This window comes from Panthera leo, chromosome A1 (genome assembly GCF_018350215.1).
Source record: "Panthera leo isolate Ple1 chromosome A1, P.leo_Ple1_pat1.1, whole genome shotgun sequence".
In the NCBI taxonomy this organism is placed as follows: Eukaryota; Metazoa; Chordata; class Mammalia; order Carnivora; family Felidae; genus Panthera; species Panthera leo.
Window position 1 is genome coordinate 213,601,594 of NC_056679.1, and position 219,504 is coordinate 213,821,097.

At 39.1% G+C, this 219,504-nt stretch overlaps 3 protein-coding genes, 1 long non-coding RNA gene and 1 pseudogene across 13 annotated transcripts; 2 read left to right on the forward strand and 3 right to left on the reverse strand.

The window, feature by feature from the left end:
- Positions 1–2,739, reverse strand: part of LOC122198537 — a 9,850-nt pseudogene extending 7,111 nt beyond the window's left edge.
- A 16,200-nt stretch (positions 2,740–18,939) lies between these two features.
- Positions 18,940–40,179, reverse strand: CA1H5orf22 (chromosome A1 C5orf22 homolog). 4 transcript variants are annotated; one of them, XM_042952667.1, is made up of 9 exons: positions 40,007–40,179; positions 38,379–38,524; positions 35,523–35,672; positions 32,701–33,130; positions 30,636–30,698; positions 30,279–30,400; positions 26,481–26,547; positions 24,546–24,685; positions 18,940–21,014 (listed from the first exon to the last, which is right to left on the reverse strand). In XM_042952667.1, exons 1-9 carry the CDS (start codon positions 40,088–40,090, stop codon positions 20,882–20,884), a joined length of 1,335 nt encoding a protein of 444 aa, XP_042808601.1. In that variant the 5' UTR covers positions 40,091–40,179; the 3' UTR covers positions 18,940–20,881. The 4 variants fall into 4 exon arrangements, with proteins under 4 accessions (XP_042808601.1, XP_042808608.1, XP_042808616.1 ...); XM_042952674.1 differs by lacking the exon at positions 40,007–40,179 and adding an exon at positions 38,902–39,119; XM_042952682.1 differs by lacking the exon at positions 40,007–40,179 and adding an exon at positions 36,085–36,147 and having other exon boundaries at positions 38,379–38,462.
- Positions 40,180–40,352: 173 nt separating this feature from the next.
- DROSHA (drosha ribonuclease III) lies at positions 40,353–165,544 on the forward strand. Of its 7 annotated transcripts, none has more exons than XM_042952722.1 (35): positions 40,353–40,484; positions 41,544–41,671; positions 42,565–42,630; positions 43,642–44,475; positions 48,915–49,007; positions 54,972–55,082; positions 55,316–55,547; positions 58,860–59,001; positions 61,079–61,233; positions 64,243–64,323; positions 70,407–70,493; positions 72,957–73,043; positions 80,084–80,155; positions 81,718–81,799; positions 82,956–83,030; positions 92,838–93,007; positions 99,926–100,026; positions 101,683–101,782; positions 103,217–103,324; positions 115,039–115,146; positions 115,657–115,795; positions 116,127–116,187; positions 127,695–127,754; positions 129,046–129,145; positions 132,760–132,862; positions 135,984–136,054; positions 142,504–142,548; positions 144,067–144,224; positions 145,246–145,351; positions 156,552–156,693; positions 158,161–158,243; positions 158,335–158,438; positions 160,453–160,545; positions 161,384–161,430; positions 165,125–165,544. In XM_042952722.1, the coding sequence occupies exons 3-35, from the start codon at positions 42,611–42,613 to the stop codon at positions 165,253–165,255; spliced, it is 4,101 nt and encodes a 1,366-aa protein (XP_042808656.1). In that variant the 5' UTR covers positions 40,353–40,484; positions 41,544–41,671; positions 42,565–42,610; the 3' UTR covers positions 165,256–165,544. The 7 variants fall into 7 exon arrangements, with proteins under 7 accessions (XP_042808656.1, XP_042808643.1, XP_042808635.1 ...); XM_042952709.1 differs by having other exon boundaries at positions 40,356–40,488; positions 99,926–100,050; XM_042952701.1 differs by having other exon boundaries at positions 40,356–40,484; positions 99,926–100,050.
- On the reverse strand, positions 138,270–154,061 carry LOC122227955. Its single transcript, XR_006206297.1, has 2 exons — positions 153,835–154,061; positions 138,270–138,628 (listed from the first exon to the last, which is right to left on the reverse strand). It is a non-coding gene; the product is annotated as an uncharacterized LOC122227955 (long non-coding RNA).
- A 7,690-nt stretch (positions 165,545–173,234) lies between the features above and the next one.
- Positions 173,235–180,035, forward strand: LOC122198547. The gene is made up of 4 exons (XM_042903218.1): positions 173,235–173,292; positions 174,286–174,364; positions 176,703–176,744; positions 179,600–180,035. The coding sequence occupies exons 1-4, from the start codon at positions 173,235–173,237 to the stop codon at positions 180,033–180,035; spliced, it is 615 nt and encodes a 204-aa protein (XP_042759152.1).
- The last annotated feature ends 39,469 nt before the right edge of the window (positions 180,036–219,504 follow it).

Genomic DNA, 219,504 nt, shown 5'->3' on the forward strand with positions numbered 1-219,504 from the left:
GAGCCTGGAGCCTGCTTTGGATTCTGTGTCTCCCTCTCTCTGCTCCTCCCCCACTTGTGCTCTGTCTCTCTCTCCTCTGTCTCTCAAAAATAAATAAACATAAAAAAAAAGCAAAAAATGTATATTTGAAATTATTCAATATCAAAAATAGGAAACTTCAAATTATAGTATCAATACTCAATTTAATATGCATAAAATTGTATTTAATCATATGAATTAATACCAAAAAGAAGATTTGATTTGGAAAAGCCATTTTGCACTTTATGATTTGCTTTGTAGAATTGGAGTTTTAAAATTGTGATAATTAATTCATGAAGGGTTGAGGATTTGATTCCTACTTTCTGAGGTTTATTAATATTTAAAAGTCTGTATTTGAAGCATAAAGAACTTTATCAAATTAAAGAGTGGTAAATCATTCCCCTTTGAAGAAAAACATTATAATTTGCATTCAAATTCCTTCCTTATTTTTTAAAAAGAGTAAAGACAGCACTGATTTTTAGGCCTCATGATATTTACTACCCCAGAAAGAGTTTGCAAATGGGAATTATACCCAAATCATGAATGTAATCCTGATTACTTTTTCTTCTGGATTAAACATATGTGTACACACCCATATTTAAACATTAAGAAATTGGGGCGCCTGGGTGGCTCAGTCGGTTGGGCGGCCGACTTCACCTCAGGTCATGATCTCACACTCCGTGAGTTCAAGCCCCGCGTCAGGCTCTGTGCTGACAGCTCAGAGCCTGGAGCCTGTTTCAGATTCTGTGTCTCCCTCTCTGACCCTCCCCCGTTCATGCTCTGTCTCTCTCTGTCTCAAAAATAAATAAATGTTAAAAAAAAAAATTAAAAAAAATTTTTTAAAAATAAACATTAAGAAATTGACAACAGTTATTTTACGCATCTGTAGTCTGAGCCCAATGATGGAACAGCCATTCTCCCTTCTACCCTCCCTCCCTCTTTCCCTCTTTTCCTTCTTTCCTCTTTCTAGAAGCATTTACTTTGTTCCCAGTACTAGCTGAGTGTTGAGAACACAAAAAAATAGTAAAATAAACTCCTTTCTACAGGGAAATTACAATCTGGTGCCACTTTACACAACTAGCCATAAAGCAAGGTGTAAGGGAAAGAACAAAGTATTATGAGAACAGAGAGGAATCAGAATTTGCAGGGTGTCTGGGGACAGAATGTAAAGGGAAAAACTCTCCAAAGAGGACACTTTCTTGCTTTGACTTGGAGAGTCAGACAAGCTAAGGGAGAGAGGTGATGCCCTCTGCAGAGGGCGCAGCAGGCATAAAGCATCCAAGGGCACAGAAGGAAACAGTGAAAGGTACAGAGTACCCAGTATCTCTGCCTCCCAAGGTGATTAACTTCTGGTCCATTTTTGCCCTGAACACTCATTCCCTCAAAGTCACCTGCATACACTGGGAAGAGAATAAGAAGCCCGAGGCTGTTGAGTTAGAACTGGACACGCCAGGGTGGAGGGCAGGGAGGGCTCTATAGAACTGGGAATGGCTGTTTCATTCCTGGCATGAAGGAGAATGCATTGTAAGCACATTTGAATAAAGGAGTGCTCTATGAATAGTACTAAATTTGAAATTCTTGAACAAAAGGATTTTCTTCAAGTTCCAGATTATTCAGGTTCAGGTGAGAAATGACTTGACAATTTATATTTGGAAATTGGACATGAGATGTTCTTTCATTTAACAATTATTTACTGGGTGCCTGCTGTGGCTGCTGTCAGTGTTCAAGACACTGGGAAAAAAAAAGGTCTTAACGTTTGTGACACATATTCAGGGGCTTCTTTATATTTATAGTTCATCTTTCTAGATTTAAAAAAAATAATTGCCAGAAATCAACTTAAAAGTTCATCAAGATTGGGGCGTCTGGGTGGCTCAGTTGGTTAAGCATCCAGCTCTCGATTTCATCTCAGGTCATGATATAATGGTTTGTGAGATCAAACCCCGCATGGGGCTCTGCATTGACAGTGCATGGCCAGCTTGGGATTCTCTCTCTCCCTCCTTTTGCCCTTCTCCGGCTCATGTGCATGCTCTCTCTCTCAAAATAAATAAGTAAACTTTAAAAAAAATTCATCAAGGCCAATTTAAGGGATTTACCACGAATATTGCAGATACTTAGATGCAAATGTGAGGAGGTGATTTTTAAAAAATTATTACAAGAGGGGTGCCTGGGTGGCTCAGTTGGTTAAGTGCCCAACTCTTGGTTTCAGAGCAGGTCATGATCTCACAGTTTGTGAGTTTGAGCCCCGAGTCAGGCTCTGTGCTGACAGTGCAAAGCCTGCTTGGGATTCTCTGCCTTCCTCCTCTCTCTGTCAAAGTAAATAAATAAACTTAAAAAAAATTTTAAATTTATTACAAGAAAATTTAGCATTGCCCCTAGTAATACAGAATTATGAAACTGAAAGCACTTATGTGGTGATCTAGTGCCACCGTGTGTCCCAATTACTCAATTACATGATTTAACAGTCAAGATTCTGTATTCTTTTCCTATTGCAGCTGTAACAAATCACCACACATTTGTGAAAAACAACAAATTACCACAAATTTGTCATAAATTTGTAATGTATCTCAGTGGGCTAAAACCAAGGTGTCAGCAGGGCTGTGTGCCTTCAAAGCCCTACAGAAGTCTCTGTTTTGTTACCTTTTCCACATTCTGGAGGCTGCCTGGATTCCCTCGCTGGTGGCTCCATTCCAGAACCAACAATGGCCAGTTGAGTCTTCTCATGGTAAATCTCTCTGACACTGCCTCTCCTCTTTCACTTTTAAGGACCCTTGTAATTACATAGGGCCCACCTGGATAATCCAGGATAATCTCACCATCTCAAAATCAGTTGATTAGGAAACTTCTATCTGCAATCTTACTTCTCCCTTGCCATGGAACATAACATATTCACAGGTTTTGGGGATTAGGATGAAAATATCTTTGGGGGGGGGCATTATTCTGTATACCACAGAATCTATTAGGTTTTATTTGGGGGGGGGGGATATGCTACTTTTTATGTTTCAAATGATAAAGACATTAAACTGTTTCTCTGTCCTTATTTGTAACTTGGAATTGATAAACAGGAAAAACATATCTTTTGCCAATGTCTGTAAAATTAGCCACTGTGAGAAGTGAAATGATTCATTTTCAGAAATACCAAATCAAAGCTGTGCTGTCTAGTTAACAATAGGTTTACAACCTATTGGGAATTTGTATGAGCCCCTCTTCCCCCGCACCCACCCCCCAAATGGATTCCCAAACCCTTAGACACTTCACTTCCTGGTTCTTCCCCTCTCCGTTTTTGGGCTTATTTTCACAGGTTTTGCAGTGAGCATGTGCCAAAGAACTGAAGTCTCTGTATCACCTCAAGGAATGTACATTTGTTCCAATCAGACTACTCCTTGCCTTGCATGGGCATAGGCAATGTCGGGTAAGGCTGTAACCTCTGTAGGGCTCAGCCAATGAGGAACCAGGGGAGGGACTTGCACGCTAGGAGATAAATTGCCTGCTGTAACTGCCCCAAGTGTGCCTGTCCACCAGACACCTGCTTTTGCAACACTGTTGATTAAAGCCTTGCTCTACTGTGGTCGGAGTCCCCACGTCCCTCCTTTGATTGGGGCAGTGGGCTTATTTCTCACAGCCATGCACTTAGAAATCCTTCCAGTGAATTTTTACTTATGCTTTACTAATCTTAGCTAGAAAAACCCAAACTAAACATTAAAATATTGTTAAATTCATCTTAAAATTATTTTGACTTGGGGAGCCTGGGTGGCTCAGTTGGTTGAGTGTCTGACTCTTGATTTCGGCTGAGGTCTTTTTTTTTTTTTTTTTTAATTTTTTTTTTAACGTTTATTTATTTTTGAGACAGAGAGAGACAGAGCATGAACAGGGGAGGGTCAGAGAGAGGGAGACACAGAATCCGAAACAGGCTCCAGGCTCTGAGCTGTCAGCACAGAGCCCGACGCGGGGCTTGAACTCACAGACCGTGAGATCATGACCTGAGCCAAAGTCAGCCGCTCAACCGACTGAGCCACCCAGGCGCCCCTCGGCTGAGGTCTTGATCTCAGGGTTTGTGGGTTCATGCCCTGCGTCAGGCTCTGTGCTGACAGTGCATGGAGCCTGCTTGGGATCCACTGTCTCCCTCTCTCACTGCCCCTCCCTCCCCTGTTCTCTTTCTCTCTCTCTCAAAATAAATAAACTTAAAAAAATAATAAAATTATTTTGACTTGGCAAAGGCAGGTGTAAGCCCAAATACTGCTTGATCATATACAAAGTATACAAGTAGAGGGTCTTTTTTGTTTGTTTACCGGGCAAATGGCTTTGTTCACAAACCAGTCAGAATCAAGTTCACAAAAACTCATAATTGGAAAATTTTGAAGGGATTAAAAGAGGAGAAGAAGGGAACCGGTGGATTTTGTTTCTTTACATGTATCTACCTCCATTACCGTAGCAGATGAGCACCCCACTTTTGTACTGGTCATTTTCCAGCCAGGGGAAGAGAGACTGTTCTGCACCCACCAGGATTTAATGGGCTGCTTTCAGAGTAGAGATGAGGTAAGGCAGGGTATGCTAATCAAGCCTCACTGGAAAATCAACAAGATAAAATACTTGTGATGTGGTTTGAAGTGTTGGGGTTTGGAGCTGACAGGTAAGAAAGAACTCTTGAGATGTCTTTGGTGCAAACAACGTGGTTTTATTAAAGCACAGGGACAGGGCAGGTGGGCAGAAAGAGCAGCACTAGGATTATGAGTGACTGATTACCCTGGAGCTGGGGGAAGTAGAGATAAGGGGAAGTTTCCAAAAGGACTTTCATATGCTAAAGAAGACTCAGAATCCTGAAGGCCTAGCTATTGTCAAGCTAAAGTTGTTTTTCCCTCTAGCAAAGCATTAACTTTAAGATAGTCAGGAGTTCCTGGAAGAATGCCATACTCTGCCTATCTCAAGTGTTTGTCAATGGGCTGCGGGTTATAAGGAAATTTAATTTTATCTACACTTCTTTCTGCCTTTGTTTCCCACATCACTTATGTTTTCTTTTTATTATTATTATTATTAGTTTTTATTTAAATTCCAGTTATTTAACAGTGTAATATTCGTTTTGGGTATACAAAATACTGATTCAACACTTCCATACGTCACACGATGCTCATCACAAATGCATTCCTTAATCCTCATCACCTTTTTAACCCATCCCTTCCCCCCCACCCCCACCTCGCCTCCGGTAACCATCAGTTCCTTCTCTATAGTTAAGAGTCTGTTTCTTGGTTTACCTCTCTTTCTGTCCCTTTCCTCACTTATTTTGTTTCTTAAATTCCACTTGTGAGTGAAATCATGGTATTTGTCTTTCTCTGACTGATTTATTTCACTTAGCATAATACTCTCTATCTCCATTCATGTCATTGTAGATGGCAAGATTTCATTCTTTTTTATGGCCACACCTTTGTCCATTCATCAGTCAATGGACACTTGGGCTGTTTCCATAATTTGTCTATTGTAGATAGTGGTGCTATAAGCATCAGGGTGCTTTGAATTAGTGTTTTGTATTCCTTGGGTAAATACATAGTAGTGCTGTGAGATGTAAGGGAGATGATTCATTTTCAGAAATACCAAATCAAAGCTGTGCTGTCTAGTTAACAATAGGTTTACAACCTATGGGAATATGTATGAGCACCCCCCCCCCCACCACAATGGAGTCTCAAACCCTTAGACACTTCACTTCCTGGTTCTTCCCCTCTCCGTTTTTGGGCTTATTTTCACAGGTTTTGCAGTGAGCATGTGCCAAAGAACTGAAGTCTCTGTATCACCTCAAGGAATGTACATTTGTTCCAATCAGACTACTCCTTGCCTTGCATGGGCATAGGCAATGTCGGGTAAGGCTGTAACCTCTGTAGTGCTCAGCCAATGAGGAACCAGGGGAGGGACTTGCACGCTAGGAGATAAATTGCCTGCTGTAACTGCCCCAAGTGTGCCTGTCCACCAGACACCTACTTTTGCAACACTGTTGATTAAAGCCTTGCTCTACTGTGGTCGGAGTCCCCACGTCCTTCCTTTGATTGGGGCATTGGGCTTATTTCTCACAGTGCAATTGCTGGATCCTAGGATGATTCTATTTTTAATTTTTTGAGGAATCTCTATACTGTTTTCCAGAGTGGCTGCACCAGTTTTCATTCCCACCAACAGTGCAGGAGGGTTGCCCTTTCTCTACATCCTTGCCAATATGTGTTGTTGCTTGTGTTGCTGATTTTTAAATGCTTGGGTTTTCAATAGTGCTTCCCCAGCCTTTTCTGGAATTTCACATATAGTGTACTATGGGAAGGGTACATCAATATTACGCAGGTAGGATGAGGAAGAATATAATAATTGCAGGCTTCTTTTTCTGTTGTAAAATTGTTACCAGCTATTAGCAGGACTGACCTGCACATCTCTCCAGGGCCCATCCATGTAAGGCTTCTGCCCAGCTTGAGGAAAGCTTCATGAAAACATTAAAGCATCTCCAACAGAATTTCCTTACAAAGCATTTCAGTAAATTAGCAGTCATTAAACTGCTGTGTAAGTCTCGGAGATAACCTGTTATAGTTTCCATTGTAGAGGTTTTACATATCTTTTGTTAAATTTCCTCTTAAGTATTTTGTGAAGTATAATGCTTCTTTAAAAATAGTAATGATTTAAAAAACATAATAATGGTTTTATTTCTTCCTTTGTGATATATACGACTTTTGTATCTTTTCCTTACCTTTTCACCGTAGGTGGGACTTCCAGGATAGTGTTGAATGGAAGTGGTCCAAATGAACATCTTGTCCTTATTCACTGTCTTGAGGGGAAAGTATTTAATATCTCATGGGCAGTATGGTATTAGCATCAGGTCCTTTCTAGATGCTTTTTTTTTAATGTTTATTTTATTTTATTTATTAGGTTGTTATTAATGTTTATTTATTTTGGGGGGGGGTGGGGAGGGAGAGAGGCAGACAGAGAGGAAGACCAAGGATCTGAAGCAGGCTCTGTGCTGACAGCAGAGAGCCCAATGTAGGGCTCAAACCCACAAACTGTGAGATCATGACCTGAAGTCAGACACTTAACTGACTGAGCCACCCAGGCTCCCCAGAGCTTTTTTTTTTTTAATCATTTTTATTTTCATTTTATTAAAAAAATTTTTTTTTAATGTTTACTTATTTTTGAGAGAGAGACAGACAGAGTGCGAGTAGGGGAGGGGCAGAGAGAGAGAGAGAGAGAGGGAGACAGAATCCGAAGCAGGCTCCAGGCTCTGAGCTGTCAGCACAGAGCCCAACGCGGGGCTCAGACTCACAAACCAGAGATCGTGACCTGAGCCAAAGTCAGATGCTCAACCACTGAGCCACCCGGGTGCCCCCAGAGCCTTTAGTTTTAAAATTATGATGGCTATTGGATTTTATCAGAGGCACTTTTTTCACATTTATTGGTATGGTCATATAGTTTTTCTCCTTTGTTCTGTTAATGTGACAAATAACCTCAATTTTCAAAGATTAAGGTGACCTTGTACTCCTGGAATAAACCCACTTAACCATGATGTAGTTAGTGTTGCTGCTTTCAAGTAGCTAATATTTTGTGAAAGATTGTTGTATCGTGAGAGATGTTGGTCACAAATTTTCATGTAGTCTCTTGTCAAGGTCTTGACAGGGTTATACTGGCTTCATAATATGAGTTGGAAATAGTTTCCGTTTTCTAAAAATGTGTAAGATTAGTATTATTTCTTTCTTAAATGTTTGATAGAATTCCCAAGAGAAACCATCTGGACTTGCAGTTTTCTTTATAGGAAGGCTTTTGATTAGCATTTCAACTTTAAAAATAGAGTTATTCAGATTTCGATTTCTTTTTGTATCATTTTGTAAGTTGTGTTTTTTTTAAGTTTATTTATTTTGAGAGAGCAAGAAAATGCAAGTGGGGGAAGGGCAGAGAAAGTGGGAAAGAGAATCCCAAGCAGCTTCACACTGTCAGTGTGGAGCCTGATGTGGAGTTTGAACTCATGAACCGTGAGATCATGACCTGAGCTGAAGTCAGATGCTTAACCTACTGAGCCACCCAGGTGCCCCTGGATTATTTTACTTAGCATAATATTTTCAAGGTTCATCCATGTTGTAGTATGTATCAAGGTCTCATTCTCTTTCATGATCAAATAATATTATATTATATGTATATACTACATTCTGTTTATCCATTCATCTGTTGATGGACATTTGGGTTGTTTCCATCTTTTGGCTGCTATAAATATGCTCCAATGAATATTGGTGTACAAGTATCTGAATCTCTGCTTTCAGTTCTTTTGGGTATATACATAGGAATGGAATTGCTGGACTATATAATTCCATGTTTAACTTTTTGAGGAACTGTCAAACTCTTTTCCATGGTGGTTGCACCAGTTTTACATCCCCACCAACAATATATGAAGGTTCCAATTTCTCCAAAGCCTTGCCAACACTTACTTTCCTTAAAAAAAACCCCAAAAAGTAGCCACCCGAAGGGGTATGAAGTGCTATCTCATTGTGGTTTTGATTGGCATTTCCCTAATGACTCATGATGTTGAGCATCTTTTCATGTGTTGGCTTCTTTTATTGACTAGTTGTATATCTTCTTTAAAGAATTCTTTATATATTCTAGATATTAATCCTTTATCAGATATATGATTCACAAATATTTTCTTGTATTCATTGGGAGATCTTTTTCACTCCCTTGATAATGTTCTTTGATGCAGTAGAGTTTTTAATTTTGATAAAGTACAATACAAAGTCTTTAGGGATAAATTTGAAGAGATTTGGCATCATATTGAGACCTCCTATCTATGAATAATAATATTCTCCATTTACTTAGGTTTTCTTCTATGGCCTATAATGTTTACCTTTTATCTTATAAAGATCTTTTATATTTACTATACAATGTTGAATGTATGTTTGAATGTTTATTCTCAGGTATTTTATACTTAGGTTTCTGTTGTGAATTTCTTTCTGTTGCATTTTCTAACTGTCTGCTGCTGGTGAACTGGAAAACTACCAATTTGTGAATGTCTAGTTGCTATCCAGTCCCTTTGTTGAACTCTGTTATTATTTGCCAGTTTTCATCATATTCGTTTTCACAGTCTATCATTTGGTAGACTAATACTACCCCAGAGCCTCAAATCCCTAGGAATGACAGAAAAGTCATATAAAGAATAAAATCCATAGCATGAAGAAATACCCACACTTTCTCTTTTTTCATGTGCACAATATGAGAGTATACTATATGCACTTGTTAGTCATTTTATATTTTCTGCTTCCTCCTACTAGTGTTCAATATCAGTACACAGAGAGGACCTCTTCCTATTTAAGGGTGATGGTATAAGGATGTACAATAACTTACTATGTCGTGCTGAGGAAACCTTCCCCAATCTTTTACTATTACAGTGAAAATCCTTGTATGAAAGTCTTTGCACAAATATCTGCAGGATCAAAAATTCCTAGAAGTGAAAATCCTAAAACCTGGATCAAAGAGTATATTCATCTTCAATACTGATAGCTACCATCAAACTGCCTTCATGAAAGCTGTACCAATACATATTCTCAACAACAGCATATCAGCATGCTGTTTTCTCACACCTTTAGCAACACAACATACGCTGTTTACAATTGTCTGAAAGAAATATAGAGAATTAGTATCTTTATTCTTTTTGTAGAAGATGCTGCTGACGTCCCACCAACTTTACCTGCAGCTGTAGAGGACAGTTCCTAAACATTCCAACAGCACCCAACTTGTGTCTGGATCTCTCTGCTTCTCTTCCTGAATCGCTTTTAGGTGCCATAGGAATTTGCTTAGTCCAAGCAAGGGCAGGCTTTCCAGGGTGGCTGGTAAGTAATAGCATATCAGGCTCTCAGAGGCAACCTTCAACATATGGGGAATGGAAACCAGTGGATAAATGTGCAAGCTTCCTCTTCCCTCAGCAGGCAATTCTAAGCCATGTTCTTACTGATTCCTGAGGGGAACTGAGCGCCTGTTGACTATGGCAGTAATCTCATTGATCTGTTGTTAACTTTTCCACCTTCCTACCTTACTTTCACTGCTTCTTCACATCCTGATTTCACCTCCAAGATAAACCACATGCACTCAAATCCCTTCAATACCTGCTCTGAGGAGGACTTAAACTAAAATAGATGACCAGGTTTGGTCCTAGAAAGTTGACCCTCAAGAATCGGACTACAGAATTTGTTCACTCCCTGGTCAGGGAGCAACGAGAATCTCATTGCCGGTTTAAGTGGGGGTTGTGGTAATCCATGGCATGCTGGGTTTACTAAGACTCTCATGTATGATTGTTTAGGATGAGGTGCAGGTAGAGGGTCTGGGCTAGGGAATAGTTACTGCTCTTGAAAGACATGGGGCAATGGTAATTATTAAGAACTGTGGAGGAGGCTGACTTTTCGTTAACTTTCCTGGAAGCCTCGGAGAATGGCACATTAGGTTGGCCAGCTGTCAACTCAGGGCGTGCTAGAAGGCTCTCATGGCCAACTTTAATTAATCTGACCCTCATCTCTTGCAGCAGGAGGGCAGATTGTGCTGAATATTAGCCTCAGAATACAATCATAAAAATGTCAGAGCTCTAATGGATATCTAATGCACAGCCAGAGCAGGTGTCCCATCTTAAATTCAGAGCCCTGGAAGGGAAGAAATAGGATTGTGAAATCTGGATGGTTTTATTTAGGTGAATGCACTACACAGTCCAAACCCAATATTTCTCTGAATCTTCCAGACAGGCATGCTTCTTGGTAAACAGGCCGCCTTTCTCTCCTGTGTTGTCTGATACTTTCCTTCCCTTGCTCCCTTCCTTCTTCTCAAACTTGATCCATTTGTAATCTATTTTGTTGTAAGGAGTGAATTGGGAATCCAACCTTTTCTTTTTGAACTAGCTATCCAGTTTTTTAGCACCATTTATTGAATATTTCATCTATCCCCACTGATATAAAATGCACCCTGACTGTCTAATACATTCCAGTATGTACTTGGGTCTTGTGGGAGAGAATGCTAAGTATTCACCAAACCTTTTCCCTCCTCTTTCTGGGGACACAACAGGGTGGTCTCTCAGCTTCCAGCGCAGTTCGGAAATGATGGGCCTGATACCCAGAAGCCTTCAGCATGTGACCTTCTAACCTCCTTGCCTTCTGGTAGATGGAATGGAGCTATCCTCCAGGAAAACTCAGGAAGCCACATGTTCACAATGGCAGAGTTACAGATACAAGGGGCAGGAGTCCCAGACGCCTCGTTTGCATGAGAGCCTGCAAAGCAGAAACACTGGTTTTGGACTTTATGAAAATGAGGAATAACTTTCATTTTTTATGAGCCATTTGCTTTTTCTTTTTCCCTTAAACTAGATATCCTTACTTTAACTAACATAGATCTATTTCTGGACTCTATTCTGTTCCGTTCCATTGTCTGACTACCCGTATGCTGGTATTACAGTTTTAATTAATATAATTTTATAATGTATTTTGGTACATAATAGGGCTAATCCCTTCATTAACTTTTATTTTACAGTTTTGGTTTCCCTTGCATGATCGTTTTTCCGTATGAACTTTAGAATTAGCCTCACTACTTAAAACAAGATCTCCTTCATATGCTTATTGAAACTGCATTATATGTAGCTTGATATATACATTGATAAAACATTGACATCTTTATAACATTGAATATTCCTCTACAAACACATATCTTTCCATAGATATTTACACCTTCATTTATATTCTTCCATAACTTCATAAAGCTTTTTTTTGTATAGGTGGTGATTTTTCATTTAGTTTATTCATAGGTTTTTTTTTTTTTTTTTTTGAGTGAAGTGATGCTATTGTAAGTAAGATCTTTTCTTCTGTTATATTTTATAATTGTTGTTGCTTATATAGGAAGCCTACTGGAGGCTGTGTTGCCCATCTTAGCGTGATGTCAAATAAAAATCAAACACCAGCCTGACAGCCAAGAAAAGCACTTAAAAGAAAAATAAATCTTAAAAATTTTTTGTAGATGTCTCTACTGCACAGCAGAAAAACAGACTGTATAAACAGAAGGTATGTGGTTGTGGGTTGATTCAGAATGGTCATAGAATGTCCTCCTTTTTGACTGAAGTTCCAAAGAGCTACTGCATTTATAAACTTTCCATACTCTTCAACAGACACGCATTGTCATGTTGCAGTTTGAGGAGGCCCAATAGACATAACTGTTCTCCAATAAGTTTCTAAACAACTTAGAAATATGCATAGGCATTCAGGCAGATGGAGACAAAAAGGTCATCATTACTAGTAAAACTGATATTAGAGAACACGGCTTAAGTCTGGGGCAACAACTGGATAGCACCTCAGATGAATTTTGCCGCCCACGGGCACCACTGCACAATGTAAGCTCTCTCTCCCAGGGCCTGTTCTTACAAACTATGGAATGAAGGACAAAGCAGAACATATACAGACTTCCAATAGAAGGCATTCGAGAATTCCCTTCTTTCACTCTTCCTTGCCTGGGGAGGAATGAGTAAAAGGGCACAGCAAGGTCAGGACTCTAATGGAAGGTGCCTCCTATAGAAGGAAAATCAGAAGTGAGGAAAAGTGTTTCTCCACCAACACTCAGCAAAGCTATAATCTTTTTAGGGACCCAAAGTTCATATCCACAGTTTTTGATGGTACTGTCCAATATAGGATTTTAATTTTAGGCCAAATTCAAACTATATGTATTAAAAAATTTTTTTTTAAATTTATTTTTGAGAAAGAGAGAGAGAGAGAGAGCACGCACGCGTGCTCTTGCACGTGAGCAGGGAGGGGCAGAGAGAGAATGGCAAAGAGGATCTGAAGCAGGCTCTGCGCTGACAGCAGAGAGCCTGATGCGGGGCTCAAACACACGAACCGTGAGATCATGACCTGAGCCAAAATCAAGAGTTGGACGCTTAACTCAAAGTATACTATAAACTCATAGACTCTCAGAAAAATACTCAAGGATGTGCAATAGTCAGTGGAAAAAGTGAATCAGCATAGAGGCATAGAGAAGGTGGAGAACATGATAGGTAGCAAATAGTTACGGTGATTTAAACCAAAAAAAAAAAAAAAAAGAAATAAGAACTTTTAAGACCCATAACAAAAGAGCCTGCCATACTTCTTCTTTTTTTAAATGTTTATTTATTTATTTTGAGAGAAAGAGAGAGTGTGTGCAGGGAGAGAGGCAGAGAGAAAAGGAAAGAATCCCAAGCAGGCTCTGGGCTGTCAATAGAGTCCCATGTGGGGCTCGATCCCGTGAACCACAAGATCATGGCCTGAGCTGAAATCAGGAGTCAGTCACTTAACCAAATGAGTCATCCAGGTGCCCCAAGGCTGCCATACTTCTAATTTAAGGAATATAATGAACCCATGAAATACTGTGCTGATTTAAAAACTATTTAGTTGAGAGTCAGCAGAACTGCAAGATTGTGGCCCACATTCTCTTGGCGAGCTGCTGATCTAATCTCAGACAACCTTGGACTCTACTAGGATAGTTAGTTCCTAGGGAATGAAACAAGTTTCCAAGCATGCCAAAATTTTGTATAGAAAATGTATCATTCTAGTTCTTAATCATGTTTTGAGATTTGTTTATTGGCATCTTACACTCTGAGTGATGCGTTCATTTTTCTATGAAAACCAAAGAACCTATAAATTTAAAATAAATTGTTTCTTTAGAAAAAAAATAAAGAGTTGGATGCTTAACAGACAGCCACCCCGGTGCCCCAAACTACATGTATTTTCACATTACATTAACATGAGCACTGTGGAACATGCTTCTAATCAGGTGTTTTGTTTTGTTTTTTAATTTTTTTTTAATGCTTACTTATTTTTGAGAGACAGAGCATGAGGAGGAGAGGGAGACACAGAAGCCGAAGCAGGCTCCAGGCTCCAAGCTGTCAGCACAGAGCCAGACATGGGGCTTGAACTCACAAATTGTGAGATGATGACCTGAGCCGAAGTCAGTCGCTTAACCGACTGAGCCAACCTGGCGCCCCTACTTCTAATCAGGTTTTATCTCTAAGAGAACAGAGTGCAGAAGAGCTGGAAAACTGACACGATTGCCTTTCTCTCATTTATAACACAGTTATTCTATGGATATGATCACTAGATTACAGGTATTATCTTTTAGTTCTTTTGGACTCATGTTTTTGACATACCTAATCCTTGGTAAATGTTCTTGTATTAGTAATGCCTGCATTTGTCCAATTTGCTGTCAAAAATAGCATGCTCAGAAGAGGATGTACAACATAGGGCACACAATGTTTATTACTGCCAGCCTTCCAATGACCACTGATATTTTCTGTACTCATTAATTCATTAGACATTAAAAAAATTTTCTTTTAATGTTTATTTATTATTTTGAGAGAGACTGAGCGCAAGTGGGGGAGAGACAGAGAGGAGACACAGAATCTGAAGCAGGCTCCAAGCTCTGAGCTGGCAGCAGAGCCTGATGGAAGGGGGGCAGACTCAAACCTATGAGCCCCTAGATCATGACCTGAGCTGAAGTGGGACACTTAACTGACTGAGCCATTCAGGCACCCCTAAAGTTTATTTATTTTGAGAGAGTAAGAGAATGAGCAGGGGAGGAGGGGCAGAGAGAGGGAGAGAATCCCAAGTAGGCTCTGCACAGCACAGAGCCCATCGTGGGGCTTGATCTCACGAACCTCGAGATCATGAGCCAAAATCAAGACTTAACCAACTAAGCCACCCAGCTGCCCCTCATTAAACATTTTTGAGGCCTTATGATGACCGAGACTATGGCAAGGCCTGGGACTACAAAGATGTACGATATGACCTCAAGGAGCTCACAGTACACTGGGGAGGGCAGATGTAAACAGCTAACTAATGTGCAATCCTGGAGTCCAGTACAGAGTCCCTTAGGAACACAGGGATTCATGACTAACACAAGATTAGATTGCCAAGCTCATATAACTAGTAGCAGGCAGAGGTAGTATTTGAACTTGGACTGATTTTAAAGCCACCAATACCTCAGGGTCACTTTGTGATGACGGTGCCATTCAGTGCCTGTGCTGCTCCAGATGTGGCAATGCTGCAGAAGGTGGATGGTGCTGCCACGCCATTCTCAGGGCAGTTTCTGTTGAAACAGCTGACTTTCCAGTCTAGCTCCAACTCTGCCTCAAGGGAGACAATGAGGTACGTCCCTCCTTGAGCCGTCAGGGTCACGTCTGATGGGCTGCTACATAACCTTATGAGGCCACGCGGACAGAGGCATTCCCTCTTCCTCTGAGGAGCCCACTTTCCTTAACACTCGCCAGGCAGAGGCAGCTCTGTGGTAAGGCTGAGACCCAGAGGAGGGACGTGTGTGAGGGGTCTGGAAATAATAGTGAATTGGTTGGAGGTACTCACTCCACCCCCACCTCCCTGTCATGCTCCAGTGGATACATGAGGGACTTTTTTTGGTACCAGGTCACCTATACATCAGCAACATCAAAAATGATGACAATTCTTGGGGCGGCTGGGTGGCTCAGTGGGTTAAGCGTCCGACTTCAGCTCAGGTCATGATCTCACGGTTCATGAGTTCGAGCTCTGCATCAGGCTCTGTGCTGACAGCTTGGAGCCTGGGGCCTGCTTCGGATTCTGCATCTCCCTCTCTCCCTGCCCCTCCCCTGCTCTCACTCTGTCTCTCTCTCTCTCTCTCTCTCAAAAATAAATAAAGATTAAAAAAAATGATGAAAATTCTAGATTCTATGAAGGTAATTTTAGATTCTATGAAGGTAATTTTAAATTGGGGGGCAGGTAGCAACTTCCAAACAATGTCTACATCAGGGGTTTAGCATCACAAATTCTAGCTTTATCTACAAGCAGGCAGGAGGGAGTGTGAAGAGGAGCAAAAGCTGGGGCAGGCTTTGACTTCTCTGACATGCATCGCCCCCACCCCTGCCCCCAATTGCATGAATACACATTTTACAATTACGAATAAATAGATGCTTGCACCAATTTCAAGACAACACTTTTACACTATGAGTAACTCTGCTTAAAGCTGTTACTTCTTGGGGTACCTGGGTGGCTCAGTCGGTTGAGTGTCTGACTCAGTTTCAGCTCAGGTTGTGATCCCAGGGTTGTGAGATCAAGCCCTGGGTCAGGCTCTGTGCTGAGAATGTGAGAATGGAGCCTGCTTGGGATTCTCTGTCTCCCTCTCCCTCTCTTGCATTCTCTCTCATTCAAAAATAAACACATAAATAAATAAATAAATAAATAAATAAATAAATAAATAAATAAATAAAAAGCTATTACTTCTTTTCTTATGGGCAAGGACCAGCTTTCTTTGACTAAAAAAATTTGAAAATCCATTATTCACAGAAATACAGTGGAAGCTAATGTAGGGTTTTAAAAAAATCAGTGTTTAGGAAAGGCATAAGAAGAGCAGTTGAGACTTGGAATAGCCATCACAGGAGACACTAAGTAGGGCTGAGTTTGGAAATAACAGTCAATGTTTACTGAATGGTTCTTGTGTTAAGGGTTTTGTGTGTGTTATTCCTCACAACATCCCAATGAGTTAAGTTCTCTTACTGTAAAAGGGAAGCTGAGACTTAGGTCACGCAGCAGGAACATGGAGAAGGGGACACTGGAGCCAGGCAGTAGCTCTTTGAAGCTCACAGTTTTACCACTATGCTCTACTATATTTCAGTCATAACACTTCTTTCTTGTCTCAGTCTTGGCATGATTCACATCAACTAGGGTGCGAAGGCTCCTAAACAGTGCTGGTGGCCCACGGACGGGCTTCAGTGATCTGTCTGCTGTTGATGAGCATTTTGACGTTACAGACGTGCTAGGGATGCTTGTAGCTGGAGGATGGCTATTCAACAAGGTCTTCAGAGAACGTAAAATTGTGCAGCCTCAGCCTTGCTTCAGCCTCTGCAATGAGCCCCTGCTTCTGAATCACAGGAACCAAACTCACAAGATACTAATGTATAGAATGTCAACTTACTAATTTGCGGTGGTGAGACATACGCTTCCAGTGATGAATATTTACTGTGCAGAGAACTCCCTCCTAAGAATCCAGGTTCACAGAAACCTTGTCGCCATAACTTCATTTGTTGAACTCAAATGAGAATAAAGGGACAGGATGGCACTGGTGTTTGGGATCCCAGAAGTGCAGCTAGAACTACAAAACCACAGAGGCAGTGCAGGACCAGTTAGTTTAGAAACAAGCACAAGAGAGCGCTGTGACTCAGAATAACCAAGTACAGCCTAATAATGAGTATTTACACAGCTGATCCTCATGTATCTCGGGCATTTCTAAAAGATGTCCAACAAAAACTCCTTTAGTTTCATGCAAGTACTTTCTCCTAAGCTGTCTGGTGAATGAGATAATCTTGTAGTAAGAAACACACCACTGACTGTAAACCATTAGCAGTATGATGCACCCATTGCCAACAATCCAGGGCCACTACTGCTGAAACAAAATAAAGATTTGGATAGAGTATCATATAAAGGTGAAGAACTTTGACTAAGAGCTCCTTGAGGACATAGAACAAAGATAGAGGCCTACAGAAAAAAAAAAAAAAAAGTATATATATATATATAAATTAAATATATAAATAAATATATATAAATATATATATAAATAAATAAATATATATAAAAATTATATATATAATATATTGTCATAATATATTATATGTCAATATATATGTCAATATATTATATATATATATATAATATATATATATATATAAATATATATTGAGGAGGGCACCTGTTGGGATGAGCACTGGGTGTTGTATGGAAACCAATTTATATATATATATATTTTATATATATATATATATAATATATATATTATATATATTATATATATATAGTGCTCATCCCAACAGGTGCCCTCCTCAATACCCATCACCCACCCTCCCCTCCCTCCCACCCCCCATTAGCCTTCAGTTTGTTCTCAGTTTTTAAGAGTCTCTTATGGTTTGGTTCTCTCCCTAACTTTTTTTTTTCCTCCTTCCCCTCCCCCATGGTCTTCTGTTAAGTTTCTCAGGATCCACATAAGAGTGAAAACATATGGTATCTGTCTTTCTCTGTATGACTTATTTCACTTAGCAGAACACTCTCTAGTTCCATCCATGTTGCTACAAAAGGCCATATTTCATTCTTTCTCATTACCAAATAGTATTCCATTGTGTATACAAACCACAATTTCTTTATCATCAGTTGATGGACATTTAGGCTCTTTCCATAGTTTGGCTGTTGTTGAAAGTGCTGCTATAAACATTGGGGTACAAGTGCCCTTATGCATCTCACTCCTGTATCCCTTGGGTAAATTCCTAGTAGTGCTATTTCTGGGTCATAGGGTAGATCTGTTTTTAATTTTTTGAGGAACCTCCATACTGTTTTCCAGAGTGGCTGCACCAGTTTGCATTCCCACCAACAGTGCAAGAGGGTTCCCGTTTCTCCACATCCTCGCCAGCACCTATAGTCTCCTGATTTGTTCATTTTAGCCACTCTGACTGGCATGAGGTGATTATCTCAGTGTGGTTTTGATTTGTATTTCCCTGATGAGGAGTGATGTTGAGCATCTTTTCATGTGCCTGTTGGCCATACAGAAAATATTTCTAAAGAAAAACTTTTCTTCCTCAATACTGAGAAATATATACTTGTTAATACCAAAGCTATAGTCAATGCTTACATTTAAGTCCATTTTCAAGAACTTGCCAAAATCTCATGTGTCAGTGATATGTGTATATAATCCAAAACCCTGTATTGTGGTATTCCTCATTGATATTTAGAACACAGATGAAGGATGTCTTTATAAACTGTTTTTTTTTAAATTTAAAAAAAATTTTTTTTTATTTTAGAGAGACAGAGAGACATGTCAGCAGGGGAGAGAGGCAGATAGACAGAATCTTAAATAGACTCCACACTCAGCACGGAGACTGACTTAGGGCTTGATCCCACGACCCTGGGATCATGATCTGAGCCAAAATCAAGAGACGCTCAAACGAGACACCGAGGTGCCCCTAAACTAAACACCTTATTTGAAATGCCGGTGATATAATTTACCAAATTGGTGGTAGTCAATAGACAGGGACTGAATTTCATTCAAACAGAATTACAGAGCATGAGAACTAAATGATCTGAATGTTCCTAAAATAGAAATTGGTGCCCTTTTATTCCACCTGAATTAAAACGATGCTTGAGTCACATCCTAGTTCATGGGAATTATAACAAATGACTACTGAAGCAGACTCATAAGATCAGTGCTATGAACACACTGAGATCATACACAATTAGTGCTACGGTTTGATTTTAAATCTTTATTTTTTTAATTTGTTTTTTGTTTTAAATCTTTAAAATCTCAAAACATACCTTTTTATTTATTTTAGCACACAAAATAATTTACTCATAAAAGTAACATCCGTTTATAGAATTCCAATAAAATTTTTTCAAAACTTAAAAATAAATAGCACTCTTTTGCAATTCTGATTTTACAGAGAAAACTTTTTGGCACATAATGTTCTATCAAAATAGAAAGCTGAATCACTTTGCTTTGCTTTTCACAACAGAAATAGGCATTCACGCTATCAGCCTTGGGAAATTGGTGACGAGAAAAATTCGCAGGAAAATAGCATCATTGGAAAAATGGGATCTGGTGCCATCTATTGAGTGGCAATGGTAATGTGATCTTGGGTATTAGCCATCAAATTAGGTAACATACAATTGCAGTTACATGCAGCTGCACATGTACACATGTGGTCAAGGCCTGACAGTAACATGCAAAATGAAAACAAATGCTATGTTAGGACTGAGGAATGGATGGATGTTTTTTTTCCCCCTTTAAATGCCATCCTACCTTTTAAAGAAGAAGAAATTAGGTAGTGAAAAATAATTGCTGAACATGGGGAATGCTGAAGACGGGAAGACTTTGGTAAATTAAGCAAATGGAAAGTTCTATGATTTAGAGGGACTCAGATAGGGTCTCTTCCTCACGGGGAGGCTGGTGGAAGGCAGTTATGTCTTTGGGTATTTACCGTAGGTCAGAATTAAGGATTTATCTTTTTTTCTACTATTTACATTAAAAGCTAGTTTATTTGAAGAAATTATCAACCCAGACTGCCAATAAAGTGGCACTTAGGAACTGTAATGATAATCGATGCCAATACTGATCATCTGGAGGCACCAAAAACCCTGAAGGCTTTTCTGATTAGCAAAGAAAATTTTTGTTTTGTTGACTGCTCAAATAGACCTTCTCCATACCAACAATAATGTGAGTTTGCCACAACAGCTGCACCACAACCCTGACAGTCTTGGAAAGGTAGGATTCCTGCAACATTTTCATGGACTAGCAAGTTTATTTATTTATTTTTTTGGTAGCTTTTGAGAATGTTACTTTCTTATTCTGCCAGGATGCCTTGAGTACTAAGAGGATGCCTAAGACATGTTTGTGGTTGCTCCTTCATAATACTTCTCGTAATCCATAATTTGTTTCTTAGCTATCCCCTAAGAGGGCAGGGGGCCTTGTCTATCCTGTTCATCACCATATACCCAGCACTTAATTATGTCTGGCACATGTAAATGCTCAATAAATGTCAGTTGGTTGAGTGAATAAATGAATGAATTTTGTACAGTCCAACTGACCTAGGGGGAAAAAACAACCCGCACAAAATGAGGAAGACTATGATGGAAAGGAAGAAAAATAAGCAACAATCAGTTGGAGGGGGGGAGGGTAGAACTGATGTAAAAAAAAAATTGTCATCATTCAACAACTGATAAGATCTGTTTGAGATTCAAACTATCTGAAAGATTTTAACAAAGTTAATATAAAAACAAAAGTCTTCTCTGGAAGACTCATTTATAATAAGTTAATGAAAACCCTGTTATTACATCAAGATGTTATAGGAACCTAGTGTTTTGTTGTTTCAAGATGGAGAACACTCTGCTAAATACACCAGGTGAATGTCTACAGCCCCATACAGGGAGCTCAGCACATTAAGGACTTTTTCTTGAATGGTGTCAACTTGCTCAGAAGGACAGTAATCGTCCAGACTTGACCTGGAACCGAGAAGGGAAAGAAAAAGAAAAATACACATAAATGTGATCATACTGTGCAGTGAGGAAAAGTCTGCATGTGTTGATTTCAATATAAAATAGAAACGAAGGTGTACTGAATTTTGGAATAATAACAGTTGGAAGCTACTAAATAGTTACTCTATGTCGGGTACATTACATTATATTCTTTAATCTTCTCAGCAACTCTATGAAATAGGTACTTTTACTATCCCTTTAAAAGAATCTAAACAGAAAGATTAACCTGCATAAGTCACATAGCTAGTAAGTGCTAGTGACGGGATTTAAAATGACACAGCATGCTTCAAAGCCTCAGTGCTTTATCATTAGACTGCTGTTTCCCTTAGAGGGAGATATGGGAAATACTGGGGGTTCTTAAGTGAGTGGACATCTTTCCTATCCTTTTATTATGGGTACACTAGGGCTAGAAATTACAAGGGTAGAGTCGAGTCTTCCCAACTGATAATAGGTTTCTACTTCTACAAACTTTGTTAACAAGCATACAGAATTATCCAGAATCAAATGTGGAGATGTGCTGGTATTAGGATTAGTTTCCTAGATGGTATTAAGGAGAAAAGAGCAAAGTAGGATAAGGCAGGAATCTGTATCTTGGTGACTCTTTGTAGAATCACCAGCTACAACTTTAGTTACCAACTAGTTACAATGTCACTGACAATTATAGCCAGATTAAGTTCTGAAATGACTTGATCAGCGTTTCCTGGTTCTGGACTCGGGTGAGGAAAGCCATTTGAGGAGGATGGATTGGAAAGAGTGGCATAGAAATCTTTATGGAAGGAAATGGAGGGGTGTCTGGACGGCTCAGTCAGTTAAGTGTCCAACTCTTGATTTCAGCTCAGGTCATGATCTCCCGGCTGTGGGATTGAGCTCTGAACTGGGCTCTGAGCTGACAGTGTGTAGCCTGCTTGAGATTCTCTCTTTCCCTCTCTCCCTCTCCCCCATCCCCGCCCACTCTCTCTCTTTCTCAAAATAAATAAAAATTAAAAACAACTTAAAAAGGGGTGACTGTGTGGCTCAATTGGTTAAATGTCCAACTTTGGGTCAGGTCATGATCTCACTGCTCGTGAGTTTGAGCTCCGCCTTTAGCTCTGTGCTGACAACTCAAAGCCTGGAGCCTGCTTGGGATCCTGTGTCTCCCTCTCTCTCTGCCCCTCCCCGCTCATGCTCTGTCTCTCTCAAAAATAAATAAAAAACATTTAAAAAAACACAAAAACTTAAAAAGAAAAGAAGGAAATGGAATTAGTTATCTAGTCCTTGTCACAAGTATTTTAGACCTAAATAATCTGTGAGACACAATCTGTGAGACTTCTGATAAACTCATTCTATTCTCTGGTGATCAGGTTATTTTTGAGACTAGATGTAAATATTTAACACACAATAAATAAGACAGAGCGATTAAAATTATTAAATACTACCTAATATATACATATGGATAAAGACCTACTTCAAGGAAGTATCATATATAAAAGTTTAATTTATAAGCCTCAATCAGTCAAAGCTTTCCGGCTTCTTTAAAACAGTTAGAGTAGTTCTTGATGGAAACTACCCCCAAGATGTAGTTTTGGAAATCTATTGGTGCATTTTTGATTGTCACAATGACAACCGAAGGGCCAAGGTGAGAGGACAGGGCTGCTAAAATGCTTGCAACATGCAGGACAGTCCTGCACTATGAATGTGAATATGAATACTTGTCCTGTGTCCTACATACTTTTTTCCAAAGTTCATGGAGCACTCACATAAGTGAAAACCATTTTTAATTTTTTGAGCCTAGAATTTAATACTCTTTTACATATGAACAAAGTATTTTTGAAAATAAATTAAATATAAACTAAATTTCCCAAGAATGCAACTACTCTGTATATTGAGGGAAGACTGGACTTTAAGTTTAGAACTTTACCAGGAAATTGTTATGACCAGAAAAAACATGTCACATGGGGCACCTGGGTGACTCTGTCAGTTAAGCATCTGACTCTTGATTTCAGCTCAGGTCATGATCTCACAGTTCGTGAGACTGAGTTCCACATCAGGCTCTGTGCTCACAGTGCAGAGACTGCTTGGGATTCTCTCTCCCTCTCTCAAAACAAATAAATAAACTTAAAAAAAAAACCAAACATGTCACTATGGCAGTGCTGTTAGGGTATTTGGCCAATACATCACGTGATTATCTGTCTGCATTTGTAACTGTTACATTTAGAGACTCCTTGTAAAGATGCTAGTCTTGTGTGGCATTTTAATACATACTATTTTATCAATTACTTTTATTTCTTTTATGTTAGGATTTTCTTGTGTGTACACACATATAAACATATGTTTAAATTATGTGTACAGGTATATTATTGCTATAGAATAAATGTTTGTGTCCCCCCCAAATTCGTATATTGAATCCAATCCTCAATGTCATCATATTTTGATTAGATAACAAGGGTGGACCCCTCATGAATGAGATTAGTGCTGTTATAAGAGACCCCAGAGACCTCCTTCATGAGGTTTACAGGGAGAAGACGGCTGTGAACCAGGAAGCAGGTCTTTACCACACTGAATCTGTTAGTAACTTTATCTTAGACCACCCAGCCTCCAGGACTGTGAGAAATGGATTTCTCTTGTTTATAAGCCACCTGGTCTATGGTATTTTTGTTAATGCAGCCTGAATGAACTATGTAGGTTAGATCACCTATGAATTTCATTTCAGGATGGTAAAAAGATGTTACAAAATATTTGTCATAAAATATATAAAGTACTAACCTCATAGTTCCATACAAAACCAGCCCAAAGATGAACACAGAAAAGTTTCATTAAATTGTTGTAACTATTCAGCAATTATGTTCAAATTTAAAAAATGGCAGCAGCTAAATATTCATTTGTAGGACAAAGAAATAGGAATTCCTGTGTTCATCTGAATAGTATCACCAACTTCAAAGACAAGATAATAAGAATTGTATGTTTTTTGCCAACCATCACTAAGAGGAAAGAGAAAATACAACATCTGAATTTTGAGCTGAGTAGGTAAAAAATTGGTTAGTAATAGTAATCATTAGATTAACCTGTGGAAACTGTATTAATTTCTTATGGCAGCTGTAACAAATTGCCACAAATTTAGCAGCTTAAAGCAACACAAAATTACTACCTTACAGTCTTGTTGGAGATGAGAAGTCCTAAAATAGAGGGGCTAGCAGGGCTGCATTCTTCTCTAGGTTCTAGGGGAGAATGTTTGTCTTTCCAGTTTCTGGAGGCTGTCTGCATTCCTTAGCCTGAGGCCCTATCCTCCATCTTCTAAGCCAGTAGCCTAGCATCTTCCAATTTCTCGAATTCTGACCCTCTTAAAAGGACCACTGTGATCACACTGGTCCACTGGATAATCCAAGGTATTCTCATTTCAAGATCTTTGAGTTAATTACAACTGCAAGGTCCCTTTTCCTATAGAAGGTTACATATCCGCAGGTTCTGGAGATTAGGATGTGAACATCTTTGGCATACCACTATTCAGGCTACCACACTTACCTTGCAATTGTCACGAGAGTAGGTTTTGGTAAATTTTTCAGTAAATAATATACAGACTGAATAAGATACTCAATTTCTTGTTCTGTGCTGATATGGTGAGGAAGTTCTGAATAATCACAGGTTAGACCAGCCTGGTGAACCTGAAAATAAGAAAATTAAGAATTACACTATAAGGCTTTATTGTTTTTAGAAAATTCTTTAACCATTAGAGGACTTGCTGATACATTTTTTAATAATATTGTGGACTGGGATTGTTTTTTCCTTAACAGCTTCTGTGTCACAGAAGTTACCTATTCTCTCAAGTTTTGAAAGAACTGGCCTGTACATTTGTTTGGGCCTGATGCCTTTTGTAGGAATAACTCCTTAACTATTTTTTTTATTTTATAATTATGGATTAATTCAGTTTCTGTCTTTACTTGAGTCTATTTTGACAATTCATATTATCTAGCAAATTATCTATTACACCTAGATTCTAAAAGCTGATATAAAATTGTACATAATATTCTGGTTTTACCTTTTCTTTCAACATATTATTTTATTTTTAAAATACATGCATGTAGTGCTATATTCAAAGTTTTAAGAGGATACAAGGGAGAGTTTTCCTCCTGTCACCAGTTCCTTATATACCCTTTATGTACAATCAAATAGTACTGACACCCATTTATGTGTCTTAAATGTAAATGACTGATGTTCCAGTCTCATAGCACTAAACTGTGCCTGAAAGCTAGAAGTGGCTCACAGGCTAAGATTTTATATCCTTTGCTTGAAGTTTTGAAAACTGGAACTCAAGTATGTCACTGTTTTGCCTACTGTATATAAGTGCAAAGCATGGAAAAAAAAACCATTAATCTGATATTTTATTGGAGGTTCTGAATACACATCAAAAATTTAACTAGGAACAATCCACGTAGTAAAATGATATGAATGTTCTTTTCTACTGAACTGATCAAAACACTTAGTGTTCTAACCCTGCAGCTATAGGCACATCATATTTGATTACATTATCTGCAACCAAGCCCATGCCATCCCTTCTGTCTTTCAACAAACAATGTACAAACCACTCCCAACCAGTGGAAAATCCAGATGTAATATAATGATTATAGCAGACCTGCATGAAGACACATTCAATAATGTCATGTGAACTCAAAACATTTTTAAATCCTAAGGATCTTCTAACTCTATCACTCTTAATAACTGCCATGAAAAAAGGGGTGGACTAAGGCGTTTGGACTAGCTCCAATTTAAGCAAAATATTCTTTTGCTAATATTTTTTATTCTTATAAAGTTGGCATTAAATCAATACATAAACTTCAGTTCAAGTAAGGTGGTTTAATTGTATTCCATAACTAAATAAAACACTAGAACAAAACAATTTATTGGAAGTAAAAGCAGCAGCAGGAGTAAAAGAAGAAGACTTAGAGGTCTTAGTTTTAGCACAAAATCTGAGAAAAGGCACTTGAACTTCAAATAGGAAATTTTATGCCTCAAATACTGAAAAATGATATAAAAATAAAAGAAATTATCATTAGAAGTATTCACTTTTGCCATAGCTTTCAGGTCACTGTTGGCAAACAAAGTCAGCAATACAGCTGATATGGCTGAGATGTACTTGTCAGAACACCTTCTTTTATCTTCCTGCTTGGTTTTTATAATCAGGAAAGTTTTTAGAGGGAGGAAAGAAAGAAGGAGGAAGGGAGTATAAAAATGAATCAATAAAGAAGGGACAACTTTAGAAAGCTTATTTTTTTGGAAAACTTTTCCAATGTTCTGACTTCTAAGAAGTGTGTATTTTTTCATTTCTTCTCATTTTTTAAAAAGAATTCATTTACACTTCCCTGGTACACAAATAAAAGCAAACCACTTAAATAAAAAGTACTTTTTCTACCCAGAAAAATGTCTTTCTAAAGGGTCAATTTTATACTGCAATATATTTACCATTTCATAGTCTGGTACTTCCATCCGTTTTTTCAAACTCTGTACAAGTGGAATTAGTGATTCCATTCTGGAAAAAAGCCACCCCTCAATTAAACATCACACCACCTCAACTAAAATTACAGAAGCAAATGATAGATACGTAACATTTAAAGTATATCTTTAACAATACATTTCACATAATTGAGAAATGAAAGATAAAGACATTCAAATATCATCTTAAAATATTAAGAAATAAATGTTGTTTTTTCTTACTTAAAAAAGTATACATTGTGTTAAACGTTGAAAATTAACACTCAAGAAACTGAGATTTTCCTTTTTTAAAAATAGAAGCTCTACTGTGATTTAAAATTATTTTGATCAATAAGAAAACTAAGTGCCTTGAGCACATGGTGTTGAAAAAGTTACCCAAAAGTTCAAAAAAAATTAAGAATATATTTATTGACATACACAATTACACCTGGGAAAGTTCTATACCATTTAGTATACTAACACTAGTGCCTTTAAGTCATTTAAATTTTATTTATTATTTATTTTTGATGCTTTTTATTTTTGAGAGAGTGCACGCAAGCAAGCGGGGGAGAGGCAGAGAGAAATGGAGATAGAATCTGAAGCAGGCTCCAGGCTCTGAGCTGTCGGCACAAAGCTTGACATGGGGCTTGAACTCGTGAACCACGAGATCATGACCTGAACAGAAGTCGGACTTTTAACCAACTGAGCCAACCAGGTGCCCATTATTAAATTTAAATAGAACTCTTTGGGAGTCCTGACTGATGTTTCTAGTATTTTGCCTTCCCCATCAATATCTATGCAACTGCTAGGAGGGAAAAAAGAAAGAAAGAGGGGGTCATGGAGACCTATCTATCCACTCATTCTGTTATTCTCTTTTTATGAAAAAACTTTCTGGTCTTCTAGACCCTAATCACCTACTTTATTTCTTTTTTTTTTTTTTTTTTTCTTTCTGAGGGTAGGAACCCCTGCCCATTTATTATTTTTTTAATATGAAATTTATTGTCAAATTGGTTTCCATCTACTTTATGTACTTCTTAAGGAACAGTGAAGACTCCTTCATGCTGAGGGTCTGGCTCTTCAGGGGCATGGTAAATTTGGGGAGATTCTTCTTGCTATCTCACCCACTTTTCCTTTGTGCTATTCTATTTTCCCTCCATTCCAATCATGGTCTGGACTCATTTCTGTTGTAGCCTCATTGTTTCTTCAACTCTGTGACAGAACTCTGCAGGTGCTGAAGAGTTAACTGGGCATGCTTACCAGGCACAGTGGGTTTCAGTGAAAGTGGCCCCATCTATAGGCTAGATCCAGGACTCCAAGGTTTTCATGCTATTTTAAGTTTTAAACTCAGCTTGAGACATCACAAATTCACAAAATAGTAGGTACTTTTCAATGTTTCTAGGAAGAATCATGTTCTGTGAGATATTTCTAGATCTCCCTCTTCCATCATAATTTCAAGAAGGAGGGAATCATTTTTTGAATGAGTTCCCTATACTGAAGAAGAAGAGCATTAACTGATGTTAAAGTGCCTGGTCAATATTTATTGATGTGATGAATACAATTATGGTTTTTATTCCATACTACTCTTTTTTTAGAGATAATAAAGTTTTAAAATGTTTATATTTCAGGGAGGTTTCTCAATATTTGAAACAAAAATTACACTGAATATTTTGAATAGGTAATACATACACATAGCAAAAGATGTTTCTCCCTCATAACTTCATCTATTAGCCATACAATTCCTCTCTCCAGAGGCAACCTCTATTCCAGTTTCCTATGTATTCTTCTAGAAATCTGATGAATTATTACCAATAACAATGACATAATAAACCTTAGTGGCCCAAAGAACTATGATTCTAACTTTCTAATTTATGTTGGTATCTTATGACTGATTTCTTACATTTACACTGTGGAGAATAATCTGTTTGTGAGAGATCAGTTTGAAAATAAGCTGGTTCTGGTCTTCCTATGCTCATGGGGACAAAAAAGTTGATGTCTGATGGTTCCATTTTAGTTTTCAGGCTTTTTGTTGAGTCTATATGATTTAAAGAATTATTTCAAAGACTCAACATCACTAATCATTAAGGAAATGCAAACCAACACCACAGTAAGAAATTACCTCACATAAGTCAGAATGGCTAGTATCAAAGAACAAGAAAAGAACAAGTGTCGGTGAGGATGTGGAGAAAAGGAAGCCTTTGTGCACTGTCTGTAAAAATGTAAACTGGTACAGCCACTATGGAAAATAGTATGGAGGTTCCTCAAAAAATTAAAAATAGAAATACCATATGATCCAGTAATTTGGTATTTATTCAAAGAAAACAGAAACACTAATTTGAAAAGATATATCCACTCCTATTGTTATTGCAGTATTATTTGTTATAGTCAAGATATGAAAGCAACCCAAGTGTCCATCGATAGACAAATGAATAAAGAAAATGTAAGACAGATATATGCACATACACATGTCTATGTATACAATGGAATATTACCCAGACATAAAAAAGAATGAAATCTTGACATGTATGACAACATGGATGAACCTAGAGTATCATGCTCAGTGAAGTAAGTTTGATAAGTACCACATGATTTCACTTGTGCAATCTAAAGCAGAACAAATGAACAAACAAAAACAGAAACAGACTCATAAATACAGAGAACCAGTGGCTGCCAGAGGGGGTGGGGAGACAGGTGAAACAGGTGAAGGGGATTAAGAGGTCCAAATTTCCAGTTATAAAAATAAGTCACAGGAATAAAAACTAAAACATAGGGAATACAGTCAATGGTATAATAATATTGTATAGTAACAGGTGGTAACCACATTTATTGTGGTGAGCACTATAGAATATATCGAATTGTCGATTCATTATGTTGTATACCTGAGACTAATATAATATTGTACGTCAACTACACTTCACTAGAAAAAAATAGAATTAGTTCCAAGAAAAGTAACTACACTATTTATGTCAACATTCTTTCAAACTTGCTTTTTAACACTAAAGGCACTCTTCACCCCACCCTATAAATCGACAAATGATCACACGAAAAGAACTTTCTCTTCATGTTTTCAAGGTAATGTTAATGCTGAGATTGGCCAAATGAAATTGGCCAAATAGATGACCTGATGAAGAATCCAGCTTTCAAATCGTGCTTCCTCATATGATGGGCAGTTTTGACCTTCTACTCATATTGGGTTATCCTTAAAAGGAAGCAAATTTTCACATTTTAATTTACCAATCTAGTAATTTACTTTTTTATTGATAGGTTAAATTTTTTTTTTCTTACTCTCCTTTGAATGGGGGCTGTCTTACAAATCATTAGTCTTCTGTAAGACCCAGCACCACATCTTATAGGGGCAGCTACTGCACAATGATTAAAAGCATACCCACTTACTATGGGACTCAGAGCAACTTAAACCTCTGTGTCTTAGCTTCCTCACCTATAAAATGAACACAAAGTCTTAAGATTATTAGAAGGAATAAATGAGATAAATGCAAGAAAAAAATCTTACAACTGGGCATATAGATAGCACCTAGTAAAGGCTAGCTATTGCTAGTAAATTTGTGTTGGCATTTTTTTTTTTAAGATACTATTTTTAAGTAAGCACTACACCCAATGTGGGGCTCCAACTCACAACCCTGAGATCAAGCATCACATGCTCTACAAACTGAGCCAGCCAGCATCCTTGTGTTGGCATTTAATACTAATTTTTAAAAAGTAATTTATCTAGCAAACTTAACAATATATCTAGGACTGAAATAAAGTTGGGGAAAAAATGTTTCAAGGTCTTACCCAGGGTTTGAAGCCCATTTCTGTACAGTTTCTTCATCATCACCATCACACAAATCAGCAAAAGCAGCTTCTAAATCTTCTAACTGATGAATTCGAGTATCAACACAATCTACCAAATCTTCCTTTAAGTACATTGAAAAGCCAAGATTATAATTTTTCTTTGAAAAAGCAAGTGAAATTCCATTACAATGAAAATATCAGTTCAATTACTTAAACCATGACTTGTAAGTACTAACCATGGGTTTACCCAATAAACACACAAAGATTCTGGTGAGATGTCCGAGAGCACTCTAACGGGCTATAAGATATTATTAGATATGTAACAGACAAAACGCAAAAGAAATAAATGAAGGATACCTCTGTCAGGTTGGCATCAGGCTTTTTAAATTGGTACAACTCTTGTAAGATTTTGTATTCTTCCTGGAAAACAAAACAAAAACCCATATAGTAGGGAAAAAAAACCTAATTTTTTTGATGATATTCTTTAAGTAAAAATGGCTGTGATATTAGGAAGATAGATAATTATTTAAAAATCAGTCTGTGAAAATCCAGCAAATGTATAGTTCAGATATCATTATAAACACTGTCATTTCTATACTGACAAGAATGTATGAAATAGCTATGGAAAAGACTTGATATGAAAGAAGATTTTTAATAATATTCTACTCTACAAATTGGTACATCCTAGGATCTGAACAGATTTTCGCTATTTACAGGAAATATACATGTCCTGAATAACAAAAGAACGCTCCAGGTTCAGTTTGCAGCCCTTTCCCTAGCTGCAAAAGAGAACCCTGAAATTTAAAGGTGATAGGGGAGGCAGTTACAATCGAAGAAGGATACTTTCTAAGCACTGACTTTGCAGGAGAGTGTCTCTCTTCATTCAGCACGCTAAATAGCCCCATAATACATGGGTATATCTGGCTCCAAAATCCCATTTAGGAGTATTGTTGAGAAGAAATTATATGCAAGAGCTGAAGTTCACAAAGCACAGTGTTGTGCCACTACCCTCACTGTAATAATCCTGTGACTTGGGTGTGATTATTTTGATTTTATACTTGAACTGTGGGTCAGAAAGGTTAAGTAACTTTCCCAAGAAGCGATAAGCAGAAGCAACAAACAGAACTTAACTCACTCTGGACTTCTGCACATGCTCTTTAAAAAAGGTAAACAAGTGACTTTAACTACATTAAAAAAAGTCTATTAAATTATAAAGTATACTACATGCTCTCTTCCAAAAGTTCCATAGTACCAAATGGTATAAAGGATACAAAAATCTCCACTACCCAGGTTTCCTGATAGTACTGGAAAAGGAATACCTGCCATTAAGTTCCTTATGTAACTTTTTAGAAATTTTCATTAAAAATATTTGATGAGTATATTTGTAAAATAAATTCCTAAAGTCAGTTTCTTCAGCTTTCAGACACGCCTATTCTTCAAGTTTTCTAAATAGCTCTAAGGTCATTTCATAATTCTAAGAACTTGTGGTTATAGTCACTGGCTCCAAATACAACAGCAGGAAGAAATAGAGAGCAATTTTTCTCCCTTATTTACAAGTTGGGAAAATACTCTAGGTCCCCCATTCTTGTTCCAGATTACACTAAATCCTCAAATCTTACCTATTTTTAATCATTACCTACTTAGAGGTCTTTAATAACTTAGATAAACCACCATGGCTTCTTATACGTACATATTATGATTGTAAGGTGCAACATCGTTGTTATAATCAAACACTGAATTTGGGTAGAAAAAACACAGTTGATCTGAATCACTGAAATAGGTCTGAATAACCTCCCAAATGTTGAAGAAAGCAGTTGTGCCCATAAAATGCACCTAGGAATGCTCATTTGGATCATGAATTTACCAGTTTCTTAAATGCCTAGTTCTATCTCAGATCTGTGCATACTAATATTGTCTGGTGATTTGCATTTAAGATCTGATGAGGTACCCTACAGATTAGAGGCCTGAATCATTAGCTGCAAATAGTACATGTGTGATCAGGCACCTGATTGTTCAGTGAAAAATCTGTCACACAGGGCTTTCTTTACATGTATAGAATATCTCTGGAAAGATACACCAAGAAACTGGTGATGTTTCTTTCTTAGTTTTTTCAACTACCCATGTACGTATTACCTCAATAAACACAAAATAAATACTATCTAGAGCAGGGATTTGCAACCCACAGCCCACAACCTGCTTTTGTCAAGTTAAGAAAGGTACATATAAACTTCAATTTAAAAAAAAGGTATGTATAATTTAAAAATGTTTAAATACAACAAGGAAGAATGTGTGATAGAGACCATATGGTACCCCTAGTAAAGTAATTAATATCTGGTTGCTTGCAGAAAATTTGCTGAGCCCTGATCTAGAGAAATGTCATATAATCCTCAAGATCTACATTTTAAAAATGCCACATGTTTACCTGAGTGAACATTTCTTTGAAGGGATTCTTGACTGAAAAAAAATCCAAGTCAATATCCAAAACAAATGCATCCCCTTTCCTCAAAATTTCTAGAATTTCCCCAGTGCTGACTGTTGTCTGGCATTCTTGGCTTTCAGAAAAGCATGGATGTGACTGCTCTAGGCAAGTTTGGCCCTTCTTCTGTGTCACTGTGTCCTTTTCCAGTCCTTCTGAATAAGAGTCACAGTTAGTAGAGGCAGTGTTTTCTGCATCTTCCAGTGCTAGCTTTGGCTTCTTAGCAGAAGACACCGCATCATTTTCTTCTTGATTGTTACAGAGTTTGTAAGGTTTCACCATAATCACATCCAATTGCAAAGGTTTTTGGTTCTCTAGCTGGTCTTCAGTTACATAAAGACCGTCACTTAGAAAGTAATGATCTGTACTTGTAACCCTGCATTAGAGGAAAAAACTATTTTAAAGACAAATGGACAAATTAGCTGACATTTCATATAGTATTTCCAAAGCACTCAGAAACATAACAAAGAACATATTTAACAAAAGCTAAGAGCTATCCCTACTTTTTGTAATTCCTGTTCTTCTGCAGAAATAGCATTCCCCAAATTTTTAGCTGGGCACACAACTGCCCAAAGACTGTTAAGTAAAGATTTCATAATCTACCTTGCAGCCAGGTGTGGCCATTTGACTAAGTTCTGGCCTAAGGCTGTGAATGGAAAAGAAGTGTATAAAACCTTGCTCTCCTTTCCTCACTGACTGGCATATGAACATGGAAGTGGCAAGCCCACCTTGGACTATGAGGACAAAGGCAATACTCTAGAGATGAAGCAAAAAGATAAAAGGAACTGGAGTTGCTGAACTGGTAAACTGCCACAAAGGCCCTGGGCTGCATGTGGTAAACTCTCATATGAGAAAGAAATAAATGATCTTCTTTAATTAACCTAGTGTGTGTGTGTTTTTTTAACTTAAAAAAATATTTATTTTTGAGAGAGAAGAGAGGGAGGAGACAGAGCGTGAGTGAGGAAGGGGCACAGAGAGAAAGAGACACAGAATCTGAAGCAGGCTTCAGGCTCGGAGCTGTCAGTAGAATCTGACGCAGGGCTTGAACTCATGAACTGTGAGATCATGACCTGAGCCGAAGTCGGATGCTTAACCAAATGAGCCACCAAGGGGCCCCTTTAAGCTAGTGTTTTGGAGCTCATATCAGCTGAAACTTTAACCAAATAATCACTTACGAGAAAAATTGTATCTGGAAATAATTTCTGTTAACAGAAACTCCCTCCGATGTGTTTCAAAGCTTTGTCAAATTTTATATGAATATATTTTAATATGAAAAGCAACTTAAAAATGTTATACATATGCAGAATGCATTTTACAAGTTACAGATTTCTACTCAGTAAGTTCTTAGCTTTTCACTATTTTATGCCTTAGTAAATACTTTGAAAAGCAAAACTAAGTGCTTCTTCCAGAGGCAGGCTCTATCCAACTAAAATAAAGGTCAATATTTATTTTCTACTCCCCCTCCTCCAGTTATACAGCCTTAAACTTAAAAAGGTATTAATTTTCCAAAATAAGATTAATGACGTAATAAAGCTAATATCCAGGCTTCTTACAAATTATGCCATCCTAAGAAAGACAAAGCCTGTATCCTCCAAACTAAATTTGCATTCTTCTTTTTTTTTTTAATTTTATTTTTAATGTGTATTTATTTTTGAGACAGAGAGAGACAGAGCATGAACAAGGGAGGGTCAGAGAGAGAGGGAGACACAGAATCAGAAGCAGGCTCCAGGCTCTGAGCCATCAGCCCAGAGCCCGACGCAGGGCTCGAACTCATGGACCGCGAGATCGTGACCTGGGCTGAAGTCGGACGTCTAACTGACTGAGCCACCCAGGCGCCCCTGCATTCTTCTTTAATAGAGGACCCTTCACATTCATCTCATCACAAGAGAATGTAGAAAGTCAAGAACATGTTGATATTTATAAAGATAATTACAGTATTGCAATATACATAAAACATTGATTAAACTGCTTATACAACAAAAATAGTTGCACATGTAACTCAAGTCAGAGAATGCTGTAATTTAATTTAGGTTAATTACCTAAAGTTAGTCATAGTACTAAAATGAAAACTCCAAATCTACTTTTTAGCTATTGGATTTACAAAAAACAAAACAAAACAAAAAAAAAAACCCAAAATGAGATAATTTTGCTTTTCCACTGCTAACTGTTAAATTCAGTGGACAGGGGAGCCTGGGTGGCTCAGTCGGTTGGGCGTCCGACTTCAGCTCAGGTCACGATCTCACGGTCCGTGAGTTCGAGCCCCGCGTCGGGCTCTGGGCTGATGGCTCAGAGCCTGGAGCCTGCTTCGGATTCTGTGTCTCCCTCTCTCTCTGCCCCTCCCCCGTTCATGCTGTGTCTCTCTCTGTCTCAAAAAAAAAAATAAATAAACATTAAAAAAAAAAAATTCAGTGGACAATAGTTATATTGTAAGGAAATAGCATTTCCTTAAATATATAAATCATTAAATATATATATGTATAAGGTATTTCACTGATTTAACGGAATTAGTCATCAATGGAGCCCGAATTCCAGAAGATGGAGACCATATTATTCAAAACCAACTTGACTAGCAACAAAATATAAATGACATGTGAAGAAGGTCCAGAGACATGAAAGCTTGGTTCCTGGTGTTTTGAGAACTATTTAAATAGTTGAGGCTTAATCTGACCCTATCTGTATGTAGAGAACTTACAAGTTATTATGGGGATTCAAAGTAAGATAAAAGAAGAATTCATTCCCTTTCACACTCACAAATATGATGAAATTACCTGATGGTTGTGGTAGAAGTGTCTCTGCCTACTAAAAAGTGATGTTTTCCCTCTCTGATTTGCTGAGCCCACATGGGATGAAGCCATAGAACATGAGAAAAATGGCCAGCATAAACTGCAGGCATAATCCAATTCTCAATACTTAATTCTCTGGAAAAGAAATAGAAAGCATGAAAGAAATAGAAATAGAAAGAATAGAAAGAAAGAATAGAAAGCATGAGTGGGCTTTCCAAATGTAATTTCACCCAGAACAAGATTTTAACAACTTTCGTAATGACATCAAGGGCTTATTTCCCTTTTTCATTGTACTGACATTTGCACTAACAGTGCAAAGCAATGGTGGGCTGATGTCCTGAGATTAATCAAGGCAACAGCATCAACTCTACTAGTAGTCACTGTATTCTTCACTACCAAACACCACTGACCCCTCCCAAAGCCAGTTTCATGTAAAAAAAAAAAAAAATCCAGTTTACTAGTTTACTAAACCTTGATCCTGAATATACATTTTAAATAGTCTGTGCAGTAAAATGAGAAATGCACAAAAAGTACTTCTGCTACATACTTTGAGGTACCATGGTTGTTTCAAGGAAAAGTACTTGTGACTGAATTGAAAACACCATTTTTCCTGAAAGAAAGATTGATCAACATACAATGGTTATTCAGACTTGAAATTGAATTGTTGGATTTCCACATTCGAACTGAGCTTTAAGAACCACTACTTGTCAAGTTTTGGTATGGTACTGAATATTCATAATTATCTGAAAAAGCTATGAAAATACTGTTCCTAAATTTTCTTCATATAGTTCCACCAAAACAACATATGGCAACAAATCGAATGCAGAAGGAGATAGAAATAGCTGTCTCTTATAAAGGCGAATATTAAAGAGATGGGAAAAAAACTTAAATATTGTTATTCTTCTCCCCAGATACTTTGCTTTAGAAAATACATTTTTCATAAAAATATCATATTTATGCTAACACATACAGGTTTATTAATTTGAATGAATTATTACTTTAAACATTTCTCAGTTTTAATTTCAAATATGGTAAATGTCAATAGATGTAACCTACACTTAGAAGAAAGCTCAGTAATTTTTAGGAATATACAGGAATCCTGAGACTAAAAAGTTTAAGAATTATTCTACAACTGTACAGTCTGCATACTTGTAACTTTTTTCAATTTCTAAAATATGAAATCTCTAAATTTATAAAAGAGACTAACAACAATGGTAGCCCTACCACATTTCTTTAGAAATTAGCGCTCTAGGGGCGCCTGGATGGCTCAGTCGGTTGAGCATCTGACTGGCTCAGGTCATGATCTCATGGTTTGTGGGTTCGAGCCCTGCGTAGGGGTCTGTGCTGACAGCTCTGAGCCTGCAGCCTGCTTTGGATTCTGTGTCTCCTTCTCCCTCTACCCCTCCCTCACTTGTACTCTGTCTCTCATAAATAAATAAATAAATAAAATAAATAGTGCTCTAAAATGGGGTTCTGGAAAAAGTTAACTAAAAGAAATGTAGTAGGCTAAAATTAATTCATGTAAACATCTATCTCTTAATTTTATATTATAAATAAAAGTTACTGCTATGTAACTTTTTACCTGATATGAGTAGACTACATTCTAACAAAATGCATACATAAACAGTGGCAGAATTTCAGAGAACTTTATTACTAAAGAAAGGCTTATAAGTTAATGTTTATAGATACATTAGGTATGATCCTTCCTGTGGATTGAGGTACAAATTGCGAGGTTGGAAGGACAATACTGGAAGAAAGGATATACAAATTAAAGATGTGTTGCCTATATAATTATTGAATAATGTGTTTAAGACACATTATCTTGTGCCTTAGTATTCAGACTTTTTTTTTAATTTTTTTTTTTTTCAACGTTTTTTATTTATTTTTGGGACAGAGAGAGACAGAGCATTGAACGGGGGAGGGGCAGAGAGAGAGGGAGACACAGAATCGGAAACAGGCTCCAGGCTCCGAGCCATCAACCCAGAGCCTGACGCGGGGCTCGAACTCACGGACCGCGAGATCGTGACCTGGCTGAAGTCGGACGCTTAACCGACTGCGCCACCCAGGCGCCCCTTAGTATTCAGACTTTTTAAGTGGAGGGGTAGGGAGAACTGGCTCAAGTAACATCTAAAGTCTCTTCTACTTCTTTCATTGGCTGGGCCACATTTTTTTTTTTTTAAATCAGATTTTATTTAATTAATTAATTAATTAATTTAATGTTTATTTGTTTTGAGAGAAAGAGAACATGAGTGGAGGAGAGACAGAGAGACACAGAACCCGAGGCAGGATCTAGGCTCTGAGCTATTAGTACAGACAGCAATGTGGGGCTTGAACCCACAAACCAGGAGATCATGACCTATGCTGAAAACTGGATGCTTAATGGGCTGAGCCACCCAGGTGCCCCAGGCTACCTGTTTTTGTAAATAAAGGTTTATTGGAACACAGCTACACTCACTTGTTACATAGTGTCCACCGTTGCTTTCATACTACAAGGGCAGAGATAAGTAGTTGCAACGCAGACTGTATGGCCAGCAAGCCTAAAATATTTAATATCTGGCTCTTTATGAAAAAGTCAACAATTGGTGTAATTAAAATAAAACAGGCAAAGAAAAGAAAAAGAAAACACACGAGCTCGGCAAAGTCTAGTTCCCTTAATAGTTCATCACATCTGCAAATTGTATTTCAAGCAAATAAAAGATCTTTAACAGGGGTGCCTGGCTGGCTGTTGGTGGAGCATGCAACTCTTGGTCTCAAGCTCTTGAGTTCGAGCCCCACACCAGGGGCAGAGTTCACTTAAAAACAAAACAAAACAAAATATCATTAACAAAAATCACGTATTACCCAAAAAGTGTTTCCTTGTCAAACACAGTGTCAGCTGGCATATTCACAGGAATAAGGAGGTCTGGATGTGAATCGAAATGCACAAAACTTATATTACTGGCAGGAAGATGCTTTGAGCCAATGGCCCGGTATATGTAAGGCAGGACCTGTAAAAACACACGCACACATTCAGAATTGGCACTGAAATCATGAGCATCCGCTCAGCTGCAGACTGAGAAACAATGCTAAACGTAGCCGCCCGGAGTTCGAAGCGCACCGAATCGTTAAACGGTAGGCAAATACGAAATCTGTTCGTCCTAGGTGGGTTTAGATAACGTTCTCCAGCTTTTTTCCCTCAGAAGTCCCAGGTTGCACCTCCAAAGGCCTTAATGGGCATCTCTTGCTGCCATCTTGCCCCCAACACAAACTCAGAAGATGAAGCGGGTAAACAGATGGGCTCTCAGGAAAAGACCGGGTAATGAAGACACATTCCGGCATTAAGGGTGTGTTCAAGCCACCCTGGGTCTCCTGGCCTTTTCCACACCTTAGGATGGTGCAGCCGGGCTAGGTAGTCTGTCAAGCTCTGTGGCTCTAGATTTAAACCGGAAATGGACAGCACCGCTTAACCCACGCTTGGCTTTTGCTCAGGTCCATGCACTCTATCTCTAGGTCCTGGGAAACCCAACTTCCCGCCTCTCCTCTTAACTTTCTCCATCCAAAAATCCGGAGCCCACTCCTTCCCTCTTTCATATCCGGACAATCCCCAAGGTCTACTAATTAAAAAAAAAAAAAAAAAAAAAGTCTTAGATGCATGATCCTCCCTCATAGGCTTCCAGAAGACCAGATAAAGGCACCATTTTAGCTACTCCAAAGTAGCCCTACCATAAAAAATAGAAAACACCTTCAGTGTTTACAAACGCAGGGGTCTGTGTTAGAAAGATTTATAAGGAAGCTTTTTAATGTTTATTTTTGACAGAGCGCGCGAGAGAGATTGAGCGAGAGACAGAACGCAAGCGGGGGAGGGCCAGAGAGGGAGCGAGACGCAGAATCCGCAGCAGGCTCCAGGCTCAGCGCTGCCCGCACAGAGCCCCAGGCGGGGTTGAACCCCCGAGACCGTGACCTGAGCCGAAGTCGGATGCTTAACCGACTGGGCCACCCGGGCCACCCCATATTGAAGGATTTATGTACACACCTAGCACACAATACTAGCAGCGGCCCTAAGGGTGCTAAGGTGATAGTCCCGTTTCGCAGATGACAGCCCACATTCTTTGCTAAAACCTTCCCATCTACACGGCAGGACTGTGTTGGAGACGCCAGGGAGAGCTGGAAGCCTCCGTTAAGAAGCAGGTAAAGGACACGGGACTCTGCAGTCAGAATGCGCAGGTTCGAAGCCCGACGCCACCAGTTGTTGGTTGTGGGATTTCTGGGCAAATCGCGAGGGTTAAATGAATTGCCCGACGCATACTCAGCGAACCATAAATGTCAGGGCCTGTTCCTCCCAGTTAGTCATTTTGGTGTTTTTTTCCCCACAGCAATGGAACTCGCGCGGGTAACAAATTCCGATTATCTCCGGCCTTCGATGCCGAGGCTCCGCCGCCTCCCGGGCCCTCACGCGATTCTGCCTCAGGACCCAGCAGTCGCCGGCTCACCTCCTGGTGATCCTCCACGACCCACACTGGGAGTTTGGAGTAGCGCCGGAGGCGAGCGCGCTCTCCCACAGAGTCTGCGCTCATGGTTTCCCTGTCAGCGTCCTTGCCAGCCGCAGTGCCGAGGCTAGGACTCCCGAAAGCGGGAGCTGCGGCCTCACAGACCCTCCCGGGTGGAAACGCGCGCTCACCCGGTTGTGGTTCCTTATTGGAAGATGTAGAGGACAGGGGGCGGGCGCCGAGGGGTTCTACAAAGACTATTGGCTTAATTATCCATCGCTCTAGTTGACGGACCAATCACTGCGCACAAGGCGCTGTGGCCAGCCCAGAAGCTTTCTCTGTAGAGGTCCAGCTTTCTCCGGTTTGCTTTTTAATTTCCTCGGTTTCCTGTTCCGGAGGCGCGGGAGGCGCTACAGTCCTGGCGGCTGTAGAATAATCCTAGCTTTGCTTTGACGGCAACCTCGCGGCGCGAGAGCCTTTTGTAGGTAAAAGGGGCAACTTGCGGGTGTTGGAAGAGGGAGCGTTTCCGAGTGTCCGGGTTTAAACGGGGCTAAGAGCCCGGGGCTGGGGCGAGAGGCGCCTTTGAGTTCTGGTCGTGCAGCCCCTCTTCAGTTCTGCAGCTAAGGGCAAAAAAGCGACCCTAGGCCCGAATCCCGCAAATAGAAATGAAAAATGAGACCTTTCATTCATTTGTGGAACGCAGGCGGTGGTCCGGGCCCGGGGCTGCCGGGGTCTCGGAGTGCCGCGAGACCCTGAGCCCAGCGCTTGCCTCGTGGGGCTCACAGTCTGGCGGGAGATGCAAACAGGGGAAACCGCAACTACAGATGAGCTCGACGAAGGTGACCGGCCTGCAGATGCAAGTGGGGGGAAAGGTGTTCTTAACGTAGTTGCGCACTTTGCAACTCTTTGAGCATAGGCTGATGTTCCTGGTCGTGTTAACTGTACAAAGCAGTTCCCTCAGTTTTCCTGCTTCCAGACAAGCAGACTAGGAGTAGACCTACGCCGCAAACAATTACTTTTCCAGTTGCAGTGAATTCCTTGACTTTTGAATTAAAATTTGCATCCATAAGATAGCCCGACTATGCCTTTAATATGTCAGTTTCATAATTAGTGTTTTCAGATATTCTCTCCATAGAAACATCCATGAGGATCTAATCCTGAAAGTATAACTATTACACACTGTCCAACAGTGTTAGTGTTCCTGTTTCGCACCTCTAGGTTCAGTACACTCCTTTGTATTCCTCTAGACGCTGTGTTGAAATCTTTTCTCTTGTTTATTGCTTTATTTAAGGAAAATGTATTTGTAAGTGGATTGAGAGCTTGAGTCTTGCAGGCTGTGTGTCTTACTCAACTTGGAGTCTGTGGGACCTGTGACATGTATAGGCTCGTTGAATATTGTATGAATCAGTGAAAAGGTCCACTCTTTGGTTTTGATAATGCAAATCTGTGCTGGATATATGTGAAAGGGAAATATACAGTAGCAAGTAGAAACATATGCCATTGGTGAGATAGTAAACATTTATTGACCACCTATGTGCAGGATGTTCTGCCAGCAGCTGTGAAGGATACAGAAATGACTTATGAATCAACCCATGTCCTCAAGGAGCTAATAACCTAGTGGAGAAGTTAGAAATGTACACACATGACTATAATATGAGGCAGTCTCTGGTAAGTGCTGTAAAAGAACTAAGTATGGACTAAGCAATGGTAGTCTAGGGGGAGTGGGGTTATTTTCTAAAGGGAACTAGGCAAGGCTTCCCGGAAGAGGTGGCATTTGTAGGTAGATGAAAATTCAGTGGGCAGATTAATATGAGTAGGGAATTTTAGAAGAGTGGGAGCAAAGAACAAGCTGGCTGATAGCACCTGGTAGGTTAGGCAACTGGGGAAATCTGGGATCATAGGCACTTCACAGGGAAGGTAATGGAGGATAAGCCTGCAAGAAGTTGGGTCCAGGTTGTGAAGGGCCTTAAATGCCAAACATGGAGTTTGAATTTGATTCCATTGGCCGTGAACCATAAGTAGCCTGTGGTGGCAAGATCAACTGGGTAGGTCCTGGGTTTATCATGAAGGTCTTAGCCTGAATAATAATCATAAGTCAGACCATATTTGGTGCCTACTAGTTATTAAGCACAGTGATTGGCACTGCTATATAATCTGAAATTATTTTCGTGAGCCTTTTGAAAATCTACCTTAAGCCTATTGGTAAAGCTTTTAGTTAGATAGACTTTAAGAGGATGCTTCTGCATTAAAGTTCTTTGCACTTAATATTTATTTATTTAGTTTTTAAAACCTTTTGCTGAAGCTTAAGTATTTGGAAAGCCGTTCATGTTCACAGAATTCTTCAGTGGAAAGAGTTGAGAATGAAATCAAGGATAACTGTTGTGTTTACAAAGTTATTTTGTTAGTATGCTAAGTGCATTAGAGAATGCAAAAATCAATGTTCAGATAATTGCGGACATTAGCAGTTTGGGAAACATTTTTATGTGTATTTTATTCTTTCTGTTCTCTCTGTTCTGTTTTATTCTTTCTGTTCTCCCTATTCTTTCTGTTCTGTTCTCTAGAGTTTATATTCTCTGTGGAAGATGTGACGTATCCAGACAGTACGTCATGATGCAAGGCAATACGTGGTGAGTAGTGTGACAGTCATGGCAGGGGTTTTGGAAGAACAGAGAGAAGAAGAGAAACACTGGCACTGGGCCCTGAGAGTGGGAAGGATTTATATATGTGGGGAGAGGAAGAAATGTGTTCATGAGGGCCATGTACATAGTTAGGAACCCAGACTGCCCTGATGGAACTTACAGTTCTGAGGTGCAGGCAAACATGAAAGGTGGAATTAATTGTGAATTGGAATTACTGTAGGAGCTGCCAAGAAGAAGCACAGAGTGTGAGAGCAGGGAGCCTGACAAAGGCCTGGTAGGTTGGTAATAGTGATTGTAGAAAGGCCAGCAGTGGCGTTATTATTGTAGCCAGGGGAGAAACAATGATGTGAAGTGGATGAACTCCAGAAGTATTTATGAAGTAGAAGTGATGGGAATTTAAAATAAATTTTTGGCTAAGGGGGATAAGGGAGGAGAAGTTGTCAGATGTATGTCAGATGTATCCCTGGTGTATGACTTGAGGAACAATACATGTTATTATCTATTGAGATAGGCAACACTGAAACGGGAGCCAGTGGTATTGTCTTGGCGGGGAAGGTCATTAATTCCTTTTGGGACATGTTATGTTGAATTTGCAGAGTCTCTGCTGAGTGTGGAGGAAGGTGAAGACAGGGAGATACTGGTGCAGGTGGAGAAAATGTGGGGTGTGTGGGTGGGATGACATGGCACAGTTCACACTTCTGGGGAGCCTGAGCGAGGACATAATAGCAAACGTTTAAACAATGGGATGTTGAGTTGGTCATTCTCGAGGAACAGCTTTAGGGAGTGACGGAGTCCAGGGACTGAGACAGGGGAAGAGGAGTTTATTGGCCTTGAGGAGTCTGAGGTGTTACAGAGAACTCAACGTTAGATGGGTGGAATATTCCTGTGGCTGAAGGGGTCTGTCAGTTGCTCTTGAAGATGATCAGGCATTGTGAAACCCAGCTTATGGTGAGTTTTTAGTTCTTTTTCCCTTTTCTCTTTTTCTTTCCTCCCACAAAGTCATAGAATGTCGTTCCACCCAGGACGAGGGTGTCCCCGAGGGCGAGGAGGACATGGAGCCAGACCCTCAGCCCCAGCCTTCAGGCCCCAAAATCTGAGACTACTTCACCCTCAGCAGCCTCCTGTGCAATATCAATACGAACCTCCAAGTGCCCCTTCCACCACATTCTCGAACTCTCCAGCTCCCAGTTTTCTCCCTCCACGACCAGACTTTGTACCCTTCCCTCCACCCATGCCTCCGTCAGCGCAAGGCCCTCTTCCCCCCTGCCCTATACGACCCCCCTTCCCCAACCACCAGATGAGGCCCCCCTTCCCAGTGCCTCCCTGTTTTCCTCCTATGCCGCCTCCGATGCCCTGTCCTAATAACCCCCCAGTCCCTGGAGCACCTCCAGGACAAGGCACTTTCCCCTTCATGATGCCCCCTCCTTCCATGCCCCATCCCCCACCACCTCCAGTCATGCCACAGCAGGTCAATTATCAGTACCCTCCAGGATACTCACACCATAATTTCCCACCTCCCAATTTTAACAGCTTCCAGAACAACCCCAGTTCTTTCCCACCCAGTGCTAATAACAGCAATAGTCCTCATTTTAGGCACCTCCCTCCATACCCACTCCCAAAGGCTCCCAGTGAGAGAAGGTCCCCAGAAAGGCTCAAGCACTACGAGGATCACAGGCACCGAGATCACAGTCATGGGCGAGGTGAGCGGCATCGGTCCCTGGATAGGCGGGAACGAGGCCGAAGTCCTGACAGGAGAAGACAAGATAGCCGCTACAGATCAGATTATGACCGAGGGAGGACGCCGTCGCGTCACCGGAGCTATGAGCGGAGCAGGTAAGGCACAAACACGTGTCTTTTTAATGAACTGCAGAGGTCCAGACACGGGCCATTTGGGTTTCTCTGCAAACCAGACCAAAAAAGTTCAGCAGTGCATTTTGATTTATAAAGGGAAGAATACATGTTCTGGGCTGTTTTAAATAGGGAGAGACAACTGACATGTCAGAAAAAGCCACTTTTGAAAAGCATTTCAAAATTAATGTAAGCTCATTTCAATGAGTGTAAGCTGATTACGCTGTATACAGCTGACATTTTACTGGTGATCTAATGAAAGTTCATTAGGTTTTTCGCATGTTTTTTGCATTATCGTATTTACTTTTGTTGTATGATCACCGTGTCAGCTTACAGCACCTGAGTTCTTTTGGAATTGATCTGTGTATGTTATCAATTAGGAATCAAAGTAGTGAAGCGGAACTTGCTTTCTGGTTTTTAGGATAAGTGGGAGTTTATTGTACGTAATTGCCTTCTTGTTTTGTTTCCTTGTAAAGTGCAATGACATTGGTTACACATCAAAGTTTTCAAAATAGCTTTTAACCTGTTTTGTTGCATTGAAGTGTATTCATACTGAAGAAAGTTATATTTTAAAAATACCGTTTTATTCCAGATTACATGTTTTTTTCCCCCAAAAGACCAAATATGTACATATATAAGGAAGTAAGGTTTCCAGCAGATACTTCTTTTTTTGTTTAAAAATTTTTTTTATATTTATTTTTGAGAGACAGAGACAGAGCATGAGCGGCAGAGGGGCAGAGAGAGAGAGGGAGACACATAACTCATAGTAGGCTCCAGGCTCTACGTTATCAGCACAGAGCCTGATGTGGGGCCTGAACCCATGAACTGTGAGACCATGACCTGATCCGAAGTTGGACGTTTAACCTCCTGAGCCACCCAGGTGCCCCTCCAGCAGGCATTTCTAAACTGAGATTCATAGATGGGTTTGTAGAAATGTTCTGAAATTAATATGCAGCATTTTATGTATATGCATGTTTTTCTGTAATTAAATTGGTAGCTTACAGCAGAATCTCGAGGTGGTGTGAATCTATTTCTTCAAAAGTCTAAGAACTATTGGTGTAGATGGAAAATACAAATCTACATATTTTTTTGTAGAGAACGATTGTACCAATTAATTTGTACCTTTGGCAAACTCTTTGTATCATTGAAGTTTTCCAGAGGTGGAGCTAGTAGTGGTGCTTCTCTTTCTGTCCCTTATGGTGTGTTTACCCTCATTGTCCTGTGGCACTTCTGTGCTAATAATAAAAATGTTCGAGCTCCCCAAACCAGGTCACTTCACTATGTGGGTCTAGAGAGCTGGTGTTGGCTCCTGTGGCATCACTTTGCTTCTTGGTTTCCATGTTTTTCTCGTGGCTGTTGGCTTGATTCTGACTGAACATTTTGCCAGTAAGTGGTGGTGGTCATTCTCAGTCTTGAAGGGAGTTACTAATGCTTGGAGGGTTGGAAAGAAAATGTGTTGTGTCCTCTCCCTGACGCCCAGTGGAAGATGGAAGGGAACTTGCTTCCTGCAGGGATGACTGATTTCTGGTGGGCCAGAGCTGACTGAAGTTGGTGGACTTTAAAAAATATTTTCAGCATGAGTTATGTCTCTGGTCAATTTTGTCCTTAATTATTCTGTGATGGGTTAATTAGCAGAGGCTGTGATAGTTTATTTTATAATTTTGTGGCAAAAATCTGATCTGAAAAGTGTTTGTTAATAGTTTTCTGTAAACCTTAAAGTGATGATAATCTTTTTTCTGGGGACACACTTTGTTGCAAACTTTAGCATTCTAGAAGGCACTTTTTTTCCTATTTGGGGTGCTGCACTTAGAGGAGTTTTTAGGGTTCTGCTGTAAAACATTCTGTAAAATTCTTCCATAAAAAAATTCTTGCATCAGGTTTTAATTTGGGGCTATGTATTTGTTTAAAGAAATTCATGTCCTGTCAACTGAGGATCTCTATCAGTAAGTGAAATTAAGTGCTGAGAATTACCACCAATCTTCGTTATCCTAAACCATAACTCCTTTACTGTGAAGGACCTGTTTAGGCAGTTAGTTCATCTTTCTAAATGGCCTTTATTTATGTTGGAGTTGTTTTGTAACATCCTTGGGGGTGTTTGTCCTGGAGCTGCCCCAGTGTCATGGCCACATTATAATCGGCTCCCTTTGAGGTCTTATGTAGAGTGCCAGTCACCTGTCTTATATGGAATGTTTTTGTGAAATAAAAATGGGGTGTGTGAAGTCCCAGTGTAACTGCTAGAAGTATATTGGAGAAAACCAAAACTTCACAAATTTGTGCATTAAATTGTGTTGAGTCTATTCAAATTCTATAGTCTGTCCTCTGGCTACTTGTCCCCTTATTCCTTAGGATAAGTCAGTCTATCCTTTTTCAGATTCCATCTTTCTTCTTTTTCTTCTCCTCCAAAATGTGCTTGAATAGTAATTACCAGATTGTTTTAGGACAAACTGTTTTTAGAAGAAGTTTGTGAAGAAGTGGATCTATGTATTTGTTATTATGAAAGATCAAAATTACTATGGGGAATGGGAAAAGAAACAGCCATAGATGCAGTGCACTGAGCACGCTGTTTTGCAGTGTGGTGGGACTGGTGCAATGGCTTCCTATAACTGAGTGGTGTCAGAGCACAACAATCCCCATAGCTGTCCTGTTGAGTACAGTGTGTAGCCATCAGGGAGCTAGTATTATATACCTTATATATCTCAGTGCCTGCAGCTAAGGAAGAGTCTTTGGAAGAGTAACCCAAACGTTGTTTTTCTTGCTCTAAATGTGTTCATTACATAGTGTTAACTAATGTGGTTTGTAACCAAATTGGCCTTTTCAGTTCATACCAACTCAGAGGTAGCAGTCATCATCAGAAGTGTCATTCTCAAATGCAAAATTCTATTGCCTAGATGTTAAAATACAAACAAAAATCAAGAGTGTCCTTTCAATAGAGTTTGATTCGGAAATTATTATTATTGGCAATTATTCTCCACTGCCATCAGTACACATATCTGTTGTGTGTTACTACTCACTAGTTGGGATTTTACTGCTTAAAAGTAAACTGTAATTTTTTAAATTTATTTTTTAAGTGACCTCTGCATGCACTGTGAGGCTTAAACTTACAACCCAGAGATCAAGAGTTGTATACTCTACGCACTGAGCCTGCCAGGCGCCCCAGTAAACTGTAATTTTAGAAGTGTATCAGATAAAGAATGTAGAATCCCAAGCTCTGGCCACTTTATTTTAGACAGCTGGTGTGTCCCTGAGGCTTATGTATATGGTAAAAGTGTCATTCAGTGGAATCTTTCTTGAGGAGGGAGTGACCTTTAAGTGAAAAAACATTTCCTGTTTTAATATCTAAACAGTTACATTTTTCTCTCAGTTTTGTAAGTTTTGATTTTCAGTGTATTTACATTTCTTCTATTTGGCTATAGGTTGGGGGATATTTTTGATTTCAGACATTTTTATAGTCTTCTTGCTGGACTCAGGCTAATACATTTTTTTTACATGCTGAAATGGGGTGGTTATTTCCCTTAGACTTAGTTGTGATTGACACACACTAGAATTCCAGTTTTGTTCAAGATCTTCATTGTACTTATTAAATAGACTCAGACATTATTATTGTTATTACTAAATTCCCGTTTTACATTGAAAGGTTTTAAAATCCCCTATTCTATTTTACATTGTGTAAACTCTGTCTCTATTTAGAGTTGTTTTCAGATTAAAACACTATTTAAAGGTAAAGTGACTTACAGTCTCATGGCAGTTAATGAATGATACCTAGAACTATAACTCAGGCCTTTTTTTTTTTTTTTATGTTTTTATTTATTTTTGAGAGAGAGAGATAACACGTGTGGGGGAGGGGCAGAGAGAGGAGGAGACAGAGGATCCAAAGTGGGATCTGTGCTGACAGCAGAGATCCCGATGTGGGGCTCCAACTCACAAACCGCAAGATCATGACCTGAGCCGAAGTCAGATGCTTAACCTACTGAGCCACTCGGGCGCCCCCAGAGTTTAGAACCTTAGCTTAATTTTTACTATAAAAGCTTTAATTTACATTTATTTGATGGATGAGATTTAGAGTTTTCTAGCAATCACTAGGTAGTAGAGTCCTTTAAAGTTTTCCCTATAGGTTAAATAAAAGAATTGGCTGCTTGGAAGGTCTGGAGAGAAGATTATGATAAATCCCCTTGTTGCTTAGCATCAAGTATGACTTCTTTCTTCAAAGAAAACAACAAAAAATGTCCAAGTTAGTTAACTTCTGTAAAGAAAAAAACCTCCGTTATCCTTTAATAAATGATGAATAAAAATGTCCCATTGAGAATAGTGCCAGAAAAATTCTTAGGTGAGGTCCATTTATTTAGAAGATGAATTTATTCAGTGAAAAGAGATGGTGTTTTTGAGTCTTTCTGTTGAAAACAGCTCTGTGTATTAATTCCTTTAAGAGAGCGGGAACGGGAGAGACACAGGCACCGGGACAGCCGAAGATCACCATCTCTGGAAAGGTCCTACAAAAAAGAGTATAAGAGATCTGGAAGGTAAGCAAGGAGTTGACACTGAAAGAAGTCATAGGATTATCTCCTTGAATTTAGGTTTTGTGCTTCTGCAAACATCACCAAGTCTTCAAAATAGCCTAAGAGTCTGTCCAAAATGCCCTATGAAAAGCTAAAACAGCCAGTAACTTAAAAACCTTTACTTTCAAGATGTATTGATGATGCACAAGGAAAATTTTGATAAATTTCCAAAAATTAGAAATTATACAAGCCACTTTTTCTGACCTCAGTTGCTATAAAACTGTATATGTTAATAATTCAAGGTTTTTAAAGTTGTTTTTTTTTTTTTTTTTTTTTTTTTTTTGAGAGAGAGAGGGAGAGCACGAGTTGGGGAGGGGCAGAGAGGGAGAGACAGAATCCCAAGCAGGCTCTGTGCTATCAGTGCAGAGCCTGACGCAGGGCTTGAACCCATGAACCCCCGTGAGATCATGACCTGAGCTGAAATCAAGAGTTGGATGCTCAGCCAGTTGAGCCACCCAGGCACTCCAGTAATTCAAGGCTTTAAAAAGAAACCTTGGAAATTCATAATTATGCTCTCAAATTTACTTGTTTCAGAAAAAAAAGAGTAAAACTGCAGCCATACTTTATTTAGAAGAACGACATTGACATTGTTGTAAACCGAAACTTACAGGGTGTAACCAGTTCTATACTGAGAGGTAAAATCATGGTCTTATGTAATGGTAATTAAAAACAGCACTCTGGAATCTGACAGATTTGGGGTCAGTTATTTTCCCAATTTGGATATTAGGCAGAGTTATCTAACCTTTTTAAGCCTCAATGTCTTTGTCTAAAATAAGAGCAGTTTTACTTGCCTTTTTGCATGGTAAGGAGACGTTGAGAGAATACATGTAAAAACACTTAGAACTGGGTCCAAAGTTAGTGCCAAATGAATGGTAACTATGTATGTGTGTATATATATATATGCGTGTGTGTGTGTGTGTGTGTGTGTGTGTGTGTATAGGTTAAAGTTATATTAATATGTATAAATATGCATATCTAATTACTGTCTGATCACTTGGCTCTACAAACTGGTAGAGTATAAGAAAAGCAGAAAAAAGGATTTAAAGATAAAAAGAAATTAATGAAATAGGAAAAAGAACTATAATACTGTAGCAATATTTGAAAATGAATGCAAGACTTCTTTGAAAGGTTATACAGTTCAAAAAGTGGCAAATCTGGAAAAGAAAAACATACATTCCATTAGGTATAAGAAAGAATGTATCATAAGAATGAAGGGGATTTAAAAAGTATAATATGTTGGTATAAGTACAGATACTATATTTACAAAATTTAAAAACTTGGATGTGATGGGTTGATTTCTATGAAAGCAAAAATTACAAACTTCACACAAGCAGAAAGTTTTAATAGGCCAATAACTGTGGAAAAAAATGGAAAAAGTTGGATTTTTACCACTTCCAAAAATGTATTAAACTGTTCTAGGACACTGATGAAGATGGAAGGGAAAACAGAGATGGCAAAACCTAACCCAATGTAGAAAACTATAAAACAATCTGTTATGAATATGTCTATGAAAATTTTCAGTAGTGCGTTAAAGTAACAGAGTTTATTCCAAGATTGCATGGATAAATAGGTTAGTATCAGGACATCTATAATTAATTTTTTGTGTCAAAATCTGTAGAGTTATCTCTGTACCTGTCTATTAGATATTTAAAATAGAACCAGCATCCTTTTATAAATAGAAACTTTGGTAAACTAGGCATAAAAGTAGACTTTTTTAACATGATAAAAGAATATAGAATATTCTTAGAATACTCATAGAATATTATCTTATGATGAATATGATTGATACCATTTCAGAAGAGTCATATTTAATGTTGAAACCTTTCAGGCCTTCCCATACAAGTTAGAAAAAGGATTGAGGCTCCATTGCCTATCACTGTCACCTAACATTGTATAACTGAATGTTATACAATTCAGTTCTTCTTGAAGTGAATGAAAAACAGTGCATTCTCGTGTGTGCCAGGTATTGTACTGGTGTGAGTGAAACATTCACAAGAGTCCCCACTTTACAGGCATGAGAAAGTTAAGTGCTATGAGGAGTACTTTTGATAGAACAATTACATGTTCTGGGAACACAGCAGCGAAAGCTCAGTCTTGGGTAGTCAGAGAAATTGGTAGAGAAATTGGTATATTACCTTTTTTATAATTGGTACTTGAAGTGTGTGTAGGAATGCATTAGAGAAGGGGATGGTGAAGGGAGAGAAAAGAGCACATGGGAAGGTTGCAGTATGGAGAAGTGGCTCTGAGAGGGTTAAGCCTGGAGCTTGGGAAATAAGTTTAGACAGCTTTTGTAGTGATCCGTACAAGAAGTGATTGTGCCTAGATCAGCTCAGTGACAGTGGTAACGGGGAACGGTAGAAGTAACTGAGAGGTGTTTGTGAGATCGAGTCAGTAGGATAACTGATGGTGAGGGAAGAGCAGTCAGCACCTGAGATCTGGTGGCCTCCATTGGGGGTGGGGAGCACTAAGAAAGATGCAAGGTGAGTACAGTTTGGGCATGTGGAATATAAGAATCTGCGAGACAACCAAGTGAAGTTGTGTGGCAGTTTATTGGTTACACAGGTGTAAAGCCCAGAAAAGAGATCCCAGCTGGAAATACTAAATGCCAAGGATAGATGAGATTAGCTAGAGTTTGTTCAGTGAGAAAGGGCCTGAGGAGGAGATAAGGGTAGGAAAAAAAGCCAGACACTGTGTTGGTAGATATTACTGAGGACCCATTTCAGGTTGGTGATTTTTAATGTAGAGTGCTGGAAACATCTTCAGTCTAGTGGTTTTCTTCTCCTGTGCCCAGTAGCTGTGGGGAAGGCAGAAACTTGGATTCTGTGAGTTCCAACTAATGCAGTGGATGAGAAAATTAAAATCATAGATGTACATGCTGCAAAGGAAGAAAAGTTATCATAGCCTGTACTATAGCTTATTGTTAAGAAACAATTTGTAGTTTGAATTTTGAAGTTTGGAGTGTCTGAGACACTTAGCTAAAAAAGATGTTTTGCCCCTGTTTTAAAATGACCCTCTCAAAATCTTAAAAAAAAAAGAAAAAGAAAAAGAACATTAATTGATATTCACAACAGACAACCCTGGCCATCCATCATTCAAGACACCTGCCTTAAGAGAAATGGAGTGAGGATATTTTTGCCCGTGTTTCTTGACAATAATAATAAACATTTCATGGGCTTTTAGTACAGGTCAAAATGTCTGTGTTAGACAACCATATTAGCATTTAACTACCACTTTAATAGCTTGGGAATATGGGTAAGTGATGCAGTTTCTAATTCTGTTTCCTCTGTAGGAGATGTTCATATCTGCCTCGTAGGATTCTTCTAAGGGTTAAATGTGAGTGTCAGTAAAGTGCTTAGCAGAGTGTCAGGCTTGCAGTAAGCACTAAAATAAACATACAAACCAAGCCATACCAGTGGGAGGTAAGAGTTGCCATTATTAGCTAATGGTATTAGCAGGAAAATTCAAGAGGATCAGCTAAGAAACAATGAGAATAATTCACTGAAGTTGACAGTTGTAAACAAACAAAAAAAAAATCAAAATTAATATCCTTCCTAAATACCAGAAACACCTAAGAAAATGTAATGAGGAAAAAATATACGTTCACTACAGAAATTTTAATTAAAATAAAATATCTTGATAAGCTTAAAAAATACAGATCAGTGTGAAGAAAACTATCCATGTAGCTGATGACAAGATGACATAAATGAATGGAGGGCATGCTGTATTCCCATAGTGGAAGTAGAAGACAGTGTTGTAAAAATACCAGTTTTCTTCAAAATAATGTACAGTATAATGTAACTTCAGTTGAACTGTGGGTTTTAAACTTTATAATGATTTAAAATAGAAGTGAGAATAATGAAAAATAATAATGCAGGGATATTTGAGCAAAATTAAAATGTTCTATACCCATAATTATTAAAACAATTTGATATGGGTATAAAATATTCCAAATATTGAGCAACATTCAAGTATATATAAAAAAATTTACCTCTGTCATAAAATTGTTTCAAATCGGAGGAGAAACTGATGTGGGGACAATTGACAAAACATATGGAGGAAGAAACTAAAGTTAGATTTATGCCTTATATCTTAGAGAGGTAGAATAAAAAAATTTAACGTTAAAAAGTAACTGAAGAAAATAGAAAATATTTATTTAATTTTGGGATGGGAAAGGATTCCAAACATACCACTAAGGCAGGCAGTATAAACAAGATCTCTAGGTTTGGCCATGTAAGTCATATGTAGCAATAGACAGAATTAAAAGGAAAAAGGTTACATTACATTTGACAGAAGGGCAGTTATCTTTTTATTATTTATTTTAATGTTCATTTATTTTTGAGAGAGAGAGACTGAGGATCTGAAGCAGGCTCTGTGCTGACAGCAGTGAGCCCGATGTGGGGCTTGAACTCCGAACTATGAGACCATGAGCTGAGTTGGATGCTCAACTGACTGAGCCACCCAGGAACCCCAGAAGGGCAGTTATCTTAATAAAAAAACTTTTTCAATAAATAAAAAAAACTGTACTCCTAGTTTTAACAATACTGGCATAGCATATGACTCAGATGTTCATAAATGAAGTGACCATGAAACGTTATTTCAATAGTGATAAAAAAAATTGCAAGTTAAATAAGACACTTCTTTCATTGGAATGGCAGAGATTAAAAACAGTCATGTTGACAGGATGTGTGGAAATGGGAACTCCCATATGGTTTTGATTTTAGTCTAGACTAGTACTACCTATCTATAGAGAAGCCTTAAAAAAAGTACACATTCTTTGTGTGAAATAATTCGACAGGTTGCAGAGAATGCAAGTGTGTTCACAGTGGCATTGTTTATGATGACAAAAAAAATAAATGGTAACCTTAATGACTATGATCAGATTTGTTAAATTATGGCATACATGTGTAAATGAATAATACGCACCTATTAAAAGTGGTTCAGGAATGGATGCTTATTGAAGGGTATTCCTGATTTTCTTTTGAGAAGGGCAGGCTATAGAGTTGTGTGTTTTGTTGTTGTTGTTGTTAAATGTGTGTATTTTTATGTATATATCGTCATATTTATAGGTTTTAACCCATTTGTTAAATATAGCAGTTATTTCTTAGTGGTTTTATGGATGACGAGTTTGTTTTATTTTTGTTAATGCTTTATTTTTCTACAGTGGGCGTATATATATTTTACTTTACAGTAAGTTTTCTGGTAACAAAATGTAATATTTAGAAGTTATGTCAATAAGTAATCAATATATAATCTAATTACCCACCGTTTCCCCCTCGATGTATACACACCTACATACTCACACTTTCCCTGTCATAAAGTTAGAAGTTAGTGGTAGAGTTGATGAGAATAGTTAATTTGTGACTTTGATCCAGATGTGAGCTTTCTTGGATAATAGTGACTTTGTTAGTGTTGCTGCAGAGGATGCTACCATAATACTAATACAACAGTTTCTCTCCTTGGCTAGATTCTCAGGGTGTGTATGGTTGCATTTAAATTTTTGGATGTCAAGTTAAAACCTGTCCTTTAGGTTTTTCTCTCTAAACACATCCATAGGATAGGCCTTTGCACATGTTAAGTCCTAGAAATTCAAGGAGATCAAGTTGTTTTTATCCTTTTTAAATGAATTAATATCAGTATTTGCAGGGATCAGAATTAGACAGAGTGGTGGTTCACTAAGTAGTAACCCAAGTCTGAGCTTCCAGAGAGATGGTTAGGGATGATATAACTGATTTTCTCTTAGATTATGGTCCTCATAATCTATGGTCCTCAGGCTAAATTTATGGCCAAGTTGAGACTGTGTTTTGTGAAGCCTTTTTTTTTCCCCCTTGTCAAAGCAAGCTGTGGAGGATTCAAAAGTAGTATTCTCATTGCTGAGATTGTCCATATGTGGAGATTTTCAAATATTTCCGAAATATCTTTCTCTTCTAGGAGTTATGGTTTTCCAGTTGTCCCTGAACCTGCTGGATGCACACCAGAATTACCTGGGGAGATAATTAAAAATACAGATTCTTGGGCCCCACCCCCGGAGACTGTGAATCAGTAAGTAGATCTGGGGTAGGGCCTGGGAATTTGTATTTTTAAACAACTAACTTCAGGTGATTCTGATGCCACCAGACTAGTGTTTGGGAATCACTGATTTAACAAAAGTAAATATGTTGATTTGGTATGGCATTTTTATTTTAGGTGAAAAAATGAACTAAACAGGTGAAATAGAATAATCTTACAACATAAGAACATGTTAAATAATTAGCCTCTTTTACCTCCTTTTAAAGTCGCTCCCCAAGTAGGGAGAAAAAGAGAGCTCGTTGGGAGGAAGAAAAAGACAGATGGAGTGACAGCCAGAGCTCTGGCAAAGAGAAGAATTATACCTCAATCAAGGAAAAAGAGCCAGAGGAGACACTGCCTGACAAAAATGAGGAGGAGGAAGAAGAACTTCTTAAGCCGGTGTGGATTCGATGCACCCACTCAGAAAACTACTACTCGAGTGACCCCATGGATCAGGTGGTAGGTCTGAGAAGCGATGACCAGGGTTTCTCAACTTTGGCACCTTCAGCATTGGGAGTTGGGTAATTCTTTGTGGTGGGTGCCATCCCGTACATTGTAAGGTGTTGAGCAGCCTCTCTGAGTTCTGTGCACAGGATACTCCCCAGTTGTGAACCCAAAGCTGTCTTCGGACATTGCCAAATGCCCTCCACCCCTCTCCCCAGTGGAGAATCACTGCTGTAGACCAAAGCTGTCTTCCACAACCAAAGGCAAGAGTGCGGTAGATTAAAGTATCTCTTCGTTCCGCATTTTTATAACACTGTTAGTCTTGATAATGGTGGTTTTCTAAGTTCTCACACATAACTGCTTTATGCAGTTTGTGGTTGTGTTTGTATGTACATTTCCCCCCCAAAATGGGAAATAAGGAAGACTTTGAGTTTGTCTCTTAGAAGTCTGACCTTGGCCAGAGATAACCACAGGAAGTTTCCCATGCATATTGGCTGGTTTTGTGGAATGGCAGGGGTTATCACCCTTCATGGGCTCTTGAGAGAGCCTGTGCACAGGCTGCTCAAGGGGAGGTTCCTGGGCTCCGCAGCCCATGTGGAGTCTTTGTTGTGTCAGACTCCATGACTTCCTCTTTCGTATGCTTGTTTCTTTTGCCTTTTTTATCTTTTATCTTCATTTTATTTTTGGTCACTCTCTGTTTAGTCTCTCTCTTTCTCCAGGTAGGTGTTAGGACTCCATCCCATTAATTTAGGCCTATTTGCCACAGGGTAGACACAGAGTGACGCTCATTGATTAGATGGGTGAGTGAAGGAATGATCGTCTATAAGTCTGAGATGTAAGTGGTTGGAGATGGTAGATTTTGTGTATGGGGTTAGATAAAAGAACGTTCTGTTTGGAATTTTGTGAAAATAGCTTCTGCTTGGCTTGGGCTCTTATCTGTAGAGAATGTAAAAGTAGACTCTCTTGTCTTTGGGAAAAAGAATTTGAGCAATCTCATGATGCTGTGATATTTTACTTGATAAATTAGAGCAGGGTTTTAAGTCATGGTTCATGTGATACAGGAAAGGGAAAGCTCATGCTGAGCATTTTATGGTGCAACTTTACTCGTGCTTCTCATATCTTACTTAATTCTGAAAACAGTCCTGGAAAGAAGGTATCTGTTGGTTAAGCATGTTTGTAAATTATAATACTTGACGAATTGTGACTTAAACTGTGAGCCAGGTTTGTTTTTCTCAACAAGTTGTCTGGAAGGAAGTGGTGGCTGGTGTACATTTATTGGCTCAGTGATGGCAGAGCTGGCTCTACTTTGCTATCTGCTGCTTTTGGAGCATCCACTGTGAGTTGCAGGGTGACTGCAGGTGTCATGTTCTTACACACGTCTGTCCAGACACAGGATGCAAGGGCAGTGCTGTGTAGGGCCAGCGTACCCATGGATCTTTCCTTCTATTCCTTCCCCAGAACTGTATCATATGTCTTTCCCAGGGCTTCATTTTCCATTGGTGCCGTAACAAATTTCCACAGACTTTATAGCTTACCACAGCACACATTTATTACCTCATAGCTCTGTAAGTCAGAAGTTAAACTTAGGTGTTGCTGGCTGAATCAAACAAGGCTGTGCTCCTTTCTGGAGAGAATCTGTTTTCTTGGCTCATTCAGGTTATAGGCAGAGTTCAGTTCCTTGTGGCTATAGGATGGTCCTTGCGTCCTTGTTGGCTGGCTGATGAAGGCTGTTTTCACCATCCTGAGGTCATGTGCATCCTTTGACTCATAGGTCCCTTCCTTCATCTTCAAAACCAGTAGTGCAGGTCGCATGTCCCTTGTGGTTTGAGGATCTCCAGCCTCTCCTTCCCTTGCACCTCTGATTCCATTGCGAAAGGTTCTCTGCTTTTAAGGGCTCATATTAGATTGGGCCCACCCAGATAATCCAGGATAATATCTTCTTCTCAAAGTCTGTAACCTTAATCACTATCTGCGATGTTTTTTCTGCCACATAAGGTAACATAGTTCCTGGGCGTTAAGGCAGGGACATCTTTGAGGGTCAGAGAGGGACTCTGAACCCACTTTTCCTAAGACCAGGAATTCTCTACCCCAAATCTGAAGGGAATCATGGTTCTTTTAGCAAAGAAGAAAAGGAGAATGGCTGCCATGGATATTATTCTTAAAACAAAATAAAATAGCAAAGGTTCAAAGAGTTTACACAGGCAGTTTTTTTTCTCTTATATATTTTATGGGTATATTAAAATTGGTGTAGAAGGAAGACTAATAAACTGTAAGCCCAACATTTGCCTTTGTGTTTTGTCATCTGGTGCAGAGAGGTGGCAAGAATGTCAGCTGTCCTCGCATTGCCAGTGTCAGTAATGAGCTGGGGCTTTGAAAAGCAATTACCCTCTTCTGGAATAACTGCAGATTTTATGATTTGCTTTAATTTGCCTTTTTCTGTCTGATAGGTCTGGTCTTTACATTTTGGAAATTACTAAGTTGAAGAATATGGACATTTAAAGTGATTTCATCCTGGGAAGAAAGAGTGGGGGAAAGTGGAGAGTTTCCTCTAGGAATGCATTGTAGAATCCTGTGTTTGTGGAGTGTGGGTGTGTTGGTGTATGGGTGTGCGCACGTGAGTGTGCATGTATGTGTGTGTGTGTGTGTGTGTGTGTGTGTCTGTGTTCCTGTGTTTTATAGGGTGTATTTGTGTGTGTGTGGGGGGGAATATATGCTGCTTCTTGAAAAAAATTTTTTATTTGAGTATAATTGACAATGTTACATTAGTTTCAGGTGTACTACATAGTGATTCAACATCTTTGTTATGCTGTGCTCACAAGTGTAGCTACCATCTGTCACCATGCAATGCCAATGTCACCATCGCAATGTCATTGACTGTATTCCCTATGCTGTGCCTTTTACTCCTGTGACTTCTTCATTCCATAAGGATATTTATGTTTGATCATTGGGTTGATGTGGAAGGTAGACTATCAGTGATTTTCAGTAGTGGGGAAATGTATGTTCCCTAGGAGAGTGTCAGATATAATGAATTCTTGGGTGGCGGGGGTCATGATTTATTTTTTCATATCAAAAGGCATAGGTGAACAGTTTTTATATTTCTTCTGAATGTTGGCAAGTACATTTTCCTGAGGATTGTGTTAGCCATAAATGTTGTGTGTGATTCAGAACACCCATGCCAGCATTGGCCATTTTGTTTTTAAATGTTTGTTAAATCGAAGGAAATGGCATCTTGCTATTACAAATCCTTCATTATTTGTGAGGTTGTATGTGTCTTTGGTATGGCTATTACTAATGTAGTTCCTAATATTGATTCTTTATTTTTCAAAGGGAGATTCTACTGTGGTTGGAACAAGTAGGCTCCGTGACTTATACGACAAATTTGAGGAAGAACTGGGGAGTAGGCAAGAAAAGGCCAAAGCTGCTAGACCTCCGTGGGAGCCTCCTAAGACGAAGCTAGATGAAGATTTGGGTGAGTTAGAAGTTACGAGACCAAGGCCCTGTGCTCCTGTTACTGCTTAAACCTCGGCTTTGGGGATATGTTCTTGAGAGTCGTATATTGAAATTTCCTCTTTTTGATTTATTTTCCTTAACTATAGTAGCAATATATATAAAAGTAGAACTTTCTCTGTTTTGATCTTATTTTTCCTTAGTTGCATTCAGCTGAATACATAAGCGATCTCATTTGTAAGGCATGCTAATAATTGTGTCCCTTGTAGAACTGTCCAGTCTTAGAATCAGCACCATAGTCCAGCCTCTCCACCAGAAGCAGGAGTCTATTCCCTGTCACCTGTGCCTCTAATGGGCGGGCATTCCCTTGTGGCTCTCTCCACTGCCAGGGAGCTCCTGCTTTGATGAGGAAATGCCAGCTGTAGGCCAGTTCTGATTGAAGGTTTCTCTCAACTCATATGGATAGTTTCCATAACTTTATCATGTGGTGATCTATTTTTTTTTCATGTGTATTGTGAGGTTCCAAGTAGATGCTGAGATCTTTGAGGATAGAAACTGCTTTTCACCACTTTGCAGCCTTAGCCCCTAACAGAAAGCCATTCATAGATCAGGCACTCCCTGTGCCTTTTCCCTGTTTTCTGGCTCTCATCTGCCACCTTCATTTTCCCAGCTGAGAGGCAGTGTCCATGGTGGGTAAAAGCACCGACTGAACCTCAGTTCAGACTCCTGCTCAGCCACTTGCTATATGACCTTGGGCAAGTGATTTCATTCTCTCCATGCCTTACTTTTCTCATCTATAAAAGAAGGATGAACAGCGTCTATCTCATGCAGTACTCAAGAATCCAACCATGTCGGGGTTGGGTTTTATAACTGTGATGTACTGTTAATCTCTTGTAGGAGTAATGTAAGTTCTGGGTCTGTTTTTTCATAAATATATATATTTTTAAGTTCATTTATTTATTTTGAGAGAGAGAGAACATGAGCAGGGGAGGCGCAGAGAGAGGAAGAGAGTGAGAATCCCAAGCAGGCTCCGCACTGTCAGCTCAGAGCCCAGTGCGGGGCTCAAACTCACAAACTATGAGATCATGACCTGAGCTGATATCAGAGTCACCGACTAAGCCACTCAGGCACCCCTAGGTCTGTTTTTTTAATTATGGTAAAATACACAGAACAGTAAATGTACCATTTAGCCATTTTGTAAGTATACAGTTCAGTAGTATTGAGAGACTATTTACATTGTGTGCTGTCTCCAGAACTCATTTTGCTCAGCTGAAACTCTGTATCCATTAACTCCCCAGTCCCTCCTTCCACCTAGCCTCTGGCAACTACCATGCTACTTTCTATTTCTATGAATATGACTACTCTAGGTACCTCATAGAAGTAGACTCACGTAGTATTTGTCTTTTTGTGACTGGCTTATATCGCTTATCATAATCCTTAGTCTGTTTTTATCCAGTCACTTTCAAGGACTAAAATCTTTTATTGCTACTATGGGGAGGAGAAAATAATTTAAAATCTTCAGTCTGGTACTCAGAACCTTCAGTCTGGCGTTTGTGACACTTAAACCCCTTACCTCCTGGTATTTTTCTGTGGGGCCTTTGTCCAGTGCTTGTGCTCCTCCCTCCATGCTTTTGCCTGAGTGCCCCCTTTGCATTCTTTTCCTCTTACCCGCTCATCAGCTGAACTCCACCCCATCCGTGTGCCTGGGTCGTGTACACCTCTTCCAGGAAATCTCAATGACCTGAGTCAGGGTAGACTCGCCCTTTTCTGAATTACTACACCTATTTATTTATTTATTTATTATTATTATTATTATTATTATTATTATTATTATTTTACTACTACACCTTTTTAAATGTGAGACTTCATACCGCTGCTGTGGTTTGCATTTTCCCTGGCATCGTTCATTAGGTCTTTCTCTAAAACTCTTGTTTTCATTGCTTCCTTAACTAGATTGTGACTTAGCAGTATGGGCTGCATTATTTTCCTGGTATTGCCTAGCAGAGTGCTTGGTGTGGAATAGGCTCCCAAATGTTTGCTGAAAGAAAAAACAATTGTAAATTTCTCCATCTTCTCTGTTTTCCCTTGCCTTCTATTAGAGAGTTCCAGTGAATCCGAATGTGAGTCTGATGAGGACAGCACCTGTTCTAGCAGCTCAGACTCTGAAGTTTTTGATGTCATTGCGGAGATCAAACGTAAAAAAGCCCACCCTGACCGACTTCACGATGAACTTTGGTACAATGACCCAGGCCAGGTGCGCATGTTTTTATGCCGTGTTCTTGCTACAAAGGTTGCAAACCCACACATCACATTTATGACTCCGGGCTCAGAAGATGCATGTTGGCTAGTATGAAAACTGAATTTTGCTCTCAGGGTTGTGTGTCATCCCTCAGAGCTTATTCCTCTTCAGCTTCAGAGTTCGGCACCAAAGCATAAGTACCAGAGCAACTGTCTCTTGAATCATGTTTGACGATGTTTGTAAATTCCATGTTAGGGAGCAGGATAATGGTGCTGCCTCATTAAAGTTGCAGTAAACGGAAAGAGACAAATGGTAGGCTGAGGGAGAGAGCACTTGTAGGTCTTTTTAAAAGCAATTCATCTGGAAGGTATCTTGCAGCAATATAGTAAACAATAAGTCCTGTAAGACTTCATATTTCTTAGCTGGTAATAGTCACAATTACTTATAAGTTCTTTTCCTATTAAGCATTTTTGAGCTAACAATGTCATGGCTGGACATAATCATTTTTATTTTTACTTACTGTTTTATTATGAAGTAATACTTAATACCAAATAGTATCTTTATAAAAGATTTATTTTACAAATATACAACACCTGCAAAAATAGTATCTTTAATGCACATGAAGTTATTAAGCTTAATAAAACATACACCCATAAAAAGATACTTTATATTAATTTGAATGCTTTTCTGGTTCTTATTAGATGACTGCTATCTAAGTGGTTTGTTGGTTTTTTTTTATACAATTAATATAGTTGGAGTACCTGAACAGAAATGTATTTTGTGGTGCTTTTTGCTCTCTTGGAATTGAGCAGAAATGTTTAAAAATTGCAAATGTGTTTTGAAACTTACTTTGATTTATTAACCATGTATATGATCTCTGTGAATAGCTTTACTGAGTTATAATTCACATACCATCCAGTTTACACACTTAAAGTATACAATTCATTTTTTGTGTTTCTGCTCACAAGATTTAACAGTCATCATCACAATTTAATTCTAGAACATTTTTGTTTCCCTGGAAAGAAATCCTGTGTCCATTAGTTGTCCCTCCCCTTTCCTCGTGTGTGGTCTTTTTAATGCACATAGTTCTATCAGGAAGCCTATCCCTCAGTTTATGTCCATTCTTATTTTTATTAGAGATTACAGAGGCTTCCAATATAGATAGTCTCACTCTTCTGTTTACTGTTTAGTTTTGTGTCCTCTGTACAGTCGAACCTTGTAAAGTGCTGATTTGCACTGGGGCCAAGACCCTGGTAAAAGGCAGGAATTAGGATGTCTGTCTACATCCTTGCAAATCAGTGAGGATGAAGTGATTTTTCTACTGACCAGCATTAGGAGTGTGTTGTGATTTTTGAGGGAATCCCATCACATCACTGTTTGCCAGCTGTTACTTTGAATAATACCTTTTTTTTTTTAAATGTTTATTTTTGAGAGAGAGAGAGCATGAGCTGGGGAAGGGCAGAGAGGGAGACACAGAATCTGAAGCAGCCTCCAGGCTCTGAGCTGTCAGCACAGAGCCCGACGTGGGCTCAAACCTACAGACCATGAGATCATGACCTGAGCCAAAGTTAGACGGTTAACTGAGCCACTGAGATGCCCCTAAATAATATCTTAATGTGATTTTTTTTTTTTTTTTTTTTACATAGCAGTGTTATTCCTCTGCTGTGCTACCTGAAGCTTTAGATTTCACAAAAGGATAAAGAAAGTTATAGTTTTTCATTTTAATACTTTTCAAAGTTTTATTGAGACATTTTCCTTGGATGTGAGTTATAAATCCCTAGAACTTTAAAGAAACGTGTGTTATGTGTGTGTTGTGTACATACATATGTATATATATACATATATATAACATATACGTATTAACACATACATATTTTATAATTAATACCGAGAAAGTGAGAGATGGATTCTCCCTTCTCCAAACTGATGCTCTCTGGTCTTTTGATTCACTGTTACCATCTGTATTGAATAAACTCACGAAACTGGCTTTTAAAGCCCTTGATGATTTTGACCTCAGTTCTGCTTCTGTAGTCTTCTTGCTGACGTAAATGATCTATTCTGTTTAGATGGGTCTCATGTCCCTGGAGCATAACATAGGATTTCTTCCTTCCCTTTTTTTCTCATGCTGGCGCCTTGTGTAGAATAGCCATCTTCTTCTCCTGTCCTGTTCTGCCTTTCACATTTTGTTTCTGAAGCCAGTGGTATCTCCACCTGGACTTTTTTCCTTTTTCTTTAAATTACTAAGTATATCATATGTATGTTATATGTATAGAATATACATATAACTCCTGTATAGAATAAATATATATATATGTATATATGTATATAAATAAATATACATATAACTCCTGTATAGAATAAATATTCCTTGAATACCTGAGTTATTTGTCACCCTCCTTCCCCCCACAATGCTTAGCAACCATCTTTCTGCCCAAGAGGCACTCAGGAATTATTCACTCATCTTATCATGTGGGTGCAGTTCATGGCAGTAAAACGAATTCAGGTGAAAAAACAGATGTTGACTCACCTGATTAGCACTGAGCTAATGCTACTCTGCTTCTAGTGGCATTTTTTCCCCCCTCTGCTTTAGATACGTTTAGGTTTCTCTTTTGGAAACATTAAATCTGGAGGTCACCTTCAAAGCATTCTGTGTGTTCCTTCGGGGTATAAAATATGCTTTTCTTTTGTGAAAGAGTCATTTTTCCTGAAATAAGAAATAGGAGAAACACACTGAAAAGTGGTAAGAGAAGATGGGGGCAAACAGTGCAGTGACATTGATATTTTCTGCTTGGTTGCACAAATAACTTGGGAATCCAGCGGTGTCATACAGTTTCCCTTTATCAGACAATATAGACAGTTTGCAGCTTTATTGGTTTTGGAACATCCGTTTAATCTTCTAACCGTGACAGCCTCTTCAGAGCTTCCGTACTCATGACATTAAAACCCACACAGTTTCTGAGGCATCATTGTGCATGGTGTGGATTTTCCCCCCAATAAAAAAGAATTACATTCTGTTTCTGACAGATGAATGATGGGCCACTCTGCAAATGCAGCGCCAAAGCGAGACGCACAGGAATTAGGCACAGCATTTATCCTGGAGAAGAGGTAACCGATTTGGGTTATTATATTTGTAAGTGCTGAGAAGCCAGAAGTAGACAGATGCTGTTGCTGTTCTTTTCCCATAAATGAAATAATACCATCAAAATAGTCTTTTTATCTTCCCCTAATAGTCTCTGTTACTGATAATTGGAGAAGAAAAGTACTTGGGTTTTGGGGTGGGAGTAGGGAATGTTATCAAGGAAACTTAACGTTTGGAAGTTTCATTATTTGAAATAGGCAGGGTGTATTTGAGGGGTTTTTGTTGTTATTCATATCTTAAAACTGTGCATACAGTGAAATTTTTCATGTTTTCTTATAAATGGTTATGAGTTACCTTGGAAAAATGATCTTACTAAGGCACGTGTTCTCTTACCTTTGGGGTATGTAAGGGTCTGCTGTTGTCTCCGTTAGTCTTTGTTAGTCTGTTGTCCTCACTGAGTGGTATGTGGACTGTTTTACCCTGTGCCCCATCCCCTGGTTCATCAAGGACACTCCAGATATGTCGAACCGAATGAGTTGAATACTTTATTTATATCATAGAGTTACATGTAGTTGCTCCCTTTCAATGATTTTCCATCATTTCCCCCCGCCATCTTTTATGTTACTCTTACTAATCCCAGATTGTCACTTAATGATTCAGCACATTATATTTAAAAATAGTATGTGTAAATCCTTAATTACTATTTAAAACTTGTTTGGGGCTATAATAATAATTAGAATCAAGACTATGAGACAATGATGGATATTTTTAACCACTTCCTTGTTTTTACCTCATTTGTCTTTGGGTACCAGCAAGTGTAGCTAGGAACTGAGGGACAGGATCTGCACCTTGTGAGTGTCCACACCTGTGCTTCAGACGCGGCTCTCTGAAAGCGGGTGCTGCAGTAGAGTTTGCGATGTGAGATGTTTCATGGGGTTTAGGCAAGAAGAGAGTGGAGGCAGGATTGAGCAAAGGGAGAAGTTCACCAGTGATGGACAGGTGTCTTAAAGCCAGAATTATTGGAATTGTCTTACATCAGGCTGGCATAGCCTTCACACCCCCACTGCCCTCTGTCTCTAAAGCAGGCTGCCCCAGGAAGGGCATGATCTTGGGGGAGGGGGCTCTGTAGCAGAGGCAGACCCTGAAAGAGCTGGTAGCTATAGGCCGTCTGCTGTCCTCACAGCTGGGCAGCAGGCCCTCCTTGAAGGAAGATCCAGGTGGCTGGCTGTGCTGACTGAAGACCTGTGGGAAGACAGGCCCATACTCAGTACATGTTTATTCCTGTGAGAGCAAACTCCTGGCCCTTTCAAGATAGATGGGGCCTATGTCGTCAAGTGCATACTAAGTGGCAGGTTGGTCTCCTCAAGGAATGGTGCCATTTGAGGGGCCCATCATTGGTCATTGTAGATGGCCTGTTGGATGTTGGGCGTTGGCAGTCAGCTTAGCCAGCTTAGCCTTGATAAGTCAGGTCCATGCTGTTGGGCTCATGTGCTACTGGGGCCACTTCATTCATGTGCCCATACTGTCAACTCTGGGTAGCTGACAACTGAGGCTGGCTGACTCCATCTGACCGAGTCATATGTCAGTCAGGTGGTTTAGTACCTCTTCTGTGGTGTGTGCTGTCTGATGTACACTTGGCATCACTCACTCCCACTTGTTCACTCAGAGGTCTACCCAAGACCTTTCTTTTTTTGATTAAAACAATTTTTTAAGTAATCTCTATACCCAGCGTGGGGCTCAACCTCAAAACCCCGAGATCAAGAGTCACATGCTGCACCGATTTAGCCAGCCAGGCACCTCTACCCCAAGACCTTCTTATCCCTCATCTTCCAATCTTTTTCCTTCTAGGCCTCTGACCAGCTGGCATGGCCACTTGCTTCTGCCATGAGTCCATCTATATTCTAACCTCAGGCTACTTTTCCCCCACAAAGTGGATGACCAGGTACATTGCCTGAAACTCTGCTCACTGGGAAGACTTCCCCTCATCGCTGTCTTTCATATTCCTCCCTGAACGATGCTGCGGCACAGTCCGTCTTTGGCTTGCTCCCCCATCCCTGACAGACTCATCTGCAAACCAAGCTTGGGCTTTTCCCTCTGCTTTCATCCTTCTGTCCTCAGCCATCGGCTGAGGGAGGGGCGCTCGTGCAGCAGTGGTGGGCCACCTGCTTGCGCAGCTTGTTTGTGCCTGCTGCTCCTGTGTGTGCCTGATTCTGGACGTACGGCCTCTGTCTTGGGATGGAATGTTGCTGGTCCCTTCCAAACTTCTGCCTGGGTGAGACTGACAGAACCCAGCTTCTGATGGGCACTTCAGCCACACGTCTGTTTCTGTCCCTTGGCCGTGCCTTCCATATCCACCAGGGCCCAGTAGCACACTGGGGGTTGTTTTTCAAAGGCATATAATTCTTTACTACAGATGGCATGGCTTTGCCCCAGAACACCACATACCAGCATTATGATTCTCCCAGTATGGCCGCAGACTCCCCTCAGCATCCTTTCCTGCCAACAATGTAGGATTTGCTGAGTATTGTGGCCCCTGCATCAGGGCTGCTCTCACTACAGCTTGGAACTGCCGAAGCCTTTGTCGCTGGAGCCACGCTCAAAGCTGGCTGCTTTTTGTGCCACTCTGGGAATGGGCTGGAGCAATATCCCTGGGTGGGGGTATACTGCCCCCAAGCCCAGAGAGGCCCGCCTGGTGTTGTGCTTTCTTCTTCATTGTAGGAGGTGGACGATGCAATCATTTGTCTTTTACTTTGGGCTGATATCTTGGTATTGAGATCATTGACTCTTAAAAATGGTGTGGCTGTGGTAGACCCTGGAGTCTTGGTGGGGTTTATCTCTCACCCTCCAGAGCATGCGTGCTTTGCCAGGGCTTTTAGATGATAAACATGATGTCATAGATGTAGTGGAACATTACAATGTTCTGCAGTATGTCCAGAAGGTCGAGAGTTCCTTGGACTGTTGTGACAGTGAGTGGGAGAGTTAATACAGCCTGGCAGCAAAACTGTAAATGTTGTCTTTTCTGTGTGAATGAACATAGAATGCGAACCATTTCTTATCTTCATTCCGATTGGGATGGAAAAGAATACATTCAGCAAATCAGTTCCTATACACTTTGTACCTGGGCTCATATTAATCAGCTCTACGCCATAGCACCTGGCGCAGCTGGTACAGTCCGAGGTACTACGTGGTTGAGCTTGTGGTGGTCTGTAGTCATCCTCCAGGATCCATTTGTTAAACAAAGCTATGATGAAGATCGTCACTCCTGAGTCTTTGGATCCTTTAGGATGGCACTAATCTACACCATCCCCCCAGAGCGATACTGTTTTTGATACCTGTGTTGGGAATGGCGGTAACTTCGGTGGCTCCTCCTTGACCTTTCCCATTATGATGGCTCTTACTCCTCTTCTAGAGCAGTGTGGAGTGGTGCCATCTGCCAGTTTTGTCAAAGACAATGAAACATTCGGGGACAAGGGGAAACACTCACTGGGCAGATCTGTGTAGTCAGTGGACCTACTGTAAGCCAGACCTTGACCAAGATTCCATTTGTTACCTTAGCTTTATATCACCCACTCTAATGTGTACTAGGGTGATCTATCTAGTCTCCTCCAAGTATCAGTGTTGATTCAGATGCTGTGTCCAACACTCCTTGACCACTCTGGATTCCCCTTTCCCCAACGTACAGTTATTTGGGTAAATGACTGTATACCCTTTGGTGGAAGGACAGGGTTGTCCTGTCCTGTCCAGGTCTAGTAGGGCCCCCTTCCTCCTGTAGGCCTGGAACTGGGTAAGGGATCATGACTTTCTGTTGGGGCAGCCTACCTTCAGCCTCTTGGTTATCCTTTCTAGATTCTTCTGGTGGTACAAACTAAGTATTATTTTTGCTAGCTACCCATTCATTTTACCTAAGGACACCATGTTCTGTTAACTACTTCCATGACTCTCTGTGAACCAGACCCCTTTGGTTGCTACTTTGATTTTGCTGGTTATAATGAGACCTGGTTTCTAACAATTAGTCCCATCATCTTGCCTCCCTTGTTTCAGAGTCTTGTCATCCACATTGCTATCAGCAAGCTCTGCTCTGTGACCACCTCTCTTACAGTCAGCCCTGGCCTGCAGAGAAGGCCACCACTGATCTTCCTAGTGAGGCTGGTGCCCCTTCACCAACACATTCCTTTTGGCCTTTGGCATGTGCTCTGGGCCTTCCCACGGAATATGAGAATCTGGTGTATTTTTCAGTCACAGATAATATATCTATTCCAATGTGCCCACTTCCTTGAGTCTTTGAACTACTTCCTTCTCTGTTACAGCAATTTTGGCATTTTAACTTCACTCATCGTGGGCCATTGGTTTTTCATGCTTTTAGGAGACATCCTAGTAGGCAGTTCCTGACATCTGGTGTCCTTGAATCCTGAATGTTCCCAAGTCAATTAACTCTTTCCTAACTACTGTTTTGTTCTGGCCCTGTTGGTCAACCACTCTCATCTGGTCCCGTGCAGACTCTTGCTGCTGGCACATGCTGACTAGTTCTTGCAGTTCCTTTGGGATATAACCTCTCCTCTCAGCACCTCCCCAGCTGGGTTATGCTGTGACCTAATTATAGGTCTGTTGGCCGGGAGGGGAGACTGATGGGTGCTGGGACAGAGGGAGGTAGTGTTGCCTTACAGGGACATTGCCTTCAGACACAGGTGAGTGCTTGCTCTTAGTAGACAAGGATGGGCCACTTCTGAAGAGGCAAAAGGTTTCAGGGAGTCTGAGGAGTTAAACCTGTATGTCCTCATCTCAGGTTTCCAGGTCTCTTCCCTTGGTCAATACCTTGGTTGGCCGTCAATTTTCTTTAGGGTCCATCCAATTCTGACCCTGCACTTGGTCCTGGTGCTCTTGGACTGATCCCTGCAGGTAACAAGAGCTTCTTTGTGTGCCTCCAACAGTCCGTCTGGCTTCCACTTGCCTTTCCTCCCCATCTCCTGTTACATTTCTGTGGACCACTGGTTCTCCAAACATCAGCTTTACCTGGGAACCTCTTAGAAATGCAGGTTTGTAGCCTTCTTCATCTGCTGAATCAGAAACCCTGGGGTAGGGAGCAAGCAATCTGAGGTTTAGCAAGCTGTCCAGGTGATCTCAAAGCACACTAAGGTTTGAGGGGCTTAGTGCAGCATCAGTGGTGCTTAGCAGTAGCTGTCTATCCCATTATACTTATAGCACGCATTTTCTCATAGTCTTAAGTACCTGGTACACTGCATCTGCTTCCGCTCGTATACCCTCCCAATTCACCATCTTTGAAAGTTTCAGTTGGCCTGCCATCTGGTGCCAGGGACTCCACCTACCACCTTGATGGGATCCTCATTGCCAGTGGGTGCTAAGTGATTCAGATCCAAAATCCCTTCTTGTCTCTGGTTTTCTTGGTTCATACCTGGAGCTACACACACTGGATTCTGCAGAAGCAGATGTTAAGATGAAGTTTGGGTGCCCAGTGTTTCTTAGGGATCTTTGCCTGGGAGGGGAAGAGTGTGTAAGCAAGACTGGACAGAGGGATTATTTGGACTATGAGTCAGTCCTAACAGCCCCTGTCAACCTCATGGTGATCCAAGGAAGGAGAGCAAAAAAAAGCATCAGTTTATGTTTTCCTTTTCCCATCTTGACCTCCATGCATACCCTATTCTGCCACCTCTCATGTGTTCTTCATTTCAGGAACCTTCTAATTTTACTCAGCGTATTTGATCCTTTTACTGTTTTTTTCCCCCTATCAAAACCTGCTATTACTTTCGAGATTATTTTTCCCCCTTTTTTTTTTTTTTTTTCCAGTATATTGGGAGTTTAGCCAAAGGTCAATTATTGTGTTATTTTACAAATAAGAGGAAGATAGAGAAATTTAGATCTAGAAAGTTCTTTATGTTGTCTGAACTCCTGTTATTGCACATGAGGAAATAGGTTAAATACTGGTAACCGGGCAGTCCTTTTTCATCTTGTTAATACTGTTCTTCCTACCAACCTGTGAAGGAACACATTTAAAACCTCTTTTGTCAGATGTAAATCTAGAAAATACAGTCTATTTTTGAATAAAAATAATTTGCTACTTTACTTTTAAACTCACTTTTGGTTCCCCCCTCAGGCCATCAAGCCCTGTCGCCCTATGACCAACAATGCTGGCAGGCTTTTCCACTATCGAATTACAGTCTCCCCTCCTACAAACTTTTTGGTAAGTTCCTAACAAAATCAGATTTCATTCATTTTATTTATTTAATTAATTAATTAATTTTTTTTTTACATTTTTTAACATTTATTTATTTTTGAGACAGAGAGAGACAGAGCATGAATGGGGGAGGGTCAGAGAGAGAGGGGGACACAGAATCCGAAACAGGCTCCAGGCTCTGAGCTGTCAGCACAGAGCCCGACGCGGGGCTCGAACCCACGGACCGTGAGATCATGACCTGAGCCGAAGTCGGACGCTCAACCTACTGAGCCACCCAGGCGCCCCGGATTTCATTCATTTTAAAATGTAAATAGGTTGTGTGCAAATAAGTTAAAATGTGAATAGATTCAGTACTGATTCATTTTTTAAATTTTCTTTAAAAAATATTTTATTTTTGATAAAATTGGCCTTTATCATAATGAGTTTTATTTTGCTTCCTCTCACTGTACTACCTTCTGTACCTTTTTTTCAGTTATGTCGTCAGTACCACATAGTAGCCACATACATAATAGCCATGACTTTTGGAGCTATTCATTGGAGCTATGGGAGTTGGAAGAATGCACAGAACACTTTTGCATCCGTGAATAGCTAATATAAGCTAGCAATCAAGAAGGTCTATTGTATTTATGACAATAGTAGTAATACCTAATATTTATCAACTGTGGTACCAGGAACCACTCTAAGTATTTGACATTTGTTAACCTTTTTCTCACAACAAACCAACGAAGTAGAATTATTATCCCCACTATACAGATGGAGCAGTAGTCCACGTTTTACTCTGAGGTTAAGTAACTTGCTCAAGATTATTCAGATAGTAAGGGTGGAGTGAGGATTTAAGACAGTTTGACTGCAGTGTGCATGACTGTTGGCTGTTGCCCTTTGCCGTGTTGTCTTTCACAGTGCATAATTTATTAATTCTGGTTACTTGTATCCAGAGATTTCAATTTCAAAATTAGATTGTTAGTGATTATATATTTTAACATTATCGAGAGATAATTCATATACCATAAATTCACCCATTTAAAGTGTATACTTCATGATGTAATTCTTTTCACAGAATTGTGAAACCATCACCAGAATCTAATTTCAGAACATTTTCATCATCCTGAAAAGAAACCCTGTACTTAATGTAGTCAGTTCTTTTGTATCCCTCAGCCTTCAACCACTATTAAGAGACTTTCTGCCTCTATCATTAGCCTGTTCTAGATATTTCATGTGAATGGGATCATAGAAAATGTGATTTAGCTTCTTTCACTCAGCATGTTTTTAAGATTCACCCATGTTGTAACATAAAACTCCATTCTTTTTTTTATGGCCAAATAATATTCCCTTATATGGATATACTACATTTACCTGTTTACCAGTTGACGAACATTTGGCTAGTCTCCACTTTGGGGCTCTTACGAATAATGCTTCTGTAAATTTGTAGACGTTTCTCTGTGGGTGTATGTTTTCTTTTCTCTTGGGTATAAACCTAGGACTAGAGTTGCTGGATCACGTTGTAAGTATGTTTAAGGAACTACCAAGCTGTTTTCCAAAGTGGCTATACCTTATTATCTTGTCAGAAGTTCTTTCTATTATATTTAATTTAGACCAGCTTTATTTAGAGATATCCGAATAGAAAGTTAACAGTAATATTATGTTACTAATGTACAAAACAACTAATGTACATGTGGATATTCTTTAGCGTGTTCTTTCCGTTCTTCACGTATATATAATGTTTAAAAGAATAATGTTCAATACCTGTGTTAAAAACTGTCTTTTAAGTTACCAGTCTTGATAATTAGTTCCATAGTTAGCATCTAGGATTAAAAATGGTGGGTTATAAGAATAGCATAAGGAAGAGAATCTCATACACTTAGATTAACAATTGTATGTTTTAATCACAGATTGAATTTTCAGATAATTAATGTTTTTGACATTATGTGGGAATTGATTTGTAACTGTGTGTGGTGGGTAGCTTCTCTTTGGAGGGCCTGGGAATGGCGCTGTGAGGGGTTGTGCCTGTGGCACCCTGACGTCTTTCGGAGACTTTCAGGTGGTTGCTAGTCTTGACTATAGTGATCCTGAGTTTTTTTTTCCAGTTTGAGCTTTGAGTTGACTGTGCTATTATCTTGTTCTTGTTAGGACTTTTGTTAGGTCAGAAATATAGTTCAGTAAGAGTAGATCTGGTAGTATTGTGGGACTAAATACAACAAGTTCCTAGAAAATGAAGCCATATAGCCTTTTTCTCCTTTATGATACCCATAATAAACATTTTGATAGTCTCAGTATGTAAATATTATTGAAGCTAAAGAATTCCACCAACCAAGAGAATTCCACCTAAAATTAAACTTTTGTATAAAGTTGTCCCTGGAGTTTAGAAAAATGTCAGTGGAGTCCATTGTTGATAGCTTTGTATTCTTATGGATTTCTGCACATGCAAATTATATTATTTAATTCATGTTTTGTGTTTCTGTTTGCTTTCAGACTGACAGACCAACTGTTATAGAATATGATGATCATGAGTATATCTTTGAAGGATTTTCTATGTTCGCACATGCCCCCCTGACCAATGTAAGTACGTGCTAATTGACTGGCTTTCTCCTTTCCTGTACCCTCTTCTTTCTTTTCATTCTTTCCCTCTAAAAGTCAAAATAAATTTTTTTCTTCTGGCTTCTAAGTAATATTTACTTTGTGTTCCTCTGCATGAGCTGCAGGAAGTCTGCAGCAGTTTGTGTCAGGTGGGGGTGTGACATCTGTGCTAATGAGTCACAGGTTTGGTCCACATTAAATGGTGTAAGTAAACATGTGTCAGAATAACATTTTGAGAGTGTGAAAGATTGGAAAAGAAGGATAAACTGTGGATTAATGTGTTGAAGCTATTTTGAGTTGGGTGTCCTTCAGAAGAAGGTTGGAAAGTTTTAAGGAGCGGCTATTTAGTCTTGGAGCTATAGAGAAAGAAATAGCGCTGTGTATAGGACATCTGGACCCTGAATTAATTTCATACAAGTTTCTGCTTTCAAATCCCAGGACTATGTCTTCTTTAAGAGATTTGGTCTGACATACAGATCTGTGATATTTTTATATAGGTATTAAAGCTGCTTTGTTGGTAATTGGTTCAAATGGGAAGTTCTGTATCTATGAGTCAAAATCTTTCTCATTCAAAGCTAACAGTCTTGGTAATTGTCTTCTTCCGTATTCTAGTTGGACATAGAGTACAATTTGCTGGCAGCTTGAAAAGGCAGTACAGCAGTATACTTTACCCAGTCTAGATGCTGTTGTAGAACTTACTAAATTATAGCCATGATGTGCCTACATTAAAATACAATGTTCTTTAAATCCTTTCTGAATTGGTTATAAGAAATTACATTTGCAGTTTAAAAAGTTGTTTAAGTGCTGTTTACTCAAAATGTGAAATTCTGTTCCACTGGAGAGTAAAGAATAAAATTTGCCTAACTTTGTTCCTTTCTGTCATTCTTTTTTCTTTATAAGTAGACATGATTCTATAATAGTGATACTAATTTATTTATTTAATGTTTGTTTATTTTTTGAGAGAGGGAGAGAGAGTGCGAGCATGAGTGGGGGAGGGGCAGAGAGAGACACGCACGCACGCACGCACGCACAGAATCTGAAGCAGGCTCCAGGCTTTGAGCTGTCAGCACAGGGCCTGACGCAGGGCTTGAGCACATGAACCGCGAGATCATGACCTGAGCCAAAGTCAGATGCTTAACTGAATGAGCCACCCAGGTACCCCAGTAGTGATACTAATTTAAAGCAGGTTTCTTTTCTTTTCTTTTTTCTTTTCTTTTCTTTTCTTTTCTTTTCTTTTCTTTTCTTTTCTTTTCTTTTCTTTTCTTTTTGATTTTTTTTAATATTTATTTATATTAGAGAGAGAGAGAGAGAGAGCAGGGGAGGGGCAGAGAGAGAGACGGAGACAGAATCTGAAGCAGGCTGCAGGCTCTCAACTGTTAGTACAGAGCCCGACAGCTTGTGAGCTGTGGGGCTGGAACTCCCAAGCTGTGACATCATGACCTGAGCCGAAGTCGGATGCTCAACTGACTGAGCTACCCAGGTGCCCCAAAGCAGATTGTTTTCTTAATGGAATTTTTCTTACTCTACTATATATTTTATCCTAGAGAATTTTCAAGCTCCAGGCTCTCAGCTGTCAGTACAGAGCCTGACAGTACGAGCCCATGGGGCTTGAACTCCCGAGCTATGAGATCATGACCGGAGCTGAAGTCGGACACTCAGCCGGCTGAGTCACCCAGGTGCCCCAAATCAGATTGTTTTTTTAATGGAATTTTTCTTCACCATATATTTTATCCTAGAGAATTTTCTTTAGAAGATAGTTACATTCTAAATATAAAAATAAAATCATTTGATAATATATATAACATCTACCTTCAGTGTGGACCATAATATAAAACGAATGTAATGTTGGACCATTCTTTTTCTGAGATATAATTGACATATACCATTATATTAATTCCAGGTGCATAGTGTAATGATTCAACATCTGTACATATTGTGAGATGATCACCACAGGAAGTTTAGTAACATCCATCACAACACAGTTACAAAATTTTACATTGAACCATTCTTTAATAGTCTTTATGAAAAGCCACTAAAAGGATTTTGAATTTTGATGGGTTCTTTACTTTTTTTTTTTTTTTAATGTCTCAGGCACTCCAACCTTTTGTTACACCAAACCTCATAGTCTCAGAGTAGGAAAGGCCATTGGAAGTCCTATAGCCCAGCTCCCCCAAAATAATACATTTCTTTTTTCCCCTCAGTGGGCTTGTAAATATAAATATTTTAGTTACTATGAAAATATTTAAAGTTATCTATCTTATCTCTTATTTCCTTAGAAGTAGTATAGATCTTGGGATCCCTGGGTGGCTCAGTCAGCTAAACATCCGACTCTTTATTTTGGCTCGGGTCATGATCCCAGGGTCATGGGGAACAAGCCCTGTGTCGGGCTCCACACTGAACATGGAGCCTGCTTAAGATTATTTCTCTCCGGGGTGCCTGGGTGGCTCATTCAGTTAAGCATCTGACTCTTGATTTCAGCTCAAGTCATGACCTCATGGTTTTGTGAGTTTGAGCCCGGCATAGGGCTCTGCACTGACCACTCGGAGCCTGCTTGGGATTCTCCCTCTCTGCCTCTCCCCCTTGTTTGCTCTCTCTCTCTGTCTCTCTTGAAATAAATAAACTTAAAAAAACAAGTAATCTCATCTTAACTTTCAGGCTCACCTTAATCAAAGGAGGAAAGCATTGTGGCTCCAGAGAAACCAGGGGTTTAAACATTAGTGAATTCCACTTACTAGCTGTATGGTTTGACATTTCAATCTTTATAATCCTTGATTTTCTTATCTGTAAGATAGAAGTATTAGTTGTAGCAATCTTACCAGCTTCTGGGAAAAATAAATGAGAGGACACATGAAAAGTGTTTGTCATGGTTTTTGGCACATAATACATGTTGGCATTTCTTATTTCGGGTAGTATGTCAGACCTTGGTTTGTGTCTTTCTTCTAATTCTTTCTTTTTTTTTTTTTTTTAAGCCAGTTCTTAATATTTATGTGACTTTGGATGAGTGATTCTTTGCACTTTTTAAAAAGCCTGTCAGCACAGGGTTTGGCACTGAGAGGCTGCTAATGCTTCATTAATTGCAGTTGTTACTGTTGTTATGCAATAAAAGATAGGTCTGAAAAAATTCCTGGCTTCAGCATATATTTTATATAAATACTCAAGTTCTCCAAATTTGAGAACTTAACTCTGTAACGAGAAGATAAGCCTCATCATTTATGTTAGAGATGTTGATAAAATAAATCGAGTTTTAAGCTGAATGTTGTACAGTTCATAGGGATTAGATCCATCAAAGGCCTCTTGAATTTGAAATAGCCTCCCAGAAAAAGAATTATTAAATCGCTTTACTGATCTGATTCATTTTCTTGCTAGAGAGAACATATCAGCAAGAAGGGCATGCAAATGATGGTAACATTAGAATCTCAGCAAATCTAGTTCTGACAAGTTTTCTTAAGATCTTCTTGAATTGAAGTGGATTGAAAGCCTTGTTGGCTAAGTATAGAGCATTTGGGAGAATTTTATCCTTTTATGTAGTACATTTTCTATTACTTGCAATACCTGATATTATTAAAGATTTTGACAACATAACTAAAGTTATAAAGATATATGTATTAGATACATCATGTCCTGTCCTCAAAAACACAAGAAAACCCCTGCTTTTAGTTGGCTTTCCATTTCTAGTAGTCTTACTGCCCTGGATTTAGCTGTCCAGCACCTGGAAGTAGTAGAGTTAGAATGTAGACATTTAGGGAGTGTTTTCTGTTTCTTTTTGGTAGTATGAAATAAGAGTTGGTGTCAGTCAGTATTCAAACATGTTTTAAGAAATGGTAGGCATTTATATTATTTGATTGGCCATTGGCTTTGAAATAAATTGAGCTTGCCATATGTAGAAAAATGACAAATTCTCTGAGTCTTAGAGAGAGATGAAGGTTTGAGTAGAAAAGGAGACTTTGCCTTTCCAGAGTTGTATATCTCACAAGAACTCTAGTGGTGTGGGTGAGAGCCCAAAAGAAAATAAAGTATAGGGACACCTGGGTGGCTCAGTTGATTAAGTGTTGTTTGACTTTTGATTTCGGCTCAGGTCATGATCTCCTGGTTCATGAGATTGAGTCCTGTGTCTGGCTCTGCTTTGAGCATGGAGCCTGTTTGGGATTCTCTCTCTCTGCTGCCACCAACCACCCCCCCCCCCCCCCCCCCCCCCCGCCTCCCCTGCCCTTTTCCCCAGCTCACACATTTGCTCTCACTCTCTCTCTCTCTCTGTCTCTCTCTCTTTCGAAAAAAAAAAAAAAAGAAAAGAAATGAAAGAAAGAAAATAAAGTATGTAGAAGAGAAGAGCTCAAAGAAGGAATCCCAGGAAGTGATTTTAGTTGAAATGATATGGGAAAGGACCAGTGGAGTTGCTTTTGCGCATGGTAGGAGGAATCAAGTTGACACTTTTGCTCTTTCTCTGACTGCCTCTTGGGCTATTCCCAAGGGCTCTGGTCCTTTTCTCTTCTGGATGCTCTCTCCTGAGTAATGTAGTCTCGCCCACGGTTTTTCCTCCCATGCATCTTCTGATCAAATTGATACTTTTGGCTTTGACGTGTGCTCCACACTCACATTTCAGATTGCCTTTTGGACATATCCACCTTGATATCCCCTCAAGTACCTCACCTTCAACCTATGCAAAACTGAACTTGTCCTCTTCCTCACATACTGAATTTGAGGTATTCAGAGGACACCCTAAGAATTTCTTTGTATTAATGCCATTGTGATTTATCTGTTCATTAGGCCAGAAATCTAGAGATTATTCGCTCTTTCCTTTTTCACTTCCACATCAGAACAGTCATTGTATATTTCACTAACATCTCCCTTGTTTAAAATTTGCTCTTTTATTTCCAGTCTTCTCTTCATTTGGCTCCTGGACTGTTTTTTTCATCAGACTCCAGTCTGGGCTTCCAGTGTCTGGCGTTGCTCTACTATAAACCATTGCCACACTGTTTACATAGCAGCCCATCCAAAATGTAAACTCTCTCACTTAAAGTACTTGGGTAACCTCTCGTTGCCATAAGGATAAGCCTTGAATCAGTAACATGGTTTATACAGTCTGTAGCACACAGTTTATACTTTTCCTGTCTAGAATCTCCTTGCTTCTCTCTCTCCATGTATTTCACGCCTGAACTGCTTAAAGACTTAGTCTTCCCCAGCTCCCTTTTCTCTTTCTTGCTAAAAACTAAACACCTGTTCTTTCCCAACTTAATTTTTCTGGATGACCTAGAAAATTTCTCCCCGTCTTTGCAGACTCAACTCAGATGTTACCTCCTCTTTGGTTCTTTTGTACTTTATACTTTTTTGTTTGCTTATTTGTTTTCAGGTGCACTTACACGTTACATTGTATACATTCTATTTGTACTTGTTTACATGCTTGTTTGCCTCTTTAGATTCTTGCCTTTTAAAAAAGGCTGTGGCTTATTTTAGAGTAACTCCGAACCTAGCATAGTTGTTAGCAAAGAATAGATATTTAAAAATATGAATAGGGGCACCTGGGTGGCTCATTTGGTTAAGCGTCTGACTTCGCTCCAGTCATGATCTCACAGTTCGTAAGTTTGAGCCCCGCGTTGAGCTCTGTGTTGACAGCTCAGAGCCTGGAGCCTGTTTCCGATCTGTGTCTCCCTATTTCTTCTGCCCCTTCTCCAACTCGCACTCGCGTTCTCTCTCTCTCTCTCTCTCTCTCTCTCTCTCTCTCTCTCTCTCTCAAAAATAAATAAATATTTAAAAAATATGAGTAATACACACATTTGTAACTCAAATATTTTTATATGCTATAGGAATAAAGAGCTTAAAAATAATAGTGGCCTTAGTATAAGTTGGATTTCTTATTAGAGTTAACTATAAATTTCACTCAAATTAGCCACTATCCTTAAAAAAAAATGAAAAAGCACCAAAGAACTAAACTTCTTTTCTGAGAAACACATTTCCAGCAGATGGCATTATAAGACTATTTTTGTTTTTCTTATCATTCTTTTTGGTGGTAGAATTAAAGTTTGTTTCTGGTTGCTATGGTTTCTAAAAAGATTGCATCTATATAAAATCATCTGTGGACAGATTGAATGGCCAGAAAAGCCTACTTAACACATCTCTAGGCTTCTGAGTCTATTATTTTCCCCAGCTAGTCAGCTAACACACTACAGTGACCTCACACTTTCCCTCTCATTCCTTCCTTCCTTGAAAAATATACTTATGGAAAACCTATTATATGTAGGCCCTTGGCTAGTGTCTGATGACCAAACAAAATAGATGTGGTTTTATTTCACCTGAGCCTTCCTTCATTTTCACACAGACCCTGAGTATTAGAACACCTAATGAAAGGTGTATTCTCTGGTGCCTTAGAGCTGTGGTCTAGAGCAAAATTTTCTTATTTACCAGCTCCCATTTGCCTTAGACAAGGTAGCTGATGACCCTGCCTTAGTTTCCTCCACTGTACAGTGGGGATAATAGCTGTGCCTATCTTATAGGTGTATGTGAAGTAGTACAACAGTGCCTGGCTCAATAACTGTTAGCTATTATTATTTTTATTACTGTGTATGCTTTTGCTCCAGAGCCACATGGGCAAAGTGAGTTATGTGCACTTTGGTGACAGGAATCTATAACCAGTGGGTTGTCATCTAGCTGTCCCTGATGTACCTGAAGAGCTAAAGCTTCTGAAGGATTTTAAAAACCTGAGTAAAAGAAATATTTAATTGTGGTTTTATTAATACTTTAGAGGCAATATATTTGGTTTAAATGGGTTCTTATCATATTTATGCTGCTGCTAATATAACATGATAGTTAATTAAGCACCAACATTCTGCAGGCTTCCTATAGAGGCCAGGCTATCTGGGTTCTTGCCATTAAAATCCAGCAGTTGTGGTCAAAGCTCTGTGTATGGTACTGTTAGCAGCTTAGGTTAAGGTGAAACTTTCTCATTTGGTTCATGGCCTTCTGGGTCAGATAGCAAGTGCATGTGTACTGTGAAGGAAGAACTGAACCTATCATTTTTCTTATTGCAGATTCCACTGTGTAAAGTAATTAGATTCAACATAGACTACACAATTCATTTCATTGAGGAGATGATGCCTGAGGTAAGAGAAAAGGTTATTTAATAGCTTCATATAGTTTGCTCTTTTGTTTATTTCACACTCATTTGTTTAAAGCATTGAACTTGGTCAGCTCTGGCTATTTGCCATAGGAATGCCCTTAAAGTGTGGTGTTCACTGTTGAAAGGGCAGTGAGATGTAGCTCTAGGAGCAAGGTTAAAATTTGGGTCCTTTTTCAACTTCTACTGACCTATTTTGGAACTTCTTTCTCCTCATGTTGCATTTACTGATGGTAACTTTACATCTGTTTCCAGTTTGTTTTGGAAAAGGGGACAGATTTTGGTTATTGGTCGTTATCAGAGAGGAAATTAGAACAGTGAAACTGAATCTGATAGCTGTTGGAATAATCTTATTCATTATCTCCAGTGACAAGATCAGTGCTTGATTCATTTTTCTTCCCATATATTTACATATTTTTCCTAATTGTTTTTCATTGCGGATGCTCAGCAGCTGATTTATCTAAATATATGCAAGAGGTTTAAAATTCCAAAGCAAGATTAATGCGAATCTCAGAATGATTCATTGCCTGATCTTGAATTTAGTGGTGTCAACAAATCACACTAAGAAATAGCAACTAGACAGCAAACAAGCTTGTGCACTTAACATTTGTTGAGTCGGGGTCGATTTCCTGAGCCCCCAGCTCTTCTTGCGAACCTTGTTTAACAGTGCGGCTTTGTCACGGGCAGTGGAGCACTGAGGGGGATTGACGAGCACGACACACATGCTTAGCTTGTACCTGCTTCATTCTGAGCGAGTCCTGGGAATTCTACCTGTCTTTCAAAAAAAGTAAAGAGAAGGGGCCACCCCTTCATTCTCCAGCTTAAAAGGGCGTTTTTGCTTCCTTTTGATTTTTAAGGTCATAAGCCTTCATTTGCTGTTGTAAAGGTTGATGACTTCTGGCGTGATCTCACACAGGGTGATTTGTGAACCCTGAGCAAGACAAGTGGGAAGAATTAGGAGACAAGTCTCACTTGTAAATATATCGTCTGTTAAGCTTGTTGATGGGAGAAATTTTGGTACTAGGTTTTGTAGTTTTTCTTAGCCCTTTATTTGCCTTCATTAAGAATTTGAACTTTTTTGGGCACAAAAGACCTCTTTTTATGGTAACTCTGTAATAGTGATTCTGGGTGTTTGAAGGGTAAGGGTGAGCAGGGGTAGGGTTGGGGGACAAACCTATTAGAGCCTGTCAGTATGTGTGTGTGTGTGTAGTTTGAATTAACAAAAAGTCCCTAGGAGATTCTAATTCTGAGATTTATAAGTGGATTAGGAAAATACAAGGTTTTAATTTTTAAATTTCACATCATTTTATTTGTATGTTTGGAAGGGCTGAGTTCATATTTTTGTAGGAATTCTAATGGCATTATTGCCTACTTTATATAGCCAGCCAATTAGCTCTTGTAGGACAGTGGCCATATTTTTTAGGAAATTACATGATTTTAGTATAGTTTTAATACACATTTTTTAAGACACTTGACTGGGACAAGTTGAATCTTTCGTTGATATATATTTGCTGTAGTATAGTAATTTGATTTTGGTTTATTTTTCAGAATTTTTGTGTGAAAGGACTTGAGCTCTTTTCGTTATTCCTGTTCAGAGATATTTTGGAATTGTATGACTGGAATCTTAAAGGTAAATAATAGGATATAAAGAAAAGCATAGTGCTTATAAAAGAATATTGTAATATGTGTAAAAACTTATGAAAGTGGGGAAACAGTTGAAATTTCCCTTATTTTTGAAATACCCAGGGAAAAGTATATTATTCATAAGAACAGTTGTTATCATTTGATGTGAATAAGTTCTTATTTTAATACAGTTTGACAATGTTCATTAGCTAAAATTACCATTATCCATTATCTGATGATACCTCAGAAGATGATACCAGTTACTATGAGTAACTACCTTGATTTATGTACACTAGGGAAAATCTCATTAGTTAATATTTTAAATTTATTGACCTTTACTGTAATAAACTTCTTCTAAGATGACAGTTTACTAAAACAGAATTTTGGTTAGCCTTCAAAACACACACATACACTTTGAGCTGTATCAGTTTAAAATTAGTAGTTTTTAAATTTTTTTTTTTTTAACATTTATTTTTGGGAGACAGAGTGTGAATGGGGGAGGGACAAAGAGAGGGGGAAACACAGAATCTGAAGCAGGCTCCAGGCTCTGAGCTGTCAGCACAGAGTTGGACGTGGGGCTCGAACTCATGAACTGTGAGCTCATGATTGCTTAACTGACTGAGCCACCCAGGCACCCCCAAAATTTAGTTCTTAGATAATTGTTCATTCCTTTGGAAGTATCTGTATTCCATCAGTCATTGACTTACCTAATTTTAAAACAGTGTATTGATGGATGGCTTTTCAAACCAAGTTTTTAATGGCATTTCTCTCTTTACCCCCCCAGTTGTATTGATTAAAGTAGAACAGAATTAAAATACAAGCATATTATATCATGCAGTAGTTCAGTTATAACAAGTCTTTATATTTTTGGATTTCTAAAAATAGCTTTCCTGTACATGTCATATACTAGGTATATCCTTGGGGCCTTTATTCTCCTCTGACTTTGGGGACTCCCCTAACTGCAGTCTTCATTGGGTGTTTGTGGCAGTTACCACATGATTGATTGAGCCGTTGGGGAGAAGAAGGGATCGTGTTTTTTATGTCCCTACTTCTCTGGTGGTGTTTTGTTGTGGTTGTCATAAATCTTAGGAATTAAGTCGCAGCGTTTGTTTTCTAAGGCTGTTTTATTTATTTTTTCTTTCCTTTTCACTTGTTTGCTTTAGGCCCTTTGTTTGAAGACAGTCCTCCCTGCTGCCCAAGATTTCATTTCATGCCACGGTTTGTGAGGTTTCTTCCAGGTAAATCTTTTGGCTTGTCAGTGACCCAGTGTGATAGTGCATCTGAAAATAAGCCTGCCGTTCTCCTTTCAATCTTTATGGACAACTTCCCATCTCAGATACTGTTAATTATCTACTTCTTAGGTCAGGAATGAAATGTAAAATTACACATTCTGATTTGTACCCCTGTATAATATATGATAACCCCAAATTAGATGAGCAGTGGACAAGCGATTTATAAATTTTGAAGATCTAGATAAAATATCATGCAAGTATTAAAATTAACATGGGAAAACTATGACTCTAAAAAATGCATATAGTTAGTTGGAAAACAATTGGTATAAAATTTTATATGCACTATGATTATAACTAAGGCAAAAATTACTGCAATAATAGGTATATTAATATACTGTATTGTAGGTGGTTTTTTTCCTATTTTTTTTGACACATGCTTTTATGCATTTTATAGTGAAAAAAAGTTATTTTCTCAGTAAGTGTATTACTTTTTAATTTTCATTTATTTATTTTTTTATTTTAGACAAAATACGAGTGGGGAGAGGGGCAGAGGAGGGGTGGCAGGGTGGGGGAGAGAATCCCAGGCAGGCTCCATGCCCAGTGTGGAGCCTGATGTGGGGCTTGATCCCAAGATCCAGGGATCATGACCTGAGCCAAGATCAAGAGTCAGACGCTCAACCAACAGAGCCACCCAGGAGACCCTTTAATTTTTTTAAAGCAGTATTTTAACTTTTACATTTTTTTTTCCAAGAGTCCAGCTATGCGATATGGTATTCTATTTAGCATTTTTAAAAATGGCAAGGTTTTCAATGAAATCTTTGGATGCGTTTTTGTTTGCAAAATCTTTACCTAAATGAATTCATCCCTAGAATCTCCTTGTGGTGTCACACTTTCTGGTGACATCTTTCTATTCCTCCAGCCTCTTATGCCCTAGTCTGTTTGCTTCTACCTGAATCTGTCTTCCCTTTTCTCCCTGTGTGGAGCCACCTTTCTTTGCCTTCTCTCTTCAGTCTTGTGCTCTGATGTCTATCTCTCAGCTCTACTGACCTCAGCCCCTTGTGCTAGCCACCAACCTCCATTGAAATGTCAGTTTGGCCATTTGCCTTTTCTTGTTCTGTATATGGGCCACTCAGTGATACTGGAGAAAAACAATTAGCTGCTGCAATAGATCTGTGGTCTACAGTTTCATCTGGGGAGCTTTTCAGAGTGTAAACTTTCTGCCCACATCTGCATATCAGCAATTTCAGGAGGTCAGCCCTGTGTTCATGCTCTCCTTCTCATGCCTCTTGTCCTCCTGGGTGCTGGAGACCTTGCCTCCCCATGCCTCAGAACCCTCGTATGAGCCTGTCAGACCTTGGTCCATTCACAGCCTGGCTTTGCGTGGGCGCCCTACCCCCTCTAACTCTGTCCCCACCCCCTTGCAGCTGCTGATGCCAAAGCTATCCTCCCAAAAACCACATCAGTTTCAGTCTCTTCCCTGATGTGGTACCTGGGCTCTTGACCCTCTCTTCTGTGTGCTGAGCTCTTTTCGCTTTCCTCCTAGCTCTCTGATTTGTCTTTTATGGCTTTTGTTTCTTGTCTACTCATTCTAGTTTAGATTTTCCTCAAGATTTTGTCCTTGATACCCTTCCCTTAGTTGAGACACTCAGTCACAATGGCTTATTTTTATTTTAGAGTAGCGTTACTTATATTTTTGGTATTATTGTTAATGCTTATTTTATTGGAAAGTTTCATTTGGAAAATGCATTCAAAAACTTTTCTCCTTTGTACAGCTGGTTTTATTTTATTGAGAAGTCCTTTTTTCTTTTCATGTGAATGTATCTCTGATTTTATAATGGAACTTTAGCAACGAACTTATTAGAAAATGGTGTTAGAGTGAGCTTGTTGAAAGCCTTTCCTTTCTCTATCTGTCTGCCTCTAGGCACTTTATAACCAAACAAATTCTAAGAGAAAGTGGACAGTTTTAAAATCATCTTAAAGAAAAATCTTATGTCAGATATTTACTTTGTGGGATTTGAACTCTTACAAAATGTTTCCTATAACTATGTAGGGATAACATTTAGTTTGTCATAAAGAAAAAGGTCTATTGATTTATTTTTAAGCAGGATTTACTTTTCCTTGGACTTCCTTTTGGAAATATATATATTAAAAAGCCCTGAAAGATACAGAAAAATATTTAACATATAAAATGCATTTTGGTATTGGGTGGCAAATTATGATTGATTTGTTTTCCATAATACGATTTCATTAAAATCTTTTAGAAAATGGTGAATAAAAAACATTTTAATATATATTTTTATTGTTGTTTGTGCAGAGGCTGTTTCTACATAGTTGTCATCATACTAATGTATGATTTGCATCCTAGTTTTTACTAATTCATTGAGTAGATGGATACTTTTAAAGAATGTGGTATATAGTACCAAATTTCTTCTCTAAAGAATGGCATCAGTTTATGCTGCCATGAAAAATGCATTATTAGTCATCTTCACATTTTGGACCCTCCCTCCTTTTTTCTTCACTTCTTCCTTCCTTCCTTCCTGTAACTTCATGGGGCTAAGGAGTAAGCAGTGTCTGTCTTGTATCAGTGCTAACATACTACTTGGCACATAGCAGGGACTCAATAAATATTTGTTTACTGACTTTAATTGATCACAGTAGTGCCTTAGTTAATTATTCCTGTATTTTGTTACTAATAAGAGTGAATGTACTTTCAAATGTTCTCTGGTATTGTCTCTCATTTTTAAAAATAAAATTTTTAATGTTTATTTTTGAGAGAGAGAGTGACAGAGTGTGAGCGGGGGAGGAGCAGAGGCCGGCGGGGGGGGGGGGGGGGGGAGGAGGGGGACACAGAATCTGAAGCAGGCTCCAGGCTTACAGGGCTCAAACCTATAAACTGTGAGATCATGACCTGAGCCAAAGTCGGATGCTTAACTGACTGAGCCACCCAGGTGCCCCTTGTATTGTCTCTCATTTTTAAAAAGTAAACCGTTGAAGTATAACACAAACACTGAAAAATGCCCATATCATAAATATAAGACTTCAGTGAATTTGCACAGTGAATATGACTGTGTACTCAGCACCCAGATCAAGGTTATCAGCATCCAAGATCCCCTTTGCAGTCACCTCCCTGCTCCTCAAGGGTAGCCTCTGTTCTGACTTAAAATCACCATGTTAGCTTTGCTTGTTTTTTAATGATAAAAGCTATAATTGTGTGTTCCTTTTTATTTTTGTCTTATTTTGCATTAAGAGTTTTTGAGACACCTGTTATACTTAACTGTAGTTGGTTCATTCTCATTACTGCATAGTATTATATGGTATGACTAAGATATATTCAACCTATCTGTGATTGATGGGCACTTGGGTTTTGTCAGTTTTTGGCTCTTTCAGATACCATACATATGTTCATCGTTATACTTGTACATGCCTTTTGGTGAGTGTGTATTTGTGCTTTCTCATTGTGGATATATACCTAAGAGTGGAATAGAAGTTTTGGTTGTGTTTATATTAAGCTTTGTAGATAATTTCTAACAGTTTCCCAAAATGGTTGTTTCATTTTCCATCCCCACCAGTAGTATTATATGACCTTTCAAGTTATTCTGCATTCTCACCAACACCTGGCATTTTTCTTTCTTTTTCAAGTTAGCCATTTTGTTGAGTGTTCAGAGGTATCACATTATTGTTTTAATTTTCATTTCCCTAATGACTTATGAAATGGAGCATCATTTCATATATTAACTATTTGGATATTGTCTTTTGAAGTGTCTGTTTAAGTCTTTAGCTTATTTTTCTATTCAGTGATGTCTGCCTTTTTCTCATTTATTTGTAGGTATATAGTATATGGATTATAGATGAGACTTTTGTGAGATGTATAGATTGCTAATACCTCCTCTGTTGATTGCTTTTTAATTATCTTAATGGTGATTTTTGATGAACATAAATTCTTAATTTTAACATAGTCTATACCCAATTTTCCTTTTATGCTTAGAGCTTTTTGTATCTTGTTTATGAAATCTTTGCCTATCTTAAGGTCATCAAGATACTCTCCTGTATTTTCTAGAAATTAGATCTTTAATATGTCTCAAAATTTGTTTCTCTAATTGGTATAAGAATCAAGATTCCTTTTTTTAAATATGGACATCCAGTTGACCCTGCACCATTTATTGGAAAGATCATTCTTTCTTCACAGAATTGAAGTGTTACCTTTACCTTTTATTGGCTCAACTGTGTGTGTGTGTGTGTGTGTGTGTGTGTGTGTGTGTGTGTATGTACACAAATAATACAAAAGTGTGTAAAGCAAAAAAGTAAACATCCCCTTCTAGAAGGGTGAAAATGAGTAGGTGCTATAAATGGTTTGGTTTGTATTCGTTTTAATCCATATAGGGAAAATTATGCTTTTCTTCTTCAAGTGGGATAACACTAAATATGTTATACAGCTTGCCTTTTTTTACTTGACTATTTCAGACATCCGCTATAAAAATACATTGCCTTATTCTTTAACACCTTCATAGCATTCTGTAGTATGAATGGACATTAATTTTTTGGACAGTTCCTCTAGTGACGAATATTTTAGAGATCTCTGTTCTTTTCTCCAGTACATATGAATACTTCAACAATAGTCTTGTACATCTTCTATGAGCTAGAGTTCTAGAAGTGAAATTATTTGTTAAGACAGTATGCACATTTTAAATCTAGAAAGATGTTGCCCACATGTTCTCTAGAAAGGACATAATAGGTAGTTCTAACCAACATTTTTAACAGTATCCTTTTTCTATGTATCTGTCCACATTGGATATTATGTCTTTTATAGTTTGTCTATCTGACAGGCAAAATGTAATCTCATGGTGATTGTCTGCATCTTACTTGAACTCTTATGAGAAAGAGCAGCTTTCATATATTTCAGGTATTTCATGATCCTCTCATTCTCATTTACTTTTCATTTATATCAATTTATTATATCTAATTGACAGTGTATCAGTCATCATAATTTTTCTTTAGTTCCCCAGTTTACACAGTTTTGAAGACAGCGGTTTCATTTGCTCCATACAGATTTATCCAAAATTAAGCTTATAGTTTAAACCAAGGATTATTTAATGCAGGCCAGTTTACCAGGAGTCAAATCACAGAGCAACTAGTTTATTGAGATTTTAAGGATTTTCTCAAGTTTTTGTTTCTTTCCAATCCCTACCTCTACCTTTGGTAGCCAGACTATTGATAAGAGCTCTTCTTGAATTAAAGGTTTTATTCTTGCTCTACCTGGGGCCAAGGCAGGGTATAATTCAAGACAGGAAGCTGTACTTCTGGGAAACCTGGTCATTGCTTACATCATCACTGTAGTAAACCCTCGGAATTCCTGAATCCGTTTTGCAAATCTGTTTATTACCTTGCAAATTGATTTCTGGAAATTGCCCCATTCTGGAGAAGCAGTTTTCAAGGCATGGCTGAGAGAGAGCCAGAGAGGGAGACTATCTCAAAATTCCCAGGGGGCCAAGTGTAGTGGGATAAAAACATCAATTGATATAGCATCTTAATATAACTTTCTATTTGGAGAGTGATTTTTTGAGGGGGGAGTTTAGAAAATACCTGTTAATACACATTTTCAAAAGTTGAGATTATGTGAAGACATGTTAGCAGGAATATACAGGAAACATAATAATGCAGTTATACAGTTATTCTCTATGTAGGAAAGAGGAAGGTATTTTTATAGTTCTTAAAATAACTATTACACCATTGAAAAATACTTGTTTAACCAGCCATATTCTTAACACAGATTCCCTAACAAATTGTCCCCCCCCCCCCATATAAATAATCAAGCAATATAAGCTGAGAGAATTGGGTCTCTGAGAAACAGTTTATAAAGTCTGTCAGTTCGTTAATGACTGTCCAGATTCATTCCCCGAAACACAAACTCCAGTTCTTCCCGAATAATGAGCCGTTGTCACAGCTCCAGTCCCAGTGCTGGCAGAATTCCTGCTAACCTTAGCTTACCCGCTCTCATTTCTCATTTATATCATGTCCTATTTATCTCAGCCAATGAGATAAAAATTACTTCCTAGCCCTCAGTGACATAGTTCCATAAATCCCCAACATAAACATGTAGCAAAACAGACAAACCAAAAGAGCCAATTCATTAACATTAGTAAATTCATGGCAGTCTGTGAGCAAGTGGCCATGTTATTTATCTGCTTCAGAAAATCATTCCACAAGTATTTATGGAGTGACTTTTTTACCGGGCTGGGTGTGAGGGATGCAGCCCTTGCCCCGCAGGCTCTGGCAGGACTCTGGTCTCATCTTCCTTTTCTTACATTCCACAAGGATTGCGCCCCAGTACTGGACCTGGAGTAGTGCCTTGATCCTCCCCTGGGTAAAACTTTCATCTCCGGTTATCTGTCCTGAGTTTCTGCTTTGTCACAGTGGTAAATACCTATCTTTTTAGGTGTTAGTTGCCATTTAAAATATTTAGCAGGTTTCAGCATGGATTTACAATTTCTCCTTCAGCATCACCGACTTTGCACCGATGTGTATGTTTTTACATGGCTCTAGTTTTGATGCTGCTATAAAGCTCTCTTTTCTCATTAGCAGCTTTGTATGTGAACTAGGTAAAAGCATTCTTAGGAGCATTTGGTGGCCTTTTTTCTTTATTTTGCTGGTATTCTTCTAAATTGGGCTTTGCCCTTGGTTTGTAGGCTCAGGTATTCCCCTCTTCCAAAACTTTTTGTTTTTTTAGACTTTTTGCTTTAAATTCATAGCACTTAGTCTATTTCATTGCTGTTTTGTTTTGTTTGTTTATTTATTTATTTTTAAATTTACATCCAAGTTAGCATATAGTGCAACAGTGATTTCAGGGGTAGATGCCTTGATGCCCCTTACCCATTTAGCCCATCCCCCCTCCCACAACCCCTCCAGTAACCCTCTGTTCTCCATATTTAAGAGTCTCTTATGTTTTGTCCCTTTCCCTGTTTTTGTATTATTTTTGCTTCTCTTCCCTTGTGTTATCTGTTCTGTGTCTTAAAGTCCTTATATGAGTGAAGTCATATGATATTTGTCTTTCTCTGACTGACTAATTTTGCTTAGGATAATACCCTCTAGTTCCATGCTCGTAGCTGCAAATTCTATTTCACTTCTCTTTGCGGGGCTAGGAAGTCAGCCCTCCGTAACTGCTAGTAGGGAGGTTCTAGTGCTCTTTTGTATACCTGGCGTTGCATGTATTTGCTCCTTCCACCGTACACCAGTCTCCCCAAATAAAATCTGAGTGTTTTTTTCTAATCCTTATAACAGAACAACACTCTCCACCTTCCTATGGCATCCTGGGCTTCTGTTGGATCCTTGTAGGCTCAGAGTTCTCTTTAGGGGTACTACCAAATGTAGAGATTATGAGCCAAATATTATTTTGTTCTTTTCTTGGTTCCTAGTGAATCTATCAGTGTGGTAGTTCTTCTCGGGGCTCTCTAGGGTTCCTTTCTCTCTGCTGTTCAGTATGTATACACATGTAGCATACATCAGCGTATTCTGGTTTTAAAGTTCTCTTGTCCATCTGTTTGCCTCAGACCCCCTGGAAGTAGAGACCACGGGGGGCTCAGACAGAGAGGCATTGTGGCTTTGCCGGGCTCCTTAGCAAAGAGGGGAACATCATGGATTGAGGAAGACATCTTATATGCAGGGAGATTGAAATGTTTTTGGGACAGACTCTGAGAAATATGCCCTTAACAGTGGAAGTTTGTTAATCAAAGGTGACTCTTGGATTTAAAGCAGATGTTTTGTCATGAGGCATAAAAAGATTTCGCTGCTGTGAGCAGTATTCTGAATCAGTAGGTGGAGCATGTCCTCATGTGGGTTGATTGTATTTTAGTCACTTCTTGGACTTTTTCTTTTTTCTTTCTTTTTTCTTTTTTGGAGACTCTATCTTTGATTAAGGGAACTCTGTTTTCAGAATGCTATCTATGAAGATTCCTCTAGGAACCATTGTGATTAATCATTATTAGCTTACATATATGTCTTGAGGACCTGGAGCTTGTGTTTTTGTTTGTTTTTTTCCATGGCTGTGACAGGGGACCACTCGTAGTGCCTGGCACATAATGGTAAAAACCCTGCTCCCTTGTGAGAATAGAATGCAGAGCTCTTAGTGTGCTCTGTAAAAGCTGTGCAAGATCTGACTTCCCTGCCACCTCTTCCGTACTCTGTTCCTTACTTCACTCCATCCACGGTGGCCTCTTTGCAGTTCCTAGAACACATCGGTCCCGCTTTCCATAGGACTTCTGCTGTTTTTTTCTGTCTGAGACACTCTTCTCCCAGATTGCTGCATGGTGGGTTCCTCTGCTTCTTTCTAGTCTTTGCTCACATGACACCTGTTTGAAGACTCGTTTCCTGACCACCATTTTAAATACAGCCGTAGTGCCTTGCCCATTTTGATTCTGCTTCACGGAAGAATGTTCATCTTGACCTGCTCTGTCATGTAGTTGTTTTTTATGGTCTCTTTCCCTTCTCTGGAATATAGGGGGTTTTAGCTGTTTAGGTCACCATTGTGTCTCCAGGGTCTAGAAGAGTGCCTGCTGCATAATAGGTGCTCAGTAAATACTTACTTCATATAAGCAAGTATTTAGTGAATGAATGCATGCCTACATATATAGTAGCTCTAGAGCAGCAATGCTGTCCAGTTCCATAACAGCATCTGAGATGTAAAAAAAAATACAGATCAAAAAGGAATTTTGATCTTTACTTTCTTCTTTCTCAGATGTGTAATCCTGTCCAGGCTCTTATCTCACAGCAACTTATATAAAGATCTTTTATCCTCTTTCTAGTAACCCAAATTCCTTGGGTACCACTAATCCCTCTAGCACAAATAGGACACTCTCATCTGTGCCCACCCATCCCCATCATCTTGGTCCCCTTGTTTCTCCATGAAGTGTTTGGCCCTATGTTGCAGTTCCTAGCATATCTCCTGACCTGGGGAGGGTGGTCATTGTTCCCCATACCTTCAGACCTCTTGTCCTTCCTTGGGTCGAGATTAGGCAAAGAAAAGGGGTACAAGGTGGTTGCATACATTGGTCAAGAAGTTAAGCCCAAAGAGACGGCAGAAGCATGTGAACACAAAATTAATGGCCACATTATATTAATGTCTTTGGTTCATCAAGTACCAGATTAATTGGCTCTTTCCAAGGTACTTTAATTATGTCCTTTGTTGTTTTTATGCTCTGTACTTGGTAATATATGCTTCTGTAAGCTTCAGAGTACTTGGTATTTTTTCCGTGTACTAACTCCATAATGATCTTCATGATATTAGTACAGGCTTTTTAGTGCTATTCATCACGGCAGGTGCAGCACATTAGCACCAAAAAATTAGACCATAATGCAACAATAGCTTATTGGAAACATCCATAAATACCTCATAAAAGCTTAGAATTTCCTTAAGACAGTAACATCACTTCTAAAGAGCTTTCATCTGTTACCTTAGAAGGAATGATAAAATATTTAAGACATAACATAGTTCTGTATATTATAAACTGTGGCTCTTTATGCTAGGTGGTTTTAAATTTATTTAGGTAGGCACTTTTTTTATATTCATGCCTCACAAATGGAGCCTTTTATCATTTATAATGTTGTTGTTGCCATTTTAGTAAATGAGATGGTTTATGAGCACTGTTCATCAGTGAAACAAATGGCTTTTGTATTATTTGGCACCTGGTTAAACAATGTAAATTCTAAATTTCTTTTTTATAAATGTCCTTTTTTCCCCTTATTGTTTTGTTTTTCCTTATTCGGCTGATGATTGGCTGTTAAGTAGCCTTATTTTTCCCTCTCTTTCCACTCCTACTCTAGATGGAGGAAAGGAAGTGCTGTCCATGCACCAGATTCTCCTTTACTTATTACGGTGTAGCAAAGCCCTGGTTCCCGAAGAGGAGATCGCCAATATGCTTCAGTGGGAAGAACTTGAATGGCAGAAATACGCAGAAGAATGCAAAGGCATGATCGTCACCAACCCTGGAACGGTATGTTCTGGTGCTTTCACGTTCTGAGACTGAATTACATGTTCTGAGACTCTTTCCAGGTTTGAATGTTGACAAAAACAGTAACAAAACATTTTAAAAGTTTTAAGTATTCATTCTTGTCCTTTGAATAATTTTCCCTTTTTTAAATTTCATTTTATTTTTTTAATGTTTATTTATTTATTTGGGGGGGCAGAGAGAAAGGGAAACAGAACCCTAATCAGGCTCCACACTGTCAGCACAGAGCCCATTGTGGGGCTTGATTCCACAAACCATGAGATCATGACCTGAGCTGAAATCGAGAGTCAGGTGCTTAATGACTGAGCCACCCAGGTGCCCCAAGTAATTTTTCCTTTTAAATATTTAGTAAATAAAAAAAATTGACAAGGTAGTCATATTGAGTAGTAAATTTCTCTGATTAGTAAATTTTGCCCGTTATGGAGAATTTAAAAGTTTTTAGATATGTTCATATCTGATTTTTTTCTGAGTATAAAAGTAACATACTTCACTATAGAAAATTAAGATAATAGAGAAAACATCCCAGAGAAGACAATAAAAGTTATCCATGGTTCCATTTTCCAGAGATATTACTATTTACTTTTCTAACCTCTTTAGAGACTTTCATATTGTTTTAAAACAAAATTGGCATCATACAATTAAATATTAATATTCAGATGTTTTTCTTTTCTTCCTCTTCCAGAAACAACCACAAAATTAATTTTTCATAGTCTTAATTTCTTTATGAGTATAATTTGAAAAGTCTCCTAAGTTATTTAATTTACCCCCTATTATTGGACACCTAGGTTGCTTCCAGAGTTTTGCTGTCACAAATAGTGCTGTAGTGAATTTGTATATGCATGTATAAACACATATATACATAAATATGTATGTATCATTGATTATGTGTCCGTTTAATATTTTAGGAAGAAGTCCCATAAATGATATTAGTAGGCTGAAGATATACACATTTTAAAAAGTTTTTATTTATTTATTTTGAGAGAGACAGAGAGTGTGAGCAGGGGAGGGGCAGAGAAAGGGAGAATCTCAAGCACACGCCACACTGTTAGTGCAGAGCCCGACAGGGGACTCAAACTCATGAAACTGTGAGATCATGGCCTGAGCTGAAACCAAGAGTTGGATGCTCAACTGACTGAGCTACCCAGGAGCCCCTGAAGATACGCACGTTTTTAAGACTTTTGATACATGTTGTAAATTGCCTTCTAGAAAGGTTCTAAAATTTGCACTTTGACCGGGAGTATATGAGCATGCCCATGTCTCCATATTGGTTATAGTGTACTAGTTTAACAAAAATACTATCAATTTACCCGGGGGAAAAATTATGTAGTTCAGTATGTATTTTGGTTCTAGCAAAAATTGGTATTTTAAATGTTTCTTGGCCTTTCATGTTTTCTTTTGATAATGACCTATTACTATCTCTTGTCTAATTTTCTTTTGTGATACTTGTCCTTTTTCATTGATCCTTTGCCATACTTATTACCAATATTTCCCATTTCTTTGTTTCTTATTTTTTTTTTCTAAAAATTAGCCTGTAATGTTAATTCTTGAAGTAAAAATGAAAATATTAAGAGCAGAAAGTCAAAAGTTAAATAGATTCTCTTATAAAGAAAATGCTCTTTTGTATATTTATATGAATTAAAAGTTTTTTCTCTAAAGTATGTTACTGTAATCATAAAATAATTATATATTGGCTTCTTATCAGGATAAAGTTTTCCAGAAATGGAGAATTAAAATATTTTTATGTAAAGAAACAGTAATCTATTTAAACAAAGCTGTTGTTTTTAAAAGGCTGCCAAATTGTTTAATAGCCTTGATTCATAAAAATAAAAACTCTGGATCAACTTTTTCTAGCATGACAGTAACATCTGTACAGACAAAATGTTACTATTTACAAATCAAACATTCCAGCTAATACTGATTGTTTCAAACAAATTTAGACAGTGAAAGTGCTTAATAAAAATATGTTTAAACATAAAACTTGTTTAAAACTTAATCATACAGTTTTTACAATTACATTGTTAGGCCACATAAATAATTGTTAAAGTAACTCTAAAATCTATAAGTCATAGCATTATGACAATATAACTGTGAATTTGGTTTTTCTTCTTAAATAGTTGCATTAATTTACATTTCTTCTGCCAGTTTTAAAGTGGGGTCAGAGGATGGGTGGGGGTGACGGTGGTGGGAGACACACCTTTTCATCTTGGTGGGTCTGCCTGAAGAGTCTCATGATCTGTAGTAGACACTTTGGGAACACTTTCACCCTGGGGCTTCCTTCCACAGAATGGTTAACATTTCCTAAAATCCTAGAATCAGTTGGAAAGCTTTTGAAAATGTAAGAATGCCCTGACTGTCCCCACCCATATATACTTCAAGTATGGGGCCCAAGGATCTCTAGTTTAAAAAAAAATCCCGCAGTGCTTTTCTGATTCATCCATTGCTTATTTTTGAGCCAAAGGCATTGAGGATATTTACTCCATTGCCATGATTATCATTTAGCTCCTTTGTTGAGGGACTACTGTTTGAGCTAGGTGTTAGTGAAGTACATAGATTATATATGTTGTTTGTCCGGGCACAAACTCGTGGCATAGCCATGTGAAAGTAGTCTGCGATGAATTGTTGAATCAGTGGACTAGTCAGTCGAAAAGCCAATCAAGAAGGCCTGTAGTTTCAGGCGGGATCCCTGGACCAGGCTGCCAGGGATACTTCATAAAGGCTACAGGGAGGTCTTTAAGGAATCGAGAAATTGTAGAATTTATTGGCATGAATAAATTCATATACTTGGAAGGATAAATGGCCAGTTTTGAAGATAATGAAACCAGATTAATCAGGATGAAAGGTTTATGTTGGGAAGTAATCAGAAATAAATTAAGAAAGATAAGTTTGGGTGCCAGACTTGGTGACATGTTAAAATTAATAAAAATATGTTTAAAGGAGGAAAATATTCTGAAATTCAGTATCATGGAAACATCATTTCATTATATCTTTTGCGAATAGAGCAGAGTAGATATGGCATCACATTTTATCCTCTGCAGTGCTTGCTTTGAAAGATTACCCAGTGGTAAGAATATTGGAGACTTTATTAAATTTTTCAAGCCATTATGGTCACATTAAGTACTTTATTGCTGCAGAACTTAAAAGAATTAATCTCCCTCCTGAGGCACTTTGCCTCTGCCAGGGAATACTTTGGTCATTAGCAAGAACTTTTTTTTATTCTTCCTCAAAGCTGGTATGATGGATATTGTAGGGTGTGGCCAAAGTCTAGAACTTATTTCATCTTGCCCCTCTGTAAATTTAGAGATGCTATAGATATTTTAAATCACAATTTCTTTGGTTGATGCCATAGCATGGTGTTTAAAATCATGAAAACATGAATAATTCACTGGCATTTTCAGTTGTGCGATTCCTCTTTTAAAACTGTATCCTGCTGCTTAGATATACAAAATCTTGGTAACATTTCTTAGACATAAATAACATGTTGCTACTGATGATGGGCGTTTAAATAATTTCATATTAGGTTACCTGTTTCTAGAAAATCTTCTCCAAGAAGTTTATTAATTTTGAGAGCAGAGTTCAACTTTTCCAAATACTAGTGAACTTTTGACTGTTAAGTGACATTTAAATATTCTTTTAAAACTTAAGTATACATTGTTTTCTAATGTGTATGAATTTACACAGATGTATTTATTTTGTCACTTACTTGGATTTGTCAGATGGCTGAGTGGGGCTACAATTATGGGTAGGGTAACCAGCTTGTTTCAGTTGCTGGGGGTTTTCTCAGTTTTACCATTGAAACCCCTCTGTCCTGGTTAAACCAGGCCACCAACCAGACTCTGACTGTGGGCATTGCTGTATGGCAGAATGAATCTTATTGGCCTCCACGTGGATCAACTCTGTGGCATTTGGCTCTAAAGCAGCTGAGTCAAAGAGTTTAGTTTCTAATTAGGGACTGCTGTGAGAGCTGGATTATAAGCAAGGAGGTTATATAATAGCTTTTACCATCTTTTCACAAACTTCACCTTTTAGGATGAAAGAAAGGTATTTCACAAACAGTATGTTGTTAACTGAAGAAGGAAGCACCTGTTCACTTCTTCCTGTATTAGAATAAAAAAAATGAGGCTTCTATTAAAATTAAAAAGTGTTCTCCATGGACATAATGAGAAGCTTAACCATTTGGTTTTTGTACCACCATACCTTCTATTTTAAAGGTGTAGAATTAAAGGAATACATAAGATCGGGAGTAAGACAAGGATGCTCACTTTTATTCAACATGTATTGGAAGTCCTACCAGAGCAGTTAGGCAGGAAAAAGAAATAAAAGGCATCCAAATTGTATGGAAGAAGTAAAACTGTCACTATTTGTGGATGATATGACTTTATATATAGAAAACCTCTAAAGGTTCCACCAAAAAACTGTTAGAACCAATAAGTGAATTCAGTGTAGTTGTAGGGTAAAAAAAAATCAACACATAAAAATTTGTTGGATTTTTATATATTAACAGCAAACTATCAGAAAGAGAAATTAAGAAAACAGTCCCATCTATAATTACATCAAAAGAATAAGACACCTAGGAGGAAATTGAAACTAGGAAGTGAAAGTCCTGTCCTCTGAAAACTGTAAGACGTTGATGAAAGAAATTGAAGACACAAATGAAAAGGTGTTCTGTGCTCATGGATTGGAATTAATATTATTAAAATGTCCATATTGCTCACAGAAATCTGTGGATTCAGTGCAACCCCTATCAAAATTCTAATGGCATTTTTCACAGAAATAGGATAAACAATCCTAAAATTTGTGTGGAACCACAAAAGATTTTGACTAGCCAAAACAGTCTTAAGAAAGAACAGAGCTGGAGGCATCATGTTCCCTGATTTCAAACTATACAACAGGGCTATAGTAATCAAACAGTATGGCATTAGCAAAAAGAAAAATAGACACAATGATCAGTGGAACAGAATAGAGAGCCTGGGAATAAACTCCTGCATATATGGTAAATTAATTTATGACAAAGGAGGCAAGAATATACAATGGGGAAAGGAAGTCTTTTCAATAAATGGTGTTGGGAAAACTGGACAGCCACATGTGAAAGAATGAAATTGGACCACTACCTATGCCATATGCAAAAATTAACTCAAAATGGACTGAAGACTTGAATGTAAGATCTGAAACCATGAAACTTACAGGGGAAAACATAGGTGGAATCTCTTTGGCATTGGTCTGGGCAATGATGTTTTCGTACCGGACTCCAAAAACGCAAAGGCAACAAAGGCAAAAGTAAACAAATGGAACTACATCAAACTGAAAAACTTGTGTTCAATGAAGGAGATCATCAACAAAATGAAAAGGCCACCTACTGAATGGGAGAAGATATTTGCAAATCAGATATCCAATAAAGGGTTAATATCCAAAATATATAAAGAACTCACACAGTTCAATAACCAAAAAACCCAAATAATTTGATTAAAAATGGACAGAAGATCTGAATAGACATTTTTCCAGAGAAGATACAAATGGCCAACAGGCATATGAAAAGATGCTCAACATCACTAATCATTAGGAAAATGCAAATCAAAATCATGAATTGTCACCTTGTACCTTTCAGAATGGCTGTTACCAAAATGACAAGAAATAACAAGTGTTGGTGAGGGTGTGGAGAAAAAGTAACCCTTGTATACTATTGGGAGTGTACATTGGTGCAGTCACTGTGGAGAACAGTATGGAGGTTCCTCAAAAAACTGAAAATATACCACATGACCCATGAGTTCCACTTCTGAGTATTTATTTGAAGGAAACAGAACCACGAATTCAAAAAGATATGAACGTTTATGTTCTAGCGGTATTATTTACAGTAGTCAAGATACGGAAAAAAATCGGTGTTCATCAGTAGATGAATACACACACACAATGGAATAGTGCTCAGCCATAAAAAAGAATAAAATCTTACCATTTACAACAACATGAATGGACCTTGATGGTATTACCCTAAGTGAAATAAGTCCCAGAAAAAGACAAACACTGTATGATTTCCCTTACATGTGAAATCAAAAAACAAAATGAATGGACAAAGCAAAGCCAAACTTAGATACAGAGAACAGATTGATGGTTGCCAGAGAGGAAGGGGAGTGGGCAAAATGAGTGAAGGGGATCAAGAGGTATACACTTTCAGTTATAAAATATATAAGTCATGGCGATGTAATGTAAAGCATAGTGAGTATAAGTCAGTAATACTGTGTTGCATATTTGGAAGTTGCCAAGAAAAGATCTTGAAGGTTCTTATCATAAGAAAAAATTTTGTAGCTTTGTATGGTGACAGTTGCTAACTAGACTGTGGTGATCATTTCATGGTGTATACAAATATTGAATTATTATGTCCTATACCTGAAACCAATATAATGATATATATGAATTCTACTGCAATTTAAACAAAAGAAAGGAAAAAACAAGGTACATAGAGAACTAATGGAAAAAAATATGGAGAGAGGCATCTGTGTACCCTGAGTAGAAGTAAGCCATTCATTTGATATGTGAAATGAAACAGAATAAGCCAGCACATTTCTTCCCTGTAATGTGGAATATTTCCCCTATGTCTTTAGAGAGGTTAAGGAAAAGTTATATCTGACTAGGTGTCCTTTTAAAAGTTTAATTTTTAAAGGTTTCTATGTGGACTACAAAAAAGGACAGACTCATTGTTCATTATGCCAAATGGCATAGACTCATTTACAGGGATGACATTATAGTTTTTATATAGAATAGCTGCTATGATTAAAGTATTTTAAATGACATTTTCCCTTGGGGGATGAGGCTTTCCCAGAAAAAAACCCGATTAATTTCTTCCTTACTTAGGTTAAAGTCAATATTGAAAGTCTTCTTATGGGAATAAACGGCTTTGATTTTTCTCTCTAGAAACCTAGCTCTGTCCGCATTGATCAACTGGATCGTGAACAGTTCAACCCTGATGTGATTACTTTTCCGATTATCGTCCATTTTGGGATACGCCCTGCACAGTTGAGTTATGCAGGAGATCCACAGTAAGATATTTCTCAGTGTTTGTCATAGCCAATTTCACCTTCTACTAACAGCTGAATTAGCAGAGGAATACCCTTTAGTGGATGCTTTCTTTGTAAAAAATTAAGACCTGAAATGAGCCATGTTTCCAAATTTAGGTTACCAAATGAAACACGTTTTGGTAGCTCCTGAAGAATTATTTTCTCTATTGATTTGACTGTAGGTAATTATTATTCAATAGGATTATCCTTGGCAGTTTTGGTCAACATGAGTCCTGTATGTTTTTAACCTTTAAGGAACTTTTCCTTTATTCATCATTATAATATTTATTGTTATTATTATTTACTTTTCCAGTGTACTCTAGAGGAAAGTAACACCATGTTGGTTCCTAGCACTGCCGGATTTATGCAGAGTTCTATTTTGGGAGGCATCTTAATAAGCTCAGGATCCTATGCAAAGTCAAAGGTTGTGTTCTAAGGAGAAGGCATGACTTCTGACTCTTAGAATTGATGTTACTTTCCACGTTTGAGTTTTTCCAACTCGCTTGTTAGTGTTTTTCTGGGAGAAGCTGAGGATGTGTGGGAATAGAAATAGTTCCATTATATTCTTCAGAAGTGTTTGGATTTCCTACCTCGTTAAACAAACGAAAAAATGGTTTCCTGACTTAATTTTTTTTTTTAAGGATTCATAATGGGAGAAAAGGGCATGGGAGATTTTCAATTCATAAATACAATTCTGGCTGATACATTAGAAGAGGCTAAAGGGTTTTGTTCTTTTTTTCCCCCCTTTGGATAAAAGTATGAAGCAGTGAACCAGGCACTGTGTAAGTACTTCTTTCTTTCCTCCATTCTCTAAAAAATTGTTACCAAAAAGGAGAGACCCAGCTAAGGCCAAGAAAGGAGCAGTTTGAATATGACAAAATTCTTTGAAAGTCCCTTCTTGTCAAAAATGTTAGTAGAATGTGATAGGCTGTCGTGGACTCTCCGATGGCAGGACTGTGTGCTGCTAAAGGACCGCATTTCTCTTCATTCCCAGGACGCTTTAACAGGATCCTTTACACTGAGCCAGCTTATCCCATATTTGGCTGCAACAAATAAGCTTATTTTTGTCATGGTAAATACAAATTGGTGCACACCATTCGTCTTTTTCCTTCTCCAGTGGAGAAATGGAGACATCTGTGTAGCTTGGGTATTGGCATGGATGGGGTTCTTTTTTCTAATATTCTCCAGCTTTTATTTTCAATGTAGGCAGTTCAGAGACCGACAGTATCCTTGTTAAGTAAGGGATCTTTCTTTCAACAACCTCGGAAAGTACATATTTAAATAAAATAGGTAATGATGAGAAATGATACATATTTCTATTGGTTTTTATGTTTCTTTGGAATTCTTTCCAGAGAGATTCAGGCATATAGTGACACCTCATTTTCAACACAGACTTATAATAATGAACTTAATTACTAGGTTCCAGATGACTCTTGGTCATCCTGCCCCACTGCCCCCAAATCATATCCTTCCTTAGAATGAAGGTTTGTTACCATTAAGGATCTCCAAAAGAATGTAATTTATGATTCAGCAGGCCTATTAAAACAACTGGTTTTATTGCACTTCAGATTCTCATACTCCTTGTCTGAGATGTCTGTCTGTCCTTTTCCTTAGGTACCAGAAACTGTGGAAGAGTTATGTGAAACTTCGCCACCTCCTAGCAAATAGTCCCAAAGTTAAACAAACTGACAAACAGAAGCTGGCACAAAGGGAGGTTGGTATCAAATCCTGTTCTGTGATAAATGATGATGTGCTTCAGATTTATTTCAAGATTATTGCATTACACCATTCTTCTAGAATAAGGTGGAAAAACACTTAAAAATATCATACTTTTTCCTCACATTGGTATATAGATTGATTTTCTTTTCCATCTTTCAGTATCTAAGCATTTTCCCCCTAAAAAGGCCAGTTTCTTCATGGATTCCTACGATTGGGAATAAATGTATCTTTTAGAAATTTTCCAAATTTTAAAACTTGCTAGGTCAGTTTTTTATCATTAATTAGACTGCATATAGTACAACGTGGGTCTTACTCAAGTTTCTTCATCTTAAGGTTGTAAAAGATTATCTTCCATGTGTCTGTTAGTTTAGTAGGGTGAACTTCTAAGGTTTTATATCCCAAATTCCATATTTTTTACTAATGGGTAGTATTATCCCTGTATTCCAGGATTATTTATGTTTTAATTCTTAATTCATAATTTTAAGAATAAGTGGATTCAATGTCAACATAGATTTTATCTCATTGAAGTTTTATTCTGCTTTGGTAGTATAAGAGAACCAGACTTTGAAGATGGGAAAAGCGTTTGAATTCTGGTCTTGTCCACTTCCTGTGATTTGAGCCAGACATCTTCATTAAAAAGGAGGGAAACAAGGCTAAGAGAGGCTGACTCAAATTTCTCTCTGTTGGTGGACCCAGGGAAATAGGTGCTTGTGTGGACTTCTGAAATACTCCATTGAACTTTCCCCCCAATGGTATTTGGTCTGTGGTAGGCACTTAATGGTGGGAGTGGTGCAGTAGTTGTTGTTGTGAGTTCCTGTGAGATGAGTTCCTGTGAGATTCTTATTGAGTAAGCATACAAATATAAAATTATTTTTTATAATTAGTTTTTTGAAGGGAGGTAAAAGGGAAGAGTCTTGCAAAGTCTTGATTATGTCTTGCAAAAGTTTTGAATCATTGTCTTTTTAAAATAAAATGTACCCCTGCAAGAGTTTTTGTAAGGGTTTTGCAAATTAGAAGCAACTTTTAGAATTAGGTGGGTTGCAGGTTAATTTACTGATTGTCTTTCTTAGATGTAAATGCTTAACATAAGGCTTGATATAAGTATAATTTTTACATGATGATTTTAAGTCCCAAACATCACATTTTGTTTATCAGTACAAGGTCATTTTTTACTTGAACTCACCAGAATAGTCGATTTGGTTTAGATTTTTTTTCTTATGTAGTTACCAGGAAAGACCGACTTACACCCAAGGCTTTGAGGATCCTGGCCTTCATTTCAAATAAAATATTGTAATTTGGCATAAAGAGGTTTGAATACCTGAATATAAGGGTGATATTCAGTGAATCCAGCTTATAGTCTAATGCTTGATGTTTGGCTTAATATTACCTTACAACTGTCAGGTTACTTACGTAATGAGTTCTTTTTTAGGAAGCGCTCCAAAAAATACGACAGAAGAATACAATGAGGCGAGAAGTAACTGTGGAGCTGAGTAGTCAAGGATTTTGGAAAACTGGCATCCGTTCTGATGTCTGTCAGGTGATGACGCCTCTGAGAACACAATTATACCTATATATCTCTTTTTTTTAAAAGACATCTGCCACTGAAGTTTACCTAATATCTATGAATTTCCGTAGAACATACTGTCTTATAGCTAAATGGAACACCAACCATAAATTGTTTTCTGTTGTTTGGGTTTTGTTTTTGTGTCCATTTTCATGTTGTCTTGTTCAGTTTTGTGTGTGTGTGTGCACGTGTATGTGTGTGCCACTGCGTGTGTACACGTGTGCATGTGCGCAGTGGTGGGCAGTTACTTAGTAGTACTAAATTCTGTCTCTGCATGTTGAGTGAAGGCAAGTCTGTTCTTGAAATGCCCCCGCCTGTTCGTAGCACCTGTGTGGGTGCTTCTGAAAAGAGCTCCAGCAGCTCTACAGGCAGACTCCTGAAGGTGGTGTGTACAAACTTTCCAGACGGATGACTCAAACTTATACTTTAGAGAATTGAAGGCATTAATGAACAGAACCAGTGTAAATTTCATATTTGAGCCAAATGATAATAGTTTTTGATGGGTGAACTAATAGAAGAACAATTCAGCTATATATGACTGTCTCACTAGTAACTATTTTTGTTTTCCCTATGAGTGGAATTTATACCAGATTAGAGATTCCTAAAACCGAGCATCTCCCTGGGCTCTTCACTTGATTCTTTTGTTATGATTGGTACTGGTTATGCTCCATGGGAATTACAGTAGCAGAAATGAGTACACAGGCAGGGATCAAGTAATGTAGTTCACTGTGTTCAGGCTTTTGGAAGAATACTTACAGGCTTCCACTTAATTCTGTTTTGATGGTAGTATATATTGTAGTCAGTTCAAGCAGTCTTAGGAATTTATTTCATCATAATGAGGTTTATTTTTTCCTTAAGTCGGTGTTGGCATTTAATTATTATATTGAACAGTGGGATTTAATCTTATCATTAAATGTATTGCTGTGTAATTCATTTATGTTGTGATGTCTGGAGCTACATATTTTTGTGTTAAGATTAATTGCTATTGATGCAGTGTTACTAAATAGTTTGAGAATAGTTACCAACAGTGGCAACCACCTATATCTACCAAGTCTTCAGTTACTTTGTTAACTGACCAATTTTTTTTTTTACCATAAGTACTTTCAGGAGTGAGTATCTCTGTTGATTCTTTCTTAAAGCCACTTGAAGCCATGATACCCAGGTTTTCAGTTTCTCCCAAACCAACATAATGTCATCCTAAGGTAGACGTTATAAGAACAATATGCGGAATGTTCAACAATCTGTTCAAAATCTGGTGCTTTCAGTGATAAGTCAGAATTGATAGAGACATCATAAAATTGTGGAACATTATAAACTGGAAGGAACCTTAGAGATCTTTCAGTTCAGTGGGTTTTAAACGTGTGTGTGTGTGTGTGTGTGTGGTTTTTTTTTTTTTTTTTTTTTTTTTTTTTTTGACAAAACCCTATAGAGCCCTAATTTGTAAAAAGATAGAAAATAACTAAGGGGTGGTGGGAGTGGATGGAGTATCCTGTTGTATTGATTTCCACCCTTGTAGCAGGCCCTAAGGCAGTTTTGTTCCACTGGACACAATTTTGTTTAAAGTATTGAGCCCTTGGGGCACCTGGGTGACTAAGTTAAGCATCCATTCTTGATCTGATCTTGATTGGCTTGGGTCATGATCTCACTTGTTGTGAGATTGAGCCCCACCTCTGCTCTGTGCTGGGCAGTTGGCTCCATGCTGGGCTTGGAGCCTGCTTAAGATTCTCTCCATCTCCTTCTGCCTCTCTCCCTATCCTCAAAATAAATAAATAAATAAATAAATAAATAAATGCATGCATGCATGCATGCATGCATGCATACATACATACATACATACAAAATAAAATTAAAATAAAACAAAGAGCCCTTTCCCCCCCCTTTCTTTCAGTGAAATGCGTGCATATGGGTGCTGAATAATCTTTTCCACTGCAGTTCTGTGTTCTTCAGCTGTGTCACAGATTTCTTATTCTGGCTTGTCAGCTAGATTAGAAGTAGCTGGAGGACTAGGTTATCATCTCTTTATGTATTATATTTAACCTTCTGTCTGGAGATTGGCAGGCAAAAGCACTCAGTTAATTCCTTTTACTAACTGGTCAGAGAAATTGGACCCTGATTAAAACTCCTGCCAAGGTGAGTACTCCTTGATCTAATAATAGTCCTTTGCTCTGAAGGACTCCCACTCTCCCAAAGACAACTGCCATCTGTTTAGAGCCATGCTTCCAGTCTCCAATCCTATTTTTTACAAGTAATGTTGGCTTTATTTAATTTCTTATCCTAGAATAAATGTTTCTTTTTGTGTGTGTTCCTGAAATCAGATGGCAGGTGGCATGTAATAATGCAGTTTAAAACATTCAAACTAAAGGCATTTAGTATGTTTGGTAATGAAGAATAAGAATCTGAGAAAGAGCAGTTAAATGAAATTATACACTGAATACTTTGAGTAATCCTGAAGCCTGTGAATAGGTAGACTCATACCTAATTTTTTTTTTAAGTTATTTATTTATTTTGAGACAGAGAGCACACAAGCAGAAGAGGGGCAGAGAGAGTGGGAGAGAAAGAGAATCCCCAGCAGGCCCCGCCCTGACAGTGCAGAGCCTGATGCAGGGCTTGGACCCACGAACCACGAGATCATGACCTGAGCCGAAACCCAAGTCAGATGCTTAACTGACTGAGCCAGCCAGGCGCCCCTCACACTTAATTTTAAGGGAAAAAAACGCACTTCTCTAAAATTCTCAGGGGTTGGGCAGGGGAAGGATTCTCTATTTGGTAACACATTGATGTAGAACCCACTGTTCATAAGTAATAATTGCTACTAGATTGCTGGCAAAAGCCTTTTGATGTTATCTTGCTGCCTCTGAGATGAAACTGTTGTCACACATCTGAGGAGGAGAAACTTAAGTACCAGCCCTTTATTCTAGATGTATAACCTCCCACCAGAGAAGTTACAGGGTTGTTAACGAGGTTAGAAAATTCTATCTGATGCTCCAACCAATGTGAGGAGGAATGGGAAGCTAGGTGTGGGCCTGTAACCTATAATTACATGTGAACTAAATGCAGACTTGAAACTGTGTTTAGAGACAAACTATTGAAAGATTTATTCTGTGTTGCTGTTTATTAGAGTGAATTCTAGGTAACATGGGAGGAAAAAAAGCAAGAATTAAAACCTGAAACCAAGGCTGAAAAATTCAACAGTAGGACTCAGAAAAGGAAGAAAGGCAGCATGTTGCTACAGGATCTGTATTTTAAGAGTGGGGTTCTGCCCACTGAGGTTGAATTGGTATCTTATAGAAGTAGGTGCCTGTACCCTCTGCTATGGTAAGGAGGTAGATGGTCCATGGGAATCAATAAACTGAACCATAAGAATGGAGAATGGATAAATGTGACAAACAGAGACATCAAAAAAGAAGCAAGGAATCTGCCACCATTATCGTTATATAGCCCATATAAGGCTTATCCCAAACTGGGGAGATGAACTCATTGAGAAAACTAAGGAGGCACAGGTGCATGGAGAATTGCTGTTGGTGCTAGGGAGACAAGCTGAGTTGTGGTGGTTGGTCTTTGTACTGGGTAGATCCAGGGCTATATTTGGATGCATTAATAGCTGTGCTGTCTTCCCATAGTAACTCTGGAATGGAATGGAGGGCTGCCTTGCTGGATCACAATAACTGATACTCTCGCTTCATGATTTATCAAGGGGACTGAACAGTGTAAAGAAATATCTCTAGGGATTAAGAGTTTTGGACAACACATTGAAGGAGTCATTTTCTAAGTTTGAACTTGGGAGAGAAAATGGAGATTTATACCTCTGAGAGACATATGGCTTCACAGTTACTGATAACAAATTTTTGGACAATGAGAGGTACTTGATTTTTTTATTTTATTTTTTTGAACTGGAGATGTCGTGCTTCTCGTAATGGAAGAAAAGGAGATTTTGCTTGATGGCTGACTGGCCTGATAGAGAACTGTTAAAATTACATTTTTATTATACAAATTTCAGACATATAAAAGGTCAGGGAGAAAAGTGTAATGAACTCTTTGTAGTCCTCACACGGCCTCAGTGGTTATCAGCAGCATTTCTGTAATATCAAATACCAGCCAGTGTTCATGTTTTCCTGTCTGTTAGATCTGTGTCAGTCTGCTTGAATTGGGATTCAAACAAGATTCATACATTGCGATGAGTTGATGTATTTTAAGTCTCTTTACCCTAAGTTCTCATTCCATTTTCCCTTTGTTTTCCTTGCAAATTTTTGTTGTTGAAGAAACTCAAATCTCGTGTTCAGTAATGGTAGTGTTCCTGCGGTCTGATCTGATCTGAATTTTGCTGATTGTAACTTTATGGTATCATTTAACATGTGCTTCTCCCTTGTATATCCTATACATTGTTATAAACTGCTGTCTAATACAATACTACTGGCTACACATGGGTTTATAAACTTAAATTAATTAGAATTAAATGAAATTAGGGGTGCCTGGATATCTGTTAAGGGTCTGACTTAGACTCAGGTCATGATCTCACGGTTTGTGAATTTGAGCCCCATGTTGGGCTCTGTGCTGACAGCTCAGAGCCAGGAGCCTGCTTTGGATTCTGTGTCTCCCTCTCTTTGTGTCCCTCCCCGACTTGTGCTCTGTCTCTCAAAAATAAATAAATATGAAAATATTTTTTTTAGAATTAAATGAAATTAAAAATTCAGTTCTTAGTTGTCCTAGCCACAGTTCAAGCCCTTATTAGACACATCTTGCTATTGCCTGTTATAACAGCAGAGATGCAGAATATTTTCATCATCATAGGACGTTCTGTTGAATGGCACTGATCACTTGTAAGTGTATTTTTTTGCGCAACCTACTCTTAAGTGGTAGTGTGGTGTCTCTCTCCCTGTCTCTTTTTATTGTAAGTGGATTATTTAAGGGTGCCTGGGTGGCTCAGTCAGTTAAGCATCCATCTGACTTCGACTCAGGTCATGATCTCATGGTTCTTGAGTTCGAGCCCTGTGTTGAGCTCTGTGCTGACCGCTGACACCTGGAGCCTGGCGCCTGCTCTGGATTCTGTGTCTCCCTCTCTCTCTGCCCCTCCCCCTCTCACACTCTGTCTCTTTCTCTCTCACAAATAAATAAACATTAAAAAAAAATTGTAAGTGGATTATCCAAACATTTAATAGTTCTTTTAGAGAGTAAATTCTGTTCATAGAAATCTGACTTAATCAGACCATTTTTCAATTGAAGAAATAAGTCTTTGAATTGGAATGTATTTCTCCCCAGTCGTATACCTTATTTTAAAAATTGAAGTATAGTTGACATAAAATTAAATTAGTTTCACGTATACAACATAGTGATTCAGCAACTGTATACATGATGAAATACCACAATAAGTGTATTACAGTATTATTGACAATATTCCCTATGGTATGCTTTTTACCTCTGTGACTTATTTATTTTATAACTGGAAGTTTGTAACTCTTAATCCCCTTTACCTATTTCGTCCATTTTCCCAATCCCCTCCTGTTGGCAATCTCCAGTTTGTTTTCTATATTTATGAGTCTTTCTCTCTTTTGTTATTGTTTGTTCATTTGTTTTGTTTTTTAGATTCTACATGTAAGTAAGTCATAAGGTTTTTTGCCTTTCTCTGTCTGGCTTATTTCACTTAACATAATACCTTCTGGGTCCATCCATGGTCTCTCTTTTGTGTGTAGCATTTTTAGTCACTAATGAATTATGACCTAGACCCAGTAATTCACTAAGAGCTTCCAAAGTGATATTTTAATTCTTTCTGCATTTATTAGTTAGAATACTTTAAAAAAGAATCTTTCCCTCATCAACTATTTGATATTCATACCAAAAAAAGTACTCATTTTTCTTTAATACACTAATAATAGTCCCAGGATAACAATATTAATGGCACCGATTATGGGAAGCAGTTGTTTGGGGGTATTCCTTTTTATCTGTGATTATCTACAGATATGACACAAGGCATGCACACACATTACTGTGGTTTGGTCACTTGTGCTTATATCACAAACTGGGTACACAGATTCATTTATTTCATTTGACTTTTGATTTAAAGTGTTTCTTTTAGAAAGTATTGTTTTGTAAATCTGTAAAATATTTTCCATGTTTCCAAACTCAGGTTTATAAAGCCAAGTCTGTTTTAAAAAAAATCTAACTTGTATCTCTTTCCTCTACTCCTTTCTTGCCCCTCTGCACCCCTAAGGGTAGCCATCTTTTAGAAATGGTTTAATTTTTTCCTTTAATATAAGAAAACACGGACACACGCGCGCGCACACGCATGCATACATTCTTTGTATGTTTGGCCTCCCCGCTGTCAAACTGTTTTTTGTTATGTGGTCCCTGTGAGCTCCATTTTCGTTGTTTGTTTGTTTTTTCTTTTTTTCTTTTTACATCTCTTTGTATTCAGGAAGGTTCATAATTCTGTATGAATGGTTATCTTTTTATTAACACCTTTGTAGTCTAATGAAACTTCTCCCTCCCCTCCTATGTGTGTCCCATTGCCCATTATTGAAAATAAATGATTATTATTTCTTGTGCTTCTCTCTCTCATCCAGCACCTAATTTGAAGTGATTATCCTTTTTTTAAAAATGTTTATTTATTTTTCAGAGAGAGAGAGAGAGTGAGCACGAGCAGGGGAGGGGCAGAGAGAGAGGGAGACAGAATCCAAAGCAGTCTCTAGGCTCTGAGCTGTCAGCCCAGAGCCCAACATGGGGCTTGAACTCACAAACTGAGAACATGACCTGAGCTGAAGTCGAATGCCCAATTGAGCCACTCTGGTGCCCCTCAAGTGATTATCCTTTTGCTGCAAGTTAGTATTTATGAGACACACAGCAGCCTCATCCCTACTCTTCATGGACTTCACGTTCTCCCCTCATTTTCTGATAGTTGTAGTAATCTGTTAGAGTATTAGGCATTTTCTATAATGTTGACTCACTTATTGATTATCTGTAGTTAAAAATATATTTGAAGGTAATTGCTAGTTTATATGGCAGTGTCTATCCCCCTTGTTTTGATTGTCTGAGCTCCTTTCTGGCAGATTCCTTAAGAAGGGCTTATTGAAACAATTATCCTTAAGGTCCTGCATGTTCCTAACCCTTTGTCTTTAAATATAAAGGCCACCTAAACTGGATTTAAAATTTGTGAGTTATGTTTTCTTTTTTTAACATCTTAAATATGTTCTCTTTGTTATCTGGCATAAAGCTCTGTTGTCAAAAGTGTGATAATATGAATTTTATAAGTGACTTGGCCCTTTTGTCTCAGTGCCTAAAGGATTTTTTTCCTTTAAAAACTAATAATAGCCATACTAGAATATGTCTCAGCTTTTTTGGTTAATTTTTTCAGATATGCCGTATACCCTTCAGTATATACTTTCAAGTTGTCTTTTATCTCAAATGTTTTCTTGAATTACACATTTCATTATTTTGTCCTGTTGTATTGATTTTCTTTAAGGATTCATGTTATATGCACTTTGTACCTTCTTTGTTTATCTTCTATATCTATCACTTTCTTTTGAATCCTTCATTTCTTTTTGATTTTTTTATTTCTCTAAAATTTTGCCTTTTTCCATCTTTTATTTCTCAAAGGCACTATCCATTGGTTAATTTGCTGTTCATTCTCTTTAGTCTGTATTCTTAAAATGATTTTTTCCTTTTGTGTCTTTTCTCTGAGGTTTGTCACTTTTTTTCAAATCTTCCTTTCCTCCAGTCATTTCATTTCTGAATTAATGTAAATGTAATACTTATTTGTAGGGGTTTTTTTTTTAATAGCTTCCTTTGTTTTCTTAATTTTGTTTATCTTATTTTGAAATGTTAGGTTACAGCTTTCATCTGTTTTGTTGGCATGTTTTTCTGGCTTTATTTTTTAATTATCTGAGGAATCTTATTCTATTCTTTCCATTTTCTGATAAAATCCTTGGATGGGGTATGATCATGATTTTGTATTGCTCTTCAAGTTAAATAATGTTAGATAAGTAAGTGAAATATTTTCTCGTACTTTTAGGAGGGAGGTAGAAGTCAGATTAACTTTTCACGGTTAAAGAGCCCCTCCTGCTGCTTTTGCAAAGTGATAAAAGACATGGCTTCATAATATCTGAGACCTGCCCTCTCTGCTTTCCTCCCCTACTTTTATCTGGACTTTCTCTTTCTTTTGCCCTTTATTCTTCCTCTCTTGCTTAAATGTGGCTTTTACTCTCCATACTTGCTTCACCATGGGACTTTATCCTCGAAGGGAACTTCAGTTTTTAATTTTGAGCATTTATAGGGCCTTAGCTTCTCTGGCAGCATTACACTGTCCTCTTGTACTCACCCGGTAGATTGGAATCTGCAGAGCCCTCTCCAGTTTTGGTCACAGTTTTATTTTTTTTATTTTTAAAAAATGTTTATTTTTGAGAGGGATGGAGACAGAGTGTAAGTAGGGGAGGAGCAGAGAGCGAGGAAGACACAGAATCCCAAGCAGGCTCTGGGCTGTGAGCTGTCAGCACAGAGCCTGATGTGGGGCTTGAACCCACAGACCATGAGATCATGACCTGAGCTGAAGTCATGAATGCTTAACCAACTGAGCCCCCCAGGTGCCCCACAAAGATTGATAATACAAAAAAGGGCACCTAGGTGGGTCAGTCGGTTGAATATCCAACTCTTGCTTTTGCCCTGGGTCATGATCCCAGGGTTGTGAGATTGAGCCCCACGTCAGGCTCTGTGCTGAGAGTGGAGCCTGCTTAAGATTCTTTCTCTTCCTCCCTCTGCCCCTTTCCCCTGCTCATGCTTGCTCACTCCGTCTAAAATAAATAAAATGAAAAAAAAAAAAAAACACAACTGAGCTAGAGATTTTAACAGTCTTATACATAATGTTGAGACTTTGTTGTCTAGGTTACAAGATGGACATGGGTCATATATACCTTTTAGTGATATTCACAAGAAGCACTCATATCTGTAAAGATAAACTAGTATTATTTGGAGCAAGTTTAGAGGAAGTAGTGAAAGGATTCAGAGCTGTTTGACATGAGTAAAGGTTAAAGGAAATAAGACTTAGGTTAATGAAGAAAAGATGTGGAGACATTACCATTAAATGTTTTTTTTGTTTTGTTTTGTTTTGTTTTTTTTGTCCCCAGGGGTATAACTAGGTTTCAAGGGATAAACCTCCAAGAGATAGATTTAGATTAAATGTTAATAATAACTTTCTAATCACCAGAGTACTCTAAAGAGGGTGTTCTTTCCTTTTTAAAGAATTTTTTATTAGAGTGCCTTGGTGGCTCAGTTGGTTGAGCGACTGACTCTTGATATTGGCTCTGGTCATGATCTCATGGTCGTGAGACCAAGCCCCGCTTTGGGCTCTGTGCCAACAGCTTGGAACCTGCTTCGGATTCTCTCCCTCTCTCTCTACCCCTCCCCTGCTCTTCCATTGCGCGCGCGCTCTCTCTCTCTCTCTCAAAATAAGTATTTAAAAAATTATTTTTTATTGTTTTTAATTTTTTTTAAGTTTGTTTATTTTGAGAGAGAGAGAGAGAGAGCACAAGCAGGGGAGGGGCATAGAGAAAGGGAGGGAGAGGGAGAGGGAGAGGGGGAGAGAGAGAGAGAGAGAGAGAGAGAGAGAGAGAGAGAGAGAGAGAGAAATCGATCCAAGCAGGCTCTGTGCCATCAGCACAGAGCCCAACGTGGGACTTGAACTCATGAACTGTGAGATCATGACCTGAGCCAAGGTGGAGAGTCGAATGCTCATCTGACTGAGCCACCCAAGTCCAGCCCGACCCAGCATTTTCTTTAGTAAGTATAGTTGACATACAGTGTTATGTTAGTTTTAGCTGCACAACATGGTGATTGAACAGTTCTATTTATTACATAGTGCTCACTGTGATAAGTGTAGTCATGATCTGTCATTATACGTTATTACAACATTATTGACTGTATTCCCAATACTGTACTTTTCATCTCTGTGACTTGTGTATTTATAACTGAAAGTTTATACCTTTTAATCTTTCACCCATCCTCCGCCCCCTTTCCCTCTGGCAACCACCAGGGTGTTCTCTGTACTAATTTCATTTGTTCGTTTTGGTTTTTTTTGTTTGTTTTGGTTTGGTTTTTTTAGATTCCATATAGAAGTGAGATCATATGGTATTTGTCTTTCTCTGAGTGATTTATTTCAGTTAGCATAATACCCTGAAGAGGGTGTCATTTTCTTGACAGGGGATGATCTCTTACTGGAGGTATTAAAAAAATAATTCATCAGTTTGAGTTCATACTTAAAGAAGATAGTTGCACTGTGTAGTCTTCATGACCCTTCTACCTTGAGTTTTTAGCATCAAGTCCCTTGAGCTTTCTGCAATTTAAATGCCTGGAAAGTGATACCAGACATTGGTCACAATTTTGTTTCCCTATTACAATGTTCTTTAATGCAGCACTTATCAGAACAACATGGAGGAAATGCCAATACTTCTGATCATAATGGCATATCTCTGGGAAGCCCTTGAGGGCAGAGAGTGTCTATCTTTTTTCTCTTCCACAACCCTAGTAAGCCTTGCACATGGAGGTGTTCAATATGTATTTATTGAATTGAAATGGAAAAAAGGACTTCCTGTTGATTGGAATTCCTAATTGGGAGCATTGATCTTTCCTTATAAGTTAATAATACAGGAAACTGATTTCTGCATTTTCAAGCAAATCCATTTTCATGTATTTTTAAACAATGCCATCTGAAAATACTTCAAAGAGTAAAATGATATAAAGCGTATGTCAGTCATTTTGTGGGCTGTGCCCATCCTCTAGGTTCTGATGAATAAGATGAATAAGAATGACTCCTTTCTCTCAAGTTCTAGGGAAATATTATTAAGAAAAAGAGAAGGCTATGCCTTTTATGAAATTATTTCCCAATAAGGCATCTTTAGCCAAATGAGAAGTGATTGAAACCAAAGTAAAGGTTCCATGTCCTCAGGTGACTTACCTGTATTGGTGGTTTTATAAAAGTCCTCAGATTATTAGATCATTAAGTATTAAACCTAGAATGGCCCTTTGAGATCATCTGGCTGAGAAGTTCTTACCTGGAGGATAGTGATAGGCTTTTAGGGGTCTGTGAACCCATTAAAATTGCATACCTTTTTTTTTTACGTGTTTATGCACATAGGCATTTTTCTGGGGAAACAGTCATTTCCTTAGATTCTCAAAAAAGTCTTGACCATGACAGAGTTTCAGAATTTGTAAGTCCTAATCCATTCTCTTGGAATTAAAGGCAGGAGGCCCAGAAATTCTGATGACTTGCTGAGATTACCCTGCTGTATCCTGTTGAAGCCGGGCTACTCCTACCTGAGTGAGGCTGAGAGGCCTTGTGCTGAGCATTTTTTTGTATTTGCTCATTTCATCCTTTTAACCACCCCCCCCCCCGCTCCCCCCCCCCCCCCCCAGCAAAAAAAAAAGTAGCTATACTGATTATTCCCATTCGGTAGGTGAGAAAACTGAGAGAGGGAGGTTAAATAACTCCCCTGTCAAGTCCCACAATTAATGAGTGACAGCAGGAATCAGACCGGGGCACTGTGGTTCCTGAGACTACACCCTTCGTAACTATAGTCCACCACCCCTCATATGGGATTCGCAAAGATGCAATCTGGGATGGAAAATGGTTCTTGTTTGTTGTAAGTTAGATGAAGCATTTTTATAAGTTTTTATAGAGTTAAACATATTGAAATTTTCTTTCCTAGCATGCAATGATGTTGCCTGTTTTGACCCATCATATACGCTACCACCAATGCCTAATGCATCTGGACAAATTAATAGGATATACTTTCCAAGATCGTTGTCTGTTACAGGTAAGAATTACTCTCCTGTACACTCATAATGACAAAATAGGGGTAATTCATCTTGCAGGTTACAAATGGAACATTGAGATTCTCCGTTCTGGGAGATAATGAGGACGTTTAGAAACATAGCTCTCCATTACTCTGGTCTCTGGTTGCCACTTTTAAACGCTTTTTCTCACCTTTTTTTTTTTTTTTTTTTGACACTGTCTTTAAAGAAACAGGCTAAAATTTGCCTGTCAACCTGAGTCCCTTCTTTCAGCCTTCCCTTCTCTATGGCTCTTCTTTTCAGGTGATGACTATCCTAGTTCTCCTTTGAAAGATGTGGATTTTTAGGTTTCTTTTCAGACGAGGACTTGTACTAGAGCTCTGGTACAAGCTCTGACACTGGAAGAGAGAAGATGGAAAGATGAGGGCTTAAAATTTGACTGGATACATAGATCTCTTTCCTGTTTCATTTGAAAACCATTTCAAATGATGGCACTTCTGAGTTAAACTAAATTTATTTCATTGAAATTTTAGCTGGCCATGACTCATCCAAGTCATCACTTAAATTTTGGAATGAATCCTGATCATGCCAGGAATTCTTTATCTAACTGTGGAATTCGGCAGCCCAAGTATGGAGATAGAAAAGTTCATCACATGCACATGCGGAAAAAAGGTATGTTTGGATTCTATCATTGATTTTGGCCTGTGTTCTCTATTGTAAGCTAAATTCTCATGATATGACTGTTTTATACTCTCATTCTTTACTGCTTTATGACCCATATATAACAGCATTCACTTTGAGCATTATTATAAGGATGGATAAAATTTTTAGAAAAATTTGTTGCTCCTTTTCAAGTGCTTTAAGTAACTTTAGTTGATCACACTTGTAGACATGCAGATATTAAACCTTTTGAAATCAAATTGGGGTAAAGTAGATAATTATCTATCTGTCATATCATGATCCTAGAATGCTTCTAACAGTATTTGTGTATTTTTTTTAATAGGAATTAACACCTTAATAAATATTATGTCACGTCTTGGACAAGATGATCCAACTCCCTCAAGGTAAAGTAACTTTTCTTAATAACAGCCTTATTGAGATATAATTCACATACCATATAATTCACCCATTTAAAGTATACAATTCAGTGGTTTTTAGAATGTTTACACAATGGTGCAACACTACTTAATTTTAGAATGTTTTCAGCACCCTGAAAAGAAACCCCATACTTCCTGTTTCCCCTCAGCCTGCCCATCCCCAGGCAACCATATTTTGCTTTCAGTCTGCTTTCAATCTCTATGGATTTGCCTATTCTGAACATTTCATGTAAATGGTATCATACAATGTGGTCCTTTGTGACTGGCCTCTTTTACTTAGCACAATGTTTTCAAGATTTATCCATGTTATAGTGTGTGTTAGCACTTTGTTTCATTTTATTGTCAAGTGATACTCCATGGTGTGGGTATGTCATGTTTTATTCATCGTTGATGGGTGTTTGGGTTGTTTCCACTTTTTGGCAATTATGAGTAATATTGCTGTGAATGTTTGTGTACAGGTTTTTGTGTGGATATATATTTTGATTTTCTTGGGTATATACCTAGGAGTGGAATTTCTGGGTCATATGGTAACTTTGTTTAACCTTTTAAGTAACTGCCAGACTGTTTTCCAAAGTGGCTGCATTATTTTATGTTCTCAGAAGCAGTATATAATAGGTTCTGATTTCTTCACATCTTTCCCAACATTTTTTATCATCTGTCTTTTGTGAATCTAGCCATCTTAGTAGGTAGGAAGTATTACCTCATTTGTGGTTTTGTTTGTATTTCCCTGATGGCTAATGATGTTGTGTATCTTTTTGTGTGCTTAATTGGCCATTTGTATATCTTACCTAAGAGAACTATCTGTTGGGAATCTTTTCCTGTGTTTAATTGGGTTATTTTAAGTTATCGATTTAGAATCATTTTTATATATCCCAGATATAAGTCTCATCAGATGCAAATTTGCAAAAATTTTTTCTCATTCTAAGGATTGTTTCTTCATTCTTTTGAAGATGTCCTTCAAAGAAAAGTTTTGATGAAGTCCAATTTTTCTGTTACTTCTTGTGTTGCTTATACTTTTGGTGTCATGTCTAAGAAGCGACTGCCTAATATGGAGTCACAGAGATTTACATCTTTTTTCTTTTAAGAGTTGTATAGTTTTTTTCTCTTACATTTAGATCTTTGGTCTATTTTAGAGTTAATTTTTGTGTGTGGCGTGGTGTAGGGGTCCAGCTGCAGTCTTTTGATGTGGATATCCAGTTGTGCCAGCATCATTTGTTGAAAATGCTAATCTTTCTCCACTAAATTGTCTTGACACCCTTGTTGATAATTAATTGATGGTATATGTGAGGATTCTTTTTGGACTCTCAGTTCTATTCTGTTGATCTTTATGTCTGTCCTTATGCTGGTACCACACTGTCTTGATAACTAACTTTATAGTAAGTTTTGAAAATAAGAAATGCAAGATCTCCAACTTTTTTTTCCTCTTCTTCTTCTTTCAAGTTTGTTTTGGCTATCCAAGAACCATTACATTTCCATATGAAATTTTGGATTAGCTTATCAATTTTTGCAAAGAAGCCAGCTAGGATTTTGGTAGTGATTATATTGAATCTGTAGATCAATTTGTGAATGATTACCATCTTAATATTAAGTTCTGATCCCTAAACATTATATATCTTTACATTTATTTAAATCATTTAAAAAAATTTTTTTATTTTGTAAAGGTTATTTATTTTGAGAGAGAGAGAGAGAGAGAGAGCGAGAGAATGAATGGAGGAGGGGCAGAGAAAGAGAATCCCGTGCAGTGCAGAGTCCGATGTGGGGATTGAACTCACCAACTGTGAGATCATGACCAGAGCCAAAATCAAGAGTTGAATGCTTAACTGATTGAGCCACCCAAGCACCCCAAGTCATGTTTTTTTTTAAAATACTAATATTATTGTGTTTTTATTTATTTATTTTTATAATATTTGTTTATTTATTTTGAGCGACACATTGAGCGGGGGGAGGGACAGAGAGAGAGGAGAGAGAATCCCAGACAGGCTCCATGCTATCAGCGAGCGTGGAGCCTGACAAGGGGCTTGATCTCAACGAACCATTAGAGTATGACCTGAACTGAGATCAAGAGTTGGACATTTAACCGACAAGCCACCCAGGTGCCCCTAATTAAGTCATCTTTAATTAATTTAATTTATATTATAGTTTTAAGAGTACATTTTGTCTTTTGCTAAATTTATTCCTAAGTATTTTATTCTTTTTGATGCTATTATATATGGAATTGTTTTCTTAATTTCATTTTTGGATTGTTCATTGCCATTGTAGACAAATAGAATCAGTTTTTGTATATTGATGTTGTATCTTGCAACCTTGATGAGCTCCTTTGTTAGCTATAATACTTTTTTAGTGGATTGTGTAGTATTTTTTTGTGTATATGATCATATCACCTACAAATAGAGGTGGTTTTAGTTTTTCCGTTCCACTTTGGATGCCTTTTATTTCATTCTTTAAACATAGTTGCCCTGGCTAGAGCTTCCAGTATAATGCTGAATAGAAGTGGTAAGAGTGGGTCCTTGTCTTCTTCCTAAAATCTTTAGGTGAAAGCATTTTTTTACTGTTGAGTCTGATGTTAGCTGTGGGTTTTTCGCAGATGTCTTTTTTTTTTTTTAAATGTCTATTTATTTTTGAGAGAGAGAGAGAGAGACAGAGCATGAGTGGGGGAGGGGCAGAGAGAGAGGGAGACACAGAATCGGAAGCAGGCTCCAGGCTCCAAGCTGTCAGCACAGAGCCTGACGCAGGGCTTGAACTCATGAGCTGTGAGATCATGACCTGAGCCAAAGTCGATGTTCAACTGACTGAGCCACCCAGGTGCCCCTGTAGATGTCTTTTAATCAGGCTGAGGAAATTTCTTTCTGTTCCTAGTTTGCTGAATGTTTTTATTACGAAAGTATGTAGAATTTTGTCAAATGTTCTTTTTGTTTTTTATTCATTTATTTTTTTGCTATTGAGATGATCTTTTTTTTTTTTTTTTTTTTTTCATTTATTCTATTCATGTGGTATATTGTGTTCATTGATGTTGAACCAACCTTGCTTTCCTGGGATATATCTCACTTGGTTATGATGTATAATCCTTTTTATATGCTACAAACCTTGCTTTCCTGGGATATATCTCACTTGGTTATGATGTATAATCCTTTTTATATGCTACAAATTTAATCTACTAGTATTGTTGGGGATTTTTATGTCTATAGTCATAAGAGTTATTGGTCTGTAGTTTTCCTTTTCTGTGATGTTTTGTTTGGTTTTATTATTAGGATAGTACTGGCCTTATATAATGGATTGGAAATTTTTATATGTTAATTCTCATTATTGTCTTTCTTGATTTTAAGGGATACTCTCATATATTAACATTCTTAATTTTGTGTGGCCTTAAGCCCCTGAAGAATCTGGAAAGGAAGTGGATTGGGTCTAAACTCATTAACACCCCTGGAAAACTAATGGAGGCAATTGCCTAATGGCTGTAGAGTCTCTGATGTTGCCCTCAGGAAGCTTATCTTTGTGTGTAAAACACAGTGGGTTATACTCTGAAAGCCAATAGAGATTGCTAGAGGGCAGATTTCTTTTTAAAATGGACAGTTGAGAAGTTAAATAGCCAGGCTTATCCCTCTTGGATCCAGACTTAAATGGATTAAAGGTGGGTAGAGCCGGGATAGAAGTGACAGGGTTGACCGTTGCTGCAGCTCATAACTGGCTTCCACAGCCAAGAGCATGGCCAGCCATAGCTAGCATAACTTCCTTTTCTACCTCTTTCTTCGTCTGTCACTTTTCTTTTTAAATTGGCTTGCCTTGAGTTGCTCTCTTTTGAAATTATCATAGACCATACTATCTTCCTCTTCAATCAAGAGGTGAAAAGAAAGGCAGGATGAAACTTTAAAATTTTCGTTTGAAGATGATCATACGCCTTACTATGGTATTCTGTGAGAGCCTAAGATCAGAAAAGAGCTGTCTAATTAAAAGAGCCCTTAATCACACCCTCAGGGACAGTGTGGCCATGGTTTCCTTTTACCCTGCTATATTGTAGAGTCTCCAGATGACCAGTTCTGTGTTTTGATAAGTGGAACCCTGAGTTCCCTGCGGCCCCTTTGAAAAAGGCAAGGCTACACATGCCCTACACGTGTACTTTACACTGATGAAAGCATGAGCTTAAGTTATCTTTGTCTCATCTACCCCAACCATAGTTGTTGGTACGTAAATTGTCTCTGATAGCGTTGTTCAGACCTCACGATTTGTTTTCTTTTTTTCCGTCACAAAGAACAGGGCTTTCTTTCCGTGGCAGAAGGAATGATATCTGAGAAACCGTGTTCATTTTGAACTCAACCATGTTGAAAATGATAGAGAATAAACAGATACCATGTGTCCTTTGCTGCTTGTGTCGAGAGCCTCCTGATTATTGCTTATTGCTGATGTGGGGTTGACCCCAGGTTTCTGTTCAGTGAGAGCCTCCTCGCTTCTTTGGTGGCAGCGTCTGCTACGGCTGGACTGTGGTTGTCCAGCGGTCTCCGCTGTGCATGGCTCTTCATACATGTTTAATCCAACAGACGTTTATCAAGTACCTTTTGAGTTTGAGGTAATTTGTAGGTATTTTGGAGGATTTAAAGGCAAGTGAGACAAAGCCCCCACTCACCAGAAGGTGTGACTACCTTAGGTGGGGTAAGAGTGCTATGAACATAAATAACTTAATGTAAAAGATACTCTGCTAAGTGCTTCACTCAAGGTCAAAACAAAATATACATAGTCTGCTGTGGGGCTGAGGATAGCTCTGGTGGTTGTTTAGGGATTATAGGTCAGTTTTATATTATGCACTTGAATAATTGAGTTCACTTGAAATGATTTGCCCTCTCCTTTATTTCTTAGTTTGCTATTTTAAAACGGGATGCAGTTGTCCCTGCTCCTTGGAAGTGTTTGTGTATCTTTAAAGTAAACCCTGTCGGGGCACCTGGGTGCTTCAGTCAGTTAAGTGTCTGACTCTTGGTTTCAGCTCAGGTCATGATCTCACAGTTTGTGGGTTCGAGCCCTGTGTTAGGCTGTCAGTGCAGAGCCTGCGTGGGATCTCTCTCCCTCTCTCTGCTCCTTCCCTACTCATTTTCTCTCTCTCTCTTTCAAAACAAATAAATTAATTAAAAAAAAACTATCAAATTGCAAGTGTCAGTGGTTGTATCTCCTCCCAAACAAGCTTGCTCAGAACCTCAAACTTGAGAAAGGAAAAAGAGAAAGGGTGAGGTACTAATGGAAATAGGAATGTGGAGGAGCAGGACAGGCAGAAGAGAAGGGTGAGAGGAGGGGCTCTTGATCGAATCCTTCTCCTGATCCTCCTGGAAACCACTCCTCCCACCCCTGTCTATCCTGCACTGCAGTTAGTGACCACATTCTGCCACTTCTGCCCTCATACTGCCTCTGCATTCAGTCGCCTGGCTATTTCTGGAGCCTTACTTCTAGTATTTTTTTATGTCTGTTTATTTATTCTGAGAGAAAGAGAGAGCGCGAGCATGCACACAAGCAGGGGCAGGGGCAGAGAGAGAAGGGGAAGGGGAGAGAGAGAGCATGCACACAAGCAGGGGCAGGGGCAGAGAGAGAAGGGGAAGGGGAGAGAGAGAGCATGCACACAAGCAGGGGCAGGGGCAGAGAGAGAAGGGGAAGGGGGGGGGGAGAGAGAGAGAGAGAGAGAGAGAGAGAGAGAGGGAGAGAATGAATGAATGAATGAATGAATATCCCAAGCAAGGCTCTGCACTGTCAGCACAGAGCCCGATGTGGGTCTTGATCTCATGAGTCATGAGATCATGACCTGAGCTGAAATCAAGAGGTGGACACTTAACTGACTGAGCCACACAGATGCCCGTCTCAATTCTAGTTTTTAGCTGTAACCTGCTTGAAAGCTTTTAATGAGATCTCATCACCTACTGGATAAGTCTGAACCTCCCCACCTGGCAATCCCAGCACCTGTGATCTGGCCCCAGGCCAGTGTTCCAGGTACACATTTCTTTTCCCTGTGGCTACCTACACACCAGTAAGACTGAGGTACTTTACTGTGCTATCTGGTGTACCCTTTCCCTTCCCCAAACGCCAGCAGTCATTATACAGCTCCCCCTGGAATGCCCTGGAACTCTGTGTGATGGGCTTATTTTCTTTAGTGTAAGCATTTTGAAGGTCTGTGGTCATGCCCTTTTTCTTTGTTTTGTTTTGTTTTGTTTTGTTTTGTTTTGTTTGCATCTAGTGCCTTGCATAGAGCAGAAGCTCAGTAAGTAAGTATTAAAGAAAGAATGCCATTCGTGATAATACTTTCCTCTCAGGTTATTTACTTGTTTACATTTCCCTAGAAATAGGGAAACTTGATGTTAAGGGTCATGGTCAGAGCCATCAGTAGAGGTTTAAATGGCAGTTTAGTATCTTATATAACCTGATTTGACACTGGCTAGGATTTACAAAAAGGCATGAAGACTTAAATAAAAATATGTCTGCCTATCAAAACTATAAAATAATTAACTCTTATGATGGCATCATCTCATGTGAATATGCCACCCTTAATTTTTGAAGTGTCACTGTTTAACCACATAAATCTCAGTTCTATAATTATATTTAACTTCTGTAGATTGCAATGAAATGTTACCACAGAAAGGGTCTCTGAAAGATTAAACTTTAGGTGGCATTCAAGTAATCCATATATTATCAGTAAGACCTTTAGGAAAGAGGGGCGAGAAGACTGTTAATAGAAAAATAAGCTGCCACGGGGCCCTGGGTGGCTAAGTTGGTTGAGTGTCTGACTGGCTCAGGTCATGATCTCACGGTTTGGTTTGTGAGCTCAACCCCCATGTTGGGCTCGCTGGTGTTCACGCAGAGCCCACTTCAGATCCTCTATCCCTGTCTCCCGCTCTGTTCCTCCCGCTGCTTACGTTCTCTCAAAAATAAAAATGAGCTGCCTTGTTTTATTTTGTTTTTGATTTGTAGAGACAGGTATGGACTATTTATTAATGTCTCTGTGTTTAAAGAAGTGGTGGTAGTTAAAAAGTTTCAATCAATTATACCTAAGTATCTCGCATTAAAGACAGTAAAACATGCTTGAGTATATGTGAATTCTACTGAGTAGATTTGCTGTCTTAAATAATTTCAAGTAAAATCCCAGAGATGCTTATCCTGGGATCCCTATGTCCAGTGAATCTCAGATCTAGTAGCTCTCTGACCTCCCTACTCCCTAAGTGTCCAGACAGTTGTAATGAATAGAATTCCTGAATTGGGTGGAAGGTTCAGCTGATCTCTAGCACCCCTTCTAGCTTCACTTTACCTGTCACTGGTTAAGGCCTGAAATGCAAAGGTGGGAAAATGTCCATGCTGTCACTGTAGTAGTCACCCTTGGACTTGGCCCATCCCAAGATGGTTTTCCATGAAGTAAATGACACCTTACAGGAATTACTGTTACAGGGAGACCGTTATGTTTTATAAAGTGCTTTGAATTCCTCAGGCCAAATGTGCTGTATAAATGATATACTTAGTCTAGATTTCATAATGCCTTTGCTGATTCAGTTCTCAAAAACAAATGGAGTGTTTATTGCTCAGTAAACATCTCCTCTTGGAACTAGTTAGCATTTATAAAGAGGGTGATTAAAGAGTGTAGAAACAATAGAAGAAGGAACAAAAGCTTGGCCTCTGCAGTCAAGTGACTAGCAGCTCGGTGTGTCCATTTTTTTCTAGATAAACCGTTGAATTAGGAATTGTCCGTTACAATAATGAACTGAAGTGGTATTTAATCTCCATTTTTGTTTGTGACTCACGGCCAGCATTTAGTCACAGTGTAGACACAGAAAAACATACGCTGGATATGAGCAAATTATTTAGTAGATGGCAGACTCACTATTGAATAAACCTGTTTGAAACTGTGACCTTGTATTTTTAACACATTAAATAATAATAGTCTAACTTTGTGGTTATTAAAATCCTAGACATAGTTCTTGTCCTGAAAGTTTATAAAACAAATTAAAGTAAAATTTATGCCAATATGACTTCATTCAAATAGTATATGACTCAAAGCAGCTATTATTCTTTGACCAGATGTCTTATTTTTTTCCTAGATGTCTCACAGTTTAATAAAGCATAAGACAATCCAAATATGGTTTGTCCGCACCCCAGGTGTGGTTTCTTACTTTCCATGTTAAGCAGATTTTCTGTACAGTGCTTTGAACTATTGGCAAAAAAAATAGTCTCCACCACAGAAAATGCTATTCTCATTTTACTGACTTTTGGAAGAGAATAGGGTAATACTAATTTCTTTCTTTATAAAAACATTTCTTTTTGCTGTTCCCATCATCTCTCAGGATAACAGTTTATTAGGTTTCATGAAATTAAGTTAGCAAGAGGTCTTAGGCCTAGTTACCATGTTAACCAGGGCCTCTACTCCTTGATGCGCTAAGAACGATGACAGACACTTTTGGAGTTTTGGTTTATTTGGAAAACAAAATCACAGTATCAAGTAGCTTCTAAAACATACTTTTAAAATATAATGTTTACTTATTCTTGGCTAATGGATTAGCAACAAAGTCTTCTAAAATCTAATACAAAGTAGGTAAGACTGAGGAAAATATGTTTGAGGGCTTTTTTCTTTTCCTTTTCTTTCTTTCTCTTTTTTCTCTTTCTGTAAGCTATTAGATTATGAATTCTTCATCATAGCTATAAATTGTTTACTTTTTTCCCCTGCATTTTCCATTATTGACTATTAACTGCTTTCCAGAATGCCTTTTTCACATAAATAAAGGACATATTGAAATGAAAGTTCAGAATCATATCTTTGTTGCTCATATCTTTCTAGTTTTCTCCTATTATTTTTATTTTTCCTTTAAAATTCTAAAATGTGGAGGAATGAAAAAAAATGTGGAGGCATGGTAGGGTGGAAGAATTAAATTATGAGATATGTGAGATAATATAAAATTGAACTCAAGTTACCAAGTAGATGATTTGGTAGCCAGGAGTCATTTAATTTATAAATAACTATCTTAAAAAATTTTCCACATGTATGGAAACTATAGGGTGATTTTAAATATGGGAACTAGGGGTGCCTGGGTGGCTCAGTCAGTTAAGTGTGTGACTCTTGATTTTGGTTCAGATCATGATCTCATAGTTGTGAGATCGAGCCCCGTGTTGGACTCCACACTGGACGTGGAGCCTGCTTAAGATCATTTCTCCCTCCTCCCTCCCTCCCTACCCCCCCCCCCCCCCCGCCCATTTTCTCTGCCCCTCTCCCCTGCTCATGCTCAGGTACTTGCACTCCCACTCTCAAAAAATAAATAAACAGGAAATAAGGAAACTAAACTGGCATACATGAGGCAGTGAACAATAAAAGATAGTATATAATTTTGTTATAAATTGAGTGATAAACGCTTAAGTCACGTGGGGCTAGGGGTGCTCCCGGGAGCTCCAGTGATTCAGGCAGGCCCCCAGCTGACATTAAGAACAAGCAGGATTTGGGAGAGGTAACATGGAAGGGAGAAGCAGTGGTGTGTCTGGTCAACTTAGAGTCGTGAATTGCTGTTGAAAGTAGATGAAACGGCTGGTTACTGTGGGACTAGATAAAGAATCGCCTTGAAAACCAGGCAGGTTTGGACTTGATAGTCAGCTATTGAATTTTTGAAGAAGATGAGGGTCAGTATCAGAAGATGAGGAGAACCCTGGAGTTAGGGAGGTGAGATCCTGCCCAGGCCCAGGTCTGTCCCCTTCATTGCTCAGGTCCCAGGGATTTGGTGTGCTCTCCTTTCCCTGTCACTGTTGTCACCATCCTTCCTGGCTTCCTTCTGTTATAATCCTCCAGACCCATAGTTTCTTTGTCTGCCGCTAGCCCTGAAACAGGAACCCGGGTTCTTCCCATAAGAGGCTTCAAACACACGTTAGTTTGCAGCCTACTCTAATCAGAATCGGGTTTGTCTTTTCTGTTTCACAGAGATGCTCCCCCCCGCCCCCCACTCCAGTGGCCTTAACAGTGTCCTCAGCATCACATCCATGCTCTCTTTGCATCTTACCTGGATCCGTTTCTTTCTTGACGCTTGTTCTTGTTTGCTGAGGGATAACACTGGCCTCCTTTTCCGCCCACCTCCCCAACCAGTCCCCTCTCCTTTGCTGGTTTTTCTTCTGCTTGACCTCAAGTGTGGCCCTCCCCTGGGCTCAGTCCTGAGATCCTTTTTTGCTAGCTTAATTCTCTATATAGGTAGTATCATCCAGTTCCATCGCCCAAAATCCTGTCTAAACATTGACCACTCCTAAAGATTTATTACCAGCTTTGTTCTTGCCCGTGAACAGTAGGATCATAGATACTGGATTTCCCCATTTGGATGTTTCATGGACATTTCAAAGTAAACATTCTTCAAATGCACCTCCTGCTTCTGCCCAAACCTGTTCCTTTTGGTCCTCCCCTCACAGTAAATGGCACCACCTTTCACCCAGCTATGGAAGCCAAAATCTAGGTATTGACCTTCATTGTTTTCTTTTCTCGCCTTCCCCACCATTTCCTCCCAGCTTGAGCCTCCGTCATGTCTCACCAGACAGCCACAGTACCCCTCTCAGTGCTTGTCACCCTGCACGCTTTCTTCGCACAGCAGCCAGGGTGGCCTTTTAAAAACCTGAACCAGATCATGTCACATCTCTGCTCAGCCAAAGGTAGCGATCTGCTTTAGCACTGAGGGAAGGTGGCTGTGCTGGACTTTCTGAGAGGCAGACAGAGGTTTCCTATGGACTACCTTCCCGGTCATTCAGCCTTACACTTGGATATGAGGAACTTAGCCTGGGAGATGTGCCTTCATCACACAATGAAGGTGTAAATAAAGTGTGATGTGCACTGAAGGGGGAGTATTGATTTAGATGAGAGCCCTCGGGCAAGCATTCACAGAGAAGCAGCATTTGGTAGGCCTTGAGGAATGAGTAGGCTCAGTGCACAGGAGCGATGGTGGAAAGCTTTAGGGCATATGCCCTTTTCAGAGAGTACCACACAGTTTGGGGGCAGGAGCCCAAAACATAGGTGGGAGAGGATACCAGTGGATACTGGGACTTGAAAAAATAGGTTAGGCCTCTTTTGAAGGACTTTAGATGCTAAGTTAAATTTAGAGTTTGGGCAATGGGAAGCTGTTCTTAGAACATTGTACCAAATCTTTTTCAGTGCTCAGTTCTAACTCATTAGAATGCATTCTCCTTTCTCTTACCCACCTTTTAGCAGTGTGGAAAGATTCACAGTTGTTAGGGTGATAACTCCTCACTTTAAATCTGATTCCCAGGGGAAGGAAGCCCTCAGGTAGGAAGGCCTTAAGTACAGAGTACGATAGAATGCCCCCTCCCTTACCCAGTAGGTGCGCCATACTTCGACTAAGATGGTGGTCAGTGCTTTTGATTATGAAGAATAAGGTAGAGTGTTTCAATTACAAAAGGAGCTCTCATGTGTCTTTTCTTTGAGAAGAGAGGGAGGGAATGTAGATGTTTGCTATTTTAAGTGATTTTTTAAAATTTTCCTACAGGATTAATCACAATGAAAGGTTGGAGTTCCTAGGTGACGCTGTTGTTGAATTTCTGACCAGGTAAGGAGGGTTTTCTGCTGTCCCCTAATAATTACATTTTATAGGTAACATACTTACTCTGTTACCCTCTTTGTAATTATCTAAATAAGGGATTGAAACACAATGTATTTTGTCTCTTCCGTACAGCTTGCAAGCTATCTGTCTGTGGCTCTTGCCCTGATAACTTGTACTCACTGACGCTGTAATGCACAAGATTATAAGATGAAAGGCTAGTGTCTTTGTCCTGTCAAGTTTATGTTCAAGTTGCTACAACCACAAGAGATCCAGCTTGTCTTGGTCTCGATGCTTCAGAGCTTATATTCAATTTGTAGAGAAGGGGATGATATTTTAAAATGTCATTTCATTTTCTAGGATTTGTCTTTAATCCATTTCTCACTCTTTCTGATCTCAAGGGAAGTAATTTTAACGACGAGATTTTGGTATGCATATGTGTGTACGTGCATGTGTGTATTTGTATGTATTTTCTCTCCAGAAGTGTGTTTGTGTCCTTAATTCAGGGGTAGGGGTAGGAAAGCCCACAGGGTCTCTCTTTTAAAGGGAGACAACATGTACCTCTCTGGGAACTATCTTGAGCTATTTGTATTCTTTCTGGGTCATTTCTTTTCCCAAAAAGGACATAATGAGACAGAGGGGGCTGTTCTCCAAGCCTGTTCTCACTGGACACAATAGGACTGAACAAGCTAGCTGCCCCAACCAACAGCAGATCCTAAAAACTGGGGTGAGATTTAGGAGCGGCAGTTGCTGTCATGGTGCAACTGTCCATGTGGCCTTCTTCCAAATCTCCATGCTTTCCATCAACCCCTTTGGCTTTCCTTGAGGCCAGTCTTGGTTCTGTTCCTGTCCCTGTTGTATTTGTAAAGGATATGCCACCACTGCTGCCTGCTCGGGGCTTCCAGGCTTGTCTTCAGAGGCTACTCATAACTCAGCCCCAGCAAAGGTATTTGTTTCCAGGCCTGGTATCTGAGTGTCACATAAATTTGCTCTTAGCAGTCCATGACCAACCGCTCAGGTCTTTGTTGTCATCAGATTTGTCAGAGAAGTCTTTTAACACAAGTAGATGTGAAAATAGGAGTGAATGGTGCTGTTTGGGTTTTAGTACATTCAGATATACTGTGCTTCCTATTTAACTTTCATAGACTTTTAATCAAACCCTTCAGTTTGGTTCAACACAGCTGATATCTGTTGTGCAGATATTGTTTGCCAGGCCTGTTTTGGTAACTTGGAGCTACAGACAGAAGGTTGTGATGCATATTTATTTATGTACCTTTTTTTTTTTTTTTTTTTTTTGCAGTGTCCATTTGTACTACTTGTTTCCTAGTCTGGAAGAAGGAGGATTAGCAACTTACCGGACCGCCATTGTTCAGAATCAGCACCTTGCCATGTTAGCAAAGGTATGTCAAACATCTGAAGCATTTGTGGTAAAGTCGGAAGTTTTCTTCTTCATTCCATGCATAATTTTGCATTTGAATAAGTAACTCTTTAGGGTATATTAAGAGTTTAATATTTTATAGACTGGGAAGGATTTTTTTTTGTTTGGGTTTTAAAGATTCAGTCTTATTAGTTCTGTTACCTTTGTGAGTTCACCAGCAACTAATGAACTCCATGGTGAAGTAACTTGATAACAGAAGAGGAAAAATTTGACAGATGTGCGTGAGTAGAGTTAAACATTTGGGGAAAAAGAACAAGAACAGAGCAAAGAAATGAAATATTTTGTATCTTCCCTTTGTGTAAAATTTCTGTATGGCATTTGTCTTTAATTTACGCTAATAAGCAGCATTATAGCTTTGAATGAAATATGCCTGCCCATTTATACCCACAAGGGATACTTTCTAGATGTTTGAGAATTCCCAGATATCACAAATCCCAGTAATTAAGATTTAGGGTTTAGGTTGTCCAGCCAGCCACATTGACTTCATTGTTTGACTCTTTTCAGTTTAGATTCATGGTGGACATTTTACTTATTTACATTATCTTATCTGATCTTCCTGTCTCTATATGGTGTCTTAGGACAGTAAATTAGAGCAAACCAATTCAGGCGCTGGAATTGGCCACCAGGATTCCAGTCCACGCCCCTCTTACAAACAGTGGGGTGAGGGGGACCTAGGCAGGTTGTTGTCTTTCCTCCAAGCCTCTGCTCTCTCATCTGTAAAGTGGAGATGGCATCAGTGCCTGCCACTCAGGGTGGTTGTAAGAAAGGAAATTATTGTTTGAGTGGTTTTGTTTTTTTAAGTTTCTTTAGTTATTCTGAGAGAGAGAGAGAGAGAGGGAGAGAGAGAGAGAATGCCAAACAGGCTCCACACCATTAGTTGAGAGCCCTATGCAGGGCTCGAACTCACACCATGAGATCGTGACCTGAGCTGAAGTCGAACACTTAACCAACTGAGCCACCCAGGTGCCCCAATATTATCGTTTGAGTTTGAAGAATTCACTTTGTAAAGTACTTGCCATAATCCTTGTTCGTAGTAATCACAGAAAGAGGTAAATAAATTAGTAGGAGTTTGTTGTTTTATTGTTGCTACCACTGTTTTCATTATAAATTATGACATTTTAAAGACCTGTGTGTTTATTCAGTAGTAAGGGAAACTGTGGCTTTTAAATCTCCAAACACCAATCATTGATTCACTGGAAAAACTTTTCTGAGTTTCCCTTGATTTTTGCTTTCTTTTTCTTTTTTTTTTTTTTCTTCGTTTTATAGAAAAGACTGGATTAAACCCATCCTGGTTCTTAATTTGATCTTGCTAAGGCATTTAATATATTCAAAATGGTTAATTTTAGCCTCTGGTTTTATGTTAGCAAGAGTGTATTATTTAATTTTATGTAATACCATCATCATAATGATGGCATTTGAGAATGCAAGTAATGACACATTAATGAAAAACTATAGGCGACATGTATGCCAACTTGGTTTTAGGAGCTTCACAATGAGTGAAATTCTACAACCCTACGTACAACTACTTCAATGTTTCGTTGCTTTAATTGTCAAAATGTTTCCTGACAGGGCACATAAATGTCCACTGGAAATAAATGTTAATAAGTAGTTATCAACCCCCTCCCAATTTTTTTTTCAGTTTAAGATATAATGGATTGTTTTTCAAACAGTTGTAGGCAGGATATTTACAAAGTTTGAAAAATTGCCATAGCAGGAAAACAGAAACTGTTATGTGACACCTGGGGTATGTACAAACCTGTGAGTTAATTTGCCCAGTTTCTCCCTTCACTTTTCTGTATGCTCTTCTTCCACCCCAAGTACTGACACTCCCATAGCATTCAACATTCATCTGCTCCAGCAGAAGGCAGTGGTGGCCTTGCCCTCTGTCTAGACCAGTGGTTTGAACCATTTGGGAGGGAAGTACTTAACAGGATTGCTGAGAATCTCTGAGAATCTAATGAAAGCTCAGGTCAGCTCTCCACAGACAGATGAACTTTTAAGACAAGCACCAGTTGAACACCACTCTCCTTTTTAAAAGTTCCACTAATGCCTACGGGAAAAAGTAAAGATGTAGAGCAGGGATTATGAAAAGTTGGAAAATTCATAGCATTCCAGACTTGTTTGTAATATAAAACATGACTTGCAGTCTATTCTCAAACAGGGCTCCAGAGATTAGCAGACAATTGGATTTTCCCAGTGAAGTTGTGCAACAGGTGAAATTTACATATTCTAGCATAAGCTCTTGCACTTAGGGATCAATTTTTTAAAAGATGTGTTTCCTGCTGTTGCATTTGTGGTAGTCGAAACTCATTTGAATATATTTTGTACTCATGAATTCGTAGCAGTACAGAATACTGATAGCACATATGTCTGATTTGTATTGTCTCTTTTTCCAGTGTAAATGGATATGGATATTAAAATACACTGAGACACACGAAATCTGAGTATCCTATTTGAGGACTGATAAGACTTATATTGTCCTAGTTGGTTCATTAACTTGTGACTTGTTCCATAGTACATAGCATGTTCCTGTTTAGTAAGAATTTATTGAACTGAATTATAGGGTAATGGAAACAGATTTATTGCATGCATATGCAATGTTTGTATTTTTCTCCTTTTATGGGAAGAATTGTGATTTCCATTTATTCAGTTTCAGGAGTTTTATTTTAAAAAATCATTCATACTGTGTCTAGTTCTAAAAGGACTTGATTTGTGTCTTATAATATAATAGGGTAAGAAATCAGTAGGACTTAACTCAAAGTAAAGAGAAAATATGCAGGAAAATAAATGAAGCCAGAAGTGAAGTTACTGTACACAGATATATTCATAAGTCCTACACAATTTCCACATCTTGGCCACAAATTTGGTTCTAAACTTTTCTGAGGCCAAATTAAAAAAAAAGAAGCATAATTCATTACAAACAATAGTCCAGGAGCCCTTAAGGTGAATCCAACCCTGTTGCTCAGATTTCACTGAGCCTTCTGAAAGATGAGTACAGAGACCTCACAGAGTGGACACAAGTACAGAGATAAAGGGCCACAGAAATCCTTAATCCAAACTACAAAAAAAAAAAAAAAAAAAAAAGATTTAGAGATACAAGGCATTTTGAAATCTTCCAAGGGTTCCCATTGGTTCTGCCACATACAAATTTGTTCTGTATAGTACAGACATCAATACCATATAAATTGGGAATCAAAGAGGTTGACTTTGGGTTAGATTTGTGTCTCTAGACATGTTGGGTGACCCCAAAGGCCCATGGTCTTATAGCATAGTCTTTTTCCAGCTTTGGCTAGTGCTTGGTCTGAACTTGGAATTAGACTCAGATCTGATCAGTTCTGAACCATCAGAGTTGAAACATCAGAGTTCATAGAAGCCTAGTTGGGGAAAGGTTGAGATTAGTCAGATCTGAACCATATGTAAGGACTCCTAATGAATGGCAAGCTAAACTCTCTTACTTTATTGACATAAGACCAATTAATTTGTATCCATAACCCCTTACCCCCAGGAGATGTTGAGTTGTTGCAGTTATGACTTCGTCAGATTCTTTCTTTCTTATTGTCATTTTGAATTTTGTAGAAACTTGAACTGGATCGTTTTATGCTTTATGCTCATGGACCTGACCTTTGTAGGGAATCAGACCTTCGACATGCAATGGCTAATTGTTTTGAAGCATTAATAGGTAATTTCTCTTTTTATAATCTAATTTCTTGTATGCTTAAAATGTTTGGAGACCATATAAAATTCAGTGTGGAAACTTGGGACAAAGTTAGTTGTTTCCGAAGCATGTGAGGTCCCTAGTAGAACACTAACTTCACGTATTGTGGTTATTGTAGCTCTTCCAGAGCAGCAGTCTTGCTTTCTTTTCTTGCATTCCCCATGCCTGAACTGGTGTCTGATGTCATGTACGTGCATGGTTAGTATATACTGAATTGAACTGAAGTAAGTTAATATGTAGATGGATTACTTTCCAGATTTGATTCAGGACCACATGCATAAATAAACAGTAAGTAGGTTGCTTCTGAGGCCCTAACACTGTTTTTAATCACATTTTAAACTATTTACAAGATTTTCTGACTTCAACATCTTGAAAACACTGCATTTTTTAAATCCCAGGGCTTGAGTCTATGTAACTATTACTTACTCACTTGAAGCAAGACTGATGCAGACACTTTACTTCCTCGGTTTCTTTTTTACTATAACCAGAATATAGTTAGCTATTGGCACAGGAAAGTTAGGAAGAGTTAATGAGCTCGTGATTGCAAGTATGCTTTACAGTGAAATATAACAGTAGATTGACAATTCCTTGATTTTTTTTTTTTTTTTTTTTTTTTTTTTTTTTTAGGTAAATGATTGAGTACATTTTCTGTTTCAAAGGCCTTTGTGCTTCCTGATCAATTTTTCCTTCTTCCTTTGAAAATGAGTATAAAAGCATCCCATTATAGTTTTGTACTGATGATGGTAACAAGAGAATGTTTAATAATTAGTATCCACAGTCTTTTCACAGCTATGTCTGTTTTGCACAAATATGTCTATTTTCAGAGAATGTGTCACATGGAATTACTGTGCTCTGTACACATAATAATTTTGACAGTGTTACAGTTGGCTCCCAAGCCAGGCAGACATGATTCAATTCCTTTTTGCTTTATTTATCAGCACTGTGTCTTCACCAAGTTACTGAGTCTCTTTGAGCCTCAGTTTCCCCATCTGTGACATGGAGATAGGATCACTTATCTCACAGAATTGTGAGAATCTTAATACGCAATCCTGGCAGCCACCCCTTCAGAGTTCCATTTCCTTAAACCTTCCCCAAATCACCTACTATAAGCCCAAGTCCTATAAATCTTTTGTAACACTCTTTACTGAGGTGTCCTATAAAGGTGAAGATAAGAATGCAAAAATGCTTTGCACTTTGCCTAGGGCCTGAGTAGTCCCCAAACCACTACTGTTACTTTTACTATCCTCCTCATTGTTATTATTTTACTATCCTCCTCATTATTATTATTATTACTATAACTATGGACAAATAATAAATGTATTTATTCATCAAAAGTCCTGGTGACTAAGTGTCTTAATGTTTTACTTAAAAAATGCCTTTCTGAAGACAGATATAAAAATATGATTTCAAAAATATAGGACTATCTTACTCCAGAGTTATTTGATACCCAATTAAAATGTTATTTGATTTGATACCCAGTTTAAATGTTAAATAGTTATTTCAAATTAAAGAAAAAGGTTGTCCTGATTTTTTAAAATTTATTTATTTTTTATGAGAGAGAGAGAGAGAGAGAGAGAGAATCCCAAGCAGGCTCTGCGCTGTCAGTGTAGATCCCGACCTGGGGCTCAGTCCCATGAACCGTGAGATCATGACCTGAGCTGGGGTTAAAAGTTGGAAGCTCATCACCAAACTCCACACCCAAAACCAAATAATCCAGTGAAGAAATGGGCAGAAAACATGAATAGACACTTCTGTAAAGAAGACATCCAGATGGCCAACAGGCACATGAAAAGAGGCTCAACATCGCTCCTCATCAGGGAAATACAAATCAAAACCACACTCAGATATCACCTCATGCCAGTCAGACTGGCCAAAATGAACAAATCAGGAGACTATAGATGCTGGAGAGGATATGGAGAAACAGGAACCCTCCTGCACTATTGGTGGGAATGCAAACTGGTGCAGCCACTCTGGAAAACAGTGTGGAGGTTCCTCAAAAAATTAAAAATAGACCTACCCTATGACCCAGCAATAGCACTGCTGGGAATTTACCCAAGGGATACAGGAGTGCTGATGCATAGGGGCACTTGTACCCCAGTGTTTATAGCAGCACTCTCAACAATAGCCAAATTATGGAAACAGCCTAAGTGTCCATCAACTGATGAATGGATAAAGAAATTGTGGTTTATATACACAATGGAATACTACATGGCAGTGAGAAAGAATGAAATATGGCCTTTTGTAGCAACGTGGATGGAACTGGAGAGTCTTATACTAAGTGAAATAAGTCATACAGAGAAAGACACATACCATATGTTTTCACTCTTATGTGGATCCTGAGAAGCTTAACAGAAACCCATGGGGGAGGGGAAGGAAAAAAAAAAAAAGAGATTAGAGTGGGAGAGAGCCAAAGCATAAGAGACCCTTAAAAACTGAGAACAAACTGAGGGTTGATGGGGGGTGGAAGGGAGGGGAGGGTAGGTGATGGGTATTGAAGAGGGCATCTTTTGGGATGAGAACTGGGTGTTGTATGGAAACCAATTTGACAATAAATTTCATATATTAAAAAATAAAAAGATAGAATTCCCCCCCCTCCCCCCCCAAAAAAGTTGGAAGCTCAGCCAACTGAGCCATCCAGGTGCCCTTGAGATTGTCCTGATTTTTATTTGCAGAAGCCTTCATTGATCTGAGCTCAAGTTTTATCAGGTCTTTTTATGGTCTAAAACATAAACTATAAATATAAAATAAAACCTAACATGCCCGTAAAGTCGGTATTTGTGCATAGTTCCCTTAGTAAGTTCATACCCATACCTCGCATGATAGTTCATAGTGGGCCTCTTTTTACTTAAAATATTGGATTTAGGTTTTAGTAACTTGAATTTCACATTTCAGTCTAATTTATAGTACAAATCCTGGCTAAGAGAGGGAAGATGCTACCTTTAAAATAGTTGCTCTGGTCTTGTCAGTTTTTTTTCTTTAATGTGAGTGAGTTTTGGCTTGCCTTTTTGCTTTATTTATAGAGACATATAATTTTCTTTGAATATTAATGCAGCCTTCCTTTTGGCATTCTCTTCCTTTTATCTAGGAGCTGTTTACTTGGAGGGAAGCCTGGAGGAAGCCAAACAGTTATTTGGACGCTTACTCTTTAATGATCCGGTATTTATCTTGAATCATTTGATTTTTCTCAAGTATCATTATAGAAGATTTTATATCAATTAGTGTTTGTGTTTAAAGAGAGTGTAGGAGAAACAAAGTTCCCGAATATGCCATGGATGGTAGGTTTCAATACAACAAAAATAACTTACTCAACCCTGTTGCAAATGGGAAAGTCCTGTGGGCGTTTGCACTAGGAATTTGCCTTCTACCTGAGACCCCATTTCTCCCATGGCCACTTAACAAATTCAGTAATAATACTTTGCTTTATTTTCAAGTATCTTGAAGTTGATTATGATTTTCTGTTTTATAATGGTTGGGTACCTGCACCATGCAAGCTTACTTGAAGCTATAGCCTTTTGGCTTTTCTGTTTAGGATTTATTTTTATATAAACTATGTAGACTAGATAAATGTATATTTATTTTAGAAAGTGAGTTCATAGGGAGTTTCTGACAGGGCTATGAATAAAGAGTATGAAGGTACTTTTTTTTTTCTTCCTTAAACAAGTTATAGTTTAAGAACAAATGATAGATTCTAAAATAGTCACTATTGTTACTAAAGTATTAAGCTATTAATATTGCTAGAGCCACTTTTTAAAATCCTGCATGTAATAGAGCATACTGGATGCTTTTTGTACCAAAACAAGTCAATTTAACATTTAAAGGGAGACGCAACTCTGTATTCCAAATTGAAATGTCATTATAATTGAGTGAAATAGCCCTCATGGAGCAATAAAGAACATAGGAAGCCAGTGTTTTAAGCCTTTGTGAAACCTTCAGCTTAAATGGCTGTCAGATGTTATTACTGAATTACTTAGGATATTTAAAAAAAAAAAGAATCAATAGTTTTGAAAAATGTGACCTCAATAATGTTCATATTTGAGGATTTGATTTTTTTATATTTGTTTTTATAGAGATTTGTGATGATTTTATGTTTGTGAATTTTCTCCTGATGGGGAAGTTATCTACAGATGTTCCATGTCCCCCATTTTGTCCTACACATACAAATGAGTGTGCATCTTGATTTATATCTGTAGCAGATGGCATGTATTTTAAGTCTTTTTCTCAAATCTTAAAATATCTTTGTTTTGGCCTTTATCTTTTGTTGGCAATTTCAGCAACTTCTTTGCTTTCTTCCTCCTTCCAGTCTTGCCTTACACTAGTCCCCTCACTCCCAGCTACTCCCTGCCCCCTTCTCCCATCGTACCTGCTTCCCCCCCCCCCCCCCCCCAAATCTATGCTGTGTTCCTGGTTTCCTGAATTATATGCAGGTTTACACCATGTGCTTTTCATTGCATCGGTTTTTGTTTAGATTCGTTTCTCTTTTTAAACTGCTTCTTTCTCCCACTTGTCTACTTAGCAAGCTTATCTTATATTTCCAGTACCGAGTGCAGTGCTGGCAAGCGCAGTATTTAATAAATATTTGTTAACAGAATAAAATGAATAAGTGATTCAATGAAAAAGCAGAGTCTGAACATGATCTTACAAATGGGAAGGCCGAGATTCAGAATTCATCTTAGTGTGTCTTTATGAAACTGAGCAGTGCTTAGTAATACATGGTCTTTCTGTTTCACCATTTTCAAGTGCACACACCAGGCCATTCTGACTCATTTGACATCTCCATATTGGTTCACATCTATTAGGTGTAATGTGTGAGAGACGGGGGTGAACCGTTGAATTTTTTCTTGAGTAATGATACTGTGAAAGTCTAATCAGCCACAGGCAGCCAGACACAAACCTGTAGGCCCACAAAACAGAGTTATTGAATCCATGTAGTGAGGGAGGCGGGAGGGCTGGTGCTGGCGGATTGTAAGGAGGAGCCAGGGAAGCAGGGATTAGTTCTTGGTTGGTAGTCTTTTCTGAAGCTGAGTTAGAAGAAGCCATGGGTTGGGGTGCCTGGGTGCCTCAGTTGATTGAAAGACCACCTCTTGGTTTTGGCTCAGGTCATGATCCCATGGTGGTGGGATTGAGCCCCTCGTCAGGTACTGCACTGAGTGTGGAGCCTGCTTGAGATTCATTCTCTCTCTTTCTCTCTCTCTCTCTCTCTCTCTCCCTCCCTCCCTCCCTCCCCCTCCCCCTCTCTCTCTCTCCCCCACCTCCCTCCCTCCCTCTCTCTCTCTCTCTCTCTCTCTCTCTTTCAAAAAAAAAAAAAAAAAAAAAAGGCAGCCACGGATTAATTTGGGATTGGGTGCTGTCAGGAGCTAAGGGCAAGTTAACATAGTGTCCCCAGTAATGTTTATTCAGAGGAGAAGACATAGCAAAGCAGGTCAGAGGGCAACATCGGCAGAAAAGCAGTGGTCCCTCAAAGAGGGTGTTTTTTCTGGCATTTTACAGCGGCTGTAAGACCTTGAGGGAAACATAGTTTCCTGCCATCTTTGCAGTAGGCTTGATGTCTGTCGTCCCCCCTAGCCCTGTTGACAGCGGGACTGTTTCTGCATTCTCAGCCTGGTCTGATGTTCATTCACTCTTTCATCCCAGACTGTTTTTCCTGGCTCCATGTTTTCATCTTTGTGTAGCCCTTCATGGTTTCCCAATACATTCAGATCCATTGTTGCAATCTGATCGTCCCAATGGCTTCTTGGAAAGATAGGGAGAGATTACTATGTAATCTTTCATATTCTCCTATTCCCTTCCCACCCCCTTTTTGTCTTTACGTGTCTGTCCCAATATCTCCTTCCCTGGCCTTTCTCTGGAGCCCCAGAGATTGGGATGTCTTTTCAAATTGCCCCTGGGCAACTTCATGTGGGTACATACCTCGTTTCAACATTTTTAGTGTTTGAACTCATCACCTTAATACTAAAACGTATTTCACCTCTTTTATTTTTATCATCTAAACCGAAAACCTTACGATCTTCTTCCGTCCTGAAGCTTTTTCCTTCCCATCTCTATGAGTTGCAGACTCTTCTATCAGTTCTGTCCCTAGTATGTTTTTTTTTTTTTAATGTTTATTTATTTTGAGAGAGAGAGTGTGTGCAAAGGCATGATTGGGGGTGGGACAAAGAGAGAGGGAGAGAAAGAATCCCAAGCTGGCCCCGCACTGTTAGCGTGCAGCCCTATGCGAGGCTCAATCTCATGAACCATGAGATCATGACCTGAACTGAAATCAAGAGTGGGATGCTTAACTGACTGAGCCACCCAGGCACCCCTGTGTCTAATATGGCTTGAATTGGTTCCTGTTTGGTTTAATGTTTGCCCTCCTCATTTCTCACATGAAGTATTTAACCATTCCAGTCTATCATTCACACTACATTTAGAGTTGTCTTCTTTTTAGTGTATGGATTTGACTATTTTCTTTCTTGCTTAAGATCTTTGATTTCTTTACTGTCTGCCAAGGCCTATATTATACAACAGAGCATTTAATAGTTTTCATAATCTAATTCCCATCTATTTTTTGTTTCTTTTCTTCTCCCCCTTTGTGCCATTCTAGGAATTCCCTTTTTTAATTAAAAATTTCTTTTAGACTTGATTTTTTAGAGCAGTTTTAGGCTCACAGACATATTGAGAGTAAAAATTTCCCATACTCCCCCTCCTCCGCCACACGTTCCTAGCCTCTCCCATTTTATCAACATCACCCATCAGAGTGGTACATTTATTACAGTTGATGAACCTACATTGATACATCATCATCTCTCAAGGTCCCGTAGTTTACCTTAGGGTTCACTCTTGGTGTTACATTCTGTGGGTTTGGACAAATGTGTAATGCCATGTATCCATTATAATACCATATAGAGTATTTTCACTGTCCTAAAATCCTATGTTCTACCTATTAGGAGTTACCTTTTTGTACCTGTTTTCTTTGAGACATATTATTTATGCATATACGGTGCCCTGCTTTTGATTGCCACTCTCTGCTGATTTGCCAAATTCCTCATGTCATTCAGGATACACCTGAAGAGTTAGCTCTTCTTTGAAGCTTTATCTGATACCCCCAAGCAGAATTTTCCTTGCATTGATTTATATCACTATTATAGAACTGATCTCAGTTCATTAAATTATACTTATTTACCTTCATTTTCCCCCACTAGGCTCCTTTGAGGACAGGAATAGTATCTCATTTGTTTTAGTAAGCTAATACATAATAGGTATTTGATAAAAATATGTTGCTAAACAACAAGCGTTGGTGAGGATGTGGAGAAAAATTCTCTTCTACTGTTGCTCAGAATGAAAACTGGTGCATCCATTCTGGAAAACAGTATGGAGGTTCCTCAGAAAATTAAAAATAGAATTACCCTACAGTCCACTAATTACACTACTGGGTGTTTACCCAAAAAATACAAAAACACTAATTGTAAAAGATACATGCACCCCTATCTTTTTTTTTAATGGGTAAGGACAGATTTTAATCAGTAATATACTATTGTGATAAGAAAGAAGGTCTAGTGTGAACTTCTCCAACTTTGATTTGGACAGAATGACTGGGCATTTTAAATAGAGTCAGGGAAGTGAAAATGACAAAGGAGGGATCAGTGTAAATCATGTACTTTTATGTTTATTGCATTATTTTATGTTTATTGCATTATTGCATATGTTATTGCATTATTTACAATAGCCAAACTATGGAAGCAGCCCAAGTGTCTATTGATAGATGAATGGATAAAGACACACACACACACACACACACACACACACACACACACACAAAGAGAAGAATATTACTCAGCCATAAAAAAGAATGAAATCTTTCCATTTGCAATGATGTGGATGGAGCTAAAGAGTATAATGCTAAGCAAAATAAGTCAGAGAAAGACATATACCATAAGATCTCACTTATATGTGGAATTTAAGAAACAAAACAAATGAGCAAAGGAAAAACAAAAAGATAAACTGAGAAACAGACTCTTAACTATAGAGAACAAACTGATGGTTACCAGAGGAGGTGAGTAAAGGGATGGGTCAAATAGGTGATGAAGATTAAAGAGTACACTTAGGACGATGAACAAAATAAAAAAAAATGTTGCATTAATAAATGTCTCAGCAGTCAGTGAGCATTTTCTGGAACACACTGAAGGAAGAGGTTTTTGCCTTGAATAGATGGTAGAGCTAGAATTCCAGTCTGGAGTTTTTATTTTACAGGCTATTTTCTCTCACACCAAGGGATGGCAGAACCTGATCTCTGAGTAGGGTAGATGAAAGGAAATGGAGGCAGTGGAAATAATTTAGGTGTGAGGTGTTAAGTGGTTATACATCTAAGACATCTCAGGAGAAATCACAGTGTCACTGAGTGAAAAACAGGAGAAAGGGGAAAGAGGAATTAGAATTAAGTTCCTGAGAATTTCGAATATTGGAGACGAGAGTCGGTTAGAAGAGCTAGCTGTTGATTATTACTGTTGATATGATCAACATTAGTAGTAGCATCTTCTGTGTGCCAGCACTGGGCCTGTTGCTTTGAGGAGGAAAAAAGCATGAGAGAACGTGAGAAAGTTGTAAGAAGGGAGTGACATTCTGCGTAATTCATGGTACAGAGAATTCAAGGGAAAGGTTATTGGTTAAGAGAAGCTCTCTAAAGTGCCTTAAAACAGTTTGATATTTAAGCTTTCTTTTTTTTTAAATATTGGCAACAAAACACAAACCCAAAACCTCTTAAGTGTATTTTACTGGGATGCAAGTTGCCCAAAAAAACACTGAATATTTTATTTCACATGGTCATCATGTGTGCCACAGTGATACTAAATTTTCCTATTCTTCTCTGCCCCCCCCCCCCCAGTTTTTAAAAAATATTTTCCCCTCTTTTTAAAAATCTTTTGTTACTTGTTTGAAAAACCTAACATCAAGGCCAGAAAGTAGATTCAGTCAGAGGCTCCCTAGAGTCTAAAACTGAAGGAAAAACGCTTTAATCCTGAGGAAGTTCTAATTATAACTGCCTCTAGATTTAGCTCAGTGGATAAAATAATGTACTGGGCTTCTCCGTAAAATCCACTCATTTCCATATTTCAAGAGAACATTTGTAGTGACCCACAGTAAAAGTGTGGTCTTATAGATCTGAGAGTTTAGGCACTAGATATGGATGTTTTCCACTCCATCTTAAAGCAGCTCAAATGATAATGAACGAGTGCCTAAAATAAAAGACATCTGAGATGAGTTTTAATTACAAAAGGCACAGCTGATGCACATTTCTAGGGAATGATAAACTAAAAAATATGATTAAAACAGCAGCTTAATCCCATGTATTAGGTTAAGCAAATGTGTAACTGACTTTTAAAAGGTATCTTTGACTTCTGGGGGTGGAGGTGGCTCTTTTCCTCCCCAGCTTAATAGGCTAATTAGAGTCACTACAGGCGGTTTGAGTGGTGAATACACTTTAAAAAAATTAGTTTGCTAGCACTATTGAATTTGCAATAAGTGGAGTCAGCATCTGAAATAGTTCACTATTTCAAATAATGGCATTTTATTTAGTACTCCAGAGTGTGTTAAATGGCTCCCTCGAGCATTAAAGGCATCACTCTGTTTTCCAGGACCTACGTGAAGTCTGGCTCAATTATCCTCTCCACCCACTCCAAGTAAGTGTGACCTTCCTGTCTGCAGTGAGCTTTAGAAATCTGGGGGTTCACGTTATTTTAGCTTGCCTGTTTCCCCTCCTGCTTTTATAAACCTTTGATTCCCTTCAGTGGCACTATGACTTTAGGCTGGGTGTTAGGCAGAATTGGAAAACTTTGGAACAATAGTAAAATGAACCCATTTGTGTTGCATTTGTGCTCTGGGATGGGGTGGGGAAAGCCCTGGGAGTCGTCTTCCTTCAAGTCAGGAGGATCTCCTTGTGTGGTTGTGGTTTGGTGCCCTCTCTCCCCCAAAAAAGTGATATTCAAAGCTTAATGTGTTGATTGCAGTATATCTTCCTGCATGCTATTGTAGAGAAAGTAATATGGAGTCAAGTCTGGGCTTAGTAAAAAGAACAAATACTAAATGAACCTTGCTAAATTGTAACCTACTTTGGATCTTGGAAATTGAAGGCTTTGACTCAAATTGCATAAAACATTGTAAATTAAAATTTTAGTACAATGTGATGACTTTTTGCTCAAGATTTTGGTATTTAAAAGATGTGTGTATGGTAACCCTCTTTTTCCCAGTTTAAAAATTCTTTGTATTTGCTTGTATTTCTATTTTACTTGGAGATATACAAATGTATGTATACATGTATATATATACCTACATACTTTTATATTTGCATGTGTGTATATGTACATTATACATATATAAGAATAATCACTAGTGGCTGAACTTTCATGAGAGGCTTTATGGTATGGTAATAAATGGCATTAATTCAAAGAACTTTAGAAACATTACTATGAAATTGTCCAAAGTTGTTGAAAATGTTCACTTTAATTATGCTTTTCGTGTTTGCTCTCTGCCAATTGTTAAAGGCTCATTGTTATGTGGAGCCACCTGCCTAGTGGTATGATAATCTCCAGTGTAAGCTGAATCTAGTTTTAGTGGTGTTCATTTACCAAAATAGGTGGTCCCTAGAAGACACACAGAGGTCATGTTCCTCTAATACAGTGGTTCTCAGAGGGCAGTTCCCAGACCAGCAGCAACTGTGTCTCTTTCTCCTGGGAACTTGCTTGACAGGCAGACTCTCAGTCCTTTCTCCAGATGTACTGAATCAGAAACTCGGGGGGTAGAGCTCAGCCATCTGGATGTAATAAGCCCTGCAAGAGCTCCGATGAACATGAGAGTTTGAGAAGCACTGTGTTACTAGATATACATATTCTCCACCAGCAGTCCTTCCTTTTGCCTCTTCCTTGGGGAGTTAGTATAATACTTGGGATTTTGAACTATCTGTGTACAGTACTTGGCCTTGAAATTTGATAGAAGATTGGAAAATATTTTTTGAGCCTTCTTTAAATATTAGGTTTGTTTGCCATTCTAAGGGTTGAGAAAGAAGCTTCCATGTTTTATTGGCATTTCAGAAATTTCTGCCCATAGGAGAAGGAATTTTATAAAACACTATCCTAGAATTGATAATTACTTTTGTAACCAAACACTGCACATAGTTTTTTATTTATTTTCTTCTCATGCAGCTACAAGAGCCAAATACTGATCGACAACTTATTGAGACTTCTCCAGTTCTACAGAAACTTACTGAGTTTGAAGAAGCAATTGGAGTAATTTTTACTCATGTTCGACTTCTGGCAAGAGCATTCACACTGAGAACTGTGGGATTTAACCATCTGACCCTGTAAGTTAGAATTGCTCGTGTAATCCCAGTGTGACCATTTAGACAGGAAGTCCCAAACCTTTGCTGCATGCCTTTCAAAGGAATTGGGATTTCAAACATATTTCCAGGAAGGTCACATCAGGAGATGGTGAGTAGCCAGACACTGGGATATGTTCCAATACAATATTTTTGGTTTCATTGTCGTGCATCTTATTTCTTCGTAGAGTAGAAGAGAAGCATGAAGGAAGTAAAAATTTTATCTGTAAAGGGATAGATATTAAGTATTTTAGGCTTTGCAGGCCATGTGGTCTCTGTTTCAGTGATTCAGCTCTGCTCTAGTAGCATAAAAGCAGCCATAGAGAAAATGTAAATGAATGAGCATGGCTGTGTCCCAATTAAATTTGCAAAAACAGACCAAGGGCTGAAATTGGCCCTCCACCCTAGCTCTAGATGAGTGATTTGGAGATAAGCTAATGTAATAATTAGGAAAATAACCAAAATGTTATTTTTTTGCATGTTGTTTTTCATTCTGTTTTTGGCTTCTCTCCCCCAAATCAAATATTCACAGCTATCTTTAAAGTGTAAAGATTTAAGATTCTTGTCATAGATATTTTTTTTAGTGTCCTTAAACTGGATTCCAGATAGAGTATATATTTCAATAAAGAAGTAAAGATTTAACAAAAATCTTTTCTGGACCTTTTTGCTTTATTTCATCTGAATGGGGGTTCTCTGTGCAGATAACAATCTGTACTATATTTTTCAGTTGATATTCCTTAACCTCTGACCAGACACCATTTACCAATCTTTATTTTAGCAGTTTTGTAATCCTAAGATGGTGCTCATTTTCTTCTTCAAGACCCAATCTATATTGACTCAGATCTCTCCTCAATTGAGAAGTCTTAGGGACTTGTATTTAATTTTGTGCTTTAAAGCAAGGTGAATACATTGCCTTTTACAATCATGTCTTTTTAAAAATTCTGTTTCTTTTTTTAATAATACAAATGCCTATTGATCTCTTCTGCATTGATGTTGTTTTTTCCAGAGGCCACAACCAGAGGATGGAATTCCTAGGTGATTCCATAATGCAACTGGTAGCCACTGAGTACTTGTTTATTCATTTCCCAGATCATCATGAAGGACACTTAACTGTGAGTTTGTGCTAAATCATTCCCTCCAGTAAGATTGCTATATAATAAAGTGAAGATTGGAAGAGCCAGATATATATTTCTGTAATTGATTACTTAATTCTTGGTGACGTTAGCATAGTATATGGCTTTGTTCATTTCGTTATGCAAACTGTATACAAAGCAGTTTACGAGAAGAACTCATTTTTTTTTTTATTTATTTTTTTTTTTTATTTTTTTTTTAAACGTTTTTATTTATTTTTGAGACAGAGAGAGACAGAGCATGAACGGGGGAGGGTCAGAGAGAGGGAGACACAGAATCTGAAACAGGCTCCAGGCTCTGAGCGGTCAGCACAGAGCCCGACGCGGGGCTCGAACTCACGGACCGTGAGATCATGACCTGAGCCGAAGTCGGCCGCTCAACCGACTGAGCCACCCAGGCGCCCCGAGAAGAACTCATTTTATACGTCTTCATTAATGGTTACCTACTCTGTGCAAGACATTGAGCTAGGCTTCATGGGAAGAGCAAATATTAGTTGACACCAATCTATCCATAAGGAGTTTAAAAACTGGTAGCAGCAATGAAAAATGTAAGGCAATAACTGCAAATTGTCTTTCTCTTTCTGTGTGTGTGTGTGTGTGTGTGTGTGTGTGTATGTGTGTATACGTGATGTATATGTGTGTTATATGTGTATGCATACCCATACATGTGCACTATGAAAAACAGAAGTAAGTAATTGTAACTAAATGCAGGAAAGAACCATATGAAATATTATGAAGAGCATAGGTAAACTGCTGCACTTGTGCTGTTTAGGAAAAGATAAGCTTCCTTGTATCTGTGATTTCTAAGAAGGCTTTGTGGATATGATGATCTTTGAGCCTTTAAATACGAATAGGATTGGGCCATTAGGAGTTAGTGGGAAGAAATTTCTGTGCAAAGACATGCCACAACATGGGTGTACTGAAATAAGGGCACAACCTGAAAAACCAGAAGATAGAGACACAGTAGGGAATGAGTTTGGCTGGATCCAGGGTGGAGTTGAAAGGGACATAGGCAAGGTTTGATTTAATGAACAAAGTGAAACAGCCCCCATTTCTCTCATTTTTATTTTATTTTATAAAATTGTATTGAGCTTTTTTATTTGTTGCGTACTGTTTTTACTCTGTGAAACTGATCAATAATATAGCTGGAATGGTGAACAAAGCATATCTGGAAGCCCCTCTAGAGTTGGGCATTGAGAAAACAAATACATTCCTGGGCCAAGAAAATCAGTAGTATGCTCTAAGATATTTTGTTAGTGTAGATTTTCTTCTTTATTATATTGAAGAAATAATAAGTCTTTCATAGTTTGCATCTCAACAATTTTATGCATGTTTTGCTTTGAATAGAATTGGATCTTATCTTTGCAACTGTGAACACTGGAAATAGTTTATGTGAGACACAAATATTGGAATTAGGGAGAATATGGTGATTTAACTGTGTTTAGATATAATTTCTCAGTGAAATTTCTAAGCCTAACAAAATGTGGTCTTTTATTCACTCACTCAGTGAGCATTGTGTTCTTACTATGCCCCATGTACTATTATATGGGAAATCAGCAATACACTTCTTTTAAATTTAACTTAAGGGGCTCCTGGGTTGCTTACTTGGTTAAGCATCTGACTCTTGGTTTTGGCTCAGGTCATCAGCTCACGGTTTGTGAGTTTGAGCCCTGCATCAGGCTCTCTGCTATCAATGCAGAGCCCACTTCTGAGCTTCTGTCTCCCTCTCTCTGCCCCTCCCCCACTCATGCTTACACGCTCACTCTCTCTCTCAAAATAAATATATAAACATATAAAAAAATAACAGTCTGATGACCATTTGAAGTTAACTACTTTTGGATGGACAAGGAAGTATTTTCCTCTTGAATTAATATTAAATTCTGAAGAACATAGGAGTATTTACCAGAAATAAACTAGTGTTTAGTGTCTTGTTCTACATTAGGGAGTCAATAACTGCTTGTTCAGTGTCTTCCATTAGGGAATAGACTTCATAGCTGTCAGAGTATCTGGTCGGTCTGAGAAATTACCAAACCAAGCCAAATGGCTTGAAGTAGTAATTCATTTTTTGGCCACATAGAGGCCAAAATGTAGAAAATGTATGACTTCAACACACGCATTTACCCTTGTATTCCTGCAGAATTAACTGTGAACTCTTGGGTTTTGTGGCAGTGGGATGCTATAGACCAGTTTACTGCTTCCTATCTTGGTCATTGCACACATGTACACATTGAACATATGATAAAATCAAAACTCAGAAAGGCACAAGTCCTGCCCAAGGTCTAGATGAAGGTAAAACCAGAACTAAAGACTCCAGTTTTATGTTCTTTCCCGAAGTGCTTCAGTGCCATAACTATAGTTTTATCCAAAGTGTGTTTATCAGCCTTGCTGTCTTAAAATTAGAGAATTTTTGAATAGCTTATTAGAAAGATGTTAAATGACAAAATTATGATATGACGGTTTTATTAACTATATTCACAGAAAGCTTTGGTAGAAATCGATAGGACTGACAGATCTGCTGGCAAAACAAAGATGATCTGTCATCAGTTGAGTACATATTTTAAAAGATATTAACTCTCATCGGTGCTGCTGCAGTTGCTCCCACCACCCCCGCTTGAAACACTGCCCTTTGCTGGCTTCTGTGACACTGCATTTCCTGGTTTTCCTCTCACCTCCTTAGCCATACTCTGTTAGCCCCCTGTGCAGCTGATGGATATTCCAGCATCTGAAAGGCTCCCTTCCAGGCCATGTCTCTTCTCATGAGAGCCTCTCCCAGACAGTCTTTTCTGTGTCCACACCATCAGGTCCCCTCTAGGGGCAGTGATGTCCACAGGGACCTCTTTGGTCCTATTTTTCTGGTTTTTTTTGTCTAAGCTGTTGTGGCTGCCCTCTCAGCGTCTCCACATGTCCAAGACAGAATGTATGGTCTTCTTGCACCTGGGTCCTCTTCTAGTATTTGCTGAGTAACCGAATGGCAGCATCAGCCAGCTGGTGTTGCAAGTCAGGAACCTAGGGATCATCTTTGATTCCTCCCTCCACCCATTTGCCTATATTGTAGACCAATCACAAGTCCTGATGTCGTTACTTCCTGAGTAGCCACCTCGTCTTCATCACTTAAATTCTCTCAACCAGCCTGTCACCTGGACCACTGTAGCAACTTCTGCATCACTAGCAAAATGGTACAGGAATATGCTTGACAAAGAAACCCCATTAGAAGAGGTGGCATTTATTAAATTGCAAAGGATACAATCTTTTTTTTTTTTTTTTTAACATTTATTCATTTTTGAGAGACAGAGCATGAGCGGGGGAGGAGCAGAAAGAGGGGGAGACAGAATCCAAAGCAGGCTCCGAGCTCCCAGCTGCCAGCACAGAGCCCAGTGTGGGGCTCCAACCCACGAACCGTGAGGTCATGACCTGAGCCGAAGTCAGACGCCTAACTGACTGAGCCACCCAGGTGCCCCACAAAGGATATGATCTTAAGGGTGTGTTTATACCAAGCACTAGGCAGTGCAGCATGTACAGATTTCCCCGAGATGTTCGCAGCTGTCTGCAGAACTGGCCTTTGCAGCTGTGTGCTCCCCCACGGTGCGTGTTGTCTCAGCGGAAATCCTTCAGTCAGCCCAGGTTTCAGGCCTGTTGACAGTGTCATAGCTTCCTTATCCTGTATCCTTCCTGTATCCACTCCTGCCCCCACTCAGTGATGCATTCTCATGCTGTAGCGGTGGCTGGCGTCTTTTCACAGCAGACCTCCTGTGACCGTGCTCGCTGTTCATCTTCAGTTCACTTTGGTCATTTCTGTTATCTCCCCAGCCTCTAAATGTTGGAGTGCCCCTGTTCTCAGACCTCCTCTCTTTTCTCTTGGTTTCTTTTCTGAGTAATCTCATAGCTTTGAATACTTCTGCCTGTACCTCTCCCCCTAACTCCACTCAGGTCTTTATATCTCCAAATACACCTGACTACCTAGATGTAAAGATATATTGGAATCCCTAGTTGGATTTCTCTTAGGCCATCTCCATGGCCAAAACAAAACTGATTTTTCACCCCAAAACCTGCTTTTCTCTAGCTGTGCTCCATATCAGTAAGGACTGTTTCATTCTGTATTTGCTCAGGGGGAAAAATCATCCATAACTGTCCTCTTTTCTTCATGCTATACCTATTAGCCACTAGCGTCCTGTTGATTTTACTTTAAAATTCTGTCCAGAACGTGACTACTTTTTACCAGCTCCGCTGTTAACTCCCTGGTCCAGGCTACTAATACCTTTTCCCTAAATTATAACCATAGCCTCCCAACTGGTCCATCCCCCCTCTCGCTACCCCCCCCCCCCCGCCCCCCAGCCCTCGGTCTGTGTTTAGCACATCATCTACAGGGACTGTTTTAAAAGGAAGTCAGATTACAACCTCCTTGTTACCTACAAGACCCTATGACCTGCCTCTCTGATGCTGTCTCTGTCTCTCCTAGAGTCTTCACATTGGCTTCTGTGCCATTCTACAGGACACTAAGCAAGCCTTTGCCTCAGGGTCTTTGCACATGCTGTGGCTAAATCCCCCATCTGCTTCAGGTCTTGGTTCAAATGCTATCTTACTAGTGATGCCTTTAACTTATAGTGACCTCTTCCCCTTGTCCCTAGTCCCTGTCTCCCAGCCTGAAACCTCATTTCCATTTTCTCCTTGGCATTTTCTATGTATTTTACTTGTTTACTGTCTTCTCTCATCAGAGTATAAACTCCTTGAGGGCAAGAGTTTTTGTCTGTTTTCTTCATTCCTGATTCCTTGGGTCCTTGGGAGTTGGTATATCATTGTTCTGCAAATATGCTCAATGAATGATTGTCATATCCCAGTCCAGCGGTTTTTGTTTATTCTTTGGATAGTAACTAAAGAGTAAGCAAGGCCCAGGGTGCCTGCCCAGCTGTCCACCTCATGTCACATGTTCTTCTTTTCATTGTGCACCTCTATGCTGGCCTGTTTTGTGTTCCTCCAAGCCGCCTCCTGCCATCAGGCTTTGCATGTACTGTTCTTGTTCTGGAGAATATTCTGCTTCCAGCCCTTATTCCCATCTGCGTGGTCTCTCCTACTCTTCCCTTAGATGTCAGTTCTGGCTTGACTTCTGGATGCAAGGAGAGCCTTCCTGGATGCCCTCCTGCCCACTCAGAATTCCACGTTCTTTTCTTTCCTGGCACTTTTTTTCAATTTGCCTGTCCCACTAGCCTGGAAGTTCTGGGAGATCATGTTTTTATTTATCACTGTGTGCCCAGGCCATATGGTAGGCTTTCCATACATATTTGATGAGTAAATAAAAGAGAGTTTTGTGGGCAGCTAAGTTGTACAGAGAGGGAAGTAGCAGTGGCACTGGAGGGAAAAGTGGCATGTTGTCTTATGTGTAAAGAAGGAGGCTGAAAACTTATTTATGAATGTCTAAAGATTAAAATTCATTTAAAATTTTGTTGGAGATTACTTGCTACAGTTGCATTTGTATGAGGGAAATAGCAAATTATTCATTATTGGATTAAAGAACATACAACTACATTAATTTACACTGGGAGGCATTCATTAGCTTTGAACCATTTCTTTGTACACTTGTTTTACAGAGAAGAAGGACAGCTGAGCAAATGAAATGGGAAGTTTTGGATGCTGATGGGGAAAAACATAGTGTTGTAGGAGTTGGATATTCAAAAAGTCCTGCGTGGGAAGGAATATCAGGCATATATAGTTGTACTAGGATGACTGAGGTTCATTTCATAGACTGAAGTATTTGTTTTTCAGGGTTGGGATTAGGTAAGTAGTGAGAGGGTAACAAAGAGCATTAACTCAGACCAGATGCCTGTCTTGTCACACTTGCAAGTTTCAAACCTGCATGTTGTTCTTCCCTCTAGATCATTCCTCCCTCTTAGCCTTTCCTCTGTGCTCCTGAGCTAAAAATAGTTGTTAACCCCATACCTACTATGTGCAAGGTACTATGCTCATTTGTGTGCGTCAGTGAGGTGAATGTGCAGAAAATTCTGTTTGCTTTTAGAAGAATGCTTTGCAATATGAGAAAGCAAGGATTATAAATAAAAAGTTTGAGAAACAGTGATCTAATCCCTCTCTGCTGCCTCCAGACAGCACTAAACATAAATCATTTGGACAAACACGGATCTTATGTACAAGATCTCTTTGAGAGGATAGATTCCACAGCCTCCTATTTGAGAATTTCTCTGTCACTAACATAATTTGCCTCTTTGTATCTGACCTGCATTTTGCCTGCTAGCATTTGTGTACCTTTTCTTTAGTTATCATAGGAAATGGAGACCATCTGGCTACCACTCTTGGTAAAATAGACCTGTGTGGCACATCACTGTCACTTTTAATAATATATTCTGCGTTCACCCCATGCTCTTATATTAAAGCCCGTAAAATAATAAATCACAGTCTACATATTTTACACTAGGTGGCCCTCTTTGGTTACTCATGTCCCACAGCTGTCGCTTCCTCTTTAGAATCGAGAGTGAATAGAGAAGTTGAAGGAAGAATGCCAATATGTTTCTTTGTTTGTTTTAAAGCAGTAAACCTTTTTCCTATTAAAAGTTAAGTTTAATTATGAAAGACTGCTGTGCTGAGATAATAAAAAACATCCTGGATTCTCAAAATCAGAATTCAAGGTGTGTGATATTTATACTGGGCCTGCCATTGCATCAGGAACTCAGCCATCTTCTCAGCTTCACAGAGAGTCCTAACTCCATCTTCATTTTTTCTCTTGATCTCAAGTATAATTTGTGGGGCACCTGGGTGGCTCAGTTGGTTGGTTAAGCATCTGACTCTTGATCCTGGCTCAGGTCATGATCTGTGGTTTGTGAGTTCGAGCCCCAAGTCAGGCTCTGTGATGACAGCGTGGAGCCTGCCTGGGATTCTCTCTCCCTCTGCCCCTCCCCTGCTGGCTTACAGGTGCACACACGCTCGTTCTCTCTCAAGATAAATAAACTTAAAAATTTTTTTCAAGTAAAATTTTGTCTTTTGTGGGTGGGGTTTAAAGAAATAGTTTTTAAGGGCAGCCTAGCACTTGCTAAAATGGAAAGCTTTGAAGACAATAAGTAGACAGGTATCTAGAACAACTGTGTTGAAGAAAAATCCAGAGGAATTTCTAGAACTTTATAGAACCCTTTTCTTGTAACCAAAGAGTGAGCTTATCTTTCCTAATAATGATGATGCTACTGTGGGTAACAATAGCGGCTAACACAAATTTCTTGTGTGTTTATTGCATGCCAGCCATTGCACTGTGATTCATTACAACCATGTGCAGTAGGTACTACTTGCTCCATTTAATTTTTTTTTTTTTAACGTTTATTCATTTTTGAGAGACAGAGCATGAGCAGGGAAGGGGCAGAGACAGGGAGACACAGAATCCGAAGCAGGCTCCAGGCTCCGAGCTGTCAGCACAGAGCCCGACGCAGGGCTCGAACTCACGAGCCGTGAGATCATGACCTGAGCTGAAGTCGGACGCCCAACCGACTGAGCCACCCAGGTGCCTGCTTGCTCCATTTTATAGATGAGGAAACAAACTCAGAGAGATGTGTAACTTACACAGGGTCACTGAGCCAGGAAGTGGTAGGGCCACAGTTGGAACCCAGGAAACTTGGTGCCAAATGTTTTGCTTTTCACTACCACATCTAATGCAAGGCATTGTTCACAAAACACTCTAATAACTGTCTCAAGCTTAATTGGGTATTTAATATAATTTTCTAGCATTCTACTAAAAAATAAAAAGCAGATATTTCCTCTTTGTAAAATAATGATCTATAGCATCGATGTCGGCAGGTTTTCCAACCTCGTATCTTGCCCCATTCAAATCTGTTCATCAGAACAGTCTTTCTAAAATCAAAAAATTACCTTGCCCCTGTTCCCATTTGACACTTTTTGGGATTCCTCCTCCCCTACAGGAAAGTACAGACTTCCTTATATGACCTGCAAGACTTCCCCAGAGACCAGCTGGCCTCACCTGCATCAGTGCTTCCCGACTCCGCTCTGGAAGCTCTGACCTCTCCTCCAGTCCTACCCAGTGATCACCTTGCTGTGTCATGGTGCCTTGTTTTGCCAAAGCTGTTCCCTCTTCCTGGAAAACCCTTTCCCAGCGTCTCAGTCTGTTCAGGCTGTTACAACAAAATACCACAGACTAGTGGTATTTTGAACCACTTATGAACAATAGAAATCTATTGCTCACGGTTCTGGAGACTGGAAGTCCAAGATCAGAGTGCCAGCATGGTGAAGTGAGGGCCCTCTTCTAGGTCACAGACTCCTCCTTGTGTTCTCACAGGGGAGAAGGGGCTACAGATCTCTCTGAGGCTTCTTTTATAAGCGCATTGATCCATCAGTGAGGGCTCCACCCTCATAACCTAATCACCTCACAGGCCCCACCTCCTAATGCCATCATCTTTAGGGGTTAGGATTTCAACATAGGAATTTTTAGGGGGCACGGACATTCAGACCGTAGCACCCACCCTCTGGCAGACCCTTTCCTTTGTTCAGTTCTGATTTTGTGTTTGTCAGAATCCACCTACGTGCACATGGCCAAGTTGTATCCCCAGAAATACTAATTCCTTGGTTCTTGGAAGGGGCCTGAGCACCAGTATCTCAGAAGCACCTTATGATTCTGATATAACAGCCAGGTCAGCGAGCCTCTGCAGTGTTTTTACTCAGGGGTCAGGTCCTCCAGGAGGCCTTTAGGCTGAGGTAGAAAGGAGTGCCTCCATGCACCGTGACCTCTGTGCTGTCACAGCAGCTACCACAGTGCATCACAATGGCCAGTTCGCGTGGCTTCCCTGGATAGTAGCAGCAATGGTGTGTCAATCATCTTGGGGTCTTTAGCTGTCAGCATAGTGCCTGGCACAGAATTGGGCTCCACAGCTATTAACACTGAACTGCCATAACTCCAGGTGGTTTTCTGCCTTGTGACCCCACCTTGGTTCCACTTGTTGGCAAACGGCATGATTCATTCTGAAGTAGGGTTCAGCAGAGGCCAAGGATACAAGCTATCATTTAAAGAACTGCCATTCAGACTTTGTGGTTTAGGTAAAGAGAAAGTCCTTCTCATCTTCTAAATTTAAATTGACTCTAAAAATATGGATGGTTTATAGCTTCCTTCTTCCACACTGAGTTCTGGTTTAGGCTCTTAGTTTTGGCAAGAACTTGAAGATCACTTTCTGCTGGCCACCCTACTGCTTCAAGACCTGTCAGGGCGTATCTTAGGTGAAACCAGAAGCACTTGTTAGCATCCTCACTGTTTTCCTCCTTATCCATCAGACAGCATTACTGTATAATAGTGAAGAATGAGCCCTGACTCTGGAAGGCAGCTTGTGTATGCTCATGTGTTCATTAGGCTTGTTGATTTTGAGGCCTGAAATCTCCGTATAGGCAACCTAAATTAGAGTTTTGTCTTCTCACCAAAGCATATACTGAGAGAGAACCCAACTTGCTCAGCACAACCGTATTCTCAAAATAGCCCTTCTATTCCCCCCTGTCCTCTACTTTGAGAACTGCCTCCCCTCCACCTCCCAACTGGGAATCCAAATGAAAAAAGATCTCTCTCTTCCAGTTCAGTTATTCTGGAATTACAAGATATTAGGCTAGTGGGCTCTTATTGGTTGGGTCTTTTATTAACATTATATGGTAAGCCTTTTTAATTTTGAGCTTCTCTGTGGATATTAATTTTAATGAAACATTTACTGTATTGAGAAAAAAGATAGAGTTGGGGGAAATAGGAGGAGGAAGGGGGCAGAGACAGGCAAAGAATAATAGTCTGTAACTCAGCAGCAAGCATGGCTTATGAAGATCAAGTTGTATTTCTACTTCATGCATCACTGTCAGGCAAATTAAGAACATATTGTTTCTTATTTATCTATTGTCAAGGATGCAATCTCAGGCATTGAGAATAAATCTTGATTTTCATAAGCTCAGTTGGCACTGTGGAGCCACAGAGCATAAAACTTGCATCTAATAAAGTGCGATGTGGAATGGTAGGGGTGTGATACTAGCACAGCCCACAGCTGCTTCCTGCTCCTTGGCCCTGGTGTCACCGGTTTTCCTTAGCAGGAAGGGATTGTTGTAATAGACCAAGAATTTGTTCTAGCTGTTGTAAGAAGAGTTCTAGCTTTAGGTATGTTATTCCCCGAAATCTTAGATTTGGGGATAATAATTACTTTCAGCTTCTGTTTGGTCCATCTTGGCTTCTACCTGCTTCCCTAGCCACCCTCCCCACCTTCCTCTAGTGAGTGGTTAGCGAATGCTGAAATCCTAAACCATGCTTGTTTTATGGGCACCTCTGTGAAGGGTTTGTTGTATAATTTTCATGCACTGTTTAATGTTATTGCTTAGGATGGTGCTTAGAGGACTCTTTGCTGACTAAAATTTCTGCTAGAATTTTTGTTTTGAATTCTTGAAGTTGAAATATGAAAGTCATATTTTAATATAATTAGAGACAGTCTCAATTTGATAAACTATAACTCAGGATATATTGTATACATTTTTAAAATAATAAAAGTAAAAATATAAATAAATAATTGAAAGATTTTTAAATAATACTTACTAAAACATTACTTCCCCAAATCCTATAATATATAATTTAACATCAGTGCTGTGAAATGTGAAGTTTATTTTAGGCTTCTAAAAATACTCCCTTAAAACTAATGTACAGTGACAGAAAGCAGGTCAAGTTTGCCTGGTAGGTGGTGCATTGGACTGATTGATTGCAGAGGGGCACGTGGAACCTATTTCAGGTGACAGAAATGTAGAATGTTGTCAAAACTCATCTAACTATACTTAAAATGGGTACATTTTACTGTCTGTAAACTATGCTGCAGTGAAGTTGACTTAAAAATTTTTTAATACTCCTTCACTTAGTAGCATTACATTTAATGGATGCTGTGCTCTTTAATCATAGTACAGTATCCTCCCCCCAACATAGCTCACTGCTACTAAACTAAATAAACTGTTTAAATTGTCAGGTAAAATCCAGGAGCAGAGTAAGCTATTAAGGGGAAGCTAGAAGCATATGGAGTTTGTCACGGCAGCCTGGGGATAGCAGTTGAGGACTTCAACCATTGCTTACCTTGGTGCCCCTGCCTGTGAAGGGGTCTCAGGCTAGTTGGGCCCAACACAGGAGCAGAAGAGAGACCACAGTGAGATGGTTTCTAAACGTATCTCACTTTCTTTTGGCCAGTTGTTGCGAAGCTCTTTGGTGAATAACAGAACTCAAGCCAAGGTAGCAGAGGAGCTGGGCATGCAGGAATATGCCATCACCAATGACAAGACCAAGAGACCCGTGGCCCTTAGGACCAAGACCTTGGCAGACCTTTTGGAATGTGAGTCTTAGGAATAGAGCTTTTCTCTTAACCTGCAGATTCAGAGTTTAAATCAGATGCACCCACATTTATCTTACTGCTCATTATTATTATGTTCTAACTGAAGAAACCTCTCTTCCATTTTAATTTTTATTTATGTATTTCTCCAAAGTTAATTAGAAGGAAGATAATTTGGAATTAAGATAAGTGAATAATGAATTTTATATTCAGTCTTTGTTCAGTGGTATCACCCCCATCCCTGCCCCTGCACCCCTCCATTCTACTGTTCAGCCATCACATTCTTTGTGTGAAACAGTAGCAGAGTGTGGAGATGGGTAATAGTGAATCACAGCTTTTTTTTGCCACCCAGCAGCCTTCATATAGGGGCATAGAAGAAAGAAGGGTAATTTATTCACTAAATACTAAAACTATTATCTGTTGTTTTGAATGAGCTCAAAGCTCTACGGACAAATGTTGTCATCTTTGGCAGTTTCTGATATGGTCTGGAAGCATCATAAATAATCCTATTATAAATAACTAAAGGATTTTACACATCATTTTATTGTTTCTGATACTACTTTAAAATAAGTGGACCAATCACTGGGCTTTGGACCTTTTTTTTTTTTTTTTTTTTTTTTTTAATATTATAGTATTCTTGACAGTTGGAATTATATACAAATATTAAAAAGTCTACCATGCAAAACCAGTTCATTTACAAAGTGCAAAGGCAGTCTAAGGAACTTAAAAGAACTTTTTCAACTAAAGAAAAGTAACTTAAAGATTAAAATTACAAAAAAAATTGAGTAATCAGTTTTACTGGAATTTTTTTTTTTTCCTCAATGAAAGCTACTTTTATACCTTCCTTTAAAAACTCACTGTTTCTTTACTTGGTTACAGTACCTTTTAATGAAGTTATCTTTGGGGTCACCATTTATTAATCCAAAGTTTGATATATTGTTGTATTGTCATTAAGCCCAGTATTAAGTTTTTTTCTGGGCAGATTGAGTCTATAAATTATTTCATTGCTGTTCATGAAAGGTAACATAGACCATTGTAAATGGCTGGTGTTCTCAGGATTGGTGTTGAGGATGGCAGGCCCCAAGAATGTGCTCATTCTGATGTCCTATCTGATCTTCAGGTTTTCTTCTGATTTGTTATTAACACAGTTGTGTTCCCAGATACCATTTTTTCCCTGCCATATAGTAGCATTTTGTGTATCATTTTAACTATTTATTTAGCCTTTAACCAAATGTAATTTGGTCTTTGTACCCTCTGATTTTTGCATTTTAGTCACATCTATACTATTGCTTCTAATACCAGTGATGAAGGGTGATTCTTGTTTTAAGAAAGAGGATATGATAATTCTAAAAAATAGTGTCTGGCAGTTGAAAACCTCATTACAACATTTCTTAAAAGTCTGGGTCTCCTGATCTTTCTGGGAAATGGCGATAACATTGTGGTTTTATTTTTTAATGTTCTCCTTCTCAGCATTTATTGCCGCGCTGTACATTGATAAGGATTTGGAATATGTTCATACTTTCATGAATGTTTGCTTCTTTCCACGATTAAAAGTAAGCTTATATAAAATATATATTAGTTCTATGCTTTACGCTCGGTGATTCCAGAGCCCATTACTAAATACTTTCTGGGGACTTGCTGCAGGAGTTTATTTTGAATCAGGACTGGAATGACCCTAAATCCCAGCTTCAGCAGTGCTGTTTGACACTCAGGACAGAAGGAAAGGAGCCAGACATTCCTCTGTACAAGTAAGTACTCGTTCCTGCAGGCGTTGGATGCTCCGGAGTGATCATGACAGGGGTCCTGCACTGGGACTTCTTTACACTGACTCTGGGCCCAACACGGAGTCTCTCTGGGCATCTCCGTGTTTTCGTTCTAAGTAAAGTAGGTCACCTTTGATTATCGGTGCTTTGTTTGTCTTCTTTCTTGTAACCTCTGCGGGGCCATGCATCTAGATTAGAAGGTTGTGCTTCTTTCCCACGGTATTTGGGTGTTGGTCCCCACTCCGCTTTGAAGCCCTGTTGGCCTTTGTTCCTGTTGCCTGACAGCTATGCACTCTGTCGGGCAGTCGCTGTGAGAAACAGGCAACTCTTCACCGCCACTGCGTTATTCACGTTTGGAGTTTTTCTTCTTAGAATGTGTGTCACACACTGCCGTGTAATTTTGAATATCTTTAGTGACAAATCGTTATCCTTTGAATGGTAGCCAAAAGTCATTCAGAAAGAATGCAGATCACTACACACAAGATACTGGTTTTGATGAAAACAGGAGATTTGACTCTGACGTAGAGTAATTATCTTGAGACTCTTATACATTGATTCAGAAGGTGTTTTCAAAGAAGAATTGCAAAAGGGGAGAATTATCAAAATAGGTGGATCGCCTCCCCAGGTATTATGTGGGTGTATGTTTTGAAGGATGTTTAAAAATCGAATTTCAGTACTGGTTTACCTCCTGTCAGTGGACACACATGGTTGCAAGTACGCACGTTGGTGCGAATGTTCCATATGGAATAAAAACCCCTCTCTGTGGGCTCTCTCAGACTTCAAAAGGAGAAACACCAGAGTGGCAGGGGGAATTTTAATCCTTTCTTATGTCTTTATTTAATAGTCACAACACGTTACAGGCTTTTTCGCTAAAAGAACTGAGGCCAAGAGAAGTTTGAGTCACCCCACAGCAAGCCACTATAAATTGTCCCAAGAAGCTGTCACCGCCAAACAATGTTTCCTTTCCTTGTTGGGAAAAATCCCCAAATGTTTAGAAATAGCACTTTAATATGTACCTAATAAGCATAATGAATATCCAAACCATATTACATGAAAGGCTAAAGCTATTTCCTCATCAAAGTGATAATTAAGGTTCAATAAATAAAATGAAGACAATAAACTCGTAGCCCAGGCCTGATTACTATAATAAGTGCCACCTTGAAGAAGCCATCCGTGTGCTTTCATCCCACAGAGTGTAGAAACACAAAGGAAATGACTGCTCCCTTCTCATAAATCCCCCGGATGCAAGTACATAGCTTGTTCTTTTTCATCAAGATGTTGGGGTTGTTTTACATATTTTTTTCAAGATTACTGTGTTCATTCCATTATCTTTGTTGGCTACTTTCAATTTCCCTTTTCCATAAAGTTATCGGTTTTACTGCGTTAGAAATCTGCACCATGTCATTAAAACCCAGAGTACCTGGCATTTTGTGTTTTGGCAATTGTGTTGTGTAATTGGCATCATAGCAAACCTCTGAAATGATCTCAGGTGTTTCAGAAATTAAATACATCTTCTGATCTTTTAGATAAGATACCAGACATTGGGAAGAATTCATAAAGGATGAAACCATACAGGTGTGGCTTGAGGTGTATTGCCCAGATACTTATCATTTTCAGTTGTGATTAGCACTGAAGAACAGTGAACAGACTGAAATAGTTACGTTTTCACTGCTGGAAGTTTGTTAGTTTTATGATACTTGGAGTATACACACTTAGAAATTGTTCAAAATATCTTACACTTTGGTGCTAGCCTTCAGATACTGTTTATAATGCTTTGGGGGAAAAAATATGAAAATCCAGTGTAGAATTTTAAAAAATTTCCTACTTTAAAAGCTCTCTCTATATTTGTTAGGTTAGCAAATAAACTTACTCCTTGAATTTTCTTGTTATTTTTACCTTTCTCTGAGTGGTAAGTACATGTTTTTTCCTAGAGTTATATATTACCAGTAACAATTAAATAACACTTTACCCTAATTAAAGTTCCTTTTTTTCCTTTCAGGACTCTGCAGACAGTAGGACCCTCCCATGCTAGAACCTACACTGTGGCAGTGTACTTCAAGGGAGAAAGAATAGGCTGCGGGAAAGGACCAAGGTACGAGAGAAGATACTTTTAATTTCTTTGAATGAACATCCTGTGTGTCTGCGAAGTCCTTACTTGGTACTTCCAAGCTCTCTGCAGTCTGTCTTTCTAAACTTCGATTATAGAATGTTAAAGGGTAATAGCAAAGTGAATCCCAAGGATTAGTGTCCCCACCGAGCTCAGCCCCAAACTTGAGATTGGCCTTGGACAGTGCGAATACCGTTGGATAAGGGACTTTGGCTACCTTGAGAAAGCCACATTACCTGGTGCGCAGGTAAGTTGTGTCCAGTTTTAGTTACCCAACATTGCTGGGTACCCAACATTGTTGCAAGTATTTTATGGGACACATCGTGCATGATAACAGCCATTAGACATTTGATTTCTTATCGTTATTCATTTGAGCTTTGTTGGAAATGCTTACATCTCTCAGGTAAAAAGAGTTATGTATATTATCATCTTTCTTTGAACCACCTAATTTATATCTTAAATTGAGAAGTGATTAGAAGTCTGTCTATACATATATTTTTTTCTCTTTGCTTCTTTAAACTTTATGCTAAGGATGTTTAAACTTAAGCAAGAAATACTTCAGACCTAATATGGAAGGCATTTTATTACAGTATTAAGTATTAAAGATGGGGAACAAATAACTTAAATAGGCTTTGTGCAAATAAATAATGTTCCTGCACGCCCTTGTGTATATTCCTGACTTGTACAATTCAGTATGTGACAGAAGTAATCTGATAAAATTTTATGCAGTGAACATGAAAATCAGCCTGAACAATTTGTAGCCGTAGCTTGTGTTTCTGAAAAAAATCTTTAAACTGCACCTTACCTTTATTTTATTTAATAGTATTCAGCAAGCGGAAATGGGAGCAGCAATGGATGCACTTGAAAAATGTAAGCCTGTCCCTTTTTGTATAATTGTATGTTCATAATGTATATTTTATAGAGAGAAAATGAGGAAATGTAAAAATGGTAAGTACTGATAAAATGTGATCTTCTTTTCTTCATAATTATTCTCCACATAGAGTGTAGTAGAATATAAGATATGTATAAAATGGGTGAAGAATTTTTTTTTTTAAGTATTTCCAAATGCTTTTTGATTTTCATTTTCCTTCTTTGTGTGGAGTTCCACTTTTGACCCAGGGAGCCCGTGTGAACAACCTAGTGTATTTTTTTCTGCATATTTCTCTATATTTCTAAAATCTTATGTAAGTGAAAGTTTTTTCTTTTTAGTTTTTGGCCACTGTTTTAGTAGAATGATACATTTACATACTTTTCTGCATCTTTCTGTTCTTACTCAGTAACATATCATGGGCAGCTCTATAGATGGTAGGGTGTAGCCCCAGTTCTTTCTTTCTTTGTTTCTTTCTTTTCTTTCTCTTTTTCTTTCATGTTTATTTTTGAGAGAGAGAGAGAGACCAAGCATGAGGGGAGGAGGGAGAGAGAGAGAGAGGGACACACAGAATCCCAAGCAGGATCCAGGCTCTGAGCTGTCGGCACAGAGCCTGATGCAGGACTTGAACTCACGAACCGTGAGATCATGACCTGAACCGAAGTCGGATGCTTAACTGACTGAGCCATCCAGGCACTCCCCCCAGTTCATTCTTTCTTAATAGCTGTGCAGTATTTCGTGCTATGGATTTGCCATATTTTATTCACCTTTTTTAGTTTTGGTGGACACTCTTTCTGGTTTCTTTTTTGAATCACTGTTGACGATAAATGACAATATATTGGTCCTTTTAGTTCTGTGAGATAGATTCCCAAGAGTGGGATGGCTGGGTTGAAGACACTGCAATTACATAATTGGCCATGTAGGAAATTGCATAGTCTTTTGTAAATTGAAGGCTTAAATGCAGAGGATTTTCTTCTGAAGTACATATACTTACTGTGCTGCCCAGCAGAACCTGTGAGCTAAACATGACAGTGCAATTCTATTACGCTTCAAGTACTGGTACCTGCTAAGTGTGGGAGAGAGAGCGCACAGTGGGGGAAGCTAGAAGTAAAGAGGCCCAGGGTTCTCAGCTGTGCGACATTCCAGGAAAGGCAAGAGGGCCAAGAGCCAAGTGGAAATTAGCAGACAGTAGCTTCCTCAGTGTGGGGAGGGAGGAGAAGTCGGGGCAGTAGCTAGTATTTCCAGGTTCCAGTGTCCATGGAATCTTCATTGAAAGTTTTAAGTTAACTCTGTTGGGAATTTTTTCATTTGTTATATACAAACGTACAATCACATATTGAGATAAAAGTAAGATTCTGTTTTCTACCTATAAGACTGTTAAAGGTTGTCTTTGGAGCTTTTTGTTTGCTTTTAACAATAGCACGGTATTAGAGAGATGGTCTGTTCTGAGACTGACCTCTACACATGTACTGGTAGAAGTGAATTGTTTAATAGCCGGAAAGCAATTTGACCATCTGTATCTGGTCCTTAAAGAGGATCTTTGATCCGGAGACTTCATTTCTAGGAATCAAACCTAAGGAAACAACTGGAGTTATGAGCTAAAGTTCACATGCCATGATGATAGTGACAACTTGATTTATAATAGTCAGAAAATAAAAAAGTAAATCAAACTGCATGTTTAACAGTAGGGAAATGTTTAAATAAATTATGGTATATCCCAGGGATTGGCAACCTTTTTCTGTAAAGGACCAGATAGTAAATATTTTAAACTTTGCTGGCCATAACGTCCTGTCATAATTACTCAACTCTGCCATTGTAGTGGGCAGGAATGATTCATATGCAAGTGAGTGGATGTGTCTGTGTTCTAATAAAACCTTATTTACAAAAACAGGTGGTGGGCTGTATTTGGCCTATGGGCAGTAGTTGACCCATTCTTGCTTTACCCAAATGTAATATTTTGCAATCATTACAGCAGTATTTTTGAAGAGTAATGGTATAGAGAAATGCTTATACTAGGATACATTTAAAAACAAAAGTGTACCCATAAAAACGTACCTATGGTGTTCTCTCCCAAAATAAGGGTGGGTGGGGAAATGATGAAGTCTTCATGTGTTTATGTAATATATACACATTTACACTGTGTATGTATGTGTGTAGCATAACTTTACTTCTTAGGGAACTTAAGGATATATTCTAAAGGTTTATCAATGATTACATCTGAGTGGTGGGATCTTTTTAATGCAAATTAAGTTTTAGAATAGAATTTACTGAGGAAGGTAGGACTCATTTTGTAGAAACATGCTTTATAGCTTACTTTTATTTATTTTATCTATCTATCTATCTTTTTTTAAAGTCCTTACAGTGTGTGAAACCTGTGTTTTATATAATACAGAAGGTCAACTTGATATCATTTAGGGAATTGGATTTTATTCCTGCTTTATTTCTAAAATACAGATGTCATTATATATGTCTTTTGTTCAAAATCAGCCAGTGACTTAGATATACAACATCTGATTCACTGCTTGCCACTCAGATGTTTTTCCTACCACTGTGTTCCTGTCCCTTCTCCCACCTGGGGCTGAGGATGAAACACTATATAAAAAAGGGGGGGAAATAATTTAGAAATTTGCTGTCTATTTGTATCCACTTTAATTAAGCTTCAACTTTAACAAAAAATAAACTTGCTCTTCCCCAAACATGCCGTGCTCTCTCTCCCACATCTCTGAATCTTCATATTTTTAAATGTGACGTAGGAGCTCTTGTATAGAACGACCCCTTACTCAGTTAGGCAGGACAGCGCCATTTTCCCTCTGTGTTACCAGGTATTTTGGGTGGCTCTCATTCATGCACGCATCCGTTTGTGATGTTTGTTGTTGAAACATATAAGTGTTTGTTGACTGCGTGTATAAAGTGACTTTTTCCTTATTCCATCCTTGATTTCTTATCCCATCTCTACACTTGTTATATACCACAAATGATAGCTGAGTCATAAAATTTTTAAATCTTAACCAAGGTTTACACTGTGTCTGACACTCTTGCACAGCGTCAAATATCAAACCACTTGTAGCTTAAACTATACCAATGAGTGACCTGTTTCCTTTAACTAAATAAAAATGCTTTACCTGTGTTGCTGTTGCTGACATAACTTTGGGTATCTCGTGGTAAACTTTTAAAAATAGAATTATCAGAAATAATGACTTAACGCCGTTTGTCCACCAAATCTTTTTCTTCTTTTCAGAAATTTTAATTCTTGGTAACTAATGGTGTGATAATACCTTTATTTGTATGAAGCTTTTGGTTTTAACTTTGCAAAAATACACAGGTCCATTTGACTGTATTCTGTAATCTCTCTCTGACAATCACTTCTTACTAGGAGAACTGTGTTAAGACATCTCCTGCCTACCTGGAACCATTCTGAAACCACACATCTGTGTTCTAACATTTCTATATGTTTTGGTGCCTTTTATACTCAAGTTCATCTCAGATATTGCAATCTAGAATTAGGGGTCCTGGTGCAGACTTCCACTGTGTTTCTGAATGATAAAAGACTAAGGGAGCCCACCGAGCAGTTGCTTGCCTCTTGCCTTAGAATATGCAGCTCTCCATTTCCCTTGAATGTGTGTGTGGTTAGTTTACATCATTCTTTGCACTAGAGGCTACCCTTTATTGAGTATAAAATGTATCTCCTCGTGTCAGATAACTTTCCCCAGATGGCCCATCAGAAGCGGTTCATTGAACGGAAGTACAGACAAGAGTTAAAAGAAATGAGGTGGGAAAGAGAGCATCAAGAGAAAGAGCCAGATGAGACTGAAGACATAAAGAAATAAAGGCGGGCACGGAAGTGGTGGCGTATTTACTTGCTTAATAACTGTGACTGTTGCCCATTGAGATCTAGCCTAGTTTTCCTACAGACAATGAATGAAGTGTGCCCATTGAAATAAAACACAAAGTCAAAATCGCTCTTGTTGTTTTACTGATCTAATACGCTGTTTTTAGCTGGATGATCTTTATTACAAAGTATTTGGTTTCTCTTCTGTTTAATGGAAAACCTTACTTTGGTGGATGTGCATATTCCCTTTTATTTTGTTCTTTAAACAATAAAATTTGAAAAGCATATTCTATGTGGAATAGATCATGTTCTTCTATGTCTGTCTGAGATTGTGTCACAAGACTTTCAGCTGACAAGTGAAAAATTCGCCTCACTAGATATTTGGGCTACACTCTATTAACATCTATACTTTTGGAAATCGCTGGATTATTAACTAGATTTTTCAGCTTTCATCTGGATGTTTATCGTCTTCTCAACTGCAGAAATTGAACTTACCCCTCATTAAGCAGTGAATTCTTTGTAGAAGGGATCCCTTTAATGTTTAACTGGTTAGTGGGAGTGGGGATAGACATATATTCTTTGAGTCATCAGAATAGGGGAGAGATCACGACTCTAAGCCAGATGACACTTTAAATCAGATACTCTAACTCTGGGGTCAGTGGATGCTTTAAGAAGTTTATAGATGGACTTAAAGGAAGTCTCAGAAGCTCCTGAAATTGTATTGGATTTTGTGTCTATCGGGGGGAGTTGGGAGTGGGCGGGGGGCAGGATGAGGACCTTGTGGCTTTCATCAGCTTAAAGTGGTCCCTGCAATAATGGGCTAACGTTACATTAAAAGGCATGACATTTTCTTAAAAAATGTTATTTTAAACTGAATATCACTTGTTTTTTATTAATAAAGGCAAAACCTCTTCTTTAAAACAAATGTGTTTTCATTCATTATTTTGGCAAATACATAGTGAATGACTACTGTGTATCAGGTATTATTCTAGGCTCTGGGGTTACAGCAGTGAACAAAATAAAACTCCCTGCCCTCAGGGAGCTAATGTACTAGTAAGGAATACACACAATAGACAAGAAAATAAAACATAGGTCACATGGTGGTGTAGTTGATGGCCAAAAATAAAGCAGGATGGTGGGATGGGTGCTGTTTTCAATCAGGTGGTTCATGAGATCCCTAAACGGTTTCATTTGAGTTATGATCTGAAGGAGGAGAGTGAGTGAGCTTTTCAGGTATCCGGAGAGTTTCTTACTTACAACTATTAAATGTTACATATGCAAGATTGAAAATTTGGGGAATATATTACTTTTATTAGCAGGAGAAAGAAACATATGCTATTTTGGAAATTCTGTGGAGAAAGTAGGAAACATAGGCAGAAAAATAAATCACCCATGATTCCATCACCAAGAACTTTTGTATACTGTCAGACCTTCTGTATATAAACACATGTACACATATGCACTCAAGTATGCCTTAACAATTAGATACCATACATATGGTTTCCATAGACTTCCTTTTTCATTAACTAATACATCATGCATATCTCTGTGTTGAATCCACATTTACATTTACATTGATGGCTGCATATTAATGCATATCTTAAGTACCAATTGTAGATACACTGTAATTTATTGACTAATGAAAGATGTGTAGGTTGTAAGCAATCTGTTGTCGTAAATGTTGCATGCACATACGCACACACACACACACACTCACACACATATTAGAGGAGTGAGAGAAGACCTGTCTAGGGCTTCTTAATTTGTTAATCATAAAATGTAAGATGGTATCTGTAAGAAAAGGGTGTCCTCGTGCTCCCCCTCCACACAGATAGCAAGACTGGACGGGAAGGAATGCTGGATTCATCAGTGGCCTTGAGACTGTTACAAGGGAAGATATTTGAAATTTTTATACAAGTATTTTGACTAGTCTTTATGCATTAAAATAATGCCAGAGCCACATGCTGCTTGGGACTTTTTAATGGACTTTGACTTTTTCTCTAATATTCTGGCCTTTTTCATTTACTCTCTCCATATTAATAGTTCTTGAAACCTGAAGAAGTCCATTAGAGTACCTAACAGTGAAACACATCAAACACACCATCAGGGCAGTTTAGCTCCAGGGGCTCTGTAGAGCAATAATGAGGCCAGCAGACACATTCTGTGACTAGGCACGTTGACCAACTCAACATAGCAGGCCACTGTGACCACAGCGTCCACCCTGCCTCCTACCCAAGCCAGCCCAGCCTTCTCACCTTATTCTGATCATGAGAAGTGCCAGTGAGAGTACATTCATATATTATTTCAACTGCATTATTATTTATGGAGGCTGAATATGAAGGTTCCTTCTCATAAGTCACTTGGGTCTAGTTTGGGAAACAGGTAATGGTGTGTCTATAGACAGAGGGTCTCCAACTGAGACTGGAGGGGAAGGAGGGAGAGTAGGCCACACTGGGAAGGTTCGCATTAAGGTTTAATATTTGGGGAGTTAACTGAACCTTAAAGATGAGAGACCACTTGCAAGGTGGGGGAGGACAGGTCTTTCCAAAGGAGCAACAGGATTGGGTAACAAGAAAATGGGTTAGGATCCCACTGTATACCATGGGAGATGTAATGAAGGCTTGTAACAAGACATTGGGAATGGGGGTGCTGGGATAGAAGAGATTTGAAAGATAGGCTGTAGAGCTTTCAGGACGTGGAGTAGAGCAAGGTGTCTGTCTTGGCACTGTTGACCTTTGGGGCTAGATAATTCTTCCTTGGGGGCAGGAGGGACTGTAAGGTATTTAGTTACATTCCTAGTCTCTACCCATTATGCCAGTAGCATCCTTTCCCCTGGTTGTGACAACTGAAAGTCTCTGGACATTGCCAAATATCCCCTAGATGCAAAATCACCCCAGGTTGAGAACCACTGAGGTAGGAGAAGTGAAGTGAGGGAACACCAGGCTAAATTTTATACAATCAGGTTACAGACCATTTATGGAAAAGCAGAATTAGAAAGAAAGGTGTTGAGTTGAGTTTGCTGTTGAACTTGAGGGGCCTGAGGGATGTCTCTGGAGATGTTGAATAAACAGTTGGATACATGGTTTTGCAGCCCAATAAGGATATTTGAGCCGAAGTACAGATTAGAAATGGATTTAAAACCTTCAGTGCCATTTGTACATCTGCAAAGGAGAACACTGGTTTTCCTATGTTGGAGACAGGACACCATTCCAGTGATGCAGCACTTTGAAACTATAGATGTCACACATTCGGTACATGTATACCAGAGAAGGAACTCTGCTCTCATCTGAGCTATTTCATCTTTAGATAAGATTTTCTTAAACCAATGGGCTGTTTGAGAATTATTTCAATCATCTTTTAAGTTTTGTAATGTTTTGTGACATTTCTCTGTAATGACCTTCTACAAAGTGAAGAAGACCCTTTGTGAATTACGCAGGTTTCACATGAGAGTGTTCTCAACTGGGAGTAACAATGTATTTACTAAAGCGTGGCACACAAGTTCCCTATAGCTATTAGCCCCAGATTCTTCACTGGACCCTTAGTACTTATTCTATCTTATGAGGGATGAAATAAGAATAATTAGACGTTATAATAATTTATTTTGCATAAATATCAGAACATTTAAGAGAACAACCTGTGGAGGAGATAACTGGCCACAAAGGGTTTTTGCTCTGTAGAGTTGTGTTCAGGAAGTCCCTGCCCAACATTCCAGGTTCTTTGCATTGAAGTGAGGTTTAGTGGCTAGTTCCCATGCGTTGAATGTCAATAGCTCCTCTCCAATTTACTGACTAGATTTTGGTATCCAGGGAGGGGGACTTTGAAAGCCACCTTCAGTGAGAATGTGAATGGCTGCATGGAACAGAGCCTTTATCCCTATCCCACCACTTGCCCTCCTTTGATAGGGGGCTCCTATTTGGACTTTATATAAGTGAAAAACAAATAGCTGTGTGTTAAGCTGCTTGAGATTTGGGGGCTTATCTATTATAGCAGCTAGCATCACCTTAACTAACACAACTACTTCTGAGGCAGGCACTGAACAACCCAAATTAAATATTTGCCAGCCCAATCACATAAAAAAGAACATGTTCACCCACCTGTTACTAGATGCTATACTGAACTAGATAATGTTCCTTATTTAATTTTGATATGTTTTATTTATGGGTCAGAAATGCCCAACTCATATTTTAAAATGTTAAAATGTAATGACCATGAAATAGAGTAAATTCATATCTATGACTTAGGGTTTGGAGAGCATTCATTCTGAGATTTATTAGTGTTTGTAGCATCTACTATGTCCTGGGCATGGAAGATTTAAGCAGAGTCCTTGTCCTCAAGAAGCTCGCCCTTTAGAAAAGGAAACACATACACCCGTGTTTGTAAGGTACCATACAGAGGATCCGAGAGAGGGAGAGGCTCATTCCTTCTGGAGGAAGGATGGAATCAGACGACGTCAAACCTCAGTTTGATCTTGGGAGATGATGTCAGCCCCCATGTCTGTTGACTCTCTTCCCCATGACAAAAAAGCCTTTTTTCAGGTCAAATGTATTGTTTTCTTTTTCAACTACAACATCATCATGACACCTAACAAAATCATCAAGAACTCCTTAATAATTCCTAGTAACCAGTCCATATTCAAACGTACAGCTGGGTTTGTCCAAGCAATTATTTGAGCAGGATCCATACATTGCCTCTGGTTTTTATGTCTCTTAAGTCACTTTTAATCTAGAACACCCTGCCAGTCCTCTTTCTCTTCATAACTAGTTGAAGAAACCTAGTCAGCTGTTCCATAGAATCTCCCACCTTCTGGATGTGATAACAAGCTTTCTTGTGGTTTTGCTTGCTTTTTCCCTTTATCCTCCGTATTAGATGTAAAGGCTTGATTTTAAATTTAGGTTCAAAATTTGTGGCAAATGTAATTTTAGCCCTCCCTTCCCAACAATAATTATTTTAATAGTGCCAGTTCTCAAATTCTTTTGGGTAATAGATGGCTGTGGTGGTTCATTTTATGTCTCAGTTTGGCTAGGCGAGGGGTATTTTTTAAGCAGCTAAGTTTGTGGACATTGGTTATATAGCAGTAGAAAACAAATATATTCTCTTTATCTAAAGGGTAATCTCTTCATGTTACTATCCTGTTTAAAATATGTCATGGGTTCCTCATTGCCTATAAGATAAAGACCAGATTCCTTACCAGGGAATTAAATTTCCTAACAACTGGACATTAGCGCCTCTGCTACCTCCTCTCTCTCACCCACCGCCGCCCCCCGACTCCATCCTGACTGAACAGGTTGCAGATGTTCAAACACATTTTACGTTTCCCTCCGGGATTTTGTGCTGCCGGAATAGGCCACCTCCTTGCTAATTACGGCTTACTCATTTTTTGGGCACCAACTCAGAAACTGTGTCCTGTAAGACTTTCCTTGAACCTTAAATTTAAGTGTACATCCTTGGGCTCTTTCCTCATCTCCTTTGTCACACCATCTTGTTACTATGTCTTGACTCGCCAATCTTGCCCCCCTTGGACCACCAGCTCCTGGCTGGCAGGACCATCAGAAATTACCTTTGAACCGTGGGCTCTCCGTCACTGTCGACTGAATGAAAATAACCAGCCTCCTCCTTGCCATTCTTCCACAAGCCTCAGCTACCTTAAAGCACAACTCCAGCTTGTTCCAAGCACCCTCCTGCAGGAACTCTGAGGCTGAGGCAACAAGAATGACACATAGGAGACGGCATCTGTACCCTCTTGGGACCTCCTACACTTGGACTTGGTCAGGAGCTGGAGGCCAGAACAGGACAACACAAGCCCACGGGGATCCTGCAGGAAGCAGAGGAACCAGCTCGACCCCTCTTGTCTTCCCGGAGCTGATGTTCTCACCGCTCTCCAAGGCGGGCAGCTCACATATGTGGACAAGACAAAGAATGGCTCCAGGAGCTTTGTTCTAGATCATGAGATAGAGCCACAGAAGCCCGAGGTGTGGTCATCAGTGATGGTGGCTTGGGACAGGCTTTAGTCACCTGACCTTATAATCTCCAGCAGCAACTCCCTCTCCAATATTCTTTGCTGTGGTCTAATGATCTTACTCCATCTCATATCATTGCACTATGTAAACGTTGCTCCGATAGGCACCTCCAGCTAGATTGCGACTTCTATTTGGGAATTTGGGAGCGGCTATAAGCAAACGAGGGCAGAACCCCTACTTTTCCCTCAACTACATTCCCCCCCAACTACATTCTACCTCTCTGTCTTGCACCCTCAGAGGCCCCAGAGATGTCCCTTTGAAGAGACCCCTGTCAGATCTCTGCCAGTAACCCGGTGGTGAGTGAACACAGCTGTCCCATCACTCAAATAGCTGCTTCTCCAAATGTTCTCCCATTTGTCCTGAAATACTTGTCTGGTTAAGGAGGAAGCTTTAAATGGAGTTTAAAAAACAAAACAAAACAAAATCAAACAAACAAAAATCCACAGCTAGCTAATCATTTGTATGCTGAATATTAGCCCATCACAATAGAAAACTCCCAGATAAAACAACTCATAATGAAAATGCAGCAAGACCCTTAACTGTAGCGATTCTAATGCTCACCTCTATTATTATAATAATAGGGGTCTCAAATGGAGCTGTTGAGAACAGTGACTGCCCCTGACTAGAATTCAACCAGAAAGATCAAGAGAGAGCCCTAATTGCCTTTCTTCTCAGATCAAACAATTGACTTAATTCTCCAGGCCTACACACAGAAATGTGTTTGAGGAGATTCAAATAGGTTACTGTAGAGGATTAAGGTTTTCTCTGCAGATTATACTTTTATGCCCTGTAGTTCATTGCTTGAAGTGTTAAGTAGTTTTGTCAAAATAAGCAGGGCTGGAAGGATTTTTAAAATCTTACAAATCACACACTCTTGCTGAGTAACACAAGGGACGTCTGTTTTTCCCCCTCTCCCTCTTTATTATTATTATTTTTTTAAATTTAATGGTTGAGGCTTGGGGGTGGGGAGAAATTAAGCACATTAAAGATTAGTTGGAACTTGAAAGAGGCATCACAGATAAGAGCAATACAAGTGTGGGGGGTTATTGTGTTTCGTCTTTTAAAAATTGTTTCACAAAGTGATGCGGCTGAAGAAGCCACATAAAGAGAAGGGATTTTCTTGTGAACGCTTAACTGCCTGAAGAGAAAGTCCAGAGGGGCGGTGAAATCAGACCCTTGAGGCTTTTCTGCAGTGTTGTGCTAATCAGGGTTATTTTACTCGCTAAGACTTCATTTCTGCTTAAAGGAGTTGGTGGCGAAATAAGCTTTCGTTTTCTTCTAGTAGAGTGTTCCCAGGAAAGGGCACTTGTCAGAAAGTCTTCAGTGACATTCTGTCCTTGGTTCCACAGGTGGCTCGGTCATCCCCCCATTCCCCCGGAGAGTCCATTCCTCCTTAATCAAAGGGTTGTTCGATGCAGGTCATTAGCTGCGCCCTCCACTTCCTCAGTTCTGGATCCATCGCTCTTTGCAGAGCTACGTTAAATAGCTTTATTGATGTTGCAACGGTGCACAACATACCCAGCAAAAGTAAGCCACAGACTAGGGAAAGCCCTGATAACGACTGGACAGTCCCCTCTGGAACCACAGCAAGTCTGTTTTTGTCCAGCCTGGCTCGGAGACGGACACTCCTGCCTCGCCTTTTCAGTTTTTGCAGAGCTCAGCTCCATGCACTGGGTCTTGGCCGGTGCAAAGAAGGTTGTTCCTCTTGCTTTGATCTCTTGTCTCTGTCGGGGGCCTGGCTCCACTTTCCCATGTGTTAGAAATCCACACAGAGACACGGCGCTTGTCAGTACTGCCAGTGGGGACATGGCACCACAACAGTCCCCAGTGTCCCACGGGCCAGGAAAGCTCATAGGTCCTTTCTAACCCCACCCACGCCGCCACCCCCACCCCTGCCCCCTAGAGGGCACCTGCTGGTAGACCTCAAGGAAGAGTCCAGTGGTGAGTGCAGAGATGTGAGATGGTCTGGACAAAGCTAAGTCATACAGGAGGAGAGAAATCGAAGGCCTGGACGGAAGGTGAGACTGATGGGGCCTGTGGTTCTCAGAGGCTGGGAGCAACCTGACCTGAGAAAGGAAGATGGCAGCTGAGCAGAGGAGGGGCAGAGAGGGATGGGGATGGGGCCGGAGGAAAATCCGCTAGGGCATAGGAGGTCCCAAGTGCTGTGTGTTCCGCATCGCAGACTCCCTTCTCTCCCCGCCCGCCCCCAGAGCATCAGAACCCTTGATTGCTTGCTCCGTTTATACCTATTGCTCAGTAATGGAGGAGGGCAATAGAATGAATAGTGTTGAGTCCAATGCACAGACGTCCCACACAGGGCAATGAGACCACACATGGGGCTGCACTGTATCTGGGTCACATCTCCAAGGGGACTGAGGAACCAGTTTCTTCCACTGCTAGCATTTTACATCTCTTCTTCTCTCTGTCACATTCCTTTGTTTGGCCATTCCCATCCTGATCAAGTCCTAAATGGACCCATCTGCTCTTTCAGTCCCCAAGCAAACCTTAGTCTTCTCTGCCTATAGAACATCTCTCCCTTAGGGTCTCAGCACAAATAAAGTCCCTGAGTGGCATGGAAGCATTCAAATTGATGAGGACTTTTGAGTCCCTTGGATTCAAAAGCAGAATGAATGCTTTAAGACAGGAGCCAGCAGACTTTCTGTGTAAAGGGCCAAATAGTACGAATTTTAGGCTTCACAGGCCAACAGCCAAAAATCAAGAATATTAGGTAGGTACTTGTAGAATAAATTTTTACAAAATTTGTTATTGGTAAAATTAAAAACTATAGACACTGAAATTTGAATTCCATATAATTTTCACATGGCACGAACATTATTCTTGATATTTTTCCAATTATTTAATATTGTAAAATCTATTCTTAGCTTGTGGGATGTATAATAACAGGTCATGGGGTAGATTTGGCCCACTGGCTGTGGTGTGCTGACCCCCATTATGAGAAGTGTCACTAAAAAGGAAGCTGTACTCAAACACCCTGTTCTGTCTCTATACAGACTTGTTTGTGATGATCTGGGCAAAAACGTTGGTCATCAGAACCTCGGTTCCAAAATCATTGCCTATGATTCATGACAGGTAGGCAAATGGACAGAGTTATAGAACTTCTAGTCTCCTTCCAGATAATCACCACAGGCCCAAATGCCTTTGTAATGAGTGCTGGCATGTCCCTTATGTACATGGCCTTTGTCAGCCATGGTGCTTGACATGGTGGTGGGCTTACATTTTTATGGCAATAATGTATGGTTTTCAGAGCACTTTAACTTAAAATATCTCATCAGATCTTAACAACCCAAGGGTAGAAAGGGTGATTATCCTCATTTTATGATTGAAAAGAACCTAAAAAAACACAAGTCTTCAAGAAGTTGTGCAGCTACCTGAGATCAGTCATCCGGTAGTGGGCAGGGATCAGACCTCAGGTGTTGCCGGGAGCAGAGGACAGAACGACAAGCACAAAGTTGGAGGTTCAGCTGAGAGGGCCACAGCAACAGAGAAAATAATCCTCCTAATGTTAGAAGCGGTGGTACACATATATTAAGATGAAAAAAAAAAAAAACCACTCCCTCTGAATATTTCCAGAAATATTTAACCTTGTTTATTATAACATAGAAGCATATCTGAAGGCAAAAAGCTCTAAAACTGAATAAATTCAAAAGATAAAAAGAACAGTCTTCAAGGTATTAATTATACTTCCAAACACACTCCCAGGGTGCTTCTGGGGGCCAGTCCCTAGAACGTGTGTTTTGTTATTACCATATATGTTAGTCTTAAAGCAGGCAGCAAAGAGAATGTTAAGAAAATCACAGAGAACAGTTGACCCTAAAGGAAAGCATGAATCAGGGGACACAAAGGCAATGATCATGACCCTTTCTCACAGATCTGAATGAGATCACAGAGCCGGAGACTTTAATGAGCCGCGGCAGGTTAGTGATATAGGCTGTCCGGCTGCCCACTTATAGCTGGCTCCCTTCTGGGGAGAGGTCAAGGAAACAGGGACAGCCTGCTGCTGCTGTCTGCTTCTATCACAGCCACGTGGTGACATCACACAAGTCCAAAGTCCTTTGAACACTGCCCTCAGGAAGTGTCACTTGGAGACAGAACTGATGCATTTAGAGGGTACTGGTTAAGAGTGAGAGCTCTGAACTTGCACTAGGGCTGGGTTCAAATCCTCAGTCCTCCCCTTACTGGTCTTGACCTTGGGGAGCTTGCCTCTGTGTTGTTCATAGTTTATAAGGGAGGATGATACAGTAGCTACATCATTGGCTTGTGGGGAGCATTAAATGAGATGATGCAAATAAAATGCCTGGCACATAGCAGGTGCACAATAAATGTGCACTATTGTTATGGGTGTTATTTATTAGGCCCAACAGCAAACCTGAAATAGCTAATGACTCTGGAGAGGCAGCTCAGAGGCAGAAGAAAGAACACTGGGCTGAGATTCCAAAGACCTGGGTTGCACGTCAAATTCCGACCCTTGCAAGAGGTTAAGTAATCTGAGGAAAGCCACTCTCAGAGTCTTAGTTGCCTCATCTCAGAAATGGAGTTACTAATATCTATTTTACGGGGTCATCGGGAGGATTAAGTAAGATGGGATGCGAGATTGCTTCATATATTATTATAGAGTTTCACAAAGTGTTCATGGCAACATCTCTAAACACAGAATGTTTATACACACATACACACACACACACACACACACCCCACATCTTGTTCCATAAAAGATTTGAGACGTTCTACAAACCTTAAGCAAGGCTCAAAACCCACATCAATTAAAAGAATCCACACAAAATAATGAACCATAAACATGACTTAAAAATGAGGACTGAGGACCCAGGAATGGGTAAAAGTAGGAAATAAACATTCAAAATTATAGGTCAGTTTTTTATCTACAATTCAAACTGAATATGCAATTTATCTCTTAAGTTTTCTGAGAGTCAGAGGGGAAAAGAGGAGAGGTGATTTATCAAAAAAAAAAAAATATATCTCTTTCGTGCCTTCTCCTGCCCTTCCTCTCTTCCTCTCCCTTCCCACTTCCATTCTTCAAGAGAAGCAGTAATTTGCAACCTTTATTACAAGCTTGTCAAGGTAAGTACTATTTATAAATGAATAAACCAAGGCTCAGAGAGGTTATTAGCTATCTTGCCTGAGATCACACAGCTAGGGGGAGGCAAGGTCAGGATTAAAGTTCAAGTCCAAAGGCACCAAAGCTCTTGCTCCCTCCACTGAGCTATAAGTAAAATTTTTCCACAGGAACCTTCCTGGGCTGTAGTAGCCAAGGATGCTGTTTCCTAGAGAATTAGCTGGAGACTGTCTTGGTGCCCCAACTTTCTGCTCAACGTGTGATTCTGCAGAAAATTACTTGTGCAAGGCAAAATATGCAAAAGTAAACCTTCTTCTTGCATCATTGCTGGGCCAGCAGAACCAGTTTTCATGGAGGGCATGGACTGGGGGCCCCAAGGTAAGGGGCAATTTGCTATCCTTGGGCTCATAAGTGGATTTGGTAGAGGGCACTTGCAGAGGTGTCCTCCTCAGTCAGCATTTGCTGAAGGCTCGTGTGACAAACATGAGCAAGAGCACAGAATCTCATAAGAAAGTGCTCAGAAACAAGAGAAAATTTCCGCTCAGGTCTGGATGGGCCAAGAGCAATGCAGAGCCTGTTCATCAGCAGGAAGGGAACAAGGCAAGAGGAGGAGGAAAACAAAATGATTCTCAAAGTCCCAACCAGCCAAGCCTTTTATTAAGGCCTGGTAACTGATACCACTACTCCGTTGTCCAGAATTCCCAGTCATCATAAATAAATGAAGTTCAAGTTTACTATATAGTATAAAGTATATAGTTCCCACTGGTCTTTTTAATAGATCCATAAAGTCCTGAGTTAAGGAGCTCCTCTAGGCACCATCATATTGATATCTGGACTGGAGGAACCTACCCATTATTGCAGCCCAGAGTCAATGACACCCGTGATTTTAACAAGGTTTATATCTCTTCAGGTGGCTATAGATTATGTTAGCATGGATTCCAAAATGCATTTCATGGTAGGTTCATAAAAGGGGCACTGAGTGACTGAGAGTGCAGTGTCTCCAGGCGATATTCCTACAGCAAATGTGGCATCTGGTCTCATAAGCTTTTCCCTCTAGGGTCTCTTGATCAAAGCCAAGGGCTTGGCACCTACAGTACAGCTTGGGAAGAGTTCTGCAGAAGCCAAGACCACTTGGTTCGGTTCTGTGCCTTCTGATGTCGTTTGATCAAATGATAGACTTTATGTGCCACTGGGTCATATATTCTAAATAACTGTCCATCAACATCACTTTTCTAAACCTGAAGCTTTGATAAGAATTGGACAGTTGACAGTTTGGTGTTGTATTTTTAGACACTGTGTTCTTTTAAAGAGAGTTTGGCAATTGAGGATGGAATTGTGTTCTTTGGAAATAAAAAATAAACAGATGGCAATTTTATACTATTTTATGAAATGTGACCAGGCAAAATATGCTGTCTACTTGGATTGATAGTCATTGGACCATCACGTGGTGGCCAAATGCAGAAAACTAGCATATATCTTAGGAACTAGTTCTGGGGCTTTTCTGGTACTTGAAAAAAATGATTAATTAAGTCCTGAAAATTTTACACTATAGAGCATGAGAAGAAGCTTTGAGCCTGTAAACTGTTGGAGCAGTTGTTACTAGTTCCCCTCAATGACCATATAAAACCTGGACAGATAACACAGTTTTGATCAAAGCAGTGTTCTGGTGAAACTGCCAGGTTGAATTAATTTAAAGATGTACTTGCTTTAGCTTCTAAATAAATGTACCTATTTTATGGGATAATTGAATATGAACCAATTAGACTTTGGACAATATCTGCCAAAAATGATTTTAGTTGGGTCCTATAATTAATTAACTGGAGGCCCTCTGAATCAGAAGGGTTTGTTTGTTATCAGATATAATTTGGAGGAATTTTGGCCACAAATCCTTGGCTTTTTTTTCTTTTTAAAGTTTATTTATTTGGAGAAAGAGCATGGGTGGGGGAGGGGCAGAGAGAGGGAGAGAGAATCCCAAACAGACTCTGTGTGGGCCAAGCCTGATAAGCCTGATGTGGGGCTCAAACTCAGGAACCATGAGATCATGACCTGAGCTGACGTCAAGAGTCAGACACTTAACTGACTGAACCACCCAAACACCCCCTCCACCCCCCCGTCAGGGTGTTTTAGAGCGGGAGTTGCTATATATAGGAGAGGACCCTAAATGGAACCCTTGTCTTTAGTTTGAATGACAAGCATTCATGGACAGGACCAGTGCAAAAAGCCATAAGGGGTAACTGAAACACACACACACACGTGCACGCACACACGCAAATGTGAAGGAACATGTCCCAGGCCCAGCATTACCCAAATGAACTGGAATGCCACATTAGTAAGTCCAGAAGTATCCGGCTTCACAAATAAGTCAATAGCCACTCTGCTGATGGGAACCTAGTTTTGAGAGTAAGGTTGTAACGGCAACATATTATTTTTCTGCCCCTTTTGTTCACACATCTTCGCCCAGTGAAGATACCAGTCACATAAGTAGAAATGAGAGTCTTTTCAGACTAGACACCCTTCAGGCACTAGAAGTGAGAGCTTATCAAGGAAGGGCCTCAGGTAGATGGCAGCCTTCAGGAAACTCTGTCGTCAATAAACAAATGTTGTCTTTGTCCTTTAGAAGGCTGTGGGGTTACCAAAAGACTGTAATATTCCACTTATCTGCCTTACATCTTCCACTTCAAAATATCAACTTCAAAATACAGCTCTGACTCAGAAGTATTAAAAAGCCTCACTTAGGAAACTCTGCCCCAGATGAAGCCATGTATTTGCTTCCTCAGTTCTCTCAGATTTATTGGCTCTTCTGGGTAAGATTCTTAACAAATACATGAATCTGGCTTATCCTGCTCTTCAGATGAGAAGCAGTGTACTATGACAGGAAGAGAAAGAGAATGTCTCAATAATAGCTGGAGATGTGGTCAGAGCCAGTGAAATGTTAAGTTCAGAGTAATAACAATATAAAATCCAATTCTAGACATGGAACCATATTTTATATAAGAATAAATCGTTGTGTATTCATTATAATAATTCTGAATTGAGACCTGACCAAAATGCCATTTTCCAGGGCATAAAATAATAAATGTTAAAATCGACCATAAAATGTATTTGTAAGCTCAAAATAAAATAATATTTTAGCATGAAGCAGATTTTACCATATGAAGGAAAATAAGTTTGCACCAAAGATAGACCAAAAAATAAGAGAATAATGAAAAATGAAAAAAATATTGGTTTAACAGGAACCACTTTCCATCAGATGTTACAGAAAGCAAACATCAGGCTTCTCACAAATCTGGATCACAGAAGCTCAAAGTGGTTTGCACACATTACTTAGAAGAGATCACTGGCATTAGGGTTTTCACCAAGGAGGAACTGCCAGGCCACAAACCAGGAAGCTCGGGACACAACACCGCTCTTGGAAAGATGTATTTGTGCGAAGAGGGGCCTGCACAAGTGAAACATGGGCATGAAGCCAGCAGCACCATGGAATTGCCTGGGGGTGGTACAGGATGTGCTGGGAGTGTGCTGAGTGGAAACCAGTTATATAAATATACAAGATCAAGTATATGTGTTTGTGAACATTTAGAGGGGAACCAAGTCAGCATAAGGAAAGCAGTGCAGGTAGACAAAGCCTCTTCTTCCTCCTTCTCATGTTCACGCATCAGCAAGGGCTAGAGGAGTTCATTTGAAGGTGTAAGAGTTAAATTGGGATCACACCTGACAGCCACTGTTTTTGCTCTGTGATGAGAGAGTAGAAATCAGGGGCCACGTTTAGTTTTCTCTGTTTTTGAATCTGGAAATGTATACTCCATTTCTGAAAGATTTTCATTAAAATACATCTAAAATAATAAAATTTGATCTTTACAGAGGTAATACTGTGTAGTGGTTATATATCTGACAAAACAAGTTCAAGTTCTGGCTTTGCTTCTTATTAGCTATATGACCCCAGGCAAATTTTAAATACCTTTACTAGCTGCATGACCCCCAGGCAAGTTTTAAATACCTTATCTTTAAAAAAAAATAAGAAACAGAACATATCAAAATGATAAATAGCATTGGCAGAGGTGTGGTTGAGAATACCTGTGTCCCACTTGAGGGGCATCACTAGTGACCCCATCATTTGCCAATTTCTATGATTCTGAAGACTCATGGTTAGGACTCATGTCATGTCCTTCCCATTGCTCATCTAACTTGTGGGGGAGAGTTCACAAATGAGATGGAGTAATTGGAGGGAGCAATGAAGAAACTGGAATTTGATCTGAATCCTGAAGGAGGGGACAGAGTTAGGAGAAGCAGAAGATAAGTCCCCACCTGACCATGGGATTTATAGAGGCTGCCAAAGCAACTCTTCTCCTGTGGGCAGAAGACATTGTTTCTTTCTGCTGTTTCTCAGAATTCTCATCCTCTCTCAGTCTCAGCTTTCCAAGGAAAAGGCCAGAAAGCACAACAATTATACTCAGAGAGACCTCAGGCTGCATGAGAAATAAAGACCATTTCCTGTTGATTTTCTATTAATTCAGCCACACCTAGATTCTCAGAGTAGAGCTGTTTGGAGAGTAGGCATGGCTGAGAGTGTTTCTTGAGGTAAGTAAGGCTGAAAGTGGACAACCTCCTACCCTGTTTCTCTTCTTCCATGATGGGGTCTACAGGGCCTCCACTTTGCCTTCTGCCTCCATGTTCTTTGAGTTCATCTGTCCTTTCATTGTCCATAATCTTGAATGCTGCTGCCAGAATCAACAGAAACAGGAGGCAGCTGGGCCTTTCAGACCCAGTCAGACACAGTCTTCAGCTCCTACCAGTGGATGGACGTGTGAGAATCTGGGCTGCCTAGAGCCTCTCCATTCCTGGGGAATGCCTGGTGGTTTGCCATGACTCTGTTCACATCCTGGAACTCATGTCTGATGACCCGGTCATCTCTGGTCTGAACCCATGACTTTGGCCATGGAAAATCCATGGTGTCACAGTGCTTAGCAAGTGGCTCCTTTGTTGCTGGCCAAGGTGCTGATCATGTGGGAGGCAGAACTCCAGTCTTCCTGCCAATGCAACTCCTGCAACGGAATGGAGCTGGAAACTTGTCCTGATTGGATGACCCAGTAACATCCTGCTACTTGGGAGGGGCAGTTATCACTACATTTCTGGGGTCTCCAGTGGCAATTCCCTCTTCAGCTGGGATTGGGGAGGGAGAGAGGGGGATAAGTGCTTTAAAGGCAACACATTCAGCAAGAGTAGTTTTATTTTGGGTAGGATGAGGTGGAGGATGAGGAGCTTGGGGTTAAGGTTCAGGAGACAGTTGGTTGGGAAGGACCATAGAGACTACCAGGGCAGCAAAAGAGGCTGAAGGATGGGATAAGGCAGAGGTGGAAGACAGGGGTCAGGGGATGGGGCCAGTAGGGTTTAATCCTGGACTATGGCAGAAAAACCTATAGTGACTAGGAGGAGCATCAGGGCTGGGAGTGGAGTACTTGCCTAGGAAGAATCTTTGAGATTTTGCAATATAATACATGACAGAGAGTCCCAGGGAGGGACAATTAGGGAAAGGAAACAGCAGAAAGGAAAAAAAAAAAAAAAAAAAGCCTTTTGAGGGCATCTCCTCCCATAGGAGAAGAGCTGCTTTTGGCAGCCTCTATAAATTCTAGCTGGCCAGGTGGGACCCCTGCTGTAATATTAGGTGAGGATTTATCCTCTACCCTCTCTCTCTAAGTGCATAATAGCTATCTGAACTGTTACTCATAAGGCAAAATCCTTGTTTTCAAAGAGTTTACAATTCAGCTGATGATATATCATGTTCACTCAATGGAGGGTTAAATAAAAACCTAGCAGTACAGAATAAAGTGACATGGTATTCAGAATGAATGGATGTTCTAAAAAGAAAGAGTTCACAAATGAGATGGAGTGATTGGAGGGGGCAACATGGAGAAACTGGAATTTGACCTGAATATTGAAGTAAGGGGCAAACCTTGGAGAGGTAGTCGTTGGAAGAGAGGGGTTTTAGGTGGGAAGAATATACTATGGCAGAGTTGAGGAAGGCATTTTATCAGGAAAAATACAGTAGGCTGGCCAGGGTGGAAACTATATGAAGGGGGAAAATGAAAGATGCTTGGATAGCAAGGAGGCCACAGTGATGTACCCTTCCAAGAACATGGAGGAAAGAAGGCTGTCAATACATAATATGCCAGAGCTTAGATATGCCAGGTTACCTTAAACATCAAGCTGTATTTTTGGCCTAGAGGATTGTACTGTAACAAGATAAAATATATAAAGTTAACACATATAAAGAAAACAATCAGAAAAAGTAGAGTTAGCCAAACAAATGAGATTTGGACATCCTCATCAAAGTCTGTCTGAGTTTTGTACCCAGATGATTTCTAGTCTTCTGGTCTTATTGGTAAGAGCATCACATGGGCAGATGTCAGCATCAGAAGGCTTGAGTAGCTATTCAATTAGATGAACAAATAAATGATTGAATGATCTTATTAAATATTCAATTAATCTGATTCTTCTCTTTTTTTCTTCTCTTTTCATACTCACCAAGGATTCTTTTGATTATAACTTAGCACTTCTTTTATATTTGCCTGCAAAGAGACAATGACTGATCATAGACATCTTAAGTATTTTAGCCTCTACCACAAGAATTTCCACTGTAAAATAAATCTTCTTGTTTCCTACATTATACTCATGAGTTTGGCTAATGGAAAAGATCCCCTTTTGGTTTCTGAGGCTATCAGATGCTGGATGGTGGTCAATTTGCTGGCACAAAAATATCTTTGTGTGAGGTTTCTTGAGGATAACCTTGCCATGGTTGAGTAAGTGCTGTGTGCAGCATGATTATGAAGGGTCTTAAGTGCCAGTGTGATGAGTATTGAGTTTATTCTGTAGGCATTTGGGTGTGGTTCAGGTTAGTGAATGCTTACTGAGCACTTGCTTTGGGAGAGGCATTCTCCTTGGGGGAGGAAAGCCTCAATTAATAGTCTCTGTGGAATCCATGGTATAGTAGGGAAGGCAGCTCCTCACAAAACCATTTATGATGAACATTTCAGATAAAGGTAGAAAGTAGACTTCAGGAAGGAAGTGGCATTCAAACTGGGCCTAAAAGAGGAGGGATAACTTTAGCTGGCAGAACTAAGGGAAAGGCCATTTTAAGATATGGGAGCAACATAAGAAATGACAAAAACCCCTCGTGCCTGAAGATGGGTGATGAATATCGAGAGGAGAAAGGTTGGTTGAAGCAGAGATGACCTTGACTAATGGGCTATCTTGTAATGGTGGTTTGTGACCAGACAAGTGATGCAAATGGATTTTATTTATTTTAGAAAAAAGTTAAAGGATTATGAATAATGAATTTGAAAAGGACATTTGGGAAGAGAAATATACATTATAAGACTGTGTTATGTATCAGGTGAAAGATGGAGAAAAGCCTGAACTACAGATATAAAGGGAATACAGTGGGAGTAGAAGGAAAAAGGCAGGTTTCAGGGCAGAGTTTTTAATATAGTGGCCGAGGGGCTTCTACAAGCCCTACAGGTGACCTAAGGGGATGCATGAACCTCAAAAGCTGTGTGTCAAGTTTTGTGGGAGTGCAAGTGTGAATTTGACTGGGGAGAGGATTCTGTTAGCCCATATCCCCTAACAAGCAGATGCCAAGATGCTGTTAAACATTTAAGAACTTTTGTAGGGAAAATGCCTGTGGGAGAAAGCTGGGAGGAAATTGACAGAGGCTGGGAGAGCCCTCAGCAAAGGAAAGCAGGAAGAAAGTTTTGGTGGAAGACTTATAGAATGCCCTGCCATTGAAAGAAGGTTCAGCAAAGCCATGGACAAATCCTCCAGCCAACTTACTGGAGAGAGGAGTCCCTACTCTCCCAGGAATGGCTGTGCCTGAGTATCCCTGCCATGCTTAGTAATTTTCTGTGAACGGCCTGTCAGAAGCATAGCTGGGGCACAAATGCAACAGCTCTGTTTCCAAGCACAGAAGCTGTGGTGCTTTTCACTGGCACTTCTGCAGCTGGAGACCTGAGAGGTTCATTCTCAAGACCACCACCAAGGCACACAGCCTTTATTGGATTCCCAAGGAGGTTCATACCAAAATAGGGTTAAAACATTACCTTTTAGAACATTTTGAGGTAAAGCTAATAATATATGCAGGTAATTTTCTGCATACTAGGAGAATGGTGGTGCCATTGCCTAATGCATGATGTGCAGGATGAGGCACAGTGCAAGAAAATGTGTTGTTTCTGCCACGTTGTGTTTGAGACGCTATTGAGAGCCCATTCAATATCTGTTGAGTAAGCAGAAGTCTCACGTGGCACAGGCTCAGCTGTAACTCTCTGAAAGACGGTGTTCATGTAATAACTGAAATGACAATGGAAACAAGAGACACAAATGAGTTTCCTTCAGGAAGAGTGTAGATTGAACAGAGCAGAGGGTCAAATGTTTTTGTTTTAGATGGAGGTATTGAGCTTTAATTGTCCTCACACATGGTTGAGAGAAGCCAGGGTAAGAGTGAAAAGGAGTGGTCCAAAAGGGAAGGAGATAATCACTAAAGAACTTGTATCCTAAAAGCAGTGAGGACAGGCTCTAAAAAATAGTGGTGTTGTCAAAAATGCCCAATACTACCAGAATATCAAGCTGGAAGAGGTCCAAGGAAGAGAGTCATATTTTAAGAAGAAAAGAATCATGGAATAGAGACCTCGTGTTATCACTATATTAGCTCTGTGTTTGGTATCTCTGCATTTTTGTGAAGAACTGTTCATGACATTCAATCCCTTCTCAACTCTAAACCAGAATAAAGTGGGTACAGTCAGGAAGGAGGCTAGAAGAATCAGGTTTTATCCCCCTAAAATGAATAGTGTTCTTCTTTAAGTTTATTTATTCTGAGAGAGAGAGTGCGCAAGTGGGGAGGGGGCAGAGAGAGAGGTTGGGAATCCCAAGCAGGCACCACAGTGTCAGTGCAGAGCCCAACATGGGCTTGATCCCACAAACTGTGAGATCATGTCCTGAGCTAAAATCAAGAGTTGGTCGCTCAACCGACTGAGCCACCCAGGCACCCCTATTTGTGTATGTCTGAGGCATTTTTTTCTTTTCTGTGTCTTGAGAAGTTGTCACTCAAATCCCACAAAAGAAAAACTAAATAGTACCTAATGCATGTACTTTATATTAGATATTTTAGACCTACTACTGTATATTTGCTTTTGAATGATGATGATAGCATTAAAAAAAATAGATGATTGATATCATCTTTTATTGAATTCATTTTTGAAAATGTATTTTCTAGTTGAAGATACCTTTCCCTGTGTCATGTTGGCACTAGAAACTTACACTATTGTCTGATAGTTCAGAAAAGCTTCTCAGTGCCAGTTACATATTCACATTGTTTGATGACCAAGGCTCGATTTCTATAAAGCGTAAGTGTGTGGAGGGTTGATTTAAGCATTGTCTATTTGATCGACATGTCTTTTTTTTTTTTTTTTTTTGGGCAAGATGGTAGTTTTTCTTTTCTCCACTACTCAGTGTTCTCTATATAAAGATCCACATGACTCATTTACTTGATTTTTGTTCTGGGAATATTTTATTTCTAGTGTGAAATATATACTTTTAACTTTTTAGGAAATACAAACTTTGTAATATAACCTCTTTCTGCTTTCCTCTTATTGCTAGAGCATTACTTGATACTTAATTGTAATATGGTTTAATCTTAGTCCTAGGAAGGTGACTTCTAGAGAAGTGCTTGGTAATATATACTTGGTGAATTAATGAATGGATTAGTTCCTTTTGATCAACTCAGTTCTGTTTCTGCAATAAGTGTCATATTTTACATTATGCTTCAGCTTGTAAATTACTTTGGGTTATCTCAGAAGTAGACTGAGAATTAATCTTGAATTCAATCTATAAAACAAGCAAACTGCACCTACAAAAAAAAAAGAAGAAAATGAGTTTCTTTGATTTTTTTCACCAATTAATGTCATATAATGTCATCTGTAAGAGTACAACCAATGTTGGTTTCATTTTTAAGGAAGGTCAAGAAGAAAAGTCACCATTTTTGGTTAATACTTTGAGTTGATTCAAAGAAATACGGGCATGGGAGTAGCATTGTCTTTGAAGTCAGATAGATTATATAAAACTTGCTAATGCTGTAACCTTGGAAAGCTAAATGGCTTCTTTCAACTTCAGCTTCTTTGTAAAACTGAGGCAATAATGCCAACTATCTCCTAGGGTGGCTTATGAATTAAATGAGATAAAATATGGGAAGCCCTGTACATATGATCAGACAAAGTTAAGTGTTCAGAGGACTTCAGATCCCTCCCTCCTTTTCCTGTGAGCATCACTACAAGCAGAAATTCAATTATGAGAGAAGAAAGGCAATCAAGGAACACTCAACTTTCCTTGCTGTTATAAATCAAGAACATATTTATGAATTATATTTTAGCGTGCTTGCCAGAGAAAATGAAAACAACAAACAGAAAATGCAGGTACAAAATCTCACTCTTCTCTTGTATTGTCCTGGCTGTAAAATGTCTATGGGTATTTTTTGTTTGGCATTTAAAATCTGGTGTTTCTGAGTCCTACGAGGAAGCCCACAAACCACTCACTCTGCTTCAAGTATTGACATTCCTGTGAAGAACTGGTATTTTTTATAGGATTATTACTCATCATGACTGAAGTTCAATAGATAAATTAAAAACACAGCCACTCCTCAGCCCTGGAAGTGACTCACTTCTCAAGTAATGCTCTGCGTTTGCTTCAAGATGGGCTTAAAGATGCCCTGAATCAGAAATGCTCATTGTCAAAGTGGCCTCTGGACCGTTCCCAGAAGAATTTGTGGGTTGTCTAATAGAACTGCACAGGCATTTGGCCCGGCGCTTTCTGGAGCTTGTCCTGCAAATTCCTGTAATTTGCACCAGGTCACTTGTTATCCATTTTAGCTGACTGAACAGTTTGAATCATGAGTGTGAAAAGGCAATAGTTAGCAGAGACCTTCCAGGAATGTGCTGTTGCCATCCTGATCATGTCTAAGCAGGGCCATGAACTACAACAAGCTCTTCACTTTGCAGACACACACACACACACACACACACACACACACACACACACCACTCTTTCAGAATAATTATCAGTTGCTGTGAAAACTAACTTACAACAAGAATCTGCAAAAAAAAGAAAAAGAAAGAAAGAAAGAAAGAAAGAAAGAAAGAAAGAAAGAAAGAAAGAAAAAGAGAGGAAGGAAGGAAGGAAGGAAGGAAGGAAGGAAGGAAGGAAGGAAGGAAGGAAGAAATCTAAGCCCGACTGGAAAATACTTCAACTAACTGAAAGCAAACACTTTTAAACTCTAATGGGTCTCCAGCCTTGTTTTGGATATTTTCAGTGTTCCTTTTAGATTGATTAGAGCTTAAACAGTTCAGTGTTGTTCTCTATGTACATTGCAAACGTGGTGTTCAGGTAGTTATTTTCCAGTTTAGCGTTTCACTAATAGTCTGTTATTTTCCGCCTAGGTTGCTTTGTGACAGTCTCATGCAGAATTTCCTCTTCTGTGGTCTTTTCTCTTTTAGATATGTCTTATTATCCATTAAAGAGTAATGAGATAAATAGGTGCCATCAAGTTACTACAGGGAATAAGTGCCTAGCGCAACCTTGCAAATAAGTAGTTGCTCTCTCACCTGGAGAGCTTTAAAATATGTCCATGCTGGAGACATTTTAAAGGGCTGACTTAAAAAAAAATCTTTACTTAGTACTGCATCTATACTGTTCTCATAGGAGCTTTGTTAAAACTCTACTTATCATGAATATACGTGGGTGTTTATAGAAGAAAGAAAGTGAATATGAAATGACTTTCCTGTTGGGCATGTTTCAGGCAGGTTGTAAAACACAGAAATGACCAGAGATGCTAGATTTCTGAAGGGGAAACCAGCCACTCAGCTCAGAGCCCTGAGGAATGGTGGTTGAAGGCAGAGGTGCTCTGACTAGAAGAGCTGTCTGCTGCAGCCACCAGGGCAGCAGACACTCCCTGGGCTTTTATTGCAGGAAGGAGGGCATGTAGCCCCTACCTGGGACCTGACCCTCTAGGGTGGGAGGAATGCATCTGTGGCTCACTGTGCAGTGTTTGGTATAAGGGATGAGGCTGACTGCCGGCTGGGCTTTCTACATCCTGTGTTGTCAGGCGGTGCTTCATTAGAGTAGGAGGTAGAATGGTCCACCTACAATTCCAGACAACATTCTTTGCTTCCTCTGTAAGTGTCCTATAGAGTTGCCACATGGTCTGTGCCACTCTCTGACCTCCATGTTCCATGGTTAGTGTCCAATACTCACATTCCTTCCTAGTTAAATTTGTGAAATGGACTTTGGAAGCTGGAATAACTCAGATTACAGTCCCAGAAACTTAAAAATAATTATTCAGAAAATCTCTTACATCGCCTCTATCTATCTGAATGTCATGGGAATTCAAATTTAGAGTTTCTCCTAAAATCAGTCCTAATGTTCATGTTGCTGTAGTAACATTGCTAATGAAAGGGAGTTTCCATGAGATCCATTTGTCAAACTCTGTTCAATTACAAGGGCTGGATTTATAAGCTTCATAGCTTCAACGTATAAGCTTCATAGCTTCATAGTTGAAGCTTCAACTTCAGCTTTCAAGTATATTTCAAGTTGAAATATACTTCAACGTTATTCCTCCTCTGCAACTTCCTGTTGGCATCAAACTTCCAGGCAACTTCCAGGCAGGCATCAAACTATGTAGCTGGATGAAAAGTTAATAAAATACTATGACAGATAGGCTATCTATATGGGGCAAATTAGAAAGATCATGGTCATTATTGTACACAGCCAGTATTTTCTTTGTTGAGTTCATATAAGCTCTTGGGGCCAAATTTTTCCAAATCCTGCCCTTAGCCATGATATAAAGTCAGATGCCATCAAATTCCCCAGTCCAGAAAAAAATTATACATTCAAGTTTCTGGAGCTTTGGTAAATTAAATCCCAATCTCAGATTTTGACTTTGACCCCATTCTCAGTTTGATATTACTAGTTAGTGTGTGATGCATTCTTTTGGAAACGATATGCCAGAGTATGATAGGATATACTCTGTGAAGTTATGAGCTTCAGTTTTAAGATGGAATATTTAACACATGTTTGTCTTTTCACAATTCCCAAAAACCACTGGGGAAAAAAGGACAGAAGTAGTTAACCCATAGTGAGAAGACCAAGCTAAGGGGAAAAAGGGATGGGTCACCAATGGATAATCAAGTTCAGTGAATTTCTAGGAATGAAACTATGAGGAATGAAGGAAGCCCAGAACATGCCATGGGAGGTAGCAGTGCAAATGGAAGCCAAGAACCTTGAAGAGACTCCAGGTTCTGCATCAAACCATGAGTTAAAACAGGAGTAAAGGCCACTAGTCAAAGATAATCTTATGGAACAACTGCACAGGTGGGTCCCACAGTTCTGTATGTAGGCTAGGACTTACCTGTAAGCCAAACCAACCAATCAACCAACCAACCATCCAATCCAAACCAACCAACCAATCAGTAAAAGCAGAGGGCTATTTTCTAAAACAAATATGAACTCTGAGAAAAAGTCAAGGTCCCAGCTGTGTTGGTGCCTAGAGTAGACCTCTCTTCATTCGGTCTTTGGCTGACTTACAGCCTAACAGAAGCTGACCTTTCACTCATTGTAAAGTAAAACTGGCAGCTGACTCATGTCATCCATGTAAACAGACTTCCCAATCAGAATTCCTCAGAAAAGGAGAGGGCCTTTGAGGATATAGATCTACTTAAGCCACACCAGCCACTCTGGTTTCTGTTGTCAAATATGAATTTACATTATGAGTCATAGGACAAAATAGGATGAACTATCAGTCATAGGACAAAAACCAGTTGCATGGAAAAGAAAGACCAAGTAACCTGTATCAGCTAGAATGCATTCAAGTGTGAGTGAGAGAAAACCCAACTAAAATGGACTTGAGCAAGGAGGATATTTATTTTCTCATATAAAGAAAAATCTGGAGATGGGAAGATTCTTTTTTTTAAGTTTTTTTTTTTTTAAGTTTATTTATTTATTTTGAGAGAGTGAGCACAAGTTGGGGAGGGGCAGAGAGAGAGGGAGAAAGAGAGAATCCCAAACAGGCTCTGCACTGGCAGCAGAGAGCACGACACGCGCTTCAAATCCAGGAACCATGAGACAAATACCTGAGCCGAAGTCGACTTCTCACTGAATGAACCACCCAGGTACCCCTAAAATTTTTTTTAATGCTTATTTATTTTTGAGGGAAAGTGAGCCAGAGAGGGGCAGAGAGAGAGAGACAGAGGGAGACAGACAGGCTCAGTGCTTCCAGTGAAAAGCCTGACGCAGGGGTTCGAGCCCATGAACCACGAGATCATGACCTGAGCCAAAGTTGGACACTCAACCGACTAAACCACCCAGGTGCCCCAGGATGGGATAGTTCTTAAATGGAGCAGCTCCACAATGTCTTTAAAGACTTAGGGCCTTCATCTTTTTATTCCACTCTCCTCAGCATGTTAGTGATTTCTTTCCTCATGGTTATGGCCAGCAGGAGGCATTATATGAATAAAATTGCTTTTGAAAGTTCTTAATTGTTTTTTTGGGGCGCCTGGGTGGCTCAGTCGGTTAAGCGGCCGACTTCGGCTCAGGTCATGATCTCGCGGTCCGTGAGTTCGAGCCCCGCGTCGGGCTCTGTGCTGACAGCTCAGAGCCTGGAGCCTGTTTAAGATTCTGTGTCTCCCTCTCTCTGACCCTCCCCCATTCATGCTCTGTCTCTCTCTGTCTCAAAAATAAATAAACGTTAAAAAAAAATTAAAAAAAAAGTTCTTAATTGTTTTTTTTTTTACCATGTGTTACTTATTATTAGTGATTATACCTTTCCCATAAATGTTGCAGGAGATTTTCCCTAGGATCACATTGGATCTCATGAATTGGGTCTCACACCTATGCCTATAAAATCACTAGAAATGGGAAGGAGACTGTTGAGAATGGCCTAGACCAGGGTCTCCCAACATTGGCACTATTGACATTTTGGAACAGACAATTCTTTGCCATGGAGGGTTGTCCTGGACATTGTACAATGTTTAGGAGCATCCCTGGCCTCTACTCACTAGATTCTAGTAATACCTCTACCCTGTTGCAACAACCAAAAATATCTTCGGACGTTGCCAAATGTCCTCTGGGGGGCAAAACCACTACTTGACAGTAATTCTCAGACCTTTGATTTTACACCAAGAGGAAGTGAACTGCAAAGTCCTATAGAATTCTAGAGGAGTATCCTCTCGATCAGTCTCCAGTAGGCCATGAAAGACAATGGACAACAATGAGTTTCCTAGAGAGCAGAACCAGGGGTAGGAAAAGGACCATTGGGGCTGCATACAGAAAGCAGAGTCAAAGATCAGCTTTGCTATAGTGGGATTTGATATATGCAGCAAAACACTGACCTGTGTACATTTCCTGTTCTGCTATTTCCCAGATGAGTGGTGTTCATCCTGTTTTGTCTTGTTTTTTTGGTTTGCTGGGTTGTTTTTCAGTTATTCTGTGTCTTCTCCCCCCTTGTATATCAGATGTGTTGTTTCTTAGCATACACCATCTAACCCCAGGGAGAACCATCTACATCTGGCAGAGGATAATCACTCACAGACTGAGAACTTCAAGCATCTGAGTGAGACTGTGTGTGTGCCTCCCTTGGTGAAGGGGTGAGTGTGTTCTGCTAGTGTATGTGGGTATTGACGAGCCAAAGGGAGGACTTTGGCAGACACTGTAAATTGGATTACTCAACATCTATTTCCAACTTCCTTCACTTTACACATTTCACTATAGAGGTTGTAAATGTACATACTTACCCAGTCACCCACACAGCTAGTGGTAGCCACATGACACAGTTCTGATCAGGGAGACACAAACAGAAGTTTATGGAGGAGACTGTTCTAGGGAAGCATTTGCTTTGTTGATAAAGGAAACAAATGCAGCTGGCCCAGCTCTTTCTTCCCTTTTCCTCTTCCTCCTGCCTGGATCCCAAATTTGATTCCTGGCTTTACAGTCATGTTGCAGCCATGGGACAGCGAGTCAACATGCTTGGAATGGCACAATGGGAAGACAGAGTCTGGGATTTCCATCACCTCATTACCTCTCTATCAGTTCTGGTTTGTTGATAAGTTCTCTGGACTTACTGATAACTGAGCAATTTATAAGTCAGGTATTCTGTCATTTGAAGTTGAACAGGAACTGATTAACAACATAAAAGAATGTTGAGTAAAGGAGAAAGGGTGGAATGAAGGATAGGAATGCTAATAGCCTTGCCTTATATGTAGTGGAACTGAAATTATGACTTCTGTCTTTGAAACCTGGTCCATGATAATATTTGGTAGTTCCTTATCTACCCTCACCTTTTGTTGTTATTGTTTTTGGTTTTTAATCTCAAGATCCTTTCCCTATTCTGAGCTTAGTACCTGGAGGAGGCTGGCATAACCATATGTATCAATCAAGTTCTTGGCTTTTGAGATTCTAAGTATGCTTTTGAAATTCATTTTCTTGAAATCCAAAGATTTTCAATTTGCAAGAGCCAGGCTTCTTGAGAAAGAATATGTCATTAAATTCCAAAAGCTGGGTTTTAAGTATCTGAAGAAAAATGTCTGCAGGAATCAAGCCATAAAGGAAGGTGTGTCTGAAGTGAGGAAGAAGGCCAGAGGTTCAGGGAATTAGAGGGAAAGCAAGTACTGTACTTAGGAAGTTGGTTGTGTTCTGCCCGGAGCTCTTCACTGAGTCCTGGGGCAGGAGAGGGTGAGGTTTGAAAATGTAAGAGTGAAAAGGAGCAATGCATTCCTTTATGCATTCATCTCCTGGAAGGCAGCAAGCCAAACAGCAGACCTCACAGAAGTCCCCCCCCAGTGCCTAACAGAATGACGCCTTAGCGAGTGGGAATTGTAGGGGGACAGGCCAAGGTAAAGAAGGCCTGACACAGCCTTGCTGAGTTTGCTGTGTCCTCATACATCATAGAGGAGAGTTAGAAAACTGGTCATGGCCCTAAAAATGACCAGGATGGCTAGTGGATCTAAAGGGATCTCTTATCGGAACATGGATGATGCAGTCCATGTGAACTAGTGATCAGAGATCATGCTGGTGCCTGGATCAGCTCAGTGGATGTCAAAAGAGATTCTGATGACCAAAGGTCAGGAGATGCCAAGGAGGACGGAGGTCAACCATAGATAGAAGCCTACCTATTCCCAGAGATCTGGCACCACATAAATACCTGGGAAACAACCTGCACTCCCGCGAATGTGGAGAAGGGGGGAGTTAAATCTGACCATATAAGAGATTACATGCAAAATGACTGAGTTTGCTTGGAATTAATTGGTAATGAATAAGGTTTCTGCCAGCTGGTGCAATGGGATCTCTTAGTTATAGAAATGAAGTTAATCCTTTTTATGTTTAAGAACGTGGCTTGAGAAAATCAAAACTGCTACATAAGAAACTGAAGCATATTATTTAAAGTAATTACAGATAAACAAGCAAATAAATAAAAATGATAGCACATCAAATATTATAAGGAGGAAGAGGTGGGAGAGGAGAGAGGATGGTTGTAAAAGTTAATTAAATCCTCATCTTTCATTTCTGGAAGACAATACGCTAAATATAAATTTGATACATTCAGAAACTTCATAGTCATGTTTAGTTTTGAAGGTAACAAGTATAGGAATAAAAAAGAATTGTTTCTTGGGAGAGGGACTAAGGATAAGTAGAAGACTTTCTTTTCATAATTATTTGTGCTGTACTACTTGATTTTTATTCTTACAACATACTCATTTTACTTTGATATAAATTAAACTAAATAAAAAATAATCATGAACCTGTGAGTGTTTGTGCTATATGCTGTAGCAGTATATGCTAATAGAATATATATTCAAAAGATAAAAGCAGCATAGGAAGTACAATCGATGGTGTTGTATGGTGATGGATGGTAGCTACACTTGTGGTGAGTTTAGCATAACATACAGAGGTGTTGAATCACTATGTTATACACCTGAAACTTAGGTAACATTGTGTGTCAACTACACTCAAATGAAAAAATAAATAAAAAATAAAGATAAAAGTACACTTAAGTTTTCTAAGAATATGGAATATCATGCTCTAGAAAATGGCTTTGCAGAGCCCTGCAAGAATTCCTAGACTGTATGGGTAAATACGGCAACCACCTGGCCACTAGGAAATGGATATTATGAGTCAGGAAACAGAAGAGAAGGACAAATACATGTGAAGCTTAGATAGGGAGTCTTTTCAAAACAGTTACTGTGAGAGAGATTGTATCAAAGGTTGTGTCATAGCAGTTGGAACTGTGAGATAATAATTGTGGAATTTGAATGGTCTTGTGTGAGATGTACTAGGAGCAGTTTCTAAGGCATAAATACAGGTGCGCATGTGCATGTGCACCCCCCCCCCCCCCATACACACACACACTTGTATTGGATTTAGCTTGCACTCTAGCCCACTAATCATCTTTTTCTCACTTGGCCTTCATATCGGATCCTCGGAGCCCAATTAGAGCCCTCAGAAGTAAGTCTGTTACACTCTCTGTTTCCCCTACTTCATCCATGGCCCCACATAGACAGAGGACTGACAGACAGGGGCCAGAGGGTCAGGACTAAAATCAGTGGTCATTTGACCCGTTTGGAAACACAGCTCCTGGAACAAAGGACTGAGACTTCATAGGGGTCTAGGAAACAGACCAGCAAAGCCTTGTAGCGTTGAGCACATGACCTCTGTACAATTACATCAAAACCACTCTTTTTTTTTTTTTTTTTTTCCCAGTTTGGGTAACTTTTGTACTGATAACTCAGGCCAATAACCTTCGTTATTATTTTTGGGCTGATGGAGCCATAAGAGTAGAGAAATATTCTGGGAAAGGTGAATTCGTGATGTGAATGACATCTCCTGATTACTTCTTCAGACAATATATGCAAAGAAGCATTTTCAACATTCTATCAAGTTCATTCTCTTAAAATCTGAAGAAGCAAGTAAGGGTTATATATATTTGGATCCCAAATCAGTTCAAGTTGATTTATGGCTGGTAACAACAATTAGTGTGATTAATTAAAATGTTCAGCCAGGCAAATTTCCTGAAAGGATTTGTAGAAACTCTTGAAAATCAGAGAATGAGCTAAGATTTGTTTTTTAAAATTGATTTCAACCCATGACACCTTAGGGTATAATCATGCTGTTCACAACTATATTATGGTCCCACCAAAGAAAAATTCTATTCATGTGGCTACAGAGAGGTGAATGGGAACTTCTGACCTCTAACAGTGCAATTTTGCTTTCCCAATAACAGCATCCTGGAAGCACTGGGGCAGATTGCTTTCGCTAGAATGCAATACCTGAAAACTGGCCTTTGCTTTCTGGCCGTTCATTTGACCACCTAGGAGAGCGCTTATTCACAGCTGACAATACAGAAAGAGATTTAATCAAAATCAAGCTCCATACACATATTTTATACCTACATCAGGGTGCTTTGGTTGAAATTCAACCCTAGGATTTTTGAAGTCTTGATGGGTAGGAGTTGGAAAACCTGTCGTTTAAAAACTGCCAGCAGTTGTCTAGTTCAATGGAGGTGTCGAAACTCCTTTCTGAACAAGATGGTTCTTTTGTTCTGGGTGAACCACCTGAATGGGCTGCCCTAGTCAACTAAGCGCAAATATACCTAATCCTTTTCTATCGATTTGAATTCTTTCCTGAAACCCCTGCCATTACGTGAAAAGCTGCTACATGGAAAATATTTCCATTAGTTGTAATGAATTCCGTCCTCACCTGAGGTTCCCAATTTTATCAGAGAGAGAAATATATCAATTGGATAATGAAAATGAAATTCAATAGTTAATAAACAACAATCATAAAACAGAATTTTCACACAAAATGTAGTGTAATGGAGGTTTATTTTGCTTTTTTTCTCTTATACTGTTTTCTTCACCAATCTTTCAACCATTTTAGAACCCATGGTTATCTGGAACTCAAACAATATTGAGAAATAAATTTAAGCACCGATGATTATCTGTAGGGAGAAATAAAGGCTAATCTTTCCACCTTTCCATCTTCTTGCTCCATGTAGGCACACAGCAAAGCATCCGAGCTTCCAACGTGTGTGCAATTCAAATGTGTTCCAGATGATATTCTCTAACCAGAAGCTGTTGGCCTGAGTAAATTAGTGAATGTGTCTTTGCCTGAAAGTATAATTTCAAAATATCACTTCTTATGGCTTATTTATTTAGTATGTTTTGGGATATAAAGTCATTATAATGAAAAAAAAGGGAGTGTGGTAGGCAGTATTATAATGAACCCCCCCCCCCCAAAAAATATTTAAATCCTAATCCCCCAAATCTGTGAATATATTACCTTACAAGGCAAGAGATTTGCAGATGTGATTACATGAAGGATCTGGATTATCTGGGTGGGTTCTGTGTAATGACAAGGGTCCCTGGAGGAGGGAAGGGAGAGAGGGTAAGAGAAAGAAGGGTGATGATGGAAGCAGAGGTCAGAGTGATGCAAGGAAGTTGCCACCAGACAAAGTGCAGATGGGTGGCCCCTAGATGCTGGAAAAGGCAGGAATGGATTCTGCCCTAGAGCCTCCAGCAGGAGCACAGTACTGTTGTTCCATTTTAGATTTCTTGCCTCAAAAGTTGTGAGGTAATCAGCAACCTGATTGTCCATCAGTGGATGAATGTATAAAGAAGATGTGGTATATCTATACCATGGGATATTCTTCAACCAGGAGAAAGAAAGACATTTCCTCCATTTGGGATAACATGGAACCTGAGGGTATTGTGTTAAGTGAAACAAACCAGAGAAGGACAAATACTGCATGGTCTTACTTACATGTCGAATCGGGCGGGGGGGTGGGGGGGAAGAAGTCAAACTCATAGAAACAAAGAGTAGAAAAATGGTTGCCAGGGGTTGGGATGGTTGTGGGGAAAATAACGAGAAGTTGGTAAACGGGTACAAACTTACCACCTAGGTGGCTCAGTCGGTTGAGTGTCTGACTTAGGCTCAGGTCACGATCTCATGGTTTGTAAGTTTGAACCCCGCGTTGGGCTTTGGGCTGTCGGTTCAAAGCCTGGAGCCTGCTTCAGATTCTGTGTAACCCTCTGTCTCTGCCCCTCCCCCACTCACACTCTGTCTCTGTTTATAATGAATAAACATTAAAAAAAAATTTAAAAAAAAGGGTACAAACTTTCAGCTATAGATAATCAGATTTAAAAAATTGGCTAGTGTTTGTACCCTAGGTCTGTGAATTATCTTTCATTTTAAAAATTTCTAGTTTAACCAAAAGAGCCTGCTGATTACTTTCCTAAACAACCAGAAATTTAAAAAGTGGTTTTGAAAGTTGTTTTCCATAGCTTTCCCTAGGCTTGATAAAACGTGGGCTTGATAAATATCAGTGTATCCAGTTTAGTTCAGCAAACCTTTAATGAATATTTGTTCTATTTTGTCTTTCAAAATTCTGTCTCAGGAAATTCATGGGAACATTTTTTTCCCATTGCACAAATCTATCTCATTAAAAGATGTCTATTAAAAACCTGCTGTGTGAGGTTCTATGGGATCCACTACTATAACTTTAAACCTGGCCCAAGAAGAAGATACCATATGTTTAGTATGAGGGAGAAAAATTTATTGCTGGAGTCAGAAAACCAAACTCAGATAGGCTTAAACAAATTTAGAAATTTATTGACTTAACTGAAAAGTATAAAATTAGGCCTGGCTCCAAGCACTGTCTTCCCAGAGTTTCAAAATATCACATTTTCTTCATGATTCTTTTAGTTGTCCCTCCTCTTTGTGCCAGATTTATCTTCAGGCTGGCTCCCCTCGTGTTAGAAAAATGACTTCTGCAATTCTAGATATCACACCCTCAGCACACCATCTGAGAAAGAAAGAATATGTCTTCTTGGAGTTCCTTCAGAAGATAAGAGAGACTTCTATTCTCAAAGCCCCAGCAAATAGCTCTTATGCCTCCTGGACCTTAATTAGATCATGTCTTCTCTTCTAAAGAAAATATCAAGACTCAGACTTGGGTGGGACTGGTGGATGGTTTATGTTCCACTTGAAAACAAAAGAGGAGTAAATTCCACCCAAGTCACATGGCTGAGAATAGGACAGGAACAATTGTCCCAGGAAAAATGTGGGTGCTCTTCAAGGGAAAAGGTGAATCAATGTATGTCCACAGTGTAGAGTAAACAAAATGCAGGAAGATAAGCACAAAGTGCTATGATGCTATGGTATCAAAGAGAGAAAGGCTCAATCTTTTGTCAGCGTTGGGGAAATAAAAGATTTCATTAAATAGTTGTAGTTTGTGTATTGATTCCTACTTATCCTTAAAGGTCCATTGTAGAGAGGGGGAAAAAAAGACATCCTTTGAAGTAGGAACACAGCAGCAAAAGGAAGGAGGCAGAAAACTGTAGAGTTGTGCAATGGTGACACTAATTAATGCAGCATGACTACAATACAAAACATTGGAAGGCAGCTGAAAAGGGAAGCTGGAGGCTTATTGTGTAGGACTTTCCTTAAATTCCAGCAGGAGGAGTCATATTTAATTTAGAAACCAAAGGGGAGCCATTGACAGGTTTTGAATAGAGGAAAGATATAACCAAATATGCCTGCTGGAAATATTAATCTGCCAGGAGTGAATTGGATGAATTGTAGCAGAGAGAGACACAATTCATGGAGAGCAGTTAGGAGGCTATTGTAGTATTCTGATGAAAATGATGAAGGAGGGTGGCAGTCAAGAAGTGGGAGGAGATGGTGGGCATGAGAGACTTAACATAGTGGGATCTTCCTGGCTTGCTAATAAATAGGTTGTAAAGGGCTAAAGGAGGAGGATTAGTAGTGACACAGAGCTCTGATGTCACCGTGATTAGCAAGACAGTGGTATCATTCATGAAAATGGAGAAATCAAAAATGGGAGGTGTTTTGCTGAGCAAGAACCTCCACAGGTAGGGAGCCATAAGACTGCCTGCCCCTGTGCCAGTTGATCCTTAATTGCTTGAAAAGCAAAGGGCTCCTCTGCTATAAGTCACCTCTTTTACAAGCAAAAGTAGTTAACTCTGACCTTTTTTACTGTGTCAATTCATTAGCTCTTAACATCACAGAGCCATAACCCAGGGGCAGAATCATGCGCCTTCAGAAGTGTGGGGGGTTTGAATGGTTGGAATGACATCCATTTTTTCCCTAAGCAGGTTCAGATTTGAAACTCTAGACTCAGTAGATGGAGATCAAAATATTATCTCTAGTGCTGAGAAAACCATAGGAGAATGTGGGTCAAATGGACTTCTTTAGATTGCCCAATTAAAACAACTGACTGATACACAGTCACTCCTTGGGATGCAGGCTTTCTCCTGTGGGGACAGAGCCTCTGAATGAAGACTTACACCGTGTCCTAAGAGAATGGCCCTTTCTCTATGGGCAGGTAGGTCCCAGAGAGAAAAGAGAGACATACAGGCCCATTTCTTTTCTTCACCAGTAGGTCCTTCCTCTCCCCCTGGGAGGAATGGGTGAGAGGGGTAGAGACAGACCTGAGGTTTTGTTCTCACTGACAGTGGGACTTTCTTGTAATCATGTGCAGAACTTGCCTTCTGTTTCTTCATCGTCTAAGCCTGGTATCCCCAATTCATGATGGCTTCTGGACTCTGACTCTCCCTGATTTTGACTCAATGAAGGCATAGAGGAAGCCAGACAGGCAGATTTCCTAGTGACTGCATAAGGAGCTCAAAAGATTTGAATTTATGACCTGTTGTGATGATATTGGAGTTTTAGAAGGTTCCCTCTGGTGACAATGTAGGAGAATGGCACATGGTGGAGAGGTCAGTTAAGAAGATTGGGCTGGAATCCAGAGGGAAGGTGATGAAGGGTTGTAGCAAAACACTGACCATGAGGTTGGAGTAGGGGAAACTGATTCAGGAGTCATTTAAGAGGAATCCACAAACCATTTAAGAGGACTACAAGTAGACAGAAAGAAAGAGAAAGTGAGATAACTCCAGGTGACTGCCTTGGGTCCGTGGTTCAACAATGATGTCATTCTTCAAGAAAACTATAGGAAGATGAGCATGTTGAAGGGGGCAAAGTGAGATTTCATTTTGTGGTCTTTTAGTTGCATATGGTGTTTCCAAGTGAAGATGGCCAGAAATGACTTCACTTCTTTTTGAAGTACAGACAAAATAAAGCTAGAGATTGGCTTGAAGCGGGAGCATGGAGACACTTATTTTTGACTCTTCACGTTTCCATATTGGGTAGGGAGTTACATTGCCTCACTCAGAGGAAAAAGGAACACTCCCAGCCTCTCTCCAACACCTTACTCACTCCTTTGCAGGGCATCCTCCTTCTTCCTAACTGATTCTGTGTCCTCTTTCTTTCAGATCTGTCTGCCTATCTAGATGGCTTCCTCAAATTTTCCATCTGATATGTTTCTAGGCAAGTCCTGCTGCTTTGGTTTCAATGCAGGCTCTATTGACTGCTGATCCAAAGCCATACTCTTAAATCAATTTTATCAGTAATATAGCTTTGATCCCATCTCTGTTTCCGTCTCTTCTTTATCAGTTGGTTCAGAAACTCTGGAGGAGAGTGTCTTAGCTTTCTAGAGCTGTTATGACAAAATATCACAGAGTGGGTGGCTTCAACAACATAAATTTATTTTCCTACAGTTCTGGAGGCTGGAAGTTCAAGATCAAGATGTCAGTAGGGTTTGTTTACTCTGAGGCCTTTCTCCTTGGCTTGTAGATGGCTGTCTTCTCTCTGTCTTCACATGGTCTTCCCTCTGTAGTTGCCTGTGTCCAAATTTCCTCTTCTTTTTTTTTATTTTTTAAATGTTTTTATTTATTTTTGAGACAGAGAGAGACAGAGTATGAGCAGGGGAGGGGCAGAGAGAGAGGGAGACACAGAATCCGAAGCAGGCTCCAGTCTCTGAGCTGTCAGCACAGAGCCTGACGCGGGGCTCGAACCCACGGACCGTGAGATCATGACCTGAGCTGAAGCCAGATGCTTAACCGACTGAGCCACCCAGGCGCCCATCAAATTTCCTCTTCTTATAAGAAAACAGTCATATTGGATTAGGGCCCACTCTAATGACTTAATTTTAACTTCATTGCCCCATTTAAAGGCCCTATCTCCAAATAAAGTCACGTTCTGAAGTACTGGGGGTTAGGGCTTTAACATATGAATTTGGGGGATGAGCAGGTCACAATTCAGACAATAACAGAGAAAGAATGATATTTATTAACCCTCCAAAACTCTATCAACAGCCCCTATATTGTCTTTTTTTCTTAAATACATTGTCATACACAATTTTGAAACAGATTATTTTTTCCCCTCACCTCATTTAACTTTTTAATGTTTGTTTGTTTGTTTGTTTGTTTGTTTTGAGAGAGAGAGAGCAGGGGAAGGGCAGAGAGAGAGGGAGAGAGAATCCCGAGCAGGCTGTACACTATCATCACAGAGCCCTACATGGGGCTCAAACTCACCATCTGTGAGGTCTTGAACCAAAATCAAGAGTCAGATGCTTAACCGACTGAGCTACCCAGGTGCCCCTTCTTACTCCATTTATTTCAGTGCCAAGAACTAAGAACATTTTAATCAGGGCACTGTTTAGTTACCTTAAAATAAAAACAGGGCAATGATGCTCAAAGGCTGGTTCCTAGTAGGGGGAGGGTTGCTAGGTGTTGTATTACCTAGAATTGGTTCAAGACAAGACCTGGTGAAAACCTGTCCCCTGCTAATCAAAGCATCTGTAAGTCTTCCCTCAGAAACAGTGTGGAGCAATGAGATCATTGTTTGTACAACCCTTTGGAATTTACAATTTGCCGAAATACCCAAGGTTGATGTTGTGTACATGTTTAGGTTCACAAGTAATTATAAGGCTATAATCCAAGCCTATGTTTCTCCATTAGTTTTGTTCTTTGATATTTCTCTTACCAAATTTGAGCTTGAATGGTTTTCCCAAGGGAAATTATGCACCTGGAGTGATGGCTGATTTTTATGGAATTCTGTTAATATCCTACGTGACTGAAGATGGTCATTCAGAGCTTTGTTTCAGGGACATAAAACCTTTAGGCATTTCCACACTGTGAAAGGAAGAAATGACAGATCTGTGGCAAGGAAGCACTTTTTTTGATCAGTGTGATTATATTAGAATGCTCAACTTGGATATATTGATTTGTCTTTGAGAGCACTTTGTGCCACATAAATCTCATAGAAATATCTTTAAGGAGCTGCCCCAGAAGGCCACTACTTCCCTTCTCAGCAAAGAGAAGCAAAGCCAGGGAGTCATTTGTCAAAGTTTCAAACAGAATGGTCCATTTATGAACTGACACTGCATGGTTTCCTATTCTGACATTCATGGGATTTTAAAACAAAGATGCATTTTATGATTAACCTCGGCATATAGAAGCAAAGAGCTATATTTGTCTCTTTTGACTTCAGCAACCTGAATTTTTAAAAAATCACCTTCAAGGAGAATCATATTTATTATACCTCAAAAATTCAGTTTATATGCACCCTTGTTCAGAGCAATTTCTTTTTTCCTACATTTAATAGCCAAGTGGTCATTTGTTTTGGACATGCATTCATGCTTTGGAAGATTTGGCCACCAATGGACAAGAACATTTTTGAGGGTGTTTTTTTTTTTTTCCCCTTCCCTTCTGCCTTAGTATATGGGAAATAGGTCTAAAAAATTATAAATGAATTTTAAAAGATTGATTAAAAGCTTCTCACTTGCTCTGTGTTCTGGGACACATAGCCTCAATTTTCTAATTTTTAAGGGCTGTTGTGTAAAGATCATCTTCTCTCTCTCTCTCTCTCTCTCTTGAATTGGATGACCTTGAGCAAATTACTGGTTGAAATGTACTGTTTTTCCCTCATAAAATGAATATTATGATGTTCATATTACGAAACAGGCAGTATTGGAGGAAGAGGGGAAGTAGGTTAGGATATTATTTATTTAGGAGAGAGGATTTTGAGTCAGTGTGGCTTGGTAAATCTATTACTTGCTGGTTGGATGATGCTTGGCATGTGACTTAACTCCCTAAGCCTCAGTTTCTGTATCTGGGAGTAGGCATAATAATTGCTCCTTTCCCATGTGGTTGTTTGAAAAGAAAATGAAATAGTTTACAAACATAGTGCCTAACACACTGTAAGTGTGAGATCATAATCATCATCATGAAAATAACAAATAACCATTAACAGGTTTAATTACTTTATTTCCCTTAACATAATGAGTAAGACACAGACTCAAAGGGAAAGTAAAATCCATAAAATTCAACCTCTGCGCTGGGCAAAATGGATTGAAACGAGAGTTATAGAATTTGGAATATATCTTTTGAATATCTGTATTCATATATACATATACATGTGCACATATATATACAGACACATACATAGATACTTATATGGAAATATAAAAAAATATATCTATTTATAGTCAGTTGAAATTTCACAGAAGTTTTAAATAACATTAAATGTATTTACCAAGATTTTACATTATATTATAAATACATTTCCCTTTCTAATGCAAAAACATTTTCTAAATAAAAAACATATTTAGTCACAAGTACAAAATTGGAATAAGATTTAATAATCTCCCCTAGGAACTGATTTTGAGGTTTAAACCATCCTTTTATGAACACTGCATTAACTCTTAAATCCTTCTTATAATGTCTTCATATTTAAGCTTCTGTGGAGAAAGAGAGGAACACACCATTCTCTCACTTATATAAAAATATTCCTGCATTTAAAAATATTAAGAGCTGCTTGAAGGTGGCAGCATAAAGATAATTGTATTAAGCACCACTTTCTAATATCAACTGAAAGGAACACAGATCTAACAGAAGAGTCCATCTTTAATGAAACCAGGAGACAGATACAACCTCAAACGATGAAGGATTGCTTCTAAATATAGGGCCATGTGGTCCCAGTTCCAGGAGGATGTCAAAAGTGAACTCAAACTCAACAGTCCACGTACACTCTGCAGTTTTCCAATAGCAGGTGCTGCAGCTCCAAGGCATTTACCAGTTATCCCTTCCTGGAAACCATCACTCCCACAGACCATACTGAGGCACTGCGCACCTAGATGGGATTGAAAGGGAAAAAAAATCCATTAACTTTGCAGGAATCATCTTGGAGGCATACAATGGGAATAATAATACCACAAACAACAATATCAACAATAACAATGGCCAATATTTACTGAGTGGTTACTGTGTGCTAGGCATTGCTTTAAATGGTTTACGTACACCAACCCAGGCAATCCTCAAAGTAACCTTATGAGGGTACTATTACTACCCCAGTTGTACTCATCAGTTATAGAACTTGTGCTTTTGAAAATGCTTATTTATTTATTTTTGAGAGACAGGGAGAGAGAATCCCAAGCGGGCTTCACACTCAGCGTGTAGCCCAACCTGGAGCTCGATCCCATGTCCTGAGCTGAGATCAACAGTCGGACACTTAACTGACTGAGCCACCCAGGTGCTCCTAGAGCCTGTACTTTTAGCCCCCATGTTCTGCTGCATTTCCATGGTGTGCATGGAGTCAGCTTCTGTCAGCGGCTCAACATCAGTTGAGGAGAATGAAAATAAATGTCAGGTGCCCACACAGGAACTGGATTCTGCCGGTAACCTGAATAAACTTGGAAGATTCTTCCCCAGAGCTTCCATGTAAGAGCCCAGTCCAGCTGACACCTAATTTCAGCTTTGGGAGACCCTGAGCAGGGAACCTAGGCATGCCATGCCAGACTTCTGACCTGACAGAACTCTGAGCTAATATATAAGGGAGTGTTTTAAGTCACCAAGTCTGTAGTAACTTTTACACAGCCATGGAAAACCAATACACAAACATCTTTCACTAATTTAATACATTTAAGAGAAAAATATGATGATAAGTTCTGGATGGGAAGAGTTAAGGGAATACCGCAGTGCTTTTGCAAAGAGTGACTAAACCGAAATGGAACTAACTCTTTTCCTCCCTGCTGCTCATCGTCCTCACGGTCTCCAGCCACCATTTCTTCCTCCTCCTCACTCTTAGGCCACAAGTTCTGTCACGTGTACCTCCAAGATATTTCCTCTAGTTTTTATTCTCACTGAGTGGTCTTATTTAGAAGACTTCAGTACTTTCTACATTTTTTTGTTGAGATACAATTGACATGTTATATTAGCTTCAGGTGTGTAACACAGTGATTCAATGTTTATGAATATTGGGAAATGATCACCACAATAAGTCTAATTAACATCCATCACCATACGTAGCCATACTTTTTTTTCTTGCAGCAAGAACTTTTATGATCTATTCTCTTAGCCTTCATCACTTCTTGATTAAATTAGTATAGTAACCTCCTAACTCAGGGCTATACTCAATGCTCTACCTTGCTCTTGTTTTGAGGTTTCTGAATCCCTAATCTGATTATCTGCCTTTTCTACTTCAACTCCTTTAAGGACCTCCTCTAGCCTTCAGAATAAAATTCAAACTCCTGGCATAGTATTGCCAGCTTGAATTTCTCCCACACTTATCATTGGCTGTAGTCATACTAAATTGCTTGCCTTTGCTACAGTGAAGCATATTTTTGCACCACTCTGTGCTTGGACGACTACTGCCAATTCTTTCTGGAAAATTGCTATTCATCCTTAAAACTCAATTCGAACATCATCCCTTCCAAAAAGTGTTTTATGAGTTAGATATGGACACTTCTCTCACAAGGTCCTCTTCATTAGCTAATTGGGTGCTTTAACAGGGGATCTTACCCCTTCTTCACTGACAGATCCTGACAGCCACTTTCACAACAGGCAGAGAGACCCTGGGTTTAGACCAGGGTCATGCAGATGTCCATCCGACAGGGTCTAGTCCAGATCTGAGAGTATAACTACTCCATCTCTATTGTTGTCTTAGGGTATGACCAGCTTTGAGGCGGAGATGGGGAATTTGCGTAGGCAACTCAAAGGTGTTGAGAAAGATGGTCTAATCACTCCTCTGTCTCTTCTCACTGCAATTTGCTTTTATAGAGACATTGGGATTTACAGGCTTTACCTGATGAATGTCTAATGATAGGGAAGAGCAAGGCTTTTCACATAGTGCTAGTTTAAGTTTAGAGAGAGTTGTGAAAGGTTAACACAAAGGGATGGTGGTTCCAGTCTATTAGGTGCTGCTGAAATGGCCTTAAGCGGGTTCATGTGGAGCCTGTACTCGCCCTGGCAAACGGTTATGTGGGAATGGAGAGGGCTGGTAACTCAGGCCCAACAAGGCATGGCCCACCTTGATGGACAAAATGGAGCACCTTCTCTTGAAGGCTGTCTTCACAAGCACCTTGGAGCAGAGTACTTAGCATAAGAGCTGCTGAAGCCGTCCCCTGCATTTTTACTCCAGGATGGTTCTTTGGCCTGAAGTGTCAGTGGCTAAAGAATGGAATGAAAAGAGATGTGATACGAAGTTCTTGGCTGGTTTCCTTCATACTGAGGGGACATTGAGGCGTGGGTAGGCCCCCTAATTGAGCTATTATTGCTTTGGTAGGTTGGTAGCATAGGGTCTTTGTGCCACCTATGGTGCTTTGGACTGATCTGCCTTAGCCAGCTTCTGCTCCTCAGCCATGTTGGAGGTGGGAAGACAGGATGGACTTCCCTCTGCTATCAGCATATTACTTTTTGAGCAGAGTCTTCTGGGATCCGACCATTGTCTCTTATTTGCACCATAACTACCACTTTCATGAGTTTTCTTAGTAACATTTTGTTTGGTTAAAAGAAACAAAAGTAAGTAGCCCTTTACTTTCCTCACTCTATGCAAAATAATCCAAACAAAACTATGTATGTATCTCTATAAGTAACAGAAACAAAGCTTGAGACACCAAAAGTATTTGTGTAACCAACTATGGCTGGAGATCTGATTGTCAGCCCCCAGCCAACCAAGGCTGGCACATGTCTCAACAGGTGTCTACAAGAACGCTGTCGTATATTCATTGGTTTGCCTGTTTGTTTATCCATCCAGCTTATTAACGTTTTAAAATCATTTTTTTTTCTATTTCTAGTGAGTAATTCACAATAGACAATTCAAAAAATGTCAAACCAATTTAAAAATGCAGGGTTTTATATCATATATTTTTGCTCATATGTTTTGTTATCACACTTGGTTTTACAGATATAACATGCATTCTCAAAGGATGATGAACTCTGATAATTAAGTATCCTCCTTAATTACAAGTTATTTTGATACTTGAGAAAAATATTTGACGCAGATTTGTTGGTAACATAATTTTGTTTAATCAAATGAATACTATGAAAGTTATAATAAAAACACTGCTCTATTAACACACTTAAGATGTACTGTTTTCCTCCAAATTCGAAAATTATCTAAAAAATATATAAAACTCTCTTTCATAGAAAATATAGAGACAAGTTAGCAATGAAAAAATGTATCAAATGATTGTACTCCCAGGTGATATTTAGTTGCATCAAATACAATTTTACACCAATAAGAAATGCTTAAATATTTGGTTTTTTTTATCATAATATTCCCTCTAATTCTATGAAAATAATTAATAATTCAAACGAGAAAGGAGGGACACTAGTGATTTGGATTATTAGTCTCTTTTAAAAATCTTACTATGGATGGGAAAAATACTTTTTGTAAACCTTTTTTCTTTCCTCAATCTATGCAAAATAATGCAAAGTAGAAGACTTTGAAATACTTAGAAGCATGATTCAATGTACCCAATTCTACAAATGGAAAGGTAGCCTATTAATTTCTCTTTGTGAGTTTATTAACTTAAGCCACATAACAGACTAGTTAGAAAAGAATCTGTTACAGGTAAAATAGCTAGAGGTATCAACTAATTTTTTCTTCTAACTGGTGAGAGTATATACAACCATTTTTAATGAACAATGCTGAGCCATTCCCAGCATGAAAATATTTAACAACACTTTCAGGATAAACAAGAATCCTACTCTCTTTTTATCTCTGACATAGCTTTCTAAAGAACTTTGCATGGAGCAGGTGCCTGACAAATGCTTTTAGAAGCAATTGAATAAATGGATACAGAAACAAAGAGAAGTTAGTACAAGAGTTTGCCAAAAGCAAAACCCACATTAAATGTCTTGGATGTTTGGGATGTGGAGAGTAAACTTAGAACAAAATACTTTTTGCATGTAAGAAGTTATCCATTTCATTAACGCTTGTTTGGAAAACCATTATTTTTATCTAAACCAGTGATTAAGAAAATCTTTTTTCCTGGCCTGAACTCTCTAGCGTTGTGCCTCAATTATTCCTCCTTGTCACACTCCCCAACAATAGACCCATAGACATAAGTAGTGATCTTCAGAAAACAATGTTTTCTTTTCACAAAGGGCCCCAAATTCAGAAACAACATTAATCCCAAATCTTAAAAAAAAAAAAAACCCTACTTTTGAAATTTCAAAAAAGTGTTTTCGAAGCTGCTAGATGAGACTTTTTTTCTGTCAGCTTTGACTGTGCAGCATTTTTCCATGGTCCACACTAATATCCTGAACGTTCTGCTTGCTCAGCACCATTCTCCTCTCCATTATCATGTATTCAGAAGAGATGAGCGTTGCCTTTCAGTGTGTGTATAACACTTGTCCCCCAGGTATTCAACCTCTTTTCCCTTTATTAAGAGGCCCAGCTACAATATTCAACATTTAAAAAAAAATTAATGTCTTTTCCAGAGTCACCATCCAACACTGTACCCAGGGATTTCAAGGTCAATGTATGTGATAGCTCAACAATGAGCATCTTGACTGTGTGGGATCATTGCAAACATGAAAAAGATACTTTATGCACTAACTATTGGAAATAAATGTGAGTGTGAAAGCATGTAAAATTTAAGGCACAAAAGCTTAGGAAAATATTACAGTTGTCATACCTGATTACTTTTAGACACAGCTTGATATTCCTGAAGAGTAGATATTAAAGAGTAACTCTTCTTCTTCAGAGATATAAAAATTCACTCATTCAGGTATTCAATAAATATTCACTGGGAGTCTACTGTGTACATAATGCGGCTGATACATTGATGGGTAACAAAGATGTATAACATCGTATTGACCGTGCATACCATTTCCTAAAGGGCTTTACCAATGAAGCAGCAATAAAAAGGACTGATTATGTATTATAAATGGTGTCAAAAAGTATTCCTTATGTACCATAATAATATGACAGGGTATATCTTTAATAACCTTGTCCCCCCCCAAAGATACATTATATATTACTCGCCAATAACAAAGGAAAGTCTTAAAAAGACTCTTTTCTGATGGAAGTAGACGTAAACCAAATTTGAGTGAGGATAGAGAATCTGAGCACCAATGCTTTAAAAAAATTCCAGGTGAAATGAGATAAGCCTGACTTGATTATACAGGTCGTCTGTTTTCCAAGATAATCATATAGATTTAAAACAAAAGGAGTCAGTGCAGTGCAGCATTGGGATCCCAAGATTAGAAGGGGGGATCTTGACATTTTTAGGAAACTGCTCATTCTCTAAGGACCTAATGAATAGTCTTTGAAACTAAGGGAAAAAGAATAATCAAATAGGTTGTTTAAGAGATTCATTTAAAGGCTTTTTCTATGAGGAAACATGATCTTTCAAACCATGAAGTAGATTGTCAAGAGATTGAAACTTTAACACTGCTAAATATGTCACTGAATTGTTCTATAAAACACAGTATTACTATTTCCCTAAATTTTCTACGTAACTTACAAGTTTGATGGAAAGATGAATTGCTTTATATCACATTACATATTTTAGGCTATTGGAAAAAAGGAGATGGCTCAAATTTTAATCATGTCAGACTATAGAGACTGGAGCTCCTACAAATTCATGGTCTTAAACAACTCAGACCTTAATGCTACCTGGAAAGCCTTCTCTTTGTAGTCATCTCTTTCTCCTATTCTCTGCAGAAACTCCAGAAGCTCCTAACGCCAATTTGTCATCTTCTCAGTACCTCACATCCTCACCATTATACTCTCTCACTGCCTAATTTCTGGAGAGTTGGCAAAGTTCAGGACCTCACATCCTTACCCAACAACCAGGCTAATGTCCCATCTCCATGGCAGTCACTGTATCCAAGGTCATCTACTACTTCTTTTTCTCTATGTCCATTGGTAACTTGTCAGTTCTTATTTTAGATAACCCCTGGGTAACATTTTATACTGTTGACCTTTCCATCTTTATTATAACCCTTTCCCTAAATTGGAAACACCAACTCCCCTGATTTCCTCCTCGTTCTTGAGAAAATATTTCTCAGCCTACATAGCAGGTTCTTTTTGGTTTTGTTTATCCTTTAATTGCTGGTGTTCTGACAGGTTTTGTGTTGTCCTTCTTCCCTTAACACTCTATAGACTTTCCCTGCACAATCTCATTCGTTCCTATATCTTGAAATTGTTATCTATATACAGCTGGCTCTCTAGGTTACATCCGTATCCCAGATTGCTTTTCTTAAACTTCAGATCTATATATTCAACTGCTGCTTGACTTCTCTTGAATGTCACGTGAATACCTTAAACTTAGCATGCTTAAATTGAACAGATTGCCTTTCTTCAAATCCTTTCCTTTTATGGGAACTTGTCTCTGATGGTGTTACAAGCCACATACATACTCAGTCCAGAAACATGTAGGGATGGCCCACAATCCAATCAGTCAGCAAAATCATTCTAAATATCTCCTGAGTTCATGGACATAAACATGAAATTATTGTTACCACTGGGTTAGTACCAGATATTTTCACTTCCTGTCTAAATGACCACACTAGCTTTCTCTTGTGTCTGCTTGCTTATAATTCCATCTCCCAAGACTTTCTCCACACTAGAGCCAGAAATATCTTTCAAAAGAAAATCTTACTACTCCCCTTTTCTAAGTCTTATCATGGGTTCCATCTTAGAATAAAGTACAAACTCTTTAAACGGTCTTATACTGCTCTTTATGACCTTGTCGCCACTCTCCTTGCCTTTCATATCTCAACATGCTTCTCCCTTGCACGATACTCCAATCACCCAACTTTTAAAGTTATCTAAATGTACCGTGGTCTGTGTCAATTTTGAGTCTTCTCATAGACTGTTCATTTCATTTGGCTGTTCTTCATCTCATTTCATGCTTGACTCTCTTTCACTGTTTAGGATAATCATTTATTCCTCTCAGAAGCCACGGTTTATAGTATCCATACCCCCCATACTTCTATGACAGCATTTGATTATGCCCGCTTATTTATCTTTTTTCTGCTATACTGTAAACCCCAAATTTTTGTTATGTTCGAAGTTGTAGTCCCAGATATCTATCACAATAAATATTCATTCATATTCACTGATTTAATGAACATAGGAAAAACACATTAAAACAAAAAACTTTAAGAAATGAAAGGAAGATAAATGAGTGGCAACTTACTTTGCAGAATGGAGTAGTTGAAGCCTAATTTCAAGCATGGGGAGGGGATCCAGTAAGAAGCAAGCTGATTTATGATAATCCATAATAATGTCAGGAATTAGGGGTGCCAGGAACCTCTGATTGTCTGAGTGTGGGGAGTGGCTGAAAACAGATTGACCGTGAATCTGTATCAGGAGCACGTAGACCCCAGATCCTCTTCCTACCCTGCATATCCAGGTGACTTTTCTTCACTTCTGTTTCCCTGCTTAGGAACAGCAGGTACAGTTGAGGGCAGCAGGAAGAGCTGTACCTCAAGATGGTTAAGTGAAAATCTATATTATGAACATTGGGATCCTCCCAATTCCTTCTCCCATGTAAAGCTCTCCTAATATTGGCAACCAGGCTTGGACCCCCAGGGAGGAGATTGGAGGTATCCTCTCAGTGGAAATTGATCCAAGACAAAAGATTTACAAATGCTCCAGTGAAATCATCAGTTTCCTCCATTGTGGTGAGGCCCACCAATGGACACAGAGAGCTTCTCCTTAGCTTTTCAGGACCTCACTATTAAGTATGAAAAGACAGCTAGCAACCACTAGACATTTGAGGAAGATTTTTCATGTGGAAGAAAAAGACCAAAGCAAACACTGAAGAGAAATTTATAAAAACATAGAGATAAGCAGCGGAGAGCAGAAGAAAATGTTTTAAAAAATTATTCATGACATCAGAGAGATTGAGAATTTCTGGAGTGATATTGCAAGCAACAGAAAAGTACTAGAGATTACATGGTTGAAAGGAATTTAAGAATTGTGTCAGGAAGTTTGTGACTGAATTATGATAGGTGTGTACAAAGCTAAGCAAATTATTTAAAGAGAGGTAATTATGATTTTCAGGAAAAAATTAAGTTGAATGAGAAAGTTAAGTTATAGTACAGTATAAGGCTCAACTGTGAGCATATACACATAGGGTAAATGTAAACTCTTAATTACCAGCTGTGCTGTAACTATATTGGATGGATGGTGAAGTGAGCATCTGTGTGTATGCGTGCACGCGTGAGACCGCATGTGTGTACGCATTGAGGGTGTTGCAGTAAATCTACATATTTTACTCTCCATAGCAGGAAGTCAATGAACAATTTTCAAAACTGGAAACCCAAGAAATAATATCTTTACTTTGAACTATCTGAAGTTGTTGATACTAACCACTTTTTAGCCACTAAATGACCATTTCTTATGATTCAACCTAATATGAGCATTATTTAGAAATGTGGAAGTAAACCCTAGAAGAGCTATCTGGAGAAGTTGAAGGGGGTTACCTCTGGGTAAGGGAATGGTATTGAGTGGGTAAGTTTTGCTGTAAGCTTTATTTATAGAACTATTGGGCATTGTAGACAACATACATATATTAGTTTAATAATAATTAAAATTAATAAAATAATGAATAGGTGGCTTACTTCCAAATTACCTAAGTGAAAAGACCCAACTTTAGTTCCAGGAATGACTAAGAGCAGTAATTGATCTGATTATGCTCACCTTTTCTCCTTTAAGGATTTTTACCTTTTAAAAAGTGACTATTAGGAGAGCTTTCTCTGAAAAGACAAAAATAGCTGTTCTAATAGCTCCTTTAGAACTTTAATTGGAAGTTTGGTTGTGTCTTCTTCCAATTAAGCTAATTGAAGTGGTACTCTGATTGGGCCCTGGGAGAGGAGGCGCTTCCCAGCTGAGGCTCATAGAATAACAGCTGACTTTAAGAAGAGAGAAATAGAAGCAAATGCTTAGGTGAATCAACTCTAGAGGGATTTCAATTATTTACCTATTGACTGACACATGCAGGGAAAGTAGCCAGAAAAGTTCTGAAAAAAAAAAAAGAAAAAAAAAAGAAAAATGGTGGGGGAGTGGAGAGTTTACCTGAAGTTTTAAATAGATATGTATCAACTACTCCTGCTTTTTTAACTGGAAACTTGCACACTTTTCTATGGAGGGCACCTGTGTTACTTCCTTTATCATTTGCCAAACAAGCTTTACGTCCAGTAGGTAAAGGAAAATTGGAAGGCATGTGCAAGAGTAGTAGAACTTACATCTCTCCTCATCCCTTCCAGAGCCTTCTTTGCTAGTCAAACTAATCTACCCCCAGTTCCTCAAGTATGCCTTCGCCTTTACTGCTTCAATAGCTTCACATCTGTCTTGAATTCTGGTGTGTGTAAAAATCACTGGGAAACTTGCCGTAAATGCAGATTCCCAAATCCTGTCTTCACTTTAGGATGTCTTTGAACATATTAGGCATAATACACACAGTACCCATTTGCTCTCAGATGAGCTACAGTCCAAAAAAGCCTAAATTTTAAAAAGGGGCCTTCAAAATACAGAAGGAAAGTTGCAAAAAAAAAATCTCAATAGAAGTCTAATGGCGTGTATGACAATATTACATAAACTAGTAAATTGCAACCTGATTAATGTCTCTAAGGTGAAGTATGGGTATATTTAAATATGTTTAATAAAATGAAGATGGAGTTTCCAACGTTTGGAATGTCCTGTGGCCTGTGGAGTACATCAAATCGCCCTCACTGTTTCTGGAGCTGGACTGGACTTTGCTGTAGGCACTAGTGTTCCCAGCTCAAGTCTTAATGCTCGGTCTTAGTGCTGGAATCAGTCTGTCTCTCAACCTTTCTCACCTGAGAGCTGTTATTTGAATTTTGGTGTCATTTTGCCAAATTCTTTTAAGGTAGATATATTACTTTGGATCCAAAAGGAACTAAACAGTCTGGATGTATCATGTTTTTTGTTTCCAACATAAATTATTTGTTAAATACATATTCAATTGTGATTTAATTTTTGTAACTTTGCAAGATTTTTCATGTAAATGTATTCACAAATCCAAAAACACTTTGTTGTGATCTTCTTGATTTATGATAAAGAAAAAAATATATTTTACTTATAAAGTAGATACTAACGTTCTCATCACATAGATGTTCAGAAATCATTGAAGACTGGTTCAATCTTACCATACTATTTAATATATTTTAATACTATAAAGGAATAATTTTTGTAATGTTTGAGACAGTAAAGGAAAAGAAAACACCATTATAAATTAGCATTAAATTTGAGACATTGACATTCTGAGGTAACATTCAGCTCTTTCTGAATCTCTGCCGAAGTCGTAAGTCAGGAGAGAATCAGGTGTCTTTCTTAAGCTTTTGATCCTGACCTTCTGAGAATGAGAAATAATGACAATAACATAAAGACACTTCTGATCAATAAACTTTAGCCTTCCCATTTTGTGAAGGGTGGGAGAACAGACAGGGAGGGCTAAGAGAATTACGCTGTGTTTTGTTTTGTTTTGTTTTGTTTTGTTTTGTTTTGTTTTGTGTTTTTCCTGGAATCCATTCACACTTCCCAGCTCCCTGAGCAGGTTAGCTTTAAGCTCTGACTCCCTTCTCTTCTGGCTACCCCAACTCTTTATGTCATCTTAGACTCTTAGAAGTTCACTATAATATGAGGGAGGGCTTGTGGAAAGAAACCCCAAATGACTAATGTTGACTTTCTGTTGCTCACAGGATTAAGGTCCAAAACAGAAATTAAGCTCAGTTATAGAAAAATGTGGAAAATGCATTACTTGTAGTTTATGAGCAAAGATTTGTAGCTCCTGCTTTGCCACACAGACACCACCTCACTGGGCAGCTGGATTTTCTGGGGATTTCACAGCCACCATGTTACTGGGTAGGGTGCCAGGAGTTAATGGGTGCTCGTGGACAGAGCAAGTCTCCCTCCTTCCTCCACAGCTCCTGATTCAGTTATGAAATCTGAATTGCTTAAGGAGCAACAGGATGTCCTCATTCCTTGCCTTTTCCCTCTCCTGTTATAGGGCATTGCTACCCAACAGAGGGCTTACCACAATTTGATGTCTGAACTATCGATATTGTCAAGATTATTATCACATAAACAACTAAAGCTTTTGCTGTCTTGGGTGGAAGTTTATGTTTCTTGGGAATACTTTTCTTTGGGAACACTGTTCTAATTTTATCATTGAAATCAGTTGGATAACTGGGGTCAATAGGCAGATTTTTGCTTTTCAGGCTTTTTTTTTTTTTTTTCATAGAGCATTTAGACTGATCTTACAGATAGGAATGTCTTTGAGGCTGCAGCCCTCAGCAGAGTCCAGCCTCATCTGAATTTGTAGAAAGGAGAAAAGAATCCTTTTTCCCTCCCAATAAATATTTCTCTCACACAGATGAGATGGGACTACGCATACAAAGAAGAAAATGTAGGGTTCAGTGGTAGTCTTGCAGCACCTGGGTTAAAAGAAGTGATTTTAGTTCTAATTCCTGTGATGGGACCTCAGGACAAATGACCCCACTTTGTTTGTTTGTGTAATGGGAATAGTATAGCCTATTGTGCAGGGTTTTTGTGGGAGTTATATTAAGTCATGTATATAATAGTTTTTTCTAAAGTGCTATATAAAAGTAAGGCACTATTATCAGGCAGCTAAGCAAAGTTAAAAGCTTTAATAAAACCTATCCTTTACTGACTATAAGGAGACATTTTCTTACCAATGTGCAAACAAGACATATTTGCCATTAAAAGTTTAGTTTTTGAGACTAAATGGCTCAGGAAGCAATAAAGATGATCTAATATGTCAAGAAAGACATTTAAGAAAAGGAATAAGTATATCATAGACAGAAGTAGGAGACAATCTACTTCTTTTAAAGAGCCATATCTATTCATAGCATATTTAGAAAAGTATTGAATTCAGGAATATGAGACCTAGAAAAGTGATCTAAAGAATCAGGATGTCATTCAGTACACAAAATGTTTAGTCAGGCAAACCAAGATTAATAATGCGAGATTACAACCATGGCAGTCCTTGAGAGAAGGGTATGTGTAGAGCAGGGAGTGTCTCTTATCTTTTTACCCCTGTATCCCTATCACCTTCGTTGGTGCTAGGCCTATCACAGGTTCTCATGTGACTTTTGCAGAATGAATGCAGAGGTTCAGGAGTATTGCTGAGGGGAGATGCACCCCCCTCCCCAAGCTGAAATTAATCAACAAAGAGATACATGCTTGTTGGTTCAGATTTATGAAATAAAGATGTAGGCTAATTATAATGGCAGGCTGAGCCTTTTAGCTTCCTTAATTATTCCAAATTTTTCACAATCTGAGGATCAGAATGCTCTTCCCAAATGTCAGTGGTGGGTAGTCAACAAAACTTAAAATGAAAGAATATAAGTCTTGGAGTGCCTGGGTGGCTCATTCGGTTAAGCATCCGACTTTGGCTCAGGTCATGATCCCATGGTTTGTGAGTTTGAGCCCCGCATTGGGCTCTGTGCTGACAGCTTGGAACCTTGAGCCTGCTTCAGATTCTGTGTCTCCCCCTCTCTCTCTGCTGCTTCCCTGCTCCCATTCTCTCTCTCTCTCTTTGCCTCTCTCTCTCTCTCTGTCTCCCTCTCTCTCAAAAATAAATTAAAAACATTTAAAAAAAAAGAAAGAAAAAAGAAAAATATGTCTTCCACTGGAGAACTTAATCTCTTAGGTTGGAGATAGCAAATAGGTCCATATTATTCTATTGTTGATGGCCACTAGGGCATTCCTGTTAGGGATTCTAAGGCTACATCTGGGAGATCTATGAGTCAATTAATTAGAAATATCCACTATGGGCACTGAAGTCAGCAATAGCAGACTAATAGCTTTTGGAGGGGTTTCCAGGGGCAACTGGGTGGCTCAGTCAGTTAAGCATCTGATTCTTGATTTTGGCCCAGGTCATGATCTCATGGTTCATGAAATTGAGCCCCATGTCCTGCTCTTGTGCTGACAGCATGGAGCCTGCTTGGACTTCTCTCTTTGTCCTCTCTCTGCCCCTCCCTTGCTCTCTGTTTCTCTCAAAATAAATAAATAAATAAATAAATAAATAAATAAATAAATAAATAAACATACATTTAAAATAATAAAGAGGTTTTCAAAATGAAGTTTCAATTTGTGGATCATTTCCTATTAGTGCTTTTGATAACAACCCCATGATTATTATGGGATGTGGCTTATTATGATGACTGAAACTGGAGGGAATTGGGAATGATATTGCAAGATTGACAGACATTGAACCTATAAGTGGCAGATACATATTAAGTATATCTTACATGTAAGTTACACTCACCAGAGTGTTATCACCAGGAACACAAGTCTTTGCCTGTCTACATCTCCCAGCCTCTGTCCAGTTAGTTTGGGGCCGTATGACTGAGTTCTGGCCAATGAAATATGAGTAGAAATGATATAGGCCATGTCTAGGCCCTGCCCCCCTAGAGACATCTCATATGATCATTCAGCAAACTTTCCTCCCTGGCCACTTTAAACGTTAGGGGCAGGATGCTCCAAATGGCATACCTACAAGAGGGAGAAAGGCTCACCACCACCCCGAACACCGTAAGAGTGAGACAAACTTTATGGAGACTTTGGATTTTGTCTGTTACAGCAGCTAGAGTGAATTACTCTAATACATACTAGTAACTATTATGGGAAGTGGTTTGTTTTGGTGATGGGAAATGGCTTAGACTGTCTAAACGTTTGCAGGAATCTGCTTCCTGAACTGGGTCCTTGCGACAGCACACTGCCCTTCCTGCCTATGTTACCTTTAGGTCAAGGTAGTTTCCCAGATCCTGCAGACCCCGCTTGCCTTGGGGTCATGAAGATCTGGGGGCGCAGGGGAGAGGCTTAGCTCTAGTACACCGTGCATACTACTGTGCAACGTACATGCCCTTCAAAAATGTGTGTTTCTAATACCATCATTCCTTTCCATGGGTTTCTATTTCCCACCAATAACGTTAAACCACATGGCAAAAAAAAAATCACAAAAAATCACAAGACCAGCTGCTATGGTATTAATGATCCTCCGTGTGCTGGCACCATGTGAATTTTCCCAGCATGGTCTCCTTCAAGGAGTCTCAGCTGAGATCAATGGCATTGCTTAAACATCCCTCTTTTCTTTCTTTCCCCTGCTATTCGTTTTGGTTTCTTATCTCCGTTTATCTCAGTACTACTAATTCCTAAACCTCCCACACACTCCTCCAGCCAGGCAGAAACAGTTTCTCCTTCCAGTGAACACTTGTATCTCTACCTCTCTGAAGACACCTTCCTGCCACCTTCAGGTGGATACTATACTTTTGAGTTTATGGCAGCCCTTCCTCCTGGACCATGAGCTTCTGGAGAGAAGGGAAAATATATTTATTTGGCTTACTGTCGAATATTTCATAGCACACAGTGGACTGCCTACTACTGAACAAATGAATGAATAAATGAAAATCTCCTTTGCAAACTATGAATTCTCTCAGCTGAAAAAATTATGAAACAGCATCTGTAGAAATAGGAGGCAGCTTAAAAAAGAACCAGCATATGAAATATTATAGCTCTGAATACGCTAATAACATTTTATTTACTCATAGTATCAGAATGGTGGAAGGATTTTATCCTTATTTCCCTCTGGTCTGGCTCTTGCTTTTTCTTGCTCTTTTTTAAATCAGAGATCCATAGACATTTCTTTTCTATGGGAGTGAAATAAAGGATGGAGAGTTGGGATGGGCAAAAATATAGAACTGTCTTTTTTTATCTAAAGAAATTACCAGGAGGATAAACAGCTTTCTTCTTAATACAGCAATTCCATAAATAACAGTAGAATTCTTGATGCCCCAGCAGTAAGGAGTCTGCAGGGCAGTACCAATGATGTATAATGCTGGCTGGGAGAAACTATTGTTTACAAGCTAATTATCGTATAACAAGTTGGCTTTACTTAACTATTTGAGAGGTT

Coding starts and splice junctions, on each gene's coding strand:
- CA1H5orf22 (XM_042952667.1), bottom strand. CDS start 40,090: ATGAGCGCAGACTCTGTGGGAGAGCGCGCTCGCCTCCGGCGCTACTCC. Junction 33,131..35,522: donor ACTTCTACCACAACCATCAG/GTAATTTCATCA, acceptor CCTCTAATGCAG/GGTTACAAGTACAGATCATT. Junction 30,401..30,635: donor CTGATGCCAACCTGACAGAG/GTATCCTTCATT, acceptor ATGTACTTAAAG/GAAGATTTGGTAGATTGTGT.
- DROSHA (XM_042952709.1), top strand. CDS start 42,611: ATGATGCAAGGCAATACGTG. Junction 59,002..61,078: donor GAAGCTAGATGAAGATTTGG/GTGAGTTAGAAG, acceptor GCCTTCTATTAG/AGAGTTCCAGTGAATCCGAA. Junction 81,800..82,955: donor GTATGACTGGAATCTTAAAG/GTAAATAATAGG, acceptor TGTTTGCTTTAG/GCCCTTTGTTTGAAGACAGT.
- LOC122198547 (XM_042903218.1), top strand. CDS start 173,235: ATGGTCTGGACAAAGCTAAGTCATACAGGAGGAGAGAAATCGAAGGCC. Junction 173,293..174,285: donor ATCGAAGGCCTGGACGGAAG/GTGAGACTGATG, acceptor GTCTCTATACAG/ACTTGTTTGTGATGATCTGG. Junction 176,745..179,599: donor CATGGACTGGGGGCCCCAAG/GTAAGGGGCAAT, acceptor TTGGTTTAACAG/GAACCACTTTCCATCAGATG.